This window comes from Moschus berezovskii, chromosome 5 (assembly GCF_049115385.1).
Source record: "Moschus berezovskii isolate FMDL1 chromosome 5, NW_MosBer_1.0, whole genome shotgun sequence".
Classification (NCBI taxonomy): Eukaryota; Metazoa; Chordata; class Mammalia; order Artiodactyla; family Moschidae; genus Moschus; species Moschus berezovskii.
In genome coordinates, this window is record NC_142464.1 from 73966030 (window position 1) to 74254387 (window position 288358).

Sequence of the window (288358 nt, forward strand, 5' to 3'; positions counted from 1 at the left end):
GATCAGTTGGCAAATAATCTGCCTGCAATGACGGAGACTGCTTGTGGTACAAGACACCCAGTTTCGATCCCTAGGTTGAGAAGATCCCCTGGAGAAGAAAATGGCAACCCACTCTGATTCCTTGCCTGGGAAATCCCATGGACAGAGGAGCCTGGCAGGCTACAATTCTTGCTGTTGCAAGAGCTGGATATGACTTAGTGACTAAACCACCACCACCACAACAAGCTGCCTCAATCTTTACCTGACTGTCCTCCCTCTGTGCTTGCTTTATCACATGGTTATCTCCTCCTGTATTTCTCTCCCATCTTCTTATAAGGAATGATAATGTCTTTGGATTAAGGACCTACCTTAGTTCCTTAGACCTCAACGTAACCAATTACATCTGCAAGGACTCATTCTCCCAAATAAGGTCACTTTCTAAAAACCTGAGAATTAGGACCTCATCATTAATTTTAAGGATCACAATTAAACCCATAACGTACTTATAATAAAGTCTGAAAATACATTATTTTCTTAATTTACATACTTTAAAAGTGCTCTAAATCATGTATCTATTAAGAGAGTGAAAAAGAGGATTCTAACATTTAGGAGATTGTTTTAGACTAAAAATATATTTTGTCCTAAAATACACCAGAAAGCAATACACTATTAGTGTATGAATATTTTGCTTTCCCATTTTGCTGCATTCAAGTCAATGTTGTCACTCAGTCGTGTCCGACTCTTCACAACCGCATAGACCACAGCATGCCAGGGCTCCCTATCCATCACCAACTCCCTGAGTCTACTCAAACTCATCTCCATGGAGTCGGTGATGACATCCAATCAACTCATCCTCTGTGGTCCTGTTCTCCTCCCACCTTCAATCTTTCCCAGCATCAGGGTCTTTTCAATTGAGTCAGATCTTCGCAACACAAGGCCAAAGTATTGGAGTTTCAGCTTCAACATCAGTCCTTCCAATGAACACTCAGGACTGATCACTTTTAGGATGGACTGGTTGGATCTACTTGCAGTCCAAGGGACTCTCAAGAGTCTTCTCCAACACCACAGTTCAAAAGTATCAATTCTTTGGCACTCAGCTTTCTTTATTGTCCAACTCTCATATCCATACATGACTACAGGAAAAACCATAGCATTGATGAGATGGACCTTTGTTGACTAAGTAATGTCTCTGCTTTTTAATATGCTGTCAAGGTTGGTCATACTTTCATTCCAAGGAGTAAGCATCTTTTAATTTCATGGCTGCAGTTACCATCTCCAGTGATTTGGGAGCCCGGAAAAATAAAGTCAGCCCCTCTTTCCACTGTTTACCCATCTATTTGCCATGAAGTGATAGTACCAGATGCCATGATCTTAGTTTTCTGAATGTTGAGCTTTAAGCCAATTTTTTCCCTCTCCTCTTTCACTTTCATCAAGAGGCTCTTTAGTTCGTCTTCACTTTCTACCATAAGAGTATCATCTGCATATCAGAGGTTATTGATATTTCTCCCAGCAATCTTCATTCCAGTTTGTGCTTCATTCTGCCCAGCATTTCTCATGATGTACTCTGCATATAGGTTAAATAAGCAGGGTGACAATATACAGCCTTAATGTACTCCTTTTCCTATTTGGAAACAGTCTGTTGTTCCATGTCCAGTTCTAATTATTGCTTCCTGACCTGCATACAGATTTCTCAAGAGGTAGGTCAGGTGGTCTGATATTTCCATGTCTCAGAATTTTCCATGGTTTGTTGTCATCCACACAATCAAAGTCTTTGGCATAGTCAATAAAGCAGAAGTAGAAGTTTTTCTGGAACTCTCTTGCTTTTTTGACGATCCAACGGATGTTGGCAATTTGATCTCTGGTTCTTCTGCCTTTTCTAAAACCAGCTTGAACATCTGGAAATTCATGGTTTACATACTGTTGAAGCCTGGGTTGGAAAATTTTGAGCATTACTTTACTAACGTGTGAGATGAGGACAATTGTGCGGTAGTTTGAGCATTCTTTGGTATTGCCTTTCTTTGGAATTGGAATGAAAATTGACATTTTCCAGTCCTGTCGCCACTGCTGAGTTTTCCAAGTTTGCTGGCATATTAAGTGTAGCACTTTCACAGCACCATCTTTTAGGATTTGAAAGAGCTCAACTGGAATTCCATCACCTCCACTAGTTTTTTTCATAGTGATGCTTCCTAAGGCCCACTTGACTTCCCGTTCCAGGATGTCTGGCTGTAGGTGAGTGATCACACCATCATGATTATCTGGGTCATGAAGATCTTTTTTGTACAGTTCTTCTGTTTATTCTTGCCACCACTTCTTAGTATCTTCTACTTCTGTTAGGTCCATACCATTTCTGTCATTTATTGAACCCATCTTTGCATGAAAATTTTCCTTGGTATCTCTAATTTTCTTGAAGGGATCTCTAGTCTTTCCCATTCTATTGATTTCTTCTTTTTCTTTATGATCACTGAGGAAGGCTTTCTTACCTCTCCTTGCTATTCTTTGGAACTCTGCATTCAAATAGATATATCTTTCCTTTCCTCCTTTGCTTTTCGCTTCTCTTCTTTTCACAGCTATTTGTAAGTCCTCCTCAGACAGCCATTTTGCTCTTTTGCATTTCTTTTTCTTGGGGATGGTCTTGATCCCTGTCTCCTGTACAATGTAATGAACCTCTGTCCATAGTTCTTTAGGCACTCTGTCTATCAGATCTAGTCCCTTAAATCTATTTCTCACTTCCACTGTATAATTATAAGGGATTTGATTTAGGTCATACCTGAGCCTGAATGGTCTAGTGGTTTTCCTTACTTTCTTCAATTTAATCTGAATTTGGCAATAAGGAGTTCATGATCTGAGCCACAGTTAGCTCCCAGTCTTGCTTTTGCTGACTGTATAGAGCTTCTCCATCTTTGGCTGCAGAGAATATAATCAGTCTGATTTTGGTGATGGCCATCTGGTGATGTCCATGTGTAGAGAGTCTTCTCTTGTGTTGTTGGAAGAGGGTGTTTGCTATGACCGGAGCGTTCTCTTGGCAAAACTCTATTAGCATTTGCCCTGCTTCATTCTGTACTCCAAAGCCAAATTTGCCTGTTACTTCAGGTGTTTTTTGACTTCCTATTTTTTCATTCCAGTCCCCTATAATGAAAAGGACATCTTTTTTGGGTGTTAGTTCTAAAACCCTTGAGTTAGTCTTGAGTTATCTGGATATATAATTTATTTTCTCTTGGATTCTCCACCCTACAAACTTTTGCTAATAGAACAGACTAGAAACAAAACCAAAACAAGGCTAATTTCTATAACCAATATTATGAAATTAGGTATCAATCACATTAGAAAATAAAAACTCTAGACAACTTTCTTCAACCAAACCATAGGTTGTCAAAGAAAATAAAAATAATTTGAAAGTATTTTTTCATCTGTGAAGTTAAGAGAAATAGGTGATATGGCTGCTCATTAAGCAAGAACTAGTGAATCAACATTTTCAGATCAGACACTCTTTCTTTTCTATATTTCCTTCATAACTTTACTGAGATCTGTCATCTAATTGCTATAGAACATGAATATCACAATAAACAAGAAATCTTGATTTTTATCAAGATATAAAGATTAAGAGTGTCCAAACATTCACTGTCAATTATTTGTTAAAATCTATTAAGAATTGAGTATTATACTAAATAGTATTGATGATTCCAAAATTAAGAAACTTTCCTAGATCTTATAGGTCTCAGAAACAAACTGAGTAAAATTTCAGGCTTATAACCATTTAATTTCAGAGCTCTATGGGCTTGTTTAGTTATATGCCAATTTTATAGTTTTAGTTATATATAACTTTTTGTTATATGCTATGAAGTACAAAATGAAAGAGGACAAAGGCTAACGGATTTTTTGGTCATAGCAAACACTCTTCCAACAACACAAAAGATGACTCTACACATGGACATCACCAAATTGTCAATACCAAAGTCAGATTGATTATATTCTTTGCCACTGAAGCTAGAGAAGCTCTATCTATATAGTCAGCAAAAACAAGATGTGGAGCTGACTGTAGCTCAGCTTATAAGTTCCTTATTGCGAAATTCAAGCTTAAATTGAAGAAAGTAGGGAAAAACCACTAGGCCATTCAGTATGACCTAAGTCAAATCCCTTATGATTATATAGTGGAGGTGACAAATAGATTCAAGGGATTATACTTGGTAGATAGAGTGCCTGAAGAACTATGGACAGAAGTTTGTAACATTCTAAAAGAGCCAATGACCAGAACAATCCCAAAGAAAAAGAAATGCAAGAAGGAAAAGTCGTTGTCTGAGGAGTCCTTACAAATAACTGAGAAAAGAAGAGAAACAAAACGCAAGGGAGAAATGGAAAGATATTCCCAACTGAATGCAGAGTTCCAGAGACTAGCAAGGAGAGATAAGAAAGCCTTCTTATGTGAACAATGAAAAGAAATAGAGAAAAAAATTAGAATGGGGAAGACTAGTGATCTTTTCAAGAAAGTTGGAGATACCTTGGGAACATTTCATCCAAAGATGTGCATAATAAAAGGAACAGTGAAGTCACTCAGTCGTGTCCAACTCTTTGTGACCCTGTGGACTGTAGCCCACGAGGCTCCTCCATCCATGGGATTCTCCAGGCAAGAATACAGGAGTGGGTTTCCATTTCCTTCTCCAAATAAAAGAAACAGCAAGGACCTAACAGAATTAGAAGAGATTAACAAGATATGGCAAGAATATCCAGAGAAACTATACAAAAAAAAATCTTAATGACCCAGATAACTATAATGGTGTGGTCACACACATAGAGTCAGACTTCCTGAATCACAAAGTCAGTGCTAATTCCAATGCTAATCACATAGCATTAGGAAGGATTGCTATGAACAAAGGTAGTGGCAGTGATGGAATTCCAAACATGAAATTAAAAGACACTTGCTACTTGGAAGGAAAGCTATGACAAATCTAGATGGTGTATTAAAAAGCAGAGACATCACGTTGCCAGCAAAGGTAGTCAAAAATATGTTTTTTCCAGCAATCCTGTGTGGATGTGAGAGTTGGACCATAAGGAAAGCTGAGTGCTGAAGAACTGATGCTTTCAAATTATGGTGCTGCAAATACTCTTGAGAGTTCCTTTGAGAGCAAGGATATCAAAACAGTCTTGAATATTCATTGAAAAGACTGATGCTGAAGCTGAATCTCCAATATTTTGGCTACCTGATGTGAAGAACTGACTCATTGGAAAAGATTTTCATGGTGGGAAAAATTGAGGGCAAGAGGAGAAGGGAACGACAGAGGATGAGATGGTTGGATGGCTTCATCCATCCAATGGACATGAGTTTGAACAAACTCTAGGAAACAGTGAAGGACAGGGAAGCCTGGCGTGCTTCAGTCTGTGGTGTCACAAAGATTCAGACATGACTTAGAAATTGAACAACAACATGCCATTTTATACCAAACAAAAGAATTTATGGAACTCTTAAAATACATATTTGCAGTGATTTATTTTTTAAAAAATGTCTTTACAGCAAAAGAGACGCAGATGTATAGAAAAGCCTTTTGGACTCTGTGGGAGAGGGTGAGGGCAGGATGATTTGGGAGAATGGCATTGAAACATGTATATTATCATATGTGAAATGGATTGCCAGTCCAGGTTCAATGAATGATACAGGGTGCTTGGGGCTGGTGCACTGGGATGACCCAGAGTGATGGGATGGGGAGGGAGGTGGGAGGGAGGTTCAGGATGCGGAACACATGTACACCCATGGCGGATTCATGTCAATGTATGGCAAAACCAATCCAATATTGTAAAGTAAAAATAAATAAATAAGTAAAAAATTGTCTTTGGAAAATAATCTAAAATGATATAATTTGAATACATTTTTAGTTCAGTTCAGTTCAGTTCAGTCACTCAGTCATGTCTGAATCTTTGTGAACCCATGGACTGAAACACACCAGGTTTCCCTGTACATCAACAACACCTAAAGCTTACTCAAACTCAAGTCCATTGAGTCAGTGATGCCATCCAACCATGTCATCCTCTGTCATCCCCTTCTCCTCCCACCTACAATCTTTCCCAGCATCAGGGCCTTTTCAAATGTGTCAGTTCTTCATATCAGGTGGCCAAAGCATTGGAGTTTCAGCTTCAACATCAGTCTTCCAATGAATATTCAGGACTGATTTCCTTTAGAATGTACTGGTTGGATCTCCTTGCAGTCCAAGGGACTCTCAAGAGTCTTCTCCAACAACACAGTTTAAAAGCATCAATTCTTTGGCACTCAGCTTTCTTTATAGTCCAACTCTCACATCCCTACATGACTACAGGAAAAACCATTGCTTTGACTAGACAGACCTTTGTTGGCAAAGTAATGTCTCTGCTTTTTAATATGCTGTCTAGGTTGGTCATAACTTTTCTTGTAAGGAGCAAGAGTCTTAATTTTATGGCTACAGTCACCATCTGAAGTGATTTTGGAGCCCCCCAAAATAAAGTCTCTCACTGTTTCCATTGTTTCCCCATTTATTTGTCATGAAGTATTGGGACCCGATGCCATGGTCTTAGTTTTCTGAATGTTGAGTTTTCAGCTAACATTTTCACTCTCCTCAAGAGGCTCTCAGTTCTTCTTCACTTTCTGTCATAAGGTTGGTGTCATCTGCATATCTGAGGTTACTGATATTTCTCCTGGCAATCTTGATTCCAGCTTGTGCTTCTTCAAGTCCAGCATTTCTCATCATGTACTCTGAATAAAAATTAAATTAGCAGGGTGATGATATATAGCTTTGATGTACTCCGTTTCCTATTTGGAACCAGTCTACTGTTCCATGTCCAGTTCTAACTGTTGCCTCTTGACTTGTATACAGATTTCTCAGGAGGCAAGTCTGGTGGTCTGGTATTCCCATCTCATTCAGAATTTTCCACAGTTTGTTGTGATCCATACTGTCAAAGGCTTTGGCATAGTCGACAAAGCAGAAATAGTTGTTTTTCTGGAACTCTCTTGCTATTTCGATGATCCAACAGATGTTGGCAACTTGATCTCTGGTTCCTCTGCCTTTACTAAATCCAGCTCGAACATCTTGAATTTCATCGTTCACATACTGTTGAAGCCTGGGTTGGAGAATTTTGAGCATGACTTTACTAGCGAGTGAGATGAGTGCAGTTGTGCGATAGTTTGAGCATTCTTTGGCACTGTCTTTCTTTGGGATTGGAATGAAAACTGACTTTTCTAGTCCTGTAGCCACTGCTGAGTTTTCCAAATTTGCTGGCATATTGAGTGCAGCACTTTCACAGCATCATCTTTCAGAATTTGAAATAGCTCAACTGGAATTCCATCACCTCCACTAGGTTTGTTCATAGTGATGTTTCCTAAGGTGTACTTGACCGAATTCCAGGATGTCTGGCTCTCGATGAGTGATTAAACCATCATGATTATCTGGGTTTTAAGGATTTTTTTTGTACAGTTCTTCTGTGTGTCTTGCCACCTCTTCTTAATATCTTTTCAATGAATACATTTTAATGTATCACAAATATTCATGGGTTAAATATTTCAGAAATACATTTGTTTCAGACTCTAGAAGCATAAATTATCAAATGTTTCTCCACTAACGTATGACCATGAATAATTTTTTTCATTTCTAAAGCAAATTATAGACCTGGAAATGAATATGTTTTTAAAATTAACCAGCACTTAGTATTATAATATTTAATAAAATTAAACAGTCTACCAGTGATTTTACCTTGGTGAGCATTCATTACTGACTACTTTGCCAGCTTATGTCTCAGAACTGATTAATGCTATCATTTTTGCATATTTTTAAACTAAGATCCATATATCCAGGATTTTGACTATATATATATATATATATATATATATATGTGTGTGTGTGTGTGTGTATGTTTATTTAATGTAAACTTTTTTCTGAAGACTATACATACAAAGAAGCACAAATCACAACTCTACATCTCAATAAATTTTCACAAATTAAATACACCTATGTAAACAGTAGCCAAGTCACAGAGATTATCAGAATCCAAGAAAATTTCCTTATATCCCTTCCAATTTATAATATCAAAAGTGTAAATACTTTTAACAAAATAAATTCACTTAATCAATTTTAATTAATTAAATCATATGTGTCCATAATGTAGGATGTAATTTTGCTTATTCTCAGTTATATATAGTTATGTATATATTTTGTATGTATTTGGTCTATGTACAGAACATATTCTAATACTATACTACAATTATTTTATCCACTTATATTTAAATATTGAACATATTAGACCTAATGACTCTCACAGCTCTATTTTTTTAATATTTTTTAAAAGTTAAAATATGTATTTAATGAATATTCTTAAAAACTGTAAAGCCTCATGTATGATTTAAAATGTATGCAGTGAAAATAAATGTATTGCAAATAGTGAAGTGAATCTTGACAAATCAGTATTTTGACATGTGAAAATCAGAGTTCTGTTGTACAATCTTCAATTTCAAATATTTAATAAATAATTGTAGAACTTCTCCAAGGTATTCAATTTGCTTGACTGTTAAAGGGCTTATTCTGATATCTTATTCAGAGATGCTATATTATTCATGATATGTGTAGAATTCCTTTTCTTTGCCCTGAGGGATTGTAAGGAATCATGCATCATGATTAAAGAGAATTTGAACAGTTAAATCCTTAAATGCATGTGACAAGATGTAAGACTACTCCTCTACATTATCCAGACTATTTGGCTGGCTGCCAGTGATATTCAATCAGATGGAGACTTCTGATAAGATGCATTGCCTCTGAATTAGAAGGTCCATATTATAGCTCATAATGAAAATACAAATGTCAGTTGAAATGATCCAAGTCTTCTACGTTGCTGACATTACTTTTCCTTTATGATTCAAGTAAAATTAATAGCTCTTCCTCCACTAGGTTGGGCATTGAAGAATCTTCTTTTACTTCAAAATGTCTGGAAGCCTACTGTAGACTGAGGAAATTGTTTTTTTTCTCATCACCTCTGGCCCACCTGTCTCTCCTTTTAGGCCAAATTGGACCCATCAAAATATTTTGCTTAAACACAAGTGCTCTGTGCTCAGTCACTTAGTCATGTCGGACTCTTTGCAACCCCATGGACTGTAGCCTGCCAGGTTCCTCCCTCCATGGGATTTCCCAGGTAAGAATATTGGAGTGGGTTGCTGTTTTCCTCCTCCAAGGGATCTTCCTAATCCAGGGGTCAAACCTGTGTCTCCTGCATTGGCAGTTGGATTCTTTACCACTGAGCTACCTGGGAAGGCCTTAAACACAAGAACATTTAACTTAAAAGTAAATAGCACTTTCCATTATTCCTGCAAGCTGATTACATTTAGCAGTTTTAAATTGCCATTTTTCTTTTTTGCTTCCTTTCTCCATTGCATTGCTTTTTCATAATCCTTTATATTAAACAAACAAAAAATCTATAATATAACTTAAATTCAGCCACAAAAGTACTTATTGCTTTCTTTAAGGTTTGTTTAAAACCTATCTTCCAATCCCAGGGTTGATTTACTACTGTGGGGATTTAGTACTGTGTACTTCAAAGACCTAAGAACTCCTAGAATCATTTCCAAAATACTATAGTAAATGTATTACTTAAGAGACCTATGGTCCTGACATAACTTACTTGTATTGAATCTCAATTATGCTATTTATTAGCTGATGACATTGGCAGATTTTTTAAATTTTCTTCCTTAGCTATGAAATGGAAATAAAATAGGATCTATATGATAGGGTTGTTGTGCGTTGATTTTTATAAAGTACTTAGTGTTTGGCACATAAGAAACACCTGTGTGTGTTGATTATTAATATTATTATTATTATAAAATTATTCCTTAAAAATATGTATAAACATTTTTGTGAAGTTCCAAAATAAAATAAAATCAGAGTAATGTGGTCTTAGAACCAGGAAGGTTTTGAATACTACCCCCTTTACATGACTGAGAGTTTAGGCTATCATATAAGCCTGTTGTGCTTCAATTTCCTCAATTATAAAATTGGCACATTATTTTTACCTTACAGTATTGTTTCAAGGATCCAAAGATGTACTTACAGCCATGTTCCAGCAAGTAAATGCACTGAAAACACCCAGTAAATATGCTTCTCTTTGTTTTGACAGTTGCGTCGGACTTGTTTTTAATAGCCCATAGTCACTTGACAAGAGTAAAATAACCAAGGAGTTAGTAGATTAGAGGTAGAGGGACAAAATGAATTATCTCACCTAAACATGTCACATTTTATTTTATTTTACACTCCTGCTCAACAAAGCAACAGAAAAGCACGCAGTGTGGGATCTTTAAAAGAATGAAGTCTATTGCACAAATAAAACATGACACATTTTATTCCTGACAGTTTCTCTACCACAGCAAGATTTATCTTTACATTCAACCAAAAAGATGGATATAGCTCAGGTTGATAAGATTTACCCTGGTGAGACTGGATTAAAATAAAAGTTAAGCCATAATTTCTCATCACAAGGATTAAATGTATTTCATTTTAAGAAAAGACAGTTGAAAATATAATTTGATCTTCCAATTATTTCTTTGCTGATAACTTCAGCTGTTATGAAAGATATGGTTTGCGAGAGCCAAAGAATGGTAAAAATTCAAATCATATTTACTTTTTCTAAAATAATATTTTTAATTAAAAATACACTTCTATATATTTCAGAACTTTTATCTATCTAATCATTTGTTGATTATTTAGGCTAAAGAGAGACAATTATACCAAATATCATCTAAAACTGCATTTAAATACTAACTTTTTGCAAGAGAAATAGAAAGATGATCAAATATTCACAAACACACATTTTTGATGTTAAACAGATACAACTGAAATCAGGCTCTGTTCTTTTTTTAAAATTCAAATAATGAATCAATGAATAAATGAATAAATATAAGCTGAAAACTGTAACACTACTTTTCCTTTTTAATTTCTAAAATTACACCTAGTTTCATTTCTGAATGAGAGGAACAAGAGCAGGAATATCTTTGGGGTTCTGGAGTTTCTCAAGATTCTGAATAATGAGAAATATTTACGTCAAATTGAAAAACATCCATTGGATCACAGAAAAAGCAAGAGAGTTCCAAAAAAACATCTACTTCACTTTACTGACTACACCAAAGCCTTTGACAGTGTGGATCACAGCAAACTATGGAAAACTCTTTAAGAGATGGGAATACCAGACCACATTACCTGCCTCCTGAGAAATCTGTATGCAGATCAAGAAGCAACAGTTAGAACAGGACTTGGAACAACAGACTGGCTCCAAATAGGGAAAGGAGTATGTCAAGGCTGCATATTGTCATCCTGCTTATTTAACTTATATTCAGCGTACATCATGTGAAATAATGGGCTGGATGAAGCACAAGCTGGAATCAAGATTGCTGAGAAAAATATCAATAACCTCAGATTACCAGATGGCACCACCTTATGGCAGAAAGTAAAGAGGTACTCAAGAGCCTTTTGATGAAATTGAAAGAGTAGAGTGAAAAACCTGGCTTAAAACTCAACTCAAAAAACCAAGATCATGGCATCTGGTCCCATCACTTCATGGCAAATTGAAGGGGAAACCATGGAAACAGTGACAGATCTTATTTTATTGGGCTCCAAAATCAATGCAGATGGTGACTGCAGTTATGAAGTTAAAAGACGCTTGCTCCCTGGAAGAAAAGCTAAGACCAACCTAAACAGCTTATTAAAATGCAGAGACATTAACTTGACAACAAACTTCCATCTAGTCAAAGCTATGGTTTTTCCAGTAATCATGTATGGATGTAGGAGTTGAACCATAAAGAAGGCTGAACACCAAAGAATTGATGCTTTTTGAACTGTGTTGTTGGAGAAGATTTTTGAGAGTCCCTTGGACATCAAGGAGATCCAACCAGTCCATCCCAAAGGAAAGACCTGAATATTCATTGAAAGGACTGATTCTGAAGCTGAAACTCCAATGCTTTGGCCACCTTATGAGAAGAGCTGACTCATTTGAAAAAACCCTGATGCTGGAAAAGACTGAAGGTGGGAAGAGCAGGGGATGACAGAGGATGAGATGGTTGGATGGCATCACTGACTGAATGGGCATGTTTTTTAGCAAGCTCCAGGAGATGGTGATGGACAGGGAAGCCTGGCTTGTCACAGTCAAAGTGGTCACAAAGAGTCAGACGTGACTGAACAACTGACAAACAAAATACTTATCTCCCTTTTGTGAATAACACTATTCCTCCATGATAGAACCTAAGAATTCACTTCTTTCTCTGACATATTTTCTTTTGATGTCACCTACTTTTATTGTTTTAGGAAGTACTGATTTTCTGATCATTTCCAAATCTCTAAAATGAAGATGGTTTAAACTCTCACAGACCTCAAATTTAGTAAGAACAAATCATTACCTTTCCTTTCCAATCTATGCCCATCTCCAATGTCTTGCTACTAGGAGCCCTTTCCTGAGCCTTGTTCTCCATTATCAACACCAAAATCAGTGGTATTAGAGCAGAGTGGGAAAGTTCAGTCCACAATTTGCCTTAGAGGGCTATTAAAAAGTGATTAAAATGACAGCCTAAATTTACTGTGAATGGAGTTGATGATGGACAGGGAGGCCTGGTGTGCTGTGATTCATGGGGTCGCAGAGAGTCGGACACGACTGAGCGACTGAACTGAACTGAACTGAAGATAGCTAAAGAATACAATAAATAAAGCAATAGAATGGGAAAGACTAGAGATCTCTTCAAGAAAATTAGAAATACCAAGGGAATATTTCATGCAAAGATGAGCACAATAAAGGGCAGAAATGGTACGGACCTAACAGAAGCAGAAGATATTTAGAAGAAGTGGCAAAAATAAACAGAAGAACTCTACAAAAAAGACCCAGATAACCACGATGGTGTTGTCACTCACCTACAGCAGACATTCTGGAATGCAAAGTCAAGTGGACCTTAAGAAATATCACTACGAACAAAGCTAGTGGAGGTGATGGAATTCCAGTTGAGCTATTTCAAATCCTAAAAGATGATGCTGTGAAAGTGCTGCACTCAATATGTCAGCAATTTTAGAAAACTCAGCAGTGGCCTCAGTACTGGAAAGGTCAGTTTTCATTCCAATCCCAAAGAAGGGCAATGCCAAAGAATGCTCAAACTACCGCACAGTTGCACTCGTCTCACTTGCTAGCAAAGTAATTTTCAAAGTTTTCCAAGCCAGGCTTCAACAGTACCACGAACTTCCAGATGTTCAAGCTGGATTTAGAAAAGGCAGAGGAACCAGAGATCAAATTGCCAACATCTGTTGGATCATCAAAAAAACAAGAGAGTTCCAGAAAAAAATATCTACTTCTGCTTTATTGACTATGCCAATGCTTTTGACTGTGTGATTCACAACAAACTGTGGAAAATTCTTTAAGAGATGGGAACACCAGACCACCTGACCTGCCTCTTGAGAGATCTGTATGCAGGTCAAGAAGTAAGTTAGAACTAGTTATACTATTTCCAAATAGGGAAAGGAGTATGTCAAGACTGCATATTGTCACACTGCTTATTTAACTTCTATGCAGAGTACTTCATGCGAAATGCTGAACAGGATGAGACACAAGCTGGAATCAAGATTGCCAGGAGAAATATCAATAGCCTCAGATATGCAGATGACGCCACCCTTATGGCAGAAAGCTGAAAAGAACTAAAAAGCCTCTGGGGGAAAGTGAAAGAGAGTGAAAAATTTGCCTTAAAACTCAGCATTCAGAAAACTAAGATCATGGCACCCGGTTCCATCATTTCATGGCAAATAAATGGAGAAAGAGTGGAAACAGTGACAGACTTTATTTTGGGGGGCTCTGAAATCACCACAGATGGTGACTTCAGCCATGGAATTAAAAGATGCTTGGTCCTTGGAAGGAAAGCTATATCACCCTAGATAGCATATTAAAAATCAGAGACATTACTCTGCCAACAAAGGGTCAAAGATTTGGTTTTTCCAGCAGTCTTGTATGGATGTGAGAGTTGGACTATAAAGAAAGCTGAGCACGAAAGAATTCAATTCATACTTTTGAACTGTGTCGTTGGAGAATACTCTTGAGAGTCCCTTGCCCTGCAAGGAGATCCAACCAGTCAATCCTAAAAGAAATGAATCCTGAATATTCATTGGAAAGACTGTTGCTGAAGCTGAAACTCCAATACTTTGGCCACCTGAAGTGAAGAAGTGACTCACTAGAAAAGACTGTGCTGCTTGGGAAGATTGAAGGTGTGAGGAGAAGTGGACGACAGGGGATGAGATGGTTGGATGGAATCATTGACTTGATGGACATTAGTTTCAGTAGGCTCTGGGAGTTGGTGATGGACAGGGTAGCCTGGCGTGCTGCAATCCATGGGATCACATAGAGTCGGGTATGACTGATTGACTGAACTGAAAAAATACAAAAATCTTTGAAACTTTAACTAAATTTTATTACAAAAGAAGATTTTAATGAACAGGAGTTACCTTTTTTTTTTTTCAATACACCAGGTAGTAGACTCTTACATGATTACTTTAAGTGAATGAAATATCTTCAACCCTGAAATAATTGAGGAGGAAAATATATATCTATATGCATAGATATTAATTTGTACCTATTATTTGTTAGATATTCCAACTTCAATATTTACTAGCTCTATGAATGTAGGAAGTAACTTTTAATTCATTTGAATCTTAGTGTTCTTGCTGAAAAAGCAATAAAAAGGTGATAAAAAATGATAATAATATTAAAATAAACCAGGGGAAAATATTTAGAACTCAGATCAATTTTGTGTTTGTGTTCAATTTTTAAGTTATAAATGTGTCATTCATATTAGAAAGAATAATTTAATTATGAAAAAAAACAATAAGTAATGGACCAGAAATATATTTATTAAATAGTCAGCAATAATTACATTTTGGCCATATGCTCTATTGGAGTACTATGCATTATGCTCTACACACATTGCCTCATTTAATTCTGTCAATAATCCCATGAGGATAGATATCATTATTAGCCTTGTTTTGTAGGGGAGGAATCTGAGTATTCCTGAGGAACAGAGAGGCTAATTAATTTGCTCAACATTAGACACATTAGCATTAAGCATAGATTAAAACTAGGAACTATCCGAATAGAAGATCTAAATTACTCTGGTAGATTGACAATTCCAATGGAAAAGTTCATAAAGGAAAAAAAATACAATTTTAAAGAATATCCCTCTTTTCCTTCATTATTTTGACATACTTACTTGCAAATCCACAGCTTGTTTAAATCCAAATCTCCACCAGGTCTACTCCTGATCTTGTGCAGCTGAATATATTCTTAGTTGTTGTTCAGTGGCTCAATCATATCAGACTCTGCAACCCCATGGATTGCAGCCTGCCAGGCTTCCCTGTCCTTCACTATCTCCCAGAGTTTGCTCAAAGTCATGTCCATTGAATCAGTGATGCCATCCAACCATCTCATCCTCTGTCGTCCCCTTCTTCTCCTGCCTTCAGTCTTTCCCAGCATCAGGGCCTTTTCCAAGGAGTCATGTCTTCATGTCAGGTGCTCAAAGTATTGGAGCTTTAGCATCAGTCCTTCCAGTGAATATACATGGTTGATTTCCTTTAGGATTGACTGGTGTGATCTCCTTGCTGTCCAAGGGACTCTCAAGAGTCTTCTCCAGCACTAGAATTCGAAAGCATCAATTCTTTGGCACCCAGCCTTCTTTATGGTCCAACTCTCACATCCATACATGACTACTGGAAAAGCCATAGCTTTGAATATGCAGCCTTTGTCAGCAAAGTGATGTCTCTGCTTTATAATATGTTGTCTAGGTTTGTCATAGCTTTTCTTCCAAGGAGAAAGAGTCTTTTAATTTCACGACTGCAGTCACCATCCACAGTGATTTTGGAGCCTAAATAAATAGTCTGTTCACTGTTTCTATTTCTCCCCCATCTATTTGCAATGAAGGGATGAGACTGAATGCCATGATCTCAGGTTTTTGAATTCCTATCAACATACAAACGTAATGAAATTTCTCCCATCATTGTTTTTTTTAATTTTCATATTTTTTTCTTAAAGCTCCTTTTCTTTCTCTACTTGTTTATGTCCCATTGATTGGTACTTTTTTGGAAACAAAACTCTGACGATAGATATTTCTTGTATCCAATTTCTTCTTTAATGTTTTCTCTCTTGAATGTATTCATCTGGGTCTGACATTTCCACTCTTCAGAAACTACTTATCCAGGTTGACCATGACCTTCACTTGGCTAAATTCAGTGTCACCATATTAGACCAATCTGTATAATTTAACAGAGTACTCCTTTTCTAGATAAATTTTCTATTTGGCTTTCAGGATACGCCACACCCTTGATTTTTCTACTTTTACCAACATAATTTCTTCTAATTCTCTTTGGTTTGTTCTTCTTATCAGCCACTTAATGGTTGAATGCCCCAAGGCTTAGTTTGGGAACATTATCTTTTCTATCTAAAGTCAGTCTCTTGAATATCTCATCTAGTCTCATCATTTATATGCTGAAGACACTCATTGTGCTTAACTGCAACTTTATGTCCATTAATTAGTAACTTCCTACTTCCTTCTTCTCTCAGCCCCTAAAATCATCATTGTACACTTTGATTCTATAAATTTAACTGCTTTTGATACTTCATTTAACTGGAATCATGTAGTTGTTATTTTCTGTGTCTTGCTTATTTCACTTAACATAACATCCTTAAGATTCATCCAGATTGTCACATATTGCAAAATTTTCTTCTTTTTAAAGAATGGATGTATACATTCCATTATATGTATACATCACATTTTCTTTATCTGTCAACAGACATTTAGGTTGTTTCCACATCTTGTATATTATAGTGCTGCAATGGCCATGGAAAATTTAGTATTTCTTTGAAATTTTGAATTTGATTCTTTTGGATAATTTCCCAGGAAGAAGTGGAATCACTGGAGCATATCGTCCTTGACTTCATTTTTCTCAAATCCAGCAAGGAACCTCTCAGGAAATCCACTTTAGATGTACCTTCAAAATATACTCTGAGATTTGGGACCTGTGAATTTACAATTTTCATCAAATTTGGAATGTTTCAGTCACTGCGTCCTCAAAAAAATGTTTTCTGACCCTTTCTGTTAGATTTTATCCCATAGCTGACTTTTGCTCTTTTAATTTTTAAATTCATTTTCCTCTGTATGTTTTATTTGGATTAGTTTCCACTGCTCTGTCTTTAATCTTGTTAAGCATTTCTTCTGCCATGCCTAATTAACCCCTATTATCCATTAATGCTGTTAACCCCATCCAGTGTATCTTTCATCTCAGATTTTTTACATCTAGAAGTATGATTTTAATTTTATGTGTATCTTCTGTGTCCCTACTTAACTATTTGACTATATATTCCATTTTACATGACAGAAGATTCCATGGACAGAGAAGCCTGGTGGGCAACAGTCCATGGGGTTGCAAAGAGTCAGAAACAACTAAGCAACTAACACACACACACACCATAGTTATAATGTTTCTTTCTGCTGTTCTAAAATTCATGTCAGTTTTTATTGGTTGATTATTCTCTTCACTATAAGCTGTATTTTATTGCCTTGAGAAATATTTGGTTGAATGCCAGATATTTTTAATTTGTTAATCAAAATTTCAGAATCAAAAACCTGATTGAAATAAAGAGGCATTTATTTGGGGTTTGTTAAGACCACAGCCTGGGAGACAAAGTTTCAAGAAGCACTTGAAATTTGTGCTGTGCTGTGCTGTTCTTAGTTGCTCAGTCGTGTCCAACTCTTTGAGACCCCATGGACCGTAGCTCACCAGGCTCCTCTGTTCATGGGGATTCTCCAGGCAAGAATACTGGAGTGGGTTGCATGCCTTCCTGCAGGGGATCTTCACAACCCAGGGATCAAACCCAGGTCTCCTGCAGTGCAGGAGCATTCTTTACCATCTGAGCCACCAGGGAAGTTCAATAGTCTTGTCTGACTCTTTGCGACCCCATGGACTGTAGCCTGCCAAGCTCCTCTGCCATGGGGGATTCTTCAGGCAAGAATACTGGAGTGGATTGCCATGCCCTCCTCCAGGGATCTATCCAACCCAGGTCTCCTGCATTGCAGGAGGATTCTATACCATCTGAGCTACCAGGGAAGCCTAAGTGGACTACAAAATGAGAAAGGTTATAAGGGCAAAACCCCTAAAGCCACAGTTACTTGAGTTGTGTATAACAAATTGTAACTGGAACTGGCAAGAAGTAAGAGTGCTTGTTAAGCAGGGATTATACCCATGTATGTATGCTCACTTGTGTCTGACTCTCTTGTGACCCCATAAACTGTAGCCCGCCAGGCTCCTCTGTCCATGGGATTTCCCTGGCAAGAATACTGGAGTGGGTTTCTGCTTCCTTCTTCAGGGGATCTTCCCAACCTAGGGATCAAACCCATGTCTCCTGCATTGGCAGGCAAAAGCAGGAATTGGTTGCAGCTTAAATGGTTGCTGTTATAAGAGTCAACAACCTTGAGACCACAAGATTGCAGATAGTAGATGTTCTTTTAAAACCAGTTGGTAGTGTCCTTGACTTTGGTACAGTTCACAGAAAGTTCGAGTTCTCAGTGGTGCAGAGACATGTCCAAGACCAAATGCTCAATGGCCATCCAACTCTGTTTTGTATTCCTGAACTATGATTACTCCCTTATGATTTCAGTCTGCCTCAATTTTTACCTTGTGCAGTGCTGGATTCTTTTGCATTCCTATAAACCTTAAGCTTTATTCTGGGATGTAGCTAATTTATTTGGACACAGTTTGATCATTTCAGGTCTTGCTTCTATAACTTGTTAGGTAGTTACTGAAATCAATCTACAGCTAATTATCTAAGTACTAATGCAAGACTTTTCTGAGTTCTCTATTCAGTGCTCTGAATTATGGGTTTTTCTGGTCCAGCTTCTGAGACTAGGCATTGAGACCATCCTTGTGTGAGAGCTGGGATGTGTTCTCTCTATTTGGATCCTCAAGCTTGAGTGATTTCTCATACATTTGCTCTGAAGAGTAATTCTCAGAACACTCCAGGTATCCCTCTGCATTTCTTTCTGTGCAGCTCTCACATTTTTGGTAGTCTATTCTACGAACTATAGTTAGCTTGTTTTCTCTGGAATCTCAGCTCTTCCTCTTCAGTTCACAGAATTCTCAAGGCTCAGCTTTAGTGGTCCCTCCTACACTATGGCTTCTAAACTCTCTCAAAGCTACAGAGCTCACCTCATTTCCTTCCTGTCTCTCAGAGTTTACTGTCCTCCATTGCCTAATGTCTAATGTTTACAAAAATGTTGCTTTGTGTATTTTGTCTGATTATTACTTTTTGACATTTCAGATATGGGAGCAAATCACAACCCTGTTAACTCCAATTTCAATAGGAGCTGACGTTACCCTATGACTCTTGCAAAAAAAGGAAATAAAAAGAGGGATATAATATTTTCAAATATAGTCACAAAGAACATATATGTGTTTCTTAATACAATACAGACTTCTTGTACATCTTTTTAAATTATTTCATGTAACTTCATTTTCATATTTATTCTTACAGTTTATATTATTTAAATCTTTATAAATTATACCAAGAAAATTTACATTACTTTGAGTAAGTTATAGTACATTAGAAATAAAAACAATTATATTTTCTTACCTTTGTTGGATAGACCAATTACATTTGGTCCTAAAGGATAGAAAGGAAATATGTTATCACATGAAATCTGAAATATTTAGATAGAAATTGTTTTTTAGATAATTAAAATTAGCTTTCATCAAGATATGGACTCATCACCTAATCTTGATATCTAATATTGGATGGCACTTGGGCAATTTACCAAAATCATGCCCAATTTAAATTATTTTGTAAAATCCCAGTTGACACTGATATGAACAAATATGAAAAAGGAAGATTAATTTTCAATCACCAACATATTTAATGTCTTGCTTTATTTGTCATATTACTGACTCAAGAAAAATTAAAAATGACTTCATTGATTTCTCTTATTCTTATGTAAGACCATCTGGAAAATTATAAAAGAACTAAACAATACAGACGTTAAGAAAAAAGAAGTTAATTATCTATTTTGATAGGTATTGTCAAAACAAATTAATATTTTATAAACTAAAAATGATTGCTTTCTGAAGAGTCAGTGGAAAGTCCACTTAACTTGGAAGAGAAAGATAAATTTGAGCATAGTTTGCATTTGAGCTTTGGCAGATTACTTAAATATTCTGAGCAGAAGTATTCTCATCTATAGAATCACATTAATTGTTTATATAAATTTGCTATGAAGAGTAAATGAGGTAATACATTTTTCAGAGCTTTACTCATGCACACTGATATCATTTTGCATGATTAAATATTATAATACTTATATTGCACTATTTAACTTTAATTAAACATACTATAAGCCTGAAAGTTTATATTTTCTGTGAAAGATTCACAAAATTCCCCTTATCCAGGGATAGTTTGGGACTTTGGAAAGGTCATGTATACACTGCTATATTTAAAATGTATAACCAACAAGGACCTATTGTATAGCACATGGAACTCTGCTCAGTATTATGTGCCAGCCTAGATGGGAGGAAGATTTGAGGGAGAATGGATATATGTACACGTATGGCTAAGCCCCTTTTGCTGAAGCTACCACTACATTGTTAATTGGATATACCACAATACAACATAAAAAGTTTAAAGTTTGGAAGAAAATTTCTACTTCTCCAATTAAAAACAGTTCTTTATGACATGAAGATTTAAATATAATTCTCACTGTCAATGAATAGTAAAGAACACATAATCCAGTTTCAAACTGTCATTTACATTTTAACAAATAAACAATATACAAGATTCTGCACTATACATTGGAGGTTATTTAGGCTCTAAATATATATGATATATACTGCTATAAATATATTTTAAGTATTGTTGAATATTTCTAGATGCTAAAACTATAACTTTACTTGAATAGAAATAAGGACCATAAAAAGAAATAATTCACAAACAAAAGACAACCAACACAATATGGGACAAATTTGCCTGAGGATATAATAGGCTAGGGAATCTTAATATAACTAGAGGCTACATTAAACATTATTTTAATGCATAACATTCAGAAAACAAAGATCATGACATCTGGTCCCATCACTTCAAGGGAAATAGATGGAAAAACAGTGGAAACAGCGTCAGACTTTATTTTTTTTGGCTCCAAAATCACTTCAGATGCTGATTGCAGCCATGAAATTAAAAGACGCTTGCTCCTTGGAAGGAAAGCTATGACCAACCTAGATAGTATGTTAAAAAGCAGAGACAGTACTTTGCCAACCAAGGTCCGTCTAGTCAAGGCAATGGTTTTTCCCGTGGTCATGTATGGATGTGAGTTGGACTATGAAGAAAGCTGATCCCGAAGAATCGATGCTTTTGAACTGTGGTGTTGGAGAAGACTCTTGAGAGTCCCTTATACTGCAAGGAGATCCAACCAGTCCGTTCTAGAGGAGATCAATCCTGGATGTTCATTGGAGGGACTGATGCTAAAGCTGAAGCTGCAATACTTTGGCCACCTCATGCGACGAGTTGACTCACTGGAAAAGACTCTGATGCTGGGAAAGGTTGGGGGCGGGAGGAGAAGGGGACGACAGAGAATGAGATGGCTGGATGGCATCACTGACTCTGTGGACATGAGTTTGAGTGAACTCCGGGAGTTGGTGATGGACAGGGAGGCCTGGCGTGCTGTGATTCATGGGGTCGCGGAGAGTCGGACACGACTGAGCGACTGAACTGAACTAAATGCATATATGGGTTCCCAAGAGGAAGAAGAATTCCTATGTAATATCTTCCCTACCTGAAAAGCAAACAAATAGAAACCAGTAATAGAAACCAGTAAGCTAAAAGGTGGGGCTTCCCTGGTGGCTCAGAGGTTAAAGCGTCTGCCTCCAATGCGGGAGATCCGGGTTCGATCCCTGGGTCGGGAAGATCCCCTGGAGACGGAAACGGTAACCCACTCCAGTATTCTTGCCTGGAGAATCCCATGGACGGAGAAGCCTGGTAGGCTACAGTCCACGGGGTCGCATAGAGTCGGACACGACTGAGCGACGGAACGGAACGGAAGCTAAAAGGTGAGGTAGCTTAGAAGAAATACTAATACCAACTCAGAGACTCAACCTTGAATTTGGGTTAAGGTGATGACACCAAACCTGTGTATTTTATATTTCGTTTCTTTAAAACGATCAAAGTTATCTCGTTAAAGTAGTACACTTGGATACCTGCAGGAGCAAATGCAAATTTTCTCTGGAAAACAAGAACACCCAATATATGTCCTCTGTGATCCCACAGATTAAAATTAAAATCATTGAACTCATAAATAAAGATCACCAAACATTTATGAGAACATGAAACTATGAAGAGAAACAAATTAAAGAAATATTCCTATTAATTTATATTCCTATAATACTTCAGAAAATAGAGTATAAAATAGATAATAAAAGTAATTAAATAGAAAGCATTCTGAAAATAAAAGGAAAACACACAAAAAAATAAGTAGGAAAACAGTAAATAGAAAAATTCCCAGAGATATATAAAAATTAAGCAAGAAAAATTTAAAAATATAACATATAAACATTGACATAAATAAGTTAATAGATGAGTTAAACAGATGCAACTGAAGAAAACTGTCGTGAATTGAAAGATCTGAGGAAATGATCCAGAATTCAGTGCAGAGAGGCAAAAAGAGAAAAATTTGAAGTAAAAACAATAATGTAAAGAATAGAGTGTGATATTCTAATGTATATCTAATCAGACTATTAGAAAGATTAGAGAAAATGAAAGAAATCTGATATTTGAAGAGAAGATAACTGTGTATGCTCTAGTAATGATGAAAGTTAAGAATCCACAGACATAAGAAGCACAAGATAATCTCAACAAGGTTAGAAAAAGAGAAAAACATGAATAAACTAGAGAATATTAAATGAAAAGAGATGGTCCAAGAGAAAGAAGTAATATTTTTAAAAATTGTTTTATTTGGCTGCACAAGGTTTTAGTTGTGGCACATGATATCTTCACCGTGAACTGCAAGACCTTTTGATGCAGCACATGGACTCTCTAGTTGCAGTGCATAGGCTCAGTAGTTGTGGCACCCAGGCTTAGTTGCTCTGTGGCATATGGGTTCTTAATTCCCAACAAGAGATCAAACCTGCATCCCCTGCATTGCAAAGTGGATTCTTCACCACTGGACCACCAGAGAAGTCCCAGAAATAAGTAATATTGAAATCAGACTTATACCAGAAACAGTGTAAGCCAGAGAACACAGGAAAGATGAAAGTTTGAGAAACATTTTTCAGGAAAAATATTATACTAATAAAGGTGATACAAGTATATTTTGGGGAAAGTTACTACCAACAGAAATAAATGAGAAGACTTTCTTTTCAAAATTTAGAAAAAGGAGAAAATGAATTAAGATATGAAACAGACAGAAAAGAAGAAAAATAGAATGCATTAGAAAATAAAAGACATAACCTCTAAACATATAAAAAAGGAAAAGTAGAATATGACAGAAGAAAATTCTAAGTTTTGACAAAAAATAAGAAAATGGTAGAAAAGAAACAAAAAAGTATAAAAGGGAAGGACAAATAGGAACCAAAAGAATTCAAAAGTAGAAATAATTTCAAATATATATTTAAAACTCAATTAACAAAAATGAACTAAGATTAATATTTAAGAACAAATTGGTAAAACAGATTAAAAATACCCAGCTATAAGCTGTTTATTATTTTTTTTTTCAAAGAAAGATTTCTTTATTATCCAAAGGTATATGTAGAGAAATTCTCACAAAGATTTTTCAAGGGAAAACAGGCTTTAGGAAGGAGGCCAGGCATCACTCAGGAATAAAAGAGCCAAATTAGGCTTTTGCTCTTTGGTTTTCTGCTAATATATTTATCCCCTGGTTCTTTTTTCTTTTTTTCAGCTCAGAGTTCTTTTCATTTTTATTGTTGTTTCTATCGAAGTATAATATACACACCAAAAAAAAGCACGCCCTAAGGGTACAGTTTGATGAATTTTCACAACTAGGAGGACCCATGGACCCAGCACCCAGATGGAGAAACTGTATGTTATGAGTATCCTAGACGGCCCCTCTGCTCCACTCTTCCAATCACTTCTGCGCCCCCCCACCCCCACCATGTAACCTTGACCCTAACTTTTTTTTTTTAATTTTTATTTTTTGATTTTTTAAAAAACAATTTTAGGAATCTTTACTTAAAAAAATCCTTATCTTAAAATGGAGTAACTTTGGTCTTATGAGCAGCAAGCAAAGTACAGAAGCAAAAATGCATTACAGGAGCATTAAGTTCTACATTATAGGTCACAGCGTCTAATCTGAAATCACACCCATAATATCATTTTTCAGGATATCTGGGAAATAGTTATTTCCCAGGATGTCAGAACCATAGCTACTCTATTTTGACTTTTAATTGTTAAAAAAGAAAATTTTTTTTTAATAGCCAAAGCAGATTTTACCATTAATGACGTCAGTGTTTTTCTAGGTATGAGAAGATGCAAGAATTGGAACTCATGAAACCTTTTTCTGAAAAAGATCCAACTATCTGAAGGCCTGTTCTGCCAGTTTTTTTTTTTCCAGAGCACAGAGTGCCTCATTCCTGATTTTCACCCTGAACTTCTTTCAGGGGGTGTTGAAGGTCAGCAGCTTGCAATGGTCATGATGTAATCTTTGTAGAGGCAGTTGGCAAGTACCAACTTCCAGTCAGCAGGGTCCCTTCATAGCCACATATCTGACCATGTGACAGCATTTCATGGCCATTGTGTCCCGCGGTGCTGGGAAGGCTCATTCCCAGGTCTAGGGAAGTGATGGGCCACTCAGTGTGCTAAAATTAGACCAGGCCTTGCAAGTAGCAAAAGTCTCTGGACCACTGTCTTACTAGCCTCCTGGTCCAGGAAAATATTTCCTCTTGTTGCTTTTTCCCATACCCAGAGTCACATTATTACAATTATTGATCTCATATGGAACTGTCAGTTCAGCATTATATCACAGGCTCAATGAAACAAGTGACATAGAAAATAATATAGCCATAGCTAGCAGTTATTCGTCAAATAAGAATTATATGTCAAGAACTTTCATTAGATAAAGCCTGGTATACCCCAAGTCACCTGACTTCATTCGTTAAATGATTATAGTCTGGTGTTAATCTCCTGGTTGTACATTATGGAGCATCCGACCTTTATCTGAAGACTGGTTACTGAGATAAGCCTTAGAAACTAAAAAAAGCAACTTATTTAAAACATAAAAACGGTTAAATGTATAAATATAAAGTAAAAAGAAGAAAAAAGTTAAATTGGGAAACATGTTTACATAAAATTATATTAAACTCAGATAGCATATTTTTAAAAATTTTAACTTGAGGATAATTACTTTACAACGTTGTGTTAGTTTCTACCCTACAACAATGCGAATCAGCCATACACTCAAGACACCTCCTCCCTCTTGCACCTCCCTTCTACCCCCTAAATTCAGATAATATACTTTAAAATAACCTTTATTAGGGACAAATAAGATCACTGAAAAGTTAAACAATGCTTTTTCATCAAGAAGATACACTAATTCTAAATCCATATGTCACAAATAAAATAGTCTCAATTAGAGCAAGGGATTCCCAGGTGGCACAGTGATAAACAGCCCACCTGCCAATTCAGGAGATACAAGAGATGTGGGTTCAATCCCTGGGTTGGGAAGATCCCCTGGAGAGGGAAATAACACCCCACTCCAATATTCTTGCTTGGGAAAACCTGTGTGCAGAGGAGTCTGGCAGGCTACAGTTTATGGGGCCACAAAGAGTCAGACATGACTGAGCAACTGAGCACACATAGAGAGCAAAAACTGATAAAACTAAAATTTTAAATGCACCATCATAATTTTCCATTATTTTTAGATCAGGCAGAGAAAGCCTCTGAATATATATAAATTTTGAATAATGCAATTAATAGTTTTGTTTGAAAAGGTTGAACTCCCCACTCAGTATTTAAATAACATTCTTGTTACACACTAAGTCATAAAGCAAGTATCAACAAATTAAAAATAAATCTATATTAAGCATAATATATCTTTTCTCAAATTATTAAAAAATATTCCCCATTATTTTGTAAAATTTTGAAAAGTATGCTGCTTATTAACTATGAGGTTAGAAAAAAATTGTTCTAATGGAAATTCAAAATGAATTATGATGGATTAATGAAGTTATTACACAGAAAATTTGTAGACTGCAGTAAAAGCAATATTTTGAAGATAATATATGACCCTCAGTGTTTATATCAAAAGAGCAGAAAAACTCAAAGTTAAAAATTCTAATGTTTAAACAAAGAAGGTAGCAAAAGAACAAAACAATAATATCTGAGAATTACTGGGAAAAAATAAAATAATAAAGATAATACCGAAATTACAAAAAAGAAATATAGGCGAACCTCCATTTTTAGCAGATGGGAACCCGCAGATATGGAGAACAACTCTAGATATATGCATGTAAATAGAGATGATCTCCAAAGCCAAAAGGTATTTGTCCTTATACAATATTAATAAAATTAGAAAATTTCTGGTTTAGATTGCTATCATAATAGAATCCTTATTATTAACTAGGTATTTGGCTAATAATTGTTTCCTTTTTCAGCATCTCTGGCAGCTAGTTTTGCCCTTGAGATTAAGTTCTGGGCAATTTTATGAAAGCAGAATCTTCCTTAAAAGACAGTTGGCACCAAACAAATGTCCATTTTTCTTTCTCTTTTTTGCCTTTCTTATGGCTAGATGGAAACACGATGGCTGGGGATGAAGGAATCATCTTAGTCGATGAAGTGCCTTTGGAATTAGGATCAAAGGAGGAGTACATGGTGATCTAGAAGGGGATAAATGCCTATGGACTTGGGGAGGAAAATCTTTATATCTGTACTGATCTACTTGCATTCCGACCTAAACAGAAGCAAATTACTATCTTTTGTCTCACTTGAATCGCTGTTATTTTTGTGCCTGCCTAGTCAGTCACTCAGTTGTGTCCAACTCTATAGGACCCATGGACTGTGGCCCACCAGGATTTTCTGTCTGTGGAATTTCCCAGGCAAGAATCCTGGAGTGGGTTGCCATTTCCATCTCCAGGGAATCCTCCCAATTGGATCTGCCTCTTTTGTGTCTCCTGCATTGGCAGGCGGATTCTTTACCACTGCACCACCTAGGAAGCCCCCACTGTTATTTTTAGTCACTGCTAACTTGCTGACAAAGATTGAATTTTGCAGGAGGAAAAGACTCTTACAGGAGATTGCTGCTGTAGTTGCAATCCCATGGACTGAAGCATGTCAGGGTCCTCTGTCCTACACTGTCTTTCAGAGTTTGTGCAAATTCATGTCCATTGAGTCGGTTCATCTAACCATCTCATGCTCTACAGTCCCCTTCTCCTCCTTCTCTCAGTATTTCCCAGTATCAAGGTCTTTTCCAATGAGTAGGCTCTTTACATCAGGTAGCCGAAGAATTGGAGCTTCAGCTTCAGCATCAGTCCTTCCAATGAATATTCAGGGTTGATTTCTTTTAGGTTTGACTGGTTTGATCTCCTTGCTGTCCAAGGGACTCTCAAGAGTCTTCTCCAGCACCACAGTTCAAAAGCATCAATTCTTTGGTGCTCAGCCTTTTTTATGGTCCAACTCTCACATACATACATGACTACTGGAAGAACCATATCTTTGACTATATGGAAGTGTATTGGCAAGATGATATCTCTGCTTTTTAATACACTGTCTAGGTTTGTCATAGCTTTCCTTCCAAGGAGCAAGCATCTTTTAATTTCATGGCTGCAGTTCCCATCCACAGTATTTTGGAAGAAAATAAAATCTGTCACTGCTTCCACTTTTCCCCCTCCTACTTGCCATGAAGTGGTGACAAAGATACCTTCTCTTTTTTCAATTAAAAATAAGGTGAATCATCAATTAAGAGTTAATTGGGTTTGAAAGGATGAAGTTAAAGTTTCCTGATCAGGAAAGAGAAATCATCATTTCAGAAAGTAAGCATATCAGGGAACAAGCTAGTACTGACAGAGATTTTTACGTGGCCCCCTATAGTAGTGACAGTTGTTATTTAAAAATTGCACCAATTTGCCAGAAAGTATAACTTTGTCCAACATGTGCTAAGCGTTTAGACTGAAGTACAGAGAAGGCAGATAGTTGGGAAAAAAAAATATATATATATATGAGTTTTAGCAGGAAACTATTAAGGATAGAAATTGTGGCAAAAATCGAAAGTATTTGGCAGATATTTATTATAATACATGGAACACAAGACCTAGATCAGTCTAAGGGAAAAATAAGAAGTGAGGAAATGATGGAACTTAATGAAGTTTAGGAATTTTGCAGTTATTCAGGAAGAGATATGCAGGTTTTGAAGTGCATTGTCCAAGAGTGAAATTATTTCATTCAAGATGTTTTAACTTCTTTCCAAGTGCCCAGTTCAAAGACTTTCCCTCCTGCTTCCTGTAACCAGTGAAAATAAGAGTGGACAAAATTGGAGAATCATTGCCCTAGGCAATTACAGAAAAAAGCGACATAGTTTAATGAGAAAATTTTGAACATTTTAAAAAAATAGGAAAAAAAAATGGTCTTCAAAGAACCTCCTTTCCAACATCAATAACTAATATCTTCTAGAGGTATGAAACTACTCTTGTCCAAAGAATTGTGCTAGAAATTAGTATGAATATACATAATATTAATAAAAATATAAGCATTCTCATTATCCAAAATCTCTTTAAGTAAACTCACAAACCCAGTAGACTTGGATATATTTTTTTCAGATTCTTATGGAGAAAATTGTATCCCTTCCTATCTAAACTCTTACTCCTTGAACTCTCTTTGATATTTGAAATGGGGGCCAAATATATTTTCATAGTAAGGGAATCCATTTAGGTAAATGTGTCGCATTTTTCTTTCAATCTTCAATCTAAAATTGTTATTCCAGATGGCGGTCCTAAGATGGTGGAGGAATAGGATGGGGAGACCACTTTCTTCCCCACAAATTCATCAAAAGATCATTTGAACACTGAGCAAATACCACAAAACAACTCTGAACGCTGGTGGAGGACACCAGACACCCAGAAAGGCAGCCCATTGTCTTCAAAAGGAGGTAGGACAAAATATAAAAGATAAAACGAGAAACAAAAGAATTAGGGAGGGAGACCCGTTCCCGGGGAGGGAGTCATAAAAGACTAGAAGTTTCCAAACAACAGGAAACCCTCTCACCAGCGGGTCTGTGGGAAGTTTTGGAATCTCAGAGGGCAACATAACCAGAAGGAAAAAATAAATAAATAAATAAAACCCACAGATTACTCACCTAACAGCAACCCCCAGCAGAGAATTAGCCTAGATGCTTGCATCTGCCACCAGCAAGTGGGAGCTGAACAGGGAGGCACTGGCTGCATTGCTTAGGGTAAGAACTGGGCCTGAATGCCCTGAGGGCAATCTGAGGGTGCTAATGTGAGATAGCAACCCAAACCATGGGACAGCCAGAGAGAGAGAAAAAAAAAAAAAGGAGGACAGAGAGAGAGAGAGAGAACTTTCCTGCCAAAAGCTAAGCTAAGGCACTGCTGGGCCCCTCACAGAACAAAGGACTGAGCAAATACCAGAGGAAAGCTAGCCGGCAGCAGACAGTCTCATCCCCCGCCAAAGGCAGGGAGGAAGGCTGGCGACAGCCAGAGCCGGAAGGAAAGGGACAAACTCGGCTCCAGAGATGGCATCCTCTACCAAATTGCAAGTGGGCTCCCAGTTGCTAACCAAGTCTTCCTGGGATCCCGGATGGTTGGCATCTGCCAGGAGGGTCACAGCCAGAAATCAGCTCCCCAGAGGAGTCACATGGCACACCTGAGACAGTGCTCCCACTGCACACCCAGAAAACGGAGCAGCTGGAACCGGGGAGGTGATAAGAAGCACCACCATACCTGGGGGGAGTGTGCTCGCCAAGCACCTGGTCGCCTGAGCTCCTGGGAAGGGCACAAACCAAGTTTGTGCCTTTGTGCAGTACCCCAGAACCTGAACCTGAGGAGCTCTGACCTGGGAAGTGCATGCAACCCAGGGCCTGCTTGAGACATTTCCCCTGCAGATCAACCTGAAGTCTGAGCAGTGTAGACTGGGAAAGCACACATGTCAGCAGCTGGGGCAAATCCACTGTGACCCAGACAATGCGAGCACTCCCCACACATGCCAGGGATATTTGTTTGCAGTGTTTCTCCCTCCCCACAGCACAACTGAACTAGTTAGCCTAAATAAATGATCACCTTCACACCCTTGTGTCAGGGTGGAAGTTAGATACTGAAGAGACTTGCAAATAGAGGAAGCCAAAATAAACAAAGAAGAGGGACCCACTTTGTAAGTGACACGTGCACCAGATTAAAACCCTGTAGTTAGCATTGGCTACATTGCAAGGGACCTATAAACCTTGAGGAAAAAGTCTAAGCTGGAACAAGGAACTATTTGAAACTGAACTGACGCCTCAGTGCCCTCAACAGCTCCAGAGAAATTCCTAGATATATTTTACTATTATCATTTTTTAATTCTTTTTTAAGTTATTTATTACTCCTTTAATTTTCAGTTTTAAAACCTACTATTACCTCACCAAAAAAAAGACCCTATATTTAAAGCAAATTTCATATGTATTTTTAATAACTTTTGTGATTTTTTTTAATATTGTATTTTTGAGAGTCTAACCTCTACTCTAGAATTTTAATCTTTGCTTATTGGTATTTGTTATCAATTCTGAACCAATAAGAATCCAATCTTCAGTACCCATTTTTACTTAGAAGTGTGATTACTGGCTTGATTGGTCTCTCTCCTTTTGACTCCCCTTCCTCTCTTCTTGGTCACCTCTATCTCCTTCCTCCCTCTTCTCTTGTCTGTGGAACTCCATGAACCTCTCTAAGTGTTCCAGACTGTGGAAAGCAAATAGGGAATTGATTACTAGCTAGACTGTTTTCTCCCTTTTGATTTCCCCTCTTCTCCTTCTGGTCACCTCTATCTCCCTCCTCCCACTTTTCTTCCCCATGTAACTCTGAGAACCTTTCTGGGTGTCCCCCACTGTGGAGAATCTTTTCACCACTAACCTAGATGTTTTATCATTGGTGCTATACAAATGGAGAAGTCTTGAGGCTACTGTAAGAATAAGACTGAAAGCCAGAGGCAGGAGGCTTAAATCTAAAACTTGAGAACACCAGAAAACTCATGACTCCAGCAAACACTAATAGACAAGAGCTCATCCAAATGCCTCCATACCTACACTGAAGCCAAGCTCCACCCAAGAGCCAACAAGTTTCGGAGAAAGACACACCAAGGTAATTCTCCAACAATGCAGGAACATAGAGCACAAAAATACAGGCAGCCAAAAGTCACACCAAATCCATAAATACCTCAAAATGCACTACTGGACACTTCATTGTACTCGAGAGAGAAGAGATCCAGCTCCACCCTCCAGAACACTGACTCAAGCTTCACTAACCAGGAAGCCTTGACAAGCCACTCGTCCAACTCCACCCACAGGCAGGAACCTCCACAATAAACAGGAGCCACAAACTTCCAGCATACAGAAAGGCCACCCCAAACACAGCAACCTAAACAAGATGAAAAGGCAGAGAAATATTCAACAGGTAAAGGAAAATTATAAAAGCCCACCAAACCAAACAAAAGAGGAGGAGATAGGTAGTTTAACTGAAAAAAGAATTCAGAATAATGATAGTAAAAATGATCCAAAATCTTGAAAACAAAATGGAGTTACAGATAAATAGTCTGGAGACAAGGATTCAGAAGATGCAAGAAAAGTTTAACAAGGACCTGGAAGAAATAAAAAAGAGTCAATCAATAATGAATAATGCAATAGCTGAGATCAAAAGCACTCTGGGGGGAACCAACAGTAGAATAACTGAGGCAGAAGATAGGATAGTGATATGGAAGATAGAATGGTGGAAATAAATGAAACAGAGAGGAAAAAAAAAGAATTAAAAGAAATGAGGACAACCTCAGAGACCTCTGGGACAATGTTAAATGCCCCAACATTTGAATCATAGGAATCCCAGAAGAAGACAAAAAGAAAGGCCATGAGAAAATACTTGAGGAGATAATAGTTGAAAACTTCCTTAAAATGGGGAAGGAAATAGCCACTCAAGTCCAATAAACCCAGAGAGTCCCAAGCAGGATAAATCCAAGGCAAAACACCCCAAAACACATATTAATCAAATTAATGAAGATCAAACACAAAGAACAAATGTTAAAAGCAACAAGGGAAAAACAACAAATAACTCACAAGGGAATCCCTATAAGGATAACAGCTGATCTTTCAATAGAAACTCTTCAAACCAGAAGGGAATGGCAGGACATACTTAAAGTGATGAAAGAGAAAAACCTACAACCCAGATTATTGTACCCAGCAAGGATCTCATTCAAATATGAAGGAGAAACCCAAAACTTTACAGACAAACAAAAGCTGAGAGAATTCAGCACCAACAAACCAACTCTTCAACAAATGCTAAAGGATCGTCTCTAGACAGGAAACACAGAAAAGGTGTATAAACTCAAACCTACAACAACAAAGTAAATGACAAAGGGATCACACTTATCAATAATTACCTTAAATGTAAATGGGTTGAATGCCCCAACCAAAAGACAAAGTTTGGTTGAATGGATACAAAAACAAGACCCCCATATATGTTGTCTACAAGAGACCCACCTCAAACATAGGGACACATACTGACTGAAAGTGAACGGCTGGAAAAAGATATTTCATGCAAATGGAGACTGAAAGAAAGCAGGAGTAGCAATACTCATATCAGATAAAATAGACTTTGAAATAAAGACTGTGAAAAGAGACAAAGAAGGACACTACATAATGATCAAAGGATCAATCCAGGAAGAAGATATAACAATTATAAATATATATGTACCCAACATAGAAGCACTGCAATATGTAAGGCAAATGCTAACGAGTATGAAAAGGGAAATTAATAGTATCACAATAAGAATGGGAGACTTTAATACACCACTCACACCTATGGATAGATCAACTAAACAGAAAATTAGCAAGGAAACACAAACTTTAAATGATACAATGGAACAGTTAGACCTAATTGATATCTATAGGACATTTCATCCTAAAACAATGAATTTCACCCTTTTCTCAAGTGCACAGAGAACCTTCTCCAGGATAGATCACATCCTGGGCCATAAATCTAGCCTTGGTAAATTCAAAAAATTTGAAATCATCTCAAGCATCTTTTCTGATCACAATGCAGTAAGATTAGATGTCAACTACAGGAAAAAAACTATGAAAAATACAAACACATGAAGGTGAAACAACACACTTCTGAATAACCAACAAATCACAGAAGAAATCAAAATATGCATAGAAAAGAATGAAACTGAAAACACAACAACCCAAAACCTATTGGATTCAGTAAAAGCAGTGGCATGAAATTAAAAGACGCTTGCTCCTTGGAAGGAAAGTTATGACCAACCTTGATAGTATATTAAAAAGCAGAGACATTACTTTGCCAACCAAGGTCCGTCTAGTCAAGGCTATGGTTTTTCCAGTGGTCATGTATGGATGTGAGAGTTGGACTGTGAAGAAAGCTGATCGCCGAAGAATCGATGCTTTTGAACTGTGGTGTTGGAGAAGACTCTTGAGAGTCCCTTATACTGCAAGGAGATCCAACCAGTCCATTCTAAAGGAGATCAATCCTGGGTGTTCATTGGAAGGACTGATGCTAAAGCTGAAACTGCAATACTTTGGCCACCTCATGCGACGAGTTGACTCACTGGAAAAGACTCTGATGCTGGGAAAGGTTGGGGGCGGGAGGAGAAGGGGACGACAGAGAATGAGATGGCTGGATGGCATCACTGACTCTGTGGACATGAGTTTGAGTGTACTCCGGGAGTTGGTGATGGACAGGGAGGCCTCGCGTGCTGTGATTCATGGGGTTGCGGAGAGTCGGACACGACTGAGCAACTGAACTGAACTGAAGGGGAAGGTTCACAGCAATATAAGCCTACCTCAAGAAAGAGGAGAAAAATCAAATAAATAATCTAACTCTACAATAAAGCAACTAAAAAAAGAAGAAATGAAGCACCCCAGGGTTAGTAGAAGGAAAGAAATAATAAAAATTAAGGCAGAAATAAATGTAAAAGAAACAAAGGAGACCATAGCCAAAATCAACAAAACTAAAAGCTGGTTCTTTGGGAAGATAAATAAAATAGACCAACCATTAGCCAGACTCATCAATAAAAAATGGTAAAAGAATCAAATCAACAAAATTAGAAATGAAAAATGAGAAATCACAACAGACAACACAGAAATACAAAGGATCATAAGAGACTACTATCAGCAAATATATGCAAATGAAATGGTCAACTTGGAAGAAATGGACAAATTCTTAGAAAAGTATAGCTTTCCAAAACTGAACCAGGAAGAAATAGAAAATTTTACCAGACACATCACAAGCACAGAAATCAAAACTGTATTCAGAAATCTTCCAACAAACAAAAGCCCAGCACCAGATGGCTTCATAGCTGAATTCTACCAAAAATTTGGAGAAGAGCTAACTCCTATCCTACTCAAACACTTCCAGAAATTTGCAGAGGAAGGTAAACTGCCAAACTCATTCTATGAGGCCACCTTCACCCTAATACCAAAACCAGACAAAGATACCACAAAAAGAGAAAACTGCAGGCCAATATCACTGATGAACATAGATGCAAAAATCCTTAAAAAAATTATACCAAACAGAATACAACAACATATTTAAAAGATCATACATCATGACCAAGTGGGCTTTATCCCATGAATGCAAGGATTCTTCAATATTCTCAAATCAACCAATGTGATACACCACATTAACAAATTGAAAGATAAAAACCATACGATCATCTCAATAGATGCAGAGAAAGCTTTTGACAAAATTCAACGTCCATTTATGATAAAAACCCTCCAGAAAGCAGGCATAGAAGGAATATACCTCAGCATAATAAAAGCCATATATGATAAACCCACAGCAAACATTATCCTCAATGGTGAAAAATTGAAAACATTTCCCCTAAAGTCAGGAACAAGACTAGGATGCCCACTCTCACCACTACTACTCAACTTGTTTTGGAAGTTTTAGCCACAACAATCAGAGAAGAAAAAGAAATAAAAGGAATCCAGATTGGAAAAGAAGAAGTAAAACTCTCAGTCTTTGCAGATGATATGATCCTCTACATAGAAAACTCTAAAGACCCCACCAGAAAATTACTAGAGCTAATCAATGAATACAGTAAAGTTGCAGGATACAAAATTAACACACAGAAATCCCTTGCATTCCTATACACTGACAATGAGAAAACAGAGAAATTAAGGAAACAATTACATTCAGCATTGCAATGAAAATAATAAAATACTTAGGAATAAATCTGACTAAAGAAGCAAAAGACCTATATATAGAAAACTGTAGAACACTGATGAAAGAAATCAAAGAGGACACAAATAAATGGAGAAATATACTATGTTCATGGATCGGAAGAATCAATATAGTGAAAATGAATATACTACCGAAAGCAATCTATAGATTCAATGCAATCCCTATCAAGCTATCAATGGTATTTTTCAGAGAACTAGAACAAATAATTTCACAATTTGAATGGAAATGCAAAAAACCTCGAATAGTCAAAGGAATCTTGAGAAAGAAAAATGGAACTGGAGGAATCAACCTGCCTGACTTCAGGCTATACTACAAAGCAACAGTCATCAAGATAGTATGGTAATGGCACAAAGACAGAAAAATAGTTCAACTGAACAAAATAGAAAGCTCTGAGATAAATCCATGCACTATGGACAACTTATTTTTGACAAAGGAGGCAAGAATATACAATGGAGAAAAGACAATCTCTTTAACAAGTGGTGCTGGGAAAACTGGTCAACCATTTGTAAAAGAATGAAATTAGAACACTTTCTAACACCATACACAAAAATAAACTCAACATGGATTAAAAATCTAAATGAAAGACCAGAAACTATAAAACTCCTAGAGGAAAACATAGGCAAAACACTTTCCGACATAAATCACAGCAGTATCCTCTATGACCCACCTTCCAGAATAATGGAAATAAAAGGAAAAATAAACAGATGGGACCTAATTAAGCTTAAAAGCTTTTGCACAATGAAGGAAACTATCAGCAAAGTGAAAAGACAGCTTTCAGAATGGAAGAAAATAATAACAAATGAAGTAACTGACAAAGAATTAATCTCAAAAATATACAAGCCACTCCTGCAGCTCAATTTCAGAAAAATAAGTGACCCAATCAAAAAATAGGCCAAAGAACTAAACAGACATTTCTCCAAAGAAGACATACAGATGGCTAACAAACACATGAAAAGATGCCCAACATCACTCATTATCAGAGAAATTCAAATCAAAACCACAATGAGGTACCATCTCACACTGGTCAGAATGGCTACTATCAAAAGTTTACAAAGAATAATGCTGGAGAGAAAGGAACCCTCTTATACTATTGGTGGGAATGCAAACTACTACAGCCACTATGGAAAACAGTGTGGAGATTCCTTAAAAAACTGAAAATAGAACTGCGATATGACCCAGCAATCCCACTGCTGGGCATACACACCGAGGAAACTAGGATTGAAAGAGACACATGTACCCCAATATTCATCGCAGCACTGTTTACAATAGCCAGGACATGGAAGCAACCTGGATGTCCATTGGCAGACAAATGGATAAGAAAGCTGTCGTACATATACATAATGGAATATTACTCAGCTATTAAAAAGAATTCATTTGAATCAGTTCTAATGAGATGGATGAAACTGGAGCCTATTATACAGAGCGAAGTACATCAAAAAGAAAAACACCAATACAGTATATTAACACATATATATAGAATTTAGAAAGATGGTAATGATGACCCTTTATGCAAGACAGCAAAAGAGAGATAGATATAAAGAACAGAATTTTGGATTCTGTGGGAGAAGGCAAGGGTGGGACGATTTGAGAGAATAGCACTGAAGCATGTATATTATCATATGTGGAATAGATCACCAGTCCAGGTTTGATGCATGAGACTGGGTGCTCAGGATTGGTGCACTGGTATGACCCTGAGGGATGGGAAAGGGAGGGAGGTGGGAGGGAGGGTCAGGATGGGGAACACATGTACACCCATGGCTGATTCATTTGAATGTATGGCAAAAACCACCACAATATTGTAAAGTAATTAGCCTCCAATTAAAATAAATTAATAAAACAATTTAAAAATAAAATTGTTATTCCAAAGATATTGTACTATATTATTGATAAAGTTTGTAAAGTATTTTACACTGTTCTCCACAGTTTTTCTTCACCTCTCATTTCTAATATGTGATTTATTCAGAGATATCCTGCTGGGTTTAGTCTTAGAAATTTTCTGCCTCTTCAAACATTTTTAAGCCATTTCACTTAGATTCTTCATTTGGCTATTTTTTATAAGGCAATCTTGAAAAACTATTAGAACTACAAAGAAAATCTGTGATCCTGATAGTTTTTCATGCAAAACGGCTCATCATATTTTCAAATAACCAATATGTCAGAAGTCATTTTCAAAGAGTGGTATTTAATGTGCAGAGGTGGTCAGGTTTGGCTGAGATTGCTACTATTAATGGGTATCTATATCTCTTTTGTATTTCCCAGGTGGGGTTCATTAGCATTGCCAAGTGATTTAAATTGTATAGGTTATTATGAGCATAATTCCAGATAGTTGAAAGTCTGCAGACAAAGGAATATCATAAATTGTAATAGATGATTGTGGGAGTTAATTTCATTTCAAGTGGAATTAGGATTCTTGAAACTGACATAAGCTTTAACCTTTTGTTATTTCCATTAAAAAGAGAAGGAAAAACTCACTTCTGTATAATGTATAGATCCTGAAGAATTATGGACTTCAAGAATTTATTAAAGGCATGATTTAAAATGAGCTACAGAAATCACAGGCATCCATAGTATCTTAGCCTCAGACACATTGGACAGAGCCTAAAAGATAGTTAGATACAAAATGAATACACTTCACATCAATAGGCATTGTCCTGTGCTTTTTAGATATAATAACTTATTTAATGTTAACAAGACTGGAAAGACTCAAAGACAAATAACTCTAGGGAAATGTAAAAATAATTCACAGAAGAGGCTCCAGGCAAAGCTGTATCTTTAAGTCTGAAAGGGGTTTCAGCAGGTCGAGATGGATGGAAGATAGGGCACCTGCCAGGGAAAAAGGAATCACATTAAAGTCACAAAGAAGGAATATATAACCCCATTTGGAGGTCAGTAAATAACCCACTGCAGATAGAAAATAAAGTGCTTTAAAGAAAGAGTGAAGAAAAATAGTTTAAGAAAACAGGGTCTGTAATTTAGGATGTAGTCATATTATGAAGGACCTTTATGTTTAGTTTGAATTTTTTCCTTGAAATGCGTTAGCTATTAGGCAGTACTCTGACGCAATTACATTTGGATTTTAGAAAGAATCCTCTGTTGGGGAGATAGCAGGTGGAGAGGAATGGAGAGAGACAAGACACAGAATTTGTTCAAGAAGCCAAAGGAAGGAGATAGAAACCTAAGTGAAGGAGGCAGCATCAGAGGTGAAGGAAAGGGAAGGTCTGAGGTGCACTTCAGAGAAAGAAGCAACAATTTTTCTTCAACGGGACTCAGGATATTTTTTTGTTGTTGACAAGAATTGATGATGATGTGAACAAGAGAGCAGGGGAAAAAATACAGAAACAACAGCGACTAAGCATATTCTTGACCCACTCCAATTTTCTTGGGCTTCCCTTGTGCCTCAGCTGGTAAAAAATATCTGCCTGCCATGTGGGAGACCTGGGTTTGATCCCTGGGTTAAGAAGACCCCCTGGAGAAGGGAAAGGCTACCCACTCCAGTATTCAGAACTGGAGAATTCCATTGGAGTCACAAAGAGTCAGACACGACTGAGCGACTTTCATTCACACTCAAACTACTAGTGTGGGCATGGCCTCCCAGAAGTTCAGTAGATCAGTACGTAAGATATCTTTCTGAGTAGGTGGCTCTGCACTCAGTTATTTGTATTTGTTTTGTGGTGAGTATATGAATTTTCATGCATTTGAAGGTATTAATGCATTTATTTCCAAAGAAATTTTCAAATGCCTTTCTCTTAGAAATAGCTTCTTAACAGAACACAAAATAAAACAGAAAAATAAAACTAACTGGGCAGAAATAGGGTGAATACAAAAGTCACTTTACATTCAGTGGCAAACCCTGGCAATCAATCACATGTTGCTCAGGCAAATCTATTTTGTTAAATGAAGACATTGACTATAAATATAGAGGTATTCAACATACATGATTTCCCCCCTAAACTCCACCACTATTACTTATTTAAAAAATATTTCTAAAACACTTGCCTGGATATAAAACACTGGGGATTGATCACATACATAAGTCAGACTAATTCTCCAGAAACTACCAAGATGCAAATTCTTATGAAAGAACCAACAGCCTTCTGAAATGTTTCTCCTCAGTAAATTTGGCACTATGACCTGACATTTATTACTGACACACCAGAGATAGACATTTTGGGGTTGATTTATAAGTAAGGTGCCTCATGCAATCCATCTCAAAGTTTATTGATCCAAAATCAAGATGCCAGAGCAATTATTGCCAAAATCTTCAAAAAAACACTGATCAGTTCATTACTTTATGATCTTCATCCATCAAAGGAACTTTGGAAATTAATGAAATGATAATGCTACAGAGTTATGCAAATATCCCTTGAGAAGGAGAGGTCTAATGGGTGAGTCATACACCTCAAGGGAACCACAAATACTCTTAGCTTATTAGTCATTCCTTTATAAGCAATTGTGTATCTGTAAATTAAAAATGATTTTTGTTGTGTACTGGAAATTTTTCTCTCAGTATACAACAATATGATATTAATGAATATAAAACAAAAATTTAGATCATCTTATTTGCATTTGTTCCCAGGTTTTGTTAAACACTGTGTATCACTGTAAATAAATCTTGAATCTACTTAAGTGCTCTTTGTAACAGGAAATAAATTTTAATAGCATCAGTGTATTTTTAAAACAGCTTCCAATGTACAGCTAAATAAGTTAGTCTTATTGAACATGAGCATTTTGTTAAACTTTTATTAAAGAGGAAGATACAGCAAAGATTATACCCTACTCAGAAACTTGGGCAAATCAGTAAAAATTATATTTCATATGTTAAACTTATTAATAAAAAATTTAGTACAATATGTGGCTGTAAGTATCTAGTATAAGTTGTGTTTGAATTCTAATTTGAAGTATTTAATAAGTGTTTCCTGTATATCCCTTCTCTCAGACATGTTTCCTTGTCCCCTTTATATATTGCAGATTTTATATACTCACTTCATAAGGCAATCACAAAGACTATACATGGACAGAAATCCACGTGTACAAGCAAGATTTTCCACCCTCAGGAAATAGGGCTGCAGAGCTGGTGCTAAAGTCCCTTCTTTACCTCTTGCTCGTATGACACTGGGAACATACTTACTGCATTGTGCCTCCGACTTCCTACTGGTGAAATGGGCATAACGTTAGATGTTGTCGTTCAGTCATTATGTCCAACTCTTTGGGACCCCATGGACTGCAGCAATCCAGGCTCCTCCATCCTTCACTATCTCCCAGAGTTTGTTCAAATTCATGCCCATTGAATTAATGATGCTAGCTAATCATCTCATCCCATGCTTCCTCCTTCTCCTTTGCCTTCAATCTTTCCCAGCATCAGGGTCTTTTCTAATGAGTCAGCTCTTTGCATCAGGTGGCCAAAGTATTGGAGCTTCAGCTTCAACATCAATCCTTCCAATGAATATTCAGGGTTGATTTCCTTTAGGATTGACTGGTTTGATCTCCTTGTCCTAGGGACTCTCAAGAGTCAACAGCATCACAGTTCAAGGGTGTCAATTCTTCAGTGCTTAGCCTTCTTTATGGTTCACCTCTCACATCCATACATGACTACTGAAAGAACCATAGCTTTGACTATACAGAACTTTGTTGGCAAAGTGACATCTCTACTTTTCAATGTGCTGTCTAGGTTTGTCACAGCTCTCCTTCCAAGAAGCAATTGTCTTTCAATTTCATGGCTGTAGTCACCATCCATAGTGATTTTGGAACCCAAGTCTGTCAGTGCTTCTGCTTTTCCCCTTCTATTTGCTGTGAATAATATTAGTGCCTGCCTCAGTTTTCTATGATATTTAATGAGGTGCTTCATTGAAAATTCTTTGTAGAAGTGGCTGTTGAAGTAACTCTAGGTAAATAAATGTTGGCTATTGTTGATAAGAATTGAACTATGGACACAGAAAAAGAAAATCAAAAGCCTAAAAAAGCTAAATAATGGGATGGATAAATTCCTGGTAGACCAAGAAGACCTCTCCATCAAAACTACCTGAGAGCAGAATGGGAAGTCTGCTACCTGAAAGTAGAAGCAAAACCATTTTTTCTTTTACCACTGAAATCTCCTCTGGATTAGAAATAAAGTCTGTACTAGTATCATTAGTCCATATAGGAACTTCCCAGAAAGTTGATTGGAAACTGGAAAATGGAAATGACACCTGTACATTGCATCTTGAAAAATTTAATTTCCAAAACTTGAGTGTGGATGAAGAGAAAAGACCTTTGGTAACAGTTCCTCCTGGTGATTGTATATCAGTAACAATACTTCAATACAATATAATACAACAATACTAATAATTCTAATGTTTATTAAGCAGTCAGTATATACTGGGTGCTGTATATTACCTAATTCAAGAAGTATATGATATTAAATATGTAGTTGTTAATCAGTCCTAAATATTCATTGGAAGGACTGATGCTGAAGCTGAAGCTCCAATACTTTGGCCATCTGATGTGAAGAACTAATTCATTAGAAAAGACCCTGATGCTGGGAAAGATTGAAGGCAGGAGGAGAAGGGGATGACAGAGGATGAGATGGTGGGATGGCATCACTGACTCTATGGAAATGAGTTTGAGTAAACTCTGGGAGTATACTCTGGATAGGGAAGCCTGGCATGCTATAGTCCATGTGATCACAAAGAGTTGGACACAAGTGAGTGACTGAACTGAAGTGAACTTCCATCTGCAATCTTGGTAATTTACCTGTTTCCAATGATACTGTCAACAGATCACTGAAATTCTCTTGGTGACAGACTCAACCAATCTAAATGTGAAAGTGGTTAATAAAATGAGAGCAACCATGATGCTAATCTATTACAACAAAAATTATTTATAGATGCAAGAACATTCCTATTGTATACATCCAGCACCTTGTCTCACTTTCAGTTCAGTTCAGTCGCTCAGTCATGTCCGACTCTTTGCAACCCCATGAATCACAGCACGCCAGGCCTCCCTGTCCATCACCAACTCCCAGCACCTACTGACCTGGGGAATTCCTCATTCAGTATCCTATCATTTTTCCTTTTTATACTGTTCATGGGTTTCTCAAGGCAAGTATACTGAAGTGTCTCACTTTCAGTTCAGTTCAGTTCAGTCGCTCAGTTATGTCCGACTCTTTGCGATCCCATGAATCACAGCACACCAGGCCTCCCTGTCCATCACCAACTCCCGGAGTTCACTCAAAGGCAAACCTAAATGAAAAGCCAAAAACTGATGAAGAGTTAGCTCAGTGTGTAAGTGCAGTATTGTGATGTATAAGAAAAAATAAATCTTCGATCTTCAGATGACCAAAACATATTTCACACATGTATTTGGTCTTTTCCCATAGTTTCTGACCCAAAACCCTTGAAGTTTCCTAAATGAGTCACAAATTTTTGAGCCACAAATTTGTCTTTTTTTATGTTAATAAGGTGAATTTTGGCCCCCACCTAAGTATGAGGATCATGTGATTAGAGGGCTGGAACTTTTGGTCTTATCTCCCTGACCTCCAGAGAGTGGAGACAGAGCTGGAGAGTGATTTGGTTGCCAGGGACCAAAGCTGTAGTCAGTAAAGCCTGTGTAATGTAGCCTCCATGAAAACTCCAAAGGAGAAAGTATGGAGAGTTTCAGGATTGGCGAACACATGGAGATTTGGAGAGAGTGATACCCTAGGAGAGAGCATGAAAGGACCCTGCCCTTTCCCCATACCTTGCTCTGTGTATCTCTTCCATCTAGGGGTTCCTGAACAATAGTCTTTCATAATAAACTGATAATCTAGTAAGTAAAATGTTTTATTAAGTTCTTTGAGCTGTTCTAGCAAGTTAATGGAATACATAGAGGAGGACATGGGAACCTCCAATTTATAGTCAGTTGATCAGAAGTATAGGTAAAACATGGACTTGGACTGGCCACTGAAGTCCAAAGAGGGGGTAATTGAAATCTCCAATCTATAGCAATTTCATCAGAAGTACAGATAATAACCGAGCTTGTGATTGGCATCTGAAATACGGGGACTGATGAGGGGGCAGTCTTTTAGGACAGAACACTTAACCTGCAAAATCTGAAACTATCTCTGGGTAAATAGTGTCGGAATTCTGCTGAGTTGTAGGAAACCTGTCTGGTGTACCAAGTATTGCTTGTGGGTGTGTGAGGAAACCACCCCCCGACCCCAACAGCTAACAAACACATTGGAACTGGTATCAAAATACCCAATTTAGTAAGGACACAGAACAAAGGAATATGATATGTTGACTATTAACCTAAATTAGGCTTACTTTGCTGCAGCCATATGACAGTAGGAATGATTTTGCCCATACTCAGGGACCAGGATATTCAGATATATTTGCTAAGTTTCTCTCTTTTGCAATAGAACAAGGATGTATAGATGTTTCCTTCTAAAGGATCCACTTCTATTAGGCTTCAGTGGTCAACCAACAACACTCTGATTGAAATTTGTTATTTTGGTATGCTAAAACTTGCAATCAGGTTATATTCTTGTCCATACAATCTGAAAGATATTTTGTCTATTAAATATGAACTTGAGACTTCTTTTTTGACTTTAGGGTTTAATTTTCAGAGGGAAATTTTGATTCTTTGATTCTCAGTATCTAAGAATTTGAGGTACATACTTAATTGAGTTTTTAAATTTTTGATTTGATGGGGAAAAAAAAAAAACAACTCTAGACCTAAAGTAAAATATTAAGTCAATCATCTGATTAGTAATCTGCCTTTCAATTAAGAAGCTTATTGTGCCCTATGTGAATTTACTATGCAATTCTTAGAATAGCCTAAGAATAATAATTATAATCACATAAAAAGTAAAAGCAAATGCAGTTGTGATCTGCTTCCTTAGAAGCTCAGCAAGACACATCCCATTTTTCTTGACTTTTAGTCTACAATTGTTAAACCATAAATAACTTCTCTTTGTACATTAGCTTTAAATATGCATACTCATTCATCTCATTATTCTTAACCTGCATGAACAGCTGGATTCGTTACAAAAACAGAACTCTCTTTTTCTTCTACCCCAGGATGAGATGAGGGAATAATTTAAACATTTACACAATATTTAAATGAAATGGCAAATAGGCAAGATGCAGATGCCTTTCTGAGCCTTCTGTTCCAGCAGCTACTTGTTTTTCAGTCATCAGAATGCTGTGCTCCTCTTAATGAAGCCCAAGTGTTTTGTATTGCTTGCCCTATAATTTTCTGGACAGCGTGAGCCAACAGAGAACTACACACTTCATTATCTTTTCAATAGACCTGAAAATTATTTGTTTAAAAATCTTTCCCACTGTCATTTTTAGAGGTGTTTGCAAGAGTGATTGTTATAGATTTCCCTATAATTATAATTTAAGAGTTGCTTCACATTCATTCTCTCCTATATATCAGTAAGAAACTGAACTTGAGGTTTAAAAATCACATCTTCTTTGGCTTTGTTTCTTTTCCCAAGAGAAGTCTGTTCTTTATTCATCAATATTTTGGTTCACAAACTATTCTCTTCTCATGAATTCATTATTCCCTTTTCATTCTCATGAGAGGACTTCATAGTGCATCTTCTGAGGGACAGATCGTACCGTGCCCTTAATTTCTCTTTTCACTACCCACAAAATCATCACATAACAGTACTGGAAATTTATCTAGTATGTACAGCATTTCACTCCTGATGTCTTTTGATCCTGAAGAAAGCTATCATTCTGGGTCTTTTTTCTTTTTTGCCATATTTGCACAGAGTACATTTCTAAAGTATTTTGCAACTCAATTCTCCAAATATTTCTACTATGTCAAGAGTTTTATAGAAATTCAATTGTGTTCTAGATATACAAAATATTTAAACCCTAGTCCAGAGTATCCAATCCCCTCTTTATTCTAGATCTACACAAATGCTAATGAAAAAAACCAATTTGAAATACTGTTGATTCCTGACATTATCATATTTTAATCTCTAGTATTTAATATCTAGATATTTAATGTCTAGTTCATTACTTTTTTTCCTCACCAAATAGATTCCACTTCCTGTTATCATCTTTCCTTTCCTTATCTTTCTACATTGTAGCAGATAAAAGTTTTTGTCCCTGCCTTAAAGAATTGGCTCCCATCATCTCAAATCACTTTCTTTTCCATACCAATTTACATTAAAGAGTTTAAAAGGCAGCACCAAATCCACCTACCTGCATTAGGATAGCAGGAAAGCAACAGGAAATGGGTAGACATATAAGTGAAAACCTTTTTTCTGATGCTTATCAGCTTTTAATAAAAACAAACAAAAAAAAAGACCCGCTTGCATGAAACAGGTTTGTGATTTTTTTTAATGCTGTGTTTTATTTGGAGGAGTCTTTATCTATACTACATTAGAATTTAATGCTATATCAAGAATTTGATAGAATTGGTTCTTAACATCTACTCCATTATCCTCTGATCATCATTTTCAGACTCTCAAGAGCTAGAGTTCTAGATTTGATTTAGATTGGCCACAAGCAGATAAACTCACACAAGAACTGAAAGGTGAAAACCAAAAGAATGAAACGCATTTCCTGCTCTGCTGTTTATTCCAGTGAAGCACATTCCAGAAGACTTGGGGGTTTTCTACAGTGATATTAGCAGTTGTCCCACTCTTGCATCTTCATGGGACTGGAAAGCTTGGCACAGATATTTTCCTGATAATGATAATAATAGTGATGATTAATGACAATGGCAGTTACTTGGTTATGATAGTTGATTGTGGCAGTGGTATCAGTTCTGGCACCTGTTGCTCTCTGATTATAGATGAGGTAACAGCTCCTTGGGCTTCGCTTGTGGCTCAGCTGGTAAAGAATCCGCCTGCAATGTGGGAGACCTGGGTTCAATACCTGGGTTGGGAAGATCTCCTGGAGAAGGGAAAGGCTACCCACTCCAGTACCTTGGCCTGGAGAATTCCATGGACCATGTAGTCCATGGGATCCCAAAGAGTTGGACTTGACTGAGCGACTTTCACTTCACTGCAGCATAGCTTTGAGAGAATTTACTAACCTGGAGATTCTTTCTACAGTCTTCCATTGAGCCCCTATGCAATTCATATGTGATAAGAAGTCCATTTTTCTTTTCTTTGCTCTGTATCTTAATAGTGACTGATAAAACAACTTGATGGCAAGATGGTTTGAAAGTAACAGATTCTTGAGGGAATGAAAAATTATAGTTGATTATGTGACCTGGTTTAATTTTAGGCTGGTAGTGTTCCTACTCACATGAGATGGCTATGGGTAGTTTATGACATGCAATGTTAACGGGTAACTTGAATTATGAGAGGTAGTACACGAGATTGTATGAAGTCATAAATTTTAGAGCTATATAGCTTATGTTTGAATTCAGGTTCTATCATAAACTGACTGTGTGGTCTGCAGTAAGTTATTTCATTTATCTGCATCACGATCTCTTTATCTCTATGACAGTATTAACTTAAAACTCTGTATGAGGATATATACATATATATATATAAAGAGGCCAGAAAGATGTCTGGAAGGGAGTGCTTTTTGTTAATTGTAAGTATTATCATTACTATTACTTTTTGGTAGTTGTTATTTGTCAATAATTGTGAGGTCTAAGATTATATTCTACATAAGATTCCTGGGTCATAGACAGTTTTTACTCAAAGCAATAGCAACAGCCAGCATGTCATGATGTTTGCATGTGTTTCTTGAGCCCCCAATTTCTATAGAACAATAAAAAGAGATTCAAAAAACACCTGCACAGTGGGTTACATTATAAGAGAGGAACTTCAAGCTCAGACAGCCTGAATCTTTTGTAATGGGCAATAAACCTGCCTGACTTATGCCTCAGAGAAACATATTATCTTTATCATACTGGGTTGTAAACAACTTGACTGTGCTACTATCTTTATCTTTCAAGGCTGTTTGTTATACAATTGTATTTGAAAAGAGTCTAGGACAAAGGCAGCCAGTGCCTTTGCTGACAAGATGTGGTGAAATGTGAGTGACTCATGGAGAATTGTTTCAAAAAGATCTGCCTTTTATTTCTATACCATCTTGGCTTCTGGTGAATTTTTACATGAGTATATGCCACTTTATTGATAAATTTAACTGATCAAGGCTTGGATTATATCTGTTCAGTTTGTCTCACACAACATTTAAGTAGGGCCATCACAACTCCTATTTCAAGACAGAGGATGAAACAAACCTGCACTCCTGACCATAACCATGGTCTCCCAGGTTCTCAAACACAATCACTGAACAAATCCCCAAAACCACCAAGAAAGCCAGGTATTTTTCTCTGTAAATTTTTGTATTAACCTCTCCCCTTGTCTTGAGCCATTAATCTATGTAGAACAACTGCACAAATTCTGGCTTAGCCCTCAAGAGGGTAGTAAAATTGAGGATTACCTGAATGTCTTTTTGGGTCAAGGTAGTGTCATTGATCATTTCAGGGAAAGTCAGGAAACAAACTTCCTTCTACCTTCTCTAATTGTATGCCTCCCATTATAGGAATAAACTGTCCTCAGGATATCTATAAATAATGAGCTGGTTATCTCTCAGGAAACCCCCCGAATAATCGAGGATAACCTCATTTTGGAAAGAGCGCTATAATCTGAGGGTTAAATGATCTACTGGCAGTGTTTCCTAAAATACTTGAAGGTCTCTAAAGTAAAATTCACCATGTTTTAAGGAGGAAAGGAAGCTAGTGTCTAGTTTCCCTACAAGAATTATAGTCTCAGAACACATTTGGTTCATTTGGAAAGAAAGTGTGATTTGTAGTTGTCAGGACAATCCGACTGGGACCTATATAAACTAAGGAGCACAGGTTAACAATGCTTCCAGTGTGGCTGAGAACAGAAGAAACATAAAATGTTTAGAGCAACAGAAAAGTTATAAACATGAACCATAGCTTCATCATCAGTTAGAAAACAATGGACAGAAATATTTACTCTTAATTTCTTTCTTGATCTGTTACATATAGATATACTTTCTTGCTTTTTTCTCTTCCTTTGGTTCATACTTCACATAGCCTATGGTTGCAGGCATAGGCTTTCTGTCATTATAGAATGCCAGTGTAGAATTTTGACTATACTAATGAATATTATGGAGAAGAAAATGGCAACTCACTCCAGCATTCTTGCCTGGGAAATCTGGTAGACAGAGGAGCCTTGAGGATTGCAGTCCATGGGTCACAAAGAGACAAAACTTAGCAACTAAACAACAACAAGCCATCATTGGGGCTTCCCAGGTGGCTCAGTAGTAAAGAATCCACCTGTCAGGCGGAGACATGGGTTCAATCCCTGGGTTGGGAAGATTCCCTGGAGAAGGAAATGGCAACCCACTCCAGTATTCTTGCCTGGAAAATCCCATGGACAAAGGAGCCTGGTGGGCTATGGTCCATGGAGTTGCAAAGGAGTCAGATATGACTGAATGACTAAACAGTAAACAAAAAAATGAATATTAACACTGAACACCTCCCAGAGAAAGTTTATATCACTGCTTGATATTTTTTCCTTTTAGAGACGTGCTGAAAATATTTTTTCTGTTCAGTGATATTTATTGTTTGGTCACCAAGTATGCCCGTTTTCAACCACTCAGCTCCTTTGTCCGTGGGATTTCTCAGGCAAGAATACTAGAATGGGTTGCCATTTCCTTCTCTGGAGAACCTTACCAACCCAGGGACTGAACCTGTGTCTCCTGCTTGGCAGGCAGATTCTTTACCTCTGAGCACCAGGTAAGTCCGTTATGTTTGATGTTAGTTTATTGTTATTTCTATTGTATGGCTTCTTTTTGTGTGTATGTGTGGTAGATTTAAGTATGCAAAGAAGAATACTTTTGGAATTTGAATAGTCAAATGGGTAACCTGACAGTCGAAGACTTACTATATTTTGCAAGTTTGAAAGATAAACATTATATAACTCGAGTTCTGGCTGATTTAAGTTTGACAAATCAGATGCAATTCTGGGAGATTTGGAAGACTGATGCAATCTGAAGAATGCGCTTCTGTTGTTTTAGCTGTTTCTGCTGGTAAGCAGAGTGCTCATGGCAGGTGATTTTACTGTGGCATTGTTAGCAAACATCCCAGTCACTAACCTCATAGATACTAAAAAGGAGGCAGGACACAGTATCAATTTTCCATTAAAGACTGTATGTGGCACAATGTGGTTCTGGACCAAGGAATATCATACTAGCTTCCTGATTGAGGTATTCTTAGTTGTGGTTGTGGTGTTATACATGTTAGACCAGTCATTTCTTAATCATAGAAGAGATAGCAGCCTAGCTGGCCTCATACTAAAGTGAAGATATTGAAAATTTTCCTGTAAGTTTATCTCATATTCTATTTTATTAACCTTCTGAACAAATCTGTAGCATCTTTCTAAAACCCTATAATAAATTATTACCTGCTTAACATGGGTATAGTGGGCTGTTTTCTACAACTGAAATCTGATTACATAATTGTTTATATTTTTATGTAGACACCTTTAATGTCTTATAAATTATGAGCACAGCTCATAGAAGGTAAATACCTTTCATGCTGGTGTGCGGGGATGACCCAGAGGGAGAATAAAGGGAGGAGGGAGGTGGGAGGGGGGTTTGGGAGGGGGAACTCATGTACACCTGGGGTGGATTCATGTCAATGTATGGCAAAACCAACTAATATAATATTGTAAAATAATTAGCCTCCAATTAAAAAAAAAACTAAAAAAAATAATAATCTGCAGTAATTCTAATTTCTTCAAAACTAAAATCAAGATAAATCCATTACATTTGACTGCTTTGAGTTATCATCTTACTCAGGCACTGGATTTTTTTTTTTTTTTTAAGAGTTTCTTATTTCAGAAACAGGCACAATGCTTATAAAGACATTTCAGTTTTTCCATGAGTAGTTAATCACAAATAATTTTTAATAGCAAATATGAATGTGATGGCCACAGCTGCATCTTGATGTATGCAATCTTAAGATGTTTTCTGTGATTATATTTTATTATTTGGTTGAATAAAAGAAGGCACAAGTATCACAGACAATGATGGCAGAGTGAATGCTGTTGCCATATCACCAAGATGAAGCCATTCCCCTATGAGCTTTCAAGTAAAATCTGGCTGAAATAATTGCTAGTTTTTCTTTTTAGAGACTCTTTCAGTCAGGTAGTCTGTTAACATGTATTGAACATACAGTGTATACAGAGAACTGAAGTCTGCAATAGAGCACAGGAAAAGCAGTTACCAGAACATTGTTTTGAAATGGTGACTATGGAATTTAAAATTCAGAATATTATAAATGTGGTTTTAGGCATGTTACTTAGCCTTAGCCCCAAAGAAATTTTCCAGAATGCAGCACAGAGAGTTAAAGGCATGGAAACCATAACAGGGCATTTAAGGAAAATGGAGGATGAAGTAGGATGATATATGTATCTAATGGGCAATCTGGGTCTTCCCAGGTGGTGCAGTGGTAAGAAAACCTCCTGCCAGTGTAGGAGGCACAGGAAATGCGGGTACGATCCCTCTGTTAGGAAGATCCCCAGCAGAAAGAAATGGCAACCCACTCCAGTATTCTTGCCTGGAGAATCACTAGGACAGAGGAGCCCAGTGGGCTACAGTCCATGGGGTCACAAAGAACTGAAAACAACTGAGCGACTGAGCATGCATGCCATGGGCACCCCATAAAGAAAGGAGAAAGAGAAAAGAGGAGAAAGATTGTTGTTTAAAGAGAGTATAATGAAAAAAAATTTTCAGAACTGATCAAAAGAAACAGTCCTCAAGTTCAACGAATCTCATTGAATTTCAATTGAAAATTTTGAAAAAGATAGGCATAATCCTCATGGATAAGAATAGACTAATGGGGAAAACACATATTGAGTAATCATGAGCAACATAAGAGCCCAGTGACGAGCACAGGGGCATGAAATCAGGCACAAGCGTCCAACAAAGGTGACATGTATTTTCATGCAGAGTCCAGGTCAGTGGGAACAGTGTGGAAATAGTACTAGCTTCACTACATAAAGACTAGGATATGCAACAGGACTTCTCTCCTTCGGTGCAATGCCTATTAGCGTGATAGTTGAGAAAAGCAAGCAAGAAATAATGTGGAGCTTAATTTTGCCTGAAATAATTTTATAGTATTATCAAACTTTGTCTATGCTTTGCTCAAATCAAATAATTGTTACCTCAGATTTCAATTCTATTGTTATTACAAAATTCGTTATAACTCTATCAAATTTAAAGTACTAAAGCTCAATATTATAGAAATTGTAATAATGTATGCTTAATAGCAAGTCATTAATAATGACATCCTGTATAAATAGAACTTCATTCTTTTGAGTAGAAAGTGAAATTATAAAATCATTATTTCAGAAATTAGTACTGTACTACTTTGAAATATGCTAATCAAATGAACTTATATTAGATATGTAGGATGTGATCACTATTCTAGTATCAAAATTTCTTATGTGAAATTCTTTGAATAAAGAAGCAGTAAATACTGAATGCACATTTACCTATAAAATTTATATTAAGGGTAAATGGCAAATCTTATATTTTGGAAACAGGGAAGACTAAGTCATCAAATCTTGATAGTTATTTCTCTTCAGTCAATATCAACTTTATTTCATCTATTATGAAAGTGCAAGTGTTAGTCTGTCCATAGAAGTCTGTCCATAGAATTCTCCAGGCAAGAATGCTAGAGTGGGTAGCCATTGCCTTCTCCAGGGGATCTTTCAGATCCAGCGATTGAACCTGGGTCTCCTGCATTGCAAGCAGCTGCTGCTGCTGCTGCTAAGTTACTTCAGTCGTATCCGACTCTGTGCGACCCCATAGACAGCAACCTATAAGGCTTCCCCGTCCCTGGGATTCTCCAGGCAAGAACACTAGAGTGGGTTGCCATTTCCTTCTCCAATGTATGAAAGTGAAAAGTGAAAGTGAAGTTGCAAGCAGATTCTTTACCATTTGAGCCACCAGGGAAGCCCTCAACTATTACAGCTAATATTACTGTTATGAAGCATGCATTATGAGCATAATGGGTAATAAAGTTAGGAATATATTCTAGTTCCATTCTTGGTAGTCAACAGGAACTTGATTTCCCTCATTTACAACACATGTTCCCCCCATTTCCACTCCAGTTCTGTTCATCTCTTCACCCTCTTGTTCTGACCTTGTTCCTATAGGTTTGAACCTGTTGATTGTTTGTAATTGTTCTGTAATATTATTTGCCTGAATAATTTCTGTTTGATGCTAATCATCCAGTCCTGGATCATTTAAGATAGGAAACAGAGAAAGCAAAACTTCTAACTCCATAGAACATCCTTTGACACCTCAGTTCCTCTGTTTCTGAATCTGTTAGATTTTAACTTATATTTGGAATCTAAAAAATATAAAATGTTTTTAAAAGCTGAACTTACAGTAATAGAATGGGGGTATCAGAGGCAAAAGCATGGTGGGAAAAGGGAAATAAATAAGAGTAATGGTTGTGAGGGGCTGGGAGAGGGAGTCATGAGGAGCTACAGTTTAACTGGCTACAGATTCAGTTTTGCAAGATGAAAGGCGTTCTGGAGAGAGTTATAAAAACATACTTAATACTGCTCAACTGTACACTTAAAAACTGTTAAGACAGTAAATTTTGTTGCGTATATTTACTCCAAAAATAAGGGGCAAAGACTCCCATTATATATTCCTCTCCTATACCTTGTAATGAAAATATACTTGTTTTCACTTTTCCAATAAGTTAAAAAAAATTAAAGAATTACAAACAGTTTTCTCCTCTGGTACAGATTCAGTTATCTGGAATGGATTGGACTTTGAAATAAGCCTTCAGTTCAGTTCAGTCGCTCAGTCATGTCTTACTCTTTGCAACCCCATGAATCACAGCATGCCAGGCCTCCCTGTCCATCATCTTAGGGTGACCCTATACAGATTCATTGTGAAATCCTTCTATAAGTTGGTTTAGGGGACAGGCATAACGACTTTTCAATATTTATAAACTTTTTCATTGTTCTATTTATCTGGCATTCCATGTGTATTTTAATTAGAAAGTAAAACTTGATTTCGAAAAGTAAGTGCATGAGCAATTCAAAATTGATATGCTTCAATTATCAGTTTACATTTTTTCATCTTAAGACATGATTTAGAAATTCTCCATATTGATTTTTATTGATTCATGGAAGAAATGTTGTAACATTTCAATCATTTATGGAATAAGCTATTTCACAGAAGTGAATTTTCCAGGTAAATAACCCTAAGCAAATGGCAATCCACTCCAGTGTTCTTGCCTGGAGAGTCCCAGGGACGGGGGAGCCTGGTGGGCTGCCGTCTATGGGGTCACACAGAGTCGGACACGACTGAAGTGACTTAGCAGCAGCAGTAGCAGCAACCCTAAGCAATTAAGCTCCAAATTTTAATTAAGCTAAGAATTTTAAAAATACCTATTTTGCTGGTTTCTTAAGCCAGAACACTGGATAGAATTGAACATTTTCTCAAGTGCTATTTTTACTGCTTGCATCTGGTTTTCAATTTTTCTAGTTTTCTATCTGTAACTGAGAACTTCCAAGAGTTAATACTGGCCAAAGAATATAAAACATTTTCCATCTGAGTGCAAGTCTTCAAGGAATACCAATTTTTTAATCTTACTGCTTTGTCAGCAGTTTCCTTGATTTTTCCAGTTGACAGGTGAGGCAAAACTTCTAAGAAAACCCTTTGTAACCTCTGTTTTCACTTTCTGAATTGTTGAGGGCAAAGATGACATAAATGCTTCCATCTATAGCATGTTTTAATCTACATGAATTTGACGAAGCTTGGACAATAAATTGAAATTGGGGAAACTACTGAGTGGTGTTGACGAATGTGATTTTATACTGGTTATAATTTAAATGAGATGTGAATTTAAAGGTTTGGACTTTGAAACCTTGGACCTCATTATTTAAGTTGAATATACTTCTTTTCAGGAAAAAAGTTTAAAAAATGTTAGGATAAATAATCTTTAAAACATTTAATTAAAATACATACTGAAAATGACAATTAGAATGTATCTTTTTAACATATATACTCACATTGTTCATAACTAATTCCATGTCTACAGGGTACAAATTAAGATTAAGACTAATTTTAATAAATTGATTACTTTGGCCACCTGATGCGAAGAACTGACTCACTGGAAATTCTACGATGCTGGGAAAGATTGAAGGCAGGAGGAGAAGGGGATAACAGAGGATGAGATGGCTGGATGGCATCATCAACTCGTTGGACATGAGTTTGAGCAAGCTCCAGGAGTTGGTGATGGATAGGGAAACCTGGCGTGCTGCAGTCCATGGGGTTGCAGAGTTGGACACAACTGAGCGACTGAACTGAATTGACTAGTTAATTGTTTAAATAGTAAAAAGAATGAATATTACACAAGGTTTGACAGCTTCATTTGAATTCATTATATTATGTAAAAACCTAACCTGTAACATTCATTAATTTTATGTTTGTTTTTTCTTTATTAATATAGACTAAGCTAAAAGCTACAGAAAAAGCAAGAAGTATCCAAAAAAGAAACAGATTAGAAAAAGTCCATGATAGGTTTATAAAATGAAAATGTATTCATTCATGGCTATAGAGTAGAATTATTTGGGGAGTTTAGAAAATTTCTCATAATCCCTCCTCTCTCAAGATTCTGACTGGTAGAACCAGTGTTTTTGAAAAGTCCTCAGGTAATTTTAAAGTGTGGCTAGGGTTGAGAAATACTGTATGAGAACTTACCATACTAATAAAAATAGCCTTGTTATTTTAACTTTCTGACATTTAAAAGCATTTAATTTCATTGATATTAGCAATAATAGCAATGATTGGAAGAAGAAATAATTTCCATAATATTGCATTAAATTAAGGGAATAGATTCAACAGGAAAGCTGCAAGATTTCTGGTTAACAAACGGAATGATGAACTAGAGTCTATCTAAACAAACGAAAATCATTTATCTTTTTTAAGTTTCATGTAAATGTGACACTTTTTTATGATAGAAGGGAGCTAATTATCTGGGTGAACTTTTATGTTTTCCATAGCACCACTTTCTGAAAGTGTTAAACAGATCAATGTTAACTATTCATGATCCTCCCCCTTAAAATGTCAAAGAGGATTTGGACTTTTCCTCTCACCCTATAACCTTTTTATTTTAAAAAGAAGTTTAAGAAATTGATAACATTTAAAATCACTACTATAAAATTTTAGTGTTATATCCCAATATAAAAAGTCACATTTACAGTAAATTCAATTCTTGTAAGCAAACATGTAATGAATGATTAGAGTACAAAAAACACACAATTTTCAGATCAAATATATTTAAATTAATTTTAATAAGTACAAAAAAGATAATGTTTAGCATTAATCTGCATGTAATTAATTAGGAATTTTTAAACAGCAAGCATACTGACACAGTCAATAAAGGTCAAATTATTTTACATACAAAAAATAGTGACTTTTCCCAGTTACAGCAAGGTCACAAATTACAAATATTATTAGCTCTAGAATGATTTTTTTCAAACTAGAAAACCTACCATACAAGCATATTGTCACCTTAAAATCTCAGATTAATGAATGGTCAAAGTTTAGTGTTGGAACCTTGTCATGCATTCTCTATGCATGTAGTTGTATTGTTAATATGTAGCAAGAGGAAAACATTCCTTTCCATTTTGTTTTTTACTTTTCTGATTTAGCAACAATAATGAAGCTTTCTTGTTTCCATGCATGTGACCTCTAATGGGAATATTTCATGAAAGGTCACATTCCTATCTGGTGTACCCTAAAACCTGAATTTTTATCTGCTCAAAAGAATCTTTAGAAAATTAGATACCAATAAACTTGAAATCAATTGTGGAGCAGGTGTCCAAGATCTACAATCAAGTACTTATCCATGGATGGTAATGTTTAATTCATGAAAATTGTAACTCAAAGTTCAGTTTCATTTAGTCTTTCCAATCATACATTAAACTTCTTCACATATTATGCTGGGTTTAAACACAGCCAACTGCTTCAATTACTGTGTTGAGTATTTAAAAATAAATAATTGGGGACAAATCTTTAAGTCATCATCCCTAAAGTAATTCTGTGTCTAACACCTTTGTTTTGCTTTCCTAATACTATTTGTTTTCACAAATCAATTTTGTTGGAGTTACAATTATTTATCCAATAACATAAGCCTACTTTGGCAGCATGTTGTGGTAAACTAAGTCTTATAAACAAAGCATAAAAAACATTTTTTTATATCAACTAAGCTAATTTAACACAGTGCCAACACCAACATTTATATGGTGTCAGATTAGACTTCTTTCTATAAATAGTAATTGGCAACAAACTGATTAAATCAATAAATAATCCTTGAAGTTCAATGACTGTGAATGTCAGAGAACCAATAATATAGCAAATAAAGTCTCTCCAACCCCTAAAATAACTGTCATTTTTTTAAGAAATGAGAAAAATAAAGAGGGAAGTGCTTAGTATTTTGTGTGCTTAATCAACTTCAATCTTTTTTTATACATTATTATACCTATAGACCAAAAAAGAAAACAGTAATATATCTCCAGAAACTAAATTGCAACCAATGTTAGGGAATTCCTACTTTCACAAAAAATGGATTCTTAGTTGCTTTACAATTCAAAAAAGACATAGAACTAATTAATCACATATATAGATGACTTGCTATTTGCAAATGATCAACAGGATATTAAATATAATAGAGGCTTTAACAAACTCCCACTGAGAAACTTGAAATTCAAAGATTTTTTATCTTATCTTACAAGCACAATTGTTATATTATTTTAAATTTAATGGCTCAAAAGAGCCAACCAAAAATACATCAGAAAAATGTTTACACCTTTGTAGAAAGGATATTTCTAACTATGTGGGGCTCAAGACTAAATCCCAGTGAATAAATTTGTTGGATCTATTGAAAAAAAACTATTCTATCGACTAAATTAATTACCAATTTAAAAAGACCTACATTTGGAAGTACATTCATTATAAAAGAAATTGTTTCTATTTCATAAATTTGTTTAAATTTCTCAAAATATTCTTTTATACTTGGAAAATACATACACACACACACACACACCCCTATTTCTAATCAAAGCTAAGGCCTTTTTAAAGGTTCTTTGAGAGTATTACTATAAACTGACACCTAAACCTATTCCTTGGCATTTCCTACTGGCAATCTTAATTTATGTATTAACTTCATCATAGAGAAAGTGATTTGAAGTAGAGTATATATTATAAGTATTAAAAAAAATTCTTTATATAAACTGGCAAAATAGAATATTTGACCTAAATAAGGTTGAAAACTGTGATCTAAATATGTTGGATAATTAAGAATTTTGGGGCAAGTGATATAAACTTATAAGAAATAGATTTTAATTACCTTTCCAAAATGCCTTTCACATGAACTTAATCTTAGTATTTTAATCATGATGCTTACCTTGATAGACTCATGATTGTTAAACATCTCTGTATACACTTATATATGTATAATTTCTCCCTTTCTTAGGACTTAAAAAGGTTTAACTCATTAGGTTTAACTAGCAATAAACATTTTTCAAGTGGTTTTTTCTCTTTGAATTTTTTCCCCTTTTTTGGAGGTCTTAAATTTGTTGTTGAATTTGATGACCATATGAGTGTATAAATATAAATGAAAAAGATTAGTATCTTTCATATAAATGTTGAAAATGCAAGATTATGGATATTAAGAGTTTTATTAAATATTGAATTTCATTTTTAAAGCATGAATTCAATAGAGAAAATTATCATTATTTGTCTTATCTATAATGTTATGAGTGATTTTGATACAGTGTCTCTGGTCTCTAAGTATGGAAGTGTTAAAAAATAACCACACCCCTTCCCAGTTTTAATTTTATGCTTCTGGATACTTTGGATTAAGAAAAGATAAACCCAAGGTTGCCAGAGACCTAAGTTAAAAGGAAAATAAGTGCATTACAGGGTAGCAATCGATCAACTCATAATTTGAAATTCTGATTCTTTCTATAGGCAAAAAAAAAAAAATCTGAGAATTGCTTCAAAAATATGCAGATGGATATAGGAATGCCAGAAGACTAATAACAGGAAAACCAATATAATAAAGCTATTAATAAGGTCCCAAATTTCAAACGAGTCATACATATTTTGGTATTTCACAGGCACTGTCTGAGTGTAATAAGTATGAAGTATTTGAAAAAAAAATTTTTTTTGATAGATGCTGAAGAACCATGACTTTGCAGAAGGTGGTCCTGAGCTACTCCCCTTATCCTCACACTAGAATGATGACAGGCCATGTCAATGTACAACATCAACAGACTCCATACAGCTTTGGGGCCCTTTTAGGATCTATGACATCATGGCAGAGTTGAGTTCCTTCAACCACCAATATGAAAAGAGCCATATCATGAAAACTTTATATATATGTATATATACCAAAAAAATATAAGTGAAATGATAGCTTTTGTGCTCTTTTTAAATAAACGATGAACTATTTTAAAAAAAAATTGGAAATGTGGCTCTGGGGGATCACTTATCCAAACCTGAGATAAATTCGAAATAGATCCCTGAAAAGATTGCTAAACATTAAGACTGGCACTTTAAAAATCACTGAAGTTTAAAGAAAGTTATTTAATGGTTTTATATTAGTTTCATTTTCTATTCAAACAAATATAAACATAGACAGAACAAAACAGCAAAACAACCACCATCTTAGCACACTTGTGATCTCATAACTCATTAATCAATTCTCAGTGATAAATTAACTTATATATTATATTTGGTCTTTGATTTAAAATCTTTACAAGAATGAGATGTACTGTGATTTTCAACTAAATTTTGTGGACATGATATGAGTGGTATTAACACCATCCCCATGGCATGGAAAATAGTAAGAGGTAAAAAATATTTGTTGAACAAATATTAGCTTAATCAGAGCAGTAACTATACAATAATGAGATTATATCTCTATATATGTACATGTATTTATCTACATTTTGTACATACCATAATTCTTTATGTCAATATACAACTGCATAAAATAATCATGATATTATGGACCAAAGAGACTATTGTTATTTTATTAAAAATGTTTTCTGAAGTTATTAATATTATTTTTAATAAATCCATGTCACTTTTATTTTGTGTTTTAAAAAAATTTATGGAAGGGAGAATAATTGTAAAGACTCTTGTTCTATAATTTAAATCCTTTACCATGGAGCATTCTCCATCTCTCCAGCAAGACTAAAGCTTCTGCAATTTATCTAAACTTTAAAAGGCTAAGAAGTGTGTTTAAAAAAAAAAGTTAAAGAAATAATAGAAAACCCTGATCCACATTACTGGACTATCTCAACTGTCAATATGTTATCAGGGTCAAATAAGATTTTAACAATTGAAACTAAAAATAAAAATAACAGTAATGATAACTTTTCTGGTCAATCTACCTTAAATTTTTATAAACAGATACCATCAATGTAGGAGCAGCCTTTTGCAAAGGTATAGATGAGATTTTTTTCTGTTGTCCTACAGAAACTGCTATTTACAAATATTTTACATATGTACATATTTATAAATTTATAATGTATTGTCACACATTAAGGGGGAAATGCAGAACTTATAAGAACAATATTTTAAAATGTTTAATAATACATACCATACAAAGCATTTTTATTGCTTGCCTTCAAGCACTGTGTACTGTCTTAGACTACTGCACCCTTCCCTAAACCACCTGGAAGAGCTATGATATATTTAAATGTGTAGGAAAATAGGATATCTTCCATTGCAGTATATGAATAAAGTGCACTTTTAAAAACTATTTAGATGATCAAAAAAGTGCTTTGGAAGGGAATTAAACAAATACATTTATTGGCTCATGTAACAAGTTTATTTTATTAAAGATTATGGATTACCTTTTGTGAGGGAATTTTTAATGTCAAGGCTGTCTTCACGGCAAATTCTGTTAATAAGATGCATTTGTGACCTTGGTATTAATACAATCATGCAAAGCACATAACAGAATCACACTGAAACAAAAATGAAAAAAATAAAAATTATAAACGAGGCAAAAGAATAGCAGTTTTTGCTGTGATTTTGCTTGTTTCCATAACTCCTTTTATTGATTTTATGAACATACCTATTTATGCACTATACTGAAATACTGTACAAAATTGCAAGAAATGCCACTATTTGACTACTTATGTCTCTACAAAAACACCATCATAAAGGTGTATCTATTAGTAAAAGTCAACTAATAACTGCTAATGTATATGTGAGTCAAAAGGATTTTAAGTTTGCCCAAAATGTTGAGTCTAATAACATGAGACACAGTTAATGATCTCTGTAACATATTTCAGGGGCATAAAGAGTATTTTAAATTCTAAAAGGAAAATGAATTTTGCTCATTAATAATTAGTAATTATATAAAATTGAAAACTGTGGTTTCTAATTTAGCTAAGTATTTGTGTACATATCCTAATTGAGTTAATTGTGGGTGTGTGTGTTTTGTTTGTGCATGTGAACTAATCCACAATCTATTGGTGATGCTTTAAAGTTTCAGTTTAAAAATGTTCAACTCTTACCAAAACCTCTTCTCATATACAAAGCTGCAAATTTGAGTCAGAGAAATTTAAAGTTGCAATTTACAAAAGCAGAATTTACATTAATTCTTATCTGAAAGAGCTGCTTTCAAGACAGAAAAATGTGCCAATTAACTGCCCTGTTCTTTGTAATTAGTTGGCTTCTGAGTCCTGATGAAAAGAAGCCTTAAGGCAGAATTTGCAGTAAACAGGAAAGGAGAGAATCGTATAAGTGCTCATATATACTCTGTGACACCTATGAATTCTCATTGATGGGAGTTTTTGGCACAATTTTCTAATCCAATATGAATGTTGCTCCACAGCAGCCAAACTGGATGTCTTTTCCAGTTTCCAGCACCAAGAAAATTTAGCTGATCAATTTCAGTACAACACATACCTGGAAATACTAAGACCTATTTATCATCTTTTTTTTTTTTAATTTAAGGTAGTTTCCAATGATTCAAATAATCTGGAGGATTTCAATTATTACTTTCAAATAAACTCTGATGTGAAAAATGTGATGACCATGGCATTCCAATAGTTATTAAATCCTAGGCACACCGAACATCTTGCCAGGGTGATTCATAATTATTTGACTTTGTCATGCCGTAGTATGTACATGGCTACAGATACTAAACAGAGTAATTAAAAGCTGATTTCAAATCTCTAGTTTTTCTTCAGATGTGTGCTAAGCTCCCAATTATATTAGCAGGGATTCTGAGCACTCGAGAAGGGAACTGACGTTGCAGATAGGAGGCTCTGTTATTTAGAGGAATTCATTTTGGAAAGACAATGTTATTTTACATTATAGTTGGGTAACAGTAGTGAATACTCCTATGTAAGACCTCAATCAAAAGGGTCCATAAAGGGTGGTATAGTATCTCCATTTTCATTGCTGTTAGAATAAGAGAAAATAAATCAGATCACCTGAAATCTACTTTAGACCAATTCCGAGGGTAAATCTTTTAAAAAGGCAATGGCTCATTGGGCATGGGGTGCCTTCTGCCATGAGTTAGCAAATGCGTGTCTCCATTAGAGGTCTATAAGCTATGATGCTATATACATACTGTACATGTTGGTTCACAAATTAGCAGTTATTAGTCAGACTGTACATGGCAAAACAAACCAAGTTTAATGTTGCTATACATCTCAAAGACAACCTGTGCCTAGAATCAAGGACTGACCCCTAATACAGGTTCTCTGTTTAAATATGTGGCCCAGTAAACTAAATTAAATGTGCCAAACAAAACTGGGAAAACTATTCTAGACATTCTGTCAATTTTGCTAACGCTATTGAAGGTCTTCTTGGCCTCGGCTGGCTTGTTTTCCGGTTTCTTGTTGGGTTCTGGCGTGGTTGCGCTTTTGGAGATGGTGGAGAGAACTGGGTCTTTTGAAAGATTCGGGGCATAATTGGCAACAGCTACTGCATAAGCGTTGTTCTGTATCATCACAGAGGCTTTTTCTTTTTTCTATTGAAAAAACACAAGGATTAATAGAATGTGGGTTAAGACTTCTTCTTAATATTTTCCAAACTCCAGTTTCAAATCCTGAAGAAAAGTATTTTGATAAGCATCACTAAACATTAGAAAGAAGGAATTTAGTAATTAAGTCCTAAAACCACAAGGGTGAGGAAATCCCCAGAGTAAATCAATGGTACCATTTTCTTGGAGAACCATTTCTTGTTGTTTACATAGACCGCTTAAAAATACAACTTTAGCAAAATGAAACATTTTGGACTCTTACTCAAATATTTGTTGAATGAATGAGCAAATGAATAAATGAAATTTGGAAATAATTTAACAATAGGAATGATCATCTGCAGTGAATGCTCTCAAATTTTGCACTGAAAATTTAATTTCTTTAACTTCATAATAGGATATCTTCCCTTCACATCAAAATCATATAGGAATTTTTTTATTCAATGGCAGAAAACTGTCCATATACAAAACCAACCAGGCTTGCTTAGCAATAAAACCAAGCAACAGAAGCATGAGACATGCCCCCAAACAATTAAACAATTGTGGCATGAGACCCACATCCTGCCCAGTGAGCTTAAGAAATTAATGATTCCTAGGACACACTCCTCTGCATACACTAAAAACAAAAATATAAGGAAAGGGTAACATTATACTAAAACCTGAGATGATTTACCATTTTTAGCATGTGTTGCCACCTTTTTACTCATTTCCATTGTGCCATGACACTCCGGGATTGACCATGTAGGGACAAGAAAACTCCCCTTCCTGACATGGAGGAGGAACTAATGATGGAAATATCATGTCTATTCAAAAAATGAGGAATATGGTGATTTTCACCCCCACCCCTCTCTTCCTTTGATTATAAAACTGTAGCCCATTAAGTTCTTGGGGTATGATACCCTCTCATCTGCTCACTTTTAAATCTCATGAACATCTTATTCTAATGAATCACTTCTTATCTATCACTTTGCCTCTCACTGAATTCTTTCTGCACATAGACATAAAGAACTGGAGCTCCTCAGTTCAGTTCAGTTCAGTTCAGTCGCTCAGTCGTGTCCGACTCTTTGCGACCCCATGAATCACAGCACACCAGGCCTCCCTGTCCATCATTAATAGATTAGATTAAGCCAACCATTGATCTAGAGAAAACCAAGAGGAAAATACAATTTGAACCGGTAGCAACAAAGGGGTCGAAGCGGAGAAGGCAATGGCAAGCCACTCCAGTACTCTTGCCTAGAAAATCCCATGGATGGAGGAGCCTGGTGGGCTGCAGTCCGTGGGGTCGCTAAGGGTCGGACACGACTGAGCGACTTCACTTTCACTTTCCACTTTCATGCATTGGAGAAGGAAATGGCAACCCACTCCGGTGTTCTTGCCTGGAGAATCCCAGGGACAGGGGAGCCTGGTGGGCTTCCGTCTATGGGGTCACACAGAGTCGGACACGACTGAAGTGACTTAGCAGCAGCAGCAGGGGTCGAAGGAAGCAACCTGATTCCTGCTCCACAAATGCTCACAGCATAGAGGAGGGGAAAACAACACGATTGAAGAGACTGCCTGTTGTCAATTCTTTCTGCACATAGACGTAAGGAACTGGAGCTCCTCAGAACATCTGAAATGCCACCTAGTGGTTTAATTTCCTCATCCTTGAATGGCTTCTCTCCATCCCATTTTCCCTATCATCAGTCTCCTCTCATATTATGGTCTTGGTTTAAATATTATTTCCTCCAAAAGGATCCCCTAACCACTTTATCTAATGCCATCCTTGCTCCCCATCTATACTCTTTCAGAGCAGTGAGTTTATTTCCATCATGGCATTCTTCAAAATGAGTAAATTCTTTCTTCAACTGTGTGATTATCTGATTGACACTCTTCTTTTCTTATTAGCATCTAAGGTCAATGAAAGTTGGTGCTGTATCTGTCTTCTTCACCATCAAAACCTTAGCCCGATTCCTCCTATGAGGTAGGCACATAACATATAGCCAAATTAATGAAACCTGAAAATACTTACTCAACATTAAATAACACTATTTAATAAAACCTGAAAAATTATGTAACTATAGTTTTGTACTAATATAAACACACTATTAGTTACCTGAATGCAAACAAATATGAGGTAGCAATGAATTAAGCAAAATAGTACATAGTGTTAAGTTAACAGATTTAGAGGACCAATTGACCTAGAACAGAATTTACAGCATCAATATTTTGAATAAGTGAGTGAAAGTCACTCAGTTGTATCTGACTCCATGACAATACAGTCCATGGAATTCTCTATGCCAGAATACTGGAATGGGTAGTCTTTCCTTTCTCCAGGGAATCTTCCCAACCGAGGGATCGAACCCATATCTCCTGAACTGCAGGCAGATTCTTTACCAGCTGAGCCACAAGGGAAACCCAAGAATACTGGAGTGAGTAGCCTATCCCTTCTCCAGGGGATCTTCTTGACCCAGGAATTGAACCGGGGTCTCCTGCATTGCAGGCGATTCTTTACCAACTCAGCTATCAGAGAAGACCAAGTAGTGCAAATTAACAGATTTAGAGGACCAATTGACCTATAACAGAATTTTGAGTATCAATATTTTGAATAAGAATTCTCAAAATATTCAAGTGAAATAACAAAAGGCCTCTGAAATTTCAGGAGCATCTGTAAACAGGCCTGCATTTCCTGTCCTTCACTGTCATCTGGTTTCTCTCTCACCTCCTTCCCTTGCTGATAAGGCATTCTTCCAGACTTGCTAGGAGCATAAAAGAAAAAGGCCGAGGGGTGATCATTTGTAGCTCTGTAAAAGTTATAAAACAGCTTTTCCCATGTTACATATGGGAGAGCATATAACTGTAGGAAAGATAACTAACACCTATGAGCACTAGGATATGTCAGGTTGAGTGTTAAGCCTAACATGCCATTGGTGACAAAATTTACTACGGCTAAGAAACACGTTCTATGTTGTAACTCCAAGTTACACAATCAGAAATGGAAGCTAAAGAGGCTTTATGACAGGACCAGGTCTCCTGTCTAACAAGTGACTGAAAAAGTACACAAACTTAATGTGTGTGGCTTCCAAGTCTCTGTTTTCAACAGCCTGATATGTGACTTTATCTTTGCAAAAGCTGTGTGAACCCTGAGAGTGCTTCTTCTCAAAATATTTCAACTAGAGTTTATATCACTAGGTCAGTCTTCTAAAAGACTTTAACCCATAAAGTTCTAACATATAGTGTTTATATTATTGCAATTATATCTCAGATCACTTAAAATGACATCTAATTGCAGTTATAGAGAATTTGGACCTTGGGAATGTTTTTTAAACTCTCCTCGCTTCAGCGTCTAGTTTTAAGAGAGATTTAAAACATTTAAATGTTTTAAACATTGCCATTTCCTGTACTAACTTACCAATACCATTCCTGCCCCCCACTTGAATTCCCTTCAATTGTACATAAATACACAGGAGACACTAAAAATATTTAACAAACTCTAGGCAATGGCAAGCCACTCCAGTACTCTTGCCTAGAAAATCCCATGGACGGAGGAGCCTGGTAGGCTGCAGTCCATGGGGTCGCTACAAGTCAGACATGACTGAGCAACTTCACTTTCACTTTCCACTTTCATGCATTGGAGAAGGAAATGGCAACCCACTCCAGTGTTCTTGCCTGGAGAATCCCAGGGACGGGGGAGCCTGGTGGGCTGCAGTCTATGGGGTCGCACAGAGTCGGACACGACTGAAGTGACTTAGCAGCAGCAGCAGCAGAGCAGAAGCATCAACAAATCAGAACAGATACTCTGGCCAGTCTGAATGGACATCAGCTATAAAAACCTATTAGGGCTGTACTAGTCTATATCAGGCTAGTATCAGTTTTTTATATTTGTATGTTGATGTTCTTTATTTCATCCCAACCAGTGCTGGACATTAAAATAAGCACTGTTAAAAATTCTAACATATGTTCACAACTTTTCTTATCATTCCAAAGAACAGAATTTCATCATACTTTCTCTTCACTGTTCAAAGAATAGCTTCAATTTCTGAATATCAGTATAAACTTCAGAGGTAGACTCAAGAGCTCAAAATGATGATGGGTTTTGGCTTCAAAATGTTCCCTTGGAACTTGGAAACTTAAGTATTTTCAAACCCAGTAGCAAGGAAAGTACAACAGCCATGAGTACTATTTCTAGTTGAAACTCAGTAGCTGGCACCTATAATTTCATACCAATTTACTGAATGAAGGTCAGGGCACCTCACAGGGCTAAACATCTATTCATAGCCACAGCTCTGTAAAGCCTTTCTAACTCAGACTCTTACAAGATCTTGTTTTCAAAGATATAATAACTCCCCTTCATTACATTTGAAAATGATTACCACAAATCTGTCTTAAAGCAGATTATTCCTACAGATTTAAACTTTAAAACATGGGTATAGGAAAAAAAAAACCGGTTAAAATCATAGCTGACTTCTACTAATTTGTAACGTAATTCTCCATGCAAGATAAGTTGCTTCAGTCATGTCCAATTCTTTGCAACACTATGGACTATAGCCTGCCCGGCTCCTCTGTCCCTGGGGATTCTCCAGGCAAGAATACTGGAGTGGGTTGCCATGCCTTCCAGGGAATTTCCTGACCCAGGGATCAAATCCACGCCTCTATGTCCCCTACATTGGCAGGTGTGTTCTTTACCAGTAGCACCATCTGCTGCTGCTGCTGCTGCTGCTAAGTCACTTCAGTCGTGTCCGACTCTGTGTGACCCCATAGATGGAAGCCCACCAGGCTCCCCCATCCCTGGGATTCTCCAGGCAAGAACACTGGAGTGGGTTGCCATTTCCTTGGCCCTACTTAATTGTAAGATCTTCTAAAGCAGAGTACATAGATTAAGTCCACATAATATGTTCTATTACTGTTATTTGTAAGACACAGATCTGCTAGTAATAGTATCAAAGAATATCCATACTCTAGGCCATTACTAGTAGATATTACCTTGTCCTTTTCATTACTAAGTGAAAGTGAAAGTGAAGTCGCTCAGTCGTGTCTGACTCTTTGTGACCTGGTGGACAGTAGCCTGCACCAGGCTCCTCTGTCCAGGGGATTTTCTAACTTCTATTTAAAAGAATCAAGTTTATAGACATCATGCTATGAAGTCTTCTTTGAATATCAGGCAAACCTCTGATTAAGCCAGATGATCATTATGCTAACTACTTGGGCCACTTCATTTGACCCCACATACCAATTTTACTTTATTTATTTCAACCCTTGACTTATGCTAAAATCCTGAGACCCTTGAAAAGAAATAGAGCAATGAATTCTATTGTTACATGAAAACAGTCACTGTCATGAGATATATTTTTAAGAACCTTAGGTAAGTCACCTATACATTTGGATGAATAAGGCCAGATATGGCTGAAAAGATAAGTAAAGAAAATAAAGTTAAGTGTGAAGAATAAAACCAAATGGAAGCAGGATGAGGGAAATGAAGGCAATTTGACACTGCTCATTTCTATTAATTTTAAGTGATTTAATTCACTTTGCTACCAATACAGGGATGATTGAATTATCTCACTAGAATTCTTACCCATTATATTTCACTAGACTTCTCCACCTATATATCCCACATATACTTAAGACATAACATATCCAGAAATGAAATCAGGTTACTTTCACTCCCAACCTAATCCTGTACATCCTCCTAATCTGTAAATAATACCCTAAACTGTATTTCCTAACCTGTGAATGATACCATAATTGAGCTAGCAGCTGATAATCAAGCCACACTGGTCGCCTAGTAGGATCTGTTTTATACTAACTCAGCTCAAAATCACATCTATTGAGACATAATAACCTACTGCAAAAGCACCCCTTCCATGTGCTTCCACACACCTCATTGCTTGTCTCTGTAGTGGCACATAAAACTTTTTCACTTCTTTTCCTCTTTTACTTGATTGTAAACTCCTTGAAGGCAGAGAAAGGGCAATGCAGAGCTTCTAGCAAATTCCTGGCACAGTGCAGGCTCAAAAAAATGTTTGCTTCATGATAAATGAATGACATCTACTGGAATGATATACATAAGTGTATACAATGCACATAACCATAAAAAGTATTTTGTAGAGTACAATAAGTATTTATTAAATTAATAGAAATGGATTCTAATAGTGTATTCTACAATTATATTATCTAACTATCCCTAAAGTCCTCAATTGCACCATTTATAGATGTAGAAGACTAGGAAATAATAAAATAAGCTCAACTGAAAAATAACACTCTGGAATTTCCACATATGTGTGGAAATTGTTTTACTTGTGATTGAGACATATAAAAGAGAAGCAGGAAAATATGGTTATACACCAAAGCAGTAAATGATTTATTTTTATACATTATCCAGGGAAAAAAGAAAATTATGCTGCTATAGAATCTGTTGATGCTGTTACTTAAGTGGAATGAGAAGGAATTATAATACATACTAATAAACTTTCTATTTTTTAAAGGATGTTTTATAAGAATCAGAATATCTTGAGGTTATTACTTATTAGAGTGTCCAAATATATACTTAAAAGTTCAGTCTGGGAAACTCCTGATTATAAAAATCAAAATGTCTTACACCATTGTGGCAAATCAATCTCAGTTTTCTTAGAGTATTAGATAAAATGATGCATTAGTAAATTGAGTAAATGCTTTAGCTAAAAAGTAGACACCTAGTACTGAAATGACCTGTGTATAAATGAAAATAGCAATCACAGTTTAAGAGTCGGAAAGAATCTCAGAGAGTGTCCCTTAGCATAAGGAAATGGAGCTCTCATAAATATAACACTAAATACAATAGTCTTTGGAGAAAACCCCAAGTTTCCAAAGTGGCAAATCTATGCTCTTTCTATATACAGTGTTGCTTTTTTACAGTCATTGCGGCTACTAGAAAGCCCATTATTTGTAAAAAAACAACATGCTCCCTGATTAGATAATGGTATTGTCAATTGTCTGCTAACCATCCTAAGAAAAGTGATACTTACAGAAGATTGTTTGAAGGTTATACAGTCCATCCACTTCTCTAAGTACTCTAAAGTCTTTCCTTGGATAAAATTGTGCCATGAGAAAGCTATATACTTGGACCATATTAGCTTAGCTCCTTGAAGAATTGCCTTCACTGAGTTGTAAGTTAATGTAATGCCTTCAGCTTTTATTGAAGGGGACTACAAGAAACATCAATATGAAATTAATTACTGCATTTATTGGGAAAATGCTGACATTACTTGCAATAGCACCCAACTTTTTCTAATATAGTGGTGGCTTAGTTGCTAAGTCCTGTCTGACCCTTGCAACCCCATGGACTATAGTCTGCCAGGCTCCTCAGTTCATGGGATTCTCCAGGAAAGAATACTGGAGTGGGTTGCCATTTCCTTCTCCAGGGGATCTTCCTGACCCAGGGATTGAACCCTGATCTCCTGCATTGCAGGCAGATTATTTACCAACTGTGCTACAAGGGAAGCCCTTTTCTAATATAAAACCCATATTATATTGTTTAAAAAAGAGAATTCAGTATAGGATTTTTTTTTTTTCTGAGAAAATTTAATACTTCCATTTTTTGGTTAAAGGGAAATAAGCTTCCCCCTATGGTTCATTCTCATAGCCAAGAAGCTTAGAATATGAATCTTAGCTATTCTAGCTATGGACTGGGCTTCCTGGTAGTTCAGCTGGTAAAGAATCTGCCTGCAATGCAGGAGACCCTGTTTCAATTCCTGGGTCAGGAAGTTCCCATGGAGAAGGGATAGGCTACCCACTCCTGTATTCTGGCCTGGATAATCCCCATGGACAGAGGAACCTGACAGGCTACAGTCCATGGGGTTGCAAAGAGTGGGACACAACTGAGTGACTAAGCAAAGCACACAGCACAGATACGGACTACAGTTAATATTCTGGCCCAAATGGTGGACATATTTGAAGTCTATTTTCCTTCATCCTGATTTTCTACTTCTATTTATACAATATTATAATAATATAAGTACATACATTCTTTTGATAGACTGTCTGAAATGCTTTTGGAACAAAGAAGGATCTTAAAAAATACAAATAGATGAATAAAAGCACTTGAAATGTGATGCAATGTGATTTCCATGGAGTGAATCCCAAAATAATGGCATAGTTCATGTTAGTTTAGGTATTATGGTGCTATGCATGTGTTTTCAGTAATTTAATATGTAGTGTATTTCCAAAGAATATGCTTTTCTTGGCCAGTGTAGAACCACTGACTAATATTTAGAAGTAAAAACAGTCTTAAGAGAGTAAAAGTATATTTTAAAATTTAATTCAAAAAGCTATGTGCTAAACATTATGTTAGATATTAGCAGAGAAATAACGAATAAGACAAAACCATTCTCCTCTAGATCATATAATTTACTGTTAGCTTTGTTTACAATAAAAGTATAATGTAATAAGGTTACATAAAAGGAATTTGTGGCAAGTACTGTAAAAGCATAATGGTGGGTAGCAATTACATACAATTGGATAGGTCTTAGGGAATAAGTAGGTCATCGGTTAGGAAAGAAAGGAGAGGGTATTTTAGCAAGAGGGATCAACACATCTAATGTCATGGAGATGGGAAGAGGCAAGGATAGTTGGGGATGTTTTTAATGGCTAGAGGAAGAATATGAGCATGGACTTCAGATCTGTTCAATCTTGGATTCACCATTTATTAGATGTGTGATCTTGAGCAAGTAACTTTACTTGATGAATCTTATATTCCTCATTTTGACATGGAGATATTCCCAGGCACATAGTGGTAAGTGCACAATAAACAGCAAAATAATTTCTTATCATTCATGATCCGAAAGCTATGAATTTGGGCCATATTAGCTGAGATGCTTGAAAAATTGCTTTTAGCAATTCGTTAAAGAGCTAAAAAATAAATGATCATATTTCTGTTTTAGAAAGATATCTCTGGAACTACTGTACAGAATGGATTAAAAGGAGACGTGATTAGAGATAATGAGGAATAAACAGACTGAAAATAATGAAAGGTGGTAAGGGCATGGCCTGTGGACATACACGTAGGAAAATGGACATTTGACAGCTGGTTGGATCTCAAGGGATGCTTTCAAGTTGTCAGTAGGTGAAACTAGGTTTTGCCATGAACTGAGATACATATGAAAAAATAGGCACTTAGGACATTTTATTTTTTGGTTGCTTGCTGTTTCTTTCATCTTTTAAAAGAGATATGCAAAGTTTGAAAAATCATGTTCATGTAGAACATGGGTACCTGTTGGATATATGAACCTGAAAGTTAAAAGAAAGGTATAATAACTGAGGAAGGTAAGATAAAAGTGTGGGCTGTGGTTATGATTTGGTTATGCTTAGTTAATTTATACCACATTTATTGAAAACTAATATGCACAGTAAGCCCTGTACAAAGGGCCAAGAATAAATGATATATTAAAATAAATGTGGTCATTGTTGCCATGAACAGTGAAAGAGCTAGGACCTAAGCATGCAATTATAAGCTGTAATAAAGAATGAAATGCAAAAGAGCAAGATACTATACATACTTATAAAATGATCTAATTTTTCAGGGGTCAGGGGAGCAAGTGTTCAGAAACTTCCTGAGGATTGGGCTTCCCTGATAGTTCAGCTGGTAAAGAATCTGTCTGCAGTGCAGGAGGCCCCAGCTTGATTCCTGAGTCAGAAAGAGCCCCTGGAGAAGGGATTCTTGGGCTTCTGTTGTGGCTCAGCTGGTAAAGAATCTGACCGCAAAGCAGGAGACCCGGGTTCGATCCCTGGGTTGGGAAAATCCCCTGGAGAAGGGAACAGCAACCCACTCCAGTATTCTGGCCTGGAGAATTCCATGGACAGTATAGTCCATGGGGTCGCAAAGAGTTGGACATGACTGAGCAATTTTCACTTCACTTCACACTGGCTGAGGATGAGTAGGTTTTATCTATTTAGAGATAATAAACAGTAGACAATGCATAGTGTGGCTGACATCTCTACAAGTATTTTCAGTAAAATCCTTAAAATGAGAATCACATAGTAAGAGCAAGAACAAAAAAATAAATTTAAATGACTGTCTTTGGGGATAAACAAGAGCAAATGCTAGGTAGACTGGACATACTCCAAACTTAGGCAAAGAATCTCAAAGAATAAAATTAATAGTGGAAGCCGTCAAGATTTAAGGAAGGAAGGTGATATTCTAAGACCTGTTTTAAAGGCCTGACAGAAGAGAAAAAGTTGCTGACTTGGACCTGAAATGGAGTCTTGGAGTATAACAGCATTCAATGGGTTCAATGGGAATCCCTTAAGAAAAATTATCTGATTTAAAAATGCAGAGGCTGGAATCCTTCAGCTACAGGACAGTAAATGGAAAGATAACCTGATTATAGTGAGCTGAAAATTAAACTGAAAGTGAGAACATACACTTTACAAGCAATGCTTTCAAAAAGCTTGAATGGAAAAAGAAGAATGGGAAATCTGAGGATGGGGAATGGGTGATAGAATCTGGAGAGAGTTTTGTGTTTGCCTTTAAATTAAGTATATTTAAAGTATAAATTAAGTATATTAGGCACCATTAGAAACTTACAGGAAGCAGTTGAAAAAGAGAAGATGGCTTTGAAGAAGTAAGAGAAGAAAATAATAACTGATGGTTTAATATTGAAAAAGGAACAAGAGGAAAAGGAATCAAGAGATAAGGTAGAAAAATTAGTCTTGAGGAAGGTTACAGAAGATTTTGGGAAGTTGAATAAATAGATACTTTCATTAGAAAAAGGCATAAATAAGTGAAGTTGAATTATTTGATCCTGCACTAAATTTTTAGATCGATAAAGTGTTAACTAATTTCATACCTGAGGCAAAAAGTAGTGTACAATCTTGTGCAAGATCACAGAGCAAGACAGGCTTTGTCCTCTAATAGAGGGCTCAAATGTAGCTTGAATATGAAGCAAATGAATTTATTTATCTGTTTGTGAAAACTAACCTTAAAGATCATCAGAGCATGATCTACATATAAACTGTATGTTAAAGACATATTTCTTTTTTCAAACATACAATTTTAATATGAATCTCCAAGTGATTATCCCCATGAGACAAATTAATACTTGTCAGTTAACAAACCTTAGAAAACTTTTTATATATGCTTTGAATTGACAGATCATTAAGTGCATTTACTTATGTTTACTAACTCCAAAAATGAGGGCTTCCTCCAGTCTGGTTCAACTAAAAGGAACCCATTTTGGCCTATGGATAACAACTTCGTATTTCAGGAAAATTACTGTTTTCCACTTAATTAAATCTAAGTAAAACTAAAACAGAGTAAATTGCTTGATTTTTTTTTTAGGCAGATGTGCTAGTTTGAGGCTTTCCACTACGTATCCTTTTAGTTTTAAGAACAAATGTATTTGAATCATGAAAATGGATGAGTACCCCCTGATAAATTTACTACTGTAAAGTATTAAAAGATCTTCCATGCAGGCGAAGAAGTCTTGTCATTGGTATTACACTGCCAGATTTAATAGCAAAAATCAATTTATTCTTTTATTCAACAAAACTTCCTTCATTGCATACTAATTGCCCGACACTGTGTTTGGCACTCTAGCTATGGAAAAGTAGTTAACAACAAGCAAGGAGCCTGATGTAATGTTCCCTTTAACTTAACCACTGAACGTGAAACACTTAGAACTGAAATAATACAAATTTTGTTAGTTGTTTTCCTACAAATTAGGTTGGAGCATAAATGATCTCAACCAAGATTTATCCTGCACTATATGTGATCTGATATGTGCATAGACTTAAATCTAGTATTTGTCTCTGTCAGGTTATTGCTTTTAGAATGCATTATTAGGAATCTGGTTTTTTATGTATTTATAGGTACTTGTATTTTCCAAGTTCAGGGATGAGAAGGCATATTATTTGATATGCCAAATCACAATGTCAATTTGATTGGTACCTCAATGCATTAAAAATAAAATGTCAATATATTTCTACATGGATTTACATCGCAAACCACTATTTATCTTTTGTGATGTATTTGCAAAGCATTTTATCTTCAAAAAATGTTAGTATGAAAGTGCATGTGTAACTTACATAACTTAAAAGAAGTAACTGCATAGATAGCAATGAAAAATCAACAATAAAATGTGATGGGAATGGCAAAATAACCTAAAAGTTAAGCATAGAAAATTAATCAGATTTTCTTTAATATTTACTCATTGACTATTAGTATACAAAATATAGCTTATAAAATGAAATAAATCAGCACTCGTTAAAATTTTAACAGTTTATAAAGTTAAGGGAAAAGACTACAATATCAATGTCAATATCATCATATAAATTAGAAAAAAATTATATTCAAGTAACTGAAAGGGAAAATCAGCAAGTATGTTGTTCCAAACTTAATGGAAGGGTATTCAGGTAGATACTTTGTAAAAAAGAAACCCTCCAAGTAGGATTTTTTATTATTATTGATAAAACTTTATATCTCATTGTGATGTATACAAAGGCTCCTCTTAAGGCTGATGTATACAAAGGATCCTCTTAAGGCAGACTGAGAAAGGAAATGGCTATTTATCAATGCACAAAACTCACACTTCCTTCAGTACCTGAAACCGAAAAATAGACATCAATAATTCCCAAAGAAGTTAGTCTTAAAGATAAATGTTTTTCTCTTGTGGACTAAATGAGCAACTGAAAATGTCAAGGCATTCCTACCTACTTACTTATTCCATACAACATGGGAGCGATTACAATCTTGCGAGTTCTTTTACATCCAAGCAACAGAAATGATACCCCCACCTCTGAAGAGTAACTCTGAAGAGTAACTCAGCCCACTGATAGGGCCTGAGATTCTATAATTGGTAAAATTAATGCACACTTTTCTTTTCCCCAAATCTTTTTACTGGAAAGTGGTGTGGTTAAAGGCATGAACTTAATGGTCAGGCAGATCTGGGTTTAAGTAAACATTAACTTTTGTGAACTTGGGCAAGTAAATAACTTCACTAAGCTATACCTTCATAAAAAAAAGAGAGAGAGAGAGAATTAAACAGAGATCCTAGTTATAAAGTTGTAAAGATTATGAGAGAGCATATGTAGAAAACTTAGCAAGTGCTTGACGCACTGTCAGAGCTCAACTGATGCTAGGACGTGGTTTTAACAGAAGTAATAATATCAGCACTCCTAAAGGATTTCAGGCAAGAGCATACTTTAAAAGAAAGCTTTATGTTTGAATGTTCTTACTGTCAAATTTGAGGAACAGTATCTGTTACAAGCTAAATGGGTTGAGGGATTTGCTTAATCACAGTTAGAAGGAAGTTCTCACTTACCTTGTCATTTACTACACTCTTTCCATCCCAAGCCCATCCTCTTTTGGTGAAGTAATTAACAGTTGCAAATTCAATTAGGGCAGAGAACACAAATGCATAGCAAACAGCAATAAACCAGTCCATGGCAGTTGCATAAGCCACTTTGGGGAGAGAATTCCTAGCACTGATGCTTAGAGTTGTCATTGTTAAAACAGTTGTTACTCCTGCAAAAAGATAGGAAGCAAAAACATCAACAAATACCAGCACGATAGCAATGGAAATATATTTTTCTTCAAAGGTACTTTCACTGCCACCTTTAGCCACTAGAAAAGCAAACAGAAATCTTCTGAAAGAAAATAATGCAAAGTTAATTATCATAAATGGTTATTATATTTTTTGAAGTGATGACTCTGAAATGCTTTGCTTTTTCATTTTTGTTTGTATGAATCTCCTTTTCCTCTTAAGTACCATTGAGGTTAGAAAGACTGGTGAAACTGAAGTAGAATTTCCGATGAAGAAAGCAGGTACTTGAAATTGACCCATTTCCCATTAACATTAATTTTAAAAATCCTTCACAAAGCTTCACATTAATTTGTTCATCATTTATTTGACTCATTCTAAGCAATGGACCAGTCATCCACACTAGTGATCACAATAGAACTATGATTAAGAAGTTCTTCATTCTAAGGATAGCTAGGCTAACTATGAAATTTTCTAGACTGGCTAGTATTGTGAGGATGGAATTTCTTTAATAATGAAGCTTAGAATCTACAGAAAAAACAAGCAACTAAATGCTATACCTTATAAAATATTAATCACTAATTTTAAGGAGTAGTTTATACCTCCGTTGGTTTAAGGAATGTTGTTTAGGGAAATCACAATGGTTAAGTAAAAAGAAAGCAATAACTCAGAAGACAGTCACAACATCAGCAGTCAAAATGTCTACAGTTACCTGCTTTATCAAAGATTCAAGAGAGGATTAATTATGTACATGCATGCTTGCATGATAAGTCTCTTCATTCGTGTCGGACTCCTTGTGACCACATGGACTGTAGCCTGCAAGGCTCCTCTGTCCATGGGATTGTCCAGGCAAGAATACTGAAGTGGGTTGCCATGCCCTTCTCCAGGGCATCTTTCCAACTCAGAGATCAAACCCATGTCTTCTACGTCTCCTGCACTGACAGGAGGGTTCTTTACCACTAGTGCCACCTGGGAAGCCCAATTATGTACACAGAGGATATACTAAATTAAAAGAATCAAAATGTTGAAGAAATGTTCATTCAGATAATGAAATTCTTTTATATTTTAATTGTTACTTTCCCTTAGGATAAAAAAAGCAGCTTTTTTCCTCACTTACCATAGAGTTAGCAATTCAAAATAGCAATAATTCTATTTAGTCATGAATGAATGAATCTGGGAATATGATGGTAGTAGTAAGAATGAAAGGTAGAAAGATAAATTTAGCTAAAAAAAATAAATTTAGCTCACCTGCTGCTGAGTCAATATTATATAACACATTTAAGAAATATATTGTGTTAACATGCACCAAACTGTGAAAGATTTTAGATGGTGTTTGCTTTTGAGAATTTGGTACAGTACAATAATTAAATAGAATACAATACAGTTATACCCACACATACAAACAACAACCTATCCCCCCATGCACACACACATATATACATGTATTTGACATGAAAATAAATTTAACTTCATCAGCAGTCAAGGAAAAAAAGCAATAATGAGATGCATTTAAAAACAGTATTATCAGCAAAATGTTAGCAAAACTTTGAAAGACTGATATTATCCTGGCATTGAAGATGATGTGGATCAATGAAATTCTCCTTAGGGATTAAAAATTGGAATACTACATCTAAGAAATTGTTGCCTAATCTGAGGTCATAAAGATTTTAACCTATATTTTCTTGTGAGTTTTATAGTTTTAGATCTTACATTTAGGTCTTTGGTCCTTTTTGAGGTGATTTTTGTATATGGTAGATGTCCAGATCCATTCTTCTGCACATGGATAGCCAAGTGGTCCCAACACCACTTATGAAAAGACTTCTTTCCTCATTAAATGATCTTAACCACTGTTGATGAAATCAACTGATCAAAGATGGGTTTACTTCTGGACTTTCAATTCTTCTTGTTTTCAAACTTGAAACTTTTTATTTTATACTGGGGTATATCTAACCAGTCCATTCTAAAGGAAATCAGTCCTGAATATTCATTGGAAGGACTGATGCTGAGGCTGAAATTCCAATACTTTGGCCACCTGATGTGAAGAACTGGCTCATTTGAAAAGATCCTGATGTTGGGAAAGATTGAAGGCAGGAGAAGGCGACAACAGAGGATTAGATGGTTGGATGGCATCACCAACTCAATGGACATGAGTTTGAGTAAGCTCCAGGAGTTGGTGATGGACAGGGAAGCCTGGCATGCTGCAGTCCATGGGGTCACAAAGAGTAAAGAGTCGGAGACGACTGAGTGACTGAACTGAACTGAACTGAACTCATAGCCAATTTACAATGTTGTGGTAGTCTCTGGTGAACACTGAAGGGATTCAACCATATATATACTGGACTTCTATTCCATTCATCTACATGTCTGTCTTGATACAAAATTCACAGTTTTGATAACATAGTTTTAGGGTAAGTGTTGAAATTGGGAAGCATGAGTCCTCCAACTTTCTTATTCTTTTTCAAGATTATTTTAGCTATTCAGGGTCCCTTACACCTCCCTATGATTTTATGGTAAGTTTACTCATTTTTTTCAAAAAATGTCCTTGGAGTTTTGGTAGATGTTGCATGAAATTCCTTGTTTGGGGAAATATTGCCATATTAACTACAATAAATCTATCCATTTTAATTGGACATACATATGTCATTTCCATTTATTTAGAACTTCAATTCCTTTCAGCAACATTTTGTAATTTTCAGTTTATAAGTTTTTCACCTTTAAACTTAAATTTATTTATAGGTATTTTATTCTTTGAGCTGTTATGTAAATAAAAATACCTTTATTTCCATTTTAGATTACTCATTGCTATTGTACAGAAACAAAGCTGATTTTTTTGTGCATTGATCTACCTGACATTTTCCTGACAATATTATCTCTAATAGTTTTTATGTGGTTTATTAAAAGTTTTCTATATATAAGAATATGTGACTGCATGTAGAGTTTTATTTCTTCCTTTCCAAATTGGATGCCTTTTGTTTTTCTTGCTTACCTTCCCTGGCTAATGCCTGTAGTATGACGTTGAATAGAATTGGTGAATGCAGACATCCTTGTCTTGTTCCTGATGTTAGAACTAAAGTTTTAATCTTTCACCTCTAAATAGCCTCTTTATTGGGTTAAAGAGGTCCTTTTCTAGGGCTAGTTCACTGACATTTTTTTATCATGAAAGGATGTTTTATGTTTTTCAGAGTCTATTGAGATGATGGTGTGTTTTTTTCCATATTCCATAAATCTATTTGGGATTATTACATTTATTGATTTTTGTATGTTTAACCAACCTTACTTTCCTGAGGTAAATTACACTTGGTCACAAGTGTGCAATCCCTTTTATGTGTGGCTGGTTTCAGTTTGTTAGTTTCCTGTTGAGGACATTTGAATCTATATTCATAAGAGAGATTGATCTGCAGGGAATTTTTTCCTCTTGTGATTTGTCTGGATTATTGAACTTCTTGAATGAGTTGATTTGTGTTTTTCATTAAAGCTGAAAAATTTTGACCACTATTTTTCAAATATTTTAATCTTTCTATCCCTCTTCTCTCCTTCCATGACTACCACTGTACATATATTGACATGCTTGATAATATGCCACAAGTGTCTTAGGCACTGATTATTTTTCCTCTTTTTTTTTTTTTTACTCCTGGTTTCCCATATTTAAGAATCTTAACTGACTTATCTCTGAGTTCACTGATTTTTTCTTCTGTTTGCATTAATCTACTATTAAGCTCCTCTAGTAAATTTTTCTTTTCAATTATGGTACTTTTGAAATGTTGAATTTCTACTTGTTTACTTTTTATAATTTCTATTGATTTGATATTCTATGTTTGATGAGGCATCATTAGTACACTTTCATTCTTTAGACATGATTTCCTTTAGCTGTTCTATTTTATCTAATGTAACTTATTTAAAGTCTTTGTCTATTTATTGAAACACTTGGGCTTCCTTAGCTACAGTTTCTAATGAATCTTTTTATTTTTTTAAATGGTATATACTTTTTAAATTTGCAGACCTTATATTTTTGTTGTAAACTGGACATTTTGAATGTTGTAATGTGGCAATTCTGGAAATTATATTCTTGCCCTTTCCAGGGTCTTTTTCAATTGTGACTTGTTGTGTTTACGGACTCTGTGTAGTGACTTAACTAATTCTGTAATTCTGTATTCATTTGGGACCACTGAAGTCTCTGTTTTCTTAGCCTAATGGCCATCTAATGATTGGACAGACTTTCTGAAACCCACGAAAGCATAAATTTCTCTGTCTTTGTCAGGTGATTCTGTATGCAGTTTGGGGTATGTCCAACATTCAGGCACACAGTTGACAACTCTGCCTTAGCATCCACTTCCTGCTTGTATAGAGGCTCAAGGTCAATGAGAGGGGAGTGCTTTGGGCTTTCGCAGTCATTTTGGGGTATTCACATAACTCTGTGTATCCATGTGGCCTTCTAGATTATAAGAAACACATTGGTGTTTTTCAAATCACTTATGTACAATTGATTCCCCAGTTTTTCCTCTTAAATCTTTTTGGTTAGCCCATTGTTTGATCCAAAAGTTATCCATTGCCTCTAGCAGAGGCAGCTAAAATATTTGTCTGTAAATGCTTTCAGTGGTATCCCTCAGGTAGTGATTTTGGCACTGGAGGGGAATCTGAGTCAGGTGAATAAAAAGAAGCTTTTTGAGAAGATCTTCCAGGGAAGCATCATACAGATGAAGTGATGATAATTGTTTTTAAATGAGCTCCTCCTGTACCAGAACCTGAGGCTTTATTTTTAAGACTACCACTTAGGTGGGGAGTGGATATGAGACTAGGGTAAGTTTCAGTACCACAAAGATTCTTACCAAGATTCTACATTTTTCTCGAATAAGTGTACTCAGGGTTGCAAACTGTTGGCTGATTTCCAAAGTTCTGAAAAAATTGATTTTAACAGTTTTACCAGTTTCTCACCGCTTTTATGAAGATGTGGGATTTTAGTATTTCTTACTCCACCATTTTTGTTGATAACACTTCAAACAATTTGAATGGGTCTCCCCTGAGACATAGGAATTATTTTTCTAGATGAGCCAGGGCAGGATGAAATAATGGATACCTGTGTAGTTCTGTCCTCTGAAGATCTCACAGTCAGATTCAGTTCAGTTCAGTTCAGTCGCTCAGTCGTGTCCGACTCTCCGCGACCCCATGAATCACAGCACACCAGGCCTCCCTGTCTATCACCAACTCCCGAAGTTCACTCAAACTCATGTCCACAGAGTCGGTGATGCCATCCAGCCATCTCATTCTCTGTCGTCCCCTTCTCCTCCCGCCCCCAACCTTTCCTAGCATCAGAGTTTTTTCCAGTGAGTCAACTCGTCGCATGAGGTGGCAAGTATTGCAGTTTCAGCTTTAGCATCAGTCCGATTGCTGGGTTTGAATTCTGGCTCCACTAATTGCTGCCTATGTGATCTTGAGTAAGTTTCTCAACTATTCTCCTTATGTGCCATATCTTCAAAACAGATCTTTAGACTATATCTACTTCAGAAGAATGTTGTGAGAGTTAAGTACGTATTTACCACAAAGTCTGGGACATCATGGGAATTTACTAAATGTTATTTATTTTAATTTTCTTTTTGTTGCTATTTATACTATCAGAAACCTACCTTACTGCAGTGATAGCAAAAAAATATTTAAAGATAAATGACACACAAGGCTCCTTATTATGAACACTGCTTGTAAAAGTAAAAAGGTGGTAATGTTAGCAATCAGTGATTGGGAAATAGTTTAATAAATTTTTTAATACCTACGTTAGTAATACCACAACAATAAAGTTGGGATAACATTGACTGTAAAAAATCTACATTTTTCCTTAAAAACATTTCACGATTCAGTTTTCATGAAAGTTTATGCACAGGAATTTGTGTGTCAATATATATATACTGCGTGAACTTAGTAAATAAAAAAATAAAAAAAGGACATTCATCTTAAGTTACCACGTTCAGGAATAAGAGAGCATGTGGTTTGGAATGGTGAACTAGAAACTTTGTTTCTATTTCAATTTCAGTTGAAATAGAAAAAATAATCAGATATTTTTCTATTATTTTATTTCTAAATTATTTAAATTATTTAATTATTTTATTGTACAATTCATTCCCCAGGTTTTCCTCTTAAATCTTTTTGGTCAGCTCATTGTTTGATCCAAAAGTTATCCATTGCCTCTGGCAGAGTCTGCTAAACTATTTGTCTGTAAATGCTTTCAGTGATTTTTCTTTTTTCTTTTTTTTTTGGTATTTTATCAGATAAACATGAAAGGACAAAATCTCAAAGGGTATTATCTAAGATAATCATATTGATATTATTCACTCTGGGGAATTAACATTGAGGGAAATTCACTTTTTTCCTGACGTGACCCTTCTTTGCTTCTGTGATAAGACAAAATGCAAAATTTTTAATTTAAACACGAGATCATGACTTTTAATCATTTCTAATTCAACTGTGAATTTTGAGGAATGACAGATACATTAATGTGGACTAACAAAGCAAAATCTACAAAAAATGCATATTCAAATTATGGCAAACCATAAATTTAATTATGATTCTGAGTCCATACCATTAGCTTAAAATTATATTTGAGTCTAGTCACTCAAGCCAATAAAATGTTACAGCAATTTCAATATAAATCTTTTTCACCATATTTAAATTGCCCCTGTATCTAAATTTTATTTTTTTTCATTTGATTGTGGAACCTTGACAACAATTTTATTATCTAAGATAATCGTATTGATATTAGTCACTCTGGGGAATTAACACTGAGGGAAAATTGTTAACACTGATTAACAATTAACCCTTCCTCCTTCCCTCCCTTCCTTCTCTTTTTTCTTTATACTGCAGGGATAAGATTCTCATAAGTCAGCTTTTCTTTCTGTTAGTTCAGCCTAGTCTGTCCGATTACTCTGTAGATGGAAAAGCTAGGCATTCAAAAGTTGCACTTCCCTAAAAAGTTCACAAAACTCCCACATGCCCATCTCCCAGCAGTGGGCATTTTCCTGTTCCTGGTAAGGCCTCCATAAATGAATGTTTCCATGACATTACTTTAGCAGACTGTGTCTTCCCTTATCACCTCCGAGGGACCACTGAAACTCAGTGTTTCTTTGGGAAGCCTAAGTTTCTTTTACAGTAAAATAAAAAGCAAGTAGTTTATAAAGCACTGTCAGCACTAAAATTTTAGGCATATATGTGAAAAATATGTGACCATTCCTCAGACAATACCTAACATATAGCTATTTTACATTCTGATTTTATTCTGCATAATATTTCTTATTCCAACTTGTAGATGCCAAAAACCTCAGTTCATAGTAACTGAGTAAATGGTGTCAAAGTAAAGAAATGCTATGTGTTGAGTGAAAATATACACCGAAAGGAGAAAATCAAATCGGGGAAATGATTTCACACAGAGAATGAGACTGTGGGCTCCACGGCCAGATGCGTGAATTCTAATTCTGTGACCTTAAGGAAGTTCCCTAGTCTCTTTGTTCCACAAATTTCCTCATTTGTAAAGCAGGGATTAGAAGTAGTGTTTTCCCAATGTGGGTTCTATCCCTGGGTCAGGAAGATCCCCAGGAGAAGGAAATGGCAATCCACTCCAGTATTCTTGCCTGGAGAATCCTATGGACAGAGGAGCCTGGGAGGTTACAGTCCATGAGGTCACAGAGTCACACATGACTGAGTGACTGAGAAAGCATGCATCCTGTTGTTACAGCAACCAAAAGAGTTACCACATGTAAAACAATGCCTCTTATTATAAAAAGATACCTAGTGTAATATCACTCTGAAAGGAAAGTTAGGACATATTTTAATCGGAAAAATAAAATCCTCAAATTGTAAAGAATTTTCAGCCAATTAAATAAAATATATATTTTAAAAATCCTTGAGACCTTTATACCCATTAAATGCTTATAAGTGAGTATTTGTGGTTAGGGTGTGGGGTGGAAGTTAGGAAGGAGAAATCTCAGAAATCAAATAGGCACAAAAACTGCAATAGAACAGAAACTTAAAATTGTTTGATACCACCTGCTGGTTGCTGGTAGAAATGGCAGAAACTACAGACTTCCAGTAATAAAATGTTGGATTCCCCACTCCACCCCACCTTCCCCTTGAGCCCAATGGACAAAACAATAATCACTCCTTCCCCCAAAATGATAAATAATAATGTTGATAAATACAGTAGAAGCACACTACAAAATTTGTTGTTGTGTTGTCGCTAAGTTGTGTCTGACTCTTTTTCAACGCCATGGACTGTAGCTCACCAGGCTCCTCTGTACATGGGATTTCCCAGGCAAGAACACTGGAAAAGGTTGCCATTTCCTTCTCCAGGGGATCTTCCTGACACAGGGATCGAACCTGTGTCTCCAACCATAGCAGGAAGATTCTTTACCTCTGAGCCACCTGGGAAGCCCCATACTATGAAAGACTGCGATTTTATTTTATTTTATTTTTTTTTTGGTGTGAAATATTTATTTATTTTTTAATATATTTCATTTCATTTATTTTTTTATTATATATTTTCTTTTTATTTATTTTTTATTGGAGGCTAATTATTTTACAATATTATCCCACCTGCCAATGCAGGAGACTAAGAGACATGGGTTCGATCCCTGCGTCGGGAAGATACCTTGGATGAGGGCATGGCAACCCACTCTAGTATTCTTGCCTGGAGAATCCCATGGAAAGAGAAGCCTGATGGTCTACAGTCCATAGGGTTACAAAGAATCAGACATAACTGAAGTGAATAAGCACCCACACACACTACATCTGAATAATAAAAAAGTTGAAACTTCTATATATTAGAGGCAGAAATTATACTCGGATAACATATAATTGTCATAATATCTAATTATCTCAAACTCTATTAATTTAAAATTTTTGAACTTAGAAACTATTGATTATGATCTAGAACATGTTTGATAGGTTAATTATAGTGTACATAACACTGTGAGGGATTTACAATTTTTTTCATTATGCTTACGTGAGTACATCATGGATTTAATAAATCCAAAACTCATATCCCTTTCCCCAAACCCTTTTCATTTTTATGTCCCTTTCTTAGTGGAAGGCTTTTGCAATCTGAATGAAGCCATTTTCATATTCCAGGTTGAAATGGCAGTGACATGAATAGTTTGTCAGTGTGGGCAACATTCGGTTTCCTTTACCTAGAATTTTTTTTCCCTTTCACACATCCCTCTTTTTTATTACCAAAATCCTATTCAGTTCCGTTCAGTTCAGTCGCTCAGTTGTGTCTGACTCTTTGTGACCACATGAACCACAGCACACCAGGCCTCCCTGTCCATTACCAACTCCCAGAGTTTACCCAAACTCATGTCCTTTGAGTCAGTGATGCCATCCAACCATCTTATCCTCTGTCATCCCCTTCTCCTCCCGCCTTCGATCTTTCCCAACATCAGGGTCTTTTCAAATGAGTCAGCTCTTCCCATGAGGTGGCCAAAATATTTCAATTTCAACATCAGTCCTTCCAATGAACACCCAGGACTGATTTTCTTTAAGATGGACTGGTTGGATCTCCTTGCAGTCCAAAGGACTCTAAAGAGTCTTCTCCAACACCATAGTTCAAAAGCATCAATTCTTCGGAGCTCAGCTTTCTTTAATTCTCACATCCATACATGACTACTGGAAAAACCATAGCCTTGACTAGATGGACCTTTGTTGACAAAGTAATGTCTCTGCTTTTTAATATGTCTTAATAAATAATTGAGCACCTACTTAGTACCAGGTAGTTTTGTAGTACTGAGAACACACCAATAAACAAAAGAGCAAAGATTCCTGCACCCAAAGAATGCACACTGGACCAGTACACACAGCTCAACTTGCTCTTTCTGTAGGACTTCACTCATAAAGGCAACTATGACCTGGTCCTATGCATACCTCCATCATATCACATTCTTTTCGAATTTTCTATTGGTTTACATGACTGTGTAACTCCCCTAAAATTCAGGGATTAGAGTTTGTTTATCATCTTCTTCCCAGAATATAAAAGGGTGGATAGCAGAGGCTAGGCGGTCATTAAATAGTTTTTTAAAATAAGCTATTTGCCCAGTGATCTGTAACTGATAAGCATTTATTCATTAGGATAAAATTAAGTAATCTATTCCTTCTTTTATAAAGCAAGCAGGCATTGAGTTCCCATTCTGTGCTGGGCACTGTGGAGCTATGCATGGAATGAGAGCCAAACCAAATCAGTTGTGTATGAGATTTTTTTTTTCCCAAAACAGCACAAAATAATATAATATCACAGCTGGGTCTATGATGAACTGTAACTGGGTGACCTACCTAGAATGGGAAGTTAGGTTCAGTTCAGTTCAGTCGCTCAGTCGTGTCCGACTCTCCGTGACCCCATGAATCACAGCACGCCAGGCCTCCCTGTCCATCACCAACTCCCGGAGTACACTCAAACTCATGTCCACAGAGTCGGTGATGCCATCCAGCCATCTCATTCTCCGTCGTCCCCTTCTCCTCCCGCCCGCAACCTTTCCCAGCATCAGAGTCTTTTCCAGTGAGTCAACTCGTCTCATGAGGTGGCCAAAGTATTGCAGTTTCAGCTTTAGCATCAGTCCCTCCAATGAACATCCAGGATTGATCTCCTCTAGAATGGACTGGTTGGATCTCCTTGCAGTCCAAGGGACTCTCAAGAGTCTTCTCCAACACCACAGTTCAAAAGCATCGATTCTTCGGCGATCAGCTTTCTTCACAGTCCAGCTCTCACATCCATACATGACCACGGGAAAAACCATTGCCTTGACTAGACGGACCTTGGTTGGCAAAGTAATGTCTCTGCTTTTTAATATACTATCAAGGTTGGTCATAACTTTCCTTCCAAGGAGCAAGCGTCTTTTAATTTCATGGCTGCAATCAGCATCTGCAGTGATTTTGGAGCCCAAAAAAATAAAGTCTGACACTGTTTCCACTGTTTTTCCATCTATTTCCCATGAAGTGATGGGACCAGATGCCATGATCTTTGTTTTCTGAATGTTGAGCTTCAAGCCAACCTTTTCACTCTCCTCTTTCACTTTCATCAAGAGGCTTTTGAGTTCCTCTTCACTTTCTGCCATAAGGGTAGTATCATCTGCATATCTGAGATTATTGATATTTCTCCCGGCAATCTTGATTCCAGCTTATGCTTCTTCCAGCCCAGCGTTCCTCATGATGTACTCTGCATATAAGTTAAATAAGCATGGTGACAATATACAACCTTGACGTACACCTTTTCCTATTTGGAACCAGTCTGTTGTTCCATGTCCAGTTCTGACTGTTGCTTCCTGACCTGCATATAGGTTTCTCAAGAGGCAGGTCAGGTGGTCTGGGATTCCCATCTCTTTCAGAATGTTCCACAGTTTATTGTGATCCACACAGTCAAAGGCTTTGGCATAGTCAGTGAAGCAGAAATAGATGTTTTTCTGAAACTCTCTTGCTTTCTCCATGATCCAGCGGATGTTGGCAATTTGATCTCTGGTGCCTCTGCCTTTTCTAAAACCTGCTTGAACATCTGGGAGTTCACGGTTTACATACTGCTGAAGCCTGGCTTGGAGAATTTTGAGCATGACTTTACTAGCGTGTGAGATGAGTGCAATTGTGTGGTAGTTTGAGCATTCTTTGGCATTGCCTTTCTTTGGGATTGGAATGAAGACTGAACTTTTCCAGTCATGTGGCCACTGCTGAGTTTTCCAAATCGGCTGGCATATTAAGTGTAGCACTTTCACAGCATCATCTTTCAAGACTTGAAATAGCTCAACTGGAATTCCATCACCTCCACTAGCTTTGTTAGTAGTGATGCTTTCTAAGGCCCACTTGACTTCACATTCCAAGATGTCTGGCTCTAGGTGTCAGTGATCACATTATCTTGACTATCTTGGTCGTGAAGATCTTTTCTGTACAGTTCTTTTGTGTATTCCTGCCACCTCTTCTTAATATCTTCTGCTTCTGTTAGGTCCATACCATTTCTGTCCTTTATCGAGCCCATCTTTGCATGAAATGTTCCCTTGGAATCTCTAATTTTCTTTAAGAGGTCTCTTGTTTTTCCTATTCTGTTGTTTTCCTCTATTTCTTTGCACTGATCACTGAGGAAGTCTTTCTTATCTCTCCTTGCTATTCTTTGGAACTCTGCATTCAGATGCTTATATCTTTCCTTTTCTCCTTTGCTTTTCACCTCTCTTCTTTTCACAGCTATATGTAAGGCCTCCTCAGACAGCCATTTTGCTCTTTTGCATTTCTTTTCCATGGGGATGGTCTTGGTCCCTGTCTCCTGTACAATGTCACGAACCTCCGTCCAGAGTTCATCAGGCACTCTATCAGTCAGATCTAGTCCCTTAAATCTATTTCTCACTTCCACTGTATAATCATAAGGGATTTGATTGAGGTCATATCTGAATGGTCTAGTGGTTTTCCCTACTTTCTTCAATTTAAGTTTGAATTTCACAATAAGGAGTTCATGACCTGAGCCACAGTCAGCTCGTGGTCTTGTTTTCTCTAACTGTATACAGCTTCTCCATCTTTGGTTGCAAAGAATATAATCAATCTGATTTCGGTGTTGACCATCTGGTGATGTCCATGTGTAGAGTCTTCTCTTGTGTTGTTGGAAGAGGGTTTTTGCTATGACCAGTGCGTTCTCTTGACAAAACTCTATTAGCCTTTGCCCTGCTTCATTCCGTGCTCCAAGGCCAAATTTGCCTATTACTCCAGGTGTTTCTTGACTTCCTATTTTTGAAGTTAGGTTAGGCTTCCCCAAAGAAATATGGGGATAAGTTAGAAAGGTCACCAGGCAAGGCTGAGGAAAGAATATGCATAAGAGTCCAGTCCAGAGACACGAGAAAACATGGCATTGTGAGGAATGGAGAGAATCCTGCAAGGTGGGAAGGCAGAAGAGGAGGGTTTCATGAATAGGAGGTTAAGGGGAAAGCAAAGGCCCGACCATTCAGGGCCTGCTTGATGTTGTTAAGATAATAATGACTTCTCAAGAGCACTGCCAAAGCTTTACAGAGTTCATGCTAAACTGGTTAGTGACATGGCAGTATTTCTTGTTTAAAAGATTACTCTGGCTAATCTTCCATAGTTAACTAGGCTCCTCTGTTCATGGAATTCTCCAGGTACAAATACTGGAATGGGTTGTCATGACCTCCTCTAGGGTATCTTCCCAACCCAGGGATTGAACCTGCGTCTCTTGTTATTCTGCATTGGCAGGCAGATTCTTTACCACTGCGCCACCAAGCGTTCAATAGTTAAGGTGATTGCTTTTATCTTCTCTAGCTTGTTTTCAAGCATTTTCTCTTTGCCTTTAGTTTACTGCTGTTTGAATATGATATGACTGTGTTTTTCTTTGTTTTGCTTTGTAGATAATTATCCTTTGTGGTGTCCTCTGAGCTTTGTGGACCTATAGTTTAGTCATTAATATCTGGCAAGTTTCAGCCATGATTATGTCAAATATTTCTTCTGTTCTCACTTTATTCTTCTGATATTACAATTATGACTGTGTTAACACCTATTCAAATGGTAGCACAGTTCCTGAATGCTTTGTTCTGTTTTTGTTGTTATTCAATTGAGTTTTTTTCTTGCTTGAATTTCAGTTTGAAAGTTGAAATTTCTAATGATCACATACTAGCTAATCAATTCATTCTTCAGCCTTAGAGTTGGTTGATGAGTCCACTAAAGTCATTCTTCATTTCTATTACTGTCTTTTTTATTCCTATCATTCCTTTTGATTTTTAGTTTCCATTTCTCTGCTTTTATAACCAATCTCTTCTTACAGGTTGTTTACTTCTTCCACTAGAGGTACTAACATATTAACATAGTTACTTTAAATACCTTATTTTATATTTCCAACGTCCCTGTCATATCTGAGTCTCTTTCATTGCTTTTTCTCTTCCGTGTTTCTTTTTTTTAATGTTTCCCTTTGGCATGCCTTCTAATTTTTTACCCCAAGTATTAGTAAAGTGTAATTGACATACATCACTGATAACTTTTTGTTAAAATCTGACTGTGTTAATTTGGGTAATAGGGACTGACATAAATAGACCCTCAGGATAGGATTTAAATTAATCTGGCTAGACGGTTGTGTTTAATGTCTGCTGTCATTATAGGTGCCACAGGATTCAAGGCTTTTTTGTTTTCTTGTAGCTTCCACTCTTGACCTTGGACTTTCCTTCTCCCAGGGAGTCTATGTCTTCAGCTCTTTCTGCTACAAGCTGCTGCTATTCTATAGGCATCTCACTGGTGTGGTGGTAAGGTGTACAGAAGGGGAACTGAACTATTAATGCAATCTGATTTGATCTCAGGCTTTCAGGCAGCCTGTATCTCAGACTGGAACATCACAAGTGTTTCTCTTCTGGTATGTTTTATTCCCCCTTCTCCTTCCTCCTTACAGTGGCTATAGCATGCCCAATCTATTTCCGTGATGCTCTGATTTCTGTTGATAGTATTTCATTTTCTCACATCGCCTTAGGTGAGAAAGTAAGGCTAGAGCAGCCTGAGTGTGAGGAATGGCCTCTGTCAGCTGCGATGTGGCTCCGGCCAAGTCCCTTCCTCTGGACACAGGCTTTGTCTACGGAAAAGGCTCTGGGTATAAAAGATTCTTTTCCTTACCCCTTCCTCTGCTTTTGTTTTTGTTGCTGCTGCTGCTGCTAAGTCACTTCAGTCGTGTCCGATTCTGTGCGGCCCCATAGGCAGTCCACCAGGCTCCGCTGCCCCCTGGGATTCTCCAGGCAAGAACAATGGAGTGGGTTGCCATTTCCTTCTCCAATGCGTGAAAGTGAAAAATGAAAGTGAAATCGCTCAGTTGTGTCCGACACTGTGCGACCCCATGGACTGCAGCCCACCAGGCTCCTCCATCCATGGGATTTTCCAGGCAAGAGTACTGGAGTGGGTTGCCATTGCCTTCTCCCTGCTATTGTTAAGAATGGGTATATATTAGATCTTTGGTCTGAGAATCTAGTGGGATTCCAGGAGGTAAAGTCCCATGAATACGTGGGGCTCCTTCAAAAGTTGTGGCTTTACTAGTTTCTTTCTCTCACATGAGTACATGTTCAATATCTAACAATCATGAAAATAAGCAATTAAATACCTCTACCAGTGTATGCTGTTTAAGCAGCATCTCTTCCAGGTAAAAAGAAAGTCTTAGCTGTGTCTCTGGATGCGCCTGCCTCTCCCCAAATTGGGATGGCAGTTTGCCTGTCACCTAAATTCTCCTATGAATGTAATAGGAGTCCTTAATTTTCATTTGTTCAGCTTTCTCTAATTGTAAAGATGGGAGTGACAACTTGCAAGCTCTTCACAAATCATTGATGAAACGTGAAGCTCAGTGCCTTGATTTGAATACATGATTTTTTAATAATTTCCCATGTTATTAGTTATATGCCTGTGTTTTGTTTTTCTTGTGGGTTTCTGGTTGTGTTATGGGTAGTTGAGTTCCACAGTTAATCAGAAGAGCTAGGTAATGTTTAGCAAAGGAATGAATCAATATAATACAGACAATCTTCTGGAAGCAAATAATGAACTAATATCAGCAGATGACTGATAGTCAGCAAGGCAAATTCATAAATCTCTGCATTTGGCCAGCACCATTCAATGTGAAACAGATGCTTTAACCAATCATTGTGTTCCTGCTAACTGAATCTTGAGTGGGGGGGGCTTTGAAAACATATGAAAATGAGTTATAATAAAATGACAGAGTATTGTTATATCACTGAATCTACTCCATTTAAAAATAACTTGTTAAAAATAGACAATTCAAGAAATAAACCAAGTTTTTAATTATATTCACCTGATGTATTCAGTTAGGTTGCCTAGTATTTGTTCCCCCACTAACTAGTTTGATCATATTTTTGGCAAAAATATTACTTATAAAATCTGGCCAAATTATTTAATGCTTTTACTACAAGCATAAACAAAATCATACTGAAGTTTGAAAGTAAGAATATTCATATAGTAATGTTATTGACTCTAATTTAACATTTGTGAAACATGTTAAATTAATAAGATATTAAAAATTTTCATGATACAGATGGAAATGTATTTGCAATCAATGTTAATGTATAAGTACATACATATATAAGGATATGAATATTCAAGAACTCTGGGGAATCAGTGGTGGAACCTCAAGCTATGGGGACCAGCGACTATTCCAAATCTGTGATTGATGCCCCTTCTAGGTTATCAGAGAGCACCCTGAATATTCCTAGACCATAACATATCATAATATATATATATATATTTCCATTCTCCTCAAACAGACTGTGAGTGTAGGAATCACATCTTTTTTGCTTACTTTATGTCTCTAAGGGCTTCCCTGGTACCTCAGCTGGTAAAGAATTTGTCTGCAATGCAGGAAACCCCGGTTTGATTCCTGGGTCAGGAAGATTCACTGGAGAAGGGATAGGTTACCCACTTCAGTATTCTGGCCTGTTAAATTTCATGGACAGAGGAGCGTGGCAGGCTACAGTTCATGGTGTCCCAAAGAGTCAGACATGATTGAGCGACTTTCACTATGTCTCTAAGATCTAGAATAGTGTCTGGCACATGTTTTCTTATTGAATGAGTTAATATAGTTTTGAAGCAAATACACCTATTTGTGTGGATCAGTTCAGTTCAGTTCAGTTCAGTCGCTCAGTCGTGTCTGACTCTCCGCGACCCCATGAATCACAGCACGCCAGGCTTCCCTATCCATCACCAACTCCCACACATATAAATGAGTGGGTATGTTTCTGTATGTTTTGGGTTAAATACATAAACACACAAAAATATTCTGATACTAGCTGTTTTCTCCCTAGAATTCAATGACTAGGGAAATGGGATTAAGAGATGTATGATCATTGAAACTGTTTTAAATAAATATTTTATGTGCTGCATAAATCTAATCAAAATGCTATATATATAACACTTTATATATATATAAAGTGCTATGTACATAGTATACGGTGAATATATTACATATATAGTCATACATAATATATATAATATATAGCTTTAGATGTAATATATACATATATAAAATTATGTATATAAGATAAGGTTGGAGTTAACTCTTAGAAAAGGTATTAAGGTAAGCACCAACTAAAGACTATTCTCCAGAGTGAGCAGGTAGGAAAGCAGATAAGATAAAATGAAAGCTCCTCCATCCTCTCTCATTTAACAATTTTGGTATAAGATATCTAAGGTTAATAAGACTACTGTGTTACCAGAGACCTAGGTGTCCTCTCTCTTGTTTCTCTGTCATTTTTATGGTAGCATCCATGTCCTTGAGGTTGAAGAAGGCTCGCCAGCACTTGGCCTGCATTCTAGCAAAAGAGACAGGAGGACGAAGAGAGGCCCGTACATTTACCTTAAGGGCACAAACTGAAAGTTCAGCACCTAACTTTTACTCGAATGTCTTTGAGAATTTAGTCATATGGGCACATCCAGCAGTAAGGAAGGCATGGAAATGAGTGGGAATGTATATCAAATCAGTGTAGTCTCTACTTGATGTATACAACTAGAATCAAGACTTGCAATGTTCTGTAAGTTATTAGGAAATAACTAGTCATCTCTGACAGATGAGGCCTGTGATGGTTCAGGCACAGACTATATAAATTGTCTGAAAAACTGGGAAAAGAAGAAAGGAGTGTTTTATATTAACCCTCTAAGATATTATATGGCAGTTGGAAATAGAACTGCCATATGATCCAGCAATCGCACTCCTGGGCATACACACCGAGGAAACCAGAATTGAAAGAGACGCATGTACTCCAATGTTCATCGCAGCACTGTTTATAATAGCCAGGACATGGAAACAACCTAGATGTCCATCTGCAAACGAATGGATAAGAAAGCTGTGGTACATATACACAATGGAGTATTACTCAGCCATTAAAAAGAATGCATTTGAATCAGTTCTAATGAGGTGGATGAAACTGGAGCCTATTATACAGAGTGAAGTAAGCCAGAAAGAAAAACACCAATACAGTATACTAACGCATATATATGGAATTTAGAAAGATGCAAATGATAACCCTGTATAAGAGACAGCAACAGAGACACAGATATATAGAACAGTTTTGGGACTCTGTGGGAGAGGGTGAGGGTGGGATGATTTGGGAGAATGGCATTGAAACATGTATGTTGTCATATGTGAAACAAATCACCAGGTCAGGGTGGATGCATGTTACAGGATGCTCGGGCCTGGTGTGCGGGGATGACCCAGAGGGAGGATAAAGGGAGGAGGGAGGTGGGAATGGGGTTCAGGAGGGGGAACTCATGTATACCCGGGGCAGATTCATGTCAATGTATGGCAAAACCAACCAATATAATATTGTAAAATAATTAGCCTCCAATAAAAAAAAATAAAAAAAAAATAAAGCTAACTTTGAGACTCCATAAAAGTCTCAGCAAAAAAAAAAAAAAAAGGGGGGGGGGTCTATGGTTATATAAATAATCAGGTCAAGTTTAATGAGCACAGATCTATTTTTTAAACAAGTCTTAATTTGGTTATATTTGGTAAAAATGAGGGTGATTTTAGGGAGAAAATGATGTTTCAATAAATGTTAAATCCCAGTTTGTTAATGGTGGTCTACCAATGGAGGTAGTAAGACTCATTTCTTGGATAGTTCCTTGCTGTTATGTGATATTAATGTAAAATTTAATTGAATTCTTAAAGAACACCCTAAGTTTGGGGTGTTCTTTATCTCAGTGATCTATGGATGAAGATCAGATGCCTTGTGACCTGCAACCAGGACTAAAAAAAAAAAAAAAGGGACATAATTTAAAGGATTGTCTCCAACCTGGATGGAAGGACTTTTTTCAGAAGAAACTACACTACACCAGGATGAGAAGACGACGACATCAGAGGTAGACAGCTTGCCCAAGATGCTGGACCTGATTCATATGATCATTTATAATGTTTTCTTGACTTCTTAGACCTCTGCATATAAATCAAATGCTTTTCTACCATAGGCCTGATCCTATGCTAGTTTTAGAAATTAATCCAATTGTCGGGTTTGTAGACATGTAAAAGCTCATTCTGCTTATACAAAAACTCTGTTAGACTTGTGCCATCCTAATGTCCTTAAACCATGGCAACAGTCTGCTTCTAAATTGGAAAATTAAAAACAATAGCTGGAAATCAGAGTCAGGGCTATGGGAAATTCAAGATGGCTGCTTGGCTTTTCCCAGCTCCCTGACAAACCTCATTTTTTATTTGATGGGTTAAAGCCTCCCTGGCTACAGGGCCTCCATAATGAAAAATCATGGAATATTAAGTTTTGTAAATTGTTAAATTAAGTTTCTAGTTTTGTTAATGTCTAGTGTTTATTAAGACTCACCGCTGAGACAGTTCCTTGTTATGTGATACTGCTAAAAGATTTAATTAAGTTATTAAAAAGGACACTCTAGGTTAGTTTCTAAGGCTTATCTCAGTAACCAATCTTCAGATAAAGGTCGGATGTACAATCAGGAGATTAACACCAGACTATAATCATTTAATGAATGAAGTCAGGTGACTTGGGGTGTACCAGGCTTTATCTAATGAAAGTTCTTGACTTATAATTCTTATTTGACTAACTGCTATCTATGGCTATATTATTTTCTATGTCACTTGTTTCATTGAGCCTGTGATATAATGCTGAACTGACTTTCCATTTGAGATCAATAATTGTAATAATGTGACTCTGGGTATGGGAAAAAGCAACAAGAGGAAATATTTTCCTGGACCAGGAGGCTAGTAAGACAGTGGTCCAGAGACTTCTGCTACTTGCAAGGCCTGGTCCAATTCTAGCAGACTGAGTGGCCCATCACTTCCCTAGACCTGGGAATGAGCCTTCCCAGCACTGCGGGACACAATGGCCATGAAATGGTGTCACATGGTCAGATATGTGGCTATGAAGGGACCCTGCTGACTGGAAGTTGGTACTTGCCAGCTGCCTCTACAAAGATTACATCATGACCATTGCAAGCTGCTGACCTTCAACACCCCTGAAGGAAGTTCAGGGTGAAAATCAAGAATGAGGTACTCTGTGCTCTGGAAAAAAAAAAACAACTGGCAGAACAGGCCTTCAGATAGTTAGATCTTTTCAGAAAAAGGTTTTATGAGTTCCAATTCTTGCATCTTCTCATATCTAGAAAAACACTGACGTCATTAATGGTGAAATCTGCTTTGGCTATTAAAAAAATTTTTTTTTTTTTTTTACAATTAAAAGTCAAAACAGAGTAGCTATGGTTCAGACATCCTGGGAAATAACTATTTCCCAGATATCCTGAAAAATGATATTACGGGTGTGAATTCAGATTAGATGCTGTGACCTAATGTAGAACTTAATGCTCCTGTAATGCATTTTTGCTTCTGTACTTTGCTTGCTGCTCATAAAACCAAAGTTACTCCATTTTAAGATAAGGTTGTTTTTAAGAAAAGATTCCTAAAATTGTTTTTGAAAAAAATAAAATAAAATAGATGGAAAACCTTGAAAAAAAAAATAAACAAACTCTTTAACAACTAAAAATAAATAAATAAATCATGATTTAATTATATGAAAAAAAATGTAAATACAGGCATGCCATATTCCTATTTAAAACTCGTAAAGGTTTATCATTGTATAAAAGCAAAACATCTTAACATGGTCCCCAATCCACAGAGTTGTGAATCACTCAGAAAACTAATAAAAATCCTGATGCCAAGGCCCCACCCTCAGAGATTCTGATATAATTAATCTGAGGGGTTACACACTGCTATATTTAAGATGGATAACCAATAAGGACCTACTGTATAGCATAGAACTTACTGTATAATTCTTGCTCGATGTTATTTGGCAGCCTGGATAGGAGGGGAGTTTGGGGGAGAGTAAATAGGTGTATATATATGACTGAATCCCTTTACTGTCCACCTGCAACTATCACAAGATTGCTGACTGGCTATACTCCAATGGAAAAAAATTAAATGAAAAATGTAAATACAAAAAAAAAAAACCTCTAAGATATCAAACTATCTGCTAAAACAAAACTTCAACATCCCTACATACATTGGCCTCCTGGAAATCATTCCACTGTGTTTGCTATGCAAATACAGCTTTGAGACAGTTCCAAAGCTCACTTCCCAATAGTTTGGTCCTATCTAAGTAGGGATTCTAGAGCTAATATTCCATGCATGTTCTGTCTTTTGATCACTCTTCTTTAGTTTTCTCAGTAGGCTGCTCTTTACCACTTGTCACTCAATTGCTTAGATTCCACAAGGTAACATAACTATTCTACTCCTCTTACTTTACTGTTCTTCTGGGCAATATAATTTACTCTGATTCCCTAATCTGTTCTCATATGATAAATATCTTTAAGGATGTATTTTATGAACTCCATTGACCATCTTCTTATATTTCTAATAAGCTCAATACCAGTTTATTAAGCCTCCTACATGTCATTAATTTTTAATAAAAAATCTATCCAGTCTACCACATGCCTGCCACTTTGTTAGACAAGAGTATACAAAAAACATGAATTATATGCTCGTGGAGAATATAATCTACTGGAAGACAGATCATTAACAGGCAAATTGCACAGATGGTGTAATAAGTGATAGAGAAGGTATGGTTGCTCTGAGATTACCTAAAAAGTACCTATCCAAGATTTTGGGGTCAGAGAAGGCTTCCTACAGGAAGTGATACAGTGAAGGAAATTTGAATAATCTGAGGAATAGGTTCAATGAAGAAAAAAACATGTTCCTGGGTCTGATGTAGGTCAGGGGAGAAAAAGGTACTCTCACAACCAGTTAAGTTGGGGAGTCCCCTAGAGGCCAAATAATCATGGTAAGGGTTTCAGTCAATGACTGTAATGTATAGTCATAGAGAAGTTTCATGCAGGAGAGGGTTATATAAGTAGAATTGAGTTTTAGAAAGATTACTTTTGCCACACTGTGTAGAATGGAATGAACAGTAAGACTAAGGTCAGAGAGGCCAGGGAAACCTTATATAGTGACCCCACACTGAGAAGTTCCAGAGAAATCTCAAATTTAGATATATTATTTTAATATATTATTTATATATTTTAACTGTTAATGTTTATGGCATTGTGCTTTGTACCATTTATTAAATTTTATAAATAAAAAAAAATCTAAAATTTTAGCCTTCACAACTACATCTATAATTTAAACCAAAACTAGCCACATCTCCCATAATTCTGTATCATAAAAATGATGTTACATTTATCTAGGCACTCAATAAGAAATCCGGGAGTATTTTGCAATATTTATACTTATCTCCCCTTCGGATTCACTATGTCCCACATATTCTCCCTCCCTAGCGTCTCCCAAATCCATGACTCCTTCTCCACCAATGTTCACTCAGGCTTTCATTATTTCTCACTTCAGTTCAGTTCAGTTCAGTTCAGTCTCTCAGTCGTGTCCGACTCTCCGCAACCCCATGAATCACAGCACGCCAGGCCTCCCTGTCCATCACCAACTCCCGGAGTTCACTCAAACTCATGTCCACAGAGTCGGTGATGCCATCTAGCCATCTCATTCTCTGTCGTCCCCTTCTCCTCCCGCCCCCAACCTTTCCCAGCATCAGAGTCTTTTCCAGTGAGTCAACTCGTCGCATGAGGTGGCCAAAGTATTGCAGCTTCAGCTTTAGCATCAGTCCCTCCAATGAACACCCAGGATTGATCTCCTCTAGAATGGACTGGTTGGATCTCCTTGCAGTCCAAGGGACTCTCAAGAGTCTTCTCCAACACCACAGTTCAAAAGCATCGATTCTTCGGGGATCAGCTTTCTTCACAGTCCAACTCTCACATCCATACATGATCACGGGAAAAACCATTGCCTTGACTAGACGGACCTTGGTTGGCAAAGTAATGTCTCTGCTTTTTAAAATACTATCAAGGTTGGTCATAACTTTCCTTCCAGGGGCAAGCGTCTTTTAATTTCATGGCTGCAATCAGCATCTGCAGTGATTTTGGAGCCCAAAAAAATAAAGTTTGACACTGTTTCCACTGTTTTTCCATCTATTTCCCATGAAGTGATGGGACCAGATGCCATGATCTTTGTTTTCTGAATGTTGAGCTTCAAGCCAACCTTTTCACTCTCCTCTTTCACTTTCATCAAGAGGCTTTTGAGTTCCTCTTCACTTTCTGCCATATGATTATAGCAATTGTCTCTTAAATAGTCATCCTCTACCACTCATACCACTTCAATCTATTTACACAGTATTTCTCATAACTGTCTTGCCTAAACTCAAAAGCATCCATTTTACTCTCTCATTAAAATACATTTCAAGCAGTTTCCCTGGCTTTTGTTGTTATTGTTCAGTTGCTAAGTCGTGTCCAACTTTATGTGATCTCATGGACTGCAGCACACCAGGCTTCCCTGTCCTTCACTATCTCCCAGAGTTTGCTCAAATTCATGTCCATTGAGTCAGTGATGCCATCCAACCATCTCATCCTCTGTCACCCCCATCTCCTCTTGCCCTCAATCTTTCCCACCATCAGGGTCTTTTCCAATGACTCAGCTCCTTGCATCAGGTGGCCAAAATATTGAAACTTCAGCTTAAGTCCTTCCAATGAATATTCAAGGTTGATTTCTTTTAGGAATATAAGTTGTACATAAATATAAACTGCCTCTATTTAACTATTCTTACAAACAGAAGAATTTCATGCCTCAGATACACTGAGCAATAATCTGTTATTCTTTGTATGCTCTGTGTTGCTTTTGATAATCATGTACCCTCTGCTTAGTATATTGCCTTTTCCATTATACTACTTCCTAAGCATGAGTTTGAGTGTACTCCGGGAGTTGGTGATGGACAGGGAGGCCTGGCGTGCTGTGATTCATGGGGTTGCGGAGAGTCGGACATGACTGAGCGACTGAACTGAACTGAACTGAACTGAAGCTTGACTTGACTTCTTCCCTTGGAGCCTCTCTGATTTTCTCAATTTTTACTGCTTCCTTCTTTGTGTTTTCACCTGATTTCAGAATACTTCTCTCTCTTCACATTTATTTATATGTCTCTCCAAATCCTCCATACTCTGAGCAGTTTGTAGGCATCTGGAAATGCTACCACCTAACTCAGATTCTGACAAAAGTAAATACTTATATGCCATTGTTTTGTCGAATGAAATAATTTAAAATCTATGAACAGTAACATTAGGGGACCATATTTACAAATTCTCAAAGAAGGAACAAATAGGTTAAGAAGCTAATAAGCTTTAGAATGAAACAGAGGTTTCATCACTACATTGTACCTACAAATGGAATATAAAAGTGGTATAAATTGACGCATAAATCATGTATTCTTACATTAGTTCATATAGGATTAAAAAGTATCACTTCGGAACAACTACTATACGGCAAACATTATTAAAAGAACTTTTTATGTATTAATTTGTTTAATTCTCATAACAGCCCTGTGAGTTTGATATCATTCTCATTTACAGTTGAGGAAACTGAGGCTAAGTAAGGCTGATATTTTACTGAGGATCACACTGTTAACAGTGGTTGAAGTAGGATACAAACCCAGGCAGACTGCCTCAAAAGTCCACACTCTTCACTAAATTGTACTGCCTAATCCATAAACGGTCTTCTCTTTCAAAGCCAACTGTATGTCCATATTATGCAGTTTTCAATATAATGAATCTAACCCTTGTCTTTTACTACTTCAGCCCCCAACAGCTTTCCACTTTTTAAAGCTATATCATGCACTAAAGTGTTTCTACTGCTTGAGAAGTGACTATGCTATGCGCAGAGACAGCGTGCCCTAGAATCAGGCACAGATTTGGATTTTGCTTCTGCCATAGCAGCTATGTGAATTGGCTAAGATTCAGCAACTTCTCCATCCGTAAAAAGAAAATGTTACTTTTTAGGACGGGGGGGATCATTGAGAGGATAAAGTACACTATAAATACCTAGTATATAAAATCATCCATCAAATGTTACATTATCCTCCCTTCTTTCTCCCTTTCCCTACCACTTTCTCCCTCTCAGCCTCAGTGGCTTTATCTCTAAAATGGGAACTATGATATAACTTGAATATTAAATGGTACACGCAAATATCCCATTTGGAACCTGTCAAATAAAGAGCCTTATAGCTTCCCTGTTGTTTCTGAGTTCTTTAGGTCCCCATGTGTAGATAAAGCAGCTAAGAATCCAGACCAAGGATGCAAGAGTCCCATCTAGTGGTGGTTTAAGAAAAAAATCAAAAGACACATAGGGATTATAACTGCTTAAATCATTGCTTAGAAATCTTTGGGCTATTATATTTTAGTTATTCATTTCCTACTTTGAGAAATAATTTAATGTGGCTTACAAGAAAAGAGAAAGAAAAGTCTGGAAGAAAGAACTGGATTCTTCTCTGCTCTTCCATTGTCCAACATCTCTTCAGAATGGATTTCTGGACTTGTTAAACTCTTTATCTATCCGGTTGAACTACTGTGTTCCTAGATTTCTTAAAGGATGTAATTCGATTCTCCGTTTAGGCATGATTTGTCAGCCTAATGCTATCAGATGAATTGAGTAGTGTCATTATGACTTTAAGACCGATCTCTTGCAAGAAACATCCATAAATCAAAATCTATTATATTTGAGAGATGACTTCCAAGAAATCTTACATGGTTTATATCTAATCTCATATGTTATCAGAAATGAATTGGAAGTTCTGGTTAAGAAAAGGCTAGATTTAACAATGGTTGAATATAGCCTTTCTGGGGATCTCTATACCTCTGTTCCATTACCCAGGAAAATTCAATCCAGTATAACTACTACATACCATAGAAATTGTTATGAACTGCAAGTCTGTGTTCCCCCCCAAATTCATATGCTGAAATCTATCCCTGGCGTGATGGAGGTGGGACTTTGGAGAGGTTATGTGGTCATGAAGTTCGGGTCCTCATTAATGAGACCTCTGACCTTCTTCCTGATAAGACATCAGAGAGTTAGCTCCTCTCTTTCTGCCGTGTGAGGATACAAAAACCCCCACCAAGCAGACATTCTGATATACAACTTTTAGCCTTCAAAACTGTGAAAAAGAAATTTCTGTTGCCTATTAACCACAATCTATGGTACTGCGTGCAAGAGTCTAGCCTAAAATAGTAATATTCTGATTTTATAAGTTTAAAAGAAATTAATATATTCAGTATGATGACAACAAAGCAATGAAAGAACAGACCACAGAAAACACTGAGTATGTACTCCCCACTGTTATCAAATCTTTGTACTATTTCAATCTTGTAATTGTAATGTCATAAATTGCATTGTACCTTTTCAAATTTTAATAGTTTTGGTGATTTCTTATAGCTCCCTGAGGTGATTTAACTAGGAAGATATTATGCTATTTGTGATAAATAATGCATCATTAAATAATTTTTATCAAAAAAAATCACCCAAGTAGAAATCATTTCTTTGAAAGACTAGGAGATATGTGAAAAAAATAATAGTTTTTATTTTTTGAGTGTTTAAAAACTGAGAATAAATATGCACTCAAAATCTTGCTAAAGTGAAACTAAATATTTAATAACCTAAATCTGTTTAAATAGTAAAATAATCATAGTAAAAAAATCTACTATTTTCCACTTTGTTATTTCAAAGCTCAAGAGAAGTAAAAAAAAAACTAAACACAAAAACTAAAACTAAAAACAAAACAATAACAGTAACAACCCCCCTTGAAACACCTGATATCTCCATTATATATTCTATAGGGTTATCACACTTTCACAGATGAAATACAAGACAAAGTATAAGAAATGGTTTTACAGAATACTGTCAAAAGCAGTAATCAAATTCTCCACCTCAAATTAAAATTAAACAGGAGTTTCTAACAACTGAGGTTTATAACATAAGTAGCGGTGGCTCAGATGGTAAAGCATCTGCCTACAATGTGGGAGACCCAGGTTGGATCCCTGGGTCAGGAAGATCCCTTGGATAAGGAAATGGCAACCCACTCCAGTACTCTTGCCTGGAGAATTCCATGGATGGAGGAGCCTGGTGGGCTACAGTCCATGAGGTTGCAAAGAGTCAGACGCGACTTCACTTTCACTTTCACATTTAATGGGGCTTCCCAGGTGGCTCAGTGACAAAGAATCTGCCTGCCAAGCAGGAAACATAGGTTTGATCCCTGGGTCAGGAAGATCCCCTTGAGAAAGAAATGGCAATCCACTTTTGTATTCTTGCCTGGGAAATCCATGGACAGAGGAGCCTGGCGGGAAGAGCCGAACATGATTTAGCAACCTAAACAAAATAAGCAATATACTTTTAAAGACCTGGATTAACTACATTAATTTTGCTTAAAAATGCAGCATTATGAAACCAGGACAGGAATGAACTTTGAAAGGTCATTTAATGTATTAGTTACTATACCATAGTCTGATAGTATCAACTTCTGGGCAGGAAATAGATCAAAGAATCTGAAAAACTTCAATAAGCAGCTGTTAATACCAATAGTTAAAAAGAAAGAAAGAAAGTGAAGTTGCTCAGTGGTGTCTGACTCTTTGTGACCCCCCTGGACTGTTGCCTACCAGTCTCCTGAATCCATGAGATTTTCCAGGTAAGAGTACTGGAGTGGGTTGCATTTCCTTCTCCAGGGGATCTTCCCGACCGAGGGATCGAACCCGGATTTCCAGCATTGTAGGCAGATGCTTTACCATCTGAGCCACCAGGTAAGATTACCAATAGTTAACTATTTTGCAAATCTGAACATTCACCTCAAGTTCTGATCTATGTTTATTAAGCCTGATTCTCAAACAGAAATTACCCATGTTTGAAACAATCACCCAGGAGATTTTTGATTTCAAACTCTGAAGGCGAAAAGAAAAAGAAAAAGTAATTTGATGGCAGATCAAACCAGTCAATCTTGAATACCCTTTTAGAAGGCCTGATGCTGAGGCTGAAGCTCCAATACTTTGGCCACCTGATTGGAACAACTGACTCATTGGAAAAGACCTTGATGCTGGGAAAGATTGAAGGCAGAAGGAGAAGTGGACAACAGAGGATGAGATGGTTGGATAGCATCACTGATTCAATGGACATGAACTTGGGCACATTCCAGGAGATGGTGTAGGACAAGGAAGCCTAGCGTTCTGTAGTCCATGGGGTCTGAAACAGTCAGACGTGACTTGGCAAATCAACAACAACAAAAGAAAAAGTTAGAACATTTGAGTGAGAGAGCTGTAAGGTCAAATTCTTTCTTTGCTACTGACCTGCTGTCTGATAATGGAGTAATCTAATACTTATAGGTTTCAAAGTTCTTGTCTGAAAAATGGGGATAATCACGTTCTTAGCTGGGGATACTTTTTTCAGAATTAAATACAGATAACATCAGAAGTGTCTAATACAGTATATGACCCATGCTGCTGCTGCTGCTAAGTCACTTCAGTCGTGTCCAACTCTGTGTGACCCCATAGACAGAAGCCCACTAGACTCCCCCTTCCCTGGCATTCTCCAGGCAAGAACACTGGAGTGGGTTGCCATTTCCTTCCCACAGAGGTGCTCTAAACGCTATTTAATTTTTTTTTCTCTCATCGCTATGACCACATAGATTTCAGTGTCAGAAATATGATTGGATAATCTGCCCTTATAACTTGAATGATCTTAACAGAAGTGATATTTGCACGTCCTGAAAAAAAATCTAAAACAAACAAAAAAATTCACTGACAAAATAACAGCATACATATTTCATTCCCTTTCTGTGCACTTAATAATAAGTGCACAATTCATTCTCCACAATTATGCTGAAGCAGGCTACCTATTTTCCTGAAACCACTTCTAAACCTAGCCCTAGTCTAGGACCAGCAAGGCTTTCTAAGTTTCCTTGCCATGGCCTATTAATGTATTTTTCTTCAGTCACTTTCCTAATTGGCAGTGGCTGACTGGATGAATCTCTGACAGCGGGGAGGAAGGCGGCTGGTGGGCTGGCAGCTTGCTGATTAGCATGTGCTACCTTGTGCCAAAGTCAATTCTGGGATGCCAGGTGTGCCGCCTGTTAGCACTCCACAGCCCATGCCTTGTGGAAGACAGAGATTTGGAACGAGTTTTGCAGAGGCTGTATTCACCCTGCACAGGCTTTCTGTTTATTGGTTTCATATCCTACAACCACCCAGGCATTCTACTCCTGCTGCCACTTGATCCCCACTTTCCAATTAAAACTATCCATGTCTCCTTCGAAGGCTGCCCTAATTCTTTAGCCTAAATAGGCTGACGGTGTATCCAGATGATTTTCTGATTTTTCTCTTTTTTCAGCTTTATTACGGTGTAACTGGAAAATAAAATTATAATATATTTAAAGTATACAGGGTGATGAAATGATATACATTATGAAAGGATCCCCACCATGGAGTTACTTAAACTCATCTCACATGTTTACCGTTTTTCTTTCTTTTTGATGAAGACACAGGTTCAATGCTCTTAGCAAATTTCAGTTACACAACAGTGCTATCAACTATAGTCATCACGTTATACGTTAGATCCTCAGACCTTATCCATCCTGTAAGTGAAAGTTTGTACCCTCCTCTCAGCCTCTTCCTAGGCCCCCATCTCCTGGCAACCATAATTCTGTTCTCTGTTTTCATTAGTTTAACTTCCTCTTTGCTTGGATTTATTGCTCAGTTCTTATGGAATTCTCTTTTCTATTTCTGCATGACTTGATCCATAGACCACTTGGATTTATACCACATTCCACAGTATCCTTGGTTCTCAGAAAGTACTCAGGCTTGCTATATATAAACCAATAAAAGTATATGGTCACTTTAAGATTTAATAAAATCTGTACACATATTGTTTTGGGGATCCTGTTAGCAACCCAATGAGGTCAGTTCAGTTCAGTTCAGTTCAGTCGCTCAGTCGTGTCCGACTCTCCGCGACCCCATGAATCACAGCACACCAGGCCTCCCTATCCATCACCAACTCCCGGAGTTCACTCAAACTCATGTCCACAAAGTCGGTGATGCCATCCAGCCATCTCATTCTCGGTCGTCCCCTTCTCCTCCCGCCCCCAACCTTTCCCAGCATCAGAGTCTTTTCCAGTGAGTCAACTCGTAGACAGCATAAATTTTACATCTATTTATAATGGAGAAAATCTAGACTTCAGGGAGGTTACATGCTTGTTTAATCCAGAAGTGGAATCAGGACCAGGCAGAAGCTTTCCTCCTTCCTGGTGCAACGGTCTTTCAAACAGGTATTGAAGCACTCAACATTATTAGCTGTTTCATTTAATAAATTTATGTATTATTATTATATTGATTAATTCAGATCATGATTATCTCTTTATTAAACTACAACAACCTCATTATTAAGTGACTATCTACCCAGTAGGAGACTGGTTTCTCAAAAGTTGAAGTGTTCTTATCTGCCATTTTTTTGATTGCCTATAGTACATATTTCATATAAGTACACAGAAACCACTTTCTATATAGCTTTCCTGGATTAAATGAAGAAGCATTTTTCACTCACCAATTCCAGCTGCAAAAAAGATAATTCTAATATTAATAGCTTGTTGGGCATGCTGGTAGAGGGAAGAATCCCCCAGAGTAGGACTAATGTTGAGACCTATGGGGAATTAGACAATGATGAGGTAAACAGGACAAAGGGAAGGTAAGCAAGGGGGAAGGGAGGGAAAAAACTAGAGACGATACTGATAAAGGTATGAAGAAAGCAGATATATTGATAATTCAAAATGATAATCTGATAATTAGATATTTAGATTTTTGTTTTATAATGTATACTGTTAATATAGGATTTTAACCATACCTGAAGAGAGGTAAATAAAGCCTTTGCTTTCAGTTTCTGGCACATGATTACTACACTAGATTGTCATACTTTATAAGAGTAGCTTTGTCTGGGGGCTTTGGCCCACTGAATAGTGACAACTGAATGTTGGCTAACCTATTGTAATGGTAAGTTTTACTTTATTTTTTTCCCTGAACCCATGCAACCTTCTTTTGGAAACAGCACTCTGATTCCTTAATTTAAAAATTAGGAAAGTTGCCTACTTACACTTTTAGTCTATATTGCTTTGCTAACCTAACTCTCATTGAACTCACAAATGTATTTATATCTATCTATCTGGCCGAAGAATTGATGCTTTTGAACTGTGATGCTGGAGAAGACTCTTGAGAGTCCCTTGGACTGCAAGGAGATCCAACAAGTCCATTCTAAAGGAGATCAATCCTGGGTGTTCATTGGAAGGACTGATGCTAAAGCTGAAACTCCAATACTTTGGCCACCTCATGTGACGAGTTGACTCACTGGAAAAGAGTCTGATGCTGGGAGGGATTGGCGGTGGGAGGAGATGGGGATGATGGAGAATGAGATGGCTGAATGGCATCACCAACTCGATGGACATGAGTTTGAGTGAACTCTGGGAATTGTGATGGACAGGGAGGCCTGGCGTGCTGTGATTCATGGGGTCGCAAAGAGTCAGACATGACTGAGCGACTGAACTGAACTGAACTGATCTGGGCTTCCCTGGTAGCTCAATAGTAAAGAATCTGCCTGCCAAATATAGGAGACTTCGATCCCTGCGTTGGAAAGATCTATTGGAGAAGGAAATGTCAATCCCCTCCAGTATTCTAGCCTGGGTAATCCCATGGATGGAGGAGTCTGGCGGGCTACAACGCATGGAGTTGCAAAGAATCAAACACGACTGAGCAACTAAACAACAGCAACAACATTCTATCTATCTAAAACCGTTTTCCCTTTATTGCCTCAGTGTAATCTACTTAATTGTCTATCAGCTTAAAAACAGGTAAAAATAACTGCCCTCTTGAAATTTAAATTCTTGTAGGAGAGACAAACTAAACAAAAATGTATTTTTCTATAAGACACTGGAAGAGGATACATGCAAAGGAGAAAAAAAGAACAGCACCAGTGCAAGCAGAAGAGTCAGGATTGGGAAACAGTTCACAATTTTAAGTTATATGTCAGTGAGGTCTCTTCACAAAGATGACAGTTAAGACAAAGCCTGAATCGGATGAAAGAATTAGCCATCTGGGAAAAGAGAAATTCAAGCAGAGGGAAAAGATAAACCTTTGAGGTGAATGACTAGTATATTCATGAAATAAGAAGGAAGCCGCGTGGATGCCAGGGGAAGGGGAGAATAGAGGTGGTGTGTCAATCTGTCCATGATGATTGTATCAGGGATAAGAATGTGATCCATGTAACTTACTAACCAGTAAGACTCAATTATGGGACTTGATCCACATCTTCAATGGTATGTCCTGTGGATATCTGTACAAGCTCGTGATTAATTAAGAATGAAGTTAACAAAGAGGTTTAAGTCAGCTTGACTTGCATTTCATTACACCAAAATAAAGGAGATTTGATTAAAAAACTGAACACACACTGACATATTTCACTTAAATACAGGAACATCAAAGATTCTGAAATTCCCTTCAAACAACTAAACACTGACTATATGAATGTCAAAGAAGCTGGATTATTGCCCAGATAGGTCTTTCATAAAGATTTATAGAGTTTGTAAATCCTGAAACATGCCATCTTGTGATATCAAGCCTAAGTTAAAGCAAAAGCTGATGACTATTTACATATTTATTGATATGAAGGAGAGAAGTATTAGACAATAAATAGTAATAATAATAGCAACGACTTCACAGAATTAACTGTATGCTAGAATTGTTCTAAGTGTTCTGTGTTTCTACGAATGTATTTGTAGGTGTGTTAATTCCCTAAACTACCTCATGAGGTAGATACTATAATTCTAGTTCTACAGAGCTACAAAATTAAGGTACAAAGAGGTTAAAAAGACTTCCCATAACCCTCCTAATTTGGTAATAGTACTGTCAGATTTTGAACCAAGATACAAGCATTCCTTGGAGATATTACAAGTTTAGTTCAAGACCATCACAACAAAGAGTGTATCACAATAAAACAAGTCACAAAGAATTTCTGGTTTCCCCATGCCTATAAAAGTTATATTTACATTATACTATAGTCTATTAAGTGAGTAATAGTATTTGTTTTTGTTTAGTCACTCAGTCATGTCCAAATCTTTCATGACCCCATGGACTATAGCCCTCCAGTCTTCTCTGTCCATGGCATTTCCCAGGCAAGAATACTGGAATTGGTTGCCATTTCCTTCTCCAGGGGATCTTCCCAACCTGGGGATAGAATCCACGTCTCCTGCATTGGTAGGCAGATTCTTCACCACTGAGCCACCAGGAGAGCAACAGTATTATGTCTTAGGTGAAAAATACTATTGCTAGAAAGTGCTAAGCATCATCTGAGCTCTCAGTGAATTGTAATCTTTTTACAACAGTAACATCAAGGATCACTGATCACAGATCACCGTAACAATAATAATAATAATAAAGTTTGAAATACAGTACAAATTACCCAAATGTGACACAAAGTGAGCAGATGCTGCTGGAAAGATGTCACCAAGGGACCTGTGTCATGCAAGGTTGCCATAAACCTTCAAATTTGTAAAACATGAAACATCTGCAAAAGTACAATAAAGTAAAGCACAATAAAACAAAATAAGCCTATGCTCTGGTTCAAAATATGTACTCTCAATCATTTCATGATCTTCATAGGAAACATATTTTTTATTTTTCCTATTGTATTAGAAACTACTAGCTGCCAATCTTATATTTCAGTTCAGTTCAGTTGCGCAGTAGTGTCCGACTCTCTGCCAATCCATATTAGAACACTTAATTTATTCAGGGTGACAATTTCTCAGACTCTCTGGTTATGAGACCAAGTTAGGCTAAAAATATATGAATAGAGACTATTTGAAGGGACTTCTGGGAAAGCTCATTAATGGCGAACACAGAGCTAGGGGATGTCTTTTGCCCTTTTTGCTTACTTCTTCCTATTTCCTGGATATGAATGTGACACCTGACCACCAACAACCTTTTTGACTCAAGAAGCAAAACTCCATGCTAAGGATATAAAAGAAGAAAAAGAGAAATAAACTGACTACCTGATGCCTCTGGTGTTAACCATATTAGTCTTGCAGTATTTACTTGAGGATTTCTTTCACGTGGAAAAAAATTTCCCATATAAAGGCATATTTTGGATTCTCTGACATAAAAATCAAACTGAGTCATGGAAATGTGTGATCTAAGTAGAAACATGAGCAATCCAAACATATCCCTTTTGGAGTTTTAATTATTCCAAAATTCATATAAGAGAGGAAGGTAAGGCACTTGCAAATGCAATGAACTTTGTACATATAAACTCTGCAATTTTAGCATTTGAACTCCCTGTACACTTTTACCAGACATCCCTAACAGATGTTTGTTATTTGGTTCTAGATAGAAAAATCTCTCTATTCCATACTGAATGTGACATTTAGGTGAAAATATCAGGACATATTTCTTACATATAAAGTCATTCATATATGTATATGAAAGAAAAAAGAAAGTGAATGTCGCTCAGCCGTGTCCGACTCTTTGCAACTCCATGGACTATATAGACCATGGAATTCTCCAGGCCAGAATACTGGAGTGAGTGGCCATTCCCTTATCCAGGGGATCTTCCCAAGACAGGGATCGCACCCAGGTCGCCTGCATTTCAGGTGGATTCTTTACCAGCTAAGCCACAGTATAGTCATATATTCATAGATGAACTTCCTCAGAAATGTGAAAAATGATTTGGCTTCAAATATACAAATAATAATTAAAAACTCGTTATGATTCTTGTTTATAGGACGTCTTGAAGGATGTTAAGCAACTGAAAAGACCAGAAGCCACAATTTCACAAAATAAGCTATATGTTTACACAAATGCAAAATGAGTTTTGTATATGCTGCTTAGTCACAGGAGCCTTGAAAGCATAAAACCTGAGGTTTAAGATTAAAAGTTTCCCAAGTGCTTTCTCATACCAGTGGCAACAAAGGGCAACTATCTCATCATGAAGGGAGTTTTGTTTGTTTTTTGTTAAAGAATACCCCCAAGCATCTAGAACCATGTGATAAATAAGTGCTAGGTAAGTGTTGGTATTGAATGAATTGGGCAAAAGCACTCAGAGAAAGTCAAAGGAGGCTTTCATCACCTATCATTGCAAGATACGTGGGCACAGCCTTTGAAAAAATAGCTTTGAAAAATATCAAGCTGCCTCTACAACCACAAAATAAATGCAATATCCAAAATACTGAAGAGATAAAACCCAATACAATGGAGCAAAGTTTCTAGTATCAAAGATGTGCACATTCTAATTTCAACTCCTCTACCTGCTGTCTTGTTTTCTGTTTTTTTATTTTATTCATGGCATGAAGCCAGACCTCAAATGTTAAGAAATTTGACATTTGTCTCCCAGGGCATATTAATTTCTTAACTGTGTAACAGTGGTTTTTGTTTGTTTGTTTGTTTTTTAACTTTATCCATCAAAAAAAAGCTCCGGAGGCAGGAGGAGGGCAGATGATTTAATGATACCCCATTAGCTTGTAGACCTGACTGTTCACTTAGACAGAGAAGTTTGGAGAGGGCAGACACTTGCTTAGGTAACTGCTGGGCAGCATCATGATGATATTAAGACTCAAAGGAGGCAGAAAGATGAAGGGTGAAGTGAAGGATGGAATAAGAATAAGGAGGCTGACAGGCTTCAAGTATCAGTCTGGACAGAACACAGGACTTTTATTGTTTACTTGCACACACATATACATGTAGGACTTCCCTGGAGGCTTTACGGTAAAGAATCTGCCCGCAATGCAAAAGCCCCATATTCAATCCTTGGTTAAGGAAGACCTCCTGGAGAAGAGAATGGCAACCCACTCCAGTATTCTTGCCTGGAGAATTCCATGGACAGAGGAACCTGGCAGGCAAGAGTCCATGGGGTTGCAAAGAGTTGGACACAACTGAGTGACTCACACACACACACACGTACATGTATACCCACATGGAATTATATTTATCACAAGTTTTACACAGAGTAACTCATAGAGATGATACTAAGAATGCTTTATTTACTTTTTTTTTCGTTTTGAAAAATTAATGTATTTTTTAATTGAAGGATAATTGCTTTCCAGAATTTTGTTATTTTCTGTCAAACCTCAGCATGAATCAGCCATAGGTATACATATGTCCCCTCCATCTTAAACCTCTGTCCCATCTCCCTCTCCATCCCACCCCTCTAAGTTGATACAGAGGCCCTGTTTGAGTTCCCAGAGCCATACAGTAAATTCCCATTGACTATTTACTTTACATATGGTAATGTAAGTTTCCCTGTTACTCTCTCCATACATCTCACCTTCTCCTCCCCGTTCCCCATGTCCATAAATCTGTTCTCTATGTCTGTTTCTCCATTGTTGCGCTGCAAATAAATTATTCGGTACCATTTTTCTAGATTCCATATATATGCTTAAGAATACGATATTTATCTTTCTCTTTCTGACTTACTTCACTCTGTATAATAGACTCTAGGTTCATCCACCTCATTAGGACAGATGCAGTTGTGTTCCTTTTATGGCTGAGTAATATTCCATTGTGTATATGTACCATAACTTCTTCATCCATTCTACTGTTGATGGACATCTAGGTTGCTTCTGTGTTCTAGCTATTGTAATAGCATGCAGTGAACACTGGAGTACATGTGTCTTTTTCAGTTTTGGTTTCCTCAGGGTATATGCCTAGAAGTGGGATTGCTGGGTCATATGGTGGTTTTATTCCTAGTTTTTTAAGGAATTTCCATACCATCTTCCATACTGGCTGTATCAATTTACATTCCCACCATAAGTGCAAGAGGGTTCCCTTTTCTCCACACCCTCTTCAGCATTTGTTGTTTGCACATGTTTTGATAATGGCCATTCTGACCTGTATGAGGTGATAATCTCATTATAGTTTTGATTTGCATTTCTCTAATAATAATCAAGATTGAGCATCTTTTCATGTTTGTTAGCCATCTGTATGTCTTCTTTAAAGAAATGTCTTGTGTAGGTCTTTTGTCCCACTTTTTGGATGTGTTTGTTTTTCTGGTATTGAGTTATATGAGCTGCTTATATATTTTAGAAATTAATCCTTTGTCAGTTGTTTCATCTGCTATTATTTTCTACCATTCTGAGGGTTGTCTTTTCACCTGGCTTATAGTTTCCTTTGTTATGCGAAAGCCTTTAAGTTTAATCAGATCCCACTTGTTTACTTTTGTTATTTCCATTACTCTCGGAGTGGGTCATAGAGGTTGTTGTTTTGATTACCTATCAGTTTACATTTACATGAAAATGTTTATTGTTAACCATCCATATAAAATTTACAAATTCAAATATAGCCTGGATTTTTAACATTATATGTTATTTTTATAACCACTCTTTTGAAATTTTGCATATTTGTTATAGTTGAACCTAACAGCCTTGATCCTAACACATTCTGTTGATTAAAAATTAAATATTTATTTACCTATTAGTCTCTTTTCTATTCTTAGGTAGTCTATTTGCATGTTTTTACCATATGCATCTATGTGATTTATGCTATGAAATCTGTCTTTATTTATCTCAATATGGTATTTTATTTTCCATACAATCTTTATTAAACAAATATTTCACTATTTAATTTCTTTTAATATGCTGTATATTTACATATAAACTTAGATCTTCCTGGAAAATCGGTTCTGTCCTAATCATTTCCTTTCTGTTTTTAATTATTATGCAATTTTTCCTAAAAATGTATTTTGTACATTATTTGTGCTCTGAAATCATGTAACATTGCTTTTCAAGCCATTTGAATTGAAACTTTCTCATATTTTTGGCAACATCCATTTTTATGTCCTTGTTTCAATAATTGGCAAATTCTGAAACAGGTATCTAAGAAGATTTCTAAATCCTGAGAAATTCTTGAGGTGCTCATTCAATGCTGTTTCTTTTCCAAGCCATGACTTAAAAAATGTTTTATGGAGATGAAAATCACATAATATACAATTAACAACCTTAAATTGTACAATTCAGTGGCATTTATGCATTAACAGTGTTCTGCAACTACCACCTCTATCGATTTTCAAAACAGTTCTAGCACCCTGGGACACCAGGTTCTTACTACATAATACAACCCATTTCACCTTATATCCACCTACTGGCAACTATGGAACTGCTTCTTGGTTTTGCTTATACTGGATAATTCATATGAAAGGAAGAATGCAATATGTGACCCTTTTCATCCACTCTCTTTCACTTAACATAAAGTTTTTGAGATTCATTCATGCTGTAGCATGATATCAATATTTAATTCTTCCTAAATGCTGAAGAAGCTGAAGTTGAAGGGATCTATGGAGACCTACAAGACCTTCTAGAACTAACACCAAAAAAGATGTCCTTTTCATTATAAGAGACAGAAATGCAAAAATAGGAAGTCAAGAAACACCTGGAATAATAGGCAAATTTGGCCTTGGAGTACAGAATGAAGCAGGGCAAAGACTAGAATTTTGCCAAGAGAACACACTGGTCATAGCAAACACCCTCTTCCAACAACACAAGAGAAGACTCCACATATGGACATCACCAGATGGCCAACACCGAAATCAGATTGATTATATTCTTTACAGTCAAAGGTGGAGAAGCTCTATACAGTCAGCAAAAATAAGACCTGGAGCTGACTGTGGCTCAGATCATGAAACACTTACTGACAAATTCAGACTTAATTGAAGAAAATAGGGAAAACCACTAAACCATTCAGCTATGACCTAAATCAAATCCCTTATGATTATACAGTGGAAGTGAGAAATAGATTTAAGGGACTAGATCTGATAGACAGAGTGCCTGATGAACTATGGACAGAGGTTCCTGACATTGTACAGGAGACAGGGATCAAGACCATCCCCCCAAAAAAGGAAATGCAAAAAAGCAAAATGGCTGTCAGAGGAGGCCTTACAAATAGCTGTGAAAAGAAGGGAAGCGAAAAGCAAAGGAGAAAAGGAAAGATATACCCATTTGAATGCAGAGTTTCAAAGAATAGCAAGGAGAGATAAGAAAGCCTTCCTCGGTGATCAGTGCAAAGAAATACAAGGGGAAAAATAGAATGGGAAAGACTAGAGATCTCTTTAAGAAAATTAGAGATACCAAGGGAACATTTCATACAAAGATGGGCACAATAAAGGACAGAGATGGTATGGACCTAACAGAAGCAGAAGATATTAAGAAGAGGGGGCAAGAATACACAGAACTATACAAAAAAAGATCTTCATGATCCAGATAATCACAATGGTATGATCACTCACCTAGAGCCAGACATCCTGGAAAGTGAAGTCAAGTGGGCCTTGGGAAGCACAGCTACAAACAAAACTAGTGGAGGTGATGGAATTCTAGTTGAGCTATTTTAAATACTGAAAGAAGATGCTGTGAAAGTGTTGCACTCAATATGCCAGCAAATTTGGAAAACTCAGCAGTGGCCACAGGACTGGAAAAGGTCAGTTTTTATTCCAATCCCAAAGAAAGACAATGCCAAAGAATGCTCAAACCACCGCACAATTGCACTGATCTCATACACTAGTTAAGTAATGCTCAAAATTCTCCAAGCCAGGCTTAAACAATATGCGAACCATGAACTTCCAGATGTTCAAGCTGGTTTTAGAAAAGGCAGAGGAACCAGAAATCAAACTGCCAACATGCAGTGGATCATCAGAAAAGCAAGATAGTCCCAGAAAAACATCTATTTCTGCTTTATTGACTATGCCTTTGACTGTGTGGATCACAATAAACTATGGGAAATTCTTCAAGAGATAGGAATACCAGCCCACTTGATTTTCCTTTTAAGAAATCTGTATGCAGGTCAGGAAGCAATAGTTAGAACTGGACATGGAACAACAGACTGGTTCTAAATAGGAAAAGGAGTATATCAAGGCTGTATATTGTCACCCTGCTTATTCAACTAATATGCAGAGTACATCATGAGAAATGCTGGGCTGGATGAAGCACAAGCTGGAATCGAGATTGCCAGGAGAAATATCAATAACCTCAGATATGCAGATGACATCACCCTTTTGGCAGAAAGTGAAGAAGAACTAAAGAGCCTCTTGATGAAAGTGAAAGAGGAGAGTGAAAATGTTGCCTTAAAGCTCAACATTCAGAAAACTAAGATCGTGGCATCCAGACCCATCACTTCATGGCAAATAGATGGGGAAACAATGGAAACAGTGGCAGCCTTTATTTTGGGGGGCTCCAAAATCACTGCAGATGCTGAGTACAGCCATGAAATTAAAAGACACTTGTCTTTGGAAGAAAAGCTATGACCAACCTAGATAGCATATTAAAAAGCAGAGACATTACTTTGTCAACAAAGGTCCGTCTAGTCAAGGCTACGGTTTTTCCAGTGGTCATGTATGGATGTGAGAGTTAGACTATAAAGAAAGCTGAGCACCAAAGAATTTATGCTTTTGGACTGTGGTGTTGGAGAAGAAACTTGAGATTGCCTTGGACAGCAAGGAATTCCAACCAATCTATCCTAAAGGAAACCAGTCCTGAATCTTCACTGGAAAGACTGATGTTGAAGCTGAAAGTCCAAAACTTTGGCCATCTGATGCAAAGAACTGACTCATTTGAAAAGACCCTGATGCTGGGAAAGATTGAAGACAGGAAGAGAAGGGGACGACATAGGATGGGGTGGTTGGATGGCATGAACGACTCAATGGACATGAGTTTGATTAAGCTCCAGCAGTTGGTGCCAGACAGGGAGGCCTGGCGTGCTGCAGTCCATGGGGTCACAGAGTCAGACAAGACTGAGCAATCGAACTAACTGACTGACTGACTGATAGGTGAATAATATTCTACTGTAAGTATATACTATATTTTGGTTATCCATTCATCTACAAAAGATATTTGGATTGTTTCCATCTTTTGATTATTAGGAATAATGTTGCTATAAACATCTGTGTACAAGTTTCTGTATAAACATACTTTCATTAATCTTAGGTAATATCTAGAGGTGAAATTGTTGGATCATATGTTAATTCTATATTCAACTTTTTGAGGAACTGCCAAACAATCATCCATAGAAGCTATACCTTTTTATACTCCCCCTGCAATTTACAAGGGTTTCTATTTTTCCGCATTCTCACCAGTACTTAAGTCCCTTTTTCCTTTTGGTTTATTCATTATTATAGCTCTGCTGCTGCTGCTGCTGCTCCTGCTAAGTCGCTTCAGTCGTGTCCGACTCTGTGCGACCCCATAGACGGCAGCCCACCAGGCTCCCCTGTCCCTGGGATTCTCCAGGCAAGAACACTGCTAGTATGTATACCATGTATTTTATTGTTGCCTTGATTTGCGTTTCCTTAAAGTACAATGATGTACATTATTACTTGTGTTTGTTTGCCATTTGTATATTTTGTTTAGAAAAAAGCCCATTTCAGTTTTTTGTCCATTTTCTAAAATCAGGGTTTTGGTCATTTTGTTTTTGAGTTGTAAGAATTCCTTATTTATTCAGGATATTAAACCCTTATCAGATGTATAAAATGCAATTTTTTTCTCCCAAATGTAAGTTGTCTTTTCACATTTTTGATGATGTTTGAGATACAAAAATTTCCAATCTTAGTGAAATTCAATTTATCTGTTTTTCTTTGTTACCCATGCTTTTGATGTCAAATCTAAGAATCCACTGTTAAATCCAAATTAATAAAGATTTAACCTGCATTTTCTTCTAATAGACCCTGTATTGTCTTCTAATAGTTTTACAGTTCTCAGTTTCACATTAATGCTTAATACCTGTTTAATTGTTATGTCAAGGACTGAAGTAGGACTCCATCTTCATTCCTTGCACCTGGTGGTCATCCAGCTGTCCCAGCACCATTTGGTAAAGAGAATACTATTTCCCCACAGAAGGGTCTTGGCACCCCTACTGAAAATTCATTAGCCATAGTTGTTTGTTTCTGGATTCAGTTTTATTCCATTGGTCTATATGCCCATCTTTATGTCACTACCACACTGTTTTCTTTAATGTAGCTTTGTACTAGGCTTTGAAGCTGGGTAGTATGAGTTCAGCAACTTTTTTCTTTATTGATACTGTTTTGGCTATTTGGAGCCATTTGCAATTTCACATGAACTTGAGGATTGACATTTCTGCCCAAAAAAGCCATTGGATTTCTTACAGGTATTGAATCTATAGATTGATTTGGGGATAATTCCTATCTTAATGGTACTATCTTCCAAAAAAAAAAAACACACATGAGATATCTTTCTATTTAGTTAGGTCTTTTTATAGTTCTTAGTGGACAAGTTTTTACCTACTTGGTCACATTTGTTTCTAGATATTTTATTATTTTGGACACCATTATAAATGAAATTATCCTTTAAATTATTCATTTCTAATATTGAGACTAAAATTGATTTTTCACCATTGATAATAAGAATAGTTAACAGTTACATAGCATGCATTAAATGACAGGCATTGTTCTAAAAGCTTTACAGATGTCCATGGTCTCAAAACACTGTAGTCTATAAGATGCAGTTACATTATATTAACATGGCCTACAAGGATGTCTCATCTAGGCCTCAAGCTACATTTCTATCTGTATGCATATCCACTGACACTGAAACAGCTCACTGTCACTGGATACACTACATCCTTTCATCCTGCTATATTATTGCATACTTTATCCACTTTTGACTAGGATTTTTGTCCCAACTCATTCATCCGGGAATCTCCTACTTATCCTTCAAGACTTAGTTTGAATGCTAACTCAGCTACTTAATCAGCCTTCTTAGGGAGGATCCATGCTGCTGTGTTTTTTTAATGGCTTGCATGTGTCTCTTTTATAATGCTTTCATCTTGTATTGTCATTAACTTTCCTGCTTATTCTGGTGCTCTCCACCACAGTAGATTCTCAGTAAAGCCTTCCTAAATAAATGAGTGGACCAAATACACAAAGTGGCCTACTTTGTTACAAAATGTGCTCATTTTATTTATTTATTTTTTTTTGATTTTTTTTTTTTATTTCTAAAAAAGAATTTTATTAAAAAGGCACAAATGCAAAGAAATGAACAGAGGAAAATTTATGCGTCGAACCTGGACTGGTCACTTATGATAATATACATGCTACAATTCCATTCTCTCCAATCATTCCACCTTCACCCTCTCCCACAGAGTCCCAAAGACTGGTCTAAATGCCTATGTCTCTTTTGCAGTCTCTTATACAGGGTTTAGGTTACCATTTTTCTAAATTCCATATATATGCGTTAATATACGGTATTGATGTTCTTCTTTCTGGCTTACTTCACTCTGTATAATTGGCTCCAATTTCATCCACCTCATTAAAACTGATTCAAATGCAGCCTTTTTGATGGCTGAGAAATACTCCATTGTGTATATGTACCAAAGCTTTCTTATCCATTCATCTGCAGATGGACATCTAGGTTGCTTCCATGTCCTGGCTATTATAAACAGTGCTGCAATGAACATTGGAGTACATGTGTCTCTTTCAATTCTGGTTTCCTCGGTATGTATGCCCAGGAGTGCGATCGCTGGATCATATGGCAGTTCTATTTCCAGTTTTCTGAGGAATCTCCACACTGTTCTCCATAGTGGCTGTACCAGTTTGCATTCCCACCAACAGTGTAAGAGGGTTCCCTTCTCTCCACACCCTCTCCAGCACTTATTGCATGTAGACTTTTGGATAGCAGCCATTCTGACTGGTGTGAAATGGTATCTCATTGTGGTTTTGATTTGCATTTCTCTGATGATGAGGGATGTAGAGCATTTTTTCATGTGTTTATTGGCCATCTTTATGTCTTCTTTGGAGAAATGTCTGTTTAGTTCTTTGGCCCATTTTTTGATTGGGTCACTTAGTTTTCTGGAATTAAGCTGCAGGAGCTGCTTGTATAATTTGGAGATTAATCCTTTATCAGTTGCTTCATTTGCTATTATTGTCTCCCATTCTGAAGGTTGTCTTCTCACCTTGCTTAGAGTTTCCTTTGCTCTGCAGAAGCTTTTGATTTTAATTAGGTCCCATTTGTTTATTTTTGCTTTTATTTCCAATATTCTGGGAGGTGGGTCTTGGAGGATCCTGCTGTGATTTATGTCGGAGAGTGTTTTGCCTACGTTCTCCTCTAGGAGTTTTATAGTTTCTGGTCTTACATTTAAATCTTTAATCCATTTTGAGTTTATTTTGGTGTATGGTGTTAGGAAGTGTTCTAGTTTCATTCTTTTACAAGTGGCTGACCAGTTTTCCCAGCACCACTTGTTAAAGAGACTGTCTTTTCTCCATTTTATATTCTTGCCTCCTTTGTCGAAGATAAGGTGTCCATAGGAGCGTGGGTTTATCTCTGGGCTTTCTATTTTGTTCCATTGATCTATATTTCTGTCTTTATGCCAGTACCATACTGTCTTGATGACTGTGGCTTTGTAATAGAGCCTGAAGTCCGGCAGGTTAATTCCCCCAGTTCCATTCTTCTTCCTCAAGATTGCTTTGGCTATTCGAGGTTTTTTGTATTTCCATACAAATTGTGAGATTATTTGTTCTAGTTCTGTGAAAAATATTGTTGGTAGCTTGATAGGGATTGCATTGAATGTATAAATTACTTTGGGTAGTATACTCATTTTTACAATATTTATTCTTCCAATCCACGAACACGGTATATTTCTCCATCTATTCATGTCCTCTTTGATTACTTTCACTAGTGTTTTATAGTTTTCTATGTACAAGTCTTTTGTTTCCTTAGGTAGATATATTCCTAAGTATTTAATTGTTTTCATTGCAACAGTGAATGGAATAGTTTCCTTAATTTCTCTTTCTATTTACTCATTATTAGTGTATAGGAATGCAAGGGATTTCTGTGTGTTGATTTTATATCCTGAAACTTTGCTGTAATCATTGATTAGCTCTAGTAGTTTTCTGGTAGAGTCTTTAGGGTTTTCTGTGTAGAGGATCATGTCATCAGCGAACAGTGAAAGCTTTACTTCTTCTTTTCCAATTTGTATTCCTTTTATGTCTTTTTCTGCTCTGATTGCTGTGGCCAAAACTTCCAGAACTATGTTGAATAGTAGTGGTGAGAGTGGGCACCCTTGTCTTGTTCCTGACTTTAGGGGAAATGCTTTCAGTTTTTCACCATTGAGAATAATGTTTGCTGTGGGTTTGTCATATATAGCTTTTATTATGTTGAGGTATGTCCCTTCAATTCCCACTTTCTGGAGAGTTTTTATCAAAAATGGATGTTGAATTTTGTCGAAGGCTTTCTCTGCATCTATTGAGATAATCATATGATTTTTATTTTTCAGTTTGTTAATGTGGTGTATTACGTTGATTGATTTGCGGATATTGAAGAATCCTTGCATTCCTGGGATAAAGCCCACTTGGTCATAATGTATGATCTTCTTAATGTGTTGTTGGATTCTGATTGCTAGAATTTTGTTAAGGATTTTTGCATCTATGTTCATCAGTGATATTGGCCTATAGTTTTCTTTTTTTGTGGGGTCTTTACCAGGTTTTGGGATTAGGGTGATGGTGGCCTCATAGAATGAGTTTGGAAGTTTCCCTTCCTCAGCTATTTTCTGGAAGAGTTTGAGTAGAATAGGTGTTAGCTCTTCTCTAAATTTTTGGTAGAATTCAGCTGTGAAGCCGTCTGGACCTGGGCTTTTGTTTGCTGGGAGATTTTTGATTACAGTTTCAATTTCCGTACTTGTGATGGGTTTGTTCAGATTTTCTATTTCTTCCTGGTTCAGTTTTGGAAAGTTGTACTTTTCTAGGAATTTGTCCATTTCTTCCAGGTTATTCATTTTATTGTCATATAATTGCTGATAGTATTCTCTAATAATCCTTTGTATTTCTGTGTTGTCAGTTGTGATCTCTCCATTTTCATTTCTAATTTTATTGATTTGGTTCTTCTCCCTTTGTTTCTTGATGAGTCTGGCTAGTGGTTTGTCAATTTTATTCACCTTCTCAAAGAACCAGCTTTTGGCTTTGTTGATTTTTGCTATGGTCTCTTTTGTTTCTTTTGCATTTATCTCTGCCCTAATTTTTATGATTTCTTTCCTTCTACTGACTTGTATTGTCATTAACTTTCCTGCTTATTCTGGTGCTCTCCACCACAGTAGATTCTCAGTAAAGCCTTCCTAAATAAATGAGTGGACCAAATACACAAAGTGGCCTACTTTGTTACAAAATGTGCTCATTTTAATTCATATATCTAAAAAGCAGTAACCAAATTCCCCTCCATGTTTTAAATCAAGAAACTTAATTTTGTTATTAAACATACTACTGATAGGGAATGAGGGATCTCTATCTCTTTCTCCTCCTCCTCCTCCCTTATTCTCTCTCATTTAAGGTACTAAGGTCATCTATGTTCATCTAAAAACTAATCCCCCCCCCCAAAAAAAAAACAAATAAAGTAAATATAAAAGCTTAGAAATATGGTAATGTTGAACTTTATATTAAAACCTCTAAGAATATTCTTCTTCTACTAACATGAAATGAAGTGTTGATAAGCAAAATGATTTAACAGAAAGAAGACAGCATATTTCAGATTTGAGAACTGTTTATATTCCTTGTCAAGAATGGTACACTGACTCTGTATTTTACTTTCCCGAGCCTCAGTTTCCTCAACTATAAGGCAAAGCCAAATACTCCCTGCTCTGTACATGACAAACTATTGGGGTGAGGATCAAGAGACAGAATGCTTTTGAAAGTATGCCATGAAACAAAATGTGCTGTACAGCACAGTATGTAGTTAGTCACTCACCAAACACTGTTCTTGCAGGCACAGATTCTCTGTTAAGCCAGAATGACACTTGGGAGAGAATGACAGTCATGATGCAAGGCAGATATGTCTGAATCACAAAATATCCAATTTTTCTTTTCAAGTGGAAATGAGCTGTCATTACAGTATATTCACCTAGAAGAAAAATTTAAGAAGCTTAAGAAACTGTAGTAGTCAATAGTTTGAACATTTTGGAAATGGAAGGGATTAGAGAAAAAAAAGTCCCTGATTTAAAAATGCAAAGAATTCGTCCCATATATGGCATGGAAAATATATAACATTAAAATGCCATTTAGCATAGCAAATGTATTTAAAAGAAAATTTTCATATGACCAAGGAATTTGCATGCCTTGTATACATTGTGGTATTTGATTTTTCTCTCTAGGTCATGCTTACTGACAAAAGGATAGAGGATTCATAAGTGCTCTCTGAACATACATTATCTTAGTTGCTCAGCTCCTCATTCTCTTTGGTACCACCCTCAAGCCTCTGCTTTGATTATTTTCCAGTCTAGCCCTCCTTAGGCTCTTTGTGGTATTGATCTCCGGCCACATCTCCAAGACTGATCTTTTGGCCCAGATTTTAATCCTATCACCAATTCTGAATTTACCAATCTTAGTGTCTTCTCTAATATACTGGGGTCAGTTCTGACTGATCCTCATAGCTACCTTCCGTTCTGCTCTCTGGGTTTACATCTGCCAGATGTGAGATCATGAGTTCATACAGCTGGGTTTTCTTAGGGAGGGTTTCAGCTTTTCCACAGAGGCTAGTAGTAATTACTTATAATCAAGCATTGAATAGTCATAATTAATCTAGGATAGAGGAAAAATAATTAGAAAATGAGGGAAATTGTAACACTGATGAAGGTAAAACTGGCTCATCTCATCTCAAAAGACACGTTAGATCAGTGTTTTTTTTAAACTTTAATGCACATCTTGGAATCTCCTTAAAATCTTGTTAAAAAGCATATCCTGACTTAGTAGGAGTCAGGCCTGAGAGTCTCAGTTTCTAAAAAGCTCCCAAGCACAGTCTATGCTGCTAGTTCTTAGACCTCAAGAGAAAAAGGTTTTAAGCAAACTGATACATTTCCAATGGCTTTACGCATTAACTTTCTTAGGAATTAGCTTTTCTTTAGACTCATTTTTTACTAACCTGTACTAGATTTAATAGTCTCCTTCCCAATTGATTGGCCCAGCAGATCATATTGATTTAACCTAGAGCCATCAGGAGCAACTTGCACAGAATCAGATGCATTGTATGTCCAAATGTAAGTAACCTCTGAGGTTGTATACGCATCTGTAGGAAGTCAGAGGAAAAAAAATCTTTTTAAGCATTTAAGAACCATCAATAATATCCAACATCAAAGGTTGTATATTTCATAGAATTATTGTTTACTATAAAACTGATGTTTAAAGATCATATTTTTAGGGTAAAAAAGTGTCTTTGAAATAAGAAGAGTGTGAAGCAGATCAAGAGAGTCAACCATGACCATAAGGATATTTTCACTGCAATCACTTTGAGAGATAAAGATCGAATATCTCTTTAGATCCTGCAAAAATCACTGGGTTCTGAGATGGTTAAAATGTCTTCCATATTCCCAAAGCAACAGATGAAGACATTGCAGTAAACAGGTTACAAATACCCAAGGCCCATTTAACTAGTTGATTTAGAAACAGCCATTACTCATGAAATAATAATTGTATTCCAAAATGACATTGCTCTCTGGACATAATGGTAACTTATTTCCATGTGAGAACAATAATGATACATATTATATTTAAAGTATTATCTTTGTAGTTAGTTTTGTAGACTCTTTTTCAAAACCTTCACCTAGTAAAGAATTAAATGACTTAGCTATCATTATACAATGCATTTCATTAGAAGAATGAGAATTTTGCTGAATATGTAAAATAACTCAGAATGTTATAGTTTCATAAATTGAAAACACTTTAAAACATATTCATTTTAAAATTAGTTATTGCACACAGATCTCACTGGACTATACTTGCATGCTGCTGCTGCTGCTGCTAAGTCACTTCAGTCGTGTCCGACTCTGTGTGACCCCATAGACGGTAGCCCACCAGGCTCCCCCATCCCTGAGATTCTCCAGGCAAAAACACTGGAGTTGGTTGCCATTTCCTTCTCCAATACTTGCATAGCATCTTAATTAAGCTGTATATTGGCAGGAGGAGACAGAACACGTGCAAACCAGATATAACTTGCTGATTTATTTGGCCAAAGATACAGGACTTAGGAGAAGTGAGATGACTCTAAAACTTGAGAGCAAGCAGTGTATCTTGTCTCAGCACTTCTCTGGCCCTGGCATTTCCCTTGTGCCTGTATGTCCTGAGGGGGATCAGGCAGAGTTTCTCCACAGTTGAATAAGCACACAATTCTGACTGTCCTACTGACCTTCCGAAGAACTTCTATGCACTTGTGCTCATGGGAATATTTAGAAATATTAGTTACTTCTAGTCCCTGAGCAAAACTCAGCATCACAGTCACATTTTCAATTGAGGGAGAGAAAGAACCAGCTGTCTCCAGCTGTCTGCCTCCAGGTCTTCAGGACACTGGAAAGCTTATTTACCTGCCACCTATACCATTGTTCTGGGGTGGTTCTGGTACTTACCTGGAACCAAAGTCTGTGGCCACAAATCCATTCCCACTTAAGCATTAGTTACAATAAAGTTATTGTTGTGTATTAGTCACTGTGTGATCTTTCAATGACATACTACAATGTGCCTAATTTTCTGAATGTCACTAGTAAATGTTAATATCAGTGAAAGATATGTACACACCTACATCCACAAGTAAACTATATTATGTAAAATATTTTTCTGAAATAGCATTCTAAAAATATGTATTTATATTATTTATATATATATCATATTATGATGTTTGTATGTACATATATTTAATAGCAAATATCTTCCTATAGTTTGCATATGAATGAATTCAGTTATTCTAAAATCTAAATTTCTATTAATTAATTTCAATTAATCATTGATGATTTTGTTGTTATCTATAAGTAAGTAATCTTAGTAATGTGTGTAACTAGCAATGCATTCTCAGATTATCAAATGTCTTGTTTTGTTTTCCTCATGAGTACATAAAATGACCTTCTCTTCAATAAAATTTCAAATGACACATAATTTAATAAACTGAAAAGACATCACATGCTCCACTTTATATCAGAAGACCTCAGAGTACTCAGCAGTTGTAGATCTTAAAACAAATAAGGTTTTATTTTAAGCAATTATGATAATTGCACTTTTGAATTTTGATGTTTACCTTTAAACATAAATAAGAGAAAATTAAACTCTGCAAAATGGTGATATTTTTGAGAAACTAATAAGAGACTGATGGGAGGGACTCTTTCTTACTCATAGCTATACTTTTCACACCTGTCATAAGGAAAACACTCTCGCTTCATTCTTGCTAGATTAATCAGGAAACATATAACATTTTAATTTTGTTATTTACTATTACAAAAGATGGACATCTGGAAGGAAGCTCAAGAATATGTCAAAATGACTGATCTTTCCCATATCTTTTATAAGAAGAAATTATTTCATTTGTTAGGTAGGAATATGTTTTTTAGATCTGGGGTCTGGCGAGAAAAGAGAACAGAAAGTTATGCAATACAGATTTGAGGCGTTTTCTGGTCCACAAACACACATATGAACTCAGAGACTGTTGTGATTTTTCAGTGATGTATAAAAGGAGAAAAAGACAAATTTCTTTATAAATTGCATGCCTAGATTAGGTTCCATTACATAATTTTAGTTAATTTAAATCAATAACCCATTTGAGTCCTAATCTGAATTAAAGACTAAAGGCATACTAACAAATTCTTAATATTTGATTTTAATTTTTTATTTATTTTAATTAAAAAAATCATTTTAATTATTTGTATCCAAAAATTAATTTTAATTTTAATTATTTTTATTATTTTAATCATTATTTTTACCCAAAAAATTAAAATTATTTTTATCCAAAAAATTAAAATTTATTTTAAGATGCCCAGAGTACTTTTAGATTTCCATTCAGAAAGTTTTAGATCAAATTAAATAACAAGGAATTGTATAACTTAATAACATAAATAACACGCTGCTGCTGCTGCTAAGTCACGTCAGTCATGTTCGACTGTGTGACCCCATAGACGGAAGCCCACCAGGCTCCCCCATCCCTTGGATTCTCCAGGCAAGAACACTGGAGTGGGTTGCCATTTCCTTCTCTAATGTGTGAAAGTGAAAAGTGAAAGTGAAGTCGCTCAGTCGACCCATAGCGACCCCACGGACTGCAGCCTACCAGGCTCCTCCATCCATGGGATTTTCTAGGCAAAAGTACTGGAGTGGCTTGCCATTGCCTTTTCCGATAACATAACATAAATAACATAACTTAATAACATAAATAACTTAATGTAGCTTTTTACAACTGTGTATTCACTGGAAAAGACTCTGATGCTGGGAAAGGTTGGGGGCGGGAGGAGAAGGGGACGACAGAGAATGAGATGGCTGGATGGCATCACCGACTCTGTGGACATGGGTTTGAGTGAACTCTGGGAGTTGGTGATGGACAGGGAGGCCTGGTGTGCAGTGATTCATGGAGTCGTGGAGAGTCGGACACGACTGAGCGACTGAACTGAACTGATTCTATAGTATTTTTTCTTTCGGTGAAATTTTAACTGTTAATGTTTTTGGCATTGTGCTTTGTACCATTTATTAAATAAAAATTAAAAAAAAAAGAATTGTATAAAGATGTGAAGCAACAGCAAAAAGCAAAACAAAACTGAATTCAAAATTGTATTTGAGGATAATGATAAAACTCCAGGAATTCCATCACTGTGGGAGTCAAGGAATTTTTTTTAAACGTGAGAGGTAAATAATTGGAAGTGAAGGTCATGACTCCTTCTGCCAAAATTTGTCTTGCCAACATTTTAAGATTTGGGTTGGCCTGTTGGTCCACATTCCATACTGCTGTCTATACAATTAACTCTCTATGTCTCAAGTATGTACTATTGGCAAGGATAAATAAAATAATATGCAACTTTTTTTACTGCATCTTCAATAAATACTTTCTCTGGTATCAAGGCTTTTCAGTTATCTATTTAATACAATTTATGCAATGCAAATGAGCTTTTCTGTGCTGCATCTAATGTAGTTTTCTAGCTTAATGTTTACTTGGAATAACATGACTGACTATCTTAAATAATTTTCAAAGTGTTAGTACTGAAGTGATAGTTTCCATGACAGGAAACGAAGTCTTTATAATTATACAAAGAGGAGATTCTCAAAGAAAATTGGGAACTGACACCTTTTGTAATACAGAACAGAACAAATAAGATTGAATTTATCATTCCATAAAACTATGATCATCAAAACAATCAGAGGGTTTTGCATTCGTATTGGCCATCATTCCTCCTTCTACACTTGATACAGTCTGTGAGCAGAAGGTACATTATTTAGTCATACATATTTTTCATCAGCTGAGAGAACTGCATTTCTGTTCAAAAGTGTGAAAAGTCAGAAGCTGCTCAGAATGGACAAAGATGGGGTGCTAGAAAGAGCACGATTTCTGAAAAGGTCAGGCCGTGGAACACTCTCACAAAAGAGAGAAGCTGCTTAGCCGTGTCCATGAATTTATCCTGAACCTGCCCTGAATGTCTTGTGGGCCTAGGGAGATGATTTGACCTTCCCTCTTTTCAATTATCCTGGGAGAGCTAATGCTTCTGGTTGACATATAAGATACAACCTCAGTGACCTAAACAACAGCCAAATGCACAGTGCCTTTTCTGAAATACTTTTTGTACACAGAAAGTGCCCACATGGAGCAATCTTGCTCCATTGACTCTTTCAAATTTATTTTAGAAAAAAAATTCCCTCTATTATTAGAAAGTAGAAAGATAATTACAGAGATCGAGCTTCTTTATTCTTTTTTTTTCACCTATTCTCTGCTGCCATTTGGGTCAGGCTGATCACTAAACAACAGAATCTATTCTTAACATTTTCACTCTCAGTTGAAAAAAAACCCACTTTATGTTGCATTTTTAATGTATTTGCACTTGAAAAAGGAGGTAAAGGATAATAGTCCGGAACTTCAAGGAGCTCCCACTTTTTCATATGTATAAAAACATAGGGTATTTTTTACTAGCAGTAAGGTAAACAACAATTAAACATGATAATTAAGATATAATGATATTTGAGAATACAGGAGGGCTAGCCAATTGATTACTTGAGGGAAGTCAGTATATTTTTTGTTTCTATAGCTTGTTAGAAAAGCATTAAGCATACCATCATATGAGAAGGAAGTACACCTTATGAGAATTAAGTTATGATGCTGACCATCTTTGATTTTATTGACCCAAAACATGTACCTCCATCCCCATACTTACAGCTGCCAAATTTCAGAGGACATGAGTGGGCATCCATTGGAAAATCCTCCAAGTGCATTGGACATTCAGCTTGAACTGTAAGCCTAAAAGTCAAAATTCCACTCTTTGTTTAAGTAAATTGGCAAGTCAAGATAAATCACTCCTTTTTGTTGTCAATAGAATTAATGATGAATAATGAGGTAGGACCTTTATCATGGCATCCAATTAGGCTAATTCACATTTAAATATGCTTTTGTTCTTTCACATTTAGGCAATCGTTCAGAAGATATTAGCATCAATAAAATCTGAGCGCAAGTAACAAAGCCTAATTAAAAATACACTTTACTTAAGCATACTCTGTGGTTAGTTAAGAAAAAGTTATGTACATGTTTCTGAAGGTTAGTTTCCCATTAACTTCAATATTAACATCTGAAATCTTAAAGAAAAAAATCTCTATCATAAAAAGAAAGCTATTTTCTCCCAATGTTCCATCGATAACCATATAGCAAAACTGATACAAGAATTCAATAATGCCTTGGGGAAGCACCCTTCAAAATTAATAAATTTAAATGAATATTATATACTGTATATAGATACATATGAAAGTGAAAGTGTTAGTTGCTCAGTCGTGTCCTATGCTTTGCAACCCCATGGACTGTAACCCATCAGGATCCTCTGTCCATGGAATTCTCCAGACAAGATTACTGGAGTGGGTTACCATTTAATCCCTATAGGGGATTTTCCCAACCCAGAGATTGACTCCAGATCTCCTGCAATGCAGGCGGATTCTTTACCATCTGAGCCACCCAGGAAGCCCACAGATACAAATATATGCTAGTCTCAACAAGATATTTCTAGGATATATATATGCATCTGGCTTTATTTATATCTGTAGATACATATATATATACATAAATATATATATATATCTAGAAATATATTTTTGAGACTAGTCTGTTAATCAAATTATGGACAGAAGTCCATAATTGTTGAATTATAAATGTTAAAGAAATATATTTTGTATCTTCATGATCACATTAAAGAGTAATAATCGCAAATTTATTTTAAAGAAAATTATCAATTATCCCATTTTGCACAAAGGTAGACCCAAATAAGACGGTAGACACTGCGAGAGGGCATCAGAGGGCAGACACACTGAAATCGTAATCACAGAAAACTAGTCAATTGGATCACATGGGCCACAGCCCTGTCTAACTCAATGAGACTAAGCCATGCCATGTAGGGCCACCCAAGACGGGCGGGTCATGGTGGAGAGGTCTGACAGAATGTGGTCCACTGGAGAAGGGAATGGCAAACCAATTCAGTGTACTTGTCTTTAGAACCCCATGAACAGTATGAAAAAGCAAAATGATAGGATACTGAATGAGGCATTCCCCAGGTCGGTAGGTCCCCAGTATGCTACTGGAGATCAGTGGAGAAATTACTCCAGAAAGAATGAAGGGATGGAGCCAAAGCAAAACCAATACCCAGTTGTGGATGTGACCGGTGATAGAGCCAAGGTATGTCTCTGTAAAGAGTAATATTGCATAGGAACCTGGAATGTTAGGTCCATGAATCAAGGCAAATTGGAAGTGGTCAAACAGGAGATGGCAATAGTAAACATAGACATTCTAGGAATCAGTGAACTAAAATGGACTGGAATGGGTGAATTTAACTCGGATGACCATTATGTCTACTACTGTGGGCAGGAATCCCTTAGAAGAAATGGAGTAGCCATCATGGTCAACAAAGAGTCCGAAATGCAGTACTTGGATGCAATCTCAAAAACGAAGGAATGATCTCTGTTCATTTCCAAGGCAAACCATTCAATATTACAGGAATCCAAGTCTATGCACCAACCAGTAATGCTGAAGAAGCCGAAGTTGAACGGTTCTATGAAGACCTACAAGACCTTTTAGAACTAATATCCAAAAATGATATCCTTTTCATCACAGGGGACTGGAATGCAAAAGTAGGAAGTCAAGAAACACCTGGAGTAACAGGCAAATTTGGCCTTGGAGCACAGAAAGAAGCAGGGCAAAGGCTAATAGAGTTTTGCCAAGAGAATGCACTGGTCATAGCAAACACCCTCTTCCAACAACACAAGAGAAGACTCTACACATGGACATCACCAGATGGTCAACACCGAAATCAGATTGATTATATTCTTTGCAGCCAAAGATGGAGAAGCACTATAGAGTTAGCAAAAACAAGACCAGGAGCTGACTGTGGCTCAGATCATGAACTCCTTATTGCGAAATTCAGACTGAAACTGAAGAAAGTAGGGAACACCACTAGACCACTCATATATGACCTAAGTCAAATCCCTTATGATTATACAGTGGAAGTGAGAAATAGATTTAAGGGACTAGATCTGACTGATAGAGTGCCTGATGAACTCTGGATGGAGGTTCATGACATTGTACAGGAGACAGGGACCAAGAATATCCCCATGGAAAAGAAATGCAAAAAAGCAAAATGGCTGTCTGAGGAGGCCTTACAAATAGCTGTGAAAAGAAGAGAAGCAAAAAGCAAAGGAGAAAAGGAAAGATATAAGCATCTGAATGCAGAGTTCCAAAGATTAGCAAGGAGAGAAAAGAAAGCCTTCTTCAGTGATCAATGCAAAGAAATAGAGGAAAAGAACAGAATAGGGAAAACAAGAGATCTCTTCAAGAAAATTAGAGACACCAAGGGAACATTTCATGCAAAGATGGGCTCGATAAAGGACAGGCTGGTATGGACCTAACAGAAGCAGAAGATATTAAGAAGAGGTGGCAAGAATACACAGAACTGTACAAAAAAGATCTTCACGACCAAGATAATCACAATGGTGTGATTACTGACCTAGAGCCAAACTTCTTGGAATGTGAAGTCAAGTGGGTCTTAGAAAGCATCACAACGAACAAAACTAGTGGAGGTGATGGAATTCCAGTTGAGCTATTTCAAATCCTGAAAGATGATGCTGTGAAAGTGCTACACTCAATATGCCAGCAAATTAGGAAAAGTCAGCAGTGGCCACAGGACTGGAAAAGGTCAGTCTTCATTCCAATCCCAAAGAAAGGCAATGCCAAGGAATGCTCAAACTACCGCACAATTGCACTCATCTCACATGCTAGTAAAGTCATGCTCAAAATTCTCCAAGCCAGACTTCAGCAATATGTGAACCGTGAACTCCCAGATGTTCAAGCAGGTTTTAGAAAAGGCAGAGGCACCAGAGATCAAATTGCCAACATCTGCTGGATGGAGAAAGCAAGAGAGTTCCAGAGAAACATCTATTTCTGCTTCATTGACTATGCCAAAGCCTTTGACTGTGTGGATCACAATAAACTGTGGAAAATTCTGAAAGAGATGGGAATACCAGACCACCTGACCTGCCTCTTGAGAAACCTGTATGCATGAAGCAACAGTTAGAACTGGACATGGAACAACAGACTGGTTCCAAATAGGAAAAGGAGTACATCAAGGTTGTATATTGTCACCCTGATTATTTAACTTATATGCAGAGTACATCATGAGGAACGTTGGGCTGGAAGAAGCACAAGCTGGAATCAAGATTGCCCAGAGAAATATCAATAGCCTCAGATATGCAAATGACACCACCCTTAAGGCAGAAAGTGAAGAGGAACTAAAAAGCCTCTTGATGAAAGTGAAAGAGGAGAGTGAAAAGGTTGGCTTGAAGCTCAACATTCAGAAAACAAAGATCATGGCATCTGGTCCCATGCTTTCATGGGAAATAGATGGGGAAACAGTGGAAACAGTGTCAGACTTTATTTTTTGGGGCTTCAAAATCACTGCAGATGCTGATTGCTGCCATGAAATTAAAAGATGCTTACTTCTTGGGAGGAAAGTTATGACCAACCTAGACAGCATATTAAAAAGCAGAGACATTACTTTGCCAACCAAGGTCCATCTAGTCAAGGTTATGGTTTTTCCAGTGGTCATGTATGGATGTGAGAGTTGGAATGTGAAGAAGGCTGAACGCTGAAGAACTGATGCTTTTGAACTGTGGTGCTGGAGAAGACTCTTGAGAGTCCCTTGTACTGCAAGGAGATCCAACCAGTCCATTCTAAAGGAGATCAGTCCTGGGTGTTCATTGGAAGGACTGATGCTAAAGCTGAAACTCCAATACTTTGGCCACCTCATGCGAAGAGTTGACTCGCTGGAAAAGACTCTGATGCTGGGAGGGATTGGGGGTGGGAGGAGAAGGGGACTACAGAGAATGAGATGGCTGGATGACATCACCGATTCGATGGACATGAGTTTGAGCAAACTCCGGGAGTTGGTGATGGACAGGGAGGCCTGGCATGCTGTGATTCATGGGGTCACAAAGAGTCGGACACGACTGAGTGACTGAACTGAACTGAGAGTAGATAAAATAGGTACTAATTTGAAATTACAGATGAATATCTTATGATGATCAAAACAAATGTGACCAATAATTTAATTATAATATATGCTTCCCAGGTGGCTCAGTGATAAAGAATCTGCCTGTAAATGCAGGAGATGCGAGTTTAATCCCTAGGTTGGGAAGATTACCTGTAGTAGGAAATGGCAACCCATTCTAGTATTCTTGCCTAGAAAATTTTGTGGACAGAAGAACCTGGCAGGGGGGGCGGGTCTACAGTCCATGGGGTTGCAAAAAGTCAGACATGATTGAGCACAGCACATTCTTTTAAGAGAGTATTTAAGTAGAATTCTATGCAATTTTTTCTAAAATCCCAAATTTCCAATTTTTTTCTTAATTCACAGGACTGATTAATGTGTAAAACCAAGCAGGATATGATATCTGTATTGCAAGATTCAACAAGCAGAATGGATAGCTAGCTTCCATTTTAGACAATGGTTATTTAGCATGAAAACTAAAAAACGGTTTTTTTTAAAGATCTCAACTGCATATTGTCCCTTCTTAAATAACTTTCACCACTGAAATTTACCACTTAACATTTCACATGAAATAATAATACATCAAGTGCCTATAGTACACGTTTGTCTATATATAATGCTGATGAAAGTTATTTATTTATACAAAGTCTTTATCAAATTTTACATTTTAGATTATACATCATTTTATTAGATTTGTAATTGTTTTCCTCGTTACATAACATTTTAAAAGATTAATTTGTGAGAAGAGTTAAAAAGGAATAGTTGCTAGAGTCAACAAGTATATATTTCTTTAGATAATTTTTAAGATTTTATCATCTGAACTTGGAGTTACAAGGGATCTCTGAAGTTATAAAATTATTTTTTCTTTCCTAAAGAGGATCAAAATAGTATAGGAAATTTGCTAAAAAAAAAAGTACTTAAAAATTTGAAGGAATAGTTCATGAGATATTAAAAATAAAACTTCATGCTAGTATAAAGAACATTTTAAACCATACTGTTAAAATTGTACTTTTCTCCAATGTAGCATGAAAAGTAAGTTGACAAAAAGATAAATAAATTTTTAATAGCTAAAGCAATTTTTAAGCTTTAACACACTAAAATGAGATTCAAACTCATAAATACTACTTTGCCTTTGCTTTTTAATATTCAAGCATTCACAAAACATATTCTGGTTATCTCAATAATCTGTTATAAAGGTATTCAACTTGCTAGTACTTGATACCTAGTTTGGCTGGTTTGTTAATACACAGATTCCTCAGTATTAAAAGGCAACATATCAGATCTAAATATATACCTCATTGTGTACAGCAGGGTCCCATCATCCTGGATTCGGAGAAGCTTATTTGGCATTGTCATATTGTGTGCCACCGACTTCTTCCCATTGTGGAAAAAGGTATCTGGAGTCCAGATTTTGCTGGCCATTAAATTGTTGAGTCGAAGGATGTTCATAGGACCTTTAAATTTTAATCGTTCATCTTTCCATTTTTGTCGAAAGAAAACATCTATTGTATATTCCTGAAATAGAAAATAGAATTTTTGAAAATAATATTTTAGATACAAGGATACTATAAAATTAGAAAAAAGTAATAATATAGTTTAAAAATAGGGAAAACTATTTTGAGAAGTGAATTTTGAAAAATCATTCCTTTATATTTATCAATAATTACTGCCATTTACAAAAGGATAAAGCATGTATATTCACACAATTAGCTATACATTATGAAAAGAAAATAAGAAATACTTTCTCTGACCTCTTTCAGTTGAATAAAGTCTTAGTCAAATTGCTTTACTGCATTGTATGGTTTAAAACTACTTGGAGAGGGGGCATGCTTGGGCAGAGGCTGGGTGAATTTGTCCCAAATTACTTAATCACTTATCTCAATAATGAATAAGCAGGCAGCCTGATTGTCAGTAGCCAAAAGAAAAAAAAAAAAAAAGGAAGGGAAAAACAGCAACTCTTAAACATACACACTGTCAGATCTAAATGACATTTTCTGTTGCCAGAGAAACTGTTTATAAAATACCTTATGGCTTTTTTAACCCTAAAAAAATGATGATATATCATATTGTTAACAAGAAATTGTTAGGAGATGATGATTTCAATAAAGTTTATTTTATGAATAAGTTGTAATGAAAATACTTTGACAAAGTATTAGAATACTAAAAATATGAATGCTTTGCAAACAAATACCCTCAGGTTACAATGTACCTTTAAATAGTCATACAGACCAACTATTGATCAATTCCTCTATTATCATTCTCCAATACTTTAAGTTGATTTATTCAATCTGTCTCTCTTTCTTTCATCTTCTCTCTTTATCATTCCCCACCTCCCTTTTCTCATTCTCTCTGTGTCCTTCTTAGGATAAGAGAACGCATACATTTAAAATATGCACAATTCACAATTGTGATCAATACTGACAATTTATTGGATGTTAAAATTTTGGCCAATGTATGTTTGTGCAAACACTTTCATGATAGATAACTAAAATGTTTAGTTATGCCCCGAGGCTGGAAATTCAGAAACTGTCCTTTGAGCACAAAGCCACAGTCATCACATGTTTGAAAAGAAACACCTTCAGTTCAGTTCAGTTCAGTTGCTCAGTCGTGTCCGACTCTTTGCGACCCCATGAATTTCACTCAACTAAAATTGTCTGTTTAGAAGAAGACAGTAAAAAGGTCACATACTTATGACAATATCAAATCATTTGTACAAACCTCACTTAAGTAAATGATTCTGAACAATTCCTCAAAAACTGAATGGATAAAGATAAGCAGCCAGCCACAGGTAATGATATATGGACAGAAGTAAAGTGTGGCTCTGGGTCCTAAACCTTAGTAGAAAATATCATCACCTAATCTACCCTCACTGTGATTCAGTCACTTTTTAAATTATAGAAATATAATTTTTTAATTTATAGAAATATAGCTCAATTTTTAAAAAAAACTAGATTAAAAGATGAGTTTTTAAAATTTATTTCAATTGGAGGATAATTACTTTACAATACTGTGACGGCCCCTGCCACACATCAACATGATTTGACCGTAGGCATACATGTGACCCTATACGTTTTTGCTATCTGGTATGTTTTTATGTAACTGTTTCTTTGCAAATGTGGTTTTGCCAAATCCATGTCTGATGTGAGCACACTGGACATTTACTTGTTCAGCAACTGAATATTTATACAACTTTTTATAAAACTTCAAATTTTCTATTTCTATAAAACTATGGGATGTTTATCTGTTTCAGAAATTCATGCTAATAGTAGTAAACCTTTCCTGTAGACCCCTCACATAGAGTTACTCAAGGTTTCCAAACAGCAAGTTTCAGGTGAGCTCCTTTTTTTTTTTAAAACCTTTTTATTTTGTATTGGAGTATAGCCCATTAACAATGTTGTGATAGTTTCAGGTGAACAGCAAAGAGACTCAGCCATAAATATTCTAAAACTATTTTTAAGAACACTATTTTTGAGCCTTCAAAGCATCCCAGGTGTACTCTGCCATCCTAGGCAGAGTGACTGTGCATTTTTCTCCTCCTTCCCACAACCAGGCACATTCATCTTACACTCTAGGCAATTTTAACAATTCTTAACCTTACTGTTCCTCAGATAAGGCAAGTGCTCTACCTGCCTGGGTCAAGAACTCAACTCTCAACCACACTCCCAGTCCCCTGAACATCTGGAAGAAACACAGTCTGTTTATCTTTACTACTTCACAAAGCTTTCCATCACTACAACATCATATACTGCAATTATACCTTTGTTCTTTCTTATATTTAGAATCCTTATCCAAACATAAGAAGTAAATGAAGTTTTGCTAGTAAATAATATATATTATGATACTGGTACTCTCACTATGTCAACTCCCACTAAAAGGATAGTCATGTGGGTAAGTCATACTATGAGAAGCTACAACAGGGAACAGTCAAGGATGCTGATCTCATCTACATTCAGTGTACTGTGATTTGTACTCAAGTAAATTTTCAAGTTATAATATCTAGTTTTGATTAAACTAACTCTAGCAAAAATAAATTGACTTAAAAAAATCACTGCTAAGTGATATCATGGATTAAAGAAAACACTAATTATACAATCCAAGTGGACAACAAGAAAAGGGGATATCACTTCTATGACTAATATGAGTTCTTCATTAGTCACATAAAAATGATGAACTAATCAACTCTACAGAGAAATATGCAAAAGCAAATTTATAATTTTCAGTAAAGATAATTAAAATATGAGTTTAAACCCACTGTATTTAATGATGAGCTTCATCTGAAGCACATGTTATACCATGAAATACTGGTTAATGATAGTATACTGCTACTGCTACTGCTAAGTCACTTCAGTCGTGTCCGACTCTGTGTGACCCCATAGACGGAAGCCCACCAGGCTCCCCCGTCCCTGGGATTCTCCAGGCAAGAACACTGGAGTGGGTTGCCATTTCCTTCTCCAAATGATAGTATAAGGACACTGCAAATACTAAGTTGTTTTGAAAACCAAACATCCAGAATGTGAAGATGTATATCCAGAATTGGTGGATTGGTTTTATAAAAATTGGCATGATGGTTCAGTAAACATTAACCAATAATACACTTCTTGAACTTGAATTTATGTCTCTTTCTGCACCTATAGCAGTTATTGAGACAAGTATTAAAATGATATGAATTTGGAATCAGATCTTGATTGCAATATTATAAACTATTTAAGCAAGATATATAAAAATAAAGCACATTTAAACATAGCAATTGTTAAAATACTCTCAGGAATAAAAATATTAAATAGAGTAAAAATAAATCTATTTTAATAATTACATAATGATCATTCCTGAAAATAATATGTATTTACAATTAATCTCATTCCAATATCTGGTTTTGTGCTTCTCAGAATACTTTAATGTAGTAGGGCAAAAGCATAGAGATATGTAAACAAATAAGTACAATTGATTCACTAGTTTTTGTGGTTTTGATTTCAAGATTAAAATAGAGGGAGAGGAGACATTTCAATTGAATAATATGTACTGCATACCCACTAAGTTACAACAGAATTTCCAAACAAATTATTTGCATATATATTTAATTTGATATATATATATCAAATTAAATCACATATAATTCACATTCACAGTATTTGAAAAGAATATTCTTGAAAGGTTTCTTAAATAAACCTCAAGTTTGTCATAAATATACACTAATAAAATAATTACTTGATTTGTGTGTTGCAAGAAAATTGCCAGAGAAGTACAAACAGTACAGCTTCTTCATACAAACAAGACTTGGTCCCTTGAACTGAGGTTCTAAAGAAATAAATAACACCAAGATCTACTACAAAATTGCTCAGAGAAAACACAAACAACTAAGGAGCAAATTTAGAAAGAAACAAAAAAGTTTCATAAGGACATATCAGCATGCAGCTATCCTCTGGCTGATGTACAGGACACATGAGACTGTTAAGGGAGACGAGAGTCAAAGAATCCATACACTTGAAGATTTGAGACACTCTTTAAGGGAAATTTAATCAAGCATCTTTGTTTTATAGATGGATTTATAAACAAATTTAGTGACTGCCCTGTTTCCAATCATGCAAGGGACAGAACTCAGACAAGGATGCGTTTTCCAGCCCAATGTCTTTACTGCCACTAAGTATTATTTCCATCAAAGGTACTGCAAATAAGGATATCACTCTCTAATTGCACAGTTAATGGGATAAATATGATTTCAAGGACACATTAACTTAGTGAAGATAGCATATTTCTTACTGCTTGGCTACATTAATTATAAGCCAGTGCTTGTAGCCAATTTCTGAAGAATTTTATCTATGCACTAAAACATGACCAAATTGCAGGACTGCTCTTGGAGTGATTTCTCATTTAGTTTGATTTACTGAGTGTATTTTAAAGTACCAAAATTTATATCATTATACCCTTTTGCTATTAAAGGATAGTCTCCTTTAAGTTTCAATCTGTGTTTCTTTTATCATAAAGAAAAATGTGGCTTATGAGGCAGGTATACAGTAATTAAAGAAATAACACCCTGAGATTATACAGGAATGATAAGTTCCAACACTTTCAGTTGATACTCAAAGGGATGGGAATTAAGAATTTAGCCTGGTATTAGCCCTGAAAAATTGCAAAATGTAAGAAGCTTAAGAACAGATCAGCAGTGTCAATAAACCCAATTAGTACCCATCATAAAACCTTATTATGCAAAGAAGCTCACACAAACAGACTGCAGATCACCACAGCTACTGCATTTTTGGACTATTGTATGGGCAAGATGTCTGGACTTTCTCTTTGGAACTAGATGCCTGGCAAGTTTACAAATTAGAAACTGTTACTAAAGATTCAGATTCTAACAGTAAATGATTTAAAATATCTAATCAAAGTACTTAAAATGATTAATAGTTAAAATATGTCAAATACAATTCATTTTGACACAATGTATTGTTTAAAATTCATTACAGCCTTATTAAATATGCAGTAATACTTCCATTTCACAGGTAGGGAACATTTCAGAAGTCATATTAAAAAAAGAGAAAGAAATCCAACATTTGAACTCCAACCTTATGTTTCCTGACACTATGTTCTTTTTGTTGTACCATACATAAAAAACAATCTTTGGAGGTGGGACAGAAATTTCCTTCTATATAGACTAAAAAATAGACTCCAGACATGTGTCATGGGAAGTTATAGGAAGAATTTAGTTCCAGATTGAGAATCAGAGTTTTGAAATTGTCAAAGTCTTCTTTCCATATTTAAAACTGACTCAAACACAAGATGGAAAAATGACAACAATAATAAGCTGAGTGACATGAAATAGATGTTAAGTGCATGGCCTCATAAGTCAAGTAGACCAGGGTACTTGACCTTGAGCAGGTTACTTAATCTCTCTTTGTTTCAGCTGACTTATCTGTAAAACAGTGGCAATTATACAACTTATTTCTTATAAGGATGAAGTGGGATAATACATGTGAAGTTCTTAGAAATAGTTTGGATTTCAAAGAAGATAGCCTGGTATCAGTTCAGTTCAGTCGCTTAGTCGTGTCCGACTCTTTGCGACCCCATGAACCACAGCACGCCAGGCCTCCCTGTCCATCACCAACTCCCAGAGTTCACTCAAACTCATGTCCATTGAGTCAGTGATGCCATCCAGCAATCTCATTCTCTGTCGTCCCCGTCTCCTCCTACCCCCAATCCCTCCTAGCATCAGACTCTTTTCCAGTGAGTCAACTTGTCACATGAGGTGGCCAACGTATTGGAGTTTCAGCTTTAGCATAAGTCCTTCCAATGAACACCCAGGATTGATCTCCTTTTAGTCTGGTATAAATCACCTTCGCAGTAGCATTCTTCCCCAACTCCCCAAATTCAAGAAAAGGGTGGCCTGACAAGAGAATGACACCCATCGGTAAAAGGTCACAAGGTAAAGTGCCAGAGGCAAAGACTAAGTAGGAAGCCACAAGAGAACTATAAAAGAATAAACCACCTGTGCTTTTGGGGTTTTGGATAATAAAGAGGTCATTGAAAGGAAATCACATGGATGCCCCACGAGAGGTCCTGCATTTATCTAACAGCCATACCAATGTCACTAACTGCCAAGAGAGAACCACCTACAGAACCAGCTCAGTAAAAAGACACTTCCTAATCTCCTGGTTCGTCCCACCCTGTGCTCCCCACCTCGTGTCCACATGTCTGTTCTCTATGTCTGGATCTCTATTCCTGCCTTGGAAACAGGTTCATCAGTACCATTTTTCTAGATTCCACATAAATGTGGAATTTATGATATTATGTAAAATATGTGAAAATATGATATTTGTTTTTCTCTTTCTGACTTACTTCACTCTGTATGATCGACTCTAGGTCCATCCACATCTCAACAAATGACCCTATTTCTTTCCTTTTAGTGGTGGGATGGGGAGGGTGGGAGGGACGTCCAAGAGGCAGGGGATGTATGTATGCATATGGCTAATTCACTTCAGAGACTAGCACGATTTGGAGCAATTATATTCTGATAAAAAATAAACACACCTGAAAAATGTTTACCAATAAAAAAGATATTTCCTTCCTTTTTATAATCTCCCTTTTCATTGCCTCAACTCTAGAAAGACCCAGAAAGAGAAGAATAGTCGATCACAGCCCACTAGCCACTATGCAACCCTTACCTGTGACTATGGCTGAGAAGAGGAGAGAAGCTCTAAATGGCACAAAATACTGATATTTAAACTGGACTGGACAGAGCTCTTCGATATTTGAAAGTGAACAGAAGCTACAAGGGGCACCCAAGATATTACATGATATGGGGAAAGAAGATCCATAGAATGAAGTGCTGTTAAGTTTGCTTTTGAATTTCTAAAGCCCTTGTGAGGAAGTCCAAGGGCTTTCTTCTAGCCTCCAAACCCTGCAATGATCGCTCCCTCCCTTACCTCCGCAGTCTCATGCCTAGCAATTCTCCATACACTCTGCCTATAGCAATATTGGTACTGCAGGGCCTCACGTGTCATGCTTCACCTTACAACCCAAACTCATGGAATCCCCCGCAGTCTCTTCCCTATCAGCCCCTGCATCTGGCAATGCTCACTTCACGTTGAGAACAAGGAAAACGACCACCTTCTTCAATGCATCACCAGTATCTCACTGCCCAGAGCATAGGAGGGAAACACTAATTAGTCCATGAATAAACAAATGAGAGGAATCACCGGAAATTAAGTGTAATAACAAGGATTCTGAGCCATAACAGCTCAAACGGTACACAAGGAGAAAGGCGTCGGCGGGGCCAGATGGTAGTGCAATCCCCTAATCCTTACATTCACAAGTGTGCAGTGTGACTGTGTACGTGTATGTATGCCTATGTGACTATATTAAACTAATCACAGTAAACTCTTTTTCTATATAGTATTTATGTATTAAAATATACTGACACATATAGAAAAAGCCATGAGATAATAAGATCTACTATGTTTCAAGTTTGATGTGGAGATGCTTTTATGGAGTTTTGGGGCAGCTGGCTCTAAGGCCCCTCGTGATTTGGTTCTAAGTTGTCTTCTAGTCTCCTCTCCCCCAGATCCTGAACAGCACTCTAGGCTTCAGTCACACTGAACTTTTTAAAGTTTACTAAATTCATCAAGCTCTTCCACTTTGTGCTGAAACACTCATCCTGTTACGTAGCTGGCCAAACTTTGTCCTCCTCTGCTATCTTTTTTTCCTAGAAATCTTCTCAGATATAGACATCCACTACCCATATGCTCACTACTATCATATCAATCCATAAATACTTCAATAAAAACATGACAACACTGTTTTAAGATTGATGATTTTTTCCTTAACTGTCCCCCCACTAAACTGTGAAAAACACGAGGGCAGCACTGCTTATACTTAAGTATTCAGCTCCTGACACTGACAGATACAGAGTGTGTACTTAGCAATCTGGTTGAAAAGACCAAACACAACCCATGCCTTCTAGTAGCTCAGGCTGCAATAAAGAAGAAAGACATACAGAGTTTTGTAATCCAGCATGCAAGTTCATCAAAAGGAGTCAAAGTCATGTTGTGGCGCATGGGGATCAGAAGGATTGACTCTGCTTGGAGTAGCCTAGAAAAACATCAGGGAGGATGAAATTTGAGCTTGGCTTTGAATAAATGAAAGCTCTCCAGTTGGCAAAGCAGGAGGGAAGGCATAACAAGAAGAGGGAAAAACATTTGCAAGGCCACAGAGTTGTTTAAAGATAATGGCAGGTTCTGAGAACAGCGAGAAGTTCAATGCAACTTAAAAAAAAAGCCTGTCTGACAGTCATAATGCCTTACAGCTATTGCCCTCTGCCTTCCCTCCTCACCTCAACTACGCGGCTTAAAAATGTCGCCTCCACTCTTTCTCCATTTCCTCACCTCCCACATGCCTCAACCCACTGCAATCTGGTTGCTTTTACCATGATCAACAAATATGTCTTTGTTCTTCATCTAATGACACAGCTAAATCCTTTTCTTGGCTTTACCATAATTTACGACACTGTTGTTTTCTTCCTACTTTTGTAATGAATGCTCTCTTGCACTGGCAGTAAAAACCACATTCTCCTGGTGTCGTAGTTAACCCTTGGGAAAGTGCCCATGGCACCTCAGACCTTCTGTGTTTGACAGTCATCTACGTGTAATGATTTCTCCTGGAGAATGTGGGGGCATACACTAGTGATGGTGTCTATTATTGCTTGTGGCATATAAATTCTGCAGAATTCTCCCTAAAAGACAGGCCCCACCCTTGTAACCTTGGGAAAGAACACGCAACAACTGCAAGTTTTATTTTAAAAATCACTTCATGTTCAGAAGCCACAGTTGTTTGTTATTTAGTTTATACAAAAGCGTAGGGGAGTAGAAAACAATGCTCTCCCCAGAGGCAGTCATGTGAACTGTGACTGCATGTGTTTAGTTCCTACAACCCTTCTTGCTGCAGAAAAGTAATGGCTGGAGTCAAACCACCTTCATCTGCATTCTTTTCTGTAACTATTACCCCACTCCCTAAATGAGGTTTCACTAAGGGCAAAACCTATGGGTTCATCCCATTACCAAACGAACCATACCTCCTTCAGGACACAGAATCCTACCTGGACAGAAGGCTGTAACTGATACAGATACCTGACTACTGAACATTATTGCATCTGATAAGGAAGGAAAAGCAGTGCTCTCCAATGTTGATTATTAAGGATCAAAGCACAGTCTAGTTGAGAGAAGGGAATGCTCCTCCATTCTGACAGACATCCTTGGTTGCTCCTTCTCAGTCTCCTCCACAGTTTTTTTTAATCCCCCCTGTATTCTAGAGTTTCTGTAAAAGCATGATTACCATATCACTCTAATCTCTTTCCTTGTACAAGTTCATGTATGCCCACGGTTTCAGCTTTCGGATGACTCCTGAGCCATCTGCACTCTAAGCCTTTCTCTTGAGCTTGATCTATGACTGCTACCTAGACATCTCCAAGCAAATCTTTTACAAAGACCCCAACCCAATATGTGCAAATCATATTCATCCCTCATACACAAAAACAAAAGCAAACAAACTTTTCTTCCTATGTTCCATATCTCAATGAATGGTACCATCATCCATCCAATGTTCCCAAACATTTATCCTACATTTCTCCTTCAACCCCTACCTCCAATAGGTCACCAAAGCTTGTCAATTCTATCACATCCTTTAAATATTTTCAGTTTTTGTTGTGTTTTTTCTTATCTTCAGTCTTTCTACCTGACCCAGTCTGCAATCATTTCTTGCCTGGCATACAGAAGCTTTCAAACAAGGTTTTCATTTTCTTGCCTCTAATATAAATTATTAGATTGCAGAAAATCTGACTCTTCACATGCCCTCTATATTACCCCACCCTCAAACACAAAAACAAAAGAAAAGAAAACTTTTCTTCCTATGTTCCATATCCCAATGAATAGTACCATCATCTATCCAATGCCCCCAAGCCTTCAAATCCGTGATGGTTTTTGGCTTCCCTCAGCATAGAGTTGAACGCCTCAACCTGTTAAAAGGCAGACTGTCACGCCCTACACAAGCAATTATGATTCCACAGATCTTAGAATGAACCTGGGAAATAACTTTTAAAATAAATACTTCAACTGATCCCAACACATTTCTAAGAATCTCTTTTTATTTAAATTTATTTGTTTTAATTGGAGGCTAATTACTTTATATTATTGTATTGGTTTTGCCATACATTGACATGAATCTGTATATGAGGAAAATTATTAAAAACTCTAGCTAGGACGGTGCTGAAAATCACGGGCTGACGTTCCCTAAATCTAATTCTCATGCTTCCAAAATATCAATAACTTTACAGTAGTCAAATTCTATATTCTGGCTTTAAAATGAGTACATATTATTAAATGACCTTTGATATACAGTATTTGCCACATTTTTAGCAGTTTTCCTTATTTAGACACATTTCTGATAAGGATTAACACTTTAAATTCAATATCAATTTTCAAACAAATATCAAGACGTAATAATTCTCTAACCTACCTATGATGTTAACTCAGTTCAGTTCACTTCAGTCACCAGGCCTCATCCAACTCTTTGTAACCCCATGGACTAGGCCACCCTGTCCATCACCAGCTCGCAAAGTTTACTCAAACTCATATCCATTGAGTTGGTGATGCCATCCAACCATCTCATCCTCTGTCATTCCCTTCTCCTCCTGCCTTCAATCTTTCCCAGAATCAGGGTCTTTTAAAATGAATCAGTTCTTCGCATCAGGTGGCCAAAGTATTGGAGTTTCACTTTCAACATCAGTCCTTCCAATGAAGATTCAGGACTGATTTCCTTTAGGATGGACTGGTTGGATCTCCTTGCAGTCCAAGAGACTCTAAGACTCTTCTCCAACACCATAGTTAAAAATCTTCAATTCTTCGGCACTCAGTTTTCTTTATAGGCCTACTATCACATCCATATGTGACAACTGGAAAAATCATAGCCTTAACTAGATGGACCTATGTTGGCAAAGTAATATCTCTTTTTCTTAATATGTTGTATAGGTTGGTCATAACATTTCTTCCAAAGAACAAGGGTCTCTTAATTTCATGGCTACAGTCACCATCTGCAGTGATTTTGGAGCCCAAAAAGATAAAGTCTGTCACTATTTCCATTGTTTCCCCATCTATTTGCCATTAAGTGATGGGACCAGATGCCATGATCATAGTTTCCTGAATGCTGAGTTTTAAGCCAACATTTTCACTCTCCTCTTTCCCTTTCATCAAGAGGCTCTTTAGTTCTTCTTCACTTTCTGCCCTAAGAGTGGTGTTATCTGCATATCTGTGGTTACTGATATTTCTCCTGGCAATCTTGATTCCAGCTTGTGCTTCATCCAGTCCAGCATTTCTCATGATATATTCTGCATATAAGTTAAATAAGCAGGGTGACAATATACAGCCTTGACATACTGCTTTCCCGATTTGGAACCAGTCTATTGTTCCATGTCCAGTTCTAACTGTTGCTTCCTGACCTGAATACAGATTTCTCAAGAGGCAGGTCAGGTGGTCTGGTATTCCCATCTCTTTAAGAATTTTCCAGAGTTTTTTATGGTCCACACAGTCAAAGGCTTTGGCATAGTCAATAAAGCAGAAGTAGATGTTTTTCTGGAACTCTCTTGCTTTTTCTATGATCCAATGGATGTTGGCAATTTGATTTCTGGTTCCTCTGCCTTTTCTAAATCCAGTTTGAACATCTGGACGTTCATGGTTCACATATTGCTGAGGCCTGACTTGGAGAAATTTGAGCATGACTTTACTAGTGTGTGAGATGAGTGCGATTGTGGGGTAGTTTGAGCATTCTTTGGCATTCCCTTTCTTTGGGATTGGAATGAAAATGGACATTTTCCAGTCCTGAGGCCACTGCTGGGTTTTCAAAATTTGCTGGCATATTGAGTGCAGCACTTTCACAACATCATCTTTAGGATTTGAAATAGCTCAACTGGAATTCCATCGTCTCCAGTAGCTTTGTTCGTAGTGATGATTCCTAAGGTCCACTTGACTTCACATTGTAGGATGTCTGGTTCTAGGTGAATGATCACACCTTCGTGATTATCTGAGTCGTGAAGATCTTTTTTGTATAGTTCTTCTGTGTATTCTTGCCACCTCTTCTTAATATCTTCTGCTTCTGTTAGGTCCCTACCATTTCTGTCCTTTATCGAGCCCATCTTTGCATGAAATGTTCCCTAGGTATCTCTGATTTTCTTGAAGAGATCTCTAGTTTCCCATTCTATTGTTTTCCTCCATTTCTTTGCATTGATCACTGAGGAAGACTTTCTTATCTCTCCTTGCTGTTCTTTGGAACTCTGAATTCAAATGGGTATATCTTTCCTTTTCTCTTTTGCCTTTTCTTCTCTTCTTTTCACAGCTATTTGTAAGGTCTCCTCAGACAACCATTTTGCCTTTTTCCATTTCTTTTCCTTGGGGATGGTCTTGATCCCTGCCTCCTATACAATGTCACAAACCTCCATCCATAGTTCTTCAGGCACTCTGTCTATCAGATCTAATCCCTAGAATCTATTTGTCATGTCCACTGTATAATCGTAAGAGATTTGATTTAGGTCATGATGTTAACTACTGAACTACGTAATATCCCAATACATTCTGGGGTTTCTAAGAGATAATATACTCTGTGTTTTCATAAGACAGATAATTATTTACCCAAGGGGATTTATATGATCAATAAACCAAAGTTACCACTTACCTTACTTCTCCTTCTTAATGACCTAATGGTAAACTCTAGATCAGGAATCTTGATATGACTTTCAACAAAGTGTCCATTGTTTAAGATCTAACCCTAATACTTATCAGTGCAAGAGATAACCACTTGGGCTGAGGTTCTTAGTCTAGGTTTCAGTGCAATAGTTGGTGGCTATACCACTATGTCTGAAGAATATGCTCACATAGTGAAATAGCCTACTAGAATGGGAAAAGACCTCCTATGCAGACCAAATAAAAAGGGAAAAACCACACACTGAGGAGTTACAAATTGCTTAAATGTGCAATTAGTTACTACCTACTCTGTCAATTAGCTTCTAGTACATTCCCAAGTATACCTTCTTACTCATGAATTTTTTAAAATTTGAATTTTTGTAAAAAAATCTACTTAATTGCAAACACTGTAATTAGAATCTTTAATTATAATTTAGGTCTGCAACTTTCTTTGGGCAATTATGCTAGTTAATGATTCTGAGAGAGCAGAGTGTATGTGTGTGTATGTGTGTGTGTGTGTATGTGCTTGCTCCTTTGGGTCTTAATTCTTTTTGCTAGGCTGCTTTTTTCCTCTCAGGCTAATGTCACAACAAATCTGATCACTGACCTGCACAGGCAGACTTAGGAGTTTAGGTTCTGCTACTGAGTATGCACACTGCATAGAAATAAGAGTATCAGCTAAGTCTCCCAAAGTGAAATTAAATTTATTCTTTACTATTTACCTATTAACAACCTGCTTCTGTAAGATATGAATTAGATACCTCATATCCAGTTTTATTTTTGGGCAGTAATAACATGAGTATCCTGCCCCTCTGTATCATAATAAATTTCTTTATGTTTAGAGTAGCACACATAAGATTCATTTCCTGACCTGGCCATCCATGCTAACATGAATTCAAACTTTTCCTCATTATTTTCCTTGCTTTCCAACAAAAGTAATATCGATTGGAAATCACTCCATGTGAGCAACATGAAGGCCAAATCATTTCTATTTCACATGTGTGGAAATTAAGCTCTGTCTTCTCTAATAGATTTAATATGAGGAAGTATCTGTATCTGTGTTACACATATATACAGATTAAGCAACTTTCATTTTCTTCTCTAGATTTGGACAAATATCAAACAGTAGCTGTTCAGTGATCAAACTATCTCTGGACACTCCCTCAAAATCCTCTTCGTATCCCACACTATGATATACACCTATTATTAGTGAATGATCCTTCAGCTTCAAATTCATCCTCTTTCCCCTTTCTTTGAGACACGGGAGAAGCACTCTGTACACTCTGCTCCTTCATCAGCTCATGTAATGTTAGGCTTTGTCATTAGAGGATACTGCCACGTTTTTAGCAAAGAAAGAGGGCTTTCTTTCCTGGTTCTCTTCCTGGTTTAGCTGCATTGTTATCCTTTGGTTCAGTTTCAAAGGACTGCCATGATGTGAGTTTTCAGCCAGCAGGCACGATACTCCTCTGACCAGCTTCAGCATGTACCTTCATATGTTTCTTCACTGGCTGTTTTTCACCAGTGGCAGGTGTATACTCCTCTAGCCACAGAGTCCTCTCCGGTGAGCTCTAAATCTTGGCCTTGGGGGAAAGGACTCCCTTCCAGGCCTGAGTTCCTTCCTTGTTCATGATGCTTACCCCAGAAGCAGATGCTGCACTTTCTGCATTTGCTAAATCTACATTGCTTAGCGTCTCCTTTTACATTTTTATTTAACCATCTTGTCCGAATTAATAATTCATTTTATTAAATTATCCCTGTTCTAATTACTGTTATGGATTCTTTCCGCTAATTGGATTCTGATGATAGAATATGTGCCCAGTTGATGGTCTCGCAATTATTAGTCTGCCCTCAAGCCAACTATTTGTAGGAATGAGTAAACAAGGTACATAAAGATGGAAATCAAGTAGAAAATTTGACATGACCAAAGAGAAATCTACAGGACTATGTTAGGCTAGGTGATTAGAGGACAATATATGCTAGGAAAAAACATCTAGGGCCTTGAGCAGCTCAAGAGGGTGCAGAGATGTTAAATATATATTTCATTTTAGAGTAATTTATCGTGAATACAAGTACACGTGCTCACATACATACACACATAATCCAAAATACATAAAGAAAACAAAACAATACATGATTTTTTTTTAATTTAAATGTTGCCAACTCAATGTTGCCTACTCAACTCAATTCAACCTATACAGTTTGCACTAAATGAGTTTGCACTAAATGAGTGTATTTTCACATTTAATGTAATGTGTGGCAGTATCCCCTCAAATATGAAAGCTTATCTTTAGCCTATTAATTTTTCTTTTTTAATTCTTGGGCTAAAGTCACTAAAAAGACCAATGTTCTAAACTTAATTCAGATATCAGTTCAGTTCAGTTCAGTTCAGTCGCTCCGACTCTTTGCGACCCCATGAATCACAGCACGCCAGGCCTCCCTGTGCATCACCAACTCCCGGAGTTCACTCAAACTCATGTCCATTGAGTCGGTGAGGCCATCCAGCCATCTCATTCTCTGTCGTCCCCTTCTCCTCCTGCCCACAATCCCTTCCATCATCAGAGTTTTTTCCAGTGAGTCAACTCGTTGCATGAGGTGGCCAAAGTATTGCAGTTTCAGTCCTTCCAATGAACACCCAGGATTGATCTCCTTTAGAATAGACTGGTATGAGAGAGTTTAAATTTGCTCTGTTGTTAATGACAAAGCATTTAACACCAGCTACCAGATTTATTTTTTATTTATTTTGCATATATCTTATTAACATTTATTTCATATTTAAGAATCAAAGAAGCAGACAGGACCACAAACACACAACTGCTAGATGCACGACTGCTTTATTGGGACAGCTTTGCTCAGACACAGTTGTGTCCCAGTTCTGGACACACTGTCCTTAACCTTAAGTGTTCAGCTTCACACGTCAGCATTCCCTGCCCTGGGTTTCAACTTGACATCAGTGGAGTCCTTCTGCAAATCTTTGATTCTTCTAGGACAATTAAAACTCTTTTTCCCATTTTCTTATTTGCCTTTTCCCAGAATTTAGGATTTGTAAAGATATATAAATTTACCATCAAATGCCTGGAAGGAATTCCTACACGGAAACAGTAAATGATGATAGTTTCTTTTTTCAAAAGAAATACAGCTTTACTGAAGTATAATTGACAAAAATTACATAAGATATTTGAAGGAATCATAGCGGTAATTTGATATACATAGTAAAATGACTCCCCCTGTCTAGTTAGGTAACACATCCATCACCTCATATTTATTTATTTGTTTATTTGTTTTTGGCAAGAACATTTAAGCTCTGCGCTTTTGTTGTCATTCAGTTGCTAAGTCTTGTCTAGACTCTTTGCAGCTCCATCAACTGCAGTAAGCCAGGCTTCCCTGTTCTTCACCATTTTCCAGAGTTTTCCCAAACTTATTTCCATTGAGTCAGTGATGCCATCTAACCATCTCAACATCTCTCACCCTCTTATCCTGTTACCCTAATTCTTTCCCAGCATCAGAATCTTTTCTGATGAGTCGGCTCTTTGCATCAGGTGGCCAAAGCATTGGAGCTTCAGCAACAATCTACTCTTTTAGTGAATTTCAATTATTCAATACAGTGTTATCAACTGTAGTCACCATGCTTTACATTAGAGCCTCAGACGTTGTCTTGTAGCTGAAAGTTTATACCTTTTCACCAACCTCTCTTTATTTTCCACACTGACAACCATTTATCTATTCCCTGTGGTATGACTTTTTTATGCCACATGAAAATGATACAATGCAATAGTTGTCTTTCTCTGGTTTATTCACTTAATGCCTTCAAGGTCCATCCATTTTGTCAAATGTGCCAAGATTTTATTCTCCCTGTGTGATATATGTACATATATTAATATATATATCACATCATATTTCCATATCATGGTTATTGGAAAAATGGTGAATAAAACAGGAGTGCAGGGAATTCCCTGGTGATTCAGTGGTTAGGACTCAGTGCTTTTACTGCCAGGGTCTGGGTTCAATCCCTGGACAGGGAACTAAAGGGAATGCTACACAGGGTGGTCAAAAATAAAACAAAACAGAAAAACTAGTGTAGATTTCTCTTGGGGATCCTGTTTTCATTTTGGAAGTATAACAGACATGGATTACTGAATAATACAGTAGTTCCATTTTTAATTTTTTGAGGAACATACATACTGTTTTTTATAGCAATTATACCAATTTATACTTTCAATAATGGTGAACAAAAGTTCCCTTTTTTCCATATCATTAACAACATTTATCTCTCGCCTTTTTAAAAAAAAATTTTGAGGTATAGTTGATGTATATGTTGATGTATATATTTCATTCAAACAACCTAATGATTCACAATTTTGAAGTTTATACTACATTTTAAGTTATCATAAAATACTGTCAATATTTCCTGTGATATGCTATACAACATATCCTGAGAGCTTCATTATTTTACACATTGTAACTTGTATTTCTTAAACTTGTATGCCAATTGAGCTATTTCAAATCTAGAAAGATGATTCTGTGAAAGTGCTGCACTCAATATGCCAGCAAATTTGGAAAACTCAGCAGTGGCCACAAGACTGGAAAAGGTCAGTCTTCATTCCAATCCCAAAGAAAGGCAATGCCAAAAATGCTCAAACTACCACACAATTGCACTCATCTCACATACTAGTAAGGTCATGCTCAAAATTCTCCAAGCCAGGCTTCAGCAATATGTGAACCATGAACTCCCAGATGTTCAAGCTGGTTTTAGAAAAGGCAGAGGCACCAGAGATCAAATTGCCAACATCTGCTGGATCATGGAGAAAGCAAGAGAGTTCCAGAAAAACATCTATTTCTGCTTCATTGACTATGCCTAAGCCTTTGACTGTTTGAATCACAATAAACTGTAGAACATTCTGAAAGAGATGGGAATCCCAGACCACCTGACCTACCTCTTGAGAAACCTATATGCAGGTCAGGAAGCTACAGTTAGAACTGAACATGGAACAACAGACTGGTTCCAAATAGGAAAAGGAGTAAGTCAAGGTTGTATATTGTCACCCTGCTTATTTAAATTATATGCAGAGTACATCATGAGGAACGCTGGGCTGGAAGAAGCATAAGCTGGAATCAAGATTGCCCAGAGAAATATCAATAACCTCAGATATGCAGATGACACTACCCTTACGGCAGAAAGTGAAGAGGAACTCAAAAGCCTCTTGATGAAAGTGAAAGAGGAGAGTGAAAAGTTTGGCTTGAAACTCAACATTCAGAAGACGAAGATCATGGCATCTGGTCCCATCACTTCATGGGAAATAGATGGGGAAACAGTGGAAACAGTGTCAGACTTTGTTTTTTTGGGCTCCAAAATCACTGCAGATGCTGATTGCAGCCAGGAAATTAAAAGACACTTACTTCTTGGAAGGAAAGTTATGACCAACCTAGATAGTATATTAAAAAGCAGAGACATTACTTTGCCAACCAAGGTCCGTCTAGTCAAGGCAATGGTTTTTCCAGTGGTCATGTATGGATGTGAGAGCTGGACTGTGAAGAAAGCTGATCGCCGAAGAATTGATGCTTTTGAACTGTGGTGTTGGAGAAGACTCTTGAGAGTCCCTTGTACTGCAAGGAGATCCAACCAGTCCATTCTAAAGGAGATGGGTCCTGTGTGTTCATTGGAAGGACTGATGCTAAAGCTGAAACTGCAATACTTTGGCCACCTCATGCAACGAGTTGACTCACTGGAAAAGACTCTGATGCCGGGAGGGATTGGGGGCAGGAGGAGAAGGGGACGACAGAGAATGAGATGGCTGGATGGCATCACCGACTCAATGGACATGAGTTTGAGTGAACTCCAAGAGTTGGTGATGGACAGGGAGGCCTGGCGTGCTGTGATTCATAGGGTCACAAAGAGTCGGACACGACTGAGCAACTGAACTGAACTGAACTGAAACTGAACTGTACCCGTATCTTGCCCCTCCTCCCTTCCCTCTCTCCACTGGTTACCACTAGTCTGTTCTCTATATCTCTGAGTCTGCTTTTTTTTGTTATACTCACTAGTTTATTTTATGTTATATATTTCACATATAAGTGGATAAGTGATATCACGCTTAATATATAAGCATATATATAGATAATATCATGTATATCTCTTGTGTTTTTGATGACAGTCATTCTAACAGGTGTGAGGTGATATCTCATTCTGGCTTTGACTTACATTTCCTTGATGATTATTGATGGTGAGTATATTTTCATGTACCTGGTGGTCATTTGCATGTCTTCTTTGAATAAATGTCTATTCAGTTTTTCTTCCTTATTTAAATCAGATTGTGGTTTTTGCTTTGTTTTGCTGTTTTACTATTTAGTTGTGGCAGTTCTTTATATATTTGGGATGCTAACCCCTTATCAGATATATAATTTGCAAATATTTTCTTCCATTCTGTACATTACCTTTCAGACTATTGATTTATTTTGCTGTGTAGAAGGTTTTGGTTTGATACAGTCAGTCCTACTTGTTTATTTTTGCTTTTGTGTCAGGTTTTAAAAAATCATCACCAAGACCAATTTCAAAGGGCTTATTTCTCATATTTTCTTCTATGAGTTTTATGATCTTGGGTATTATAGTCAAGTCTTTGATCCACTTTGAGTTGAAGCTACCAGCTTTCTAAATATTTTGGTAATTCCAAAAAATGGTCAGAACAAAAGGAGGAGAATAAGTTTAATCCATTATCACCACTGGAAAAGAGTCACTTCATACATTTTGCCAAAAATAAATGACTGTCTAAAACCCTCAAGTAGCAAACATTATGTGTCTAGGAAATGTATATATTTTGATATATATATATATATTTATATATATATATAGAGGTAAAATAATTCACTTTGCAAAACGAACAAACAAAATCTTTAACACTGTACTGTTAGCACCAATATTCACTACACAAAATCCACAACATTGAAAACTTTGATATTTTGGGGTCCTATACCATTTGCCTTTCTGTTTTGGCTGGTAATAAAACACCAAAAGTAACCATATAAGAACCGTAATTTATATAATATTCTGCTATTCTTTCAACTGTGCTTGGCACAACTCTGATTCTTTGCACTTGGCTCCACATAGAGGTCAGGTGTTCATTCTCACTGTGTCTCTAATACATGGGCGCATTACTAAGACATGCTGCACAGAAATATTAGCTTTACTGCCAACTAATGTAGAAGTTAAAGGCTTCCCTAGTGACTCAGACGGTAAAGCGTCTGTCTACAATGCAGGAGACCTGGGTTCAATCCCTGGGTCAGGAAGATTCCCTGGAGAAGGAAATGGCAACCCACTCCAGTACTCTTGCCTAGAAAATCCCATGGATGGAGTAGTCTGGTGCAGGCTACTCCATCCATGGGGTTGCAAAGAGTTGGACACGACTGAGAGACTTCTCTTTAACTTAATGTAGAAGTTGAAGTTGGAGGGAAAGCACTTAAAGTTTCACATATTAATTTGAAAGAACTTCAAAGATCTACAGTGTTTAGTATCAATCACCTCCCCAAAACTGATAGCTCGGTTGGTAAAGAATCTGCCTGCAATGCAGGAGACCCTGGTTCGATTCCTGAGTCAGGGAGATCTGCTGGAGAAGGGATAGGCTACCTACTCCAGTATTCTTGGGTTTCCCTTATGGCTCACCTGGTAAAGAATCCACCTGCAATATGGAGATCTGGGTTCAATCCCTGGGTTGGGAAGATCCCCTGGAAAAGGGAACAGCTATCCACTCCAGTATTCTGGCCTAGAGAATTCCATGGACTGTATAGTCCATGGGGTCACAAAGAGTTGGACACGACTAAGTGACTTTCACTTTCACCCATCTTATACTTGACATCTTCAGCCATCCAAGTTCATCAAGTTCTCTGACTATGAGGTCAGAGAAGTGACTCTGGGTGGAAGAAAAATATACTTTTGTGATAAAATTGGCATAACTAATGCCTAAAGGAAAGGTAGGCATGTCCCAATAAGTTGTATAATTATAGGAATGTAAATTGATGCAGTCACTACAGAAAACAGTATGGAGGTTCCTCAAAAAACTAAAAGAGTTGCCATATGATTCAGCCATCCTGCTCATGGAAATATATCTGGAAAAAAATCTACTCTAATTTTAAAAGACACATACACCCCAATGTTCACATCAGCACTATTTAGAATAAACAAAACATTGAAACAACCCATGTATCTGTCAATAGAAAACTGGCTTAAGAAGATGTGACATACACATACACACACACACACACACACACACACACACAATGGGATAGTACTCAGCCACAAAGAAATGAAATATTACCATTTACGTCAACAGGGATAGACCTAGAGGATTTTATCTGAGAAAACTCTGGAAGATAGTGAAGGACAGGGAGGCCTGGTGTGCTGCAATCCATGGGGTTGCAAAAAGTCAGACTAGCATCTGAACAGCAGCAAACACTCCTGATATATAATAGGTACATATAAATCAATCTAATAAAACTAGAATCTTAACACTTGAATTCTACGTAACTGGTCTTTATTTTTCTTTAAAATGAGATCAGGTAGAAGAGGGAGATTGGTCTGTTGGGTTAGAAATCAGTGCACTAGACCAATCATCACTAAATTTTTGGTTGAACGTAAGAATTTTATTAGTTCTTATGCAGCATCTTCTACTGCTACCTGTAGTGCTGTGTTATAGAAATTTTTTGTATAAATAATTTTTCATCCACCTTTCTTGCTGTCAGAGAATGAGAATTAGAGGAGATGCCTTGTCCCAGGCTTTGCCTGGCCATCCTCCATCATGTCATCCTCTCTGTAAGTCAGATAGAAAGACAAATACTGTACCATATCACTTATATGTGGAAACTAAGCAATAATACAAATGCATGTATATACAAAACAGAAACAGACTCACAGACATAGAAAACAAACTTAAGGTTACCAAAGGGAAGGTGGGGGAAGGATAATTTAGGCATATATGATTAACAGAGGTGGGGAAAGGATAAATGAAGAATATAGGATTAACAGATAAAAACTACTATACATGCCATGGATAAGCAATGAGGGTTTACTGTATAGCCCAGGGAACTGTATTCAATATCTTATAATAACCTATAATGGAAAATAATCTGAAAACAAAGTAACTGAATTATTAGTCTATACACCTGAAACTAATACAATATTGTAAATCAACTGTAGTATATTTCAAAAAACCTGGCCAATCTTGTTTACGAGCATCTGCAAGAAAGGAAAACCTTTAGTTTTAAACCCATGTTTATCGAGATGGAAAACATCCATGCTTGTCATCCTTCCCCATGGGATATCAGATAAAAGGAAGAAACCAGGGAGGATGACATGATGGAGGATGGCCAGGCAAAGCCTGGGACAAGGGCATCTCCTCTAATTCTCATTCTCTGACAGCAAGAAAGGTGGATGAAAAATTATTTATACAAAAAATTTCTATAATACAGCACTACAGGTAGCAGTAGAAGATGCTGCATAAGAACTAATAAAATTCTTACGTTCAACCAAGAATTTAGTGATGATTGGTCTAGTGCACTGATTTCTAACCCAACAGACCAATCTTCCTCTTCTACCTGATCTCATTTTAAAGAAAAATAAAGACCAGTTCCATAGAATTCAAGTGTTAAGATTCTAGTTTTATTAGATTGATTTATAACTTATTATAAATCAGGAGTGTTTGCTGCTGTTCAGATGCTAGTCTGACTTTTTGCAACCCCATGGATTGCAGCATACCAGGCCTCCCTGTCCTTCACTATCTTCCAGAGTTTTCTCAGATTCATGTCCATTGAGTTGGTGATGCTATCTAACCATCTCATCCTCTGCTACCTGTATTGTATTTATTGATATGACCAGTATGACTAGAAATCCACCTTATTCAATGCCAGTAGAAGGTTTCCATTTGTAACACTGATCATGACCACAACCTGTAAGAAGCAGTTATCTATGAAACTGTACAGATGTATGGAAGTCAAGCTGGGACTTTAATCTTAGAAAATGCTTCTCAGTAGTATCATTATTTTATCTAAACAATTGTTTGCCATACTGTAGCTGGGTAGAAAGCTTTGAAAATAATATAAAATATAAAGAGTTAATCTGACCACTTAAGTTAGAATGGTACCCCATTCTACAAGCAGATTAACAACCTCAACTTTCCATGTATTTGGGCAGACTAAACAGGCATGGGGCTTCCCTGGTTACTCAGATGGTAAAGAATCCGCCTGCAATGTGGGAAATCTGGGTTTGATCCCTGCGTTGAGAAGATCCCCTGGAGGAGAGCATGGCAACCCACTTTAGTATTCTTGCCTGGTGAATCCCCATGGACAGAGGAGCCTGGCAGGTTACAGTCCATGGGGTTGCAAATAATCAGACATGACTGAGTGACTAAGCACAGCAAACAGGCAAAACAGGCATGAGACATGTAACCTTTAACACTAAAAATATGTGTTTATTTTGAATTATCTCCCACACTTCCCATTATATGAAGTAAAAATACTATGAAAAACTTACCATGTCTGTATCTGAGACAGGGCCAAAACTGGTCACATAGATGTTAGTGAAGACTTCGGTAATACTGTCTGGTATGAGAAAAAGAGATTGAATATAGATATTATATTATGAGAACCAGAGGCGAGAGAAGGGGTCAAGAACATGGCATTGTGAGAAGTTCTGTGATAAGTGGGAATATTGCTGTTTGCTTTCTTTTTAACATTCACAACCAACAAATATAGCTATGCAGCTTAATTATTCCCTAGGGTCTCACAGTCCTAAATGCTAAATGCCCAGAAAAATTATGACATTCTTAATGGAAACTATACCTGACTAGAGCCTTTTGTTTTGAGCTCAGAATGGTTTCTCAGGAATTATCTTAAATGTACCAGTATAGAAAATAAAATACACTTACTATCCTTACTGTTTGATGCAGTCCTATAATTGATCATTAAACCAAATATTTCAGATAGCATTCCATGATGGCAGAGATTTAGTCTGTAGACTGTAAACTACTGTATCTTCTCAATAATTCACAAACACATTGCTAATTACTATAAATAAACATACTTCATGTTAATATAAAAAGGTTTATCATTCAGTGACACAAAAAAGCAAATAACGTTCATTAATCACAAGGATTACTTCCAAAACAGATTGCTTTTAAATGTATTTAAGAATGCCTGAACTGCTAAAATTAAATTGAATTAGATTTGGAAGTTATATAACTTATAGAGTGTAGCATAATTAACTGGATTGCTCTGCTAAACAGGTGATTTAGATTTTTTATTTTTAAATAAGCCAAATGGTGATGGGGGAAAGCTCAAAGTAAAAAATTAAAAATAGAGCCCTTTCAATATTCTTATAAGAAAAAAATAACATCATTAATTTCTACCATCATGAACTTAATGCCTCAACTGCTAAGTGAAAAATGTGTAATTCTACACAAACAATATCATGAAATATTTTAACATTATGCTGAACATTAATTCACAACCATAAGACAGCAAACTAAGTTTAGGGTATAGTAACTACTAAAGCAAAAGTAAAAGAATTTTGAAATAACAGAATAGGCTGAATGTTTACTCTTCAAAGGTCTTAAGATATAATAAACTGCATCACAAATCTGTGAGATAGAGTCTCTGCTATCATCCCAATACATTTGAACACTGACACATGGAAAGTTAAGGAAACGTGCCTCAAGACCCACACTCTGTAGAGTAGACATAGTCAGGTTTTAGGACCTATGTAATCTGGCTCCTGAGCACGCACGGTAAACAAAGTATTGGATCTCAGTCAAGAATTAATTTAAAACTGTTTTCTTATTAATGACATATTCTACTCTCCACAATACTCTGTGCCAAATCATAGTATGCTGTTCCAAATAAATATATTCACTCAACTTTGTTATTTTATATACTATTTTATTCCAAAAAAATGGTATTCATGAAATTTTGTTTTGAAACTCATCTATAAAGTTAATTCTCAGCTGCCACCTGCCCCCAAATATCTGTACAGGGTCTGTTCCACAGCTATACAATTTGTGCAGTCACATAGGTCTCTGTGCTCAGAAGAGCCCTGTGCCTGGGCTAATGTTCTCTTTCCACTTTCCTGAAATTCTTAATTATTTTCTGAATAAAGCACCCTACATTTTCATCCTGGCCTGGGACTCACAACTTATATAGCTGGTCCTGGGTCTGACTTATATATGTTTTTTCCTCTTACTCATACCAAATCAATCATACTCTCACATTTACTCAAACAACTGAATAAAATTTTAGTCATTACAGATATTGACTTAAAATGTTTCAGAGGAGAGAAATTAAAATGTCAAGATAGTCTTCACCCAAATATAGGCAAATGGAAGTATTCTCCTCAGTCTGGAGTTGTTAAGTTAGAAAAGAATTATGATAAAAATACATGAAAATATTCACGCTAAGAATATGAAAGAATACCCACTTACACACCATGTGACAAGTAAAAAGTAGGGTAGAATATGGTCATCCTAATGAATGCAATGAGGTACCAACTAAGAATCTAAAGAGAAAAAAGTAAGATTATCCTCAAAGCTCTAAGCAGTAAGAGAAACACCTCAAGACACAGAACACAGGTATGCAAAGTTACCCTGAAGAAAATGATTTCAAAGTTCATTGACTTCATAAACACAGTTAAAGAACGTATGCATTGCAAGGGATATTCTCCTGTTATGCATATTCGAAAAAAGTAGAGGAAAATAAAGTGTCCCGAAAACTAGAGATTAGTTTTCAAAGGCAACTTACACCCCTGTGAAGAAATGAGTTATGCAGTCACTGCTGCTAAGAAATCCAGTAATCTGAGGTATGGAATAGTAACTGAAGTTAGAGACCTGGGAGCCATCAGTAAAATAAAAAATGCATGCAGTGACCAGCTTGGAGAGAGGGAAGTTCTACAAGAGGAAAAGGCTGGATTGATTTTATACACTCTTTGAGAAGCTTGATTGTGAAGAAGGGGACTCTAGCAGCACGGGAAGGTGGGGGTAGTGGAGAGACAGTTTTTTGCTTGCTGGTTTAAGGTAGAAGATGTTTAAGTATCTGCCAATGCAGACAAAAGGGACTAAGGGAGCAGCTGAATTTTTAGGAGACGAGATCAATAAGAGAGAAATATTCCTGAGTAAGCATGTAATGCATTCATTAAAAAGGCTCACAATATATACACAGAGGGAAGGAGGAGGGACTATCCTTAATTACGTCAAGTGAGAAGAGTGTTGAAATAAATGGAAGTAGGTTTTCAGGTCTAGTGGCAGTAAAGTTCCTGGAGAGGAGAGAAATTCTGAGTTACATGCAAAATATCTGTTCCATCACTTTTACTAAAATAAATGACGATTTCAAGTCAAAAGTTTGATATTTTAAATAATTACATTAACAACATTTACAATAGTATACATCCATAGAAGACCAATGGAGCATCTGCTGCCAGCCCTTTGTCCATATCCCCTTGACAATCATGATTCCTCGCCACGCTGGGATGTGCTGCTGCAAGCTCCTGTGATTCTCTCCTTGAGGGCTTTTCCTGGCTGCACAAGGTGGAAAGGAATTGCAGAAAAGTCTGTGCTCCTGGGAACAGCCATCAACAAATGACTGATGAGTTGGAGGAAATGTAACTCAACTTTATCTCCCTTTCAATGGACACAACTCTCAGGCATGCTCTACACCATTTCCCAGATGACCTCCATGGAATGAAACCCCAACTATACTCAGCAGTAACCTGCTCGTGATTGTACCCTGCTTTGGCTGTCCTCCCTTTATCATTTTGTCCTTTTTCAACTAGTGTCTGTTGATATCACTTCCCAAATGATTGTGTATCAAATATTCACTTACTCTAAGAAGAAAAGATAATAATAATTAAGGACTTGGGAAAGATATTAGTTATATTGAAAGTGAAAGTGAAGTAGCTCAGTCGTGTCCGACTCTTTGCGACCCCATGGACTGTATCCTACCAGGCTCCTCCCTCCATGGGATTCTCTAGGCAAGAATACTGGAATGGGTTGCCATTTCCTTCTCCAGGGGATCTTCCCACCCCAGAGATTGAACCCAGGTCTCCCGCAGTGCAGGCAGACACTTTAACCTCTGAGCCACCAGGGAAGCCCTTTAGTTATATTAAAAGATATTAATTAATTGGAGCTAATCATCCAAACTCGTTGCATGAGGTGGCCAAAGTATGCGACGAGTTTGGATGATTAGCTCCAATTAATTAATATCTTTTAATATAACTAAAGGGCTTCCATGGTGCTGGGAGGGATTGGGGGTGGGAGGAGACAGGGACGAGAGAGAATGAGATGGCTGGATGGCATCATCGACTCGATGAACTTGAATTTGAGTGAACTCCGGGAGTTGGTGATGGACAGGGAGGCCTGGCGTGCTGTGATTCATGGGGTCGCAAAGAATTGGACACGACTGAGCAACTGAACTGAACTGAATCATCCAAACAACAAGCTCTACTGTCTTTACCCCTGTAATTTTGATATTAAGTAGTATGTGAGCTCACAATATGAAGAATAAAATCAAACTGTAGATGACATCTCTTCAGAAAGATCAAGATGCTAATAATTTTGCTCACCATGCAGCACAAATAGACTGTCATGCACATATTTTAAGACAAGTTAGTCATTGCTGTGTTTTGCTTTACTCTCAGCAACAACAAAGACATTGTACTTCCTGGGATTATTCCCAAAACACCTACATGTGCCATTTGTCATCAGTCAAGTTTGTTCAAGCTAACAAATACTTTCTAAGTTATTTTTGTTTACATGGCACTTAGTGTTCCTATTAAAAGTTGGAAACTTTAAATCTGATAATATTATTTGTTACCATTCTACCACAAAAGAACTGCTGCTCCTTACCCAAAATCTTCCTCCCAGTAGACATTCAACACATGTTTGATAAATACAGTGCCCATAAAGTCAGAAAGAGTTAAGAAGAATAATAAAATCAGTATGAACTGTGTTATCATACAATCACTTTTCACGGTAGTTCTGTTTTGGTCTTTGATTCCTTGTGATGATTTGGAAACACAAAACATAAACATATATTGAATACATGAAATTTCTTCTCAGTATGAGATTCCTGATGCTTTTAAATTTTTGAATTTCTATATATTCTGTTTGTTCTTCTAGTTTTGTCTTTTATTTTTTATTTTTATCTTTTATATTTATCTTTTATTTTTCCTCTTAATGAAAATACATTGATTTAAAAGTATAGCCCATCTGGGGATCCCAAACAAGAATCAAAGGCTTCCCTGGTGGCTCAGATGGTAAAGAATCTGCCTGCAATATGGGAGACCTGGGTTCGATCCCCGTGTCAGGAAGATCCCCTAGAGAAGGGTATGGCTACCCACTCCAGTATTCTTGCCTGGAGAATTCCAAGGACAAAGAAGCTTGGAGGGCTACAGTCCATGAGATTGCAAAGTCAGACATGACTGAGCATCTAACACTAGCACACTTAAACAAGATCAAGTTGTCTGTATGTTTATGGACAGAATATAAAGTCCTCAAAGGATAAACTAAACATACCCCATCATGACAGTCACTGATTATGGGTTTCAAATCAATCTGATTTTGATATCACTGGAGAGTTTATCTATCCTCAACAGGATCTGGGACTGTTCTGGTCCTTAGAACCATTGGCAGGTAGAATATTTGTCTCTCTCTTTGAAATGTCTTCCTTCAATATGTAATGCTTCAGTTTACTCTCATGAGGAAGCTGAAGACATTCTTCTCTCCCCAAAGCACTAGTAAAGGAAATCAAACAAAAAAAAAGGAAGAGGAGAATGAATACACATTGATTCTCATGGATTTAGTGGGACCGTTTGGTTCGATTAACAAATAGCTACTCAGGGCTTACTAAGTGCAGTCCAGAGACATCCCCTGCCTGACAGACAAGGGAGAGAATATTTCCAAAGGGAGGCAGTTAGTGGTACCAGGAGCAATTTATGTTCCTCGAGGTAATGTTGAATCAAGTCATGGCTCCATGCTCAGTGTGGGACTCTGACAAGGGAAAAAAATGAAGAATTCTCAAAGTTTTCACTTCTGCTATTACATGTTAGATTATCTTATGAGGAGATTCTAGTGCCTCATCCCATACTAAGTTGTTAAGAATGGCATCCAGAGCACATTAGATGCCCTAGAACCCTAAGAGGTCAAAGTGCAGCCTGGGCACAGGTTATTAGAGATCTAGTGTCCCTGGGTTAGTTAGAAATATGGAGACTATGAATCACCAACTCAAACTCCTAAATTGTTCTCTAAGTACTAATAGAAACCAGCTTACCAACTAGGTTATGAGAATTTATAAACTATGCTGATATAAATTTACATTTTGCTCCCCTAATACATATTTAAAAATAAATATTCTCATGTACAATATATAATGGGAACTCCCCGGTGACTCAGCAATGGATTCTTTAGAATCCACCTGCATTGCAGGAGGTTCAGAAAATGCAAGTTCGATCCCTGGGTCAGGAAGATGGGGACTAACAACCCACTCCAGTATTCTCACCTGGAGAATTCCATGGACAGAGGAGCCTGGCGCCATATAGTCCATGGGATTGAAAAGAGACATGACTGAAGCGACTGAGAACGCATGTAAGCCAATATATAATAAGGATAACTTTTACCTTTTTAACATAAATAATTATTTTATAAATCAACATAAATGGAGTACTCTTAAAGCACTAAGGACTACAAATCATATATATGCATACATATTATATATATATATATTTCTAATACAAGGGATTCAAAGAATTTCACTATTCATTTTCTTTACTCTAAAATAAGGTGCTTAAGTTAAAGTATGCCAGTTGATTTTTTCTTTTATGACCTTTCCACCATCCTCACAGAATACTGCTGTGGACAGCGATATTTTCATTTACTCTGCAAAATAATTTTGCAGTTCTTTTTACTACTGTGTAGAAAGAAAGTATTTAAATTTAATAGAAGTACAGACATTGAAAATACAATTTCAAAGGCTCATGCAGGCCATGGCTTCAAATATTCAAAATTCTGCCTCCTCTGTTTCTAGACTTGGTAAAAGGCACCATCATTTTGTCAGTTGTCAAACTTACAGTCTCAGTCTGAACTTCTTCTTCATATTCAGCATTTTAATTGCTGACCAGGTTCTGCTGACTCTATTTCCTACAGTTCTTGACTTTTCCTCCCCTCTCCATCCTCACTGGCAATGACATTTGGAATGGCCTCTTCCAGCTTTACTGCTTCTAGTCTCACCAACTCCTATATAGCCTCCATGACACTACTAGTGAAAAAATATGTGATGTCTCTTCTCTGATCAGAATTTTCCTCAATGACTGTGCTCTCCCTAAAGACCAAGTTTGAAAATCATGGCATAGCACATCAGCTCCTTCATCATCTTTGTCATCTTTCCAATTGACCCAATCTTGCCCCACATGGTGTATCTCAGCCATAACCATACTCAATTTCATGTCATCTTCTTTCAGTTTTTTGGGGGGGTGGGGGGGCATAACTTGCTCTTTCCTCTATATATAATTGTTGTTGTTTAGTTGCCAAGTCATTTCAGATATATTTGTGACTCTGAGGTGGATTGTCAGGCTTCTCTGTCCAAGGGATTTTCCGGGCAAGAATGATGACGTGTGTTGCCATTTCCTTCTCTAGGGATGGAACTCATGTCTCCTGAGTCTCCTGCATTGGCAGGTGGGTTCTTTACAGCTGAGCCACTAGGGGAGCCTTCTATAAAATGTCCTTTCATTTAAACCTTGTTCTTAAAAAAAACCTCAAATAACACTTTTTCTATAAAGTTGTCCTTGCCATCCCTGGGGTATTTAATAGCCTTTTTGTTGGTTCCAGAAGCTTTTATGTATTCAAATGAAACACTCAAATCATATTGTAACTTCTATTGCATGAGGAGTTGTTACATTGCTGTGTGTTTTCCCACTCTACTAACGACCCAACAGTTCCCAACAGTTTGCTCTATATTAATAATATGGACCATCACAGAGCATCACAAAATGATAATCACAGCAGATTATGAACAAGGATAAGGCCATATAAATCCTGCCATACTCAAATATGAAATAAAGTATTATCTTTACACCTATGGATAACCTAGGATAAATTACACATAGGAAAAGTATTATGATGGTAGATTACAGAATTAAATTAATTATAAACGGAGAAAATTAAGGCAAGTTTTTAGATTTAGATATTAAAAGCATAAAAATAATTTGCTTTGGTTTCTAATAGAGTTCAGTTCTCGTATTCAACAATCCAGTATTTTTCATCTACAACATCCTAAAGGTAAATGCATGAAGAGACTTGGCAGTATTACAAACTTTTGCTATCTTTCCCTGAATCTCTTGAAAAGTGAAAGCAAAAGTCATTCAGTTGTGACCCCATGAACTATACAGCCCATGGAATTCTCTAGGTCAGAATACTGGAGCAGACAGCCTTTCCCTTCTCCAAGGGATCTTCCCAAACCAGGGATCTAACCGAGGTCTCCCACATTGAGGTGGATTCTTTACCCAGTTGAGCCATTGTGAATCTCTTGGATCAGCTTAAAAGAAACTCTGTACTTATAAAATGGAGCTTATTGATATTCTAATTTGATGATAGTATCAATTTCTTCTTAAAAATAAATTTGTCTACATTAGTATAACAGGAAAAAAGAAATCTCCTAAAGTAATTAATTTCATCACCCATCACTGGGATGCTGTTTCCTGACAGTGTGTACTTTGGAAAATGTTATGATTACTCTACACCTAACATGTAATTAGGAACTTTTAGAAATTTATATCGCAACCCTTAAGTACTCGTCCTATCACTTGAATTCCCATTGTGTGATAATAAAAGGAACTTATCACCTATTAAGCATTTACTATATGCATGGACTGGGTTAAATTTTTATATATATTTTCATGATCACCCTGTGAACTGTGCATAATTATATTCATTTTACTTCATCTAAATTCAATAGCTACTTAGAGAGAGAATTATACTCAGACATTTTTTTCTGGCTTAAAAATTCCATGCTAATAACCATTCCAATAATAAAATGCCATTCAAAAACCAAACAATTTTTAATTTAATTTAAGATTTTTGGGTATCTTGAGTAGTGCCAGTAGAATCACATCTTATATGCATTTATTACACACTTGTCATGCACCAGTCTCAAGTTACATATTTGAGGAGATACAATAAGGTATAAAAAATTACAAGGAAACCTACAGCCCAGTTAAATAGTCAGTGCTACTTTTACAAAATATAAAGTCATTTCAAATTTTTATTGTATCATATATATGATACAATATATGTTTCATATTAGTATGTATGTATGCTGCTGCTGCTGCTGCTAAGTCACTTCAGTTGTGTCCAACTCTGTGTGACCCCACAGACGGCAGCCCACCAGGCTCCCCTGCCCCTGGGATTCTTCAGGCAAGAACACTGGAGCGGGTTGCCATTTCCTTCTCCAGTGCATGAAAGTGAAAAGTGAAAGTGAAGTCACTCAGTCATGTCCAACTCTTAGTGACCCCATGGACTGCAGCCTACAAGTTCCTCCATCCATGGGATTTTCCAGGCAAGAGTACTGGAATGGGTTGCCATTGCCTTATCCAATTAGTATGTACACATACCTACATTTATATATACGTGTGTGTGTGTGTGTGTATGGTTTGGGTATATATATATATGGCTTCCCTTGTAGCTCAGTCAGTAAAGAATGTGCCTGCAGTGCAGGAGACCCAGGTTCAATCCCTGGGTTGGGAAAATCACTTGGAGAAGGAAATGGCGACCCACTCCAGTATCCTTGCCTGGAAAATCTCACGGACAGAGGAGCCTGGCGGGCTGCAGTCCATGGGTTCACAAAGAGTCGGGCATGACTGAGCAACTAACACTTACATATATATATATATTATATATATATATATATATAATATATATATATATATATATTATATATATATATGTATATATATAATATGTTGGTGTGTGTATATATGTGTGAGTGTGATATATGTATATATTTACATATATGTATGTATGCACAGTCAAAGGCTTTGGCATAGTCAATGAAGCAGAAATAGATGTTTTTCTGGAACTCTCTTGCTTTCTCCATGATCACACCAATATATAAATGTTGGTGTTGAACTGCCCATATTTTAATCAAAAACCTTGTGCCATTCTATGTTAAATCTGGAACTTTTCTAAAATTAATTTTTATTTGAGTATAACTTCTGAAGAGGGCTACATGTAAAAAGATACAGAGAAATTGATAAACACATTTTCTTTCTTTCCTCCTTTCTTCCTGTTTTTCTTCCTCAAAAAAAAAAACCGTAATTGAGTTGATTGTTAAACTGCATATTGTAACAACACATAGATAAAACATATAAAGGACATAGCATGTAGTCATCGTGATCGTAGAGAGAAAAGAAACAGGTAAAGAGATGACTGTCTATGAAGCATGTATAAACAACAAAAATAATCAACGCTAAGTTGCAGTGTCAGGAGGTAGAAGGTGGATGATGGTACGAAGATCAGTGACTCAAAACTAGGAAGCTAGAGAAGGCTTTATGACCCATCATTTTATTTATAGCATATTCTTCTTCCTAAATTTTTGAAAGTTTTAAAATTGCTTTATTTTGCACTCAGAATCTTTCCGTTCTATCATTTCAACTCATTCCGCATGGTTTCAACTCATTCCTCATGGTCTTACAGTTACATGCTTCACAGCTGATTTCTACCAAAAATTTAGAGAAGAGCTAACACCTATCTTACTCAAACTCTTCCAGAAAATTGCAGAGGAAGGTACTTCCAAACTCATTATATGAGGCCACCATCACCCTAATACCAAAACCAGACAAAGATGCCACAAATAGAGAAAACTATACAGCAGCATAGGCCAACATCACTGATGAACATAGATGCAAAAATCCTTAACAAAATTCTAGCAAACAGAATCCAACAACATATTAAAAAGATCGTACAACATGACCAAGTGGGTTTTATCCAAGGAATGCAAGGATCCTTTAATATCCACAAATCAATCAATGTAATACACCACATTAACAAATTGAAAGATAAAAACCATAGGATTATCTCAATAGATGCAGAGAAAGCCTTTGACAAAATTCAACATCTATTTATGATAAAAACCCTCCAGAAAGCAGGAATAGAAGGAATATACCTCAATATAGTAAAAGCTATATATGACAAACCCACAGCAAACACTGTCCTCAATGGTGAAAAATTGAAAGCATTTCCCCTAAAGTCAGAAATAAGACAAGGGTGCCCACTCTCACCACTACTATTCAACACAGTTTTGGAACTTTTGGCCACAGCAATCAGAGAAGAAAAAGAAATGAAAGGAATCCAGATTGGAAAAGAAGTAAAACTCTCACTGTTTACAGATGGCATGATCCTCTACACAGAAAACCCTAAAGACTCTAGCAGAAAATTACTAGAGCTAATCAATGAATATAGTAAAGTTTCAGGATACAAAATTAACACATAGAAATCCCTTGCATTCCTATACACTAACAATGAGAAAACAAAATGAGGAATTAAGGAGACAACTCCATTCACCATTGCAACGAAAAGAATAAAATACTTAGGAATAAATCTACCTAAAGAAATAAAAGACCTATATATAGAAAACTATAAAACACTGATGAAAGAAATCAAAGATGACACAGATGGAGAAATATACCATTTTCATGGATTGGAAGAATCAATATAGTGAAAATGAGTATACTACCCAAAGCAATCTATAGATTCCCTATCAATGTACTCCCTATCAAGCTACCAATGGTATTTTTCACAGAACTAGAACAAATAATTTCACAACTTGTACGGAAATAATTTTTAAAAAAGCCTCAAATAGCCAAAGAAATCTTGAGAAAGAAAAATGGAACTGGAGGAATCAACCAGCCTGACTTCAGGCTATACTACAAAGCTAGAGTCATCTAGACAGTATGGTACTGCCACAAACACAGAAAAATAGTTCAACTGAATAAAATAGAAAGCCCAGAGATAAATCCACACACCTATGGACACCTTATCTTTGATAAAGGAGACAAGAATATTCAATGGAGAAAAGACAATCTCTTTAACAAGTGGTGCTGGGAAAACTGGTCAACCACTTGTAAAAGAATGAAACTAGAACACTCCCTAACACCATACATGAAAATAAACTCAAAATGGATTAAAGATCTAAATGTAAGACCAGAAACTATAAAACTCCTAGAGGAGAACATAGGCAAAATACTCTCCAACATAAATCACAGCAGGATCCTCCATGACCCACCTCCCAGAATATTAGAAATAAAAGCAAAAATAAACAAATGGGACCTAATTAAAATCAAAAGCTTCTGAACAGCCAAGGAAACTATAAGCAAGGTGAAAAGACAGCCTTCAGAATGGGAGAAAATAATAGCAAACGAAGCAACTGACAAAGAATTAATCTCTAAAATATACAAGCAGCTCCTACAGCTCAATTCCAGAAAAATAAACGACCCAATCAAAAAATGGGCCAAAGAACTAAACAAACATTTCTCCAAAGAAGACATACATATGGCTAACAAACACATGAAAAGATGCTCAACATCACTCATTATCAGAGAAATGCAAATCAAAACCACAATGAGGTACCATTTCACACCAGTCAGAATGGCTACTATACAAAAATCTACAAACAATAAATGCTGGAGAGGGTGTGGAGAAAAGGCAACCCTATTACACTGTTGGTGAGAATGCAAACTAGTACAACCACTATGGAGAACAGTGTGGAGATTCCTCAAAAAACTGGAAATAGAAATGCCATATGACCCAGAAATCTCACTGCCAGGCATACACACTGAGGAAACCAGAATTGAAAGAGACACATGTACCCAACGTTCATCAGCACTGTTTATAATAGCCAGGACATGGAAGTAACTTAGATGTCCATCAGCAGACAAATGGATAAGAAAATTGTGGTACATATACACAATGGAGTATTACTCAGCCTTTAAAAAGAATACATTTGAATCAGTTCTAATGAGGTGGATGAAACTGGAGCCTATTATACAGAGTGAAGTAAGCCAGAAAGAAAAACACCAATACAGTATACTAATGCATATATATGGAATGTAGAAAGATGGTAACAATAACCCTATATGAGAGACAGCAAAAGAGACACAGATGTATAGAACACTCTTTTGCACTCTGTTAAAGAGGGCGAAGGTGGGATGATCTGAGAGAATAGCGCTTCACGTATATTATCATATGTGAAACAGATTGTCAATCCAGGTTCAATGCATGAGACAGGGTGCTCAGGGCTGGTGCACTGGTATGACCCAGAGGGATGGGATGGGGAGGGAGGTGGGAGGAGGGTTCAGGATGGGGAATACATGTACACCCATGCCTGTTCATGTCAACATAGGGCAAAAACCACTACAGTAATGTAATTAGCCTCCAATTAAAATAAATAAATTTCAAAATAAATAAAAATTTTAAAATTGCTTTATTTTGCACTCAGAATCTTTCCTTTCTATCATTTCAACTCATTTCTCATGGTTTTGACTCATTTCTCACAGTCTTACAGTTACAAGTAAACAAGTAAATAAATAAACTTAATGATTATTACCTCTTAAGATAGGCCCCTTTGATGCAATTATAGGAGATCTAGGCTGCAGTCCATGGGGTCCCTGGGAGTCCGACACAACTGAGCGACTTCACTTTCACTTTTCACTTTCATGCATTGGATAAGGAAATGGCAACCCACTCCAGTGTTCTTGCCTGGAGAATCCCAGGGATGGGGGAGCCTGGTGGGCTGCCGTCTATGGGGTTGCACAGAGTCGGACATGACTGAATCAACTTAGCAGCAGACTTCTAATTAGGGAGAAATTCTAAGACTATGGGGCTTCCCTGGTGGCTCAGAGGTTAAAGCGTCTGCCTCCAATGCGGGAGACCAGGGTTCGATCCCTGGGCCAGGAAGATCCCCTGTAGAGGGAAATGGTAACCCACTCCAGTATTCTTGCCTGGAGAATCCCATGGACAGAGAAGCCTGGTAGGCTACAGTCCATGGGGTCGCAAAGAGTCGGACACGACTGAGCGACTTCACTTCACTTCTAAGACTACAGCATAGGTTTTAGACTTCAAAGTGATGATAGAAATGTAGCAGAAAGAACTTAACAAAAATGATTCACTGGATGCGGGAGATAAATGAAAGGTTGAACGAAAAATGATAACTATGAAATTACATTGATGATAGAAGTCTCTGGAGGTCTTTCAAAATTGTTTTGACTGCTGCACCTACATCTGGTCAGAAAGCACTCAATTTAATGCAAATTTTCTTGTGAATTAAAACATTGTTTTAACTTTGTTCTAGATCTTTTCCTGAATCCTATGTTTACATATTTTTCAGAACATTAAAATATTATTTTTATTTTAGACACTAACTACTAAAGAAGTAGAGCTGTGAGAAAAACTTTTACAGTCAAAATTTTTAAAGTCATAATATTTGAAAAGAAATATATATATATATTTGCAAGACTATACCAGACCACCTGACCTGCCTCTAGAGAAACCTGTATGCAAGTCAGGAAGCAACAGTCAGGACTGTACATGGAACAGACTGTTTCCAAATAGGAAAAGGAGTACGTCAAGGTTGTATATTGTCACCCTGCTTATTTAACTTATGTGCAGGGTACATCATGAGGAACGCTGGGCTGGAAGAAGCACAAGCTGGAATCAAGATTGCTGGGAGAAATATCAATAACCTCAGATATGCAGATGACACCACCCTTATGGCAGAAAGTGAAGAGGAACTCAAAAGCCTCTTGATGAAAGTGAAAAAGGAGAGTGAAAAGGTTGGCTTGAAGCTCAACATTCAGAAAACAAAGATCATGGTATCTGGTCCCATCACTTCATGGGAAATAGATGGAAAAACAGTGGAAACAGTGTCAGACTTTATTTTTTTGGGCTCCAAAATCACTGCGGATGCTGACTGCAGCCATGAAATTAAAAGACGCTTACTCCTTGGAAGGAAAGTTATGACCAACCTAGATAGTATATTAAAAAGCAGAGACATTACTTTGCCAACCAAGGTCCGCCTAGTCAAGGCTATGGTTTTTCCAGTGGTCATGTATGGATGAGAGAGTTGGACTGTGAAGAAAGCTGAGCGCCGAAGAATTGATGCTTTTGAACTGTGGTGTTGGAGAAGACTCTTGAGAGTCCCTTGGACTGCAAGGAGATCCAACCAGTCCATTCTAAAGGAGATCAATCCTGGGTGTTCATTGGAAGGACTGATGCTAAAGCTGAAACTGCATTACTTTGGCCACCTCATGCGACGAGCTGACTCACTGGAAAAGACTCTGATGCTGGGAAAGGTTGGGGGCGGGAGAAGAAGGGGACGACAGAGAATGAGATGGTTGGATGGCATCACCGACATGATGGACATGAGTTTGAGTGAACTCCGGGATTTGGTGATGGACAGGGAGGCCTGGCATGCTGTGATTCATGGGGTCGCAAAGAGTCGGACACGACTGAGCAACTGAACTGAACTGAACTGAATGCATGAAAAACTGAACTTTCAAGGATAGTGATTACACACCATATTTGAAATAAAAAATTAAATCTACCTTTTATTAATCTACAGTATACCTTTGATTGGGCTTCCCCCGTGACTCAGCAGTAAATAATCTGCCTGCAATGGAAGTTTGATCCCTGGATTTGAATAATCCCCTAAAGGAGGAAATAGCAACCCACTCCAGTATTTTCACCTGGAGAATTCCATGCACAGAGGAGCCTGGCAGGCTACTGTCCATAGGGTCGCAGAGTTGGATATGACTGAAGCAACTTCACATGGGCACACATACTTTTAATTTCTCAGCTTTGATCATATCTCTTTCATAAAATATTTCATGTAAATATTCACATTGCTTCATTCCATTTTTGATTTACCTTTAAATTTTATCTTTTTTTCCTTCTCTGCTCTCATACACTGTTATGAGTAGTTAGTTTTCCCCACTGTCCTAAATTCAGTTTTCAACACCATTTCCAATAAAAGTATTTGTGATATAAACTTGTGGCTTGATACATTTGGGGTTTTACCAGAAAATGATTCCTACTCTTCTCTACCCTTTCTTGTTCCTGCCATTCCTGGTAGTCTTTTAAACTGTTGCTGCAGCTCTCCAGGCAGTTTTAAAAGGCAGCTGTGATATGACTACAACACCAGCTCATATATCAGAAAAATTCACCCCATGTTTGCCTTCATTGAGCTCACAACATGGGACTCTCAGCCTTTTGCTCTAAGGGCAGAGAATCAATGTTATATGAGCCTTTATACCTCATGCAAGAAAAACACATCCAGTTTATAGTCACAGGGACAGATATAGCTAAAGCAAAGTATTAAAAAGTGCCCTGATACTCCTCTCACCCAGTTCTCCCATTTGTAAGGAGCTGACACTGTGTTTCTAAACTTTATTTACAACTTTTGGGTCTTAGTAGTTTGCTTGTATTTGTGACTCACTGATTATGATTTAAAAAAAAAACAAACAAACAGAAATACTAAGTAAGCTATGTAATTTATTTTTCCTTTGGTCCTCCCAGAAATAATAATGCTTGCTTCTTTTCTCAGTGTGAAAGATTTTATAACACCCATCTGTAAATATTCACAAGAATATAAATCTGATACAGAAATGAAATATATTGTTTCCAGAAAGTATTGTGGCAATCCTCTTTAGTTTCAAAGAATATATCACCACATAAAAAGAAGAACCAAGACCCTCTTTGGGGGTTCAGAAGAACTGAGCCCAGGAAAGGAAAATTTTAGACAGACTTTTTAGACTTATTTAGTGAGGCAATTTCATCCATGTCCACTGACTGTACAGCACCTGTATCTGTATAGCCAGAGACCAATAAAGCCAGAGTATTACTAAGGCTGCATAACAAGAGGGACCATTTTCTGCAATCAAGAAGGCTGTGGTGAACCATATTGATCTTGGAGAATGGCTGGAGCAGAGTGCCTGGATCAGATAATTTAATGGGGAGTGAAGAGGCAGGCAAGACCTAGACCAAGCTGGAAAGTAAAAGAAGATATTCTCTGAAAGGTAGTATTATCTTTTCATGCCTTACCATTTTCTCTGACCAGTAGAGTTGCCCCCTTACCCCTAAAAGGTTCAAAAACCATTTATTTAGCACCAACTGGGTACATGTCATTTTTGCAGTGCTGTAGAGACTTACAAATTCTTTGTGCAGGTTACAAACACTTATAAGTTAGTTCACTGTCTTTTTTAAGTGTATAAAACAAAAAGCCACAAATTTTAAAATAATAATTGCTGTTCAGTCACTAAGGTGTGTGTGTCCAACCCTTTGCGACCTCATGGACTGCAGCACTCTAGGCTTCCTTGTCTTTCACTATATCCTGGAGTTTGCTCAAACTCATGTCCATTGAGTCAGTCATACCATCCAACCATCTTAATACTTAACAAGACCCTTGCTGATGCTTTGGGTAAAATCTTGCATTTATCTTTGACTTTTTTCTTTTTCTGGAATGGGTTAATTTACCTCAGATGACCATTAGATCTACTACTGTGGACAAGAATCTCTTAAGAGAAGAAATGGAGTAGCCATCAGAGTCAACAAAAGAGTCCGAAATGTAGTACTTGAATGCAATGTCAAAAATGACAGAATGATTCCCGTTCATTGCCAAGGCAAACCATTCAATATCACGGTAATCCAAGTCTATGCCCCAACCAGTAATGCTGAAGAAGATGAAGTTGAATGGTTCTATGAAGACGAACAATAAATTCTAGAACTAACATCCAAAAAAGATGTCCTTTTCATTATGGGCACTGCAGTATAAAAGTAGAAAGTCAAGAAATACCTGGAGTAACAGGCAAACTTGGCCTTGGAGCACGGAATGAAACAGGGCAAAGGCTACTAGAGTTTTGCCAAGAGAATGCACTGGTCATAGCAAACACACTCTTCCAACAACCCAAGAGAAGACTCTACACATGGACATCACCAGATGTTCAACACCAAAATCAGATTGATTATAATCTTTGCAGCCAAAGGTGGAGAAGCTCTATACAGTCAGCAAAAACAAGACCAGGAACTGATTTTGGATCAGATCATGAACTCCTTATTGCCAAATTCAGACTTAATTTGAAGAAAGTAGGAAAAATCACTAGACCATTCAGGTCTGACCTAAACCAAATTCCTTACAATTACACAGTGGAAGTGAGAAATAGATTCAAGGGAATAGATTTGACAGACTGTGCCTGAAGAACTATGGACAGAGGTCTGTGACACTGCACAGGAGACAGGTTTCAAGATCATCCCCAAGAAATAGAAAGGCAAAAAAGCAAAGTGGCTGTCTGAGGAGGCCTTACAAATAGCTGTGAAAAGAAGAGAAGAGCGAATCAAAGGAAAAAGGAAAGATATACCCATTTGAATCTAGAATTCCAAAGAATAGCAAGGAGAGATAAGAAAACCTTCCTCAATGATCAGTACAAAGAAATAGAGGAAAACAGAATGGGAAAGACTAGAGATCTTTTCAAGAAATTAGAGATACAAAGGGAATATTTCATGCAAAGACGGGCACAATAAAGGACAGAAATGGTATGTACCCAACAGAAGCAGAAGATGTTAAGAGGTGCAAGAATACACAGAAGAACTGTACAAAAAAGATCTTCATGACCCAGATAATCACAATGGTGTGATCACTCACCTAGAGCCAGACATCGTGCAATGTGAAGTCAAGTGGGCCTTAGAAAGCATCACTATGGTGGCTGTACTAGTTTGCATTCCCACCAACAGTGTAAGAGGGTTCCCTTTTCTCCACACCCTTTCCAGCATTTATTGCATGTAGACTTTTGGATAGCAGCCATTCTGACTGGTGTGAAATGGTACCTCATTGTGGTTTTGATTTGCATTTCTCTGATTATGAGGGATGTTGAGCATTTTTTCATGTGTTTGTTAGCCATCTTTATGTCTTCTTTGGAGAAATGTCTGTTTAGTTCTTTGGCCCATTTTTTGATTGGGTCATTTATTTTTCTGGTATTGAGCTGCAGGAGCTGCTTGTATATTTTGGAGATTAATCCTTATCAGTTGCTTCATTTGTTATTATTTTCTCCCATTCTGAAGGCTGTCTTTTCACCTTGCTTATAGTTTCCTTTGCTGTGCAGAAGCTTTTGATTTTAATTAGGTCCTATTTGTTTATTTTTGCTTTTATTTCCAATATTCTGGGAGGTGGGTCTTGGAGGATCCTGCTGTGATTTATGTCGGAGAGTGTTTTGCCTACGTTCTCTTCTAGGAGTTTTATAGAATCTGGTCTTACATTTAGCTCTCTAATCCATTTTGAGTTTATTTTGGTGTATGGTATTAGGAAGTGTTCTAAATTCTAGTTTCATTCTTTTACAAGTGGCTGACAAGTTTTCCCAGCACCACTTGTTGAAGAGACTTTTTCTCCATTTTATATTCTTGCCTCCTTTGTCAAAGATAAGGTGTCCATAAGTGCGTGGATTTATCTCTGGGCTTTCTATTTTGCTAGTACAGCCACTATGGAGAACAGTATGGAGATTCCTCAAAAAACTGTAAATAGAACTGCCATATGATCCAGCAATCACACTCCTGGGCCTACACACCGAGGAAACCAGAATTGAAAGAGACACATGTACTCCAATGTTCATTGCAGCACTGTTTATAATAGCCAGGACATGGAAGCAACCTAGATGTCCATCTGCAGATTAATGGATAAGAAAGTTTTGGTACATATACACAATGGAGTATTATTCAGCCATCAAAAAGAATGCATTTGAATCAGTTCTAATGATGTGGATGAAAGTGGAGCCTATTATACAGAGTGAAGTAAGCCAGAAAGAAAAACATCAATACAGTATACTAACGCATATATATGGAATTTAGAAAGATGGTAACCTTAACCCTGTAGACAAGACTGCAAAAGAGACATAGGTGTATAGAACAGTCTTTGGGACTCTGTAAGGTAATTTGCCTCCAATAAAATAAAAAAAAAAAAGAAAGCATCACTATGAACAAATCTAGTATAGGCGATGGAATTCCAGGCAAGATATTTCAAATCCAAAAGATGACACTATGAAAGTACTTCACTCAATATGCCAGCAAGTTTGGAAAACTCAGCAGTGGCCTCGGGACTGGACAAGGTTAGTTTTCATTCTAATCCCAAAGAAAGGCAATGCCAAAGAATGCTCAAACTACCGCACAGTTGCACTCATCTCACATGCTAGTAAAGTCATGCTCAAAATTCTCCAAGCCAGGTTTCCACAGAACATGAACCGTAAACTTCCAGATGTTCAAGCTGGTTTTAGAAAAGGCAGAGGAACCAGTGATCAAATTGCTGACATCCGTTGGATCATTGAAAAAGCAAGAGAGTTCCAGAAAAACATCTATTTCTGCTTTATCGACTACACCAAAGACTTTGAATGTGTGGATCACAACAAACTGTGGAAAATTCTGAAAGAGATGGGAATACCAGACCACCTGACCTGCCTCTTGAGAAATCTGTATGCAGGTCAGGAAGCAACAGTTAGAACTGGACATGGAACAATAGACTGGTTCCAAATCGGGAAAGGAGTATGTCAAAGCTGTATATTGTCACCATGCTTATTTAACCTATATGCAGAGTACATCATGAGAAATGCTGGGCTGGATGAAGCATAAGCTAGAATCAAGATTGCCAGAAGAAACACCAATAACCTCAGATATGCAGATGACACCACCCTTACGACAGAAAGTGAAGAAGAACTAAAGAGCCTCTTGATGAAAGGGAAAGAAGAGAGTGAAAAAGTTGGCTTAAAACTCAACATTCAGAAAACTAAGATCATGGCATCTGGTCCCATCACTTTATGGCAAATAGATGGGGAAACATTGGAAACAGTGACAGACTTCATTTTTTTCGGGGCTCCAAAATCACTGCAGATGGTGACTGCTGCCATGAAATTAAGAGACCCTTGCTCTTTGGAAGAAAAGTTATGACCAACCTAGACAGCATATTAAAAACCAGAGACATTACTTTACCAACAAAGTTCCGTCTAGTCAAGGTTATGGATTTTCCAGTAGTCATGTATGGATGTGAGAGTCGGACTCTAAAGAAAGCTGAGCACTGAAGAATTGCTGATTTTGAACTGTGGTGTTGGAGAAGACTCTTGAGAGTCCCTTGGACTGCATGGAGATCCAACGAGTCCATCCTAAAGAAATCAGTCCTGAATATTCTTTGGAAGAACTGATGTTGAAGCTGAAACTCCAATACTTTTGGCCACCTGATGCAAAGAACTGATTCATTTGAAAAGAGCCTGATGCTGGGAAAGATTGAAGATGGAAGGAGAAGGGGATGACAGAGGATTAGATGGTTGGATGGCATCACTGACTCAATGGACATGAGTTTGGGTAAACTCCAGGAGTTGGTGATGGACAGCGAGGCCTGATGTGCTGCAGTCCATGGGGTCACAAATAGTTGGACATGACTGTATGACTGAATTGAACTACCTTTCTCTTTCATACCCCCATCCAATCCATTAGGAAACCTTTTGGTTTTGTGATATATTTTCAATCCTGCCACCTTTCAAGATATCTACCCCTTCCACCTTGGTCCAAGACATTGTCATCCCTCACCTGGATAACAAGAATAGTCTACCAATTTCCATCTCTCTCCTTAGTCTAGTTTCATTATATCACTCAGAGTGAGTCTTATAAACCATGAGAAAATGGAGTCATGCCATACCACCATTTCCAACTCTGATACAATGACCCACTTCACTCACAGAGAAACCAAAGCTCCTATAATGGCCAACAAAATGATGTAAGTGATGTCAGCCATCCACTCCATTACGAACCTAACTTCATCATCTTCTATCAACTTGGCCTCCTTGTTTTAGACATACTTCCACCTTAAAGCCATTTAACTGACTGCACCCCTCCACACTGGAGAATGTTCTTTTCCCAGACATCCAATAGGTGACTCCCTCAAACTTCTTTCAGTACTAGTGGAAACAGCAACATGTCAATGAGGCCATTATTGATGACCTTATTTTGTTGTTGTTTAGTCGCTAAGTTGTGTGTGAGTCTTTTGCAACCGCATGGACTGTGGCCCACCTGGTTCTTCGTCCATGGGATTTCCAAGGCAGGAATACTGGAGTGGGCTGTTATTTTCTTCTCCAGAGGATCTTCCTGACCCAGGAATTGAATCCATGCCCTCACCTGGCAGGCAGATTCTTTACTACTGAGCCACCAGGGAAGCCCAATGACTTTATAGAAACTAGAAAATGCTCATCTTGCCTTTGTTTTGCTCACTACTCATTTCCCTGCTCCACTTTATTTATTTTTATCTCTTCCATAGCATTTATCACTTATTGTCATACTACATAATATTCTTCACTATGTGTATTTATTTCTGCTCTATTCACAAAGATGTAAACTTAGGGGCACTCATAATATTCCATAGGATTAGAACAACTGTTGGTACATATTTCACATTCAATGAGGACTTATTAAAAATAAATACATTTATGAATGAATGAAAAACAGCTTTCACCAAGTATATACTACATGCCAGGGCTTTGCTATGTGTTTTGCATGTATTATATCATCTTCTCTTATAAAACAGGAGCTAGGTATTACTCCAAATGACGAAACTGACATTTGGAAAAATGTGTTACTTGCCCAAGGTTACACAGCAGATAAAGAGCAAAGCCAGGATAGAAACTCATATCCAACTAAAATCTAGGATATTAACCACTGTGATAGTTGAAAATAAACTCGTTTCACTACACAGTTCTGCATAATCCAAAATTCTGTTATGTGTAGGAAAGGATATAAGATTTCTGGACTGGGAGGCTGAAAGTAATTGTCACGAACTATGTTATTCCAGAGTCTAATCCTAAATTAGAAAAGCTTTCAAAATAAGAAACTGGCTCACGTTTTCTATAGAAAGAAAAACAAGAAAAACAGAGGAAATGTGTGAATTTTAATGTGTTATCCTTTCATTTCCTTTCATCGTATCATGATTCTCAATTCTCCCCTGAGGATTACTCCTAAGTTTCTCTAATGCCTGACCTCTGTTCTTGACCTTTCATTAATACAACACCCAAATCATTTGGTAAATTCAGCATTTTCAAATAAGCTGAAAGTGAAAGTCACTCAGTCATGTCCAACTCTTTGCAACCCCATGGACTATAGTCCATGGAATTCTCCAGACCAGAATGCTGGAGTGGGTAGCCTTTCCCTTCTCCAGGGTATCTTCCCAACCCAGGGATCAAACCCAGGTCTCTCAAATTGCAGGCAGATTTTCTACCAGCTGAGCCACAAGGGAAGCCCAAGAATACTGGTCAGTAGCCTATCCCTTTTCCAGCAGATCTTCCCAACCCAGGAATTAAACCAGGGTCTCCTGCATTGCAGGCAGATTCTTTACCAACTGAGCTACCAGACAGCTAGGTGACTTTTAAAGATCATCGAAACTGCTTGTTTGGAAGAATGCAAAGTAGCCAACAAGTGGAACTTTAGCTGCTCTCAGTGGTTCCTCTTGAATTCAGCTTTGATCTCAAGAATCAAAACACTTGGTCTCATCTTGTAATTTCTCTCACTCTAGGAGTCAGCCTATACTCATGCGCACACTATCTTATTTCAGATTTGAATCTGTCATCTAGTCTTGACCCATCTATGTCAGACTTGACACTATTTGTATCTCAGATTCCAAAATTTCTTCGGAGGATGTCTGGATATAATTAAACACACTAATTCACTTTATACACACCATACAGGCAGCCATGAACTAAGTAGACTCTTAATATGCACATTCTGATAAAAATATCCTAGTCTACTCCCTTCCAAGGCACCCTCCCACGCCAACACTTTGATTTCTCATTTGCCTGGTGAGTCATATCAGTGCTGGCAATTTATATCAAATACCTTCAATCCCAATTTCTTGTTTTCTTTTTTGCCACTATTCTGTTAACCTGAATAATCCTTATATTTGCAACTGTTTGCTTCTTATGGTATAAACATGGAGGAATGTATAGCAATCCATAGAGTCCTGGCATTTCAATGCCCTGAACAGTATTTTTTAAAATTAAACATTCATCATGCTTTAAAAATACTCCAACAGATTGTTTTTGTAAATGGTGCCTTAAACAGCAGTTGTCCCTCTCTTTGCAAGCTCAGTGAAGAGATAATATATCCTTTGGGGTCAGGCGATGTTCCATTTTCCCCCCAGTAGAACTTTTAACCGCAAATAACTTTTGTTAAATGGAGTCTCAAATTTCTCTTTAAATCAAAGTTATTATTAAATTAAAGAAAACAAGAGAAGGGTTTTTCATGTGTACAAAGCGTTCACTTTAGCGCTTCCTGCAGGATAGCATATTTAAACGCGTAGGATTCCTGATTCTCATTGCCAAAGATCCTCCTGGGCACAAGAGCCTTCAAATAATCAGGACCATGTTAGGCTCAGCACTATCAGAGCATGATTGGAAGAAAATGCATTACAATTTAAGAGGCAGCACGCTTTCTGCCTTGTTTATAATTTACTTATATTTTTCTGCATTACTTTGAAATCAGAATGGCAGTTCAATTGTAAAATTCTTTTAGCCCTTTCTAAATATACACTTCATCAGTTTATCAGACCACTAGACTTAAATGTGTTTCCATTCCTCATTCGTTATTCTCATGATGGCGATGTCTGTATTACCTATTCCTAGAATCAAGAGGCCTCATCTCTGTCTTCATTGAACCTGCTGAAATGTGACATCTCTTGCCTCATGTCAGGTGCCAAGATCATATAACTGGATCACGACACTCTGTCCTTCCGCCCACATCACACCTCATGAAAGAACACCATTTCCTTCAAATTCATCTGTTAAACTCTTTAAATCACTTTCTTCAATCACTGCTCTACTGTGTGCCTCAGAAAAACCTTAGGAATTCTGGAGCTCTTGGAAAATCAGAATCAGCTTTCTACTGCTCTACTTGTCATCTTTTCTCCCAAGACCTCTAATATATTCTCTGGTCCAGTCCTTCTCTGTGGATTTGCCAAGGTCAATCTGCTTGTCAATTTATTGACTTTCTGGAAATCTATCACTCAAGAACCTGCTTGCTCTGCCTCTTCACATTTTTGCCCAGGAACAAATAGGCTTGGCAATTACCTTGGGTGGCAGTGGGTGGGGAGGCAAACTCGCTGAGCAGCAAGCAGCCACTGATGTTCAGCTTTCCAAATTTCTGGCATCTAACAGATCCTCTCCTTGATGTTTCTCAAGCAATCACAGAGTTCATGGCAGCTCTATCCAAGCAAGTATGCCTTTGAAGAGTCTAGAGTCCGCACATCAAAATCACTTCTGAGACTCACATAAACCCAACTGTCAAAGGAAAATCAAGAACAAATCTAATGGTTTCAGAATTATCATATTCTATTATGCTAACGAGGCAAAAGGAACTGCCACCCTGTAGAAGTTTGATCTAGTATTAGAGAGAACTCTTATTCCCCCCTGTTACCCACAGTTTCCTGGGAACAATATAGAAATAACACTTCCAGCCCCATTCCCTAAACAGTCATGCCTCCCTGAAAGAGAATTATGACAAGTGAGATTGGGAGAAGGAATTGAACATATTCAGCTCTGCCACTGTTTGGTTTAAGATCCAGCTGCCCTTGGAGAGCTGTGTCCTATGTTCTTGCTTCCTGTGGAGCAAGAGGCATCAGGCATGAGCTTGTCATCCAGAGACAGAGTTGAAAATGTCCCTTTTGTGATTATACTATTGGGGTTCCACACACATGAAACTGTGACCAGAAGAATGTGTGTCTATCAGCAGAACCCAATACGCCTTGGGGAAAGTATAGGAAGGCTGATCATGACCACACATGCAAGCCACATTTTCTAATCCAGACTGGTCAGAAATAAAACAGATATTCTCATCTCCATTCATCTGCTTCCTTTGTCCAGGTTTTCTGTGACTTTATGAGGGGAATCAAGGAGTCTTATTACTAGTCTCATAGACTCTTAACAGCTAAAGATAAGCAATTTACACAGGCTTTTTAACCCAAAATGTTGAGTTTCAGTTGACTAGGGCTATGTGAAGTTTAAAGACTTTGATCTGAATATGACTTCTGTCATTTTCTCTCTGTATAATATTAGGCAAGTTATTTAATCTCTCAGTGCCTCAGTTTCCTCAATTGTGAAACCAACTAATATTCAATGATGATATACTATGTACTAGGTACTAATCTAGGATCTGAGGACACACAATGTGCTCACACACGAATAAAATGTGCTCATGGAGATTTCCTTCTATAAAATTGAAAAGAGTTCAACAATATAAGGTCAGTATCAGGATTGAATGGGTTGGTATATAAGATGTACTTAGAGTAGTACCCAGAGCATAGTAAGCACTCACCAAGTGATAGTGATGATGATGGTGGTCTTTGCTGCATTTAGGGAATTATGTCAACTCAAACTGAGTAAATATTGATATTAATACCATTCTTTTTTCTCTATGATTGTCTCTGAGCTACATTCAAGATGCCCAATGATGCAATGGCAATTATAACAAGAAAATACGCTGTAAATTCTGATTTCTAAATTCTACTCTCAAACTCTACACTCAGCATCTTAGAGGATACTGTTACTTAATGTGCTATGCTGTGTCAGGGGGAATTGAATTTTTATGACTTTGAAAGCACAGGGCTTTCATTTTTGTGTATGTTTTGTTTGCAACATTCAGGTAAAATATCCTTTGCATATTGTACTTTTAACTGGATTGTGGTAGGCAATATGGGAAACATTATTTTCTCATGGTCTTCTGTGTGGCAGTAGGACATTGATGAATAAAAGCATCTATGAAGTCAGCAAGAGTGTTGACAAAAAAGAATTGGTATTTCTTTAAGAATATTCTAATCATTTCTCAGCTACACATATCAGCTAGTTAGTAATTCTAGGCACATTATGTTTGCTTGGTTGGTTCTAGTATAGAAATGGCTACACTGGCACACTCCTGCCCCTAAGCCCATGCAAAACCACTGTTTTCAACACAAGTGATCGAAAAGCAACTCAGAGGGAACTCTTCACACACTTTTCTAACAGATTCCATTCATCTACATGCCAGGCCAGTTATGAGGATCTTATGTATTAGTTTGGTTACTTGTTAGAATTGTCCATTTGAAATCCTATTGAACTATCTGTGAAGGATCCGTTTTTCATGGCCACATTAATGTTCTCTACATAAGGACTGATGAATTGTTTTCACAGATAATGGATAACTATCAAACATAGCTCCTTATCTTAATACATTTATTCAGCTATCAAAACACATGCTTGTTATTTACAAATGTGATGATCTGCAATTCTGTCTTCACTTCAAAACAGAAGCTTAAATATTATAGTGTACATAGGTCATAAAGAAAATAAGTAGTAAAGGTATTGACTAAATTATTTTCTTCCTGGCCCAAAGTCTATCAAACACTGGTTTGCAAAAGTTGACCAAAAATTGCCCATTTATGTTGTAAAATCTAATAAAAGCCACTCTTTGAAAATTTACATAGACATTTCCAAAACAAAAATCCTTATGGGGCTTGACATTTTCTGGCACACTCTCTCTACTTCTCTTGTAAAATCTAATGCAAATCACTTACTCTAAATTTAAAAAGATAATCTCAAACTAAATTTTAGTGAGACTTAACATTCTTTGAAAATTTAGGGCCCACCATCAATTGTGGACACATGATACTCGTGACAATCAATGGAGGATCCTAGAAAAGACACTGTCGGGACCATCAAATATTAGCAGATGATTGAAATGTGTCATATCTTTCTTTACTCAGTAATGTGTTGCTGAAACAACACATCTACAACTGCCTGTTTCTAATATATTTTTAACACACCAGAGGAAAAAAGTGGAAGCAGCGACAGATTTTATTATCTTGTGCTCCAAATTCACTGCCGACAGTAAGTACAGCCATGAAATTAAAAGACGCTTGCTCCTTGGAAGAAAAGCTAAGACAAACCTAGACAGTGTATTAAAAATCAAAGACATCACTTTGCTGACAAAGGTCCATATAGTCAAAGCTATGGTTTTTTCAGTAGTAATGAACAGATGTGAGAGCTGAACCATAAAGAAGGTTGAGTGCCGAAGAACTGATGCTTTCGAATCATAGTGCTGGAGAAGGCTCTTGAGAGTCCCTTGGGCTGCAAGGAGATCAAACTAGTCAATCCTAAAGGAAATCAGTCCTTCATTGGAAGGTCCGATGCTGAAGCTCCAATACTTTGGCCACATGATGCAAAGAGCTGACTCATTGGAAAAGACCCTGATGCTGGGAAAGATTGGAGGAAAGAGGAGAAGGGGATGGCACTGGATGAGAGGGACATGAATTTGAACGAACTCCAGGAGACAGTGAAGGGCAGGGAAACCAGGAAGGTTGCGGTCATGGGCTTGCAAAGAGTTGTACATGACTTAGCAACTAAACAACAAGAACAACAAAATTTTTAAAGTAGCTCAGCAGTTAAAAAATCCATCTTCAATGCAGGAGATATGGACTGGATCCCTGGGTCAGGAAGGTCCCCTGGAGAAGGAAATGTCAACCCACTCCAGTATTCTTTCCTGGGAATTTCCATACAGTCCATGGGATCGCAAACAACTGGACACAGCTTAGCAACTAAACAACAATAGCAGTTTTTTTAAAGTTTTGGTAAATTCTGTCATTGTTCAGAATTCTATTTTTTTTCAAAAATAATTACTTTAAACATGGAAAGACACCTCACATAGTGATTTTTATTTTGATATTATATTAATAAAATGATATGATAAATGAGAGCCTGTTAGATTTATAGGAGCAGTGGGAGCTCCACTCCCATCCCTAAAATTAGAGGGACAGAAAGAAGAACATCTACCGGTGAAAGAAGATTCCCTACTGTCCTCCTAGTTCTGGGAGCAGTGAAACTAAATAAAATGTCTTCTGGTTCCTTGGGCTCTTGATTCGTTCAGGAACTCCAAAAGTAATAAAGACAACACTCCTTAAAGCTTGAAAAAAGAAACTTAAGATAAAAAACAAAACACTATTGTGCATGGTACAGGTTCACTTACATTCCATCCAACAAGAAAAGCATAGTCTGGAAATAGAACCAAGTTTTAAAATATGTAGATGAAATCATTGTAACAAAACCATAAAAAGCTACAAAGTATTGGAAATGTTTCTAAAATTTTAATGATTGTAACTGTCTGCTTACAGACACTTAAGAGTCATTATTAAGAGAAGAGAAATTAAAGTCTTAGCAGACTTACATGCAGTAAAGCAATGGTTTGCAAAAGGATAAACGATGATAAAGTTAAAATGGTTTATTCAATTACTAAGCATTTGCTGACTGATACTCTCTGCAGGATTCTATTAAGTGATGTGCAGATTAAACAGTTATGACTTAGTTCCTGATTTTCAAGAAATTAATGATCTACTCAGGAAGCGAAGACACGTACAGAAAGCACAGCCATTCAGATCTTCCCTATTTAAGCAAAATTAAGCAGTTTGTACCCATTTGCCTACGTCAAAAACCTTCGAGACATCCCTTATTTTTCTCCTCTCACTTCATCTTGTCTAACAATTTATATTTCCATTACCTACAAGACATATCCCAGAACAGATGTTTTTGAAAATGAATAAAGCTGCAATAAATAAGAGAGATGATAAAGGATGGATAACGAATGTAGGGAATGAAAGAATAAAGTATTTCAACAAGTCAGAGAGAAGATAAGTGGCAGGGGGAATATTAAGCATTAGTTCTCTCTATATATTACTATACATATAAAACGGGTAAACAAGGACCTACTGTATAGCACAGGGAACTATACTCAACATCCTATAATATCCTACAATGGAAAAGAATCTGAAGAAGATTTCTCTCTATATATATGCATGCGTACATATGGATATATAACTGAATGTAAAACTGAATAAATGTGCTGTATACTTGAAACTAACACAATGTTGTAAACTAAACATGTTAAATGAGTAAAAGTGTTAGTCGCTCACTCATGTCTGATTCTTTTCAACTACATGGACTGTAGCCACCAAACTCCTCTGTGCATGGAATTCTCCAAGCAAGAATACTGGAACAGGTAGCTATTCCCTTCTCCAGGAGATCTTCCTGATCCAAGAATTAAACCTGGGTCTCCTGTACTGCAGGTAGATTCTTTATCGTCTGAACCACCAGGGAAGCCCCAAGTTTCAATTGAAAAAAAAAAAAAAAAAGGATTAGTGGAAACAGCTAATCAGTAAGCATTAGTGGACAGCCAGGAGATAGGCATACCTGCAGAGGTCTCTAAACTAAGAAAAGACTTTAGAAACATGTACACACAAGGCCAGATGAACCTGGAAAAAGATGAGACCGCTATAAGGAATGAAAATGTAAGCAAGAAATAGCTCCACACATTAAAGGAGAAAGAAAAGAGGTCATCAGAGAGAAGAGAGGCAGAAACACACTAATACTTACTAAAAAATATGACAAGATAATGGCCTACTTGAGAATATATAATGATATAAAACTAATTTAAAGAACAATTTAGCGATGGAAGGCTTAAAGAATAAAATTAACTTTATTATATAGAATTTCTAATGTGTAATAGTTTAGCCTTTCAGCTATAAAGTTAATATTCTGAGAATATTTCAAAAGACATTTAATAAAGATACAAGAACAGTAACAACCCTAAAATGGTTTTAAAAGACATCTATTCAATATAGGCAAGGGTGACAAAAATAAAATTAAACATTTTGAAGCTATCAATAATGTACTTTAAAAGTCATTAATTTTAGAAAATATAATTTAATTTGTATTAATGACAATTTTGAGCCCATACCTGACATTTAAAATACATCTTGGAAATAACTCAACTTTTCCAGGACAAATGGAAAAATGCATTCACGTACAATGGTTTAAAATTACAATACCCACAGCCGGTAATCTTGTCATATAAAAACTAAAATGAAATTTCTTTATCTCTTGCCAAGGGCTCATAAATAAAATATTTTGTAGATCAAGTGTCACATCAATGGCATATCTTATCCTGTAGATGGCCTGTTATCAGCTCCATGAAATGTTCATGCCTACACAATTAAGGGACATGTAAGATGTTACCCAGGTGGTGCAGTGGTAAAGAATCTGCCTGCCGATGCAGGAGAAACAAGAGACAAAGGTTTGATCCCCGGGTCAAGAAGATCCCCTGGATGAGGAATGGCAAACTGCTCCAGTATTCTTGCCTAGAAAATTCCATGGACAGAGGAGCCTGGTGGGCTACAGCCCACTGTTACAAAGAGTCAGAAATAACTGAGCACACAAGATGCCAAAACATAGAGAAATCTAAGTTCAAATTTGAGTTATACTCTTAACAATTTTGTGACCCTGTGGATAAGTCATAAATTGTACATGCTGCAGTTTTTCTTACAGATGGGCTCAGAATGCTCATCTGACTATGTTCCTATAAGAATTAAATGAAATCATGTCTGGAATGTGTACTGTGCTTGGCACAGGCTAAACACTAAAAAAAAAAAAAAAAAAAACAGTACATTTTAAATTAATAATAGCAATTGTATTAGTTTTATCAGTTTTCCTGGTGGCAGATGGTAAAGAATCCACCTGCATTGCTGGAGACCTGAGTTCCATCCCTGGGTTAGGACTATCCCTTGGAGAAGGGCATGGCAACCCACTCCAATATTCTTGCCTGGAGAATCCCATGGACAGAGGAGACTGGTGGGCTACATTTCAGGGTCACAGAGTCTGACACTACTGAAGCAGTACACATGCATGGAACAAACTATTACAAACTTCAGAACTTGAAGCAACATCTATTTAGCAAATCCAGTTTGGCACAGTTAGATTCTCTGTTTAGGGTATTCCTTCCGGAGACTGAGGAAGGATCAGCTTCCACACTCATTCAAACTTTTCACCAAATTCAGTTCTTTGCAGCTGTAAAATAAAGGTCCCCATTTCCTGCTGGCTGCCATGCCTCATCTCCTAGAGGCTGTCAACATTCCTTGCTGCATGACCCTTTCCAGCCGTGAAGAATCTCCTTCACATCAAATTCCTTTTGTATTTCAAATCGCTCCGACTTCTCCATCTCTGACCTCTGGAACCGGATTAAAGGGCTCATATGATTACATTCAAGGATGAGATTGTTAAATAGCATCACTGACTCACTGGATATGAATTGGAACAAGCTCCAGGAGATGGTGAAAGACGGGGAAGCCTGATGTGCTGCAGTCCATGGGTTTGCAAAGAGTCAGAAATGACTGAGCAACTGAACAACAACAACATGATTATGTCAGGCCCTCCCAGATAGCTTCCCTTTATTAAAGCAAAATGCCATATAACAAAACTTAATGATGGGGTTGTTGCCTTCATAGTCCCCAGGATTACAAAGGACTTATAAAACAGGCAGCAGGAATTGTGGGGACTATTTTAGAATTGTCTCCCACAGTAGTTGTGTTAACAAGTCTTAAAAATTGTCTATTGTATAACACTTCCAATCATTTAAAAGTTATCTTTTTTAAGGTTTGAAGAAATCATATGCAATTATGATTTGAAGCCTAATAGAAATCCCTTAAGCTGTTATACCATTAACGTTTAACTACATCTACACCCAGGAGATGCAACATATTTATGGGAGTGTGAATTTCCAAAGAAAAGTCACAAGAAAGTAGACTATAGTTAATTTGTCTACTCATGGCTTCTCAGAAACACTGTATTCCCTTGTTGTGTTTTATACTTCCTCATATGTAAGCTTGAAAGCTAGCTTTAATGTAATTCCAATGTGTGACAAAGAATATCATGCCATTCGCAGATTATGACAAACTTCTGCAACAAGCTGGAAAGGCACCCCTCAAAAGGAGAAGTTTAATCATAGCTAACCTAGGGTAAGTAGTTAAAGATCACCCAATTCCATGAATTCTGTTGGAAAAAAATTACTACTCATTTCTTGTTTTTAAAGGATCTCCCATTTAAATTCATTATTTCCTAAACTGTAAGCAAATCTCCACATTATAACATATTTGCAAGAATCAAAAGGGAGCAGGGAAGTTGGCTGCCCTATGACACATACTTATATGGGAACATTGCACACACAATTTCCTTTGATCTTTTTAACATTCTTAGGAGTGTTGGTTATTTTATACCTATTTTACCTATGCAGAAACTGAGGCTCAGAGAAGGTAACTAGTATGTACAAACACCATAGATTTTTCAGACCAGAATACAAACCTAGGCTTATCAGACTTGATAAGTTGCTTCAATCATGTCTGACTCTTTGAGAACTTATGGACCATAGCCTGACAGGTTCCTCTGTTCACGAGATTCTCCAGGCAAGAGTAATACTGGAGTGGGTTGCCATGCCCTAGTCCAGGTGATCTTCCAAACCCACGGATCAAATTGGCATCTCTTCTGTCTCCTGCATTGGCAGGCAGGTTCTTTATCACTAGCGTCACCTGGGAAGCCCTGGATACACTATTTCAGTTCAGTTCAGTTCAGTCGCTCAGTCATGTCCCACTCTTTGCGACCCCATGAATCACAGGATGCCAGGCCTCCCTGTCCATCACCAACTCCCAGAGTTCACTCAAACTCATGTCCATCAAGTCGGTGATGCCATCCAGCCATCTCATTCTCTGTCGTCCCCTTCTCCTCCTGCTCCCAGTCCCTCCCAGCATCAGAGTCTTTTCCAGTGAGTCAACTCTTCGCATGAGGTGGCCAAAGTATTGGAGTTTCAGCTTCAGCATCAGTCCTTCCAATGAACACCCAGGACTGATCTCCAAGAAAGGCAATGCCAAAGAATGCTCAAACTACCGCACAATTGCACTCATCTCACATGCTAGTAAAGTCACGCTCAAAATTCTCCAAGCCAGGCTTCAGCAATATGTAAACCGTGAACTTCCAGATGTTCAAGCCGGTTTTAGAAAAGGCAGAGGAACCAGAGATTAAATTGCCGACATCCTCTGGATCATGGAAAAAGCAAGAGAGTTCCAGAAAAACATCTATTTCTGCTTTATTGACTATGCCAAAGCCTTTGACTGTGTGGATACACTATACTGCCTGGTAAAATTAACATGGGCCAAAAGATGAAAAGGAAAGTACATCTAGGAGAAAGGGTTCTCGCGTTTTTCAAAGCTGAAATTTATATGACTGATTGCATCACTGCATTATTAATTCCACAAATAATCTAAGTGCCAATTTATTATGTATCAAGCAATGCTGAAATGATTTATCTAAATCACATGGTCTTCTTCTGTCACTTTCTTTAGTTATTTTTTAGCATAATAAAAGCAAAAGCTGTGATTAACATCAAGTAAGGGGTAAACCCCAGCAGAGAGCCAAAGCTTCTGGCTTCAATTCACCAATATCCTAAGAGATTGTACGTTGATTATATAATCAATGTCCTTTCTGTCCTTTTGTATCTGAACCCAGATCCAATCCAAGGTATATGTCAAAGTCAAGGTTGTCCAAGAAATATGATAATGAGACTCCCCTAATCAAATAAATGTGTGGGATTGCCAACCACCCCTCACCTTCCAGAGGCATTTAAACTTGGCCCCCAGAGCAGAGATGTTTTCATTGGAACTCACTGCCTCTCTTGGTTTTGGGGTTCTTGATTCCTGATTTATCAGATAAAGGTTCTGGAGAAACATTCATTGGTCAGAATGCACATTCTATCACAAAATAATCATGTGATGAAGGGCAAATAATTGGTCTCTGGCTCTCCTTTTCATAATGAGAGAAAAAAGTGGAGATCATCAAATTAATACCTGTGGGACTAATAATGAGTATTAAATCATAGGTAAGCTGCTTAGCATATTACCTGGTACTCAGAACATGCTAGATATTATTATTATTGATTCATCACAATCAGGATCATGTTATAATGTTATTAGATAGTCTCTGCAAGACAACTGAACATTTTAAACCATCCAAATGAAACTAATGATGGTTTCACATAATCTCAACATAAAGAAAGGGTCAGTTGCTCAGTCGTGTTCAGCTCTTTGCGACCCCATGGACTGTAGCCTGCCAGGTTACTCTGTCCATGGAATTCTCCAGGCAAGAATACTGTCATGGGTTGCCATTCCCTTCTCCAAGGGATATTCTTGACCGAGGTAACAAACCTGGGTCTCCTGCATTGTGGGCAAATTCTTAACCGTCTGAGGCACCAGGGAAACCCAATCTCAACACAGAAAAATATTTATATTTATGCTACTCAGGCTTATGAAATATATATATATATATTATCTTTTTAAAATTTTATTTATTTTAATTGGAGGCTAATAACAATATTGTAGTGGTTTTGCCATACATTGACATGAATCAGCCATAGGTGTACATTTGTTCCCCATCCTGAGGCCCCCTCCCTATGAAATATATTTTTGTAGCTTTGTTTTTGCTTCTATCACTGGCTCATCAAGTGTTCTCATTTTGGGGTTATAATTCAGTGCTGAATGCCCTACAGACAACAGAACCTTGGTTCACAATCATGCCACATACAGTCCCCCCAATTCAGCAACAGCAAAGGCCACTGAATTAGCCCTTTCCACTATATTAAATCCAAGCTCATCCTGATAGCTGTAATTCTATGTGTTATTGAATTTAAGGTCGAGCACAGCAATTGAACCTATATATCAATCAATATTTTTTCTGAGAAGAGTGACCCATTTTAAGGAATGCTGGAGGTCAAAATTAATGACATTTAAAGATAAAACTCATTGTTAAATGCCTAAAATGTATACCAGAACCCAAAATAAGGAGCTACCCAAAGTATTGATGTGTCTATGTATTTGTATGTATATGAGCATTGGATTCATATACACAGTCAGTTGACAAATAGTGAACTCCAGGTGTGCTGCCAGGCACTGAGGACATAGTAGCAAACTTGAAAGACAAGGCCTCTGCTCCTCATCCATTTAATTCCACTCTCCCTGGCACAGAGATTTGAGATTGCAGGCTAACACTTCAAAGATGACCTCCTTTTAAATCCCTGCAATTCAAGCTCTGGCTTTCCAGCCCAAACAGCAAACCTCTTTATCACTGGGAGTTGGGGAAGAAGGTTTCGAAGGTATATCAAGTCAATTTGTCAAACCAGCATAGCAGTTAACTCATAAACATGCTAAGCATGTTAACCACAAAACATAGCTCCTGAATTATATCTTAAAATCAAATATGACCTGTATCACCAAGTGGTACATATCATCTGTCACTACTAAAGATGAGTGACATCTAAGAAATGGGTACTTCTCCTTAAGAATAGTGTCATTAAGCTGCCAAATATATCCAATTCTTCTGTTTCTAATTAATTGTTAGAGTTGTATATCTCTGACCCCATGAAGTTAAGCATGTCTGTATGCTTTCCTTTGAGCAAAGAATTGAGATGTGATTTTGTGTAAAATCTAGGCAGAAACTTTAAGTGACAATTTGCTCCTGGTCACATCTTTTCCCTGACACAGTGACAAGTAGTATTTTAGATGATGTAGGTCCCTCAGCCTAAAGAACCTAAGGGAGAATAAAGTAGGACAGCCTAATCTCTACATACCTGTCCCCCTCAGTGGACAGCACTGGGTCATGAACAAGATAAATAAGAGAGAAACAAAACATGCTTTGAGTTGAGAGCTGTTACTGCAGCATAAGCTGGTTAATTCAGATTGATACACCTAATAAAAAAAGAACTCTGACACTGTAAACTGAGAGCCAGCTCAGAACAGTGATACACAAAAGCCCTCTTCAAAGTTATTAAGGAATATGCTAGCCAGACTCCTCTGGTGATGGACCAGTCTTACTACACACATTCATTTTCCCTCTTTAACTAAAAAGTTTCAGGTAAAGTCCTATGAAAGAAAACAGGAAGACTAGAAACCTAAAGACAGATAACTTAGTCCAGCATTTGGACCACTTGAATCAGAATCAAGAACTGTTGATGAAATGCAGATGTCTAGGCTCAAACCAAAATTCACTGAGTTTTTGAAGATTTTATAAATTTGCATTTAACAAATTCTCCAAACTGATTCCTTCAGACCCTTCATGAGAAATCTTGGTTTAGGATCAGGGCCTGAGAACTATTAATAATAATATTCAAGTGCGCATTGTTTGAGTTACACAAGGTTTTGCTTTAATTAGAATTAAAATTGATCGGTCTTTAAAATGAAAAAACATCCCACAGAAATTGGTATTTCCAACAACTTGTTAAAAATAACTGGAGTATCCAGCAGCTCTAATCACAAACACTTCTATAGCAATAATCATACGAAACTCAACCCTTTTTAAACAAGTGACAATTCAGTTCTTCAGTTGTTATGATGCTAACCCATTCTTTTACCTGCTCTGCCCAAGAGAAGCATTAGAGTTTTGGTCCTCTTGTTCTGGTTTCCAGAAGCTATGTTATTCATACTGGAGTTTATATTCTGGGAAGTGGGGAAAAACCGAAAGCCACTGAAGAATGTTAAGCAAAGTGAAAGTGGCTCAGTTGTGCCCGACTCTTTGCGATCCCATGGATGGACTATAGTCCATGGAATTCTCTAGGTCAGAATACTAGAGTGGGTAGCTTTTCCCTTCTCCAGGGGATCTTCCCAACCCAGAGATCAAACTCAGGTCTTCTGCATTAAAGGTGGATTCTTTACCAGCTGAGCCACAAGGAAAGCCCAAGAATACTGGAGTGGGTTGTCTATCCCTTCTCCAGCTGATCTTTCCAACCCAGGAATTAAACCAGGGTCTCCTGCATTGCAGGCAGATTCTTTACCACCTGAGCTATCAGGGAAGCCCTAAAGCCCTAAAGTTAAGCAAAAGAATCACATAATCAAATCTAGTTAAAAAGTAAAAATCTACCAATACAGAGAATTGGATAAAGCTAGGTTTATATACTCAAGTGTTTTTTAGAAGACAGCACATCATTTACTTGCCAGGCAGGTAATACGACTGAGTGACATGAGCTGAATGAGGTTTCTGGCTATTAATAAGTGTAGAAGACACACCTCCTCTAACAGGGGAAGTTGCTACTTAGTTTCAATATTGTCTTCAACTCAATTTCTATTTCTGGACATCAGGTATTTTGGCCTAAGATCAGCAAATCTGCCATTTTGAAAGAAAGAAATCCATGATTTTATTAGAAATGTCATGATTTTTAAAGCTTTTAAGCTAATTATTTCTTTAAAAACAAAATCAAGCTAAGCAATCGGGTTGGTATTTATATATTTGCAGACAGCAGACAGAGACTGAAAGAGAGTAAAGAGAATTTGAAAAATCATTCTGATTTTTAGCTTTCATAGCTTGACAAATGTGGATTACCAATAACCATGCAAGAGAACCACAGGGGGAAAAAAAAGCAGTTTCAGTTGGAAAAATTATGAATTCAGTTTTCAGAAGTTTGAGGAACATATGAAAGGACACAGATCATCACTAGTCTGTTCAACTACTCAACAAATATTATGATTACTGTCTACCTTCTAGAAGTGCCACACTTAGCACCAGGCTAGAACAACAGACAAGAGAACTTAGATTCTACTAGGTCAAATGCAGAGTTACAAAGAGTATGTTGATATGATGCCAAGTATAGTAATGGATGATTTGTTCAACAGAGATGTATGTGTGTGAGGGGATGGCAGTCACATAACAATAGTAGAAAGTAAGACATCTAAGCTGGAACCTGAAGAAAGAAAAATGCATTCCCAGTAGGTTCAACAGCTTGTTGGGCTACAGAAAGCGAAATGCATTAAAAAACAAAAACAGAAACAAGGTCAGTGAATCTAAGCCACTTCATGAAAGATGGCATCAAACAGTGAGTGATGAGACCAGAAAAGTGAACAGAGGCCAGAAACAATAAAGACTGCTGCATTAAATGATCTGAACTTGATCCTGAAAGTAGTGAGTGGTCATAAAGAGAGTTCATCTGGGCAATAACAAGCACATTTATGTCAGAAAACAGCCTTGGGATGAAACAGAATCTACATATAGGTTAATATCTGTGTCTATGGAATTGAATGCAATTCTTGTGGGAAAATCATAAAGTGAAAAGCAGCAGGAGTTAACAGGGCTGACTCTTGGAGAAAACTCACATTCAAAAAGAGAGAATACAAAGAGGGACCAAAGACTGAAAGAGATGAAGAGGGTGGAGAGACGAAGAATTAGGAAAGAGGAGTGAGTTTCAAGAGCCAGCAGATCAATGGTAAACAGAGTAGAGAAGACAAAGAGAGTGAGCTTGAAGAGATGTGGCCGTTTATATCATATTCAGAGAGTGTGTCCAGCAATGTTTAGAACACCGGCAAAATTTGGCACACTTATCACTACCTCACTTGTACCAATCACTTCCTAATCAACCTTGCTCAGCTTTAAGAGAAGCTCTTAGTTGGAATTTTCATGCCCTGCAAGTACCTAGTTTTATACAAACTCCTAATTGCTAGCCGTTGAAAGACCCAGCAGCCCTTGTTCTCAGCTGGCCACACTTTTGAAGCCTAGCAGCCTTATTCTGCTAGCTTGTATTCAGGCCCATACTCTGTCTCTCTATTTCTACAATGAAGAAAAAATTGGCTTCAGATGTCTGTTCCAAGAACCTTATTTTCTACTCTATTTGACTTGAAACGAGTCACAGAATGATGGAGAGATTCTAGAAGAAAGGGGGGCATTGCAGGTCATTGACAAGAGTTCCCTTAATTCCTGTTTTGGAAACTGAGGCACAGAGATAATAACTGGCCTTTTATAAAACTAAAGGACTTTTCACCTATAAACTAGTGTGTTTATGCTCTTGTACACTGCTTTGCCCTCACAGCCTCTTCCGATCAAAACAAAGGCCCTTTCCCCTCTTTGCATCTTTAAAATCAAAATACCATTAGTTCCTTAAAAACGTGGATTATTCCTCTGGGTAATAATCTGGTTTCTGTCGGGCACTCTAATACAAACCATAATATTTTTAAAAGGAAATAACACATTTTGTCTGTCCAAAAAGATTCTGGAGCAGCTTAAATAGAATATAAAATAACTGAAAGAGAAAGTTCTATTATTTTTCCATACTTAAGATAGCAAAACATTATTTACTGCAATACTATATTCAGAATTCGATTAATTTTACAATCAATTATTTTACAATTTGAATCAGATTGTATAATCTTTTATACTGAATTAACTCACAAGCGCTGTGTCAACAGATTTTTTTTTTTGCCACACACCTAGCTAACTGCAATATCCAACGATTTTTTTGAAACAGAGTTCAAATATCATCATGGCTTTATCAAAAATTAGTTTTAAATTTTAAATATAGAGATAGGGATATATTCTTATTTTCATTAGACTATACTAATTGTGACTAAGACTATACTAAGTATGACTATAATTAGACTATGCTTAGTTGCTCAGTCATGTCTGATTCTTTGTGACCCCATGGACTGCAGCCAGCCAGGCACCTCTGTCCTTAGGGATTCTCCAGGCAAGAATACTAAAGTGGGTTGCCATGCCCTTCTCCAGGGGATTTTCCCAACCCAGGGATCGAACCCAGGTCTCCCGCATTGCAGGCGGATTCTTTACCATCTGAGCCACCAGGGAAGATAACTGAATAGTGAAATGGTATTTAACACTATACCTCATATCCACAGACTTTAATGGCCAATTTCAGATCAATATTTACTGGCAATTTTGTATTGACGAATGAATGAATTTATGGCATGAATAGGAATTAATTAAAAGGAATGAATTTATCTATGATTATATGCTGATAAAAAGTAAGGTTTATCATTGCAACCTTTAGAAACATAACTTAAGAAGTCCTAATTGGCAGAGTTGGGCTTCCCTGGTGGCTCAGAGGTTTAAAGCGTCTGCCTCCAATGCGGGAGACCCGGGTTCGATCCCTGGGTCGGGAAGATCCCCTGGAGAAGGAAACGGTAACCCACTCCAGTATTCTTGCCTGGAGAATCCCATGGACGGAGAAGCCTGGTAGGCTGCAGTCCACGGGGTCGCAAAGAGTCGGACACGACTGAGCGACGGAACGGAACGGAAACTAGTAACAGTAATAATAAAAAGAATAACTGATAAAAAATATCATGATATTCTTGTTTCACGTATGTTTTATTATTTTATTCCAATGTGATGGAGTAAAATTTCTCTTGTTCCAATTAGCATTAAATTCACACTAGGAAAAGTCATTTGGGATTATGATATACTCTGCTGATGTCTTCAGACAGAAGTATATAAAGTGTCACACCACCCTCTCTGAGCACGTGGGGAAAACTGGAAAAATGACAAGCTGCAAAACAATCCCCTAAAGGGAAAGAATTTGATGAAGTCAGTTTCTGCCCCACTAACCTTCATATCCACTCACTTAAACATGCACCTGAACACTTTTCCTTATCTGTTGATAGATTTCGCTTAACTTCCCAGCTGTTCCCAGGCAGCAGCAACAGCAGCAGAAGTTGCAGCTGCACCCAAAACTGGTAGCAGTCAGTTATCTGAGAGTGAAATGTCTCTTACTAAAAGCTGTCCCCAGAAATGACGAAGACTAAATTGGGTGTGACAGCAGCCAAGGCAGAGTGGCAAAGGAAGGCACATTAGTATAACAAGCCGATCTGCATCTACACACAAATATCTCCAACCTGAGTCAGCACCTGAGCCTCACGGGGCTTCTCATCACCCCTGTATTTCACACATAATAATGTAAATCCTTGGTGACCCTCCCTGATAAGGCTATGAGTCAGACTCTCAGGTTGGTGGCAGCCAAAAACAACTCTAAGAGTTCTTCAGATTATCTGGGAAGCTTGAAAGAATGAAAGTTGAAAGAATTCTGCTACAGAGATGTCTCCTTACTACTTCACCTGCCTGCTGTTTTCCTTTAAGAATTCAGACACTATTATTTGGATTTACATGTTTTAAGAATAACAAGTCAAGTTTTGGTATTTATTTTAAATGGCAGCATACCATGATAGTAGTACTACTGATCATATGATGCAATGTATGGTTTTCTTGCTAGTTCTCTTTGATCTTGTAATTCTGTAATCATTACTAAGGCAAAAGCTACTCAAAATGATAAATGGATACTCAGTTTTAGTTTTCAGCTATCAAGGTATGTTGTTCTCTTAGTGACGCTCTAATGACAACTCCTTTTAAAATACTTCTACACTCATCCCCATTGCATTACAATATTTTTATTATCTACATCCATCCCATTCATTCTCTTAAGATTTTAGAGTTTCTCTTCCTCTAGTCGCTGTTGGAAGATTCCTTTGCTATTCTACAAAGCACAATAATCAGCCTCACATTTTTTGCTTCAATGATTATCCTCTCACATGCCCTAGATAACTAATTAAATCTACCTTCCCATATTCCCCTCTATCCAACCTGAACACCAGCCTTACAATTCCATCTCCTTTTAACTAAGACATCCTTTCTCTTGGTAGCCAAAACTTCAATCTTCCTTGCAAACCTGGCTGGCCTTTTAGCCCACTATTTCCTTTTTTGAGAAATTGGGGAGGTCCTCTATGCACAATGCTAACAAAACTGAATTTTTCCATTTACCCTAATTCTCTGCCTAAGGCTGATTTGCTTAATTCTCTTGTAAAATCTTCATATTATTGAAAAATGTGAACCCCCCAACCCAAATACCTGAGTAGTAACAGCATTTTGCTTCAAAATCCAAAATCTTCTCATGAGAAAATAGGAGTAAACTGGAAGCCTCTCATCATTTTGTAAAACATTTCATGTCATTTATCTTCTTCCTCCAAAACACTTCTCCAATTTAAGTCTGGAGTTCTCTTCTGTCCGGGAAAGGTTTTCAAACACACATACCATTCTAAAAGCACCTGATCCTTTTATGTTCTTAATGGAAGTCAAATTCCCTCCAAGTATTTAGTAAAATATTTATGTACCACTACAAAACATAATCTAGACAATGGGTTTGGGAATGCACTTAAGAGGTATTTCTAATTTTTCTCCTTTCTTCAATCTTCCTTAACTTTGAGATGTAACTCTATTACTCTACTCGATAGGCAAGATCCAATTGTACTATTCATTATATCATATTCCTCAAATATTCATAGAATTTATGAATTACTAACCATCTCCACAAAATAGCTGAAATAGAATTTTCCTTAGACATATTTTTTCCTGTGGACACTATATCAGAAAAAGAAAACCTTACTTTTGCTTTATTATGTTTTAAGTCAACTTAGTAATATCCTGCGGAGAAGGCAATGGCAAGCCACTCCAGTACTCTTGCCTAGAAAATCCCATGGATGGAGCAGCCTGGTAGGCTGCAGTCCGTGGGGTCGCTAAGGGTCAGACACGACTGAGCGACTTCACTTTCACTTTTCACTTTCACACATTGGAGAAGGAAATGGCAACCCACTCCAGTGTTCTTGCTTGGAGAATCCCAGGGATGGGGGAGCCTGGTGAGCTTCCATCTATGGGGTCACACAGAGTCGGACACGACTGAAGTGACTTAGCAGCAGCAGCAGCAGCAGTAATATCCTGACTGAGCATTTCCTGTCAAGAATACTGAAATACTTTTATACAGAAAGAATAATGCCACAAATACAACTAGGACAATCTTGTGCTACATTTTGCATTTATTCCCCTAAAAAGGAACTACCATCCTGAATATTAACAAAGATAATTATAAAAAGAAAGCTCTTATAACAGAGTACTGCATTTTTTTAATTTTACATGAAACCATTTTTTATGCTTTTAACGTGCATGTTTTAAATATCTAAATAAACAAAAAGGAATGCAAAAAAATAAAAACTGACATTACTGAATTCATATTAAGATAGAAATGAATTCATAATTTTACATATGCTAATTTGTTTAATTTGTTAAAAAATTACAATAATAATATACAGAGACATTAAATCTACCCTAAAAGTTACTTAAAATGCAAAAACTCAATGGAGAATTTGAGGGAATCTCTGTGTATGATGGACAGGGAGGCCTGGCGTGCTGTGATTCATGGGGTTGTGGAGAGTCAGACACGACTGAGCGACTGAACTGAACTGAACTGAATTATGTATCTTATAAATTGATAACCTTAATTTGATGAGCTTCTATATGAAATCTCTTTAGATTTAAACATTAATTTTATTCGTATGATATTTTACTACTAATCATAAGATCTGTACCTTGAGGAATGAGGGTATCACAAGTTAAAAACAAATTTCCAGAATTCTGTGTTGGGTCAGAAACATTAAAATTCAAAGAAAATAAACTAAATCCTCATAATATTATAACACCTGTCACTTTTTTTTTATTTCACAGTTCATGTCTACTTATTAACTGATCTGCAGCTCAAAACACTAAGATAAGGCAGAACAGTTTAAAAAGAAAACTGAGAAATATCTAGAAGTTTCAACTGGAATTAACACTTACCTTTCTACCTCTAGGAAAGCCACTCTTGCCACAAATACCCTCAGCATCCCTGCTACAGACACAGATCTTACACTGTTCTGTGGCTATCACAATTCTTAGCTTGATAGCAAATATATCAGAAATCTTTCTTATCCGTATGAGAAGACTTACAGTCCAATAAAGTAAAACATACAGTGATTATTCAATGTTCTTAAAAAGGAGAGAATAAAGAAACCAACGTTAAGAGACTCAAAAGGTATAAAGAGCCAAAATAAGATGTGATATATTTCTGCAAAGACTCGGTCCTGTATGCCATAGTATTGAACATTTCCAGCATTTCCAGCAGGACCCAGCAAACTGTTGGCCCTCGGTAAGAAACAGTGGAATGAATGAACTACACTTACAGAGACAGAACTTGGCTAACTCCAGTTGTACAAGTAGAAGTGATTTCTTCTCTAAATTTCAATAGCATTTTCTGATAATGGAACATATGTTTACTGTTTCAAGTTATTCTGAGAATCATACTGTACCTGTCTTATCAGCCCACCAAGGGATTTCAATTTGCTAACATCTGCTGCATCATCAAAAGAGCAAGACAATTCCAGAAAACCATCTACTTCTGCTTTATTGACCACGCCAAAGCCTTTGACTGCGTGGATCACAATAAACTGTGGACAATTCTTAAAGAGATGGGAATATCAGACCCCTGACCTATCTCCTGAGAAATCTGTATGCAGGTCAAGAAGCAATGGTTAGAACTGGACATGAAACAACAGACTGGTTCTAAATCAGGAAAGGAGTACGTCAAGGCTGTATATTGTCACCCTGTATAACTGTCATTTAACTTATATGCAGAGAATATCATGAGAAACGCTGGACTGGATGAACCACAAGCTGGAATCAAGATTGCGGGAGAAATATCAATAACCTCAGATATGCAAATGACACCACACTTAAGGCAGAAAGCTAAGAGGAACTAAAGATCCTCTTGATGAAAGTGAAAGAGGAGAGTGAAAAAGTTGGCTTAAAACTCAACATTCAGAAAACTAAGATCATGGCATCTGGTCCCATCACTTCATGGCAAATAGATGGGGAAACAGTAGAAACAGTGACAGACTTTATTTTTGGGGGGCTCCAAAATCTCTGCAGATGGAAACTGCAGCCATGAAATTAAAAGACGCTTGCTCCTTGGAAGGAAAGTTATGACCAACCTAGACAGCATATTAAAAAGCAGAGACATTACTCTGCCAACAAAGGTCCATCTAGTCAAGGCTATGGTTTTTCCAGTAGTCATGTATGGATGTGAGAGTTGGACTATAAAGAAAGCTGAGCGCTGAAGAACTGATGTTTTTGAACTGTGGTATTGGAGAAGACTCTTGAGAGTCCCTTGGACAGCAAGGAGATCCAAACAGTCCATCCTAAAGGAAATCAGTCCTGAATATTCATTGGAAGGACTGATGTTGAAGCTGAAACTCCAATACTTTGGCCACCCGATACGAAGAACTGACTCATTTGAAAAGAACCTGATGCTGGGGAAGATTGAAGGTGGGAAGAGAAGGGGACGACAGAGGATGAGATGGTTGGATGGCATCGCCAACTCAATGGACAGGAGTTTGAGTAAGCTCAGGGGTGGTGACAGACAGAGAAGCCTGGAATGCTACAGTCCATGGGGTCACAAAGAGTTGGACATGACTGAATGAACAGAACTGAAGGGATTTTATCCCCTGGAGACCAACACTGCACCTTGTACATCTTTATATCCTGCAGATTGTCTGGCATGTCATAAGTCTTCAACACACGCGTTAGGGAACAAACTAATTTCATTTGTCTCTTTTCACATTAACACATTGAGAAATAATGAACTGCTAACTAGCCAAGCTGTTCACTTGGCCATCTCCACTATCAATACAGATTTCCACAACATGATTGAGCTGTATCAATCAAAAAATAAAACTAACACAAATGGATCAGTCATGCCTGTGGTCCAATTTATCCACTGTGCATTAAGGGGTGAAAAAATGAAAAACACTGATTGCACCTGAGCATAAAAGCTGATGAGAAAACAACACACTGAGCTAGGCATACTTGTGCCTGAAAGAACAAAAATAACAATCCCTCAAAATTACGATTAAGGTCAATGTCTTTCTAGCTGCACTGGTTGAAAGAAGCTGCTATTAACCAAAACCATTTAAGGTGAAAACAAAGCTTTAGTGTTAGTTCAGTAAAACAGAGAAAGTGGTCTCTGGGCCACCCACTTCAGTGATGCTGCCTTGAATTTTGTAGGAGATGCTGTTTGGGAAGAAAGTGCCACCATCCAATCTAATGCAACCCATTACTGCCATGTACTCAGTCTACCTTTCCCATAAAATAATCACAAGCTATATATATATATATATATATATATATATATATATAATTAAAGCAACATACTCAGAAAGAGTTCTGCAGAACCTCATTCTAACCATTTCTGAAGAAACTGTCTTAGCACCATTCCCTGACAGGGAGTGGGCAAGCAACACACAGCTTTAGAGTGAGGGTGTACAGATACTCAAAGATGTTTCTTAGTCTGCCTCAAAATATTAAAAAGAATCCAAAAGCCTGCATATTACATTACCATGTGTCTAGTTTAAGTTAGCATACACAATTTCTATGCAGGAGGTTGAGTACAGGCCCTACCCAAAGCTGAAGAAACTGATTTTGAAAGTCATGTCCAGAGTTTCCAGCCTCCCAGACAACATCCTGAAGAACTGAAGCTTTCAAACTGTGGTGCTGGAGAAGACTCCTGAGAGTCCCTTGTTGTGCAAGGAGATCAAACCAGTCAATCCTAAAGGAAGTCAACCCTGAGTATTCACTGGAGACACTGCTGAAGCTGAAGCTCCCATACTTTGGCCACCTGATGTGAAAAGCTGACTCACTGGAAAAGACCCTGATGCTGGGAAAGATTGAAGGCAAGGGGAGAAGAGGCGGCAGAGGAGGAGATGGTTAGATAGCATCACTGACTTAATGGACACAAATTTGAGCAAACTCTGGGAGATAGTGAAGGACAGAGTAGACTAGCATGCTCACCAAAAGTTACCATGACTTAGCAAATGAAAAACAACAAAACAGCATCCTACTTCAGGGAGCTAGTATCTGTCTGTGTTCTATGCTTCGTGCCTCCCACAGAATAAATGGTAAAGAAGAAATGAAAAATAACTTGATTTCTATCATTTATAAATTTATCCAAAGCTACTTACACACTTGCCAGGTGGCTCAGATGGTAAAGTATCTGCCTGCAATGTGGGTGGGAGACCTGGGTTTGATCCGTTGGTTGAGAAGATCCCCTGGAGCAAAGCATGGCAGCCCATTCCAGTATTTTTGCCTGGAGAATCCCACAGACAGAGGAGCCTGGTGGGCTACAGTCCATGGGATTGCAAAGAGTCGGACATGAGTGAGCAACTAACAGTTTACTTACACATTTACACACTTAGGTGAAGTCATCCCAATTTATTTTCATTTTATCATTCTTGAATTAAACAAACACAATGTCTCCTGTAACTCTGAGCCAAACTTAAGTGGGTGAAGAAGATCTGGTGGCAGAGAGCAAAAGAGGCTTTAATATTATGGCTGAGAAGGTTATCCTACTCCAGCAACTCTGGGGGACCTCAGAAGGCTGAGTCAGGAGAGAGGGGAGGCTGGATGCTCCACTGCCTCATGCCTCTTCCGGAGCATCAGCCCCATCACAGCTGCTGAATGAGGAGATGCTAAACATCATAGCCTTCAAGCAGAGACCTGGTACCTGCAGCTTACCCTGCCTCCATCTGAGACAAGAACTTCTCAAAGGCTCAACTTCTTCCTGTCTGCCCAGTTTGTCCCCTCCCCACTTCAATTCCAGACCATTCTCAGTGTGCTGTCTCCTAATGTTTCCACCATCCCTCACCCCTTAAGATGATGTTAAATATCAGGCATGCACTCTGTAACTGCAACACCCAGAGCTTGTGCCTGACACATCCCAGCCTAGGATCGTGGACATGCTCTCAGTTTTATGCCCCTAAAATCATCAGCTGCATCATATAGTGAGGTCATTTTGTAAATATAATTTTGCTCTTACAGGCAAATTCATTATCATGAACTGATGATGTCTAATTGATACATGGCATGACAACATGACATATTTCCTTTTATGATTGGTTTTGTTTTCAAAGTTTCTGTACATATATTAATACAAAGGTATGCTCCAAAATAAAACTAACAGCATAAAAAACACAAAAAATACATCCTTTCTTTAATATTGGGTTATATGTGCCACACATTTATCCTTTTTTATAAGTCTCAGTTTTTATAAATTAAGGGAAATACTGATTGATGGCCTCTATTGCATTCATAATAGAAGTAGAAGCAACAATAACAGCAATATCTACAAGTATTGAGTTCCTACTCTGTCAGACACTCCAAAAAATTTACATTAAATCCTTAACAAACCAATAAGTCAGATACATTTTACAAATGCAGAAACCAAAGCAAAGGGAGGTTGAGTGAAAAGTTTTGTAGTTAATATAGTGTGGCAACAGAATTCAAATTCAAAGATGTTGCTGTTCAGAGGTACTGATCCTAAATCATTTCTTTACAAAATAATATTATGCAATGTTGAGATCATACTCTCTGTTAGGTTCTGAGAGAGACAAGATTTTTCTGTACTAATTTTTGTCCACTAAATATCTTACGTTTTAGCTTTATAAATCCGAGAGTAGTAAAATGCATAGAAACATCCATCTCTCTACAGCCGGAGGAAAAATATCCAAGACTGAAGTTGGAAACTGACACTCAGATCCTCACTGTATAATCTGACATCATGTTCTTCATGGCCTTAGCATAAACGTTCTTCAAGTTTTTAGAGGACAAAACAAAGCACTAGAGAAAAGATTCTATCTAGACAAGCTTCTTAAAACAGCTTATCAAAATGCAATTAAGCATGGGACTCAATCTAGATTTTCCAGACTGAATCTATAATTTAGATGCCAAGCTTTGTCATTTCTAATAGTTCTCACTGTTGAGCACTGTGAATGTTAGCTGTCATAAATATATGAGGCCTGTCTAAACATCCATCTTCTTCAGTGACCCTATAAACATGGTCCAAAAAAAAAAAAAAAATGTTGCTCCTTTGATTCAGCTAACAATTTGAAAGCCTCTTATGGAATGTGAAAATTCATAGGTAGTACCCAAGTTGTTAGCTCCAATGAGTAAAATGAAGAAAAAAGGAAAAACTGATTCAGTGGTTAGTTTTGGCTAATCTGAATATACGGTCTTGATACATATGTTTCCAGATTTACAATGAAGTATGCCAACCAAGGGGCTTCCCTGATAGTTCAATTGGTAAAGAATTCACCTGCAATGCAGGAGACCCCCAGTTCAATTCCTGGGACAGGAAGATCTGCTGGAGAAGGGATACATTACCCAATCCAGTATTCTTGGGCTTCCCTTGTGACTCAGCTGGTAAAGCATCTGCCTGCAATATGGGAGACTTGGGTTCGATCCCAGTGTTGAGAAGGTCCCCTGGAGAAGAAAAAGGCTACCCACTCCAGTATTCTAGACTAGAGAATTCCATGAACTGTACAGTCCACGGAGTTGCAAAGAGTTGGACACAACTGAGTGACTTTCACTTTCAAGCCAACCAAGACCTACCAATATTTTCTTCATCTGTTTTCAAGGATACTACCTTCTAAGATGACGTTCTCCTTGAAGAACTCTCCTCTCTTACTCCTTACACCATTAATAGCTATCAATTGTACCCCACATCATATTTTCTTAAAAATTTTAATTTAGTTGAACCACACCATTATCCTTGTGACATGAATAGGCTAAGTAGAATCTCTCCTCCAGTTTCACAGATGAGTAGATTAAGTCACAGATGGGATTAATGAATCATCCAAAGACACACAGGTGGTTCAAAGCAGAATCATAACTAACATAAGGCAGGAGCTGGAATAACTGGTGTAGTAATTGTTTCTATTCAAGAAAAAGTCAACCTAATATGCTGATGCTGACAATGAAAGACCAGTAAGGTAAGGAAATAAAACTGTTCAGATGATTTTAAGGATAAGGTAAGACGTTTACTCCTTGGAAGGAAAGTTATGACCAACCTAGATAGCATATTAAAAAGCAGAGACATTACTTTGCCAACAAAGGTCCGTCTAGTCAAGGCTATGGTTTTTTCCAGTGGTCATGTATAGATGTGAGAGTTGAACTATAAAGAAAGCTGAGCGCCAAAGAATTGATAGTTTTGAACTGTGGTGTTGGAGAAGACTCTTAAGAGTCCCTTGGACTGCAAGGAGATCCAACCAGTCCATTCTAAAGGAGATCAGTCCTGGGTGTTCATTGGAAGGACTAATGCTGAAACTGAAACTCCAATACTTTGGCCAGCTTATGCGAAGAGCTGACTCATGTGAAAAGACCCTGATGCTGGGAAGGATTGGGGGCAGAAGGAGAAGGGGACGACAGAGGATGAGATGGCTGGATGGCATCACCAACTTGATGGACATGAGTTTGGGTAAACTTCGGGGGTTGGTGACGGACAGGGAAGCCTGGCGTGCTGCAATTCATGGGGTCACAAAGAATCGGACATGACTCATCGACTGAACTGAACTGAACTGAACTGAAGTTCTATAGTTGATTCTTTTTATGAAAGTATACTAAATAAAAGAATAAAATTAAAATTCATTCAAAAAATATTTAATTCCACACTTTCTATGTTTCAGGCACTGATATAGATGCTTGAGGACGAGATAACAAAACCGGTCGAAACCCCTACTTTCATTGGCCTGAATTCTGGCAAAAGAGACAAAATAAGCAGTTGACATAATGATTAAAAAATTATCTTGTGTATTAAAAAACAATGAGCCAAATTTAAAAAGGGAAAAAAAACCCTGAAACTGAGTAAGAAGGATCAGAATTGCTAGAGGATGAACATGTTGTAGTAGTTATTTTATTGGTCAGAGTAGGCCTCATTGAGAAGGTGAGATCAACGGATATCCAAGGCAGAGGAAATAGTCAGGGAAAATGCTCCAAGGAATATGCTGGTGTCTTCATGGAACAGAAAAAATGCCAATGTGACTATAGTAGTCTTAGCAAGAAGGAGAGTGGTGTGAGCAGAGGCCAAAAATAGGAAGACAGATCATGCAGGGCCTTGGAGGCCATCAAAAGACATTTATGTATTATTCTGACTGAAGTGGAAACCATTGCAGGATTTTGAGCAGTGGAGTAATGTCTTTGGACCTACAGGTTAAAGAGGACCCATAGTTCTGTACAATTTAAATGTTTATAGTGCTATATGTAAATTAGACCTAAATAAAACTGGAAGAAGAAAAAGATTAATTAATTTGCCTGCATAAATCTGCCTGCAAAGCAAGAGATCCAGGTTTCATCCCTAGGTCGGAAGATTCCCTAGAGAAGGAAATGGCAACCCACTCCAGTATTCTTGCCTGGAAAATTCCATGGACAGAGGAGCCTGCAAGGCTACAGTCTATAGAGTCAAAAGAAGTCAGACATGACTGAGCATCTAACATTTCACTTCATAATTGATTATTACATATCTTTTTTTTTTGATGGAGATAAGAGAATTTTATTAGTTTAGAGTTAATTTGGAATTAATGGTTTGTCTTAGTGATGAGTCGTCTTTTTTTTTTTTCTAGAGGATAGCGAGGCCGTGAGGAATATTTTATGCATTGTAAGGCTGTCTACCCTCTGCTGAATTGAAGAAGAAAAACTTAGAAACTCAGTCTGTTGTAAGAGTTCCCTTCTCCCAGAGGCAGGGAACATGTTTCAAACTGATTATTACATATCTTAAAATTTTATCATTCAATATATTATATAACTTTCATCATATATGTAAATCCCAAACTGATTTCTCTTTCCTATATACTCATTTACATTTCATTACTAAGGAAATATAATAATAATTGAGTTTAATTATCTAGATTATGCATCAATAGACATGTTCAGTTTGAAATATTAAGTTGACTCAAACCCTGTCCCCCCTTATTATTAATTTCTGAGACATAATGATGCAAATAATTTCCCAGAATTTTTTAATTGAAATAACATATGGATATTCAGGCTAAGAATTTTGAACAGAGAGGAAACCACAATAATAACTGAAATTCACAACGCTGTATTTACTAACGTTTTCAAAGCCTTCCAGTTATTATGTATTAACTCTCTACTATAGGCCAGTCACTGCTAAATCCTTTGCATATATCATTGTAATTAATATTCAACAAAAACCCTAAGAATAGTCATTGCAATCCTATTTTATAGACAACAGATGTGTTCCCAGAGAGATGAAGTACTGAAAGGTCACAGGACTGCTCAGTACCCGAGCTCAGAATTTACCTAAAATCTCCACAGTTTCAAGTTATGTTCTCTTCACCAAACCACACCACCTTCCTGCAGCATGATGCTCAACATATACCCTCAACATTCCCAACTCAAAGGTCAGCCAGATGTGAGTAATCCCATTTTATAGATGATTAACTGGTCACAGAAAAGTTAATCAAGCAATCAACATTTGTTTTATGGCTACCATATGCAAATCAATATTTAGTTCCTGAGAGTGCAGAAGATTTATGATATAATATCTTGCCTCAATAAGTTTACAATCTTGTTAAGGTAACAAGAGACACATAAAAAGATAATAAATAATCCAAGATAGCACATAATAAGTACCAAATGAGATACAGAGCCAACGACTGCTAAAGAAATTCAGCAGAGAGAAAATGGAATCCGGGTATTTCAATTCAATCAAGAGTGCTACTAAAAAGGTGGTCATCACAGGAAAAGTTTAGTTCAGCAGAAAGGATGATGAAGAATGATTCTTCAGAGGAATTATTCCCCAGAAAGAGTTAATATGATCAAATACCAAGGGCGTGTTAGTCTCTCAGTCGTTTCTAACTATCTGCAACCCCAAGGACATAGCCTGCCAGGTTCCTCTGTCCATGAAATTCTCCAGGCAAGAATATTGAAGTGGGTTTCCATTTTCTTTTCCAGGGGATCTTCTCGACCCAGGGATGGAACACGGGTCTCCTGCACTGCAGGTAGATGCTTTACCTTCTGAGCTACTAGGGAAGCCAGCCAAGGGAGAAGATATGAATGGATTATCAAGAGAAAATGGATAGATGTGTTTGAAGTGCAGGATGCATGAGTGGCAAAGTAAAAATGAAGCCAGAGAAGTAAACTGTAAAAGTTTTGATTGTCAAAGTAGGAACCTATGTAAGGAGCAAAGGAATTGATTGTGTTTAAATGCTAGTATCTGGCATTTGCTTTGGTATACACTTTAATTTATGTAATCCTTTCAACAAACCTAAAATATAGAAGGTAAATATATCATGTCATTGTAAACAGAAGGAAACAGATTACCTGGCCAAGGATGGTTTTGAGTGTGAAGATGGAGCAGGAATTCTAATCTAGATCAATGTGCATGCAAGGACTATACTCCTTCCACTTCCCCTTCATCATTGTCTACAGAAAGCAATGGGGAGCTATAAAAGGCATTTAATCAAGATGAGAGGGGCTTCCCTGGTTGTTAGCTGGTAAAGAGTCCGCCTGCAATGCAGGTGACCCCAGTTCAGTTTCTGGGTTGGGCAGATCCTCTGAAGAAAGGATAGGCTACCCACTCCGGTATTCTTGGGCTTCCCCAGTAGGTAGCTCAGAGAGGTAAAGAATCCTCCTGCAACGTGGGAGACCTGGGTTAAATCCCTGGGTTGGGAAGATCCCGTGGAGGAGGGCATAGCAACCCACTCCAGTCTTCTTGCCTGGAGAATCCCCATGGACAGAGGAGCCTGGAGGGCTATAGTCCATGGGGTCGCAAAGAGTTGGGCATGACTGAGTGACTAAGTAGGCAAGACAAAAAGGTAATATATGAAAAGTATTGACTAACAGAAGACTAATGTGACTGTGAAATATTAGCACAAGTCCAATGTCAGAGAAGGACTGGGGAAGGAAGTCACCAGGCGAGAAGTTGGCAAGCCACTTTGTCTACTGCATTAACCTACAGAATGAGTGACAAGGATTTATATTCAAATGCTGCTAATGGAAGTAAAAAGAATGGAAGAGGTATTTAAAAAGAAATATGAAGAGATAAATGGCAATACCCATGCCCTTTAACAGGTAGTTTTTATGTTCCAACTATATGCTGATAGTATAAATATTTCTCCTAAAAACTCACAGACAAAACCCAAGATCTAGCTCAAATATTTTAAACTTTTTTTGACAGCACATGATTTACTTAAAAATAATAAAATCTATACCTTGGAAAAAATATCTGCCTTAGTGCAATCTACCTCTCAAACCACCGTCATGAAATATGACAGCCTCATGCTAGGCACACTTTTATTGTATGAGTTTGATATTAGCCCCTTGCTATTAATATTAACATGGACAGTAATGCCTTATATTCATGGTCATTAGGCATGTAATTACTAAAGAAATACTTTTTTCTATTAGTTTTTACTTTTAATAGACTAAGTGTATATTAAACAATTGAATTCTCTCTAAGAGATAGAACACACCATACTTCTGATGTTATTCCTTCCCAGTACTTCCCTCTTAAAATGCAAGGTACCACTCAGGATTCAAGTCCAAAACTAGGAGCATTTAAATGGCATATTACTTAAAGCAAGTTGAATCTTTTCCAACCATTCTGACTCCTGGGTAATGAAAATCATACAATTGCCAAATATGTATAGAATTAACCATCTTTTATATTTTTCAAAGACAATATTAACATGGACATCCAGATATTTAGTCACTACACATCTTTTCAAGCAATTTAAAAAGGCAAAGTTGCCAACCGGGTAATAATCAGGCTAACTATATAAATCTTTGGTCAGTACCAAGAATTCAGCTAATTTGTCTTAATTTTGAATTAGTTATTAAACTGAATATCCTAATCAGTATAACATACATTTGATAAATGTGTACATTCATATATCTGCACACACATATGTGTGTGTATATATATACATGTACATATATATACATATACATATATATCATATTAGAACTGATGAGTTACAGTATTTGACCCAGAATTCTTTTAGGAATTATACATCTACCCTATTTACACCTAATATCCTTAGTATCATCCAACTACTCTAAAGGATAATTAAAAATTAACATATTAGCCAAGCTTAATTTCCTTTACGTTTATAGAAAAAATAAAATAGATTTGTTTTTCTGAGTTGAGAAAGAATATTTAAATTTGACTTCAAACTGTGCCACAGGCCAATAACAGGTCTACAGCTAAAGTAGATCCAAAATGTCTTTGAAAGTTTCAAGAATGCTAAACCGAAGCTGTACCTTAGAAAAGTCACATGCATGTGTAAAGAAATATCATCACAGAATCCTAATAAGTATATTTGCTAAAATTCAACCCAGACACTCCTTTACATTTTTATGTTTCTCATTTCTACACGTCTATACCAATGTGAAAATAAGCATCTGCAAAATTCAGCAAAGGAAATCAAAGATACCGAGCAAGCGTATCTGTCCAATAATGTCACACTTTCATATACTTGAAGTTTGAAACACTTAGCTGTTATCAATAAACTAACTTAAAAACTATTCATGCACAAAGTCTGGGTTCTATATGACTTCAGGTATTCTGTAAAAGCTATGTTAAATACATTTTGTCTGTATAAAAGGAATCAGAGATAATGTTATTTCATATACCTTATTTTCTATTATCTGAGTTTTTTAATATGTGGCAGTGGCATTCATGTATCAAATGTATTAAAATATAAATATTACCTTTAACTTTTAAAGGCATTACTTTGTGTTTAAGAAAAGGAAAACTATTTTTACCTCCCAGTCCTGGTCTAAGCCGATTATCGTAACCATCCAGAAGTCTGTCTAGAATTCTTGTAAAGATGGTAATGTTATTTTTAGCCTCATCTTCTTGGATGTTAGCCAGCACCAACCTAAACAGATAATTTTACAAGCTGATATATATACATATGTGTGTTTTCCAAGTGCCAACATGCTCTTCTTCCTTGATTTGAATTTTAAGGCTCCTTAAGCTGTTAGTGCCACCCATTTTCTCCTTTTTTTTTTTTTCAGTTCTATAAATACCAGTATGTCAATGAGAAAAGTAAACAGTCTGTTGTAAATGGGTAATAAATACTAGATTATCAGGAGTGTGAAATCAAAATTATTTCATATTCCTACCACTCAGCATACTGGGTGAACTATTCATTTCTTTCTAAAATCCATTCCCTAGGATACATTATGACTGGAGATGATCACATGCAGACAGTATTAGCAATGCTATTCTGCATTTAGAAAGGTACAAAAACCAAAGGGATTCCTGAAATAACTCTTCAGGGATCTGAATATTAATTGGAAAATAAATTGCCTCCTTGGAGGCACAAAATTTCTCTATCTTCCTCAGAAATGTCTTTTCTTTTTATGTCTTTTTCTCTTTTAAAGCAAGATGATTTTCTAACTTTGGGTATACCTCCACCCAATGGCCAAGTGCAATATAGACATCAGGGAAACTCCGCTGGCTGTGTTCCAGGCTCCAGTGTAACCAGGAGGTGGAGGTGGGCTCTGAAAGGATCAGCAGAGCACACAAGAGCTGCAGACAGCCTTGGAGCAGTTACCCCTCCGACTGACTGGCCTCTATGGAGAGCGAGCAACAGAGGTCATCCAAAGATTAACATGCCCAGATACTTTGTGTGTGTGTGTGAGTGTGTGTATGTGTGTGCACGCGCGTGTGTGTGTGAGTGATATAAATTTGCAGAAAAAAGAAATGGTCTTAAAATATCACCGGAAGAGGGTTAGAAGCAGTGATTTTCTCCATTATTTCTCCAACAGAAAGCCAGAGACCTGATTTTGTGACATCCAGCAATTTGGTGCAGCAGCAACTGGATGTATAAAACAGAATGTCCCTTTTCACTGCCATTTTTTTCCCCCAGAATGATTCAGAGATTTAAATTACTGGTCCAAAAAAAGAATCATTTATATAATAGAATAAAATACTGGCATGAGCATTACTGGTCAAATATAGAACATAAATTAGTAGAAGAAAAATATGGTTAAGTTCTGAGGATTTTCAATGATTATTAACTGACCATGGTTTGTTCACTCTTTTAAAATCAAAGAATATATGTAACTGCATTCTGATCAAGGTGCATTGTCCAAAATATCATTGACAGAATTCATTTGCATTTAAATGATTGTACAGCTAGTAGCTAAAAATAGTCTAATAACATGAACAAATTGGTAGCCAACTTCAAACAAATATTCTCTTCAGAGAAAATATTAAAATTATGGTATAAAGAAACATTTTTAAATTATGTAAGCAAATGATTTCATATGTTGAGCCTCAAAAGTTTCTATATTGCCTTAAGCTAATTTTAAAACTAGTCACTAAGATAATCATAAAGTTCCACTTAGAGATTTTCATTGGAATGTGTTTTTTAATTAATGTCATATTTTCTTTCTAAAGTCAATATTAAGATATTAAATGAGGAGCTATTTTACAAATAAAAATACAACTTCATAAAGAAATTTCAAGTCTAGAAAATATTTTCATTCTTTAACAATTACTGAGACAGGAAAATTAAAATTTAAAAGGAAATAAAAGTATTATAAAATCATAAATACTAATTTTTAAAGGAATAGTTACATGGACATTCATAAGAATCTTAGATTTTATTAACTACTCTGGTATGTTGAAAACAATATCCTAAATTTAGGCACTAAATAGAAGATGCCCACTGATGATAAAAATCAGAAAAGACTGCAATTAAGATGAAATTGTTGAAAACAACAGAAATTAAAATTTATATTTGTAGAATATAGGCAAAACAGACTTTGTTACAATTTCAAAGTAATACTGTTTATGGCAGAACCATCTCAGGAATAAAAGATCTCTAAATCAGTAACAGAAAACTTATTAATAAATCAAGGTTTTGTTTTATTGTTTGTGATTGTGAAGTTGTATACTACCTCCACCTAGAGGTTTCAGATTCACACATCATTTAGGTTTTCTATGTTGATTAAAAGACCCAAGACCATTTAAGCAAAAAAGGAAAAGAGAGTAAGAAAAAAATTAAGTTATCACAAATCATTTAGCTTGTGCTTTTCTGTTTGGCTTAAAGGAAAATTGATGGCCTCTTTATTGAATTGTGGTGTTACTACTATCACATATAACAATCATTTTAATTATTTACAAAAATATGCCATCCAAAGAGTATTCTTTTCTTCTGTGATTTTTTTTTTAAAGAAAAGGTTGCATTCACTTTTGTATTTTATCGCTGCAAACAAGAAGCAGCGAACTTTTAATGGTCTTTGCCACTTTACAGTTCTGTTTCCTGGTACTACCTTTTTTTCATTAGAAATGGTCCTTCAAAATACTTCAGCTCCTCAAAAGCCACCTCTGTCTGCATTGATGGCATTCAGGAAACACACCTTTACCCTGAATTTAAAATGGCAAAACAGTAAATAACTGTCTCACCTGGCTGGGTCCCACGCCAAGAAAACAAAAAGCAGCAACTGCATATTGGAGCTGTTCAGTTTCGTCTTCATCACCACTCTTTGTATAATCATGGAAGAAAAACAAATACACTTAAAATTACATTCAGTCATACCATCCAAACAGCCCCAAAGAATGCCATTTCATCTGGGAACTGGAGATAAAGCAACAGAGATGATTCCAGTGGAGTGTGTATGGGGTGTGATGATGACCGAAGGACGTTTGTGGTTTTTCCCCCCCTTTCTTTTTTTCTCTTGACAGAAAGATGACCAAATAATCAGACTTTGCTCTGCCAGGAACTTCCCCCAGCCCCATCGTCAGCAAACGCTGCTTTTTGTGGTTACACACGTAAAAAGAATACACGGGACCCTGCACTGACATATGAGCTAGAGAAAAGAATGGGTTGGAAAGTGTAAAGGGGGAGGAGAGACGGGTACTTCCTGCCACAATCCCCCAACCAAGACCACCCCCGCATTCACCACGAGAAAAGCAAGGGCCAGCCAGCCCACTTTTTTCGATTATTATTCTTTCATTACAGTGAACTGCAGTTCTCACGACTTCACTACTTGACTCCCTTTCAAATAAAAATCGAATAAAAACACCTCCCTCCCTGCCCATCCACAGTTGCCCAAGACCACATCTTGGAGGCAGCCGGGTTCGGATTAACTGCTGCGAAACAACGCGTTTGACAGCTGCTCCGGAGCCGAGGACTACAATCTGAGCCGGAGCGTGAGGCTCCGAGATGCAACCGAGGCAGGCGGGCAGCGGCGATCACGGTGTGCAAAGTTGAAGACTATAAAAGAGCCAGGCTAACGAGCCGGGCGGCTCGGATCTTATTAGAGTTGCAAATAGGCTTCTCATGAAGAGTATCGACATTATTTTTAAATATGCTGGGGCGGAGGGGGCGACCTGAACCTCTTCGGTTTCCAAGGAACATCGGAGAGTGGAGGGAGGGGAGATGAGCCATGCACGGGAAGCCAAAGGTAAACGGGGAAGCAAAGATGCCTACTGGGACCCGCGTGTGCGACCTTACCTGAAATGGCAAGCAGAACTGGTGTGTGCCTCCCTTTGCCCTGATCTTGAAGAGATAGGAAACTTGAGAGAGAGACTGACTGCAGCAACCCGGCGAGCCGGGAGCGATGGGCTGGTGGAGGCAGGAGAGCGCGAGGCGCGGCGGCGGCGGCGGCGCGAGGAGTAGAAGGAGGCGAAGGCGTCCGTAGTGGCGGTGATGGGCGGAGGAGAAGGAAGAGCAGGAGGGGGCAGCGTTGGCAGGAGCGGGCGGGGTGGGGGGAGACGCCAGCAGAGGCGCGGTGCGCGCAGGCAGCGGCGGGCACGAGCCCCACGCCTAGAGGAGGAGGAGCCAGGCCCCGGAGGAGGGCTAACGAGTTTCCCGGGAAAGCAGGGACCCCCGCCCCCCACCCTCTCCCAGATGGCGGGGAGCCGCCGCCGCCCGCCGGGCACCTGCCGCGGCACAGCCCCAGGCGGCGGCTCGCGCCCGGGTGCGCCCGGAGCGCCGCTCCCCGCGCCCACGCCGCGCTGGAGGAGCGGAGTCCACGCGCCGCCCAGCACTGCGCCCCGCGGCCGCCCTCCGGGGCTCCCTGGAGGCCCCGAGGTTCCAGGGGGGTGCTGCCGGCGGGTCTCGGTGCGGCGTCAGGGTCGCCGTGTGTCTGGGCTGGCCCTTGATCCCCCGGGCCTCGCCCTGCCGCCCGCCCCACAACGTGCCCTGGCTCTGGAGCGACGTGTCTGTCTAGGAGTGGTCGGGCTCCCGTTGGAGGGCGAGGGGACTCTTCACGCCTGGACTTGGCCATCAGCGCATCCACGCCGGACCAAGTTCAAGGCAGGTTGCATGGAATCAGGCAGCAGGAAGTTTCTTTGATTTCCCGAGCCCCCTTGATGTACCACTCATTCCTTCACACTCCTGCCATCAGGACCAATTTCCCTTCAAATCTCTGAGGGCTGGAGACTTCCCTGGAGCTGGTCTGTCAAGTCCATTTACACGTTATTGAGAAACTCGCTCACTCTCAGCGGTTCTTTTCCCCCAATATCTTCTCACAAACGTCCTCCCCACCTGGTGATCAAGCTCAATCAACAACTCTAAAAGAAGTTTCCATCCTTCCCACCCCACCCACCTCCACCCCCAGCAAAAAAAAAAAAAGAGAGAGAGAGAGACCTGCGACCTGCTGTGCTTTTGCTACTTCTGTAAATCTTTCTGCAGTGCTGGAAAGGGGACAGGTTTTAAGGCTTTTACACCCTTTAAGCTGGCGAAAGACCTGCTGTAATTTCAGTCCCATCGTATGCTTTCAATATTGTGTGAGCCTCATTTCTTTCTACCTTACAGTATCTGAGGCGATCAAATTTAAAGGTGCAACTTGAACAGCAAAAGAGACATGTTGCACGTCAGACAGAATATTATATACACCCTACTAAGGCAAAGCAGAGAGGGTGTTCGTCTTTTTGTGAAGTTTTTATAAATGTTAGACATTTTAAAAGGAAAAAAAAAAGATAAATATGTTGATATGTTTGTCCTTTTGCATTCAGAGTCCATATATGCCAAACACTTCAATAGTTTTTTATGAACCCAAAATTCAAGTGGATTTCCTAGATGGTGCGGTTTTCATAACAACAGGCACTTCTACAGTATATTTTAGCTTTGCTTTGAAGATTATGTGAGGAGAGTAAAATCTTTACATTGTAAATATTTCAAGCTGTTATTTTTAACCTATTAATCACCACTTTCTGAATGACCATTTAATAAGCTACAGCCTAAACAAACATTTGCTCTAGTTAGCTGCCTCTGTGAAGAATGGAACACCACCCAGCTTTCTTTTCCATCATTAATATTCCCTTCCTGACTTGCTCATTGTAGAGTCTAATTGAAATGCACAAAGATAAAAAGCACGCCATTTAAAACCTTGCAACTAGGGAATCTAAACATCTACTTGGTCTGAACACTTCATTTCTTACTGTATTTTCCTATTTTTCATTTCTGTGAGTCAGTCTTCATTAAAATCTATCACTTTGCCATTAATATTACTACTAAATTGTTTATATTTTAATAATGGAAGTTGAACAGCCCATGGTTTATTTCCAACTTTAATTGCTGCATTACAAAATTTCTCTTTCATGGACATACAATTTTTGTAAATAGCTTCATAGGTTATTTTCCTACTTACCACTAAAGTCTTTTCCTTGGACGCTAATTATGAATTATGGATTTTAACTGTGTTTTAACTGAAAATTTGTGTTTATTGAAATTTGTTCTAAAAAATAGCCTTTACCTTTGGTATCCTTAGTAAATTTGTAATCTCATTGCCATAAATACCCATTTATGTGGAAGTTCACAGAGTTCAAGCTGTTTAGGATGATTTTCACATTTGCTTAAAAAAGAAAAAAAAAAAAACTGTATGCTAGATCAGTCAATAGAATTGGATTTACACTTACTTGAGAGAGACTCAGGAAAAGCTAGATTCAAAAAATTCATTATAAAACCATGATTTTTAGTTCTTCCCCACAAAATGCTTTACAATTTTATTGAAGCCGAATAGCTATGGTTTATTTAAAGGAACTGAAAATCAGAAAAACTGATTGCAAGCAGCAGACCTCTACTTTTATTGTTATATCTACATTGATATTTCACAGTGTTACTAGTTCAGCCAAATTTCTTCTAAGATTGTCCAGCTTCCACAAATATCTGACAAGTCTAGCCTGATAGCTTTCTTTCCTCTCTGTGATGGAGTGAAGCACATTGCCCATGATTCAAGAGGCAGCCTGGATAGGTCATGACTAAGCTCTTCCTACCCACTCGTTGTGGAACAGGTCCTAAGGCAACCAGCCCTGCAGAAGTGTCAACTAATTGGTAGCCAGTAAATCCATCCCATAGCCCAGGCTAAGGCTGTGCCAGACCCTCTGTTTGAACGTGTTTGAATTACTCTCCCACCAATTGGATTTAGGGGGTCACTTCTTATAGAGTTCCCATCCCTAAGAATCCAATCCCTAAGGAGATTTCCACAGAAAAAAGAAAATGAATAATTTGGAGATCATGGTGTCTGAATTTGTTTCCTGATATCTCACAATATTGTACAGTTTTAAAATTCATTTAAAATTTAAAATTCACAAAACTGTTCATGTTTTTTAGCGGATATTTTGTAGAGCTTCCTTTTTTAGGACTCAGCTATATTGAGACTTGGCACTACTGCTCCAGGGAACTACTACTCCATAATCTATATATAGGGGACATCATGAATATTTAGATTCTATACCATAATGTCTGTGTGTGTATATATATATATATATGTATATATAATGTGCATATATATGATACATACATATGTGCATACAAATATACAGATATCTATCTGTAGAAAGATAGATACCTGAATTAATAAAATAAGCATAAGGATTTTAATGAGAATAGCATTTATATAATACATTTCCACAAAATTCTTTCAGTCTCACGACCACATGATTTGATCTTAGTGATTTTTACATACTTTGAAGAGAAGTACCAGAAGTACTTTAACAAGAATAGCATCTCACCATATTTACAAATTTTAAAATATCAGCATGTATTTCATATAATAAATTTATATACATTTTACATTCTTATGTGAGTCATTCATTCAAATGAGAATACGTATTTGTGAAAGATAGGAACTAAAGCATAGATTATCCTGTTTTCTCAGGATAATTAAATACTATTCTGTACTTTTCCCCAGAATACTTTACTATTGATTTCAGAGTGTGCTGTGTGTTCTCACGTATTCACCACATTATCATTCAAAACAAAAAACAAAAAAACGATTCAAATAGCCATTTGGTAATTCTCAAGTGAAAATTATGGCTTGGTCAAGCTCCATTTTCCCTGTAAGTTGAATTTATATAGATGGTTCTAACATGTCCACTAGACTCCAAGAATTTGCAAAAAGAGACAGCTGGAAAGTGGGAGTAACTAGCCTTCTAAACAAATAATTCCAAGACTATTCTGTTGCATTAATGTATCTAGGTCACATTTCATTAGAGCTAAATATATCACATATACTAGCTAAGATAAACTAAGCACATTACCTTCTTCAAACAGTAACTCCGTGTTTATAAAATAATTTTACAAATTTTCTTCCAACTTGCAAACCAAACATATCATGCATTCAAGATATCCTAGTGATTTCTATGATTTTAAAATCTAACTACTGACATGAGACATTTATACAGAGTAATTTGCAAGGAAATTCTTTTGCTATCCCTTTGTAAAATTATAGAAAGAATTAACTTTCACGTTATTCAACTGCTTCCTAAAACAAAGGAAATGTTCCAGTAATGCAAGCCAAAACTCCCTCATTGGAAAATATACTGGGCAGTTCACTGAAGGATAAACTGCTACATGATTTGCAGCTTTTGCCTGGGAGGCATGTTCCCTAAATAATAATCATTATAATGAAAATAAAAGTAAACCTATAATGCCTTCATTAATACAAAAGCTTAGATCCCATTATAAATACTTTGCATGTATTTATTTAATTAATCTTCACAAGTAAGTATTATTCCCCCTTCACTGATGCAAAACTTGTGGCACAGAAAACGTAAGCTAGCTCAGGGTATTCCAGGAGGGAATCCAGGAGTAGAGCCCAAGTAATATGTTTCCAGAGTCTCCTTGCTTAATTATTATACTGTATTACCTCTACATTGGTCCTTAACAGCCAAAATTTGAGTTTCTTTTATGTAGTCTCACCACTGAAACTTTGAACAAAATACTTAACTGTTGATATGCTGGTGTCTTCTTAGTAGTGTAAATCTGTTAATAACAGCCATATATTCATTTAGCAAGTCTTACTGAGTGTCTGCTATGTACAAGACCCCATTAGGAACCACTCAGGATATAAGGATGATTAAAGCATGGTCCCTACCCTCTCGGGTGCTTACATCAAATTGAAAATCCTGAAATAATGTATGCTGTTGGTAGTAAACAAACTACCAAAGCCTACACATGTACTCTAAAAACTTTATGTTTCTAAAATAATACTACTTTTACTGTGTAGGGGCTTCCTGATAACTCAGTAAAGAATCCACCTGCAATGCAGGAAACCCCAGTTCAAATCCTGGGTTGGGAAAGATCCTCTGGCTACCCTCTCCAGTATTCTTAGGTTTCCCTTGTGGCTCAGCTGGTAAAGAATGTGCCCACAATGTGAGAAGCCTAGATTCAATCCCTGGATTGAGAAGATCCCCTGGAGAAGGGAAAGGCTGTCCACTCCAGGATTCTGGCCTGGAGAATTCCATGAACTTTATAGTCCATAGGACCGCAAAGACTCCAACACAGCTGAGTGACTTTCACTTTCACTTTACTGTGTAGTATGCAACATGGGGACTATTTCCTTTAATAGTTTACGAATAGATTCTTATTATTAAGAATATGATTAAGTACCTTTCATGAAACAAAACAAGCCACTTAAGCCCCGAGGACCAAGTTTAAATCCAGAATTTAAAAATCTATTTTATATGAATATAACACCTCATCAGACAAAACCATGCACAGGAAACCAGTAACAATAACAAAATCAGTAGATAGAGGAGTCCAGGACCTAATTTACATACATCTCAGGTAGGATAAGATTGGTTTCAACAAAGGATTATTTCAATATCATTATTTTTAGCATCAAAGCTCTTTGGTTATTAGAGGAAGAGAGGATATACATATCGTGAAGAAATAAGTTAATACAATCAGGCTATGAGTATTTCATGGTCAGTCAGAGAGACTTGAAAGAGAAAATGGAAACCAGTTATTTCTAAGAAAAAGTGGATAATACCATGGCAAATTAAATACGAATATCACATAATTTTGAATAGTAATATTTAGACCATTTCTCCTTTGTAGATCTCTTTTATTTGCCAGAGCAACTTGCTCATAGATGCCCAATAAATAATTGCTTAATTTTTTGTAGAGTTAAGCACTTTGGAAAACAAATCAGGAGCCTTGGTTCCAGAGTTTAAAATGCCATGAACTTCGGTAGTCACAGTTATAATATACTGGTAACTCTCCAAGTTCTCACCTTCTCTCACAGCTCACTGTACCTCACTGTGTACACTGTACAACACCTCTTCTCGTAAGGTCTCTTCTCTGATGTTCTCTATCTGACCGCCAGCCTCCTACCAAAATCCTGAAAATTGGGATTCATTCTCAACTCTTTTTTCTCAACACTCCCCCCACACACAAGCATTTACTGTTGATGAGAAAATACCTCCCATCTATCCCCATCATCTGATCCACTCTATCCCTTACCAATCCATCACCTGAGCTCTGTACTTTACAAGTGCAGTGCCAGTACAGTTGCCATTTACAACTGCAGTTCCAATATACAGTAGCCAACTAACCACTTTCTCAGCCTCCAATCTCAGTTTTCTACAGTTTGTTTTCTATAGGCCAAGGAAAGTCCTTCCAAAACCAATTTGATAGTGTCTCTCAATCATTTAAAATCCTTTGTTGATAAAAATGTAAGGTGCAAACTCTTTTATGCATCACATCTGATCCTCCTGACCCTTGTTTATGTCTCCAGCTTCAACTACGGTCTTTCCACAAACATCTTGTCACACACATGCACATGAGCGTGTGCGCACCCACACACACACACATCCATAATTAGCACTCATTTTTCACCATCATCCCATCCTCTACGCTCCCTTCAGAGGAAAATGTTTCAATTTCTCTCAACAACCAGTAGTTTCCTGTCTTTATGTTTTGGTTGTCATTGCCTGCTTCAATTGGAATGCTGTCTTCACAGTCTACCTGGTGAGAACTTCATGAAAACTATTTCTGAAAACTGAAAACTGTTTCTTAGTTGTCCAGATACAATTATTCATACCATCCTTCTATGGCCCTGCTGAACTTAACACAGGCATTTTACATGAAACCTGGAATATCTCATTGGATTTATTTATTAACTTTTCTATCTCGCGCCTGTGAGTCTCACGCCTGTGAGCCTCATCTTTATCATCTTTAACCAAGCATATATAATCTTTCAGAAAATTCTTGAGGAATAAATGAAAGAATGAATCAGAGAATGAACGAACAAAGTAATGAATAAATGAGAAGATACACGAGCATCTGTGCTTTCATCAGTATATGAGAGACACAAGACTCTTTCAGAGGAAATGACTTGCAAGAGAGCAGTGGTTAAGTGCCTGAGACTGGTGCTAAGCACTTAGGTTCAAATCCTACTTCTACTACTTAATCACTACAATCGTAGATAAACTTCTTAGGCTAACTGTGCTTTAGTTTTCTTACCTGCAGAATAAAGGTAATTGTAGAACCAACCTCATAGGGTCTGTGTGAATGTTCTGAGTCAATACATGGGCACAAAACAAGACCTGGATCACTGACAACACTGCAGTGTTTGCTGATATCACTCATGTATTTGAAAGCCCTTTTAGTTCATTGCCTCAGTGTTTAGTAGGTGAGATGTACTGACACTCTTCACCATTGAATTACTAAATATTTTATTCTCAGCTTTCCCCTGTTGTTTCCATCCATTCTTTCTCACTATCACTCAGGTTCCCACCTCCACAGAAGATTCAATCAGAACCCTTCTCATATACCCACATTCTCTTACCTCACCTTATTTTTGTTCTCATGAATACATGGTTTCCCTCATTTTCTCTCTTTTTTTCTGTTCTTTTTTTTCCTGTCCTCCTTTTAGTATACCATGCCCTCCTTTTTATTCCAGCTCAGCCTGCATTTCCATCTTTTGTTAGTTCCCTAATGTCCCCTTTTCCTCCCTCTTTCTTGATATTTATATATAGCATAAGTCTGCTTTTGTGCACACACTTGTCTTAGCATATGGAGAAGGTGTGTTTATAAGAGTACATATAGGCAAGGAAGTGCTATTTCATCCAATGGAAATGTAAGTGTCTCTGCTACAAATGTATGGGTAACTCTATCTGTGTTTCTGTGTGTAGATCTCTATAAACCACACTATTAAATCCACTCAGGTGTATTGTGTGAGTCATTATAGGAACTGAGTACAAAAGTCAAGTGGCATTCTTTTTTGAATGGGCTACTGATTTTCCTGTAATAAAAAAATTGCCACATGTTGGATCTTTTGTTTAGAAAAGACCCATATGTGTAACATTCAGAGAACCAGAGACACTAATCAATACAGAAGCTTCCGGCCACCCTGCCAGTCAGACCCTAGATTAAAATATGGTTACAAGTTTCTATTCTGTTTTTGTGACTTACAGATCTCTAATATTACCATGCTACTCAACTGGAAGAGAAAAATGACAGACCTTTTTGAATTAGAAGTTAGGAGTTAGCAATTTATCCTTACATTTTCAGAGGAGCTATTTTAAAAGAGGGTTATGGAAGACATTAGTGCTGGCCAGCAAATAGTGCCAGTTTTTAGCGTCGATGTAGGAACAGACTGAATGTCCTTATTCTCCTTGAAATTAGACATGACAATGGAACTTTCTCTGACCAAGGAAAGTTGAGCAAATGAAACATGGGCAGTTTTCAGATGGAGGCTGGGTGAACATGTGTTCGTTCATCCTCCATTATCTGGTTGTTGCCAGTGACGTTCCAAATGGTAACTCAGTGGGTCCTTAACAGCGGCAACGAAGACCAGACCTCCTACCTGACATACAGAGTAAACTAGAAATAAATACTTGTGTTTTAAGTCTCTAAATATTGTTATGGTGTTTAACCACAGAATAACTTGGCATCTCTTGATCAATGAAGGATGAAGAGAAAAGAACATTTTATTGTATTTTCTTTTCAATATAGAATATTGAATGACAAAATATTTTCTGTCAGGGACACTTTCTTAAACCCCTGAAATCAATAATTAATTATTAATTCAAAATTAATTAATTTGAATAAATAATTGCTTAGCCAAAGTCTAAACCAGTGGATTTCTTTGGTTTTTGATCATACTTGTTCTTTCCATCTTTTAACTGTTCTTTGCTTTCTTTCTCCACCTAAACACCCAGATGGGGTGAAACAAAGTCTGAAGTGGTTCTTGACAAATAGTTTCTCTGAACCTCCGCTTCGTCTTGCCCCAGAGCAGCATGAATGCAGGAGTGCTGTTCCTGGGAATGGAGCGTGGTGTTCAGCAGAAGCTGAACTCAGTGGGTTTCAGTAAAAACTATGATAAATATTTGTCAGGTTCCAGAAATGGCATGGAAAAATGACAAAAAGAGAAGGGGTTAGAAAAAGAGGCTGACTAGGACAGTGACTTGGATAACAGCAGTTAGATGTTAACGTGAATGAGAAGAGGTGGATAAGAAAACTGGTTCTGATGAGGAATTCATGTTAGGAATCTAGTTCTGTATATCCACTACATAAAAAAAAAAAAATAGAAATTGTCTCTGGCCTAAATAGAGTGAGACAATTTGAAAGCCATTTCCAGAGATTTCCCAAAAGGTAGAAAAGACAAGTTAGTCACTGATCTTAATACAAATTCTTTTGTTGTCATTGTAGAATTCACTGGAGCAAACATTTCTAGGTTCAAATTGTTTTTAGCTAGTCAATCAACATCATTCAACTACAAACCACTGCAACAATTTAACATGCAAATCATATGAAGAAAAATAAACTCGTCTTGAATAAGTTCTTGAGGGACCAGAAGCTATGATTTGTCTCTCTTTTTATCCCTCGCTGTGCTTCTCATATTGTAAATGCATAACAAGCATTAGTAGAGGAATATAAGGCTCTGTTAAGGAGCTCATATATGTTGTTCACTGAAGCTCATCTCTTCTCCCTTCATCCAGTTTTGAGCCTCACCAGCCTGGTCTCCATGCAGTGGTCTGAATGATCTGTCCAAAATCCAGATCTGGTTATGTCACTGCCTAACTTAAAAGCCTTCACATATTTTCCATGAAAGTGAAAGTGTGATTCATTCAGTCATGCCCAGCTCTTTGAACCCCATGGACTGTTGCCCACCAGGTGCCTCTGTGCATGGAATTCTCCAGGCAAGAATGCTGGAATGGGTTGCCATGTCTTTCTCCAGGGAATCTTCCCAAGCCAGAGACTGAATCTTGGTCTCCTGCTTTGCAAGCCGATTCTTTGCCATCTGAGGACAGTAACATGTATATCATAAGGTCAAGACCAAAATCCTTACTGTGGCCAAAGTTACTCCTAGATGCCTTGACTCCTGCCTGGTCTTGAACCATTGTTTCCTCTGCTTCATCAACCTCAGCCTTCTTCAATTCTGAGAAGGTACCAGGCTCCCTACTGCCATTTTTCCTCCTGCCATTGGTCACTGTGACAGATATTTCCTTTGCTGAAAAGTTCTTACCCCTTCCACTCACTTGATTTGTACCAATTCATCCTTTATTTAAAAAAAAATTAGGAAGGACTTTCTCAAGAAGCTTTCTCTGGCATAGCCTCCTCATTTCTCTCTCTTAGTTATATGTGCTTTCTCTTAGAGAATTTGTCTTTTATATTATTATGTGTGATTATTTGGTTAAAATCTATCAACCAACCATGCTGTGGGTTCCATGAATTCAGAGATCATGCTTATTTTTACCTAGTATTGTACCTGCTGGAATTAGTTTACTGCCTGATGGAGACAGTTGTTGCAGCAAATAAAGGGATGAAACAAACACAGGATTGGATGTATACTGTTGTTTTCAAAATCAGCATCTCATACCCATAAACACAAATCTGTGGTTTAGTGACTTGGATTGTTGCCACATTCAGAAACAGTCTACAGAAAACTAATGGTGTGACATCATGTCACTGCCTCTCTGCATTTATGAAAAACAAGAAGAGGAGACACTTAGTGTTGAGACTGAGCAGGGAATGGGGATGGCTGAGGGAGATATTTCAATCAAGGTACACCAGAAAGATGAAATGATAAGAAAGATAACCATGTATTGGTTCAAAACAAGGCAAGCTGTTTCTGTTCATCCAGCAGCATTTGGTAGTGGTGGAAGCCAGTGGACTTCTGATGTCAAAGGATAGGACCACATGTAGGATACCCAGGAACTACTCTTCTAGGATTCATCATCCCACCTTATCCTACCTTAGTATCGTCTGCCCAGAATGGGGTGATTTATCCTTATTTAGCTTAAATGCAGGACTAATTAGCAGCCCCATATGAACCATCTGGATGTGGGATCTACAAGTATTCTAAAAATTTTTGCCACATAGCAGTTGCAGTGGATGGATAATAAGATGCCTTTCATTTCTTACATATTCATATATCATGAAAATTCTCGTTGTCTGCTAATAGACTAATTTCCCTAGGAATTGTGTTGCAAATGGAAATTTTCTTTTTGTATCCTAAATCTCAATTCTTAAATGAACTGTTTATTTATCTGTCCCATATCCCTAGAAATTCAAGTGTATGCTCAAAGAAGTGCATTTTACATAATATGAATATAAAATGAAATTAATATTGCACATTTTATATACATATATTTATAGCATGATCTGAACTAATCAGTTTGGAGAAGGGAATGACAACCCACTCCAGTATTCTTGCCTGGAGAATCCCATGGACTGAAGAGCCTGGCAGACTATAGTCCATGCAGTCGCAAAGAGTTGGACACAACTGAAGCAACTTAGCATGAACTAATCAGTTAAGACTCAAGAATCAGTAAATTAATTAGCTGCTGCAGAAATCTGGCCTGCCACACCTGTTTTCATATATAAAAGTTTACTGGGTCATAGCCATGCCCGTTTATTTAGGTATTGTCTAAGAGCTACTTTTGTGCTACTGTGGCATATGGAATAGTTGCAGCAGAATCTATGTGGCCCACAAAACTTAAAAGAATTCTATCTCACCCTTTATGAGAAACCATTTTCCAGTATCTGAATTAAGTCAAAGAGTTACACTTATGATCTGAGCAGCATATTAGAAAAATTGAACCCTGTAACAGGATGCCTCTTAGATGCCTGTGTCCTAAGTCACTTCAGTCATGTCCGACTCTTTGCAACCCTGTGGACTGTAGCTTTACAGGCTCTTCTGTCCATGGGATTCTCCAGGCAAGAATATTGGAGTGGGTTGGCATGCCCTCCTCCAAGGGATCTTCCCGATTCAGGGATTGAACCCGTGTCTTTTGCAACTCCTGCGTTGCAGGCAGTTTCTTTACTGCAGAGCCATGAGTGATGCCCCGTATGGCTTTTACATCCCTTCCTTAAACAATTTCTATTTGGGAAGCACTTTTCTAGCTCCTACAGGAATATGGTTCAAATAGCATCCAAAAAAATGCCTTGGTGAATTGAACAGTTATACTTTTTTCAAAAGAAGAATTGAAAGACACTTTTATATACAATTTATAGAATATAAAGCACTACCCTAGATCCTATTTAAAATTAAAGCCAGAAAAAAAGAAGGTGAACACCCTCAAGGATACCCTTAAGAAATTTGAAAGAACATGAGAGCTGCACTGAAGACCTAAAATAAGAGGTCTGGTGTGCATCCTCCATTTAAGTGAGTTCCCTTCCCCTGTGCTCCTTTATGTCTTCTTGCATTATCATACTATATTACAAAAATATGTTCACCTCTCTCCCCAAGTGGAATGTGAATTCCCTGAGGATTGGAGTTAATGATTTATTTCTGTGCCCCATTCTGTGTAGCACAGTGAGTTCTCAGTAAAAATTTGTGGAAAGCAAGGATTAAATGACTTATAGATAGCTGGCTACATCAAATAAACATTGCTATTCTGCATGATTATACCGGTGACTGGTTGGTTATAAGATACTGAAGCAGGTTGACTTGGAGAGGTGAAAACATGTGTTCTGTGGAGATAAACAACTTCTCACTGATGATTCTATGAACACTCATGTTGGTGTTAGCTGTTCTTGTTATTTAACAGAGGAATTTCCTGGTGGGCCAGCACAGTTTGTCTTTTGGCCCAGGATTGTCCTAAACATTTCTACTATTTAACACACAAAATGTAATGAACTAAACAATAACAGTAATTTATATCAATTGAGGTTTTATCAAAGTACCTGAAAGTGGAGACAGAGTGAAGTTGAATTTAATCAAAAGCAGATTGGATTCTTTATTCAGGTCCTGATCCAGCAGTTGTCTACAAAAGCAAGTTCTAATGTATTGGTCTCTCTACAGGTGATTGTGAACTCTTGGGCATTGACTTTTCTACTATTGTTTGGTAGAAATTATGAGTCTTTGAAAGGGCTTCCCAGGTGGCGCTAGTGGTAAAGAAGCCACCTGCCAATGCAGGAGATAATAAGAGATGCATTTTCCATCCCTGGTTCGGGAGGATCACCTGAAGAAGGGCAAGGCAACCCACTCTAGTATTCTTGCCTGAAGAATCCCATGGACAGAGGAACATGGCAGCCTACAGTCCATAGGGTCTCAAAGAGCCAGACATGACTGAAGTGACTTAGCACACACACAAATGCATGAGTAACTGAACAAAACATGAAGGTGGCTATGGAAAGAGAGAGAGTTCCTTTAAATGTACAGAAGAACACTGATTTACTGCATGAAGATATCAGTGCCATGACGTAACTCTTCTTAACACTAGTTATGAATGCACAAAACTTTGGGGTGCTATTTTGTTTCTGTAATATTTTTTATCTGTTATTTAACTGCTCCTAAGGATGGATCCCACCCTAAGCTCTGAAAATAACTAGAACAATGTAGTCTTCTGAAACCAATTATACAAGATATCAAGTCAATCTTGTTGGGGTTTCTGAAAACCATTTGTACAAGGTATCAAGTCAGTCTTGTTGGAGTTCCATTCTATCTTTATATTATTAATTGTAGTAACAGAGTCCTTTGGTTGAGATTAATTTCCAATCAATTATTGGTTTCAGTAATTGGGAGGTACTTAATACCTAACTCCTGCTCTGGTTCCCTCTTTAATATCACCTCTCTTTAAATAATCAGTAACTGCTTTGTTTCTCTTAGTCTTCTTGGGACATCCATCACAGTCTTAAATTCTGTGCAGAATTCTGCTAGAATCTTCCAGCACTGTTTTCATTTCCTTATTTATTCTATTTCTTTACATTTTCTTACAGTTTTATCTAACAATGAAAACGGACCTAGCCTCTTAAATAAAGAAGGTTGACAAAATTTAATGGATAAAGAAGTGTTCCAACGTTAGAGAATCATAGACTCAAGTGTTAACAAGGGGCCTTAAATGCCCTCTAAACCTATCCTGTCATCACCCCCTTCTACCCAGGACCATGTCTGGTCTATAAAACTGAATAGCTTCAAGATTCCATTGACTATATATATGAAGTGTCGCAAACAGACCCATGGACTATAGCCTACCAGGCTCCTCCATCCATGGGATTCCTACATCCATGGGATTTTCCAGGTAAGAGTACTGGAGTGGGTTGCCATTTCCTTCTCCAGGGGATCTTCCTGACCCAGGGATCGAACCCAGGTCTCCAGCATTGCAGGCATATGCTTTACCGTCTGAGCCACCAGGGAAGTCCTGGTTGTAATTAACTTTAAATATTTCACTATCAGTGATATGGCATATGTGTATGGACAAGTTAAATTTAACTAACACTCTAGAGGGAGTTAATTGGCCTGAGAAATATCTCAATATGAATCAAACCCTTTGGGTTAATTAATTTGCATAAGCCTTATTAAAAAATAACTTTTGTTGATGATAGCAATGGGATTTGAGATTTATCAAAAGGTAAGAGGAGTTTCCCTGATGGCTCAGAGGTTAAAGCGTCTGCCTCCAATGCGGGAGACCCAGGTTTGATCCCTGGGTCAAGAAGATCCCCTGGAGAAGGAAATGGTAACCCACTCCAGTTTTCTTGCCTGGAGAATCCAATGGACAGAGAAGCCTGGTAGGCTACAGTCCACGGGGTCGCAAAGAGTCGGACATGACTGAGTGACTGAACGGAACGGAAGAGGAGTTTAAGAGGAACTTATGTCCTTGCATGAATAAAACACAGGAAGGCCATGCTCAGCACCAGCAAATACCTATGGCCCAGCATGCCATGTCTAAGGCCTTTGACCAGGAGACATCATCCCACTGGATCCACTTACAATGACTGCAGATCCTGCCATTAGAACTTCTTGTGTGCCATTCAGACAGCATTTTTCATAGATGATCCTGGTCTATGAAGCTGAGGGCTAAAGAATGACTCTCTCTTAACTGAGCTAAAGAAGTTCTGTGACTATGCCTGCTTATTAATAATAAGAATATCTTCTGTTGGGCAGACTTTGGCTTAAGATTTGCTTTCACTGTGGCTTAAAATCTGATGGAAAAGTTATAGGACAGGAGCTGCCTCTAACCAGGGGTAGTTACTGATATTTATCAAAAGAACCTGACTTTATTAAAGACAAAATTGTTTTTGACATGCCTAAGCAATTTGGAACTGTTCACAGGAACTGTAGAGCTTGAAGATGAAAAATACAAGGAGTGAGCAGCTGGTATTTAAGAAAATGTTGCCAGGGCTTTAAACTTGGCATAGTGCTAAAGGAAGCAACAGTGACACAAGTTGGCTGGAGTGGGTACAGAAAGCTTACTCACATCTGAGTCTACACTCTTGAACTTGTAAAAGGCCTCCCTGGGAAAAGAAATTTATGCTATAGGTAGGAGAGCTTGGGAAAGAAAAGGTGCTTTATTTCTAGAACACACTGAAAATATGGAAAGCAACTCTTGAATATGTTTGTTGGTACTGTACTGTATTGTTTTTAGTCACTCAGTCATGTCTGACTCTTTGGGGCCCCATGGACTGTAGCCTGAAAGGCTCTTCTGCCCATGGGAATTCTCCAGGTTAGAATACTGGAGTGGCCTCCTCTAGGCAATCTTCCCAACCCAGGGATCGAATTCAGGTCTCTTGCATTGCAGGCAGATTCTTTACCATCTGAGCCACCAGGGAAGCCCATAAACACAGGAGTGGGTAACCTATCCCTTCTGCAGGGGATCTTCCCGACCCAGGAATCAAACCAGGGTCTTCTGCATTAAAGATGGATTCTTTACCAGCTGAGCTACCAGGGAAGTCCATACTTGTTGGTATACAAGTCAAAGACAGAGATATTTTAAGTCTTAGCATCCATCCCCAGAAAAAGCTCACCATGGTGCATGCTATCATGAGTAGGATAGGGACTGAAATAGTACAGATTTACAGCCATGGCTCAGAGCTCAAGAGGAAGATGAAAAGTTAGCAAGTCTAAGCTACTAGCCAAAATAGTCATTAGATTCTATTAGATTCTCTACTTTCAGGAGGGCATGATTAATGAATTAATAACCAGGGTTGGGAACTCTAAAACATTGTAAGAACAGGAAACCAAGTACAGCGTTGTACAATCTGGCCCTGGGAAATCTGCATTGCCCCTACTCACAAACCAATATTTACATCAGAGTCTATTTGGAGAAAATTAATGTCCAGTCTCCTCTCTTCTGCTGCTCTCCATCTTCTCTTTCTGAAACCCTCAGGCTGAAACTCTGCCTGCAACAACCTGGGTGCCAGGGAAGAGGAGCTACTATGACTGACTTTATATTCTTTAGTCAATTGCCTAAGAATTCTATCATATTTGACATGGTAGAAGTAAAGAGTTTATAAGGGCTTCCGCCGTGGTAAAGAATCTGCCTGCCAATGCAGGAGACACTAAGAGACGTAGGTTCGATCCCTGGGTCAGGAAGATCCCCTGGAGTAGGAAATGCAACCCACTCCAGTATTCTTGTCTGGAAAATCCAATAGAAGAGGATCCTGATGGGCTCCAGGTCACAAAAGAGTTGGACACAACTGAACACACATTCTAAGAGTTTATAAAGTCCTTTTTCAACTTAAAACAAGTAGTATATAGTCACGTTTTAAGAACTTGGTTAAAGATGTAATTTTTCATTCACTTATTAGTCATCCAAATTAAAAAAAAATGTAAGTTGATATTTAGTCCATGTAGTACATGAGCTCTGCATAAGTTCAGATATATGGCTGTATGCTGCTGCTAAGTCACTTCAGTCGTGTCCAACTCTGTGTGATCCCATAGACGGAAGCCCACCAGGCTCCCCCGTCCCTGGGATTCTCCAGGCAAGAACACTGGAGTGGGTTGCCATTTCCTTCTCCAATGTATGAAAGTGAAAAGTGAAAGTGAAGTCGCTCAGTTGTGTCTGACCCTTAGCGACCCCACGGACTGCAGCCTACCAGGTTCCTCCATCCATGGGATTTTCTAGACAAGAGAACTGGAGTGGCTTGCCATTGCCTTCTCCGTATGGCTGTATAGTCCAGGATATTTCCATTTATTGGCTAATTAAAATAAGCAGTTAATTTATAATGTTATCAGCTATCTTTGTAAGAAACTGTTTTACTGAATTTGCCAAGTCTTCAATTAACTTCATGAAGAGAAATGTAGCAAGCAGTGTTAAAAGAAAGTTAAAGAGAGAAAGAGATTCTTAATTCATTTTGGCTGCAGTAATGCAGCCAAGTTCTCCATTTTTAGTAAAACTTAATAATAACTCACATTTATCAAACCTCTGCACTGTACATGACACTATTCGGAGAACTTCAGATAGACCATCTCACCAGTTTTTCATAACAGCCAATTCAGATATTAACTCTGCTTCAAAGATTAGGAGAATCAGGTTCAACCTGGCTAAGTTATTCTTTCAAGGTGATAGGGCCACCCAGAGTCGCATCATGATTTTCATAAGCCCTAAGCATTTTTGCCTTTGTGGACCCTGTCTTCAATGAAAAGATAAAATGACATATAAATGATAGTAATAAGTTAAAAAGGAATATTTGTTAACATCATACATAAAAAGACAATTATTATCCAGGCTGAATTCAGTATTACATGTTCATTATTCTCTCTTTTTTTTTATTTTTCAATATTGTATTGGTTTTGTCATACATTGACATGAATTATTCTCATATTAAATTGCTTTTGCTTTTTCTGTTTTTAAGAGTTTAAAATTAAAATAGACACCTATTATACAGAGTGAAGTAAGCCAGAAAGAAAAACACCAATACAGTATACTAACACATATATATGGAATTTAGAAAGATGCAAATGATAACCCTGTATACGAGACAGCAAAAGAGACACAGATGTATAGAACAGTCTTTGGGACTCTATGGGAGAGGGTGAGGGTGGGATGATTTGGGAGAATGGCATTGAAACACGTATGTTGTCATATGTGAAACGAATCACTAGTTCAGGGTCAATGCATGTTATAGGATGCTCGGGGCTGGCATGCGGGGATGACCCAGAGGGAGGATAAAGGGAGGAGGGAGGTGGGAGGGGGGTTCAGGAGGGGGAACTTATCTAAACCCGGGGCAAATTCATATCAATGTATGGCAAAACCAACCAATATAATATTGTAAAATAATTTGCCTCCAATAAAAAATAAATTAATTACCTAAAATAAAATAAAATAAAATAGACACCACATCTACTGTGCCTAAAAAGTAAGTTGGCCCTGAAGATCCAAGATTCATACTCAGATCTATGGAGTAAATTAGAAGACTGCACTTGCTCTTTTCCCCCTCATATTGATCACTATTAAATCACTAGCCTTACCTTCTTTTCCATTTCTTCCAAACTTTAAAAAAAATCTGTATTAATGTAACAGCCTTAGGGTAAATTCTATGAGTTTGTAGAATTATAGTTTTTTGTTTCCAAGATATGACACTCCAAAATTAGATCGGGAATGTAAACAGAAAATTGTCACAGCATTTGCAATGCTGAAAAGTGAAAGGAAATGTTTTTTCATAATCACTTGAACTCTTAAAGCCATTAAGAACAAAGATGCCTAACCTATCTTTATCATTCATTTCTGTGTTATTGAACCAAAACTGCCTGCAGGTGCATGCGGCTATTTAAAGGGAATTGTAAATCGCTTTCTTATCTTACTAATGTAGTAGGGTTGTATAAATAGTTGCACATGGCAGATAATTAATATGCCAACACATTATTGTGCTTACGAGCATCTGGATATCAACTGCTTGGCAAAGCAGCCAAAAGAAGTTATTGCTAACAAACTACTACGGAGTCATTTGCAAAACGCTGAGTGGTGAATATTAAGTGACAAAAGGAAGATTTAAGTTAAATATGGAAATTCAAAGAAAAAGTATGTTTCAGAATCAAGAGATAATGTACTTAATATTTATTGGGACCTGTTCTGTTTTCCTTTTAATACTTCCTTATGGAATAAGACGAGAACAATGCATACATAGAAATACACATATTACATAAATTGCACTGTTTCTACTTTACAGAAAAGGATTACAAAACATTGTAAATATTTATTCCTGGAAAAGAACACATATACACACATATACATAAGTTTATTATACCATATTCTTTAAAAATTTTTAAATTCTAGGATACATTGGTATTCTTTTTCTTGTCAGGCAGACTGAAATCTGTCCACCCACAGAGAAGGCTAAATTGCCTAAAGCCCTAATAAACTATGGCCATTTTTCTCTATTATATCCCACCTTGGAGGTAGATAGAACTCCTATTTGATGCTCATTGCAACATCCAGGCCATTCTCTTTCCTACTGTCCAAAAAAACCCAGCTTCTTTGAAGTTACTGTCTTTAGTATGTAGCCTCTTATACCTTCTTGCTGCTAATATTTCCTCCCTTTCAGTCCTTTTTTCTAGACCTCAATTCCCATCATTCCAGAGATATGTAAGACCTAGTGACCCAGAAAGCAAATAGGAACTAAAAGAGCCTCTTGATGAAGGTGAAAGAGGAGAGTCAAAAAGCTGACTTAAAACTCAGCATTCAGAAAACTGAGATCATGGCATTCAGTCCCATCATTTCATGGCAAATAGATGGGGAAACAATGGAAACAGTGACAGACTGTTTGCTTGGACTCCAAAAATTACTGTGGATGGTGACTGCAGCCATGAAATTAAAAGATACTTGCTACTTGGAAGAAAAGCTATGACAAAGCTAGGCAGCGTATTAAAAAGCAGAGACATCACTTTGCCAACAAAGGTCTGTATAGTTAAAGCTATGGTTTTTCCAGTAGTCATGTACAGAAGTGAGAGTTGGACCACAAAGAAGGCTGAGTGCCAAAGAATTGATGCTCTTGAACTGTGATACTGGAGAAGACTCCTGAGAGTCCCTTGGACAGCAAGGAAATCAAACCAGTCGATGCTAAAGAAAATCAACACTTAATATTCATTGGAAGTACTGATGCTGAAGCTGAAGATCCAATACTTTGGAAACCTGATGTGAAGAACTGACTCCTTGGAAAAAACCCTGATGCTGGCAATGACTGAAGACAGGAGGAGAAGGGGGCGATAGAGGATGAGATTCTTGGATGGCATTATTGACTCAATGGGCATGGGTTTGAGAAAACTCTGGGAGATAGTGAAGGACAGGGAAGCCTGTCACATTGCAGTCCACGGGGTCACAAAGAGTCTGACATGACTGAGTGACTGAAGAAAGCAGCAAATTGACCCTCGAACCATTTCAATGACCACACTTTTTAAAATTTTATTTATTTTTAACTGAAGGATAATTGCTTTTCAATATTGGTTTGATTTCTGCCATACGGCAACACGAATTAGACATAGGTATACATATATCACCTTCCTCTTGAACCTCCCTCCCATCTCCCACCCTTTTCTACCCCTCTAGGCAATGGCAAGCCACTCCAGTACTCTTGCCTAGAAAATCCCATGGATGGAGGAGCCTGGGTCGTGTGGTCGCTAAGGGTCGACACGACTGAGCGACTTCACTTTCACTTTTCACTTTAACACACTGGAGAAGGAAATGGCAACCCACTCCAGTGTTCTTGCCTGGAGAATCCCAGGGACGGGGAAGCCTGGTGGACTTCCGTCTATGGGGTCACACAGAGTCGGACACGACTGAAGTGATTTAGCAGCAGCAGCAGCAGCAGGCTGTTCAGTTCAGTTCAGTTCAGTCGCTCAGTCGTGTCCGACTCTCCGCGACCCCATGAATCACAGCACGCCAGGCCTCCCTGTCCATCACCAACTCCCGGAGTACACTCAAACTCATGTCCACAGAGTCGGTGATGCCATCCAGCCATCTCATTCTCGGTCGTCCCCTTCTCCTCCCGCCCCCAACCTTTCCCAGCATCAGAGTCTTTTCCAGTGAGTCAACTCGTCGCATGAGGTGGCCAAAGTATTGCAGTTTCAGCTTTAGCATCAGTCCCTCCAATGAACATCCAGGATTGATCTCCTTTAGAATGGACTGGTTGGATCTCCTTGCAGTATAAGGGACTCTCAAGAGTCTTCTCCAACACCACAGTTCAAAAGCACCGATTCTTCGGCGATCAGCTTTCTTCACAGTCCAACTCTCACATCCATACATGACCACGGGAAAAACCATTGCCTTGACTAGACGGACCTTGGTTGGCAAAGTAATGTCTCTGCTTTTTAATATACTATCAAGGTTGGTCATAACTTTCCTTCCAAGGAGCAAGCGTCTTTTAATTTCATGGCTGCAATCAGCATCTGCAGTGATTTTGGAGCCCAAAAAAACAAAGTCTGACACCGTTTCCACTGTTTTTCCATCTATTTCCCATGAAGTGATGGGACCAGATGCCATGATCTTTGTTTTCTGAATGTTGAGCTTCAAGCCAACCTTTTCACTCTCCTCTTTCACTTTCATCAATTTGAGTTGCCTGAGTCCTACAGCAAATTTCCATTGTCTATCTATTTTATGTATTATAGTATATATGCTTCCTTGCCACTCTCTCCATTCATTTCACCCTCTCCTTCCTCTCCCCCACTCTTGTCCATATGTCTGTTCTCTATGTCTGCATCTCCATTGCTGCCCTGCAGATAGCTTCATCAGTATCATCTTCCTAGATTCCATATATATGCATTAATATATATTTGTTTTTCTCTTTCTGACTTACTTCATTCTATATGATACACTTTAAGTTCATCTGCCTCTTTTGAACTGACTCAAATGCATTTATTTTTATGGCTGAGTAGTAGTCCATTGTATATAGGTCCCACAGCATCTTTATCCATTCATCGAATGGTCATTGACCACACTCTTGACTTTTCTTACTTCACTCAGATCACAAAATGCATCTTTATATTCATTGCCCTACCTAGATCCCTTCCCTTGCTACTGCTGCTGCTGCTCAGTCGCTTCAGTCATGTCTGACTCTGTGCGACCCCATAGATGGCAGCCCACTAGGCTCACCCATCCATGGGATTCTCCAGGCAAGAACACTGGAGTGGGTTGCCATTTCCTTCTCCAATGTGTAAAAGTAAAAAGTGAAGTCACTCAGTCATGCCTGACTCCTAGTGACCACATGGACCGCAGCCTACCAGGCTCCTCCGTCCATGGGATTTTCTAGGCAAGAGTACTGGAGTGGCTTGCCATTGCCTTCTCCGTCCCTTCTCTTATTTTGTTGAACTAAAAAACAATCCTGTTTGAATGCAACTCTCAATATATTTAGCACTTTCAACTGAGCAGTTTCACATGCCTGGAGAGAAACACAAAATGTCATGCCTGAAACCCTCAAGTATACTCTGTTTCAGGTCAATTTCACTATATTTCTTTAGATAACTTTCATCTTTCATTCTGCTCCATGATATTCCATACCCTCTTGTCTCTCCTCAGATACTCACAGCCACTTTCTGCCTCAATCTCTGCTTGTTATGTTGCTTTTCAGGGAAAAGAGAAGCAAAAAGATAAGAGGGAGCTTTTACATGCTACCACCAAACCTAAAATCCTATGTGAACTTATATCTTCCACCTGTACACCGGCCTCTGTTCCATCCTGTCTACTCAAGGACACAACTTCAGTAAGTTTCCCCAAGTGCTGCAGAGTTTGAATTTTTGCCTGAATACAGGCTTATTTCCATTAGGCAATCATACTATAACGTACTTCATTAAAAATAAGCAGTCAATAACCCAAATCCTTCTCCCTCTCTTCTTCTCGAATAGAGAAGGGAATCCTTCTCTATTGTTTGTGTTTAGTGGCTAAGTCAAATCCAACTCTTTTGTGACCCCATGGACTATAGCCTGCCAGGCTCCTCTGTCCATGGGACTCTCCAGGCAAGCATACTAGAGTGATTGCCATTTCCTTCTCCAGGGGATCTTCCTGACCCAAAGCTCAAACCTGCGTCTCCTGCATTGGCAAGCAGGTGCTTTACTACTGAGCCACCTGGGAAGCCCATATTCTCCTATAGCTGGTGCCTAATCAGTTGGCTTCTCTTTTAGTAATCAGTTCAGTTCAGTTCAGTCACTTAGTCATGTCCAACTCTTTGTGACCCCATGGACTGCAGCATACCAGGCCTCCCTATCCATCACCAACTTTCAGAATTTACTCAAATTCATGTCCATTGAGTCAGTGATGCCATCCAATCATCTCATCTTTTGTCATCCCCTTCTCCTCCCACCTTCAATCTTTCCCAGCATCAGGGTCTTTCGAAACGAGTCAGTTCTTGGCATCAGGTGGCCAAAGTATTGCTATTAGCAATATTCTTCAGAAAAGATTCTATCCTCAAATTTTCCACTATTTGTCTTTCAGTTTTTTTTTCTAAATTCATTTTTTTATTGAAGGATAATTGCTTTACAGAATTTTGCTGTTTTCTGTCAAACCTCAGCATGAATCAGCCATAGATATTGGACTCATATCGGCCCTTTTAAAAAGAGCTCATGTCAATGAAACCAATGGCCTGCACGTTGGTATATGTAAGGATCAGTTACCTCTCAGAATTCACTTCCTGCCTTAACAGCATTTGAAACTTGCTCACAATGATCTCCGTGCTATACTATCTTTACCTGACCTCTCGATAATACTTTGTCAAGTTAGTGCCTATTTCTCTGGCCATCACTTCTTTGTCTCCTTTGCTGAATGTTTCTCGTCTTGTCTACCTTCAAACTTCAGACTGACCGAGACTCTGCCCTCAGACCGTATTTCCTTACTCTCTGTGCTCACTCTGTAGGTCACCTCACCCATTTATGGTTTTAAATACCATCTATGTACTGACCTTCTAGTCTGTGTCTCTGTCTTAGTACAGTTCCTGAATTCCAGACTCATATACCTATGTTTACTTGACATTTCGATTTGGGTATTCAGTAGGCACAGCAAGTCAATCATGTTCAATATGGAAGTCCTGGTAGTCAGTTCCCAAATATGTTCTTCACATGGTCCTCTCCAGCTCCGTAATGGATAAGTTTATTCTTTACATAGTTTGGATCCAAACTGCAGAGTCCTTGTTGCCATGTGTCTTTCATCCAATCTATCCGCAAAACTTCTGTTTTTACCCCCCAAATATCTAGAATTCTTCCCATGCTCACTAACTCTACCGTTTGGTCTGAACTAAATTCTATTCGTTGGACTATTAAAACTGCTGGTAAGTGTTTTCTCTACATCTATCCTGACCGCTCTGCAGTCTATTCCCTACACACCCACATCTCTGTGTAAGAAGTGTTTCTGCTTTCCTCCTGACCACTCAGAAACTAAGCTAACAGCCCAACTGGATTTCAGGAGACAAGGAGTGGACCCCAGATCTGTGTGTGTGTGTACACACACATATATACACTGGTTAGAATTATAATTCTAACTCATGTCCATCGAGTTCGTGATTCCATCCAACGGTCTCATCCTCTGTCGTCCCCTTCTCTTCCCACCTTCAATCATTGCCAGCATCAGGGTCTTTTCCAAGGAGTCAGTTCTTCGCATCAGATGGCCAGAGAATTGGAGTTTCAGCTTCCATATCAGTCCTTCCAATGAATATTCAGGGCTGATTTCCTTTAGGATTGATGCTGTGCCATAACCCTGCTCTCTATCTCATCAGTCCTATTTAATTTTATCACTATTTCTACTTGAATGAATAAATAGTGCATACACGATTATGGCTAGGTAAATATTTTGCCCTAGAGAGCCAAGTAGGGTATTCTTATTCCATTTTGTTTCTTTTACAGTAGTTTCTTTTTCCCTAAAGTTTTAATTATCTTGCACTTTCTTGATTATATCCTGAAATGCTTTTTTAAACACTCCTGGTGTCAGAAATTCTACTGAAGTCATCTCTCTCTATACTTCTTTAAAAAAAAAATTAGGTGTTTCCAGTTTTATTGAGAAATAATTAACATGCATTACTGTATAAGTTTAAGGTAGACAGCTTGATGGTTGATTTACATATGTTGTGACATGATTACCACAATAAGTTTAGTTAACATCCATCATTTTATATAGATAAAATAAAAAGGAAAGATAAAATGAAAACTCCTTGTGAGGAGTGCCAAGGATCTACTCTCTTAATAACTTTCTTATGTATCATACAGCAGTGTTAACTATAGCTCATGTTGTACATTACATCCCTAGTATTTACTTACCTTGTAACTGGAAGTCTGTACTTTCTGACCATCTTCTTCTAATCCCTCCTCCCCTTAGCAATTAGTTCCCCTAAAGACCTCCCTGCAAGAGTCTTTATTTTCCTGTTGATAGAATTTTTAACAAAAATATTTATCTAATTTTCATTTGATCACCTATAACAAAGAATGAGCTGTATAAGAAAATACTTGATCAACCACAAAGAGCAAAAAGTACATGATACTAGTACTACTATACTAAGAAGAACTAAAGAGCCTCTTGATAAAAATGAAAGAGAAAAATTAAAAATTTGGCTTAAAGCTCAACATTCAGAAAACTAAGATCAATCAATGCAACTGGTCCCATCATTTCATGGCAAACAGATGGGGAAACAATGAGAAACTCTATTTTGGGGGGGGTTCCAAAATCACTGCAGATAGTGACTGCAGCCATGAAATTAAAAGATGCTTGCTCCTTGGAAGGAAAGCTATGACCAACCTAAACAGCATATTAAAAAGCAGAGACATTACTTTGCCAACAAAGGTCCGTCTAGTCAAAGCTATGGTTTTTCCAGTAGTCATGTATGGATGCGAGAGTTGGACTATAAACAAAGCTGAGAACCAAAGGACTGATGCTTTTGAACTGTGGTGTTGGAGAAGACTCTTGAGAGTCCCTTGGACTGCAAGGAGATCCAACCAGTCAATCCTAAAGGAAATCAGCCCTGAATATTCATTGGAAGTACTGATGCGGAAGCTGAAATTCCAATTCTTTGGCCATCTGATGCGAAGAACTGACTCCTTGGAAAAGACCGTGATGCTGGCAATGATTGAAGGTGGGAAGAGAAGGGGACGACAGAGGATGAGATGGTTGGATGGCATCACGAACTCGATGGACATGAGTTTGAGCAAGCTCTGGGAGTTGATGATGGACAGGGAATCTTTTTGTGCTGCAGTCCATGGGTTCCTAAAAAGTCGGACACAACTGAGTGACTGAACTGAACTGATTACTACTATCATTATTAAAGTTGTTATTCTCATGTTAAGTTATCAAACCAGCTTCACAAATACAAGATTCTAAATTGAAGACTGCAGAGAAGGAAAACTCTTCCATCAATAATTGCCCAGCCAACCCAGATTAGTATCTGGCTGGTAGGCAGCATAGTATTTAAAGAATAGTCTTTGTAATTGAAAGACCAGGATTTGAAACTTGGATTTTTTCCTAACTAAAATACATCAGCTGTTGTAACAAACTCAGGAATAAAAAAAAAAAAAATTCACCTCTAAATACAGTTTTTATTTTCTCTTGTAATTTGACTTGCATTCTAGATTGAAAAGTTCTGATTTTTTTCCAGCTAAGTATCTTGAGAAACTTTCTCATTTAGGACATTGTGGGAAACTAAGAGAAACACCGTCTGTTGACATTGTGAAACAACACCACAAGATAAGAATTTGAACATTTTATCTTTTTAAGATTATTTATTTAAAATATTTCTTACTCTTCCTCTATCTTACTCTAGCCCCTTTGTTTGCTGAGGTATCAAGTCAAAGCTAGCACATTATGTTTGGAAAAAAATTGTTAAGAAGATTGACTTCATTAGTGAGTTTCCTAAAGAATATGCCCTGGAAAAATGTCTTAAGACCCTTCTCAGGAAGCACTTCTATAGTATTGCTGTACACACTGGCTGCCCTAAAATTCACTCCATCATTTTCACTGCTGCTCAGTAAAATGTCAATTTTAATTATCCCTAAGCCACTTCTATCCAGCCGTTCATTTTAACTTCTAATCCCTGGTGTTTTTTGCTATTGATATAATCAAGAACTATTGAGTTCAGTGACAAATTTAAAAAATTAACTTATTCAACATTATTGAAAAGGCACCAAATTTTTGTTATCTCTCACTCAGGATTATTTTTCTATAGAAATCCAAAAGTTTTGGCTTTTGTCTTATTTTTGTTGTTTGTTTTCAGGAATGCTATCAGTATCTCCTCAGAGAGGCCATACTTAAATAAAACCAGGCATATATTCAAATGTATTTTCAAAATAGTGTTCTTATCTTTTATCTCTGTAGTAAAGTGACTCTCTGCAGTGTTCATTTGATCATTTCTTTTCATCAGGAATTTCTCCTGAGTTTGGGAGGGAGAAAAAACAGCCATGCTTGCTGATAGCTGGTCACTGGCAAAATATGAATTGGTACTCATGGCCTCTAGTTCTTCCCCTTTACAAAAGAAAGTTGTTTGGAAAGATAATCCGATAATTCTCTGACCCATAGGTAAGAAGCAGAAAAATTCAGGTCATTCAGCCTGATGGATCCCTTGCTGGTAGCATGGAGGGTACAAGACAGGAGAGACTGAAGCCACTGGACAGGACTGAAGGCTGAGCATGACTCCACTTCTTTACGACAAGCTCCTCTACTTAGTTTTATTCAACTGTCTTCCAACTTTCTGTGAGAACTGATAATAATAATAAGTACTACTTCACATTTGCAAAGTACCATATTTTTTTCATTTTTCATTTTATTTGACTCATTCTGTGGAAGACAGATTAATTTATCCCATTTATAGAGAAGGAAATTGAGACATGAGAAGATGAAATGAGATAGTGTGAGATATTTACCTGGAAGGATTGATGCCTGAGTGCTAAATCACCTCAGTCACGTTCCACTCTTTGTGACTATGGAACTGTAGCTTGCCCGGCTCCTCTATCCATGGGCTTCTCCAGGCATGAATTCTGGAATGGGTCACCATTTTCTCCTCCAGGGAATCTTTCCAACCCAGGAATTGAACTCGCATCTCCTGTGTCTCCTGCATTGGCAGACAGATTCTTTACCACTGAGACACCCAGGAAGGATTGATAGAAGGATTAAATAGGATAAATATAGCGCCAGGCTTAGAGTAAATATTCAAAAATACTACTTTACAGGGGACTCAGATAAAGCTCAGATTAGAGCTGAACTACTCTCTTTTCACTAAACCACGTAAAACTTGGTTTTCAAATTAAAAAATGCTTTTCTACACAACTAGACACAAATACATTTTATCTTGAGAATTTGAAAATGAAACAGGGTCCATCTATTTTTCTTTGTATTTCTTTCTATTTCTTTTCTTCTGAATTGATTTTCTCCTTCTCTCTATTTTTAGAACACTTAGCTGTTTCACTTGTTTTCTAAATAAGAATTTTAAATTACATTATTTATATGATGTTTTTCAAAATTAAAATAAGAAACATAAGACTTTATTTTGGGGGGCTCCAAAATCACTGCAGATGCTGATTGCAGCCATGAAATTAAAAGACGTTTACTCCTTGGAAGGAAAGTTATGACCAACCTTGATAGTATGTTAAAAAGCAGAGACCTTACTTTGCCAACAAAGGTCCGTCTAGTCAAGGCTATGATTTTTCCCGTGGTCATGTATGGATGTGAGAGTTGGACTGTGAAGAAAGCTGATCGCTGAAGAATTGATGCTTTTGAACTGTAGTGTTGGAGAAGACTCTTGAGAGTCCCTTGGATTGTAAGGAGATCCAACCAGTCCATTCTAAAGGAGATCGATCCTGGGTGTTCATTGGAAGGGCTGATGCTGAAGCTGAAACTCCAATACTTTGGCCACCTCATGTGACGAGTTGACTCACTGGAAAAGACTCTGATGATGGGAAAGATTGGGCGCGGGAGGAGAAGGGGACGGCAGAGAATGAGATGGCTGGATGGCATCACCGACTCTGTGGACGTGAGTTTGAGTGAACTCCGGGAGTTGGTGATGGACAGGGAGGCCTGGCGTGCTGTGATTCATGGGGTTGCAGAGAGTTGGACACGACTGAGAGACTGTACTGAACTGAACTGAAATGAAACATTATTGGTTTTATACTGTTAAAGCCAAATTCTTAAAGTGTGCCATACATATTTTTAACTTTAAACTTTTATTTAAATAAATCCATAATGACAATAATAGGCTGAAAAGTTCAGAAAATTCACTGGTCAACTGATTCTTAACAGTTTCATCACAATAAGTTATTTTTGTCTGGGATGTTTTGCAGAAACAATGCCCTTTTAAAATAAAGTAATTCTAGGCCACAAATATATACACTCAAACACCACTATAATTAGAAATCAGTGCTGTACTGTGCTTAGTTGCTCAGTTGTGTCCAACTCTTTGCTTGTCTGTTTGCAACCCATAGACTGCAGCCTGCCAGGCTCCTCTGTCCATGAGGATTTTCCAGGCAAGAATGTTGGAGCTGGTTGCCATGTCCTCCTCCAGGGAATCTTCCCAACCCAGGGATCAGGCCCAGGTCTCCTACACTGCAGTCAGATTCTTTACAAACTAAGTCACCAAGGAAGCCCAAGAAAACTGGAGTGGGTAGGTTATCCCTTCTCCTGGAGCTCTTTCCAACCCAGGAATCAAACCAGAGTCTCCTGATTTGTAGGTGGATTCTTTACTAGCTGAGCTACCAGGGAAGCCCATAAGAAAATCAGTAGTAGATATAAAAGTCAGTTTTATAGTGCATCTAATAAAAATGATACATACAATTCTTAAATACTTTAATTTAAACATACATGTGCATTTACTTGCCAGTATTTTGATATAGAGAGGCCAATGAAGCATTTTCTTTGAATTTAAAGTTTTATATTATCTCTCTTACATGAATCATATCATCAATGTACCATTTAGTTTCAACTTATCTATTTTTCTTTCTTTATGGATTTCATTTTGTATCCCTCCTTCCTGCCTTCTTTTCCTTCCTCCCAGTATAATGAGAACTTGAAAAGACAAGTAAACTAATTTTGATTCAAAACTTATTGCAATTCAGATCTTGGTTCCAATCCTTCATTAAGCTTTATAATTTCACCCTAGGTTTTAGTTATCTTATTAGTGAGCTGAAAGATCGAGTTGCCTGAGTAGACAGCAAAGCCAGTCTACTGATACTTATCTATTGGTTGTGGTGAAGGAATATACAGTGTTTATTACAGGGTGCCAGGCATAGAGAATGGGTAGCTAATGCTCAGAAGACCTGAACTCCCCAGTGGCTTTCAAGGAAGAATTTTTAAAGTCAACATTTGGAGTGAGAGTTGCAGTTCATAGATTTTCTTCTGATTGGTTGGTGGTGAAGTAACAGAGTGATGTTTTGGGATCTTAATCATCAACCTTCTGGTTCCAACCAGTCTGGAGTCTACCTGTTCATGTTCAGTATTTAGTCACCATCCTCCAACTAGATGGGAGTCTTAGTTTCTACAAGACAACTCAAAGACATGTGTCAGATTATGCCTCTCCCCTGAGGAGAAACTAGGACTCTGCTTTACCCCTGAACTATTTAAGCTATCATTGTTTTGATTGCTGGACTGCTTTTCCTTTATTTCTTTGTTCCTTCACTTAACTGCTTGAATCTGCTCTTTGGAACTCAGGAAAAGTTATGGAGACTAAAACACTTTTCTATAACAAGAAACAAGGAACACAGAGGAGTTTTTGTACCCTAATGAGCCCTGTATGGTCCTGTTCAGTCTCCCCTATTTTTTTTTTTTATTATTCTCTTCAATTCTGATGGGAATGGGGTAAGACAAGAAAAGGAATAAAGTTTTGGGGAGAGAGGCAATCATCAACTCAACAGGGTAATTCAGTTTAGAGGACTTGGTTTTAATCTCTCCGACATCAAATCATCAGAATTATTTTAGCAACCTATATACATCAACACTTGGCAATGCAGTATATTCTGTTTTCATATTATATCAATTTACAAATATTTCAAGTTAAGTATTACCCTAATAAAGGCAATTGCCATATACAATTGGTTGGGAACAAATGCTATCTTGAGAAGCATCTTAAACCAAGAAAGAGCAGAAGGGCACAGACATTACAAAGAGAAGACTATAGCTGGAAGCAATTGCTGACTAGGGTCATGAGTCAATGCATTTTAAGGTAGAATGAGAAACATTCAAGCCAATTGTTAAGAGGCCAGATAAGAAAGCATTTTCTGTAAATACTTTCAAAGCATTTATGACTTTTTAGCAAAAAATGACCTTAATAAATAAAATATTCTTCAGAGACTTGATTTGAATAAATCTAATGCACACAGTCCAAACATCTGGGCCATCCACAATACACCTCCATACTTATGTTTTAAGGCAAACTAAATGTAGGTAAAGTAATGCTCAAAATTCTCCAAGCCAGGCTTCAGCAATATGTGAACTGTGAACTTCCAGATGCTTAAGCTGGTTTTATAAAAGGCAGAGGAACTAGAGATCAAATTGCCAACATCTGCTGAAAAAGCAAGAGAGTTCCAGAAAAACATCTATTTCTGCTTTATTGACTATGCCAAAGCCTTTGACTGTGTGGATCACAATAAACTGTGGAAAATTCTGAAAGAGATGGGCATACCAGACCACTGACCTGCCTCTTGAGAAACCTATATGCAGGTCAGGAAGCAACAGTTAGAATTGGACATGGAACAACAGACTGATTTCAAATAGGAAAAGGAGTATGTCAAGGCTGTATACTGTCACCCTGCCTATTTAACTTATATGCAGAGTCCATCATGAGGAACGCTGGGCTGGAAGAAGCACAAGGTGGAATCAAGATTGCCGGGAGAAATATCAATAACCTCAGATATGCAGATGACACCACCCTTATGGCAGAAAGTGAAGAGGAACTAAAGAGCCTCTTTGAAAGTGAAAGAGGAGAGTGGAAACGTTGGCTTAAAGGTCAACACTCAGAAAACTAAGATCATGGCATCTGGTCCCATCACTTCATGGCAAATAGATGGGGAAACAATGACAGACTTTATTTTGGGGGGCTCCAAAATCACTGCAGATGGTGATTACAGCCATGAAATTAAAAGACGCTTACTCCTTGGAAGGAAAGTTATGACCAACGTAAATAGCATATTAAAAAGAAGAGACATTACTTTGTCAACAAAGGTCAGTTTAGTCAAGGCTATGGTTTTTCCAGTAGTCATGTATGGATGTGAGAGTTGGACTGTGAAGAAAGCTGAGTGCCAAAGAATTGATGCTTTTGAACTGTAATGTTGGAGAAGACTCTTGAGAGTCCCTTGGACTGCAAAGAGATCCAACCAGTCCATCCCAAAGGAGATCAGTCCTGGGTGTTCATTGGAAGAACTGATGTTGAAGCTGAAACTCCAATACTTTGGCCACCTGATGAAGAGCTGACTCATTGGCAAAGAGATCCAACCAGTCCATCCCAAAGGAGATCAGTCCTGGGTGTTCATTGGAAGAACTAATGTTGAAGCTGAAACTCCAATACTTTGGCCACCTGATGAAGAGCTGACTCATTGGAAAAGACCCTGATGCTGGGAAAGAATGAGGGCAGGAGGAGAAGGGGACGACAGAGGATGAGATGATTGGATGGCATCACCGACTCAATGGACATGAGTTTGGGTAAACTCTGGGAGTTGGTGATAAACAGGAAGGCCTAGCGTGCTGCAGTTCGTGGGGTCGCAGAGTCAGACACAACTGAGCAGCAGAACTGAACTGAAGTGTAGGCAAGTTAGTTAACAACTGATGGAACAGCATTTCTCACAATGGACCATTTAGACATCATTTTATAGGTTGTGGAGTTTGAATGTGTGAGTTCCACTTTCAGTATTGCTAAAACATAGTTTAGACAACCAGATCAATCTCATTTTTTGGATATTTACATAAAATGGGAAGAAAATATTCAAACCAAAAACAAAAAAAAAGGTTATTACTTGATGTTGCTATTTTCCTTTCTCTACTTTTCTGACATTCAGTTCAGTTCATTCGCTCAGTCGTATCTGATCTTTGCGACACCATGAATCACAGCACACCAGGCCTCCCTATCCATCACCAACTTCCGGAGTTCACTCAAACTCATCGAGTCAGTGATGCCATCCAGCCATCTCATTCTCTGTCATCCCCGTCTCCTCCCACCCCCAATCCCTCCCAGCATCAGGCTCTTTTCCAGTGAGTCAACTCGTCGCATGAGGTAGCCAAAGTATTGGAGTTTCAGCTTTAGCATCAGTCCTTCCAATGAACACCCAGGATTGACATCCTTTAGAATGGACTGGTTGGATCTCCTTGCAGTCCAAGGGACTCTCAAGAGTCTTCTCCAGCACCACAGTTCAAAAACATCAATTCTTCGGCGATCAGCTTTCTTCACAGTCCAACTCTCACATCCACACATGACCACGGAAAAAACCATAGCCTTGACTAGACGGACTTGGTTGGCAAAGTAATGCCTTTGCTTTTTAATATGCTATCTAGGTTGGTCATAACTTTCCTTCCAAGGAGTAAGCATCTTTTAATTTCCTGGCTGCAATCAGCATCTGCAGTGATTTTGGAGCCCAAAAAAAATAAAGTCTGACACTGTTTCCACTGTTTCCCCATCTATTTCCCATGAAGTGATGGGACCAGATGCCATGATCTTCGTTTGCTGAATGTTGAGCTTCAAGCCAAACTTTTCACTCTCCTCTTTCACTTTCATCAAGAGGCCTTTGAGTTCCTCTTCACTTTCTGCCATAAGGGTGATGTCATTTGCATATCTGAGGTTATTGATATTTCTCCCGGCAATCTTGATTCCAGTTTGTGCTTCTTCCAGCCCAGCGTTCCTCATGATGTACTCTGCATATAAGTTAAATAAGCAGGGTGACAATATACAACTTTGACGTACTCCTTTTCCTATTGCTGCTGCTGCTACTGCTAAGTCACTTCAGTCATGTCCGACTCTGTGTGACCCCATAGGCGGAAGCCCATCAGGCTCCCCCGTCCCTGGGATTCTCCAGGCAAGAACACTGGAGTGGGTTGCCATTTCCTTCTCCAATGTGTGAAAGTGAAAAGTGAAAGTGAAGTCGCTCAGTCGTATCCGACCCTTAGCTACCCCACGGACTGCAGCCTACCAGGCTCCTCCATCCATGGGATTTTCTAGGCAAGAGTACTGGAGTGGCTTGCCATTGCCTTCTCCATCCTTTTCCTATTACTTACTCCTAATTCTCCTCAACAGTTGCATCCTCTTCCTGACCTGTAAGTGTTGGAAAACCTCCCGTCTCATGCCTCCTTTTCTTTTTCTATGGTTAATCCCTAGGCAAGTAGAATTGATGCCATGGCTTCAAGCCCTCATAACTCTCAAATTTAAACCATCAATCTTACCCATATTCCTGGAATCTAGGACATTTCATTCCAGTGTCAAATAATCATCATAAACTTAAAGTCCCATAATGAATTCATGATTCCCTGTCCACTTCAAAACCGGCTCCTCTCTGCCTTTATCCTGCCTATCCCACAGGGTTACATATCTCACTAAATAATATTAACAGTCTACCAGTTGTTCAGGCCAAAACTCATGAAACCTCCTTTACTTTCTCTTTTTTTCAGCCTTGAGCTCATCTCTCCATATTTCCCATTGGCTCACCTTCACAATTTATCTAGAAAGCAATCACTCCACATTCATTCTACTATTAATCTCCTAGTCCAAACTACTATCATTCTGTGCTTGGATTTAAGTGATTTGCCTTTGAGTTAGCCTATTTTTACTCTTGCCTTCGTCCTGCTTATAATTTACAGACAAGTCAGAGTAATTCTTTTAAAAATAAATCATATCTAGTCAGTCCACTGTTCAAAACCATAAGTAATTTCCCTATTAAAACAATGTCCAAATATATTAATATATGGATATGTATGTATATGTCAGAGTAAGATCCAGGGCCCTTATTATTGCCTTCAAGATCCTACAATGTCAGATGTCCATAATTATTCTCACGATGTTTCCTTCTGCTTACTTTGCAAAAGCCACAAGATTCTTCGTGCTACTTGTCAAGCACACCACAAAAGCTCTGTCTCCAGTTCTTGTATTTGCTGTTCTCTGCCCTGAACGTTCCTTTCCCAGACATCCCCTGTCTCTGATCAACAATTACCACTTTAAAAAAATGACCACTTTAAAAATGGAATCTCTTGAAATTTTCTGTCCTTCTATCATTTGTACTTTTTTCATGGCAGTTTTCACTATCTGGCACTACATTACTTATCGATTTGATTATTTTTCTGTCCAAATTGAATGTAAACTCCTTGAGAGCAGGATTTTATCTGTTTCATTCACAGATGAGTCCCAGATTCTGAAGCAGTGATTGGCATACAGTAGACATCAAACAAATATATTTTGAGTGAATGAATCCAGAGATAAGAAAGAGCAGAATGTAGAGCACTTAAGAGTGCCTAATTTAGACTACAAAGAGGACAAACCCTAAACAAAATGGCCTTGACTTCCTATTGGTATCCCCTTTCATGGAGGGTCCAGCAGAACTCCAATTCTAACCAAGAACCAGAGTGGTCCAAATTAAGGAGCCAAAAATGAGTGAGGCATTTCTAATGGGCATTGAGTCCTGACTGTGAGCTGGTGTGCTTTGTTGCTCAATCGTGTCCAACTCTTTGGGACACCATGGACTGTAGCCCGCCAGGATCTTCTATCCACAGGGATTTCCAGGTAAGAACACTGGAGTGGGTTGCCATGCCCTCCTCCAAGGGATCTTCCCAACCCAGGAAACAAATCCAGGTCTAGCTGGACACTTAGCTAAATATTGAGCTCTCAGAGATTATTTAGAAATGCTTCCTGAGTTCCGAAAGTTTGTTGATGAGGAAAACACAAATAAATACAATGTATTCTAGTAAGCAAAATAGTAGAAGAATAGCTCTATAAATATTTTATAAAGATCCAAATTGGAAAGGGCTTATACTGAGCCAGATACAGCTGAGTTGGAGAAGACGTCAGAAAGTATTCTTGTGCTAAATTAGTCTGTTATCTAAAACTCTCTATATAAAGTATGTCTTTTAACTTCTCAAAAATCGACTTAATGAAGAATAATTTATTCTTAGAAAGTATAAATTATTCTGTAGAAAACTTTATTCTAATTAATATTCTTTTCCTTTGACATATTAGATACAAATAGTTTTCATGTTGGTCTATATAAAGAACATGTCAAAAAAGAATAATATAGCCATGGAGGGACAATACGTGTCAGAAATCTGACATGTTCTGAGTTAAATTTTTTTAATGTTTACACAAAACTCATCAAGCATCTGAACAGTGACTTTGGGTGTTGGATGTGTAGTGTTCAGCTCAATTAAGCAGATGATATAGGTTGAAAGAGATTTTAAGAAAGAAAAAAATGAGTGAAAATATTTTGCTGGGACATTACTTTTTCTAATCTTTGAGAAACTACTTTTAAGAAGCGCTCTATCAGAAACAAAATCATTTCCATGTGGCATTAGAACAACATTCTGTGTTTTTGTTAGTATATACTCACCTTAAATACTTTGTCTATGCATTTGAAGGAAAACTTCTATAAACTGATGGATAGCTAAGTTAGCGAAGTCGCTTCAGTCGTGTCTGACTCTGTGCGACCCCACAGAGGGCAGCCCACCAGGCTCCCCCGTCCCTGGGATTCTCCAGGCAAGAACACTGAAATGGGTTGCCATTTTCCTTCTCCAATGCATGAAAGTGAAAAGTGATAGTGACCCCATGGACTGCAGCCTACCAGGCTTCTCCATCCATGGGATTTTTCCAAGCAAGAGTACCAGAGTGGGTTGTCCTTGCCTTCTCCAATAGATAGATCTAGTATGCTGCTGCTGCTGCTGCTGCTGCTGCTGCAACTCCATGGACTGCAGCCCACCAGGCTCCTCTGTCCATGGGATTTTCCAGGCAAGATTACTGGAGTGGGGTGCCATTGCCTTCTCCAAGAGATATTATAAATAAACCTAATTAGGATTATAATATAAAACAAGCATTTTGAACTGTTTCCTCCATTCCACTCCCCCCCCACACACATATACACATGGTGCCCATATACACACACACTCACACACACACACATACACATACATTTTATCTGGTTAATTAAAATGTTTGCAATAGCTTTCATCTTATATTAAGTAGTTTAGTGTGCCAGAAAAGTCCTAAAATCTCTAAAGTCTTGTACACATTCTCTCAGCTGATAACTACAACTTTGACATGTAAAATCAAAAACCCTTCTACTACTAGAAATTAATTTTTCATTCATATATTCCAGGTAGATGAACACATATTCAAACTCATCCCCAATATAACTGATTGGTATGAAAACTCTTCTAAGGGTAAGTTTTGACACAGTTTTGGGCCTCTGGAAAGTTTGAGATCAACTGGGTACGTGAAAGAAAGAAACAAAAGGAAAAGGAGAGGATAACTGAGCATTAAGATCTCTCTATTTTATAAGTTGGCTAAAGAAGGTATCTAGTCTAAATTTTATTACTTTAAAAAGGTGCCTTAGAGAAAGCTCAGGGCTTAGTCATAGTCAATATTTTAATGCAAACAATATATATAATTTATAGTCATTAAGACTATTAAAATGTTCTGGCAGAGGATTCCAACAACTGATGAGCTGGATAGAATTCTCCAGAGTCGGAAAATGCATTAGCCTATTCAATCTTCGGAAAACAAAATAAGAGAAGGAGGCATATTACTTACCTTTTTGAGAGGGGTCATTGCTTATATTATGTTTGGATCTAAGGCTAACAATTGGCTGTTTGGCTAGTAGACATTTTCATTTTGAACTACCAACAAGCTTCAGTTTTGTTCTGATATCCATTTGTTCATCCCAACTGACCAGAATTCTTTTGGAGCCAAGAATCAGTGTAGTAGTATAACTCTTTCTTCCACTTACTGCCTTACAGGTGGACAGGTATTCTAGTTTCAACTAAGAAGGCCGGAGAAGAGATCTACTAGGGGCTTTTGGAAAAGCCATCTTCACTCCAAGTTACCGAAGAAGAAATGATTTTTTTCTCACACTAAACACAGGTGGTATCTTCAACAAAGAGATGAATTTGTAACAGTCATTTTGCAATTAAAAAGAGACTCAGCTTGGGGGAATTACACTAGTATAGTAGGAGGCATGAGGACAGAAAGATACAAGAAATTTTGCCCCAGATAACATCATTGATTTGCAAAATTAACGAAATCTGAAAGCATTTGATCTCTGAACTTTTTGGTTTTTGTTTGTTTTGCTATGGTTATTTCCTTATTATTGAAACTTTTTTGTTATTTGCAGCCAAAATTAGGTTATCTATACAGAATCAAAGAGAAGAATCATGCACAGCAATAATTCTAAAAATGCATTATTAAATTACAAGGCAGAAAACCCAAGTTTATTCACGATTCTTCAAGTTGAGAGCTCTTTATTCCTAATTCTCACAAGCAGATAAGGAAATACACTGCAAATATATTGCAGCTGCGGAGTGACTCAGCCTGGCCCATTGCCTGTCAGGAATTATGTGCTGCTTTGAGTACCTCTCATCAAACATTCAGCCCAGAAGCATAAGTATATGCATTCAACAGATATTTATTAGACCCTTATTATTGAAACTATGGATGATATGGAATATAGCAGAAATTTAAAACGAGGTCTCTGCTCTCATGATGCTGACCAGCAAGCTAAAAAAGCAAGGCATGAATGAGTTTTTTAAAAAAAATACAAAAGAGGTTGTCAGAGATAATACAAAGCCAAATGCTAAATAGATGATGTCAAAAATAAGTCCCACGGACTGAAAAGAGAGAAAAGGAGCATAATTTGGAGTACTCTACAGTAGAGTTGATGGTGTTTACATTAGGCCTATTAGACAAGATTAATTGATTAATCAAGCTTAATTGATTAGACATGGCCTATTAGACAAAAGTTCCAAAAAACATCTATTTCTGCTTTATGGACTATGCCAAAGGCTTTGACTGTGTAGATCACAATAAACTGTGGAAAATTCTGAAAGAGATGCAGAATACCAGACCACCTGTCCTGCCTCTTGAGAAACCTGTATGCAGGTCAGGAAACAACAGTTAGAACTGGACAAGGAACATCAGACTGGATCCAAACAGGAAAAGGAGTATGTCAAGGCTGTATATTGTCACCCTGCTTATTTAACTTACATGCAGAGTATATCATGAGAAAAGCTGGGCTGGATGAAACTGGAATTAAGATTGCTGGGAGAAATATCAATAACTTCAGATATGCAAATGACACCACCATTATGGCAGAAAGTGAAGAGGAACTAAAGAGCCTCTTGGTGAAAGTGAAAGAGGAGAGTGAAAAAGTTGGCTTAAAGCTCAACATTCAGAAAACTAAGATCATGACATCTGGTCCCATCACTTCATGGCAAATAGATGGGGAAACAGTGGAAACAGTGACAGACTTTATTTTGGGGGGCTCCAAAATCACTGCAGATGGTGACTGCAGCCTTGAAATTAAAAGACAGTTATTCCTTGGTAGTAAAGTTATGACCAACCTAGACAGCATATTAAAAAAACAGAGACATTACTTTGCCAACCAAGGTCCATCTAGTCAAGGCTATGGTTTTCCAGTTGGCTTAAAGCTCAACATTCAGAAAACTAAGATCATGGCATCTGGTCCCATCACTTCATGGGAAATAGATGGAGAAACAGTGGAAACAGTGTCAGACTTTATTTTTTTGGGCTCCAAAATCACTGCGGATGCTGATTGCAACCATGAAATTAAAAGACACTTACTCCTTGGAAGGAAAGTTATGACCAACCTAGATAGCATAGTAAAAAGCAAAGACATTACTTTGCCAACAAAGGTCCGTCTAGTCAAGGCTGTGGTTTTTCCGGTGGTCGTGTATGGATGTGAGAGTTGGACTGTGAAGAAAGCTGATCACCGAAGAATTGATGCTTTTGAACTGTGGTACTGGAGAATACTCTTGAGAGTCCTTTGGACTCCAAGGAGACCCAACCTAGTCCATTCTAAAGGAGATCAGTCCTGGGTGTTCATTGGAAGGACTGATGCTAAAGCTGAAACTCCAATACTTTGGCCACCTCATGGGAAGATTTGACTCAATGGAAAAGACTCTGATGCTGGGAAGGATTGGGAGCAGGAGGAGAAGGGGACGACAGAATGAGATGGCTGGATGTCATCACCAACTCAATGGACATGAGTTTGAGTGAACTCCGGGAGTTGGTGATGGACAGGGAGGCCTGGCGTGCTGTGATTCATGGAGTCTCAAAGAGTCAGACATGACTGAGTGACTGAACTGAACTGAACTGTTAATGGATGTGAGAGTTGGACTGTGAAGAAAGTTGATTGCCAAAGAATTGATGCTTTTGAACTGTGGTGTTGGAGAAGACTCTTGAGTGTCCCTTGGACTCCAAGGAAATCCAACCAGTCCATCCTAAATGAGATCAGTCCTGGGTGCTCATTGTAAGGATTGATGTTGAAGCTGAGACCCTAATACTTTGGCCACCTGATGCTGACTCAGTGGAAAAGACCCTGATGCTGGGAAAGATTGAAGGTGGGAGAAGAAGGGGATGACAGAGGATGAGATGACATCACCAACTCAATGGACATGAATTTGAGTACACTCTGGGTGTTGGTGATGGACAGGGAGGCCTGGCATGCTGCAGGGGTCACAAAGAGTAGGACACAACTGAGAGACTGAACTTAACTGATTAGACAAGTAGAATAGGGAGATTCAGGCAGGAAGAGGAAAGATTTTTCAGTGATTTTTTTTGTGCATGGTACCTTATTGGATACAATAATTGGATACCATATTGCTCTCTAGAGAGCAAGGTATCTCTAGAGAACATAAAGCAGAAAAATGATGTAAGAGAAGAATCAGAAATAAGAGAGACACACAAATTTTGACTCACTCTGGAAGTCTTGAAAATCTGACCTTGATTCCATAGGTAAGAAGATTACTGGTGGTTTTAAGGAGGGAAGTATAATACCATGGTGAAAACATTCTTCTTGAAGGAGAAATCTGGCATCTTGGCAAAGGACTGGAAGGGAAGAATGAAAGCAGAATGTCAGTGAATAGGCTATTTCAAAAAGCTGTTCTTATGAGGAAAAGCTATACTCATAATACACATCACTAGGCAATACTGTCGCTTAGAAGTAAATTGACTTGAATGAGATTGACAATTCAATCTCAAGAAAACCTGGTGCAAGGTATTTGATACTATCGAGATTAATAACAAGATGTTGATTGTTTTTTCTCTTTGGAAACTATCATTATTTTGATAGAGTTTCATGTTCAATGAGTTTTCAGTTGATACAAAGAGGGAAATGGAGATCAATGGCATATGGCTCCTCATTCCATTGTTGCTGTTAATTTATGAATGTGGGATCTGCCCAGAATAGTCAGTAACCTTCAATAGCCAAGTTGGAAAACAAGGATGTCACTTGTTCCTAACAAGACTTTTGTTACTACTTATAGTCTTTAATTATGAGATTTGTTCAGCCTTTCATTATGCCATCTTTAATTATGAAATTCATTTATTCATCCATTTATACTTGTTATCCGCAAGTACTTATTGAGTGTCTCTTCTGTGCTAGCTGTTCTGTGCTTATTACTAGAGATACTTAAAACATAAATAAAATAGCCTCTTCCCTGTTTGGAGTTCCTGGTCTAGTTGGAGAAGGCTTCCAGGCACTACAAGCTACAATGACCATAGTCTGCAGTCATTAAGTTTTATAATGAGATCAACACAGCCTTCACTGAAAGCACACAGGAAAGGAAATGAACCTATCCTGGAAATCACAGCAAGGGGGATATCTCTATTCTATTGCTACCACTTAACAACTGTGTTATCTTGGGCAAAATAGTTAACCTGTCTGCATCACTCTCTTCATCTATAAAATGGCACATCATTTATGGGACTGTTGAAGGAGTAAATTTCATTAGTGTGTGTGTGCACACGCATTTATAAAGACTGCCACCTAATAAACCAATACTCAATAAATGGTAGCAAATATTATCATTATTATTGTTATTATCATCATAGTTTTCATCACTATTATGCTGAGTCATGAAAAATAAATAAGGCTCACCTATGAAAATGAGGCATAACAAAGCAAGGTTATTGTATGAACATGTAAGACAGGGTTTACGGATGGGTGGGGAGAAATTAAGAGGAGACACTATGGAAAGAGGACAGTTCTTTTCAAGGAAACTGCTCATCATGAGTTTTTGATGCAACAGCATTTTCCCTCCATTTGCAAGGGCTTGTTGTTTTCTCCCTGTTTATCTTTGTGTTTCCTCTTTCCCAAGCACCAACCTCTGTGTCTCACCAAGTCCCAGCAACAACAGGCATGCTTCATAGTGTTCACCATATGATAAGAAAGTGATTATGGTTCAAGTTTAAAACAAACTCCCACTGGGTAGAAATCTGAATGCCCAAAGCTTTCTGTATTTCTTTAAAAAAAACTGAAATGTAAATAACACATAACATATTTGTTCCAGATGTGCAACATAATGCTACAGTAGTATATTTGTTAAATGATCACCATAATAAATCTAGTTAACATCCATTGCTGCACATACTTACAACTTTTTCTTGTAATGAGAAATTTTAAGATCTACTCTCATACTATTACTTTTATTTATTTTTTTTTAATTTATTTATTTTAATTGTGGGCTAATTACTTTACATTATTGTAATGGTTTTGCCATACATTGACATGAATCTGCCCTGGGTATGCCTATGTTCCCCATCTTGAATCCCCCTCTCACCTCCCTCCCCATCCCATCCCTCTGCTTCATCCCGAGCATCCTGTATCATGCATCAAAATTGGACTGGCGATTCGTTTCACATGTGATAATGTACATGTTTTAATTCCATTCTCCCAAATCATCCCACCCTCGCCCTCTCCCACAGAGTCCAAAAGACTGTTCTATACATCTGTGAAGTCAGCCAGAAAGAAAAACACCAATACAGTATACCAACGCATATATATGGAATTTAGAAAGATGATAATGATAACCCTGTATACGAGACAGCAAAAGAGACACAAATGTATGTCTATTACTTTTAATCAAACTACCTCCAACTCAAGCCACAAACATCCCAAATTATATGTAAATATTTGCCTATATCCAACTTTTAAAATTTTTTCTCAGGAAGAAAAAGTATTTTTCTTTAGATTTTCAAAGGAGCCTTTAACCCCCCAAAATTTGTTATAAAAGTTAATGATAACCCCAGGCCATCTTTTAATAAAGATATGGATAAAGCATAGCTTTCCAGCAAATTAAAAATAATTTACATGTCTTTTATAACTATTTTAGTTTTTAAGTTTATGGTATTTTTTAGGGCACTAAATTCCACTAGGATACTCTCCATTATAGAAAGCAATTGTTTCTGTTTTCTTGTTCCAAAATATCAAGTATCAAGCTGTATCTACAAGTCTAGCATTACAAGATCTCAGGAACAAGTCTCCAGTGAGAAGCACTGTAGGGCATTGCTTCTCAAACTATTTGTGAGAAAAGACCTTTTTTTATTTCTTCTTCCCTCTGATCTGTTGCAGAGGTACACTGTTGTAAAATAAAAATTTAAACTGTGGCAACGTATTTCTTTTAAAAACATCTAAATGCCTACACTTGATTTTTATACTTATTTTAAATAAGTAAAAATATTTCAGAGATCAGAAGCAGCTTTGGACCACACTTTGAGCATCATATTATAAAATTCTGGAGATAGAATGCAGGTTCTTCTATGGGCATTTGTGTTTTCCAGGGGAGTTGTGTAAGATTGAAAGGCTCATATGTTTCAGAGAAGTTAGCTTTTTTTTTTTATTGTGGTAAAAAACACATAAGGAAAATAGGGCAGCAGAGGATGAGATGGTTAGATAGCATCACTGACTCAACGAACATGAATTTAAACAAACTCCTGGAGATGGTAAAGGACAGAGAAGCCTGGAGTGCTGCAGTCCACGGGGTTGCAAAGAATGGACATGAGTAACAGCTGTTAGCAACTAAACGACAACAATAACAAAAAACACACAATATGAGATCTACCTTCTGAACACATTTCTGAGTACTGAGTACAGCAGTGCTACATATAAGCCCAGTGTGGCACAGCAGATCTCTAGAGTTTCTCCATCTTGTACGATTGAAACTCTATACCCACTGAACAGCAACCTACCCCTCTTCCCTCACCTCGGAAAGAAACTGTTTTTACTGGTAAAAATTCAATCTATGAAAGAGATAGGAACAAGAGGCAAGTTCCCAGTCCCATCTTAGTGTGTTTATGGAATGATGAAGTCAGATGGTAGATATAATCAGATGGCAGGTCTCAACAAGAATAATGAATACAACAAAGTGAATTTTGTTTCTCTTCCCCTTGCATGTCTGAAAATACCATGATGATGGGAGTTGCAATGTTTCTGTTCACACAGAAGATCAGCTATTACCTTTATGTATAGCCTTCATTTTTACAAGCCTCCTTTTTAAGACATGCAAGTGGTGAATGGGCACATGAAAAGATGCTCAACATTGCTAATTATTAGAGAAATGAAAACTAGAACCTCAGTGAACTATGACCTCATGCCAGTAAGAGTGGCCATTGTTAAAAAAAAGCCTACAAATAACAAACGCTGGAGAGAATATGGAGAAGAGGGAAACTTCCTACACTTTTGATGGGAATGCAAATGAGTGCATTCACTATGGAAGACAGTTTGGAGGTTCCTTACAGAGTTGCTGTAAACATTCTTTTAAAAATCAAGATCTTAATGCAACCCAGATTCAAATACATTTCATTTAATCCTTATCTTATGATCAATACTTTTACAAGAATATGAAAAATGAAGTCAGATTTCACAGTGATTTCTATATAGCAAGATAGGGAACATAAAAATAAATCCAACACAAAGCACTGTAGAATCAGCATTTTATAAAACAAACAGAAAATAAAAATTAAAGATGTTAAAAGAAAGAAGAAATACCTTTTCCTCTAAGGATAGAGATGAAGGCTAATGTGAATAACTTTTTTATTTGTGTCGCTTCATTACTGAGTTATCTTGTGTGTTGTAATCTTTGGAGGAAAATAATTACTATTTTTTTATAACGAGACATACAACATTTCATCATGTAATGATTCAGAAACTACAGATCAGATATGTTAAGAGCAGAAGATGAGATTGAAGATGTTAGAATGGAAAGATAACTAGGGGACCAGGTCTTGGAGTTGTTCTGGAATGGCATATTTTAAAAACACATACCTTTCTAAATGGGCAGAAGAGAAAGTCCTAAAGTGAGTTATCTTAAAGCAAGGTAGAGACTGGAGAATACAAGAGAGATCACACCAATTTTCTTACATAAAAGAGGCAAGGTTGAGAAATCTACCTCCATTTCCAAAAGAAAAGAAAATGTGGTAATCTGAAATATGTGGGTAAAGGAATGGAATTGGGGAGGTGGAGAAAAGACATTTTAGAATATTCATTACTGTGAATGTGTTGACAAATCTCCAAGATATGAATGATGTACTTTTCATTGAGGACCCAGCTAAAACCAAATAGCACAGTTCGGTCCTGGCAGTCAACAACATTGGGGAAATTCCTTGAATTGATTACGGGGAGATTCCCTGAGTCATCTTCAGTTCTTCTAAGGTAACCGAACCATTCAGCTGAACAGATGAAACTGCACGAAGTTACGCTTGCATTTCTCTTCTGAATAAACATACAATATGATTATGTAAGTGTAGGAAATGACTCAGAGCCTGTATCCATGAGACTGAAAATCTTAGTTTTGAAATTGTTTATCTCTTTGATTAGATTTTGTTAAAGATACATTTAGAGTGCTGTTTGATCATGATCATTAGTTTGATGAAAACTATCCACTGGATAAAAGTCAAAAGCAAAATTTAAAAATATAGTTATCTGATCAGATCTTATCATAGTCTAACTATTTACAACATGGTGAGTTGGCAGCTTACTCCTAAGCACTAAGGTCACAGCTCTGCCTACTGAGTTAGTGCTACCTGGACATCCCATCAACTCTTCAAATAAAAGATATAACAAAGCATTCATTATCTTCCCTTCTCCAGCTTTTTTGCTTCCTGTATTCACAATTTCTGTTGATATCATTCTTACTACAGGCATTCAAGCTAAAAATCTCAAAGTGATTTCCTATTCTTTTGTCTTGACATTCATAGCCAATATGCTGTCAAATTCATTTGATTTTGCAATAATAATGACAGAGAAATGAGCAATATTTCTTGAGCACTGTGAGCCAGGCTCGATGCTAAAACTTTGTATATATTGTTTCATCAAATTTTCACCTTCATACAAATCTGTAAACAGTAGCTTTGTTATATTCATTAGTAAAATGAGATGGTCAAATTCTATGCAATTGGTATGGATGGCATCTATTTTCCTCAGAGGACCATGCACCTGTAAAAACTGGAAAGTGTTGAGTGTCTGAGGAAAGGAGAAATCTTTCCTAAAGGATAGTAGGGACTGGGCTAGAAACATGGGAGTAGTCAGACTGAAAAGGAATTTGAGTCTCATGCAAATAAGTGTGACTTTTGGCCTGGAGTCAAATGAGCTTGACTTTTGGTAGAGGTGGGGGTGGGTGGAAGGAGTGTAAACTTGAAGGCATGGTATCTTTTTTTACAATGTTTTGATAATATTCTCTGAAGAAACAAGCTGTCTTTATTTCTGGTTTACATCAGCATGATTAAGGAAATTAGAATGCATAGCAAGATCAGATAGATTATCCTGCTTCAAATCACTCTATGGTTAATGTGGACTCTGAGACCAAAGTATTTGCAAGATATGAAAAAATATCAAGGTGAGGGAAGTATTGAAAGAACTTTAAACAAAAACCAGCAATATATAATTATTTACAAAATATAAAGTAATAAAGATTGGCCTAGAAGTAGTTGCTTTAATGAAATATGATAGCCAAGTCAACCTATTATGGATAATTAGTAGATAATTTCATTAAATATTTTGGAAATAATTTCTTATCAATCAATAATGTTTTTGATCAATCTGATCAAAATCTCTGTTCAACTTTCCTAGAAATCTCACTCTTTTAGAAAAATCCAAACATAAGATATCTTTGCACATGTGTTATTATTTTATATAAGATGTGAAATCCAAAAAGAAAATCAAAATATCTCAATTAATCTGCAGTTTCACATTTTATATTCTAAATAAGGATTTTTTTTTTTTTAGGTTTCATAAAAATAGTCTATTAAAATATTGCAAACACAATGATGGGTTTTGTTGACTTTACCAAAGCAAAAGAGCTAGTTATTATACCAACAAAATGAGTTTTTTGGGGACTAGCAGAGAAATTGCAATTTGGAGCAAGCAAACTATGGGGAATTGTAGACAAGTCCAGAGACCATAGAAAGAGTCTTGTTTTTATAAAGGGAAAGGACACTGCAGAGGGTTGTGGTGGTTCTTGGGTTGCAGGCAGTAAGCAGCTTGTTGCTGGCTTGGAGCAATCACTCTTCCTGCTGATATCTGTTAGCTGCCATGAAGGCTAGGACCCTGGCCGCTCCCCCTTCAGGTCTTCCTAACTTTATTTAAATAAGGTTTCCTTTATTCGTTGTCACAGACACGACTGAGTGACGAAGCACAGAACAGTTTCATTATAAGAATACTTTCAAAGCACCAAGTAGCTTCTATTGGGAGATTGAAAAATAACTTACATACATTATAGAATAGCAGTTCCTGTCTTGCATTCCATGCATGTTAGAAAAAAGTCTGAAGCCCAGAAATGCATGTAGTTGGAAGACCAAGAATACGATGGGCATGACATTTTCTAGCCAGATAAAAATACACATGCATATGTCTGTATGACTCATTCCACACAACTCAAAATTGCTAGAGAGTGGGTGTAGCTACGAATATTACTGCACAATGTAGTTTTCAAAGAAAAAAAAAAACAAATTTGGTAGCTTCCAATCTCCCCGAGTAACTTTAGATTAATTGAAATTTTAATTAATAAAATGCCCAACCTAAAATACATTAAAGACATGTCAAGGGCTAGAGAACAAATGAGGGAGAATGAATAATAGAAAACCAAAGTGGTAACTGTTCTATAAATGCACATTTTTTGGTCTGTCTGTCTGACTACATTTTAACTAAGTTAAGCCATGTCTCAGCCAGTAAATTGAAATAGACAATTGATTTATTTTTTGCCTTTATTTCAATTTCACTGTATTTCATATTCAAATGGAAAGATCTAGATTGTCCAAATAATTTTTTCAATTTCAAACATCTTTTTGTAAGTTGTGCTTGATTATTAGTTGTAAATAAGCTAGGTTTAATAGATAAAAAATAATAACAATGGGCTTGACAGCTATCGTTTTCCCTTTGTGTTTTCATTAAAGTTTCCTTATGCCAGGTACTTTGGGAAGTGACTTAACATGCATTATCTCTTTTAAATCTAAAAGAAAAACATATGAACTTGTTATTATTTTTGTGGATAAAGAAACAAATAAACAATGTAAACAATGTAATGTACTCTACACAGCTAGTAAATGACATAGTCAGGATTCAGTCCTAGGTTTCCATAATACTAGATTCCTTCTCTAAACTAGTGTAATATTGAGTATCTCTAAAAACGATTGCTTCGGTTTAGTAAAGAGTATTGAGGGTGAGAGTCATTGGGCTTCCCTGATGTTTAGTTGGTCAATAAACCACCTGCAATACAGGAGACACTGGTTAGATGCCTGGGTCTGGAAGATCCACTGGAGACGAGGTAGGCTACCCACTCCTGTATTTTCAGGCTTCCCTTGTGGCTCAGCTGGGAAAGAATCTGCCTGCAATGCAGGAGACATGGGGTGATCTCTGGGTTGGGAAGATCCCCTGGAGAAGCGAAAGACTCCCATTCCAGTATTCTGGCCTGGAGAATTCCTTAGACTGTATAGTCCATGGGGTCACAAAGAGTCATACATGACTGAGAGAATTTCATGTCCACTTTCACCCTTCTTGTAATTTTTTTGTAAAAAAAAATATAGCAAAACCAATATTATTTCATTTTTTACACAAAGGAGCATGCAAACATAGCAATGTACAAAAGCTGTGTAGGAAGCATGTTGTTAGAAAGTTTGTAAGTGGACTAAATTTTATAACAGAGCCCAGCACAAAGGTTTTTGTCTTTGTAAATCACTTCATCAAAATTTTTAAAGATTAGATGGTTATTAAAGATTAATAGTGAATGGACCTACTTCAGGAGGCCATGGGTATGTGAGGGAGAGAAAATAGGACCAAAAGATAGAAACAGGCTCCATCGTTCATTTCAATGCATCTTAATTGTCAATGCCAGTCACTGCAGCTTTTGCAACTGCTATTGATTATGAAATTGGCATCCTGAACCAGAAAGGCTTTGCTTGCTGTCCTGCCATACTTTGTAGTGACTTGGGCATAAGTGAGCTTCAATCAGCAGATATTTGCTTTGTGCATGTTGAATATAGCAAAAACCAAATAAGAAAGCAACATGACTTTTCTCTAACACTGTAATCTTCTAACTTAACCTGGTAGCCTTCATTCACAAATTTACAGTTGTCTGTATGTTTGTGATCTGCAAAATATTTCACACTGCTCTTACTTCTCCTGGTTGCATACAGCCGTATGTGCCTGTAGGCTAAGTTGCTTCAGTCTTGTCTGATTCTTCGCGACCTATGGACTATTGCCCACCAGGTTCCTCTGACCATGGGATTCTCCAGGCAAGAACACTGAAGTGGGTTGCCATGCTATCCTCCAGGGGTTCTCCTGACCTAGGGATGGAACTGGTGTCTCCTGCAGCTCTGGCATTGCAGGTGGATTCTTTACTGCTAAACTACTGGGAAAGTCCCTTCATATAGCCAAGTTAATCTAAATAATGAGTTTAGCTTTTATTATGAGTCAGATTTTAATTCCTCTGTTGTTTCACAGTTGCTCTTCATTCCACAGATTATAAATACTCCCCAGATTGTAAATATAAGCTTATTAAGGGCATGATGTGTCATATTAATTCATTTACTTGTGCATACAGGCACTATTTTATTCATACAAAAGGACTTATTATCATAAAATTGTTTACCATTAGCACATCCTTTTCCTGTTTTAAATTAGAATGAGTTACTAAACCTCCCTGAGCTTCAGTTTTCTCACCTCTATACTGTAGACAAAGTGAATTATAATAATGCTGAAAATTAAAACATGAAATTTCTGAAAAGTACCTCAAACGTGGTCTGGGAGGTTCTCAGCACATGGTGGTTCCTGTATTTCTTTGAGTAAGGTCTTTGTAAATGCTGATTTGGATGTTAACAACTGGTTAGTTTTATCAACATGGCCAAAGAAATTTTCTGTTTAGACATAGCCATTTACTTCTCTAATTCCTTAATAAAATTGGTCTTTAAAAAATGAAAATAGATTTTGGTCACTTGATATAGTTAGGAAAAAGTATTAAATACAAAAGTAGAAAATACTTTTGGAAAAGGTGAGAAGGAAATGAATGCGGTTCAAGGCTAGGGGGAACATGAAACAAGTAGGACATTGCACTGACCAGTGATAATAGTGCCACAGACTAAGAATTATGACTTATTTATCTCCCTTTTTATAGAAATTGGGAGGGGAGCGGAAAAAGAAGCAAAAACAAATAACAAAACTACATTCATCTTGTGTGCAGGCATCAAAATATATATATATATATATTCATATGTAAGTAAATATAGTAAATACAGTTGACTCTAGAACAAAAAATATTTGAAATGCATGGGTTCACTTATATGAGAATTATTTCCAATAGTAAATTTTACAGTACTATACTATTGACGGCTGGTTGAATCCTTGGATATGAAAGAACAGTGGAGAGTGGGCTATTAAGTTATACACAGATTTTGACTGCTTGGAGGGTTAGTGTCCCGACCCCCACAAAAGCCTGTACTTGTTTTTATGGAGAATATATACTCTTTCTCTCTTTGTTCTTCTCTTTCTGGTTATTCATGTTACTGTTAAGGGTGAGCAATGTAGTACATTTAAATCATGGTCTTCTTTAACCTGCACAGCTATTTTGGTCTCATTGGCACTTACCTTCAACTTTTCCCCTGTCTGCAGATATAGAAGATAGACTTGCAACTCTCACTTTAGTGTGCTCTAAACAATGACATGAATCAACTTTATTGAGGAAAAAATGATGTTTTCTAACATGAAATTTAAACTAGAGAGTGAAATGCATAGATTCCATCACAAAAGATCATTTGTACTCACACGAAATATTTTAAAGCTCAATATATCTTTAAGATGGAAATACTTCCTTGTCAGGACTTAAGTCAGAAGTTCTAGTGGCATTCCATTATTTATCATGAAGAAAGCAAGATATCATGGAAATCAGAAGGTGTGGGTATTGAGTTAAGATTATTTTGAATAAAAATGAATGCATTTTATGTGAAATATAATAATAATGCTGTTTTGTATCTCTTTGAGGAGAATTATAAAGCTAAACGTCCATGATCTACATTGTCTGTCGATAAAACTACCTCCTTTATTACCTTTGTAGAAATAAAAATCCTAGATTTCTACTCTGCTAAATATAGTTTAAGGTATGTTCTTCAGCAGAAAAGTACTGTGTGTAGAAGCATGGTAGCAGAACTTCTCTGAGAACAGTTTCCATCATAGCTTCTTTTATGCTGCACTCTTAGGACAGAACACCTAGGGGACAAGATCCTTAAAACAATAAGCAATGCTCACTGGTTCTAACATGTTAGTCAAAATAAAATATTAAATATTCACTTTTAGAGTGTAAAGAGATCACTCTGTCCATAGAACATACCTTGAATAATATTCCTATAAAAATATATTTTAAAATATAGAATTTTATATCATGCCAAAAAATAGCAAGGAGAGATAAGAAAGCATTCATCAGCGATCAATGCAAAGAAATAGAGAAAAACAGCAGAATGGGAAAGACTAGAGATCTCTTCAAGAAAATTAGAGATACCAAGGGAACATTTCATGCAAAGATGGGCACTATAAAGGACACAAATGGTAAGGACCTAATAGAAGCAGAAGATATTAAGAAGAGGTGGCAAAAATACACAGAAGAACTGTACAAAACAGATCTTCACAATCCAGATAATCACAATGGTGTGATCACTCACCTAGACCAAGACATCTTGGAATGTGAAGTCTAGTGGGCCTTAGGAAGCATCACTATGAACAAAGATAGTGGAGGTGATGGAATTTCAGTTGAGCTATTTCAAATCCTGAAAGATGATGCTGTGAAAGTGCTGCACTCAATATGCCAGCAAATCTGGAAAACTCAGCAGTGGCCACAGGACTGGAAAAGTTCAGTCTTCATTGCAATCCCAGATTAAGGCAATGCCAAAGAATGCTCAAACTACTACACAATTGCACTCATCTCACATGCTAGTAAAGTCATGCTCAAAATTCTCCAAGCCAGGCTTCAGCAATAAGTGAACCATGAACTTCTAGATGTTCCAGCTGGTTTTAGAAAAGGCAGAAGAACCAGAGATCAAATTGCCAACATCCAATGTATCATGAACAAATAAGAGAGTTCCAGAAAAACATCTCTTTCTGCTTCATTGACTATGCCAAAGACTTTGACTGTGTGGATCACAATAAACTGTGGAAAATTCTAAAGATATGGGAATCCCATACCACCTGACCTGCCTCTTGAGAAACCTGTATGCAGGTCAGGAAGCAACAGTCAGAATTGGTCATGGACCAACAGACTGGTTCCAAATAGGAAAAGGAGTATGTCAAGGCTGTATATTGTCACCCTGCTTACTTAACTTATATGCAGAGTACATCATGAGAAACGATGAGCTGGAGGAAGCACAGCTGGAATCAAGATTGCTGGGAGAAATATCAATAACCTCAGATATGCAGATGGCACCACCCTTATGGCAGAAAGTGAAGAGGAACTAAAAAGCCTCTTGATGAAAGTGAAAGAGGAGAGTGAAAAAGTTGGCTTAAAGCTCAACATTATGAAAAATAAGATCGTGGCATCTGGTCCCATCACTTCATGGCAGATAGATGGGGAAACAGTGGAAACAATGTCAGACTTTATTTTTCTGGGCTCCAAAATCACTGCAGATGGCGATCGCAGCCATGAAATCAAAAGACACTTACTCCTTGGAAGGAAAGTTATGACCAACCTAGACAGCATGTTAAAAAGCAGAGACATTACTCTGCCAACAAAGGTCTGACTAGTCAAGGCTATGGTTTTTCCAGTGGTCATATATGGATGTGAGAGTTGGACTATAAAGAAAGCTGAGTGCTGAAGAATTTATGTTTTTGAACTGTGGTGTTGGAGAAGACTCTTGAGAGTCCCTTAGATGTCAAGGAAATCCAACCAGTCCATTCTAAAGGAGATCAGTCCTGGGTATTCATTGGAGGGACTCATGTTGAAGCTGAAACTCCAATACTTTAGCCACCTGATGAGAGGAGTTGACTCATTGGAAAAGACCCTGATGCTGGGAAAGATTGAGGGCAAAAGGAGAAGGGGACAACAGAGGATGAGATGGCTGGATGGCATCATCGACTCAATGGACATGGGTGTGGGTGGACTCCGGGAGTTGGTGATGGACAGGGAGGCCTGGCGTGCTGTGATTCATGGGGTTGCAAAGAGTCGGACACAACTGGGTGACTGAACTGAACTGAATGGCAGAATGCAAAGAGGATCTAAAAAGCCTCCTGCTGAATGTGAAAAAGGAGGGTGAAAAATTGGCTATCTCAACATTCAAAAACTAAGATCATAACTTCCAGTTCCATCATTTTATGGGAAAATAGAAAGGGAAAAAATGAAAATAGTGATGAACTTTATTTTCTTGGGCTGCAAAATTACTGCAGACAGTGACTGGAGCCATGAAATTAAAAGATACCTGCACCTTGGAAGAAAAGCTGTGACAAAACTAGACAGTGTATTAAATTACAGAGACATCAGTTTGCAGGCCAAGGTCTGTATAGTCAAAGCTGTGGTATTCCAGTAGTCATGTATGGATGTGAGAGTTAGACCATAAAGAATGCTGAGTGCCAAAAAATTGATACTTTTGAACTGTGGTGCTTGAGAAGACTCTTGAGAGTTCCTTGGACTGTAAGGAGATCAAAGCAGTTAATCCTAAAGAAAATCAACCCTGAATATTCATGGGAAGGACTGATGCAATGTGCCGACTCATTGGGAAAGACACTGATGATAGGAAAGATTGAGGGCAGGAGGAGAAGGGGGCGACAGAGGATGAGATGGTTGGATGGCATCATCAACTCAACGGATATGATTTTGAGCAAGCTTCAGGAAATAATGAAAGACAGGGAAGCCTGGCCCACTGCAAATCATGGGGTCGCAGAGAGTAGGACATGACTGAGCAACTGAACAACAACAATGGCTCCTTTTCAAGGAAAAGACAAATTTAAACTAAGGTTTGATAAATGTATAAAATCCAAGATATTGAGATAAAGTTGTATGTGTTTTAATCCTTAGTTTATTAATCACTTATTACTTCCTTTCTTAAAATCAGAAACAAACTTGTAAATAGGCTTCTACATAATTTTAGTAAAATTCACTAGTTCAGTTCAGTTCAGTTCAGTTCAGTCGCTCAGTCGTGTCCGACTCTCCGCGACCCCATGAATCACAGCACGCCAGGCCTCCCTGTCCATCACCAACTCCCGGAGTTCACTCAAACTCATGTCCACAGAGTCGGTGATGCCATCTAGCCATCTCATTCTCCGTCGTCCCCTTCTCCTCCCGCCCCCAACCTTTCCCAGCAGCAGAGTCTTTTCCAGTGAGTCAACTCGTCGCATGAGGTGGCCAAAGTATTGCAGTTTCAGCTTTAGCATCAGTCCCTCCAATGAACATCCAGGATTGATCTCCTTTAGAATGGACTGGTTGGATCTCCTTGCAGTATAAGGGACTCTCAAGAGTCTTCTCCAATACCACAGTTCAAAAGCATCGATTCTTCGGCGATCAGCTTTCTTCACAGTCCAACTCTCACATCCATACATGACCACGGGAAAAACCATTGCCTTGACTAGACGGACCTTGGTTGGCAAAGCAATGTCTCTGCTTTTTAATATACTATCAAGGTTGGTCATAACTTTCCTTCCAAGGAGCAAGCGTCTTTTAATTTCATGGCTGCAATCAGTATTTGCAGTGATTTTGGAGCCCAAAAAAATAAAGTCTGACACTGTTTCCACTGTTTCCCCATCTATTTCCCATGAAGTGATGGGACCAGATGCCATGATGTTTGTTTTCTGAATGTCGAAAACAAGACCAGGAGCTGACTGTGGCTCAGATCATGAACTCCTTATTGTGAAATTCAGACTTAAATTGAAGAAAGTAGGGAAAACCACTAGACCATTCAGATATGACCTCAATCAAATCCCTTATGATTATACAGTGGAAGTGAGAAATAGATTTAAGGGACTAGATCTGATTGATAGAGTGCCTGATGAACTCTGGACGGAGGTTCGTGACATTGTACAGGAGACAGGGACCAAGACCATCCCCATGGAAAAGAAATGCAGAAGAGCGAAATGGCTGTCTGAGGAGGCCTTATAAATAGCTGTGAAAAGAAGAGAGGCAAAAAGCAAAGGAGAAAAGGAAAGATATAAGCATCTGAATGCAGATTTCCAAAGAATAGCAAGGAGAGATAAGAAAGCCTTCCTCAGTGATCAATGCAAAGAAATAGAGGAAAACAACAGAATAGGAAAAACAAGAGACCTCTTCAAGAAAATTAGAGATTCCAAGGGAACATTTCATGCCATGATGGGCTCGATAAAGGACAGAAATGGTATGGACCTAACAGAAGCAGAAGATATTAAGAAGAGGTGACAGGAATACACAGAAGAACTGTACAAAAAGATCTTCATGACCAAGATAGTCACGATAACGTGATCACTGACCTAGAGCCAGACATCTTGGAATGTGAAGTCAAGTGGGCCTTAGAAAGCATCACTACGAACAAAGCTAGTGGAGGTGATGGAATTCCAGTTGAGCTATTTCAAGTCTTGAAAGATGATGCTGTGAAAGTGCTGCACTAAATATGCCAGCAGATTTGGAAAACTCAGCAGTGGCCACAGGACTGAAAGAGGTCAGTCTTCATTCCAATCCCAAAGAAAGGCAATGCCAAAGAATGCTCAAACTACCCCACAATTGCACTCATCTCACACGCTAGTAAAGTCATGCTCAAAATTCTCTAAGCCAGGCCTCAGCAGTATGTAAACCGTGAACTCCCAGATGTTCAAGCAGGTTTTAGAAAAGGCAGAGGCACCAGAGATCAAATTGCCAACATCCGCTGGATCATGGAGAAAGCAAGAGAGTTCCAGAGAAACATCTATTTCTGCTTCATTGACTATGCCAAAGCCTTTGACTGTGTCAAGCACAATAAACTGTGGAACATTCTGAAAGAGATGGGAATCCCAGACCACCTGACCTGCCTCTTGAGAAACCTGTATGCAGGTCAGGAAGCAACAGTTAGAACTGGTCATGGAACAACAGACTGGTTCCAAATAGGAAAAGGTGTACGTCAAGGTTGTATATTGTCACCTTGCTTATTTAACTTATATGCAGAGTATATCACGAGGAACGCTGGGCTGGAAGAAGCACAAGCTGGAAACAAGATTGCTGGGAGAAATATCAATAACCTCAGATATGCAGATAACACTACCCTTATGGCAGAAAGTGAAGAGGAACTCAAAAGCCTCTTGATGAAAGTGAAAGAGGAGAGTGAAAAGCTTGGCTTGAAGCTCAAAATTCACTAAGAGAATGGCAAATGCACGAATTTAATTAACATGACCATTATATCTACTACCTTGAGCAAGAATCCCTTAGAAAAAGGGAGTAGCCATTATAGTCAAGAAAAGAGTCAGAAATTCAGTACTTAGTTGCAGTCTCAAAAAGGACAGAATGATCTCTGTTCGTTTCCAAGACAAACCAGTCAATATCATAGTAATTCAAGTCTATGCCCCAGCCACTAATAACAAAGAAGCTCAAGTTGAACAGTTCTAAGAAGACCTACAAGACCTTCTAGAACTAACACCAAAAAAAAGATGTCCTTTTCATCATAGAGGACTGGAATGCAAAAGTAGGAAGTCAAGATATACTTGGAGTAACAAGGAAGTTTGGTTTTGGAGTATAATATGAAACAAGGCAAAGGTTGAGTTCTGCCAAGAGAATGTACTGGTCATAGCAAACACCCTCTTCAACAACACAAGAGAAGACTCTACACATGTACATCACCAGATGGTAAATACTGAAATCTGATTAATTATAATCTTAGCTGCCATAGATGGAGAATTTCTATACAGCTAGCAAAAACAAGACAAGAAGCACTGTGGCTCAGGTCATGAACTCCTTATTGCAAAATTCAGACTTACACTGAAGAAAGTAGAGAAAACCATTAAACCATTCAGGTATGACCTAAATCAGATCGCTTATGATTATACAGTGGAAGTGAGAAACAGATTCAAGGGATTAGATCTGATAGAATGACTGAAGAACTATGGACAGAGGTTTGTGACACTGTACAGGAGACAGGCATCAAGACCATCCCCAAGAAATAGAAAGGCAAAATGGCTGTCTGAGGGGGCCTTACAAATAGCTGAGAAAAGAAAAGAAGCTGAAGGCAAAGGAAAAAAGAAAAGGTACCCATTTGAATGCTGAGTTCCAAAGAATAGCAAGGAGAGATAAGAAAGCCTTCCTCTGCGATCAATGCAAAGAAATAGGAGGAAACAATAGAATGGGAAAGACTAGAGTTCTCTTCAAGAAAATTAGAGATACCAAGGGAACATTTCATGCAAAGATGGGCACAATAAAGGACAGAAATGGTATGGACCTGACAGAAGCAGAAAATATTAAGAAGAGGTGGGAAGAATACACAGAAGAACTATACAAAAAACATCTTCATGACTCAGATAATCACGATGGTGTGATCACTTACCTAGAGACGGACATCTTGGAAAGCAAAATCAAGTGGGCCTTAGGAAGCATCACTATGAACAAAGCTAGTGGACATGATGGAATTCCAGTTGAGCTATTTCAAATCCTGAAAGATGATGCTGTGAAAATGCTGCACTCAATATGCCAGCAAATCTGGAAAACTCAGCAGTGGCCACAGGACTGGAAAAGATCAGTTTTCATTGTAATCCCAAAGAAAGGCAATGCCAAAGAATGCTCAAACTACTGCACAATTGCACTCATCTCACATTCTAGCAAGGTAATGCTCAAAATTCTCCAAGCCAGGCTTCAACAGTACGTGAACCAAGAGCTTCCAGATGTTCATGCTGGATTTAGAGGAGGCAGAGGAACCAGAGATCAAATTGCCAACATCCATTGACTCATCAAAAAAGCAAGAGAGTTCCAGAAAAACAACTGCTTCTTTGTTACTGATTATGCCAAAGACTTTGACTGTGTGGATCACAATAAACTGTGGAAAATTCTTAAAGATGTGGGAATGACAGACCACATCACTAGCTTTCTGAGAAATCTGTATGCAGGTCAAGGAGCAGCAGTTAGAAACAGACATGGAACAAGAGACTGGTTCCAAATCGGAAAAGGAGTACGTCAAGGCTGTATATTGTCACCCTGCTTATTTAACTCATATGCAGAGTGTATCATACGAAATGCAAGGCTAGAGGAAGCACAAGCTGGAATCAAGATTTCCAGGGGAAATATCAATAACCTCAGATACCAAGATGACACCACCATTATGGCAGAAAGCAAAGAGGAACTAAAGAGTCCCTTGATGAAAGTGAAAGAGAAGAGTGAAAAGCTGGCTTAAAGCTCAATATTCAAAAAATGATGATCATGGCTTCTGATCCCATCACTTCATGGCAAATATATGGGGAAACAATGGAAACGGTTAGAGACTTTATTTTTGGGGGTTCCATGATCACTGCAGATGGTGATTTCAGCCATGAAATTAAAAGACACTTGCTCCTTGGAAAGAAAGCCATGACCAACAGTATATTAAAAAACAGAGACATTACTTTGCCGACAAAGCTCTGTCTACTCAAAGCTATGATCTGGCCAGTAGTCATGTATCGATGTGAGAGTTGGACTTTAAAGAAAGCTGAGCACTGAAAAATTGAAGCTTTTGAACTGTGGTCTTGGAGAAGACTCTTGAGAGTCCCTTGGACTGCAAGGAAATCCAACATGTCAATCCTAAAGGAAATCAGTCCTGAATATTCATTGGAAGGACTGATGCTAAAGCTAAACTTCCGATACTTTGGCCACCTGATGTGAAGAAGTGACTCATTTGGAAAGACTCTGATGCTGGGAAAGATTGAAGGCAGGAGGAGAAAGGACAACAGAGGATGAGATGGTCGATGGCATCACTGACTCGATGGACATGAGTTTAAGCAAGCTCCAGGGGTTGGTGATGGACAGGGAAGCCTGGTGTGTTGCAGTCCATTGGGTCACAAAGAGTTCGACACAACTGAGCAACTGAAATGAAAGAGAATGCATTTGTACAGTCAATATATTGATTTGAGACTACTTAAGCATAAGTAGCATGAGCTGTCTTCCTCAGTGATCAATGCAAAGAAATAGAGGAAAACAACAGAATAGGAAAAAACAAGAGATCTCTTCAAGAAAATTAGAGATTCCAAGGGAACATTTCATGCAAAGTTGGGCTCGATAAAGGACAGAAATGGTATGGACCTAACAGAAGCAGAAGATATTAAGAAGAGGTGGCAAGAATACACAGAAGAACTGTACAAAAAAGATCTTCATGACCAAGATAATCACAATAAAGTGATCACTGACCTAGAGCCAGACATCTTGGAATGTGAAGTCAAGTGGGCCTTAGAAAGCATCACTACGAACAAAGCTAGTGGAGGTGATGGAATTCCAGTTGAGCTATTTCAAATCCTGAAAGATGATGCTATGAAAATGCTGCACTCAATATGCCAGCAAATTTGGAAAACTCAGCAGTGGCCACAGGACTGGAAGAGGTCAGTCTTCATTCCAATCCCAAAGAAAGGCAATGCCAAAGAATGCTCAAACTACCACACAATTGCACTCATTTCACCTGCTAGTAAAGTCATGCTCAAAACTCTCCAAGCCAGGCTTCGACAATATGTGAACTGTGAACTCCCAGATGTTCAAGCAGGTTTTAGAAAAGGCAGAGGCACCAGAGATCAAATTGCCAACATCCACTGGATCATGGAGAAAGCAAGAGAGTTCCAGAAAACCATATATTTCTGCTTTATTGACTATGCCAAAGCCTTTGACTGTGTGGATCACAATAAACTGTGGAAAATTCTGAAAGAGATGGGAATACCAGACCACCTGACCTGGCTCTTGAGAAACCTATATGCATATCAGGAAGCAACAGTCAGAACTGGACATGGAAAAACAGACTGGTTCCAAATAGGTAAAGGAGTATGCCACGGCTGTATATTGTCACCTTGCTTGTTTAACTTATGTGCAGAGTTCATCATGAGAAACACTGGGCTGGAAGAAGCACAAGCTGGAATCAAGATTGCCAGGAGTAATATCAATAATCTCAGATATGTAGATGACACTACCCTTATGGCTGAAATTGAAGAAGAACTAAAGTGTCTCTTGGTGAAAGTGAAAGAGTAGAGTGAAAAAGTTGGCTTAAAGCTCAACTTTCAGAAAACTAAGATCATATCATCCTGTCCCATCACTTCATGGGAAATAGATGGGGAAACAGTGGAAACAGTGTCAGACTTTATTTTTCTGGGATCCAAAATCGCTGCAGATGGTGACTGCTGCCATGAAATTAAAAGACGCTTACTCCTTGGAAGGAAAGTTATGACCAACCTAGACAGCATATTAAAAAGCAGAGACATTAATTTGCAAACAAAGGTCCGTCTAGTCAAGGCTATGGTTTTTCCAGTGGTCATGTATTGATGTGAGAGTTGGACTTAAAGAAAGCTGAGCACCAAAGAATTGGTGCTTTTGAACTGTGGTGTTGGAGAAGACTCTTGAGAGTCCCTTGGACTGCAAGGAGATCCAACCAGTCCATCCTAAAGGAGATCAGTCCTGGGTGTTCATTAGAAGGAGTGATATTGAAGCTGAAACTCCGATACTTTGGCCACCTGATGCGAAGAGCTGACTCATTTGAAAAGGCCATGATGCTGGGAAAAATTGAGGGCAGGAGGAGAAGGATACAACAGAGGATGAGATGGTTGGATGACATCATGGTTGGATGGCATCACCGACTCCATTGACATGAGTTTGCGTAAACTCCAGGAGTTGGTGATGGACAGGGAAGCCTGGCTTGCTGCGGTTCATGGGGCTGAAAAGTGTTGGACACAACTGAGTGACTGAACTGAATTGAACTGATATTGATAATAAGTTATGTGGGAAAGTTTGCATTAATTTGTCCACAGAATAGTGAGTTATTTTGTAGCTGACTATAGTAAGACAACTAAGAAGTTGGCATTTACTCAGTAGTCTAGTAATCATGTTTCTACACATCATTATGGAGCTCAGATATTTGGAATTCATGCATGAATACCCCCATTCACTAGACCTAAATTTAGGACCTTCACTTACATGATTTTGGTAACCACACTTTGAGAAACTGCTGTAGAATTGGACTCACCTGCAGAGATTCAGAAAGATGAAAAAATGTGAGTATAAGTTGTATCTATCTGCCTGGATCAGATGTATATCACCCAAGTGGACAGACAACAATATATACAATTGTATTTGTTAAAATGAAAACCATAACTCAGGTAAAGCAGTACAGTTAGGTCACTAAGGTAGGCAATTATAAACAGAAAGTTGCTTAGAAACTTTAAACTCGAAACAAAATATCTATGGGATTCAAATAAAATGACATCAAGGTATAAATCGTTTATATCTCCCCAAAAATCCTGTAAATTATGCAGAATGATTATTGCCACCTCCATTTCTATGAAAAAAATATGAAAATACAGAAATTTACAAGGGACACAATAATCCTTCACATTTCCATCACTCAGAATTAGCAAATGTCAACATTCTCCAAAGAAAACATACAGATGGCTAACAAAAACATGAAAAGATGCTCAACATTACTCATAATCAGAGAAATGCAAATCAAAACCACAATAAGGTACCATTTTACGCCAGCCAGAACGGCTGCTATCCAAAGTCTACAAGCAATAAATGCTGGAGAGGGTGTGGAGAAAAGGGAACCCTCTTACACTGTTGGTGGGAATGCAAACTAGTACAACCACTTTGGAGAACAGTGTGGAGATACCTTAAAAAACTGGAAATAGAACTGCCATATGATCCAGCAATCGCACTCTTGGGCATACACACCGAGGAAACCAGAATTGAAAGAGACACATGTACTCCAATGTTCATCGCAGCACTGTTTATAATAGCCAGGACATGGAAGCAACCTAGATGTCCATCTGCAGACGAATGGATAATAAAGCTGTGGTACATATACACAATGGAGTATTACTCAGCCATTAAAAAGAATGCATTTGAATCAGTTCTAATGAGGTGGATGAAACTGGAGCCTATTATACAGAGTGAAGTAAGCCAGAAAGAAAACCACCAATATAGTATACTAACGCATATATATGGAATTTAGCAAGATGATAACGATAACCCTGTATACGAGATAGCAAAAGAAGCAGATGTATAGAACAGTCTTTGGGACTCTGTGAGAGAGGGTGAGGGTGGGATGATTTGGGAGAATGGCATTGAAACATGTATCTTATCATATGTGAAACAAATAGCCAGCCCAGGTTCGATGCATGATACAGGATGCTCGGGGCTGGTGTACTGGGATGAACCAGAGGGATGGGAGGGGGAAGAAGGTGGGAGGGGGGTTCAGGATGGGGAACACATGTACACCTGAGGCAGACTCATGTCAATGTATGGCAAAACCAATACAATAATTAAAGTAATTAGCCTCCAATTAAAATAAATAAATTTTTAAAAAAGACAAAAAAATTTTAGTATATTTCATTCTTAAATAGTTTGATTTCTTGATTTTTAAATGTACACAATTTACATTATACATATGCTAAATGCAGATATTGTCCCTTAACTTATTAAGATTATAAAGTCATTGATGAAGACCCTTTAGTCCTTTCTCTCCTTTATAAAATATTGCAAGTTTTTTCATGAGTCATGCATAACTGTGAGTCATGCATAAGCTGTTAGAAATAATGTTCAATTATACTATGGCAACTGTCTGTTGCCATACTGTCACTATCAGCGGTTAACTCATTATGCTGCTACTGTCCATTTAAAATGTATCCAGGGATATTGACAGCATGCATACTCAGTATAGCAGCCAGAAATATATTTTATATTTGTAGATATGAAAAATGATACATGAGGAAAATATCACAAAAAGATATTACAACTATTAAGTAATTCCAAGCACATAAAGAACTAAACAAGTAAAAGAATTGGAAATGTCACACTCCAAAAAGAAGAGTAAAATTTAAACAATGGATATATAAGAGAATATAATTCTTAGATGGAAGAATTTTTAAAATTGCATACCTATTATGGTTCTAAAATAAAAGTATAATAACCTAAATTAGAGATAATTTTGAAAAGATTTTTATGAAAGGGAGATTTTTACCTAAATCATAGTGGTCATAGGCAAAGTTTGGTGAAAAGGAAAAAGGGAGCTATTCTCTGCTGAGAACACAGTATACACAGTCACTAAAGTGGAAATGTACAAGCTGTTGTAGACCATAAGACCACCTAGACTGACTCATTAAGTGAGGAGGAGATTTGAAAACTGGCTGAACTGCTTAATAAGCTCTAACAATAGATATTTTAAAATGTTTTTTTGCAGGTTAGATGTTCTAGAAATCATTGGTCTTATTATTAAATATATGCATTAATATTATTTCCATTTCCCTCCATACTCAGGAATGTTACCTACTCTGTGCCCTCATGATAATTTATAGCATAACCACATTATAGTTTCAGTGGGATTGTGAGGCAAAGAAATGTCTTCACCTTTGTTCACTTAAAACACCAAAGTTTTTCTCATGATTAATATATGTGGTTTGGTGGAATTTGCAAAAGGTGATAGAAATGAGTATAGATTCTTGAACAAGTTTTCATCATGGTAAAAATCATCCTTCAGAGTCTGGTGCCTGGTGGAGCAAAGTGAGGAGGTGGAGAGGGGAGAAGGGAATCATGGCAGGAAATTGGCAGGTAATGCCCTAGTGCAGGTGAGAGGCATCAGGGATGAGACTTGCACAGCACAGAGGAAATGAGGAAAAGTGCAACATGTGAGAAAAGGAGGCAGAAGAAAAAGAGCACACTGATTACTTGGATATAAAGTAATGAACAAGAGAGGAACAGAAACAGACCCTTATTAGTAAACTAGTATTAGCTTTTTCTCTTCATTGTCTTTAAAAACAGAAAGGAATAAAGTCACTAGAGGCAAAAATAAAAGTTTAAGAATGAACACGTACATGTTGTGCAGAAGGAAAATAAAATTAATACATTCTAAGAAAGTGGAATATAGTTAAAAACAGTAAATGAATCAAGAAGATGATCCATGAAAGTTGGATCATCCATTACATATATATATGTATATATATATATACAGTCAACTTTCTATATCAAGTGTTCTACATCTGTAGATTCAACCACCACAGATCAAAAATATTCAGGAAATAATTTCCAGAAAGTTTTGAAAGGCAAAGCTTAAATTTGCCACATGGCCTAAAACTTTTTACAAATCACTTTCATTGTGTTAGCATTATAGGTAATCTAGAGATGATTCAAAGTATACAGGAACCTGTTTGTTGGTTGTATGCAGATACTATCCATTTCATATAAGGGGCTTGAGTATCCACAAATTTTAGTATACTTGAATGGTCCTGGAACCAATTCCCCATGGAGACAAAAAGATGACTGTACATCTACATGTATAATAATAACATGTTAAACAATATTTTTATGATTTTGAAGTGTAAGGAATAGAACTCAAAGGAAATTATAATGTTGAGTTAAAGGACATTTAAAAAGAAAAATATACATAAAATAAATATGGGAAACATATACTAACATTTATAACTCATGAGTTAGTGCTCATAGGAAAAAAATGACTCTACAATAATTTTTTCTTACAGCAACAGAATGAAAGAAAAAAAACAGATTCTCTAGCCACTGGCTATTCTGGCGTCCGATGGAATGACACAATAAAACATGCCAGGCAATAGTAATTTCAATCACTTTCAAGATTGATTTATTTTCAATTTCAAGTTCAGTCTGACGAAAGGTGTTGTAATGGCAGCTTGAGATTCTGGAAGTAAAGAACATGAGAAGCAGTAATTTAAAGTTAATTTAAAGTGTTCTACACATAGTCCTCTACCTTGACAGGGAAAATGACTATAGGCATTCAATTACTGGACTCCTTTTTTGTTTACACTAATGTTACTTAACTTGAATCTTGTCTGTAGAGAGAACGGTCCTTTAAGTAATTTTTATTACGCCTTTGGTAGATAAAATATATGATGCATTGTCTCCCAATTACAATATTGTGACACTGGGCCATTGTCACCATGGCAGTAGGAAATGTAAGGTGTATATATAGATAACATTATCAACAATGTGTAAAGCATTTTACCATTTTACAAAGTTCTCCACATTATTCTCATTTGTTCTTTAACAGTATATCCATAGCAGTATGTTTATTACAATTGAGTACTTTCTCATGACTGCGCCAAGAGCTATGTAGTATATGCCTTACAACAGAATTTATCAATCTTGGATCAAGAGTAGCATCCTTAGTGTCTTTAAATTCATACAGTACTAATTAAAAAAAAAAACCTCCCATGTTATTTTGTTAGTAAACAATATGAGCCTCTTCTGAATTACATGAAAGATCATTTGATAATCAAATACTAATGTATTTCAGGTCCTGCTTTGAAACTTAAATTTGCAATCACATATTATTTACCAAGTGAGACTCTAAAGGAACAACATTTAATATTAAATGCAATGCTTCTCAAACTGAAGTCCAAAACTGAGACATCTGTAGACATATTCCTGGAATGCTAAATGCTTGGGGTTCAGGTTTCAGAGAACAGAATCCCCTAAAGCTAGTTTTAGCAGAAAGACTTTCAAAAAAGGGGCAAAATTCTATAGCTGATTTGCGCAATATGGAATTTGCTTCCTTCCATATTTTTTTATTTTTCTGAATGTCTCAAATCTAGTAAAATAATTTCTGTTTGTAGCTAGGTTAATATATATTTTTAAATGTCATTTGAAAATATATATATATTTTTTGTTTGTTTCTAGGATTTTTATTTTTTATTTTATTTTTTTTATTGGAAGCTAATTATTTTACAATATTATATTGGTTGGTTTTGCCATACACTGACATGAATCCGCCCCGGGTGTACATGAGTTCCCCTTCCTGAACCCCCCTCCCACCTCCCTCCTCCTTTTATCCTCCCTCTGGGTCATCCCCGCACACCAGCCCTGAGCATCCTGTAACATGCATCGACCCTGAACTGGTGATTCGTTTCACATATGACAACATACATGTTTCAATGCCATTCTCCCAAATCATCCCACCCTCACCCTCTCCCACAGAGTCCAAAAGACTGTTCTACACATCTGTGCTTCTTTTGCTATCTCGTATACAGGGTTATTGTTATCATCTTGCTAAATTCCATATATATGCGTTAGTATACTGTATTGGTGTTTTTCCTTCTGGCTTACTTCACTCTGTATAATAGGCTCCAGTTTCATCCACCTCATTAGAACTGATTCAAATGCATTCTTTTTAATGGCTGAGTAATACTCCATTGTGTATATATGTACCACAGCTTTCTTATCCATTCGTCTGCAGATGGACATCTAGATTGCTTCCATGTCCTGGCTATTATAAACAGTGCTGCAATGAACATTGGAGTATAGAAAAATTACAAAGGAGTCAGTGACAATATTCTCAAGACTACAACTTGAGGGAGGAAATTGGGTCTTATTTTTCGGAATAATGGATTGTAGGAAAGCAACTCTCTGACTAAATCATAGAATCTTATTTGCCTTCCTCCTAAAAGTAAAGAGGGCTTACCTGATAGCTCAGTTGGTAAAGAATCTGCATGCAATGCAGAAAACCCCAGTTAAATTCCTGGTCGGGAAGATCCCCTGGAGAAGGGATAGGCTGCCCACTCCAATATTCTTGATCTTCCCTTATGGCTCAGTTGGTAAAGAATCCATTTGCAATGCGGGAGACCTGGGTTTGATCCCTGGATTGGGAAGATCCCCTGGAGAAGGGAAAGGCTACCCACTCCAGCATTCTGGCCTAGAGAATCCCATGAACTATACAATGCAGAGTCAGACATGACTGAGTGACTTTCACTTCACTTCACTTTAAAAGTAAAGTTTAGAATTTCATAGGCAAATATTTAGTCACAAAATTTTAACTTTAGTTTTTCTTCAAGAATATGTAACTTTTTCCCATTATCAGTTAAGAATTTGACACATTATTCTTATAACATAAATTTTTATATTTAAATATCTTAAATCTATAATACATTGACAATCAATATCATCTTTGCAACAGTTGTGTTTACAAGTCTCCTTCATTTTCGAAATATTTCTTGAAAGCAGTAATATTTCTTACTTATCTTTTCACAAATCAGATATCTAATGAATGTATGTGGTTGATGTTGATTGGGCATATATTCATACATTTTGTCTTTCTATCATCAGCATGTTGACAGAAAAGCAGCATTATAAGTGGACCCACAAATCAAATGATCTTTCAAAGAAATTCTTAATTATTTTCACTATACTTGCTTAGTGTGGTATATTTACCTTCAATCAGCAATAAATCATGTCAGTTGCAAGAACCACTAATTTTTATTGTCACTGACACAGATAAATTAAAAATTAAAGTATCATTAGATGACTAAAATAAAGTTAGACATTTTGCTGACCTAGAGAGACTTTCCCCAGCAGAAAGATTTGGCTTTTCATTGAGATTGTGTAAGATGTCAGTGTGTATATAACATTACACATTAATATTATAATTGAAATGGTTTTATTCATACAGTGTAAACACACACACACATACATATATATACACACAAATCTTTCACCATTCTATGTCCAATATTCTGAGATACAGCAGTGATTAAAAGACTGATAAGGAGTATGCATTTGTGGATTTTCAGTTCTAATGAAGTAACACACAATAAAAATATAAATAAACAAAATAAAGCAGAAAGTGATATGTAGAGAAATAGGACAGAGAAGTGTGATAAGAGACTGACTGTGGTAGTACACAACATTACACAGAAGACTTAGCAGAGCTCTCTCATGAGGTGACATCCGTGCTAAGATCTGAATGACAAAGTTGTCAGCCATGTGAAAATCTGGATGAAGGACTCTCCAGGGAGAAGCAAGTGTAGAGGCTGCGATGACAGCATTATCTTGGTTTATTTGCAGGACTGAGAGAAAAGGAGTGTGACCACAGACTAGATTCAGGGGGAGAAGGCTGGGGAAAAAAGTTGGAAAGGAAGCCAGGGCCCAGTTTTTCTTCTTTAGCAATGATTCCTTTGTCTCCTATGCTAGGTTGGAGGCCTCCAGAGAGAAAGCAGTTATCTGGAACTTATGATGTAAGAATTTTCTTAGGTATTCTACGTATGAGTTATTTTTATTTTTATTAATCTGTCACAAATATGTTATCATATCTATTCATTTTCGACATTTTAGAAAATAAAAGCTGAATATGATCTCTGATTTCAAATCTAAGGCACTACTATGATGGTTTTCTTTTTCTTTTTACTTTTCCTGGCTATTTAGATTAAAGATCAAGAAATTCTTTTGATAAATAGTTAATGAGTAAATATTTCAGGCCTTGTAGGTTATATGATTACTGTCATGACTCCTCAGCTCTGCTGTTGTATCTGAAATCGGCCAAAGACAAATGCAAAGAAAAGACCATGACTCTTTCAGATACAATTTTATTTATGGACACAAATTAAATTTCATACACTTTTCATGTGTCACCAAGTATTATACAACCATGCAAATATATTAAAGAGCAGTCTCAGCTAGCTGGTTGTACAAAACAGCCAACCAGCCAGATTTGATGACAGCTGTATTGAGCCAACCCTTCGTTTAGACACATAGATGTAGATGTAGGTATAGCTGCATTCATCTCTCTACATAATATGCATGTCCAGTCCTGCCTGACTCTTTCAACCCCATGGACTGCAGCATGCCAGTCCTTCACCATCTCCCAGAGCTTGCTCAAACTCATGTGTATTGAGTCAGCAATGCCATCCAATCATCTCATCCTCTGCCATCCCCTTCTCCCGCTTTTATCTTTCCCAGCATCAGGGTTTTTCTAATGAGTAAGCTGTTTGCATCAGGTGGCCAAAGTATCGGAACTTCAGCTTCAGCATTAGTTCTTCCAATGAACATTCAGAGTTGATTTCCATTAGCATTGACTGGTTGGATCTCCTTGCAGTCCAAGGGACTCTCAGGAGTCTTCTCCAACACTACAGTTCAAAAGCATCAATTCTTTGGTGCTCAGCCTTCTTTATGGTCCAACTCTCACATCCCTACATGATTATTGGATAAACCATAGCTTTGATTATACAGACCTTTGTTGGCAAAGTAATGTCTCTGCTTTTTAATAAGCATTTAATTCTTTTAATATATGCATGTTATAAGTAATTAATTTTAAAAGACAAGACCAAAAGACATTACCTGTTTTAGAAATTTTTGATTCTTAGTAATTTTTGTCTCATTTTATCACAGGTAAAAGGAATGCATTTCCCACCTCTTTAGCAATTGTTCAGTTGTGTCCAATTCTGCAACCACATGAACTACAAGATAGCATGACAGGCTTTCCGGTCCTTTACTATCTCCCAGAGTTTGCTCAAATTCATGTCTATCGACTCAGTGATGCCAACCAACCATCTCATCCTCTGTCATCCCCTTCTCCTCCTGCCTTCAATCTTTCCCAGCATCAGAGTCTTCTGATGAGTCAGCTCTTCACATCAGGTGGCCAAAGTATTGCAGCTTCAGCTTCAGCATCAGTCCTTCCAATGAATATTCAGGACTGATTTCCTTTAGGATTGACTGCTTTGATCTCCTTGCTGTCCAAGGGACTCTCGAGTCTTCAGCACCACAGTTCAAAAGTAACAATTCTTTGGCACTCAGCCTTTATGGTCCACCTCTCACATCCATACATGACTACTGGAAAAACCATAGCTTTGACTTGATGGACCTTTGTGGGCAAAGTGATGTCTCTGCTTTTTAATATGTTGTCTATAATTGTCAAGGCTTTTCTACCAAGGAGCAAGCATCTTTTAATTTCATGGCCCTAGTCACCATCCACAGTGATTTTTTAGCCCAAGAAAATAAATTCTGTTACTGTTTCCATTGTTTCCCCATCCACTTGCAATGAAGTGATGTGATTGGGTGACATGATCTTTGTTATTTGAATGTTGAGTTTTAAGCCAGCTTTTCACTGTCCTCTTTCACCCTCATCAAGAGACTTAGTTTTTCTTCCCTTTCTGCCACTGGGGTGATGTCATCTGCATATATGAGGTTATTGATAGTTCTCCTGGCAATCTTAATTCCAGCTTGAGCTTCATCCAGCCAGGCATTTGGCATGATGTAGTCTGCATATAAGTTAAATAAGCAGGGTGGCAATATACAGCCTTAACATACTCCTTTCCCAATTTTGAACCAGTCTATTGTTCCATGTACAGTTCCGTTACCCAGAACCATATGGCAAGATTAGTTTACTGGGTGAGATATCAAAAATTGGCAATGAACCCTGATGTTGCAGATGGAGCTAGCAGGGCCACCACATGGAACTAGATGAGTCTCTGGGTCACCACTTGCAGAGCAGATATTGCATGAATGAGAAATGAATCTTTATGCTTTGAGCCTCTGAGGTTTTGATATATTATTGCAGCAGATCTTAATCTAATACAGTGGTGTCTGCATCTGACTTTTAGCCTTTAATAATGTACTCTGAAAAATCATCTTTGAAAACAGCATGTTTATGGAAATATAATGGTTCCATAATGAATTATTTAGTTACTTTTCAGTTAGTCTATGATTTCTGTCCAATCTGAACTCAGTTATAGTAAAAATATTTGTAGGTAAATATTTCTGTTTTATTCTTATTTATTTATAAATTCTGGAAGTGTAGTCATTGAGATAAAGTGCTAAAT

At 37.4% G+C, this 288358-nt stretch overlaps 1 protein-coding gene across 3 annotated transcripts; it reads right to left on the reverse strand.

The window, feature by feature from the left end:
- Nucleotides 1–60826: 60826 nt before the first annotated feature.
- On the reverse strand, nucleotides 60827–217507 carry GABRA2 (gamma-aminobutyric acid type A receptor subunit alpha2). Of its 3 annotated transcripts, none has more exons than XM_088836046.1 (11): nucleotides 217330–217507; nucleotides 216279–216356; nucleotides 213623–213738; nucleotides 157982–158049; nucleotides 134547–134767; nucleotides 128891–128973; nucleotides 123649–123792; nucleotides 122479–122631; nucleotides 75704–75906; nucleotides 69413–69592; nucleotides 60827–62423 (listed from the first exon to the last, which is right to left on the reverse strand). In XM_088836046.1, the coding sequence occupies exons 2-11, from the start codon at nucleotides 216347–216349 to the stop codon at nucleotides 62127–62129; spliced, it is 1536 nt and encodes a 511-aa protein (XP_088692172.1). In that variant the 5' UTR covers nucleotides 216350–216356; nucleotides 217330–217507; the 3' UTR covers nucleotides 60827–62126. The 3 variants fall into 3 exon arrangements, with proteins under 3 accessions (XP_088692172.1, XP_088692171.1, XP_088692173.1); XM_088836045.1 differs by lacking the exon at nucleotides 217330–217507 and adding an exon at nucleotides 216899–216914 and having other exon boundaries at nucleotides 216279–216354; XM_088836047.1 differs by lacking the exons at nucleotides 69413–69592; nucleotides 217330–217507 and having other exon boundaries at nucleotides 216279–216376.
- Between the last annotated feature and the right edge of the window lie 70851 nt (nucleotides 217508–288358).

Bases quoted from the DNA above. Each gene is read 5' to 3' on its own strand.
- GABRA2 (XM_088836045.1), bottom strand. The intron at 213,739-216,278 runs GTGAGACAGTTA...TTATCTGTTTAG, and splicing joins TTGGCGTGGGACCCAGCCAG to GTTGGTGCTGGCTAACATCC. The intron at 122,632-123,648 runs GTTAGTAAAAAA...TTTTTCTTCTAG, and splicing joins GACTATTAAATCTAGTACAG to GTGAATATACTGTAATGACA.